This window comes from Calypte anna, chromosome 2, assembly GCF_003957555.1.
Source record: "Calypte anna isolate BGI_N300 chromosome 2, bCalAnn1_v1.p, whole genome shotgun sequence".
Classification (NCBI taxonomy): Eukaryota; Metazoa; Chordata; class Aves; order Apodiformes; family Trochilidae; genus Calypte; species Calypte anna.
Window position 1 is genome coordinate 74504462 of NC_044245.1, and position 288358 is coordinate 74792819.

The 288358-nt window shown below is 37.5% G+C and overlaps 1 protein-coding gene across 2 annotated transcripts; it reads left to right on the forward strand.

The window, feature by feature from the left end:
- The first annotated feature begins 9504 nt into the window (after window positions 1-9504).
- On the forward strand, window positions 9505-151847 carry CDH12 (cadherin 12). 2 transcript variants are annotated; one of them, XM_008490509.2, is made up of 11 exons: window positions 9505-9735; window positions 34341-34635; window positions 81000-81119; window positions 91006-91173; window positions 106364-106551; window positions 114387-114640; window positions 134208-134344; window positions 139579-139700; window positions 142145-142262; window positions 147320-147571; window positions 151348-151847. In XM_008490509.2, the coding sequence occupies exons 1-11, from the start codon at window positions 9505-9507 to the stop codon at window positions 151845-151847; spliced, it is 2385 nt and encodes a 794-aa protein (XP_008488731.1). The 2 variants fall into 2 exon arrangements, with proteins under 2 accessions (XP_008488731.1, XP_030300721.1); XM_030444861.1 differs by lacking the exon at window positions 81000-81119.
- The last annotated feature ends 136511 nt before the right edge of the window (window positions 151848-288358 follow it).

The window sequence follows — 288358 nt, forward strand, 5'->3', positions numbered from 1 at the left end:
TAATTATTTTAATATCTATTACAGAAAACCAGGAAACTGAGTAACTTTAAAAAGAATATTAGAGAGATAAATGAATCAATGATACATTTTATGAAACTCACTGTGCAAACTGAGCTTGCTTTACTTATGTGTGAAGATTATCTAGATAGAAATTTTCAACAGATACTTATGGTAAATGTAAAAACGATGGCCCAAAAACTTATAAATGTATATCTTCATATTAAATTCATTTTTCATATAATATTCTAAGTAGGTGAGCTGGTGAGATAATCTTGTTTACTAGATTAAAATGCTGTCTTCCAAGTATCATTTATTTGGTGCTTTCAATATCTATTAAATATCTAGAGGCTTATTGCTATTAATTGGTAAGTCTTTAGAGTACAGAGTATATCTTGTTCTTTGAAAGGTTTATAATGATTTCACCAGACACTTAAAGTCTCCATTGGCTCTGGAAATCGAACTACTTTTATTTAGAAGAGTAGAATGTACAGCTATATTTTGAGTTTTCACATTAACAAATATAATTACTAGTGATAATAGAGGTGAATACTATCTTTATAATTTCAAAGACTCTTTTCCTAAAGAGAAGAGAGATTTTGAGAAATGAGTTTATTTTGGCTCCCACAGACTTTGTCATAGTGCTTGTGGGTGAGGCTTTTAAACTTCAGCAAACCATGAAGTACCTGCTGCTAATGAATTAGAGCAAGGAAGCTTCACCTGCAGGAGAGGAGAACCAGGTCAGGAGCACTTTAGAAATCTGGATGCACACAAGCCCATGGGGCTAATGGATTGCATCTATGGATGCTGTGGGAGCTGCCTGATGTAAGCACAACCTCAAACATTCAGTTCCTGTGAACAGAACCTCGCAGTGGGTGACACTTCACCAGGTCAGAAGTTTCATGGGTGGAAATGTATGTTTGTTTCCACCAAAGCAATAGCTCCCTCTGTAGGTTTTCAGTCAGGAGCATTATCCCTCCTTCTCAATTAGTCTTTGGCTCAGTACTCCCTTTCTACCTGGGCAAAATGTGTGTATCTGCTTTTGGGTTGTGTCCTCTAGCAAGGTTAATTCCGTCATTTAAGGGAAGTATTTGATTTGGGTTACTCCAGACTAAATGTGTCACTCTTTCTACCTTGAGGCCTGAAGGTATTTTTAGTCCAATAAGACTGTGCTCTTAGTGATTACAATGTATCTGATTGATTGTCTGCAATCTATAATACTGCAGGTATGACATTATCCTCTATCTAAAATTTTCTTCTTTGTGACTCCAGCTGAGGCCCAATTTCATAAGAGACTATTTCAGCACTTTGTTTCAATGAGCTTAACCTTAAAAAGGCATTATTGATTTCCTATCCAAACCACAATTTTGCAAACTGCAATAACTAGGCAAATTTATACTTAGCATAAAACTGCTTGTTTGTGTCTTGAAATAAGCTATATAAATCATAAACCACATATCCACTCTACAATTGCATTTTTACTGTAACATAGGGAGGTAGCTCAGACAAAAGTAAAGGAGAACATTTTCTTAAATTGCAAACAGAGGAAAACCAAACCACTGCCTTTTCAGAAGGCCGAGGATATTGGGTGCAACAGTTTTTGAAAACATATGCTTTATTTTAAAGCGTTTTAAAATCTAAAGCAGGATGGTATGGAAAAAGCATAATAAGATTATATGGTTTCCATTCTAAGTTCAGTGAGTGACAAGTGAAAATGGCCTACGATTCTTTATGGACATTTGTTTCCAAAAAGAGGTGGTTTTTTTTTTCAAATTATAAATACTCTTTCGAAGATTGTAACTGGGAGTGGGGAATGTATGTATAACCAACAAAGAATACTTGCTTTTAATGAATATATTCTGAAATTATTAAAATATATTCACATCAGTTAACAGAGGCCCATTTATGTAGCATATGGGGAAAATGGGGCAGTGAGATGAAGCCTCTAATACATGATGGTGTCATCTGTACAACACTCAACAAGACCTGTCTCTCTTAATATATTATTTTCTTGTCCTTTTAATTTAAAATTTAGAAGGAAATATACTGAAAGGAAAATTATTTTCACAAATAAGGTTCACATTTTTCTGGACAAGGCAGATAAGGCTGCAGTAGTGTCACCAAAATAAGCCCTCTATTTCTTTCTGCACTGTAACATCTACTGTTTGTGTTGGGCCTTAGTTACTGAAATTCATAGCAGGCATCTGTTATAAAATTAGTCATTTCATTAGATTTGAATTCAGGGAATTCAGTTGCCTGTGAGAGACATGAGGATTATAAAGATGAAAGTCAGGCAAGAATATGCCTTATTGTAGTAAGCACCTCTGAGTTTAATTGCTGACTTAAGTTGAGAACACTTCCACACTGACTGGAGAGCAGAACGTTTTCTTGGGGAAGAGACTAGTTTTTCACAGATAACTCTCCTAGTTGGTGATTTTTCATGAAACACACTTTTTCTGAATGACAAAGGACAAATTAAGATCACTTTGGCTAAAGTTTTTTATAGATGGGTAAGCTGTCTAATTAGAATGGCTTTTGTCACTTACTTTGATGACCTTATATTCCCATGTTGTAACAGTGGGCAAAACAAAGAAAACTGTCTTATATAGAAATAGAAGCCCTCGAGTTACTATTTCTTATGTTTTAAACTCATGAAGGATTTTTTTAGTTCATCAGTGATCAGAAAAGGATCGTACTCATTACAATTGTCAGTCCTAACAGAACACAGGTATGTAGGGTGAGAACAAGTCAAAACGAATTGTGAAAATGGATAAATTACTAAGCATAAGAGTTATTTATTATTGAGCATAGGTTTGAGTCCAGTGTAAAATAGGTGATTCCAGAATATTGAGAGGCATGAACTGAACATTCTCGCAGTTAAGAAAATTGATGGGTTGTCTCTCAGTCCTGTTGTCTCTGGGACTACCTGTTAATATTTTCAAGATTAATGGCTTGAAACTTGTTGGGCAAAATTGCTGTCTTTCTTTTTTTTCCTCAGAAGGGTACTATACTCTGAGATTACATAATTCAATACTGTTAACACAAATATTTTCAGAAGACCAAAAATGGAGGAATTTGGCTGAAACTAAAAGTCAAGCTACAGATTTCCATAATCTACCATAGAAACGAATATTAAGGTTTAAATGCTTTTTAATACAAATCTATTTTATCCAAATCACAGTGACTGGCAAAAGAAGACCCATATTGTAAAACTATACAAATAGTTTGTATTAAGCAATAAGTATGTCATTGCATGCTCAACACACAAACAAATGCCTGCAAGGACTCATAGAGTCAGTTATGTAATTTAGTATGTTTATGCAGTCCTTTTAACATAAGAAACTATAACAGATTGTATCAAATTCATTATAACCAAAGTCTGACCTATAGCAGAAAATTGTTTTAATAGGGAACTTAAAATATGTTTGTAATTCAAAGTACATAATTCTTGACAGGTTGGAAAAAACAAATACCCTAAGGGGTAACAGAATGCTATGTTACACAGAGCACATTAAAATGTGATCCCATTCATTCAATATCCCATGCTACCCACAAATTAAAAAATATATTTTAAATAAAATAAACAATATATTTGACATACAGCCCAAGATTTGTAAGTTCTTCTCTTACATATATTGTTAATGTGTTGAAAGCTTTTGATTTGTTTGCCTCTCTTCTTTCATTTCATGTATACGCTCAAAAAAATAGAACAGTGGAATAAATGATGGTTTCTTGATTGCTCATGCTTTGAGACTGACAAATTAATACTATAAATTTTTTTTTCGGTGATTTATCCGAAATAAATATTCTAGATCATTGATAAAATGCCATTGTACTTTTCTGAGACAAGACCAACATAACCTACACTACCTACACCATGAGCAGAGCTGCCCGCTCCCCCAGATTCTGCTCATGGTGCTGAATAAGCACCATCTGCTGGGTGGTGTGCAGCTGTCCTGGTGGAGTGTTGGCAGTGTAAAAATGTCCAGCGGAAGCTGGCTGTGGTGGAGAGTTGATTCAGGACAGTTGTTCTAGAACTCAGTTATCAACTTTGCTGGATTGAAGGCGTGTGCTTCGTGGAACTTTAGTTTTCCTTGTGTGTGTGTGTGTGTGTGAAGTATCCGGTGTGTCCATGACCTGATCCAAGTAGATCCTCCATCAAGACCTGCACTGGATTTGACTGGGATAGAGTTCATTTTCTTCCTAGTAGCTTTTATGGTGATGTTTTTTGGATTTGTGCTGAAAGCAGCATTGATATCACAGGGATGCTTTCTTGCTTGCTGAGAAGTGCTAAGACAGTGTCAAGTACTTTTCTCCTTCCCTCCCCATCAGTGAGTAGGCTGGAGGTTCACAAGAAGTTGAGAGGGGACAGAGCTTGGGTAGATGACTGCAGCTGACCAAGGGGATGTTCCATACCATATGACATCATGTTCAGCAATAAACCTGAGGGGGGATTAAAAAAAAAAAAAAGCGGGGAGGGAGAGCAATGCCATCGTGTTTGTGTACCCAAGTAAACATTACTCATGATGAAAGCCTTGCTTTCCTGGAGATGGCTGTACACCTGACTGCTGATAAGTAGTGAATGACCTCCTTGGTTTTTTTACCTGGACATGTAGCTTTTGAATTCCCTACTAAACTGTCTTTATCTCAACCCATACATTTTCTCATTTTTAATTCTCCTGATAATCTTTCCCATCTCAGTGCAGAAAGAGTAAGCTTGCAGCTGGATAGGGTTGAGCTGCCTGATCAGATGAAGAAATTGCAATATCATTTAGTTTTCTTTCAAAGACTTCTCTAAATCAGGTCTTATGCCCATACTTGTCCCTACAGAGGATGTATGGCTGTCCCCTCAAGAAGGTATAACCTTAGCTTAGGTGATTTGTGTCTGCAATGTCATGGCATTCTTTGATTAAGGGTTGTTGAGGCAGTAAAGGCATGCATCAGTTTTGCTATTTGGAAAACCTTCATTTGCTCAGACTGTTTAGATTAATGGCATTATAATCCAGGTCGGTATCAATATTCTTGCAGGGGCACCATTAATACTGTATTTTGTTATTCTCAATAAATAATCCTAGTAGTGGTATTTAACTACTTTATCATTTGCATTTCATTAGTTTCTAAGCCTGCAGTTTTAGAGAGAGAGTAAATAGAATCAAGATTTCTTAATTATCATATTTTAACAGATTGTCCATGCTTGCTGCTGGCTCACTTCACTCTTTCAAAGAGGAAAAATGAATAAATGTAATCTCAGTCCATAAGAGTATTGTAGGGGTAAGTTCATACAGGTTCTCCCTCTGTAGATCTCTTTATAGGTTAATGAAGTAATGCATAATGATATTCAAATCCATATAAAATAGACCAAATAAATTGCTACCAACAGCTAATCTTGAAAAAAAGAAAAAAAGGAAGATTTAAGAAAAATCTGGCCTTCTTTACTTTGAAATTGGATAAGGAAAAGGTGCATTGAGTGTGCATGTCTGTGCTCAACTCTTACCAGATAAGCACATCTTTATGAGCAGAAGAAGAGATAATTGCTTGGGAAAAAAAAAAAAAAAAATCGGACATTCCTATGTCTAAAAGTTTGGTTGGATTTCTAGATCTCTAGCTCTTAACCCTCATTGCAGTTTTCTGGGCAGAGATGTACAGTGGTGCTAGATGTCTGATGAGCTTGTAAGAATATAAAAGCACAAAGACAAGTTTAGGTATCCTGGCTTGAAGTGTAACTCATAGCTTAAAAAGAAAATTAAAAACAATAAACACAGACTAAAAGAAATATCAGTCTTTAGCTTTAAAATGGTATACAAGTTCCAGCTCAGTTATTACATATATCCTGTCAAGCCACTTCCACCAAGCTTCCTCTAAAGCCAGCAATGCAGTGCTGTGGAAGAAGAGGTGACAGGGGGACAACCTCTGCCTCTGGTTGCTGCTGCTCAAGTGTTACACAGCAGCAAGCTGGAGTACTTCTCTTGAGTACCAAAGTACTGTAAAAAAAAAACAAAACAAAACAAAACAAAAAAACCCAAAAGAAAATTCCTCAGGGTGAACTCTTTTGTAGCTGGTGTGAGCATCTGTGCTGCAATCCTGTGCTGCAACATCTATTGAACACCCATTTTTTTTCTGGCCCTCCCATTCACCAACTTTTGAAACTGTAGGGAATGAGGCAGTTGCTGGCATTGATTTTTGTTGTTTCTGCAGTATGGGTTCTGGAAGTCAGTCCAGAGGACTTGCAGAGAAGGGGTTAAAGTGCTTGGTGTTTTGTGCTTGGCTACTAACCTTCCAGCCAAGGGGGAATTGTTCCCCTTTCATTGAAGTCCTTCAATCTCTTTGCATTACTTTTGGTGCTGTATAACATTTTAAAAGCTCCCTGACTGACAGACATGGCCAGAGGCAGAGTTCTGCTGGGAGAACTATAATGTACAAAGCCTCTTCAGCAAAGAGCAGTGGTATCGCAGTTAAATTGAATACAGCATGATTTGGGTGTTTGTGAAACTGTGCAGACTATTCCAGCACTATTTTCTCTTGTTTATTTCCAGTTCCCGTCTATGTCTGGGAAATTCCAAAGAATACTTTGAGTTCTTTGTTTGGTTTTGGTTTTCTGTTGTTTCATTGTTACCATGATTATGCCATAAAAAACAGGCATGCACCATGCAACTGTGGATCAAGAGAGGCACAGGAGTCTGGAAGCCTTGGAACTGAATTATGGATGAGCACAGGCTGAACTTGATGTTACATACAGTTCAGTTCACTGAAAAGAGAAAAAGTCATGTGAACTGCTAAATAAAAAATGCTGTTAATAGAAAAGCATACCAAATATGTTAGTATTGAATGCAGTTATCCCTTTGGTAGAGTCCTGTCTAAAATGTCTTTGCTTGGAACAAAGTCCATAGAATACAACTGATAACATAAGTGAGAAGAAACTTTTCCAATATTCATACAATACATACAATGTATATCTACAATAATGAGTAGATAGGAACTCTACCCTCATTTTTAATAATTTCTGAAGGCAGAATTAAAACACTCACTTGCACTAGATAACTTTTTACCTCTTATTTTATTTCATTTTTATTGAGGCCTAAAACATAGCCTTTCTAATGAGACCATAAAAATGCACCCTAAATTTAGAATAGGGTGCTTTTTTTCCTTTTTAAAACTTGCTATGTTTTCCAGGCTCCCAACTATAAATCTTTTCTATTTAGATACTTAAGCATATACCTCACAAATAAGAATTTATATGTTATTTATTGTTATGGATAGTAATATTATTATTCATAAGGAAAATATTACCTTTGTCAGTGTTTGAAAATGAAAAATATATATGATTAGGTACTTTAATGTTTCTTTTTTTCTAAGGTCCATATCATGTCATTGATTTTTAAGCAGAACTCTATTGATTTGGTAGAAACTTATGCTTAAAAATCAATGATACAATATGGCCCTAACAAAGTGGTGAATTCCACAGTGATATAAATTGTATTCTTGTTTTCAAAATGTAAAATGCATCCATCTTAACTTCTACAAGCAGTATTTGCCTGACAACTAGAAGACAGTAGAGTAGGCTGTCTCTTCATTCCTAGGATGTAGATCTTAATGAAACAAGATTATTAATTTGTTCTTAAATCCACACTGAGATTTTACATTTTCTAGCATAGAACTGTGTTTTATAGAAATGTTTGTTATCAGAAAACAACTTCAGTCTCCTTCTATTCAAATTAGTGCAACATGCAGCCTGCCAGTCATCCACCAGTAATGAGGAAGAGCTCTGGAAGGAGAATTATATTTGCTGAACTGATTTCCTGGGCCTTATGAAACAGGGAGGGTTCAGTTTTAAAATCTGCATCAGGCCCAGCATAGACAAAAATAACTTCAAGAAAGCCATTAAGTCATTCTCAAATGACTTAATATTTAAAGAAAAAAAGATCAATAGCTTGGAAGAGTGGTAAAAAATAAACACTTCTCTTCATGTTGCCTCAGTATTTACTGCTGCCCACCTGAAAATGAATGTAGATGTTATATTATTGTTTATTGCCTAAACCTTAGCTCTAGAATAGCTCCAATTTCTTTTGGCATGGATTGCATAGATTTAGCAGTTTTCACAGTGTCTTTGTTGAGAGCTGAGTCATACCATTTTTAGATGGTGTGAGTGCTCATTTTCACCAGTTTTCATTGCTGCTGAACTTGATGCAAAGTTGGAAATGAAAACCAGAACTACATTTTATTGAACTTGTTTCATATTCTATAACATTGAAATATTTACATCTTTTATTACTGTCATTTTATTAATTTCAGACAATGAATCAGAACATGATACAAATACAAAAAGAAAGCATGTCTTGCTAATTATACTGCGGTTAGAAAACACTGGATGTTTTCCTATCTTTCTGTCAAATTATTTGTGCTGATTTAAACAGAACAATGTGAGAGTATAACAATCTCTTTAGAGTTGTTTTTTTCTTCTTTGCTGATGGCATTTGGCTGTTACAAGGATCACCACAGTTTTAATTGTCACCTTGAAGTGATAGCTCTGTCTCAGCCCTGTAGTTGGTTAGCACTGATTTATTTTTAATCTGTGTACCTGGCATTTGTCAGTGTAAAGGAGCATCACTGTTGTATCTTACCAGATTCTGTGTGTTTCATTTTCTAGGCTGAGTGCAGTTCTATAATTGTCTCCATATATCAGGACTGCATTTTTAATGTACTTTACAGTAGTCCTGAAGAACAACACAGCTATCATTTTGATACAAGTCTAGTTGCAAGAGAATGCTAGTCATAGACTTCATATCGTGCATTGAAAGCTTTGTAGTATTTAGTTGTATGGACAGTATTTCCCATTTATTATTTCCTATGGATTTCATACAAATTTATCCTTCAGAGTCCAAGGTTCAGTATCAACTTTGTCCAAGTCCATTCACAGACAGAAAGGAATGTTTCCAAGATGCATCCTACTGCTTTGGACAGAATAAGGGAAGACTGGGTCCCCTCTTTCCCAATACTTTCTGTGTAAATCCAGAGTGAATACTTTTGACATCACTGATAGGTAATAGTTTTGTCTGATAACTGAGTCATACAGCAAAGGCAATGGGGTCTGTCCTTAGACTTACTCAAAGGTAGTGCTAAGCAGAGCAAGAATGACCTATTCCTGTAATAACCATACAATGTTCTAAAGTAGCTCTGTGCTACAATCAGAATAGCAATCTCTTTTAAAAGTGTGATTCCTAATCTTTTCCTCTGTCTCTAGAAACTAACTAGGTGTGAGAATTTTGATGAACGCTTCAATGTAATTTTATGTAATTTGATGTTGCCCTGTAAATCTCTTTTATAGGTCCCTTTAGATGGAATTTAATGCAGCAAAAGCCTTGTCATCAGAAGGATTAATGCCTGCATTAGCATTTCCGCAATAAAATCAGAAGCTAAGTGGTGGAGGCCGCAGACACCTCAAACCTGGATTCCTCTGCTCTGCATTAAGTGCTGGAGTTTTTATTACTTGCTGTAGGGAAGCCATTGCCAATGCTTACAAAGAACTGCTTATCCCTGCTTCTCTGGGTCCTGTTTGATGGAGGTCTCCTAACGCCACTGCATCCACAGCCACAACAGACTTTGGAAGGAGAGCCAAGACAAAATGTTGTACCAGTGCCAGGGAGGAGATCATCTGCCCAGCGAGTCAAACGAGGCTGGGTGTGGAATCAATTCTTTGTGCTGGAGGAATACATGGGCTCTGAACCTCAGTATGTGGGAAAGGTAACTTTTTAATCTTTCTTTAAAAGCTGAAATGGCACAGAGAAATAGTAAAATATGCTATAAACATATACCTGTTTCTGATGGGGCTAATCTTCAACTGGCAATAACTCCCTCTGATCATCAACTTCACCATTCATCCTTTCATATAGCTACTACAGCTGTGTTGTGTTTTTTTTTAGTGTACAAGTTTATAAGATTTGTTTTCTACCTTTGCATGTTTGTCTTGCTTCCTTATCCTTGATTTTGTATTTTTTTTTAAAAAGGGAGTCATGAGATGCACACCTAACTTAAATTGAATCTACTGTAATAGCTTACTTGATTTATAGCAACAAACATCAGACTGATGCCAGACATAAGATTTAAGCCAGACGTCTCTATCCCAGAATGGGCAGCCATTGCTAAGACTGCTAAGACTCCAACTCAGTTTTCACCTAATGAAGATACCTGCTTTTTGCTTTGTTATTATTTAATGCCTCAGTATCATTTACTTTTATTTCTAATTATTCAGATAATTTTCAAGTATTTCTTCATAAGTCAAACTCCTACATTATAGCTTTTATCCTCTGTGTGCAGAGATGTACACTCACATATGCAGACAGTTTATGCAATTCTCTTATATTATGATCACAGTTTCTGTAATAGAGCATAAGTAACTTGACATCCAAGTGTACGGTGTGAATTTGGATAATAGTTTTCAGAAAAGGAAGCTGAAAATGAGACCTGAAAACAAGTGCATATATAATTAAGGCTATGAACATTTTTCAGTTTGAGTGAGGGCTTTTACTCAATGAGAACAAGAAGTTAGGACTCCAATTCATGAGTCCCCTGATGCCACTTCCCTAGACAGTGAGTTTCTAATTCATCCACCATAATAAGGAGTCATCATGCTTCAGTTTCTGCTTTAATATAATTAGTTGTTTGTGAGTTTTTTGTTGTTCTTTTTAGGTTTTTTGTTTTTACTTTTTTTCTCTTTTTTCCTAAGTATAAATACAACTAACAGAAAAGTAATTATTCTTCCTACCCTTCCAGGAAACTATTCTGGGTAGAGGATATGTAAATAAAACAGCAAAAGACTGAATGTGGGTCATTAGGTGGATATTGGATATTACACATGTAGACACTTGTGTTAAGCATTAAAATTCATTAGTCAAAATGATTTACAAAAAAGTATGTTTATATCACAAATGTAATATGTTTTATAGTCTGAAGAAAGGAGGATCACATAATGAGAAATTCCATCATTGTGACTTTTGTTTCATAGAACTCACACTTTCGCTAGCACGTCTTTGTTCTTGCCACTTGCTAGAAATGCAAATGAGGAGACTGATAACATTCAGTTCTGTAGAACCTGTAACCTGATTGCTCTGATTTTTATCTCAGAAGACAGGGTTGTTATTGTTGCACCATTGTAATTCCTTAATCTTTATACCTTCATAAAAAATAATCTGGGTAGTCATTTCTTGTCAGTTCTAAGATGCCAAAATAATATTAATTTTGCACTAAATCTAAATTTACTACTATCAAGACATTTGAATTTCAGCTTATAAGCGACTTCAGAACTTACAGGACAAATTTGTTAAAAGTAACAGTAATCACATCACAGGCTTACTTGGGTTGCTTTTTTAACTCTTAAGACCCTTTTAAACTTTTCCAAGTTGTGGAAAATACACTTAACAAATATGAGGAAAGATCTAATTACAGTGTAGCACAAGCAATAGTGTTATTATTTGATGGAATATAATATACCAATGTTACTTAGAGAATAAAATATGGAATGATCTTGGTGAAACACAATTAATTAGGATATTTAAAGAGTACATCAGTAGCTTTAAGTAAAATACCTGCTTCCAGAACAAGTCATCAATTCAGTTCATTGTGGATGGTAATTTTTTCAACAATGTTTATTTCTTTTTCTTTTTTTTTTTTTTTTTTTTTTTATATTAACTACTTGCTTAAATACGCCTGAGAAAATGAACCTGCCAGGTTTTGCGTAGTTCTTTGCCTAATCTCTTTAAAATCAACAAACAAACAACAACAACTACAAAACCAAAACCAACCAACTAACCAAAACCCCCAAGCCCTAATCAAATCAAAAAATAAGCAAAACAAGCCAAAACTTCACAAAACTGTAAAGGTGGACATATTTCCCCCTTTTTTTCCATGAAGAAGATAGAGCACAAAAGGTGAGAAATTGTGTTTTTAAATCCAGATGATGACAGCCATGTTCAATATAAATTTAAACCACTGTCAGCATACTGAAATGCACTCAACAGAGACTAATCAATATCTTTAGACCTTATGTAATTTTTTAAAATCACATACATTTTTTAAAGTATGAAATGCAATTGAGTTATTCATTGATTGTAGAAGTATATTTGGGTTTTATTTACAATATTTTAGCTTTATTCCAAAATCACATTTTCAAGGTAGTTCTTTTCCAGTATTGCTGTGCTATATTTTAATTTGATATTAGATATATGATGAAGTGTAGGATATTTTATCTGACCTGTAATCACAGGTTCTTTTAACTGCCATCATAGCCAGACACAATTTAGTGTTATGTGCCTTGGCTTTTATATTACTTATTATACAAGTGTTGAATTAATAATGTCACAATAATTCATAAGTAATAGTTTAATGTGAAAATTAAATCAGCCTACAATTTCACTAAACCATTAGGGGTGACTAGTTAATTTTGAAAGCCACCTGTAAGAGAACACAGATTTATAGCAATAATGTCAGCCGATAAAAGCTGACATTACATACACTTAATTACTTTTATGTCTGTTTTTAGAAGACTATCTCAAGTGTCAGGTTGCAAATCAAAATAGATCTAGAAACTGATGGGGATTAGTCTAGTTCATGGTTAGAAATCTTGAAACAATGCTTCACATTGACACCTTTAGAGTAATTTAACCTGAATATTAAATAAAATTTTGGAAATTCTCTCCTTGCATAATATGGAAGAGCCATGTAAGTCTATCATAATAATAAACAAAAGATAGCTGCCTTTAGGAGAGATCTATATAAGCAGGCCCAGGCTAAAAAGCAAAATTAAAATACGATATTGCCATGTGACCCATGAAAATCGAAGGGATGCTGGAAGGCTTGCTGTAAAATAAGGCTTGCTCACGTACTTATTTAGCTGTGAGTTATACGCTTTCTTAGTACTGTGAAGCTCCAGAAAGCCAAGCAAAACAGCATGTGTGTAGATTAAAATAAAAAAGGTCATGACTTTTTTTGTGTGAAAGCTCAGTCCTCACTAAGGGGTGATAGAAATCATCAGGGTATCATATCCCTGTGGCAGAATAGGTTGCACATAACAATATGATATTTTTCATCTGAGTCCCAAGAAAGCCTCATCATCTTCAGAGGTTCCACCATACATCAAGGCACAAACAAGTGGAGATTTGGAGGAAACCGAGCTCTGTATCTGTGACTAGAACAGAGTGCTTTTCTGAAACCCAATAAACTATCCTATGCACCTGAAATGTGAGCACAGACCTTATGTATGCATTTTATAGTGGGCAGTTTTTAGCAGAATGAAATTCATGTTGACCACCTTCCTTCAAGTTGAAATCAGCACTTCTTTCTGAATGCACACTCCAATTTTACAGTTATTTTCCCTCTTGGGTAAATGTCTAGCAGCCTGTGAAGGAAATTTTGCACTGCTTGTGCAGAATCTGTTCTCAGCCAAATTTACAGTGCTGTGGCTATCGCTTTGGTGTTATTCACAAACACTAAGTTAGCTTGAAAGAAAAAATAAAATTAAAGGAAAAGAAACACATGCAGTGAATTTGAAAGCTATGCTCTTTGAAGAAAAAACCATCTCTGTAACATCTCTGAATCTCTGTAATGTACCTTGATTAATATGATTTTAAAATCATAATTCTACTAGATTTCTTCTAATAGGGTTACAATAATATTTCATTTATAGCTGTCATGAGGATTTTCCCTAGCTTACCAGTTTCTACACCCACAACTGAAGAAAAACACCAGTGAGATATTTGTATATCATTTCCATTACACATTTTCACACAGCCATCTTCAAAGAGATGAAAGTTGTTTTAGGGACCATTGATAGTAATGTGTCAATTGACTCCCATGATGCAGGACATCACGGTTACTAATTTATTTGGGATATTAATATGAAAGATCTTCAAAGAAGTATTTATAAAAATCGGCATGAATAATAAAAATGAATAAAAATCGACATCACAATGAAACTCTTGTTGGGCCTTAGTGGTCCGTAAATGATAATTTAAGGCATAATCATGTTAGCCTGACTTACTAAACTGACTGAGTTTATACCATGCACTTTTTCAAGTAAAATCATTGTCACAATTAATTACAGATATGACAATTGAGTAGAAATGAAACAGTAAAAAAAAAAAAAGCAGGAGAATCAATGGCAGGCAGAACTCTGCACTTCTCATCTTTTTGTGTTGAGCTCAGGTCCTTATCTTTCACATTTAGGTCTTATGACTTTAAAAACTTTGCATCCTGTATCTTGCATAAAGCATGTGAGACACAAAGCAATTTTGACATCTGCATGTGAAAGTGTGAGAAGGAAATGGAACCATGGAAACTCAAAACTTCCATGAGAAAGTTGGACTTGCATTAAATGTTTACTTTTGCAAGCTTATCTTTTTAAAACATGTGTAAAGACCTAGTTTTATTGTCACATGTGGTAGAGGTGAGCAACTTAGAGCATTTCTCACTGATCTAATGGTTTCACTTATTTATTGATAAGCTGATAGTGGGAAAATTAAAATAGTGACAGAAGCATCACCTTTTGCCTGTGGTCCTTGCAGTTATGAAACTTATGCACTTAAAATTCTTCCATATAAAAACCAGTTAACATAATTAGGACCTGAAGTCTTTTCAGGTGTTGCAGTTACATATAGCATAGTTTGTGGGTCAGGGCCTCTAATCTTTTCTCTCCTTGACATACACTCTTCTGCAGAAGCTACATCCAATGAAGAGAATCAGAATCTCATCGCTGTCTACAACTACCTGACAGGAGGTTGTAACCGGGTGGACGTTGGTCTCTTTTGCCAGACGACTTTCAACAAGACAAGAGGGCATGGTCTTAAGTTGTGCCAGGGGAAATTTAGGTTAGATATTAGAAAGAATTTCTTTACGGAGAGGGTGATCCGGCATTGGGATGGGCTGCCCAGGGAAGTAGTGGATTCTCCATCCCTGGAGATGTTTAAAAAGAGACTGGATGTGGCACTCAGTGCCACAGTCTAGCAACCGCAACAGTGGTAAAAGGGTTGGACTCGATGATCTCTGAGGTCCCTTCCAACCCAGCCAATTCTATGATTCTATGATTCTATGGTCTTTGGTGTGTCAAAATATAGATTTGGTTAGTTAACAAGAGTTAACAACTTTAACACAACAACAAGAGTTACTGTGTCAAAAAAACACCAGTGCATTATGGCTTATGTGGTTAAGGATGAAATTTAAAAAGCAGTGAAGAGAAATCTAATTGCTCTAACAAAATGTTTTTTTTATTTTGAGAAGTGAAGCATAAGCTGTCAAAGAGCAAGGCAAGAAAAAACTATCATTGAAGTTATTAATGCATTGTATTTCTTCTAGAATCTCAGAGCACTTTTTTCAGCACTATCCTATAAGCCAGTTAATAGCTCCTGTTTGTCAAATGCAGCTATATCAGCCCAGCAGTAGATAAATGGTTCTACTTTAGTCCTAATTGATGTCAGCAGTGGAGCCTGAGAAAAAAATCAATGGGTGTTTGTGGAATCAGGAGATTCCCATGTAAGCCTAATTCTGACAGACAGGGTTTGTGCAGTTTAAGAAGTATAGTAAAGATGCTCAGAACTTGAAACACTGCCCAGCTTTACTGAGCATTTCTTTTCATTAAAGGCATGTGTCACTGTGGCATTTTAAAAAAGTATTTACTTCTTTTGAGTAACTTCTGTGCTGATAGACCAATTTGGTATTATCAAAGTTGAAGGGCAATAACACACTTTTATCTGTTAGAAACAATAATTCTGGGTTTTTATGTAGCAAAATACAGAACTAAAAATGAGGTATTCATTCATGTGGGTTATAAACAAGATTGGTTTACTTTATTTATCATTTTGGCATGTTCATTGCAATAATAATTTTCCATCTCTGAAAGCTATTGTAAGGCCTGCTTCTGAATTGCATTTACTACATCATTCTTTCTTAGGCAAACTTGAGTGTACAATTCTGCCAGATGAACCTGGTATCAACTATAACATTTTTATTATCCAGGTTAGTAAAAATTAGATATTTTTTAATTTAAAAAATAAATTTATGTGTAAGGTATGCTTTTTTTCTTTTTTTAAGAAAATGTAATTGATCCTACTCAAAACGAGTTGTTCTTTCTTCTACACTTATTACCATCTATATCAAGTACTGTTATTCAGAGAGGTGATTTTATGGGTCTTATCACTAAGGCATCTGAACATGGCAATGATTATCCTTGCAGTGGTTCTGAGGCAAGAAAATATTAGTATTATTAAGCAGGGAGCTGAAGCACAGAAAAGACTGAACTACTTGTTAGACTAATTATCACAATTGTACTGAAATCCTAGAGCTAGAAAGTCCACTCTTCTGATTTTTAAATTGTTTTTATGTGTGCTTTATTTTTTTTTTTAATATTAAAAATAGGGTACAGTTTGATATAATCTGAATTGAGAAGTAGGAAGTTCTGCCTACACTGAACTCAGTAACTGAGAGAGCTGGGCAGATCTGCCTATTGTTAAATTTCCCCACATCCAGCCACTGCAGTGTTCTTTAGATTAAATAGTTAGATCCCAAATCCATTCCTAGTCTTGAGATTAATGATGTCAAATTTGTAAAAGCAAGGTGAAGTAAATTGAAGGGAAAGAGGGAAGGGGAAAAAAAGATGATGTTGTTAATTCTTTGATAACCTATTGTATTCAAAGATCATCAACCTGGATGAAAAATTATTAAAATAACAGAGAAAATAAGCAATTAAAACTACTGTGCTGTTAATCTCATAATCTGTCTGCACTTTATGCTTCTTAATTTTTTCTTTCTTGGAATAGATTGTTAACTTGTTACTTGGGGAGGCCAGCTCCAGAGACTGATTCTGAAGTAATAGCTTCCTTGGAGTATTAAATAATTCTGACAGGCTGCTCATTTTATGTAATTATCTTCAAGTATCAGTAGTTAAAAACTTGTAAAAAATAATGGTGTACTTAATTAGCCTATTGGCATTACTTTTCCTATAGGCTATAAAGCATAATAAGGAATGTATTAAATTTTATCACACTTTGTGCATTATATAGACAATTTTTCTTTATGGGGGAAAATATAAAATATTATGTGAGGGGGGAAAAAAAGCCTGCAATCCTTCTACTGAATAACCACAAGACAGGAACCAAAGATTTTTTGATTATGTGTTTTTCTGTGGGCTGTATTGCAATGTTTGTAAATGACAGACAGTTGGCAAGCTGTGAGTTGGATAAATGTGCAGAAGTTTATACCCAGTGTTACTTTCTAGAAATGGAGTTCAAACTGCAATTAAAAAGTTACAAAGTTACATAGGTAAAATTATGCAAGGACTTTGCAAAGGCATTGACATTGTATCATGATCATATATTTATATAGCTGGAAATAATTTATAGTCATATATTCAGGAATTTTAAAATAAATTTTAAGTTTTTCATGTTAAATTACAATTCAATACATATTATGTCACCACGAATTTTAAAATGAGCTGATGAGAGCTGTATAGCTCTGCCTGAAATCACATTTATTTACAATACAAGCATAAACTATAGCCCACTTCTGTTTTGAGCTGTCTCCAAAATAAATCAGATATTTCCTAAAAATATTTTTTGATTTTCTCAAAATAGAGATGTCGGTATTATCCTTCTTAAGTACTGAAGTACTGACTATGTTTCACAGTTGTGGAATTTCCGCATTAGACTTCTGATTACTGCTGAATCTCCATGAACATTTTCATTTCAGTCTTAAAGTGCACTTTTGAGGCAAATCTCTTGATTATTCAGACTTACTATACTTTTGTTCACATCAAGAAATGTACAAATTAGATTGCTTCTGTTAAAAAATAAGGCAAGAGTGTGCACTACATGAATTGGCACTTAGTCCTTCAAAAAGATGAGCTGGTTGTCTGCATTAAAAAAAAAAGCACTGAGGTGCATTTATTATGGGCATCATTCCTCAGCATCAGCTACCTCATTCTACAAAATGCACCCTTACTGGTTCATGTTACTTGCTAACATAGACACAGCTCATGTTTGATAAAAAATAGATATGGAGAAACTACCCAAGGCTTGGTGAGTGCTAACATCTTGAGTCAATCCTCTTTCCCTAAATTTTAGTTGCTTTTTCCAGTCCCTTTAAGAAGGGCTCTCAAGCAGAAGTGATTCATAAAGTCAAGTGCCTGAAGGTGGGGAAGAGATTATGCAAAATAGTATTAAGTAGGTGAGTGTGATCTCAGTTTTAGAGTAGTTCCTTATGAAATTTATATTAAGATTTATATTTATACAATTTATGAGAATAATTGTCATTTTCATGCTTGTAATGTATATCTCTCATAGTCTGCAGCCCTTGAAAATCTAGGTAGGAGAAAAAAAAATCTTTACATGTTTTGCACAAAATCAAAGCACTGTCAGGCTATTGAGTTAAGAGTCATAGAATCCTAGAATGCTTTGGATTGGAGGGGACCTTAAAGATCATCTAGTTCCAAACCCCCTGCCATAGGCAGGGACACCTCCCACTAGACCATGTTGCTCAAAGCCCTATCCAACCAGGCCTTGAACACTGCCAGGGAGGGATCATTCACAGTTTCCCTGGAAAATCTGTTCCACTGTCTAACCACCCTCAAAGAAAATATTTTTTTCCTAAGAGCTAATCTAAATCTACACTTTTCCTGCTTGAAACCATTCTTCCTCGTCCTATCATTATATGACCTCATCAAAGTCCCTCCCCAGATTTCCTTTAGGCCCCCTTTAGGTAACAGTTGGCAGCTATGGGATCTCCCCAGAGCCTTCTCTTCTTCAGGATGGAAAATCCCCAACTGTACCAGCTTGTCTCCATAGGACAGGTGCTCCAGCTCTTTGGTCATGTCCTTCCTCTGGACTCGCTCCAACACCTCCATGTCTTTCTTGCATTTGGGACCACAGAGCTGCATACTGTTCCTTGTGGAGTTCCTTGAGAGTGGAGCAGAGAGGAAGAAACACCTCCCTTGACCTGCTGGCCACAGGTCTTTTGATGAAGCCCTAGATACAGTTGGCTTCCTGAGCTTCAAGCACACATTGCTGGCTCATCAAACCAACACCCCTAAGTCCTTCTCATCAGGACTGCTCTCAATCACTTCTACACACAACCTGCATTTTGTGCTTGAGATTACTCTGACTCATGTGCAGGACCTTGCATTTGACCTTGTTAAACCTCATTCCCTCCTCTCAAGCTTTTCAAGGTCCCTCTGAATGGCCTCCCTTCCCTTCAGCTTGTCTATCACACCCCACAGCTTGGTGTCAGTAGCAAAATTGCTGAGGGTGCACTCAGTCACACTCTTCATGTCACTGACAAAGGTGTCAAACAATACAGGTGCCAGGCTCCCTGTACTTGCTTCCACCCTCTGTAGGCTTCCTTTTTTGTGTCATGAGTTTGTTCAGGGGCTCCTTGTTCATCCATGAAGGTCTGCTGGCATTTTCGTGTGACTTACTCGTTGCTGAGATGTATTGCTCCTGAGCTTGGAGGAGGTCATCCTTGAATACTAACCAGATTTATTGAGCTTCTCTTCCCTCCAGGTCTTTATCCCATGATACCCTACCAATCAGGCCCCTGAAGAGGCCAAATCATGGTCTCCTGAAGTATAGGACAGTGAGCTTGGCATGTGTGCCTCCCCACTGCCCTAAGGGTTTTAAACTCCACCATCTCATGGTCACTACAGTCAAGGCTGCTCTTGAGCTTCACGTTCCACATTAGCCCCTCCCTGTTGGTGAGAATAAGGTCCAGCACAGAACAGTCGATATCACCTGGACAAGGAAATGATCATCAACACATGCCAAGAACCTCCTGGATTGCTTATGCCTTGCTATGTTGAGCCTCCAACAGATATTGGAGTGATTGAAGTCCCACATGAGGACCAGGATTTGTAAACATAAGGCTACTCCAGACTGTCTTTAAAGGGGTTCATCCACTCATCTTCCTAGTCAGGTGGCCTATAGCAGACCCCCACTATAATTTCCTCTGTCCTGCCCTTCCTTTAATCCTGGACCATTAACTCTCCACCAGCTTCTAGGCAGAGCTCCATGCACTTCAGATGCTCGCTGATGTACACCACAACCCCTCTCCTCATCCGCCCTTCTTGTCCTTCCTTTCTAAAGAGATTGTAACCTACCATTCCAACACTCCAGTCATAGGAGCTATTTCACCATATCTCCATGATGCCAGTAAGATCACAGCCCTGCAGCCATGTCTGACTCCTCTTGTTTATTTCCCGTGATGTGTATGATGTCTACAGACTCTACTAATACAAAATAAAGATGCAGTAAAGGTTACATTTGCCCATACTCATCCTTTTTTTTTTTTTTTTTTAATTAATTTTCTGTCTTATTTGTGGTAGAACGTATTCAGCTATTATTTTTTGCAATATGAAAAAACCCACAAAGAACAAAAAAAAATTGAGACAGATCAAATATATGTTACAGTCATTGAGAGACTTCCATTTTATATAAATTTTGACTTAATGCTAATTAATTGGTAATACAAAGCATGAAACAGGCAATGGAAAGTTCTAAGAAACATGACAAATGAAAAATTATTTGGTGATGTATTTGTCCTAGGAAATATGGTCTATTTAAATGGATGTTTTCACTGCAATACTAAATGATTGCATGAAGTCTAATTTAAATTTTTTTAAAAGGAAGGAAAATTAGAATTGTCCAAAGCAAAAATTAATTTTTCAAGAGAAAAATTTTGGTGTGAAAAAAAGTGTGAAAGTAATATGAAAAACAGAATTTTCTAATCACTAGTTTATCCTGTTAACAGTATATTTATTCCTGTGAAAGCCAATGCTACCTCCTGAATATGTGCTCATGAAAATATTCACTCTAATTTTGTCTAAACTATGAAAATTAATATTTCAAAACTTTCTATGTATGAAAAAGATCAGAAAGGATGCATACATTATTTACGGCTTGTGATAGAGAAGTCTTGTATGTAGAATGCAGTTTAAAATGCCATCTTCTTTTTCCTTTAAAGTTCTCATAAAATACATATTTTTAAAATACTTGGCTATGTAAAATTCATTTGCCCTTTCCTTTGGAAACGTTTGCTAGCTGTTTTGTGACATCCATTAGTAATGCATATGATTTATACATGTTTGATCATTTTTTCCCTTCTTTCATCTTTTTTTCTTTTTCATGTGTCACCAGGAAAAGAACTACTCTAAAATGAGCATATGGAAAACATGTGGGTGTATGTGCTTCCCTGTGTAAAACAAGCAGCTGGCAAAACTTCATCTGATTATTTACTTTCGGGTTGATAAATGATCCATATTTTCCCCTCATAGGCCCTCTGGTTCCCACTGTCTTGACTTTTAGTTTTATCATTCTTGAGCCTTTTTTGAGCTGACTCAGCTTCATATGGAAGGAAGACATGTTTGCTTTGATGTTCTTGTCACGATCATCATCTCTGCTCTTCTTCAAAATCAGCTGTAGTTACTAGGATTGATCATGTCTTAGGTGTTCCCAGCTGCTATAAAAAGTTAGATTATTCTGCTCCACTTCTCTGATTTTTGTTTAGGATTCTGTGGCTTGAATTAAAAGCAAGCTTAATGAGTATCTACAGTTGCTGTTATACTGGAAGACAGCTAAAAGCTAGAGTACTGCCATTAATGTCCCTATATTTTCACTCAATTCTGTTTACAAATTGTACCACTGAAATGCTTTGTACACTATTTCTTTCTATGTTTCCCTTTCTCTAAGTAATCTTGATGATGCTCTCTGTAAACTCATGTACAGTTATCATCTGTAGCTCTTATATGAATGTAGGTTTGTAAAATATCATTAACTTGCTTGTGTCCAAGTTCATAAAAGCTCCAGGATTTGACAGTGTGTTGTTACTCAGATCCTACACACACCCTGCAGTGCTGATACATGTTTCTAATTTGCTGTTGTCATAACTAGTTTATTACTTGGCCACAGTGAAGAGTGCTTTTCTAATCTTTTCCCAGAAGGCAGTACTTCTCTCCATGGAAATGTTCTTGTGGACAAAATAATGAAAGAGCTGGAATCTGTTGACCTGGTACAGAAACGTCTTACGTGGAAGAGTTAGGTGTAACAGCAAGATTATCCCACAAGATGCAGTCAGTAATACTGGCAGATCAAAGGTTTATTTGTATCATAGAATCAGAGAAAGTTAGGGGTTGGAAAGGACCTTGAAAGATCATCAAGTCCAACCGCCCCCCTGCCAAATCAGGGCCACCTACAGCAGGTCACACAGGAACATGTCCAGGTGGGCTTTGAATGTCTCTAGAGAAGAAGACATTGTACTTTTGGGAGGTCATCTGGAAGTTCCTTACAATCTTTTCTGAGTGGTTCTGGTGCATCTGTATTGCTGTGCGAGGAGGGATGCATGTTAGAAAGCTGCATTGCAAGGAGAAATTACCTCCAGCTAATGCATAACCACTCCTTTGTAACCTTTCAGATGTACTTTCGACAAACCAGACACATTTGTCTGCTGATAAAAATCATGATATTCACAGATTCTGGGCAAGTTGGAGAAACACTGTATAATTTTTTCCTGTCTTCTGAAAATAGTTTCTGTTGCTCTTTCTTAAAAATGAAAAGAGTCCCTTTTGAGGGCTTTTTTCGGTAGAGAGGGCATCAGAATTTTTTTTGATGGGGAAGTCAATCAGCATTTCTGAGATTCTGTTGTGTATGAACAAAACAATTGTTTTTTTAATTTATGGAATGAGGAGAGGTCTTCAGATTCTCCCACTGTTTTAACTTCTAAAATATAGGTCCCATTTCACATTAATCTGACACTTATCAATGACTTTGTGTAGTTTTATTTTTACAAGAGTAAATATTAGAGTTTCCACCAGAAAAAAAAAGTCCCTGGAATCCCATATTCCACGGTCAGTTCCATGGTGTTGACAATAAAGAAGTCACCAAATTGCCACCACATATTCACAGTAGTAAAAAATGTATGCTTCAGGACGTCAGAAATGCTACACTGCTACTAGATGCAGCTGCTATCTCAAATTAGGAAGAAAGTAAATTACTGTTGCTTCAGGTAACAGCTGTTTCAGTAATGAAAACTCCATTACTTAGAAGTACTGCTTAAAACAAACTAATTTAAAGATTATTTTTATATTATGGGAGATTGGTGTCATAATGGTCTGTTAATCCTGCTGACTAAGACCAGTCTAACTAGGTCATTAAGCTAATGAACAAATTAGCAAAGAAATCCTAATGCACTGATGAATTTTAAAAATCTTTAGAAGATGTGTCTCACTCAATTTGTCATTTTAAAAGACTTTTTACAGAAAAATTAGTAATAATTTGAATTCTTACAGAAGAACATCATCTTGATAAGGCTGTAAGTGTAATGGGACATAGTTTATTCATCACTTTGTACCATGAAAGACAAGTGTTTGGCATCCCACAACAGCAATTCATACTTCTTGCAAATGTATCATTAAAATGAAAAATATGCACTTTTAAGGTATACATATAGAAAATCAAAACGTTCTTTTTATGCTTAAATATTTCGTTTTGCCTGTGCTAGGTAGTTTTTCAAAATTTTTTAGCACTCAAAACCAGGCCGGCTGGATGGCAGAGAGGGATTAATATATACTGAAAGCTTAAAAAGGCCTGCTGCAAGTAAAGGCTGTATTATCTTCATACCCCTAGCCAGCCTCTTGAAAGACTTAAAGGATGTAGCTCTCAACTCAATCTCATAGCAGCTCAGCAAGAATGACTATTTCCCTGTGCAGGTGTGGAAAGGAAAGCTCTGTGCATAAGGCCTTTTTCTTTATCTGTTCTTACTGTGTCAGCTTCCCATTTCTACTTAATAGAATGAGCATTATGGGGCATTTGTCTGGGACAAAGAGAGCTGTGCCCTTTTGTGGGTATGGGTTTGAGCAGTTATATTTTATCCCTAATATGTAAATAAAGTGCAGCCCTAGATTACAGCCTTGCCTGTCTTTCCACTCATGGTTTTCAAGCTGTGTTTTCCAAGGCTGTATCTGCTATGCACTGTGCTCATTGTCCAGGAAATAGATCTTGGGAAAATATAGCTTGGCTCAATGTTAACAAGCAATACTCTTCAATTGCTATAAGCAATACTTACAAGAGAATAGTCTTGTAAGGCAGTTTTCACTGCACTCAATCTGTACAATACGATTTTGCAGAATCCAAATCAGCATCAGATATTCTTGCAAGAAATTAGATTTTCTAACAAATAACTTTGCATTGAAAAAGTAATATATCAGTAATTAACTTGCTAGTAGAATTAGAAAAACTAGATTTGCACAGATTCCGTAATTTGTGTAGCTTGAGTGTTTTTACCTCAAAAATGGTGAGCAACAGAAATAATTATTGTTTTCTGGGTTACTAATTTTTGGCAAATTCATTAGAATACAAGTGTAATCACCTGCTCATTCTCTGATTTGGTTTAAGCAAAAGCACTCTGTTTATAGATCTTCCTGAATGAACGGGATTCTTGCAGTACTTGACTTACTATCCTATATAAATTAGACTACATTGTACTTCATTGTTAGATGCAGTTCAATTTATGGTGCAAATATTGCTTGAGTAAGAGTTTCATTAAAAAAACAGATGCTAATTTGTTTAGGACTGACTGATCTAATTTGAAAAAGGTACCAGTGTTCCATGATCTCATTTAGAAATACGTAGTTTCTGGACATATATCTTTCAGGTATAGTCAACATTTGTCTGACACTATTTAATATGTTTTCTTGAAGTGCCTTACTCACTGTAGAGTTTCTCTGTTGTTCAGTGAGTAAGAATATCTGTCAGAACAAAGTATAAATTTGCTCTTTACCACACACTGTGTTTACTTTGAAAGGATCAAACATGTTTCTCAGTTCTGGTTTCTTTATTTGGAGCAAGTGTCTTAAGATAATGAATGTGAGAACTGTGTTTGGAAAGCCATGAAAACTGAATGGCAGAAAGTAAAGGAGATAAATGTTTGATGCTTAGAACGTCTCTGGCCAATTAATTTCTTATTATTTAATATCTAAGTCTGTTCTTACATTCATAAAGGGCATGTGCAAGTGATCTATCTCAGCAAAGAAATAATTTTAGGAAAATTGCTGAAAAATGCTTCCCTTTGTTAATATGACTTTCTTGCTTGTAATTAACAATTGATACAAATCCAGGTGAATTTAGCTATTAATAGCTGTAATATTTTTCAATAAAAGAAGCCTTACTTCTGTGAAGAATAGAAGGGTAAAAGCCTTGTCACATAATAACAAGTAGCAACCTGCAGGAGTTGAAAGATTTCATAGCAATTTCAGTCTAAAGGAAGGCTAATTGTTAAAATTGCACAAAGCACTATTTTATCAAGAATATGCCATCTCTTGAACCAATCAAATACTATTATTTTAGGGTCTGGAAAAATTAGAAAGATAGAAAGAAATGGAAAATTATTGCCACACAAGAAAAGACTTTTTGTTTTGAGAACATCAGTTTGTTATAGCTTAAAACTGGAAAGAAAATTAACCTACATGTGTGAATTGAAACATTTACTCTCATTCTGCAGGACAGTACTCTGTTAGTGCTTTCAAGTCACTGATTATTATTGAGTAAAATTGAAGACAATGAAAGTTTTGCCATTGATTTTCTTGAGACCAGGTTTTAAGATTTGGGACAAAATTAGACATCTCTGGAGCCTTCAGGTGTTTTGTCCTTGTAAATTATTTTCCCCAGGAATTCTGGAAGGCTTGTGCAGAGGGATTAGGAGCCAAATAAAATCTCTGTTGTTTAATTGAGCAGCTCTATCAGGAAATGGATGGAATATAAACTCATGCAGACACAGCTCTTCTAGATTTTCTAGCTTTCTTCCTGCTTCTTCCCTCTTCCAAATTGTCTCTAGAAATAGCCTTGCTGCTGTCTCTGCTCTCTATGCTCTTCAGTTTCTTCTTCATCCCCAAAAGCAGCAGCAGAGGTGTTTGTTGTTTCATGTCATCAGTATAAAACATAAGTGTAACTACAGATAGAGAAAACAGATCTTACCACAGCTCAGATTTTTTCTGTTCCAAATCATGAAGCTCTTTAATTTCTTTACCTACTGTACTGTATTCTCTGCTGTTCCTTAAGAACATCTTTCTTTATCAATTAATGACATGAGAAATCTTGCAAGTAAATGCTGCAGCTGGCATATACCTTCGTGGAAACCCAATACATTTATTAAAAACTAGCACTGGAACAATCCAGTAGAGAAAAATCACTGTTCAGATTTACAATTAAGCTGCTCCATTTGAGCAGAAATTATTTCGGCTTGAAATGTAGAAGATATTTTTCTTTTGTTTATTAGTACATATTAGCAGTGTGATGTTTCTATTGAAAGCATACCAATATTCTTTCACAGTGCAAATTAATGGTATGTGAAATATGATTGTATCCATCACCTAAAATATAGAGAGGATTTATGTGATTCAATTCAATTCTACATAGTGCAATATAAATGCTGGTTGTTAAAAATAATCCAACTCTGAAGAAAAAAATTCCATCTGACACTTTACCTTTGTCTTAAAAACCTCCTTTTATCCTATTCAAAGGCTGATTAATTTAAAGACCTCACTAAAAGAGATTTATTTTTTATTTTTACAATACTGCAAAAATAATTTTCTGTAAGTCAAAGTAGAAGAAAATTCAAACTATTTAGTGTGTCACTCTTCTGCATTTTACCAATTTACTTGTTTTATTTATTGTATTCTCTAATTCATTAAGTTCTAATAGCATATATAGCACCCCATATGCATTCTTCTGGAATGACTGCTATTGTTCTTTAAGAGCCTAGTTTTATTTGCTTGAGTAAAAAATTTAAGGATGATTCCATCACTATTATTTCTAAAACTTTGAAAGAGAAAATCAAGTTCATATCACTGCCAGCTATGAAAATACTTTTTTTTCTGGTTTGAAGGAAGCTTAAAAGTAATACAGCCTTTTTCTCACTGGGGCTTTCACCCTCTGCTAGTATGCAGCTTCCTACTCTGATTCTAGTTGTCATTCCGAGTATGAAATGGTGTCATTGCAATATAGACATTATGATACAGGAGGGGATGAACATGCAGAACTGCAAGGCTTATGCTCCTTAAATACTTTCATTCCTCTTCCTTCAGAGTGACCACATTAATTCAGCCACCTCAAAAACATAATTCTGTTCCTCTTTCTGTAGTAGCTCTTCATAAATCCCATTTGCTTTAATATTTGTTCGATCTACTTACATTGAAGTTACAAGTTTTCATGTTTCCACTCTGCTGTTAAGAAATCACTGCTTCTATTTTACCAGTATTTCATTAGTCCTTGAAATAAAATAAAAGTTGATCAGATCAGCAGGTAGTTTTAAACAGTGGAGGGACTGCTGTTTATTGCATTATTGTTTGAGTTGTACCTGGACCTCAATCACTGTTGCAGGAAGTTTGTCTCAACACTGTAGTAAATGAACAGCAAGTTGAAGTTTCACATCCAAAGAATATTTAACCTGAAACCACTTTGGATGTTTCAACAGTGATCCTCCCACTCTATTGAGGTCTTGTGAGACCTCACCTGGAGTATTGTGTCCAGCTCTGGAGTACCCAACATAAGAAGGGCATAGAGCTCTTGGAGCGAGTCCAGAGGAGGGCCGTGAAGATCATCAGAGAGCTGGAGCTCTCTTCTATGAGGACAGGTTGAGAGAGAGTAGGGGTTGTTCAGCCTAGAGAAGATGAGGCTTCAGGGAGATCTTATGGTGTCCTTCCAGTACCTGAAGAGACCTACAGAAAGTTGGAGAGACACTTTTTACAAGGTCATTAGGACAAAGTGCAGTGTCTTAAAACAAAAAGAGGAGAGATTTATATAATAGGAGAAAATTCTAAAGAGCTTCCCAGAGAGGCTCTGAGGCCCCATCCCTGACAGTGCTCAAGGCCAGGTTGGATGGGGTTTTGAGTAATCTGATCTAGTGGGAGTTTTTCCTACCCATACAGGGGTTTGGAACTAGATGGTCCCTCCCAGCCCAAACCATTCTAGGTTTCTATGATTCTATGTTTGTGCTTTCTTGGAAATGAGACATCTGGGCACCGAAGTAGTATTTCAAGTTTTCTATTGTTCCTTCCATCCCTATAGCCTATAGACACTGAGCTTTATTGATTCATGACTGATTATTTTGCATTTTTTGTATTTTATTATGTTGTTTGCTTTGTTTTTTTCAGTCAATTTCAATTAAGGCAAGGAGATTAAAAATTCAGAAGACATTCAGGTTTGCTTCTAAAATTCTATGCCTATAAATACCATAAACTTGTCCTTGTAATATATGTGTTAAAATGAATGTCTTTCACCTCTGACACAAACTAAGACTCTTTTGTTCCTATTTAGAAAAAGAAGTGGTCAAATAGTTTATAATAGTATGCCTTGTCTCAGTGATAGACAAGTTGAGGCAGAATCTTTCTGCTCTGTCATTCCCTACCTGTTCTAGTGTGCCATTATCAAACAAAAGGAGACAATTTAACTGACAGTGCTTCACTGCAAGTGTGATTCACAGAACGAGTTTTTGTATTGAATTTAACATTAAATTTAAATACCTGAGGAAGCAAATTTTTATATTAATTTGCAATACCGTTAGTGAAGAAAAATATTTGAAAAACAGAACAAAGCAATGTATTAAGGGAAAGATCAAAAGAAGAAACTTCAATCAGTCCCAGCAGAATTTAGGCCTTTGCGCTAAAACGCCTTATGATCAGACTGGAAACAAAGACCATACTGATATAAATAAAAAGTGAAACAGCAGAAGATTTATTTGCTACTTAAGGTTCCAATCAATGTCAAATTCAGCTTAAGCTTTTATAATCAGTTTAATATCTTTGACCTCTCCAAATGCAATGGACTTAAACTGATACTCTTTCAACATGTCTTTACAGAAAAATAGAAGACTCTATAGGTATGGTCTTTCTATTTATGTTCCAACTGCAGGAAACTTGTTCTTTAAAAAAAAATGACAGACCTCCCATTTAAAGTACTTAGAAGTTGCATACTAGTAAGTAATTTCTAAAAAAAATTACTATCATAATCTTTGAGATACACAGAGAAGATTTCAGCATAGGTAGACCACCGGTTAATGCGAGAGGTGTCTCTATGGTGATATGTGTCCTCTCATGTCTGACATGAAACCTCCTAACCACACTTTTCTATAATAGGGGCTGCTTAAAAGTAAGAAATAACTGGCTTAATGATTACTATGCCTTTAGATGTTTGCGACTACATAGTTGGAGATATATGTCTTCTAGTTGTCGTTCTGTTGTGAAAATGTATGCTGTTCCACCACTACTGTCCCTCATAGAGTTTGCTGCCTCCTCAGAAGAGTAACTCCTGCAGGAAGTTTGAGTTTTCTGTAACTATTTGAAGAAGAGCCAGGCTTACAAAAGCAAACTGTTCAGCTGCTTTAACTAGATGAGACTGTACAATATTAAAAAGTTCAAGGGAATTCAGTTAGCTCCAGATATTTGGGGTGAGGAATTGAATGGCATCAAGGGAAGGAGGGGGAAGCTGCCCAGAGCCATGGTCTCTTCCAGCAGTGGATGTCACTCTGTAGCCCCAGTTTGCCATGGTGGATGTCAGAAGGCAGTTGTCTTTTTGTCTGTCACTTCAGAAGCAAAAAGGCACAAAGTATGCTGTCTTCCCTATGACATATTCAGAGCTAATCCTTCAGCCTACACAAAGGTATTCCCACTGGCAGCAGTAGAGCAGTTCCAGTGAGAGAAAAAAATGGTCATGCAACCATGCAGCTGTAGCTGCATCTTCCATGGGAAATTAAATCTCCAGAAAAATATGTCCATAAATGTTATGTCCCATTACTATATGAAATGAGGACTCTAATATATTGGTTATGCTGGGTTGAGTACATGAACTGTTCTCTGATGCTAATGGTATTTTCCATGTAAAGCCCAAGTAGATGACAAATAAGGAGTAAGGAAAATAAACCATGATTTTATGCTTTGTATCTTAATTTTTAAAAATTTTCCTCATCTTAGGACATTATTCCATGGTTGCAATCTTAAGTAATACTGGAGTTAACTGGCTATTTTGACATCCCAAGCAGTTTTCACTGTGCATTTACCCAACAAGGAGCAGGGGGAGGAGCTACAGGGGTGGTTACAGAGCAAACTGTGTTACTTGGAAGTAGATACAGGAAGAGGAAGTAATAGAACAAGGTCCTAAAATACATTGCATAATGAAAAATTATGTGAAGATAAACATATAGGACAAATAACTGGTACTGATGAGCATATAAGGAAGGATTAATGTAGTGGCATTCTTAACAGTGTTTTCAGTCCAGATCTGCACCTCTGTGTGGCATTTGAATGGATATACTAGCAATAAATAAACTTAACAGTGATTTTTTTATGCAGCCTGTGAAATTGGTGATGGAATAATACATATCTGAAAGTATATCACAGAATGAATATATCAGTTTAGGGATGTTAAATATTCCTTGACATTTACAACTTTTTTGCTTCCTTTTCTACCATTTTATTGTCTATGAATGGGGAATTAAGGAAGGAACCAGTAAATTAAATAAAACAACATTTTAATATATATATTGCTGTGAAATTAGGAACGTCAGTAATCCTAGTGGATGCCATAGCCCTAATTTTTGCATGTTCTGAGAGGGTACAGTGATTACTTCATTTTAAATCTAGACTATCTTGCAATTTGTTCAGCTTCTTTTGGTTCTGACTTGTTTGCCTGTGTCTGAGAATTTAAAAATTTGGCTTTTTAAATCATTGTAGATTCATTCTTGCAAGCCATTGAAGTGTTTAAGAAAAGAGAATATGTAGAGTTGAGAATCAAATGCACAGAATACTGCGGACCAAATCATCCCCAAGGAATAATTCCTTCTGATCCATACTACTAAGAAGCTGAAGTTAGCTAGGAGTATACAGCATTTCTAGAAGTAGATTAACTAGTGAGTTTCTTGATCTTTCCTGTGGTTTCATATCTATTATCAAATCATTTGTGCAGGTGTTTGAATTCTCAAAGTGACACAGGGTTAATAACACTGAGTTTTTGTAACCATAAGGTCTTAATTTATTTTTACGATATAATTAATCATACTGCTTGTTGCAAATTGGACACAACTGCCTGAAGAACTGAATAAATAATATTTCCTTTGTGTGCTTGTAGTGCTTTGTTACCAATTTTTTCATTCTCTGATGTGACCCTACTCTCAGCTAGTTACAGGATGAAGCAGACTGCTAGATCTGTAAACTGACTGAATCTGGCATATGTTATTGGATGTTATTCAAGAACACTGTCATTGCTTGTCCATAGACTTAAGCAATGCATTTCACAATAGTCTCTGTCTTGTTATTCATACTCGGTTTTTACCAGTGATTTCCTTTGCCATGTGTCTTATTGTTTGTACACATTAGCAAGAATTATGGGATAATGTATGTTTATCTACCATCACAAATAAATATTAATGATTTTCTGCATTAATGGAGTTTGCTACAAGAAATCGTTTTACACTTAGGAGGGCAGATTTCGCTCAAAAGATCTGACACTAAACTGTGTGTTACTTAAGTAGTGAAAATAGCAGTGCAGATTTGAGCAAATATAGAAATTAAACACTTGTATTTCCAAACCTTTGTGCCATTTTTAATAAGATTTACAGACAAACAGCAATAAGAAGAAAAACCTTGTGAAAACAATAATTTGTACTACCCTGTTGCAGTAAATTAAAGTAGTTCTGAAATGCAGACACATTTGAGGGGGGATAGGTACAAACAGAGTACTTGTTCTCTTGCATCGTTGTTTTGCTCAAATAGAGAAGCAAGACTTAGAAAATAAGTACAAGCAAGAAGAAGCAATGGCATACAAAAGCAAAACTGCTGTGGAACACTGTCAGAAAAGCTAGTCTCTCAAAAAGCTTCTATATGTTTTTCAACACCTAAAAACAGTCTTTTCTTCCAGTGCAATACAGCTTTTAACACCTAAGACATAGACACACTAGCAAGCACTTATTCTTTAACCTAAACTGCTTTCTGAAAATTTTCAGACATTGAAAGTCAGGATTATTTTCTAGCATTTTGCAAGTCCGTCTTATGCTAGTTCCTCCCTCTCTGTTCTTGCATCCAAATCTCACTTTTGTGTGCTTTTTATTATTGGAGAATTTAGTTAATTTTAAATTAAATCATTCAGCTCCTATCCTACAGTAATGAGACACTTCAGGATGCTGAATTGTCCTAGCAATTGCATAACTCAAGGTGGGTTACCAATAAGCATCCATTTGCCCATTGTTCAACAATGACATCTAAGAGGCCTATATTGAAATCAGATTAGCATGATTTGATGAACATATACAATGTGAGAGATCCCAGATAATGCAAAGCAATACAACTCTACTTAAATCAATTGAATGGTTCCTATGTTATAGTAGCTGAGTGATATTTGTGAAGAACAGTAAACACATCTATAACTGTAGAATTGCTAATGCTGCTGGTTATAAAGCTTTTTATGCTCCAATACTTTTGAAAACAGCTATGCATGTGCTTGTCTTTCTATTACACTCTTCCTCTCTCTTAGGATCCATTGGTTTGCTTTTTTATTGTTATATTTTTTTAACTTTTTCCCTAGCTGGGGAAGCAATTATAATTATTTCTCTCTGCTATAATCCTACCACTCAAATAATGCACTTGATGCAGCCTGATTTTCTACTATTTGAACATAAACCTTTCAGTTGTCAATCAGAAAGACACTCAACCATCTCATCTTTAGTGCCAAATCTGATGACAGGAGACAATATTCTTGGCATGCTTCCCTGTTTACACATCCCTGCTTTAAAACCACATTCTTTTGCTCTGTAATAGTCTTCCTTTCAGAAGTATGGAATAAGACAGTTTTTGCAATAAAGCCTAGGTATTTTATCTAATGCAGAGACATGAGTAAGAAAATGGTGTAGTTCCCTCTATAAAGTTCTTACATTTGTTCTTTGAGGTGTCTTACTGTAATTTTGATTATATATATTTTTTTCCACTCCATTTGTGCCTGTAAGCCTCTATATAATAATGGAAGGAAAATACTAAGTTTTAACTGAGCAAGGTATAATGGAACAGCAGGAAACTTGTAAGCCATGTAAATGAAGTCAATGAGGAAGAACTAGACATTCATTATCTCAGGCTGTATTGTCTTTCCATTTTGCAAGGTAAGAAATATTTAACACCCCAGGAGGAAGAAAATTAACTTCTTTTGAATCTTTCCACAATGAAACAGTGCTCAAGAAGCAAAATGTCTTGCTTTTGACTGGAAAGATAATTTTAAATCACATGCAGGGGGCAGCTAGATGAAAGATCAAAATCTAGTGTATTCACTGAGCAGGAATGATGAGATAAAAAGAAAGAAATTAAAAAAAACAAGATTATGTCCATATTCGCTTTGTCTCACAAACCATGACCTCTTCCTCAGTCACAAGGACCTATTTTCAATTTCAATGCAGTAGCTATAAATGTTAATAATTGCCTTTACTTCTTTCTCTGTGGCTTAGCTTCTTGCCCCATTACCAAAACCATTTAGTTTCTCAGTAATCCATTTTCTACATAATCTTCTTTCATGTCCCATGTTTTCTCTATTGTGTTTCACCTTGGGCAGTACATCATAAATAAAGCCTACATCCATAAATTGCTTTGCTATACTGCTTAAGGGAATTTACTCTTGAATACTCCATTCCAACCTGTGTCAATTATAGTGGATCTATTCAGTCCTCATTAGATAGGACAAGCGGGTAAATATTTTAAAAGCTATTACAGAATCAGTGATGTAACCTTGAGTATCGATTATAAACTTTTAGATGTATTTAATGGGTGTGTAAAACAGATGAAGGCATCTGAGAAAGAAGTTCATCATACTTTATTTTGATTTCAAAATGTCTTGTTTCTGAACTTGTGTTTATGGCCACATTGCAGTAATATAGACAACGATCAAATGGACAGAAACATCCAAGAGCTTGTATTCTCTCATGCCATGTCATGTTTGATGTGGTTATTGGTGTTTTTCAATTCTTGGTCTCAAATTTCAGTTTTTAACAAATCTGAACATCTGCTTCATTTCAATTTAGTAGTCAACAATATTAATGGGAGAAAGGAGGTAGAATTTTTGAATGTTTGCAATGCTGAGTAATGGACGGGGTAAAGAAATTAGGTAATATGCTACCTGCATTTTTTCCATGTACTTAGATGCAGTTAAGAACTCATAAGATTGGTTCTTCTATTATCTTTTGTTAAATAAGAAATTTATAACTACTTTACAGCCTAGAAGAAGCTGATAATACTACTTTCCTCTTTTCTTTTTTTTTTTTTTCAATTTTCTTTTTCCAATTTTTTTTTTTTCCAGCTCCATTCTGATTTGGACAAGGGAGTGGGAACTGTTAAATACACCCTTTCAGGAGATGGTGCTGGCACGGTTTTTACCATTGATGAGACCACTGGAGACATTCATGCCATAAGAAGCCTTGATCGAGAAGAAAAACCTTTCTACACACTCCGGGCTCAGGCTGTGGATGTTGATACCAAGAAACCACTAGAGCCTGAATCAGAGTTCATCATCAAAGTACAGGACATTAATGATAATGAGCCAAAGTTCCTGGATGGGCCTTATGTTGCCAGTGTCCCAGAAATGTCTCCAGTAGGTGAGTAAGAAGCTTCTAAAACTTGATAATTGCTAATTAATTGCTGATTAATTGCTAATTGAATATTATTTAATTGTCTCAATGTGTAGTTCCTGATGAGAAAGGAAGGAGAAATGAAATGAAATTGAATGAAAATATAACTTCTTAAACTTCTTATTAGATCTCTCTGTGTATGCTTAGAAATTTATACAGATTACTGTTTTGTTTTAGCTTTATTTGCTTATCTAGAAACTCGTTCTGCAAAATGACTGCTGCTCAGCCAAAGTCTCTGATGACAGGAACAGCAAAAACCAAAACACTCAAGGCAGGTCTGCTGAAGTCCAGTAGTTCTGTGTACCTCCAAACCTCTTATTTCACATAATTAAGTGTGTTCCCTTCTCTTCCTAGTTAAGGCTGTTTACTGTACAGAATTAGATGGTACAACAGCATCTTGATGTTGACTGTCCCTATCGTTGTGGTTGTTAAAACTCCTGCAGCACTTGCGTGATCCCCTAATTATGAATTGAGGACAATTCTTTATCCAAATCCTGCTACACTGAGTGTTGAAAGTAACAACTGCCCTCATGTGGCTCTCTCTACAATGCAGGAATAAGAATCAAAGATGATCAGCAAGACTGGTTTGTTTTTAATGGAAAACAAATGGAAAAGTTTTCTATGAGACTATGGAAAGTTTTCAAAAAAAGGGGGTATTGTAGTAAGGATACTGAAGCATTGGAAAAGGTTTTTGTTGGAAGAATTTGGAGCAGGAGAACAGACTAAATGGGCCCTCTGCCTGATGGCTGATTCTGCAGTGGTCTGGAGCAGTGTGTCTACAATACAAGTACACTGCTTGTGTCTTGCTGCCAGGTGGCACTTTTGGGCTTCCCTGTGGGCAGTAGAAATTAATTTATTCTGGGCTGGGAAGACTTTAGCTTCCCAGTGCTAGTTTCAGTTTATTGCCATTTTATTTCTTAAACTGCTTACTCCCAAGCTAGTACTAGTCATTTAATACTCCCTGTACTTGCTAACAGTTTTGGAAGTTTTCTGACTGAAATGTGAGAGATCCTGTTGCCCCTTCAGCTGTGCAGTTCAGAGGGTGATGTTTTGAAACACAATACAGGAGGCAACTAGCTATCTTTATTCTATATCTTAATCTTTATTCCATAAAGCATGCTTTATGGAATTAATGAGCTACTATTTGAAATTTTATCATAAACAATTGTAGAACAGGGAAAAAAATACTATACATAGATATGCATGTATAGGATCATATTGATCTTAAACACGCATAGAGATGAGTTTGCTATAGTCATTCATAGAGGTGCATCTATAGATTCCCTACATAGGTACACTGCAGTTGTTTTCCCTATAGAGATGCTTAGCAATACAGCTTACAGTTAGATTATTTAAAGATGTAAAACATTTGGTATAATCTCAAGTCTGGATTTGTGGCAAGTTCAGAATAAAATCTTCTCACAAGTAGATGAATGTTAGTTGCTAAATTGTTTTTAAGACTTGATCAGAAAGAAATGAGAAAAATAATGAATAATGGTATTTACCCAGTGGAATGCAGTGCAAGCATTCATTCTTTCACTTTCTTACTTTCCTTGTATCTCCCTTTTTTATTTTCATAAATATGTGTGTGGAGTAGTAGAGAAAATGCTAGCAGTGCTTTTATTTCATAGGAAACTCTCTTCAAAGTGTGCCGTGCATTGTGGCTTTTATATTGAACAGGAGTTGCATGACTAAATGAGATTCAGCTGGGTACACAGATTCATGCATACAGCATATACTGATTCACGTATCACTAAAAATATCCAAAAATGCCTTTTGTCCTCTTTGATGTACAACAAGGTTGTGCCTTCTCCAATGTCTCTCCATTCTCTTGCTGTCTCTTATCCATGGTTTTTCGAGGTAGACCTTTGCACATAGACTTCTCAGAGGATCTAAAACTACTGCTCCCTACCATCAGTGGCCTTTAGCTGCACCTATACAGATGTATAGACCTACCACTGCCTAAGGCTAAAGTTGAAAATCACTTTGATTTTACAGTTGGTGCAGCAGAAGGATGTCTTGGCTTAGGTAAAAACCCTGATAAGCTCTGCCTCTTATCTATTTTTTTTACACTTGAATTTTCTAGTTGATAATTTTCAATTCTCAGATGTCCTAAACTTCACCTACTGTATTTTTGCAACAGTATTTATTATGAACTGCACGCATTCTGTTTCCATTGTGGGAAATGGACTGCAGCATGACATTCCCCCCATTACTAGTTGTTCCTATGACCAGTGACTTTCTGTCTTTCACTACTGCATGACACTCCTATGGAAAGTTTTGCAAAATTTGGATGCCAGAGTTTATGTTGAAAGGGCAGTTGAGGGCTAGAGGGGTAGCTAATAAAATCACCAAGATCTAACACCCAATGTAAACACAGAGCATATATTTCATTTGGACAGTGAAATAAAGTGAATTGTATATAATGCTCCTGAGATAGTATGGTTTGCCGCTATAAGAGAGGATTGTCTGGGGCTGGGAAGTCTGTGGAAAAAGTTTCCTTTGGACCCCTCACACATGCTAAAAATTTTCACGGCTGTACTGTTCTCAGTTTTGCAACATTTTTGGCTGTTGTACTAATTGCTGTCACTGAAGATTTGGTGGCTAAAAAAAAAATCTCACCACAGCATTGGTCTCCCGATTCAGAGTTCCACACCCACAATTATAATAAAATTGTATGTCAATGAAAAAGTTGGACCTCAGGGATTTTTTTCATAGAAAAGGTACAAAAAAATGGGAATCTGTAGGATCCTCAACATCTGATTTCCTGGAGATAGATATCTTTATTTGAAAATGTTGTCTTAATTTCATGTGAGTTCCAAAATGTAGAACAAACCAGAAATGGAATTTTATGTATGAAGAATGAAAGGGGGGCTTTAATTTCCCCATATTTAAGATAGCATTGTTAAAAAAAAACTGTCCTTAAGTACAATTTAATCAACTGTGTTGTCATTTCTAGCAGCTGTGCTAGATTCTGTTGCAATATAGCTCATGAAAGCATGAAAATATATCATGAGCTAAAACCAAGGTTATCTCCTTACTAAAACTATCAGACCAGATGACTGAGAGTAGGGGCATACCAGTGTTAAACACACACTGAACAAAAGATCTTATTATACATGTTTCATGTTTATACATAAAAATGTACACAGGAATTCACTGGCATTTTTTAATGCATTTCTTTCATGCATGTATATCACATGTGACAATTTTCCATCTTCCACTGTCACAATCTACTGAGTGTTTTCTATGCTATTTCCATTATTCCTCTATGTATGTACATGGACCAGCTTTGGCTGCACTAGACCTACCAATTCCATAACATAGATTCCATATGTTTTTTTCCTGGGCAATTTCATTTCATCCCTTTCCACTAGAATAACTCTTTATTGCTTCAAGGGGCTCTACAAACTTCGTATCACTGTGGCAATTATACTGCCTTTTTGGTTATTAGTTAATAACTAATGGAGTATGTTCACGTTAAATAGCTGTATTACTGTTTAAGCTTAAATATTCTATTTGAAACTGCCCCGACTGCAACACTATGTTTTAACACTAAAATGGTAAAGGGTACTAGAGCCTATATCAGGCTATTTTTATTGTATATCCTCTGTGGTGCAAAGAAGCTACTTAAGAGTGTTGTTGTGTATTTGCTTCTCATGGTACAGACAGTCTACTGTCAGTTTTGTTTCTGAAGTGGCTACTTATTTGGATTATATTTAATCCCTGGTTTATACTTAAACATTGACAGAGGCTTTTATATATATACACACACACTCACAAATAGAGTATATATTTAATATATCCATCTCTGTAGTTTCATGTGAAGGTATTACAATGTAGAAATCTAGCCTGATGAACTTGTGAGTAGGAATTCTGGTTAGGGGTAGCTCACTATTGTGTGTCTGAGTTTAGTCTGGATCTTATAGCAAGCAGAGGTTAGGAAAGGAAGGACTAGAAAGGACTGGAGAGAACACTGAGTGATACTTCCCTTGATAGAGACTCCTAGCATTTGGTAATATATTTTTAAAGAATTCCAAAAGTGTAGCCAAAATTTTGCAGAACATATTACTTGGGGAATCTGTAAAAGCCGGTGTTATTTTTGAATGGTATTACACACACTTACAGAGAGTTAATTGGCAATATAATCTGTCAGCCCTCGGTTTCAGCCACTCTGTCTTTACCCTGGTTTCCATACTTTTTTCTGGTGTTATTGAGTTCTTGGATGCAATGAAGATAATTAGGTGTCATATTCAAGACACAAATATCTTGAATATTTTTGCTTATTCTTGTGTCTAATCTCCATTATCTAATAAATCAATAATTTCCCCCTTTTTGTCTGCTGTTTATCATTGAGATGAAAACTTTGGAGGATTTTCCACAGTGATATCAAGATTTAATAGGTCACCAAGCTACAAAACACCTCTGTGCAAGTACCTATAAGGTATTTTTCTCCCACGCCTCTGACTTTGTATTTCCCAGTGTGATATCCCCTATTCTCAGTTACATGTTATGTTAGGATTCCACTGGGGCACCTTGCAGTCAAGCTTTCATTTTGTAAAGCTGTCAGCTGTTTATTTATTCATTTTTACTGACAGTTCAGATCCAAGTGAAATGGCAATCCACCTGTCAGATAAAGACTTGCAATGTATTCCTACCATTTTATTTCTGGAGGTTTTTCCATCTATTTTTGGATGTTATCTTAGAAAGGGATATTCTCTCTTAAGCTGTTGGGGTTTTTAAATTATTATAATTTTTAAGCACCTTTGCTTAGAAACCTTGCTGGAAGCTTTTTAGAAATTTAGATACTGTTTATCTATGCATGTAATCTATAGTTATATACTTATTGATTCATCAAATAGTTTTACAGATTCTTTGAAAAGTGGCTTCCCTTCACAAAACTGTAATGAGTTCTCCCTCACAAGGCTCTATTCACATCTTCTGATTTGGTATTTTATTACAGAGTAGACAAACTCTTCCATCTTCTGGGTCAGACCTGGAGCCTGAGGTCATACAGACCACTTTTCAGAAAAATTAATGTCCCATCACTTCTTTTCCCTTCTCTGTTTAGGGGCTATGTCAGATGGCATTTTACCTATCACAGTTGATATTTCAGTGGATTCTCACTTACAACTGCTTTGTTAATTATAGATTTTGGCTTTTTCATTCTTTTTTTTTTTTTTTTTTTTTTTTTTTAAATTGCAAAAAGAAACAGATACTGAACTTATCAACTAAGTTTTATAACCATTGTAGAGAAAGGTGAGTTTTAGGAAAAGAAAAGGGAGGTTGTGGTTGCATAGCCTTTTTATTCCTATTCATAAGGAGCACTGCACAAAACCATGAAATAAAAAAATAGAAATAAGAAACAAAAAAAAATCAACACAAACAAAAAGCAAACAAACAAACAAACAAAAAAGAAAAGCAAAAAAACCCGAAGATTCAGATGTGGAGAGAAAATTACAAGTAGGCAGTAAATGCTTTTGGAACAAAAGTGTTTCCTGACGTCATGGTAGATCACTAGGCAACCTAGACAGCTTCAGCTGTGAAAAACCTTGGAGGCAAAACCCCTGTATATCAAATAGGAGGAAGAAAACAATGCAGAGAATCAAAGCTTGCTTGATTAAAGCATTGTGGCTGTTGTCATACTCACTATGGGTTTCATTTCACACACCTTGGCTTTTGGAAATTGTCAGCAAAACAAGGAGAGTGGGCAAACACAGTTAGCTGGGTGAATCTGTGTGAAATGAAAGCTGTGACAGACAGGACCCTACAAACATGCACAGAGGAAAAAATCTGAGAAGCTTTTGCTGAAAAACTGGTAACTGCACTGTGTAAGTGCTTTCTGCTATCTGGTTTCACAGTCTCAGAATGTCAGCATCAGTACTAAATTCATGCAAAGTGTTTGAGTCTGACTCCATGTATATCCAGGCCTATTATATTGCATCTAATTGAAAGCTGACTTAGATAAAAACTCATGTCATGGCAGATAAAGCCATTATTTTCCTACCCACATGCTGATTTTACTACAGCTCAATAAAAACAACATTTTATAGTTCATCGCATCCAAGTCTTTTGCTACAAACCCTTCTGTTAAGATATCTGGGTTTTGCTCTAAATGTTTATGCTGGTCATTTTAATGGTGCTGCTATTCATTCTTTTAGTAGATAAGGAGAAGCCTTATAATTATTACAACTGTCTTGTGGTTTTCATAATCATCTTCAGATGCAAGATTTATCTCATCGGAGCTGTTGGGATTATGTGTTACATTTTTGTTAATGATACTTTTGCTGAGGCAAATGTATTGACATGTTTTAGGGTATTATTGAGAGTGTAGGAATTGTTTCTATACAGGCACGTAGCATATCTAAACATCAAACATATTGTATTGACTGTTGCTTTAGTAGCCACTGATCAGCTGTAAATGTTAAAAATTAACAAGAAGTTGCTTTTTCTTACCACAAAATTAGCATTAAATATCTTTTCAGCAAGAGCTATTCTTTTGGCCACCAAGTGGTTTTAAACATTCAACATATTTTATATGTATTATTTTTCTCAGCCACTGAGTGACTGTAAACATTAAATATATTTTATTAAAGCTGCTTTTCAAGCTACTGCTTGCATGACTATGAACATCAATTTTCTTTAAAGTTGCTTTTGAGCCAGTGAGATACTTTTTGCTTATAAGACTCAGTTCTAATTATTATTTTTTCACAGAAGAAACAGAGGCAAAGTTTTATTGGCACAAGGCAGCTCTTCATGTATGACAAGTAACCATGTCTTAGCCATCTTCTCATAAAGTGCATTACTGCAGGTAATGAGAATAGGCCAAAATTAAAATGGATTCTTATGGATATTTTGTATGGACAGTGTGTGCATATCTAGTATTCTTCTCCCCTATTTTTGTGTATAACTGTGCAGTAAACAAAATAATAAAAGCAGACATGAGTGGTATTTTGTACTAAGATAGCTGGCCTAAGAAATCAGTCACTGGTGGATTTTGTGAATCAATCAAGTCATCATCAGCCCTAGAGGGGGGAAAAACAGAAGGGAAAATAGTCTCAAAATTGCTAAGCAAATGGGAGTCACTAAACCAAATATGATTAAGGACTTTAATTCTGTGTGCAGAAATAACTCCATGTGGCAAATTAGATGTAATCCTAGGAAGGCCTGGAGTGATAAGAAAAGTGATCATGAGAATCTGTATTAACAAGAACTGACATAAAAAAATCCCCACTATCCTTCTTGTGTTGGCCCCCCAAATATTCTGTAAAGGATATTCTGTAAAGGAGAAAGTTGTTCTTTGAGTTGAGAATCCCATAAGGCTTACAAACTACAGCAAAGACACTGAAGATAAAAATACTTTAGGAAACAAAATCTACATAAAAGAGAAATCTAAAAATATCTGCAGAATGAGGAAAAACACATAATAGAGTGTCTTTAAATGGCCTGTCATCTAATTAGTAAGTGTCTATCTGTTGACTTTGGATTTAATGACTCCTTGTGACTTAGCATTTCTCCTTATTTGTAGTGAGGAACAAAATAGATGGGCAATCTAGCTCAATGTCTGCCACATAGACAATATGTTTTTCCTGCCTATGGAACAACTAAAAATCTTGTGGGAACAGGAGCTTGACATCCCTCCAGCCTTTGTTAAACAGGGGTCCCAACAGAACTGAACCATTCCACAAGAGCCATTTTTGCTACGTTTGTGTAGAATTGAAAGATATAAACATATATATATTCTGTCAAAACTTTTTATAAAAAAGCAGATGGCTGCTTGGTGAGTCATCCCTCAGGCTAGCTGGTGACTGGCAAATTAGACAGGTGGTTCCCAAATTAGTAGAGAGCCATTCTTTATATCAACCTGACAAGCCACAGGCTCTTGCTGTCTGGGAACCTGTAGGCTAGAACAGTCCTCCAGAGCTGAAAACCTGGCAGACTTTTCTCTTTCCTGATTTGTCTACCTCACAGTTGATGACAAGACAGGTTGTCATGCTTCCCAGGTAAACTAGTCAGCCTGCAAGGTAAACAGGTCATAACTACATGGGAAGAAGACCAATGAAAATGAGTTGAACTGTCCTCTTTGCTAAAACCTCAGCAATGCCAATATTGTTTTCTGTAGTGCACAATTTTTATTTTTTTTTCCTGGAGTGAAACAGTATGAAGAGAAAAGCCAGAAGTATCTGAAATATTGTTACAAACCAGCATTCTACTGTCCAGGCATCCTTACTTGTCAGTAATGTCTAGGAACATTCTTCTTTGTTCAGAAGCCAGCAGCAAAACTGAGATTATTGAAGGTTAGAGAGGACAAGACAGGAAAAAAGAGACGGGTACTGATTTCAGGCAGGTCTGAAAGTAAAGAATGATAGCAGAGGAAGAGGAAAAGCTTTACTAATGGCACAGATTTCATTTCAAGAGCTACTGGAGACAATACTGGAGACAATAATACTGCTTTGGACTTGATTCAGACTAACACTCCTGCAGAAAATGTTGTAATTTCTGTTAATAGACATCAGAACCATCATTTATTTTCATAAGATGTTTAAAGGATGTTAATTCATAAATAAATGACACTCAAGGTGTGGGTGAGACTACGGACAAGTCTTGAGAGACCAGGGAAACAACATGAAGCAGGCAAGCATCCTCCAGCAAGGAAGGGATTGCCTGATGCACCAATCTTTACCAGTCATTGATGAATGTTGCAAATGTCCTCAAAGGTGTAATATCCACTAAACATTTGCATTTTGGTACACAGTTATGGGCAACTGCTGATTTTCAGTGGAAATAACTGTTTGACTGCTAGTCATTCCACTGAGTCTGGCATGATGTTTTAGGGATAGAGATTCTAACTGGTAAAGGATAATATAAATCCCAACCAGCCAATCCAGTAATAATTAAGTCAAATTATCTACAGCTGGAGAATATCTTGTGAGTCATATCCTTCATATTCCATCTGCATTTATTGCTGTTAGCACATCAAGAATCAACTTTACATTTTTTCTGATCTAAAGAAACATCCTATTTTTGAAAGATAAGATAATTACATAGGTAAGTATCTTATGTTGCAGGAACATCACCTTAGAATCCTATATGTCTTCATATCTCCATAATGTACAGAAGTAGAGGCCAGGAGAAAGTTATACATGCATTTAGATAGATTATCATGTTACAGTCTATTTGGGGACAACTTTTATCTAAGCATAACTTAATTTTTTCCCCAAACTGTTAAAAAGGGGTTGTTAAAGTTCCCAAACATGTCAACTACTCCTCTAATCCATATTTTGCTAGGTTTAATGACTGTACATTCTCTAAGTAGATCATGTCATTTTCCAAAGCACTTCCTTTGCCTATTTTTAAGATTTTTTGCTTTCAGTCTGGAAAAGATGAATGGGAACAGATAAATTAGCTTTGATGTAGTCCTAGCTACTGTATACATGTCTATCATCTCTGTCTGTTTTTCTCATTTCTAAGTAAAATAGATGAAATCTTTAAAGTTCTATGTCGAAAACTTTTCAATCACTTTCACTGCTTGCCTCTAAGCCCCCTTTATTTCTGCCATCCTTTTAGTGATAGGGTGACAGTAATCAATATTTTCAACACTCTTGAGAGAATTCCGATGAGAAAGATGCCTGAAGGGCAGGTTCAGGTGCTCAAACCTGCAATTTATGGTCTTGAAAAAGATAATACAGACACAGATGCTCAAATTATCATCCCCACTTGCTGCTTCCCTGGTTCAGTAACTCTAGATTCATCCACTTTTTCTAGTTGCTTTCACTCCATATATCCTCATGCCTGAACACAAACCAAAACCTATCAGACAGTATTCAGCAGATGTTTGATGGTCCTGGGATTCTTTCATGGTTCTTGCATGTGATTCTGAATGAACCCTCTGTTCACAGAATTTAACTCCTAGGCCAATATTAATCACCAAACCTAATCCTGTGAGGCATAGCACCTTGGTGTTTAAATAACAGATGATCCTGTGTGCCTTCAAAAGGTCATCCAGATGCTAATACAGAAGGAGAAAAAGAAGTCTTCCCCTGGTGCAGTATATTAAAGAACTGTGTTTTATACTTTTATTTGCAGTACTGGTGGGGGAATAAGCCGATGAACTGTTAACATTTGTGGAGGAGAGGCAGGCTGAACATATGTAAATTGCTACTTTTATTTTCCACAACTCAAATTCAGACACTGGTGTGTTCCGAGATAAGGGAGTTCCTACATGAGCTTTTCTTTGTAACATTAAAAAATAAAAAATAATCAAATTCTAGACTTTCCATCTGAAGAAAATTTTTCATAAATGATCCGAAAGGTGCCATGATGTCAGACTGACTGCCTGAATCAAAAGATGCCAGGGAGGCATCAGCTCCCTAAATCCCAAAACCCATGTGAAGCTGATAATTGAACTGGTAAGTAGTGAAGAAGGAATTTTGTCTTTGGGCCAATAAGCAGGAATAATAGAACTCTTAACCAATGATTTAGAGGAAAAACACAGGAAAAAACTGCACCAGCACATCCTACTGATCTGCTGTAGGGCTCTAGTTGTGGCAGTTTAGTAATATCTATGATGCAGTCTTAATGCTTTGTATTTTAACTACATCAATCATTTTTCTTTGGGCAGCAGAAGGGGACAGTAAGAGTGGTGACAGGGCAGGTTTTATGGCAGCGTAGTACAAGGGACTTTGGGATACTAACTCACCAGTTGCCTTCCACTGAAGTCTAAATGGTTGATGTCTAATGCTACTCTTACCAAGACTCCCTACATTAAAGTTTACATGGACCTCCCTGCCCAAATTGCAAATGTGTTTTACGTTTTGAGTGTTGACTTACTCAGGGACACAGCATGTGCCATGTCAGTTCTGCTCTCATCAACAGCAGATAGAAGTTTTAGACTTGTTAATAAGATCTTGCTACTGAATGTTTTTAATCAGCACATTCTTGGGACAGATTTGCAAACGTAACTTGGCACTGAGAGTTTTATAGGTATCTTGTGGTTTTGTTTATCAGGTTTTTTTCTTCGTATCACTAAGTGCAGGGCAAGTAAATGGTTTTGAAAACTCTAGTCAGTCTCTAACTCAAATAACTTTTAGTAGCTTGAGCTCTAAGACCAATTCCTCAAACAATGCTATGCAACACTAATGTAGAGGCACCTAAATTTTGCTAGGATACATTATAAAAATGAATCAAGATGTTCTGGAAATTTGGCCAAGTAGTCTAAGCAGTATCTCTGGAGCCTAAACAGATCAGAGACAGATCAAATTCAGCACCACTACAGTTGGTGACTTGGGTTACGCCATGCAAGGTTAAATGTCCACACAAATTTATATTTTTAATTCCACGTGAAGTGTCTTACTACCTGCCTGAGCATGGAAAAAATGTAAATTTTTATAAAGATATTTCATGAGTGCCTAAAATGTCACCTGAATCTTTCCCTGTTCTGCTTGCGTAGAACTATTTGAACTTTACACTGCTGAGAAGCTAGATGTCAATTAATGCCTAAGCACTGTCAGAAATCATAAAGTAGATATAGATATTTCTATTTCAGAAAACAGTCAGTGACATTTTCAGAGTTACATCCCATGCAAAAAGTGGCTGGAAAACATGTTACATGGTTTTGAGTTTGCAGCAAAGCAGGTATAAACCTCATACATAATGCTTCAGAGGCAGCTTGAATTCTTTGTTTTGTTTTGTTTTTTTAAAAAACTCCTCCATGTGTTTTAACCATCAAGCCAGAGAGCCTTTCTTATTCTTTCTCCTTTCTCCCTTTTTTTTGGCTGATGAATACTTAATGATCTTATATACAACAGATCAGCTTCCTCCTTCTTCAAGAGAGTGATGGTCTGAGCATTCACTTAAAAGGCATGAGATAAGCATTAAACCATTATATAAGACGAGTGACTTAATCTATATATCATGCATCCACTGGGGATTCAGGAGTGACCATCATCTGAATTTCAGAATAAGGTTTGTTTAAGCTGGTAACACAGAAAAGGGTTCAAAAAGGCCATATGTATGTTTTATAAGGTCCTTCTGTTTTATAAGTCTAGTCTAGAAGGTGATGAAAACTGAGAGCTCATTGCAGAGTTTGTTTCTTAATGCGTATATGTTACCAGAATGGAGAAACCACAAACAAGTGTATATGCACAAGGGAGCTGGGGGAAGTTCACCTGAGAAAGTAGTATGTCTTTTTAAAATATGTTTCTGAAGGAGTCAGGGGAAAATAAAAATAGAAAAAATGTGGAATAAAAAGCTAAGTAGCTTATAGGTGAATAAGAGGAGGTTAATGCTAATTAAAAAATCTGAGCATGATTTGTTACTCTAATCTAATCTGAGCATTAGAGTTAAGATGATAACCATGCTGTCTGTCTTTATGTATGTGGAAAGGCCTGTGTTTGTGCAGTATTAAAATCTACTTTATAGTTTTTAAAAACCTTCATAGCTGTGTGATTGTTCCCTGTATGACTCTCAGACCTAAGTACTGATGGCTGAAAAGTGTTTAACTGTCATGCTGTTAGTAGTGTTCTGCATCCAGCCTCCAACTCATCTACTCCTCAAAGACTGAAGGACTGTGATAGCTGCAAAATCTTCTCCTAATATTCAGTATACATGTGGGTGTCAAAAGAAATGCCACTTATGGTCTGGGGTATTATTATGATCATATTGTATCCAAGAAGACCAATGGCATCCTGGGGTGCATTAAGAAGAGTGTGGCCAGCAGGCTGAGGGAGGTTCTCCTCTGTAGTGAAATGAGGCAGCCAGGTACCACTAATTGCCAGGGACTGAGCATGAGCTTGTGTCAAGCCCACCTGTGCCTAATTAGGGTGGGCCCCCACTGCGCATGAGCAGGACCAGGGGGCCAATAAAATGTGAGTCCTGACGCACAGGCTCAGCTCAGTCCTGAGCACGTCTGCAGAGAGATCAGTTGCTCTTGGAGCACTGTATTACCTTCATTGCGCCACTAGCGCTCATTGCCATCAGGGTGAGGCTTGAGTGGCGCAGCCGGCTAAGACACAGTACCGCAATGCCAAGGCCCCAGGTTTGAGACTCCTCAGAGCCTCACCCTGAGGGTGATGAGCGCTAGTGGCGCAATGAAGGTAATACAGTGCTCCAAGAGCAACTGACCTCTCTGCAGATGTGCTCAGGACCGAGCTGAGCCTGTGCTTCAGGACTCACATTTTATTGGCCCCCTGGTCCTGCTCATGCGCAGTGGGGGCCCACCCTAATTAGGCACAGGTGGGCTTGACACAAGCTCATGCTCAGTCCCTGGCAATTAGTGGTACCTGGCTGCCTCATTTCACTACACTCCTCTGCCAGTACTCTGTCCTGATGAGACTGCACTTGGAGTGTTGCATCCAGTTCTAGGCTCCCCAGTTCAAGAAAGACAGGGAACTGCTGGAGAGGGTACATCCAAGGGCTGTGAAGATGGTTAGGGGGGTAGGACATCTCTCCTATGAGGAAAGGCTGGATGACTTGGGTCTCTTCAGAGGCAAAGGCTGAGCAGGGATCATATCAATGTTTATATAAATCGATGAAATATAAACACTTAAAGAAAGGGTGTAAGGAGTAAGGAGGATAGGGTCAGTTATTTTGTTTTTTGGTTTGGGTTTTTTTTTCGGTGGTGCTCAGTAACAGAACAAGAGATAACAGGCATAAACTTGAACACAGGAAGTCCATCTAAAAATGAGGAGGAACTTCTTTTAAGGGAGGCAGGGCACTGGAAAAGGCTGACCAGAGAGGTGGTGGATTTTCCATTTCTGGACACATTCAAAACCCACTTGGTCATCATCCTGTGCAACTTTTTGTAGGTGAACCTGCTCTGGCAGAGGGGTTGGACTACATGATCTCCAGAGCTCCCTTATAATATATATCATATATAAATGATTTCTGCTTTTACATATGAGAAAATGAGCAGGTAAGGAAAGCTATGTTATAGCTTAAATATTTCCTCAGAGCTTTCTGTCTACCAATTATGACCCAAAATTTATGGTTAAGGAACAGAAGAATATGACGAAGGAATAACCATGAATTAGGGGAATGAAACTACTTACTATATTACCATATATCTTTCAGTCAGTCCGATAATAAATCCCTGATACCTATTTTGTATATAATTATTTAGTCTTACTTGCTTCAGTACTTTTAAAAGTGTTCTTTAAATTATCTTTATGCTTAAATGATTTGATGAATAGTTATGTTCTTATAGGTTTTTCTTGAAGTTGGGCTTTCAATATATTTTATATCGCTCCAAGACAGTGCTTACCCAAAATATTTTGGCCATGGAGGGATCTAATACAATCCATGAGTGGAAGGGACGAGCTGGCCTGTTACTCATAATTTTACTCATGGATAACTCTCCATGTAGTGGGAATAACTTCTGCTGCCACTGTTTGATGTGTGTAAGCTTCTGACAGCACTCGAGTGGCAGGGAAAGGAGGAGGGAGAGACATCCTGGGTGACAAGATGAGGGAAATCAGGAGAGGTAGGAAGAATCTGAAAGTCCCAAAAACCACACCCTGAAGCACCCATGCAGATGAGACTCTGTGCAGAGCTCCTGAGGAAACTAGTCAGATGTACTCTGAAGAAATGTCTTGGGAAATTAGGTATTTTGGATGTATATCATTTCTGTACTGAAGTAGTTGGGGTACTGCACTCATGAGGATGTAAATGTACATCTAGATGTAAAGTGAGTATATCACTGTCACGGTTTAACACTGGCCCGGCAATTAAACCGAATAACAGACGCTCTCTATTAACAGGCTTCTGAGAGGTGTTTTCCAACATTAGCTTTTAAATACTCACAAAATAGGCAGTAGTTCCAAAATTTGTCTGTTCTCTTTGGCATAATCTAAAGCTTATGTGTCCCTGTGTTTCTGATACTGTGAACACATCTGTCCCAGCACATTGTCAGCTCTCTCAAGTGGCAGCTGGCAGATGTACCTACAGGAGTGGGGCTGCCCTCCTTGGTGACTGGCATGTTTCACATCACGTCACACTTGTTCTTTCCCAGCGCACATTGTACCTGCAAATACTTCATCCATGTCATAAAGTTTATTTGACAGAGAATAACATATAATGTTTTCGCTGTTAGGAATAGCTTCACATTCATCATCAGGAAGATAACCCACAAGCATGCCTTTAGAATCTGTTCTGTACTATATGATCTGTTATGCTGAATGTCTCATCTAAACTCAACAAATAAAATGCCATATTGAATTATTTCTCTTGGTACCAACGTTTCATCTTAACTGTTTGATACCTAGATATGTGTTTTCTTTCCAATATTTAGAGGAAAAAGTGGGGGTCCTGGTTGTTAATTTTTTTTTCATTGGTACCTGAAATACACTGTATTTTCACAGCTTAACAAATGAAGGGTATGACACTGTATTCCAGTTTGCAAAACATCACATATTATCTGCTACAAGTCTACACTGATGAACTCATATGTTCCATGGCAATTTTGAAATTTTTCATTCAAAACAATCTGTCAAGATTCCATTTTATAGTAATACAGAGTTACAGAACAGCAACTGTATTCCCACATGCAGAAATAGGTAAACTCAAGCTCCTGAATAAATTTATGAATTTTGCCAACTCAGAACCTCATTCTTCTTCTTGGCTACTTTTCTCCCTAATCCCCCACCCACATTTAGGGACTCCCTTCTGACAATGAAGTAGTAATGCAATATGAGAAATAGAGTCTAGCCAGAACTCCCAGGCCCGTGTAAATTTTGTTCACATATTATGTTTGCTGTTCCCTATTTTTTTTCTCAAATTACACATGAGAAATACAATTTTGTCTGTGGAAATATACTGTAGTTTACCTTTGGGAAACAAGGAAGTCACATTTTCTGAAAAAGCTCATCATATATATACAAAATCTTTGTCAGCAACATGGACAGTGGCATAGAATGTGCCCTCAGCAAGTCTGCTGACAACACCAAACTGTGTAGTGATGTCAATATGCTGAAGGGAAGGGATGCCATCCAGAGGGGCCTTGAAAGGCTTGGGAAGTGGACTTATGCAAACTGCATGAAGTTCAACAAGGCCAAGTGCAAGGCTCTGCACCTGGGTTGAGGCAATCCCATGAATGAATAAAGGTTGGGAGGAGAAAGGATTGAAGGCAGCCCTGAGAAGGACTTTGGGGGGTGGTGGACCGGAAGGTTAACAAGAACCATCAGTGTGTTCTTGCAGCTCAGAAAGCCAACTGGGTCCTGGGCTGCACTACAAGAAACACAGACAGACAGTTGAGAGAGCTGATTCTCCCCCTCAACTCTGCTTTTGTGGGACCTCACCTGGAGTACTGTGTCCAGTTCTGGAGTCTCCAACATAAGAAGGACATAGAGCTCCTGGAATGTGTCCAGAGGAGAGATGCAAAAATTATCAAAGGACTGGGGAAGACAGAGGCTAAAGTAGTTGGGGTTGTTCAGCCTGGAGAAAAGAATCTCAGAGCTGACCTTATAGCAACTTTCCAATATCTGAAGGGGGCCTGCAAGAAAGCTGGGGTAGGGCTTTTTACATGGATGTGTGGCAAGAGGACAAGGGGAAATGGTTTCAAACTTGAAGAGGGGAGATGTTGGTTAGACATTAGTAAGAAATTCTTTCCTGTGAGGGTGGTGAGACACTGGCACAGGTTCCCCAGTGACGTTGTGGCTGCCCCTCCCTGGAAGTGTTCAAGGCCAGGTTGGATGGGGCCTTGAGCAGCCTGGGCTAGTGGGAGGTGTCCCTGCCCATGTCAGAGGGGTAGGAATTAGATGATCTTTAAGGTCCCTTCCAACCCAAACCATTCTAGGATTCTACAATTCTACATTTTTAGAAGGAATATGGGATTCTTTTGATCCAGAGAATTTTGTGAGACTAACTTATAAAACCAAGAGGAGTCCTTCATGTAGCATTATATTCTGAAAGCAGAACTGGAAAGGACATCTTTCATTAGACTGATAATTCCCAGGAACTTTTATTGCTACAGAAGTTCACATCAGTTCTGAATATTTTTCTACTGTCTTTGAAAATTAGTTCTACATTTCAGCAAAAATTCCCAAGTATTTTTATAGGTCCTATGCCCCAATTCTGCAAAGTAATATATCATTTAATCTTAACTTTAATTTCAAGCATACTGAGACGATTCTTTGAAACAAATTTAGGAATGCAGCTATCAATTTTAAACTACTGCTTGTCTAAATATCCATATTATATGTACAATAGCAGGTTGATCTATACTGATGACATGCTTATTAAACTAACTGTAATGAGGAAAATCTGCTAGTATTTAATATAAGAGGGAAATAATATAAGCATATCAGATATTTGCTATCAGAATTTTGTCTTAAGGGAATTTCTCACCTGTGTTTTAGTACAATAGTAGAATGCAATTTAAAATTACACATTATGGTGGCATACAACACATAGTGCTGTTGTTTTTTGGGGGAGGCATAGGCCAAATAAAAGGCTAATGACTTTTATAGGTTTTTGTTTGGGTTTTTTTCATATACTTGGTATTTTTTAAGGAGATGCCCACTGAACCTTTCTTTTACATTTGTACAATAAGAAATGGAATGTCACGTCTTAGTAGTATGAAATATATTCATTTTTCCCACTGGTCCCTTTCCTAAAACAGATCTTCAACTCGTGAGCAGAGATTTTATTCACTTTTTTTGTCCTTTTGGGATTTGAGGACCACTTTCTGATATTGTATTTTCCTATTTTACAAATCTCAAGTTTAGTAAAATGTGTGCTGGTGGCCTGAAGAGTTATTGATGAATAGGAAAAGGATGTAAAAACTCTCTATTCCTCTTCTGTCAATTCTTTTTGTACCATGAAAGTAAAAAGGGTTATGACATACTAATATATCTGTACAAGCTACAGTTCTTTTCTTAATTCACAGACCTGGAAGATTAGGGTGACCTAAAAAAAATATTCATTTTGGAATCAAAGCATGAAAGTTTCAAATAAAAATGGTTTCATGTTTCTAAACATAATTTCTAAAATATTTGTGGTGAAAATGTTCAGGACAAATTTGATTCAGGACACTTTGATTAAACTGAGCCTAAGTTTTCAGTGATTGGTCTACCCTCCAAATTTCAAATAGAATTTATGACTGTGTTCCAAAGATCATTATAAAGCCTTTTAAAAACCTTTTAACACTGAAATGTTTATAATTACAGTCTTTGCTGGAGATTGATTTCTGACTATTGCAAACTTATGTTCAGATTCAGCTTTGTTCTATGAACTAGATCTGAGACCAGATTGGAGGCTGCATGGTGTGTGTTGTGTGAATCAAGATTTTTTTCCCAGTAGGGTTCCCAGCAGAAGTGTAAACAGTCTTTTATCTCACGTATCAGAGTGCAAGAGGTATGTAATTGATGATCAGTAAACATAGCTAAAATATTTATAAATATTAAGTATTTCTAGGGTCAGGGGTTTTTAATAGATATTTACCAGGATTATTAGACTCTCCCAGATGACTAATACTAGCAGACAAAACAGCTTCTTTCCTTTGAGAAGAGGCATAGAATTACACCCTTTTAATATTCCAAAAGTATAAGCATAACTAAAGTGGTTTTGCAGGCCACTTACTATTTCATCTCTGTGCCTCTGGTCCCAGCCAGCTTAATGAATTTCTGTGTTTGTCATTCGACTGCTGAGCTTTGATCACCCTCATGACATCAGGTGGATGCACTGTGTGGTCAAAGCTGAGCCTGCTGACCTCCAGCTGTCTTCAGATTTACTCACTACAGTGGCTTTCACTTATTCACAGTTTTATGAAGCTACCAGTAAGAACCTGACAAATCTCCTTTCTATTCCTGAAAACCCCACTGAGGCTGTAAAAGGCAGGTGAAAGTGCTGAGAAGCCACATTGGAGTCTAATTTAAATTAGCCTAACCTGACGAAGGAATGTATTTTGCTTCCTTAGAGTATATTTGATGTTGCCATTGCTGTAGGTAAAAATTTCATTAATACTTACAATTCCATAATGGATTACATTAGTTTGTATTCAGATCACCTCTTATGCAGGAAAATTTTAATGCTAAAGAATCAAGTAAAATGAAGTGAACAATTGCCTGGCTGAGTGGACTTCAACTGGCCACAGATCCTCCAGATGATTACAGATGAATCGTTCAGGTATCCACATCTGGTGTCAGCCCAAAAGGTGAGCATCTTGAAGTGTTTATTCATAGCCAGCTCCAGGCACTAGACAGTCTTGGAGGCCAAAGAGCGGAAGTGTTTGGGAGCAAGGCTGCCAAGCATCTTGCAGTCAGCTCCCTTTGGGCACTGTTCCCTCTGCTTTTGCAAAGGCAAACCAGAGAGGAGCCTTCAGTACACACCATAGCCTGAAAGACTCAGGCAATGGCAGGTGTTTTTAAAGCAAAACATAAAAAAAATAGCTCAGCAGGTATAAACTTTGTGACACTATGTTAGACTTGTGGTTGGTAGTGTGACTGTATTTTAACAAGTTGAAAGGGCTGATGGTGGCTCTTGAGAGGTCAGAAGTAAAGGTGCCAAGTAAAGGAGTTTTAGGATCCAGATAAGTAGGTAAAAAAGGATTCAAGATCTATGATGCACAGCAGTTTTGCATAATTTCATCTCCAGTGAAACTGAAGCTGTATCTGGTTTTCACTGGTATGAGTTATCCTAAGATGCTGAATGTTGTCTTTCAGTCTGTGGAAAGCACTAAATTCTATGCTAGGCAAGTATACTTTTGAAGAGGAAAAAAGAAAAAGAGAAATGTAACATTTTTTCTACTGATGTTGACAGTTTGTTTAACCTGTGAAAATTATCTTTAAGAGGAGTTTTTGACCAGAATGTGGGAAACTAAACGGATAAGTTCTGTGCTAAATTTCAGCAGAATATGATTTGAAATGGAGGTCGCGTTAAAACCTGAAAATAGTAGTTTAAAAATGCAGGGACAAAAAGCCTCCAGAAAAAGACAGGGAAAAAAAAAAAAAAAAAAAAGAAATTCATACTACATTGGTCTTAACTGTGATGCCTCAAGAAGTATCGGTATGGGACTGCATGTGTTTATTATGTCTCAGTGTGTTGTTTCACTGTCTTTGTGCGTGCTGCTCTGTGTAATCATTGCTCCCTGTTGGATTTCATGTAAATTCAAAGTGCAAGCAGCACTTTTCTCTTCTGGAAGCATTTTGCTGTATGGAACTACCACATGAGGCGATACAATATTCCCATTGCTCAGTGGTCCCCTTGTTCATGCAACCTTATCTTCAAGCCCTGAGGGACTGAAGCTGCATCTGCTGCAGCACTGTTTCTGTAATAGCTCTCTGAGAGCCTATTGCAGGTAGTCTCTAATTAGACACACCCAGATGGTGGGCACTGAGCAGATGTACTGCCAGCTTGGGGTGGATATGGAAGAAAGTTTTCTTTTGGCTCCCCGTAGTTTATCTTTCTAATGTTTCTTCTCGATTTTTCTTCACAGTGAGAATCTAAAACGTTTTTTTCACAGTTTCTAAAATATGAGGCAAACTCAAGCACCTCAATTTTTTCTGCAACTCTAATTTGAGGTAATATACATTCACAGTGCTTGGCGTAGTCTAAAGCCTTGACATTTTGAACTCAAGATATCTAAATGTTGTCATGAACAAAACTTCTCATTTGTGCTTTGATACAGAATCTTTATCGGCAATTAAGATTTTATTGTGGAAACTAATTAACAATTATGTTCATGCTGCCAGAGACATAAGTAAGTACACTCAATCATGTCTATATAGACAGTATTGCACATCAAATGAATGTAGAACAGTCTGATGTTTCCAGTCACATGAGTAAACAGAAGAAGCAGAGCTCCAGAGTGAGAAAATCTTTTTTTCTGACAAATTCTTTTCACAGTAGAACCATACTTGAAGTGTTTAGCTACATCTGACATGGAAAAGATTTAATGAAAGAATACTTGCTTACCCAGTAACTCAAGCATTGCATACACGGTGCTATATTCCACACTCCATTCTCCATAAATGTTGATGTATTTTTTCATAGAATTTGAGACAATGACAAATTTAATTCAAAGGTTCCTGTATTATTCCTCCACCTTTCTAAGTCTGATCTGACAAAGAAAAAACCAAAATGTATCACCACAACTCATGTGAATCCTGTTGGATTTTCAGTAGTGTCCTTTAATCACCTACATTTCAACAGTTTTAACAGTCCTCAGGTATTGTGTTTCTACAGTTATGTCATTTTTTAACTACAGTTATTCAATTTATTTGAAAGCAATCTTCACAAAATGGCTATGAGCCAACTTAAATATGTATGATGAAAGAATTGGCAAAGTGACATGCATATTGAAGATACGCAAAGTTGAAACCTTGGCAGCAGCCTCTGTGAATCAAAAGGGTTTTTTTTTTTTGAGAAGGTTTCGAATGTATCTTCACAACCAAATAGCGAGGAAAATTAACTAAAACATGATCAAGTCATTATTTGTGTGATGCTTGAATGGTAATAAATTTTCCTAGTACATGTGACTCTTAGTGTACTCCTTCTTGTACAATGCTCTGGTTTGGCATTCCTCAGAAGGAAGTCTTTCAGTTCGTGTGATCTTTGAATATCCCATATGACAGATTTACACTGATTATTATTTGGTGAATATGTAGATGTTCAGTAAATTGCTGCTTAGTAATGCTGTAGCCAGATGAAAAGTAAGGGAATATGGCAGGGGAGTGCTATTTATATCTCATGTTTTAAGGAAGAAAAGATTTTAAAAAACAACCAAAAATACCCAAGCAAAAACCCCACCAAAAAACCAAAGCACAACAAAAGCACAAAAAAAAAAAAAAAAAAACCAAAAATAAACCCCTCAAAAAATAAAAACAAAACAAAAGAAACCAGAGCAAACTGCCCCCCAAAAACAGAAGATAATTTTCAAGTATTAGATTTTAGAAGCTAAATGAGGACAATGTATGTTTTCCACTGTTTCATCATTTGACCATTAGGGAGCTGGTGAGACCATCTGACAAGACGCATGCAGCCGCTTTAAAATCAATTTTATCAGTAGCTATGCTATATTTAGATACACTTTAATATTAGGTAAAGACAGAGTTACTCAGTGAAGAATAAGTGTTCTAAAACATTTGTAGAATCAATCCAACTTTGAAAATTCAAAGACACTATGTAATTACTATTTCTTTGCCATTCTTTGATCATTCCCATACATGTATTCACCTCATTTTCTAATGAAGAGTTGGTGTCAAATATTCTGAGAAATCATATTTTGCAGTTTTTTTCTTGGCCAATTGCATGCAGAGAAACCTACTTGAAAGAGTCTTCTCTCATGGGTTTTCAAATTCGATTTTACAAACTCAACAGATCTAGAAAAAGTTCTGATTAGCTTTCAGACTCCCAAGTCTTTATCTGATTGAAGCCAGGCTTCATGATGCTAACCACTGAAAATACTGTTTAGTAAACTTTGTGTAAATTGTCAATGTTTTAATATATTCAAGTCAGCCTATGTAGTTGTGCTTCTCATAGCATTTTTTGAATGTTCATTTTCAGACCATAATCAGGCACTTGCTGCAAACATAAATGCGGTGATTTCAAGTGTTACTATGCCTCAGAAGTACCATCCCCATGTCTGAGCAAACAGAAAGAGTCATATTGATGCTCCTCATCTCTTTTAGGAGCAAATCACCTATCTTGGCTTGAGCTGCTGCGGCTGAAGTCTGTTCAAACTAAGCTGAAGAACATGGCACTGTCAGAGAGCTCCCAGACAATGTTCTGGCAACTCCACTGTGCAAGTTCTGACTCGGAGGCAGTGCTAAATGTATGGCCATACATTGGTGGGACCAGCTCAAGGTCCTATGTGTCCTGATGAAAAGGTGCAAGAGTGGCTGTGCAGCACATGCTGTTCCTGTTGTATTTGCTGCTAATCCTAAAGACAAAGTTTAGAAATTACTATGGATGTTACAAGAAGTTTAAACAAAGCCATATGCTCTCTGCCCAGGGAAGTTTATGTTGGTATTGTGGCTTTTCTGTTTTTACTGCCTAACTAAGTGCTTGTTCATCTGAGTGCAGTCAGACATTAAGCTGTAGAGACCTAACTCTGACATAGTTAGATAGAGGAGGCTGTGGTAGCCATGCATGTAATGTGTCTGTGTCACTGGTTCTCCTGTTACTTCTGTTGTTGGCAGGAATCATAATCCTAGGGTTTGGGGGTTTTGGCCTTTTCAGTCTTTTAACTGACCTTCCATTCCTCTGCTTTGAGAGAATTTAGTACTTTCCACAAATAGAAATAGTGAAAACTTTAAAACCAGCATGGTCTTTATAAATGTAATTATAACTAAACATGATTTTCCCTTTGTCTTTTAATTGAAGTGACACTGACCTTAAATGAATGTTAACTCACAAGATCAGAGTAAGGAGAAAAGAATATTCACATTCAGACTCAGTTATGTCTATATTATTAAATTATCTCTGCTAGTCTGCCCATTATTTTGTGCTCTGGATCCTTTCTTTTACTTTCCTTTCTCTCATTCTTATCTTCTTTCCCTAAGAATAAGTTATTTATCTGATTAAATGGTAATTAGTTACTTCAATGGGGCTGCATGTGTGTAACTGAGAACATAATTTTGCCTAAAGAAATTTAAAAATCAAATATGTAATAATGAAACTGAAGCGGTGTATGGTTTTTAATACAACAACCTAAAAATTCAAGGAATTGAAAGCTAACTTTCTAAAGAAAATTTTTTTCTCAGGTAAGCAGAGAAAATGGGCACAATTCCTGTCATTTTGGTAGATTCATATTTACTTTTACTTTAGTAAAATTCAGCTATACATAGATGAAAGAGAAAATAAAGTCAAGCGCAGGAAGTATCTTTAAATTTAGCATAAAATTAGACACAGACTTCTATAACTGCTTTGTTCTTTTTAATTGAAACCTTGAAACCTTAAAAAAATCATCATGCAACTATTTTAATGCAATGTTTAAGTTGTATAATACTTTCTTATTATTATTATTGGTTAATGACTGCAGAGGGCTAGGAAGAAAAGATTTGCCCATTTAATTCCTGGATAATGTCTGAGGTGGCTTTATTTGCTTGGGTATTTTGCAGATAGCAAGCTGTTCAAGATGACCTGAAAGTTGAATTTCTGAATTGCTGGGGAGGCCAGTGCCCTTTCCTGATAAAGCACACACAGAAACAGCAGCAGACACAAACTGGGACCAAATGGGCAGTGGGTGCAGCAGGCTGCAGGCTATGACTATTTGTCACTCCCTGTGCTCTTTTGTGCTGCATCTGCCTGTTTTTCTATACCCCAAATGGCTCTGTAATAAGGTGCTGATAGGTTCCTGTCAGCAGACTCCAGGCTTTATCTTTGGGAAGTGAATGGGAGTGACTGGGAATTAGATCTAGGTACCTACTGAGGTGAAAGGATAAAAAACTTCTCAGCCTTTCTGTGGTCCTGATATCTCTTGCAGGTTTCTTTCTAGAAGGAGTGTGTCTTTAAATATGCTTACATGAAGGGGATTTGGTAAGACTTTCTCAGATGCCATATGGTGGCATACATGTTGTAGTGAAATGAGGCAATCAGGTGTTGCTAATTACAAGGTGGGAGGCATGAGCTTGTGTTAAGCCCACCTGTGCCCAATTAGGGCTGACCCCAGCTGCGCATGAGCAGGATTGGGCGACCAATAAAAGGTGAGCTTCAGAGTGCATGTTCAGCTCGCTCTTGAGCAGCCAGAGGAGGAGGTTACTTAAGTCCAGAGCACAAGCAATGAATAAGGCTGGCCAAGTCTAAAGGCAGCAAGATGGGGGCATTGTTTGTGCACCTGGGCAATAACACCTGTTTGACTTCGAAGCACTGTGCCCCAAGAAAGGTTCGTCAGCTACACACGTAGCTTGCCAAAGGTAAATCCATAACTTTCTCTTCTGTGTGCCAAGCAAATGAAAAAAAAATGTGCCAACCCTAAAATGTGGAGATAGTTGCGAGAGCTTTGACTTTACCAAATCCTGATCCTAGAGAAACCACAATAATTACAACAGAACCTCAGGATTCACATTTAGTGAAGAAGAATTGGTTATGTAGAAAAAAACTTCATTGTATCTAAAGGAAAAATCTTTAATTTAGTTGTTTTACTAACATGTAAGCAAATTAGTTTTGTCCAAATATGGATGCAGTGTACTGCATTTACAAAGGTGAGAGGGTGCTTTACAGGGTTTAGAACTTTGCAAGAACTTACTGCTGTTGCCTCTCAGCAGTGCTATTTTTATCTTGCAAAAAACCTAATGGCAAACAGCCTTATGTCATTTAATAAACAGCAGTACTGTGTGTTCAAATCCTATGCTTCATATGTAAGGAACCAGAAATTTGGAAAGTTCTCTTTTTCATGCTTCTGATTTTAAATGAAAGCTCAGTTCTGATTAGCATTTTTCTAGCTAGTATATAACTTATATAATGAGAACACATCTGTAATTTTCAGTTCATTCCTTTCATGAGCATGCACATAAGGAAGTCTGTCCTACTGTGACATAGCTTTCTTGATTGCTGTCCCAAAAAAGGGATAATTTAATCTATTCCACAGCTTCTTATATATGAGACAGACTTATTATTACAAGGGGACAGAGACACAAAAAAGAAAATATTACTCCACACTTTTTTGTGTATTTCCTTGTGCTGGTGGGTATGCAAATGCTTTCTTTAATGCCTTTTAATCAAGAAGTGAAAGGGATGAAAAATGATAAATAGTTAGAATTATATCATTCTAATGTCCATACACATGCACTAAACATGAAGTGTACAGATGCTGGAAAAACAAAATTTAAATAACTATGTAATTTCAGATATGTTCTTGCAATGCTGTTGAAGAATATCCCTTTAAATGTGTCCTGTCCCAGTACATCAGTCTGTACAGAGTTCTTCGTTTGTGGATTGCTATCAGAGGAATTTCTTGGCTGTTCTTGCCACCATTCCTGTAGACATCACTCATTAATCATATCTAACAACAGCTACAAAGTTGAAAAAAGGTAAAAATAGGTATTTTTAATGGCTATATTTTGGTCCAAGCCTCAGATTTTTCTTGTGTTTGTTTAAGGAACTCTATTAAAAAGCTATTTTGAAACATGAGCATCAGTATACATAAAAGAAAGGATTTCCCAAAGTTACAGAGCCTGGTTCAGAATATCATAATGACCATTATGTTTTACATCATGCTATCTGACATCTTTCAGTCTTCCTGTGTTGATAAAGAACTTACTTTGAGAGTGATCCTGCTTAACCTTTCTTGCACATCCACTTTTCTTTAAATGCATTTGCTTAGAAAAAATGAACAATAATGAATACATAACTCAGCCTTGCATCGCAGATTAAGAACTGTTCCACTGAAGGCAACTTCTAAAAAATAATATATATATATACACACACACATATATATATATATATATTCTTCAAATCCATTCATAGTTCTCTCAATCTGAGACATGGAAAAGAACCACAGTCAATAAGAAGAAACATGTTGGAGGCAGGAGTCATATTCTTATCAAGTTTTGTATTAAGACCATAATACTTTATCAAATTTTCAACAGCATTGTGGATGTTGCAATTTTGGTTGATTTCAGAAGACGAGGATTGTTTTAGAAATATAATAATACAATCCATTGTAGAAATGAGCATCAGGCTGAAAAAAATTCAGTTTCAGCAGATTTGGCTTGATCCTCATATACCTAAGAACTATCACAACTTAACTTTCTTACTAGTTTTACTTTGCAAAATTCAAAATGTCAAGTTACTACAAATCTTTATTTTGTGACTAGGGCATCATTAGCCAAAAACATATGATAAACTGTTACAGAATGTTTCTCTAGCAATTGTGTAATTCACCATATAAAATCTTGACACTGTTTAGTTTGCATATGGAAGCCTGTTCTTACCGCTTTTTTTAAAAAAACAACCCTCCAAGCCCCTTGATAGGGTATAAAATCCTACAAATGATTAATTTAACCAGATTTAACTTTCTCAGGTCAGTAATAGAAGACAAACATATATATAGATACACATATTAGTACAACATACCACAAACCTGATTTGTAATGTAGAAATCTGGAAAAAAAGTTTCACTGCATTTGCGTGTAAAAATGTTATTTAGTTCAAGGAAAAATCTGCAGAAAAGTAAATAAACTGAGAACTAGTTGTGAGAAAGTGAAAGCTAAGGTGTTCTGACAATACATCAGGAAGAGGTCATGCTTATAAAATGAGAATACTGCCGAAATCCATTAGTGTTGGCCGGAGTAAAGTATGGGAGTCTTAGAGTTGAAATGGGAAAATCACTTGGAGAAAGGAGGCACTTCAGTTCCTTAGTGGACTCTGCTCTCCAGAGTTGTGAAGAAGTTGAAACCAGGCATTGGTTATTTTTTGTCTCAGTGTATCAATTCATTGCATTAAGAGGACAAATGCTTGCTTTGGATCCATGCAGAGTTTGTGTGTGTGTAGCAGCAGTGCAAAGCCATCATCACCCCTCCCTGCCCAGGCAATCTGAGAGGAGCTTTGCTCCAAAGGCTGCCTGTGCTCATCAGCAGAAATTTGTGCAGAGTCTAACATGTCCTGTACCTCAGGTGGGCAGATGAGCACTATTACACCTACAGGGCTTTCAGTCCTGTGGTGGCTCATAGCTGTAAGATACTGTCCAGAATTAGCACAAACCATTTAATCTGTGTTTTCTGTTTAATCTCTTTTGCCTGGGCTTTCTCAAAAAGCACAGCTTTAATGTGTAATATGTGCCTTGTTACTCAGGCACCTCCAACTTTCTTGCTTTCAGCCCAGGTACATTTTTTACTGACTCTCCTGGGCTGGGGCACTAAAGGCAGGCATCCTGTTGCACATCAATTGTGGGATTATTTCTGCAGAATGGAGGTGGACTACAATCCCCTCTCTGACAAATGCCACACTAAGGCTGAGGATAGAAATGTGCTTTCAGTAAGCCAAGGGTCTGTAAGGATGTAGGACTCTGTGCAATGGTTTTCTGGTGTATTCAAAAGAAGGATCATGCAAAACCATGGATACTTCTTGAAGTCACATGAGGTTGCATGAAAATAAAAAGGGTAAATTTCTTCCTAAAATGAGAATCTGAACTTCTAATCACTATTTCAGTCCTAAGAGACTGATAAGCTTAGGTCTTTAATTAAAACTTAGAATTGATAAATGCATAGGACATAGATAAAATGGTGAACAGCAGATATCGATTATGAATAAGAATTTGAGAGCTTTTGCAGACTAAATTCTCTCCTTCTAGGAGAATGGCACCATCTGGTGGATTGTCTTTTTGGATATTTTTCAATGGAAATTGCAGTTATAATTTAGAGGCTGTTCCTCTATCATAAAACTGAGTATTTTGTAAGAAGGCCTGAAAATTAAAGAGGAGAATAAAAGGTTATAGTGACTGACAATATAAATGACACATTTATTAATCATGGAATTTACTTCCTATGCAATAAAGATCATGTGAATATAAAAGAGAACCAAGAAACTGGTCCTATTCAGAAACAGCTTATAAAGTGTTTACTTAAACTATCTGTTCACAGCTATGAACAGCTAGTAAAGAAATTATTCTACAGTTCTATATTTTTTTCTGAACACATTAATGGAGTAAAAGAAATCAAAGTAATACATTAATTTTGGTTTGGGTTTTTTTGTGACACGAGTACTCTCATTTACTCTTTTACTACAGCACAACTGAGTTGATTTACTACTACTTCTGAAGTAGTAATTTTTTGTTTTCAGATATGATGCAGTCATTGCCAAATACATTCTGTGGGTTAACTATGGCCTGGAAGTCTCAAGTAATCAGTCAGTAGTTCCCCTGATAATGCAAGTGACAGGGGTTTCTGAAGTATTCTAGCACCTTCTGCCCATCATACTTGCCCTGCTACATTGCAGGAAACTGGATGAACTGCATATACTCCTAGAGTTCGTTTCTGCCTAAACATGCAATCCATATGATTCTTTGCTACTGCATAGTGGTCAATGAGATGAAATGTTTTAAATTTTATTTTATGAAAATTAATATCCATATCATTTGCACTATACTCTAGAGGAAAATATTACAGAAGAATTTTCTAAAAAATTGTGTTTATCCTAAATAAACAAATAGAATTCTAAGCAGTGTAAAAGAATAACCCAGGCAGGGTTTTAATTTTGTGTGACCACAGTCAGCAACTGATGTGTACTTAGGAGTTTTCAGTGAGAAAACAGTTAGAATCACTTAAAGGACAATAATCTGCAGCTGCAAAATCCAGTCACCGCTGGGAACCCCAATAGTCCCAAGCACGTAATAGAACCGTATTGAAAGTGACAAAGGAAAATTAATTAGACATTTTTACATAATGGTCAAAGAGTGCATTCCCTCATTCAATGCAGCCTTTGCACGCCTACTGAATTTTAAGAAAACCAGACTGTATTCTGCATGATATTTAGCTGCCATAACAGAGAAATTAATGAGCCTGTTTTCTCCCTTCTTCTGATAAATTTGTTCTCAACTGGTCTCCATTCACAGTAATTATCATCTGTTTTATTTTACTTTGGGTAATAAAAAAAGCACAAAGGCCCACAGTAGAAGTGAAATTAATAAATTTTAAAAAGCAGACAATTAGAAGTGGCCTGACAGTGCTTAAATATCTCATTAAAATTCCATATTGTTTAGCTAGCTGTGACATACACTCATTTATGCCAGCTTCTTGACATGAAGCCTGTTGTTGACATTAGATGCAATAGGGCCAGGAAAAAACTAGTTGCAGAACACTGACGATCACTTGATATGCCTTGCATTTTAAGAAAAGACAGTGTCACTTTCATTCATTCTGTAATTTATTAAAGCGATTGAAATATGTCAAAAATGGTTATTTCAAATAAAACTATAAAATAGAATCAAAGATCAAAAATAAAAATAATTGTACACTTGTTTTCATCTTATTTTTTTTTATATGATGAATAGAGTGGCATGATAAAAAACAGTTGAGCAGAATTTCTGCTGTATCCAGAAGCATTGTTTTCTAGAAAGGATACAGACTAAAAAGGACTTTTTTCTTTTTTTCCCCTCTACAGAGAAAAACCTAGAGAAAGCAGGAGCTGCTTCAGTCATGTTTTATCAAGCAGGACTTGGGAAAAATTTAAGAGTAGAATCCTAGGGTTTAAGGGCAGGTGGAAAACAGAAATGGTTGCAAAGGAACTGGGTTAGTAGGGGATGTGTCAGGAGAAATGAGGAGAATAAGCAAATAAACATGGGACAGTTCGGATTCAATTGGCTGCATTTGAAGCAAATGCCCACTTTACTCTGTGTGACACGACAGCTGGAGTCTATGGAAATGGGAATATGTCAGCTGATGATTATGGCCTCTGAAAATTGCAAAAGGTGTGAGTCTTTTCAGCAGCCAAGCAGAGGAACTACAGTCAGTCTAGGTAAGGAATCACTGCTCTCTACAGTGGAGAGAATGCTCATAGCAGCTGGATTGAATACTTGTTGTTTTTATTGGTTTGGGTTTGCTATTAGAGAGCAACTTGTCCTAAGATCTATGAAGAGAAGACTCAGTAAATTTGAGAGGCAATTTAAGAACTTAGTGCCTGCAGGTGGTGGAAGTGTCAACACCTCTTCCCACATCTGCAATGTGTACTTCCAAAGACATGTGAACCACTTCTTTTAAAGGGTTCCAGAGCTGCTGGGGAAAAGAAAAAGTTAAAAAAAAAAAATAAAAAAAAATGCTGCTGCTAAATGACTGTTAGCTGAACAATATGATCCTATGTAATATTAAGAATTATTCATTTGCCATAGGTCTATAGTAGTGGTTTTTTACATAAAACAAAAAAATGAATGATAAAAACAACAGCTGTCTTATGCCTAAGGCTTGTTACTAATTTAATCATACTGTTAAATAATTTGTATCTAATTTCAGGGATCAGTTAAGTTGACGAATATGAATGTGGCTCTTGAGGAAGAAAATGATGTTAAAAATGTTTAGATTTAGGACATAAATAATAATTTATTAAAGGTGTTATTCTTTTTTGTCTCCTCTAGTATCTGTGGTACTCTTATGGAGTACATTTATAAAAATCTTTAAAAGTGATCTAAGTCAGTTTCCACTGAATTTAGTAAAAGAACCCTGACTAGAGTGTTTTTATAAGTGCTAAAAACTACAAGCTGATCTCATAGTTAGAGAAGCAATCCTATAAAGTAAAAAGCTACGCAAAAATGTTATTGAATGCTTCAGAATCTAAACAGATTTTTTTTAAAAAAATATATATTTAAGGTTAAATGTTACTTCTCAAAAGCATACCACTTTGCAAAAAGGACTGAAATGTTTTGAAACCGCATTTCTTGTGTACGTTAATAATGAAATATATCTGTGACAGAATGTCTTATCCTTTAAGAGTTCCCAGAGAATTCAGTCATGTACTTTGGATACAGAATGCATTGTCTGCATAGTTAATGACTTGAGGAAAAGGTTGTTTGCAAAGTCATGCAAGCAGCGTTTTGAGTCAATATTGCCACAAGAGAGGCTTCCCAAAAAGAGTCAATAGCTCACAAAATAACCTTTGCAAATTTTATTTTTCATCCTTTTAATCTGGATGAGTATAAACATGACAGGAAACATCTGCTTTATAGAATTTCAAATTTTTAATAACAAAGATATCTAAATGTACTGTCCTTCACTATCCAAAGTAATGGGAGCTTTGCTGCTACTTTTAGGATGAACAGGATCTCATCCTTACCAAACAGGCCTTTACAATAGGAAGGCAGAATAACTTGAGCTGAAATATTCTTAACTGGGGAAAACTAAGAAGTGTAATTACATTTTGCCAAAAGATACACTCTGACTAGCTATGAAGACAGTTTATTTTCCAGTCGTGGGTAAGACAAGAAATTTTGAGAGTGGAAGTCTGGGCTTTTATTTACTTCTGACACACAGGGAGGAGTGGCACATGCAGTTTTTTAAATCACCTAAAATGACCCCAGGACTGCTGGACAACTCATCACCAGATCTGGTGTAATTCCATTTTGAAGTTTTGCAGCCACAACTCTCTCATTCAGTAATGTAGACTATCACATAAGGATTCAGGAACTTATTTTTAGATATAGCATGAATGAAGATTCAGTTGGTGAATGAACACTGTCTGAGTTTTGGAGCGGTCAGATACGTTAACTTTTAGAGTATCAGGATTGAAATCTTGAGTGCCTGAAATTAAATAGTAAAATTTCAGCACCCACAATTAGGACACACTGATGAAAACAGTACTAATTTTAAAACAGAGTAATCTTAGAGCAATAGTCTCCTCTAAGCAGAGGAGGAAGGGATTTTGTCTTACACTTCAAAACCCTCTCGCTCCATGTCTCCCAGTATGTTTCTTACTTGCCACAGTAGCAGTTTTTGCTGGAATTACAGCACTTCCTTGAATCTCTCTGAAGGGATTAAAACTGAATCACAAAGGACAGAGAGTTACTAAAGGCTTTTTTGTGCTAATGGAGAGAGAATTCACTTAAAAACTCAATTCCAGACATCTTGAGACTGTTTGCTAGTTAGCTGATTATATTCACAAAAGTGTTCTATGAAAGGTTTTAACTCGATAGCATAATTTCTGTAGAAGATCCAACTTCTTCCTTTTTCACTGCTAGTAGTGGTCCTATTCATTGCAGTTAAATGGCTGTCCTTCAGACTCAATAATATTCCATGTTGCTGAAAGCACTTAGATTTTCATTGATCAGGATTGCTTGTACAGAAGAAACAGAAGAAAATGAAAGCAAGTGTGATATTGCATGAGTCAGGAAGCTGTCTAAGAGCTTGTTGTCTTGTTTACATGTAGCCTTGTGAGTAATTATATGAATAAAATGTAAAACTTTATAAGTGGTCACACATAAATTTTTCCAGAAATCTGGGCACTACAAATTTGAACTTTTCCCAGGCCAAAGAAGGCAGCTGAATGGAGAACTCCCATAGCATATGTATCTTTTTCACTCTTCTTCATGCTGCTATGAAAACAAAAGCTCTCTTGCCCTTTCCTGTTCAATGTGCTCAAAATTGAATTACTTTGCATGCATTGTAATGCTTGAAAGTAGCTTCATTTTTCATTAGTTCATATGTTTTCGAACATTTTTCATTAGTTCCAAAAGCCACACTTTATCTTTCAGTTTTTAACAAGACCAGCAAATAAAAAGAAAACCAGATACTTGCATAGCTATAAGTTATCAGATGCCTTCTAAAATATCATAGTGTCCCATTTTGAAATGTTGTCAGCTCTTGAGATTGCCAGTTGACAGCTTCTTCACTGGAGTCCATAATTCTTACAAAGGTATAATTTTAGGGAATTTAAACAATGAAATACACTGCTTTATATGGAATATTTGGAATAGGCTGGTGCTCAGCCCACCATTACATTTCCAAATTGTAGATATTATTATACCATGACTGGTGATGTAACAGAAGACCTCTCTATTATCACCACACTACAGAGCACTAAAAATCAATCTGCATTCAACTGTCTTAGAAGAGCATCTACCACTGTACTGTGAAGGTTAATGTTTTCATTTTATCATGGGGAATCTAAAAAACAGTAGACTACTTTGTTGATGAACAACCAGGTATAGAAACAAGAGTATGACAAAATCTCCTCATTACAGTCTTTTGTTTCAGTCACTGTTTTTACGGATGCTGAGAAAAACTCTGCCTGCAGTACCTTGAAAGAGGCATGCTTAGTAAGGCAGAAAAGAGTGAAAACTGTTTCTATGACCTTTTGTCAAAGAATATCCTCATAGTTATGCCTAGGAAGTGCATTCCTCCAGTGACACACTAACGTTTTCTTTGGCTGACTCGTCTTTGTTGAAGAAATTGGTTTAATAGACTCATAGAATGGTTTGGGTCAGAAAGCACCTTAAAGTTCCATCTAGTTTCAACTCCTGTCACAGGCACAGATAACTTCCACTAGACAAGTTGTTCAAAGCCCCATCCAACTTGTCCTTGAAAAAGTAATCAGAGTTTTTCTGTGGTGAGTGGTGGTGAGACACCAGGGAAGGAGCATCCACAATTTCTGTGGGCATCCTGTTCCCATGTCTCACCACACTCATAGGAAAATAATTTCCTCCTAATATCTAATATAAATCTACCCTCTTTCAGTTTAAAGCCACTACCCCTTGTCCTGTGACTTCATGCCCTTGTAAAAAGTCCATCCCCAGATTTCTCATAGGTCCCCTTAATATACTGAAAGGCTGCTATAGGGTCTTCCCTGAGCCTCCTCAGGGCTGAACAAGCTGTACTCTCTCAGCCTGTCTTCACAGGAGAGGAGCTCCAGCTCTCTGATCATCTTTGTGACCCTCCTCTGGACTTGTTCCAATACCTCCATGTCCTTCTTGTGTTGGGGACTGCAGAACTGGACACAATATTCCAGGTGGGATCTCATGAGAGCAGTGTTCACCTGGGATAGAGTTTATTTTCTTTTTAGTAGCTAAAATAGTGTTATGTTTTGGATTTAGTATGGGATTTGGTGTGAGGGGAATTTTGATGATACACTGATGCTTTCAGTGTTGATAAATCAAAACTTCCCGTGTTTTGCTCAAGTGTAGGTGCACAATAAGCTGTGAGGGAGCACAGCCAGAGCAAGCATCCAAATTGGACAATGGCATATTCCGTATTATGCAATATTGTGCTTGTTGTATACAGCTGGAAAAAGAAGGAGGGGGTAAAATGTTTGGAGTTACCAGGTAACCATTAATGCATGATAGAGCTCTTCTATCCTAGAGATGACTGAACACCTACTTGCTGATAGGAAGCAGTGAATGAATTCCTTCTTTTGTTCTGCTGGTGCATGCAGCTTTTGCTTTACCTATTAAGCTGCCTGTATCTCAACACACAAGCTTTCTTACTTTTCCTCCTCTGACTCTCCTACCCATCACACTGTGAGGGGAGTAAGTAAATGGCTGCGTGGGGCTTAGATGCCAGCTGGGTTTAAACCAAGATTGACTGCAGTCTGGCAGCACACAGTCAAGAAATTTGCCTCATGTGAAGGACACTTGAGGTTTTCTCTAATAATACTGTATTGTCAAGGTATTATACTGATCTAAATTGTGAAGTAAATACAAAATTGGATTTACTGCTCAGATCAATAATAAATCAGACTGGTACACTAGAGAGCTGTAATATGATTTTAGAAAAAAACCAGAATGCAGACACATGAAAAGCAGGGAACTGTCACACTAATATGAGATTTGAAACAGGAGAGCTCCACTCACAGCTAGTTTTAAGTGGGTATATTTAAAATTTCCATGTGTTCAATATGACCTTGTAGTCTGACTCTCTTCTCTCTCCTAATCACTAAAATATTTTGTTTTCAGTGTATGAAATTGGCTAAATATGCATAGTAATAAATTTTCTGTCTTCAGCTAAAATCTTATAGGTTTTTGCTAATTAATTTGGAACTGTTCCTTATGTGAAATAATAATTATACCCATTATTATGTTAGTACCTAAAGGCTCTGAAAAGGATGAGAGAAGTATTACTCCTGAAGCTGTGCAAAGAGTGCTACCCACGTCATTCTGGACAGTAATGTGATGCAACAGAAACAGATTTGTGTAGTGGAACAGCGAGTGTTGAAAATTTGGCACCCAGGGAATATCTGCTCTCACAGTTTCAAATACACTCAACTGTCCTCTTGGACTGAATACCTACCTATTAACAGCTGTGTTACATCAAGTGCACATACAGCATACATTCCAGTTTAGCTTCAAATAATCCAGTTTCCACACTTGAAGAGTGCTTCTCATATTAAACCAAGGTAGCAAGTAGGAAAAATTGAAATATTTTCTCCAAAAGTGTAGTCTTAAATGAAATTAAAATGTTAACACAGAGGCACTTTTATTATAGCCACAAAGGCAAGGACATAGTAATACTCTGAGGTGAGGGAGGTCTTTTTATACAGTGCATGGCATTGCAGAGCTAGTGTTAGAAGTGATCTTAAATTCACATAATACAGTTCTATGAGGATCAGTCACACATTTGTAATTCCTAATGAATGTCTATTCTGTTCTCAAGAACTTCCAAAGACAATAACACAATAATCCCTCTAGTGGGAAATATATATATATATATATTAAAAAAATAAATATATATATATACACTACAAAAATATATATGCTTACTGATAGCATTAGGTCTCTGTTTGAAGACTGACCACACTTAACCTGCAGTGTCTGTACACTTGTCTGCAGTGTTTCCTGTTGCCAGATCTTTGTTCCCCCTTTCTCTCAGGAGTTTCTTCTGCAAGGATGATAAAGCTGCATGTGCAAATTCCATGAAAATGATGTGAATATCAAGGAAATCTGAAATTGACCTCAGTTTGTATCTTTTTAAGTGGCTGGGTCATTTCTACAACAGGGATGGAATAGAAAGCCCAACTGAGGAAAAGCATCTCAGAGCAAGTTGCCTCTGTTCATCCATCAAAAGTCTCTGTCTCTCAGGCTGTATGGTCAGTTCATTAGTTCTTACTCTGTTCCTGTAGAAAGGAAAATTTGTTCATTAGCTTTGTTTTAGGAAAGCCTGACTACTGTGGTAAAAAGAAAGAGATGGTTGGAAAAGATACAATGGTCTGTGTTTCAAGGTTTAAACCAACCACTACTAGGATTCAGGACTTACAAAGGGCTATGTTATCCTAAGTGTTTTCAAATTATGGATTTCACCCAGTTTTTTCTGAAATATCATTTGTGATGGAGGCTGAGCCTGATGTCACTTGGAGTAGTGCTGCCTCTTCCTACCATTTTTCTCGTTCTTGTAAATGACTTACCAAGAGTAAAACCTTTTGTTGTGACTGAGGACATTTATGGCATTCTAAGTTCCAAAGCTGTCCCTGTCATGATGTAGGAAGCTATGTAGAATCGTATAGAAATTATGAATTAAGTCACTGAATGGATCAGATGACATTTTAAATTTTAATGCAAGTATATAAAGTAAAATTTATGCATTCTACAGTGCTTTGATCTTGAAGTAACAGGACAGTCTTCAAAGCAATATTCTGATTAAATAATTAAGGAAAAATCTGCACCTTTCACAGAATATTATACTTCCCACTAGATTGTGTAGAAAGCACTGTTGTGTTCTGGGGTTATTTTTACATGTTATCATGTCTCTGCCTAATCCAAATTTGTCCTTATTCAATGCTAAAGGCCTGGGGAAGAATGGCTAGAAAGCTGGCAGGCAAAAAAAGGACCTGGGAGTACTAATTGACACCCAGATGAGCCAGCAGTGTGCTCAGGTGGCCAAGAAGGCCAACAGCATCCTGGTTTGTATCAGGAATAGCGTGGCCAGCAGGAAAAGGGAACTGATTGTGCTCCTGTATTCAGCACTGGTGAAGCCACACCTTGAGTACTGTGTTCAGTTTTGGGTCTCCTACCACAAGAAAGACTGAATTGCAGGAGTGAGTTCAGAGAAGGGCAAGCAAGCTGGTGAAAGGTTTGGAGAGCAACCCCTGTGGGGAAAGGCTGAGGAAATTGGTATTGTTTAGTTTGGAGAAGAGGATGCTGAGAGGAGACTTAATTTCTCTGCAACTACCTGAAAGGAGGTTGTAAGTAGGTGGTTGTTGGCCTCTTCTCTCAAGTGAATAATGACAGGACTGGAGGAAATGGCCTGAAGTTTCACCAGGGCAGGTTTAGACTAGATATGAGGAAGAATTTCTCTGCTGAAAGAGTTGTCAAGCACTGGAACAGGCTGCTCAGGGATGGTGGTAGAGAATACCACCATCCCTGGAGGTATTTAAAAACTGTAGATAAGGCCCTTCAGGACATGTTCTAGTAGTCATGGTGCATTAGCATTCAAAAGCTAGGAATCCAGTGTATCACTTTACTCACTCAAACTGAGCCTAATACTTAGTGTTTGAAGATTTTAATCTAATATTTTGATCACACTTTACAGATTAATAAAAGAATAACAGCTCTTTGTGCTATTATTCTGAGGTTAACTCTTTTTTTTCCCTCAAACCACTCAGATTTCAGTGCCTCAGGTGTGGTTAATGTCTAATATATCACAATTCCATTGAAGAAAATATTTACTTCCCAAGGCACATCTAATTTCATACAGTATTTATGGCAAAATCCTTGGGTTCAGACATAGTCTTTGAAATCAGGTTCTTTTTTCTAATACAGCTTACACTACCTCCCTGCAAAATATGAACTAAACCAACAAAACCAACATGTATTTGTCAGCACGCAGATATCTACAGTAGGATTTTTACCAACACAGATGTTGTGATTAGAGAATGTACTGTTTATTTTTATCTCCCACATCCAAGCTGTGTATACTGGCAAAGTTAAGTCCCAGTTGAGTCATGACCTGAAACCAAGTTGTCAAGATGATAAAAGCAAAAGTCAAAACCAGTTTTTTCTATTTACTTAATTTCATATATGCAAGAAGAGCTTCCATCATAGTGGTACAAGGAAGACAATCCACAGATTAGAAAACAGAAAGGAAGAATCGTTCTCAAGAGATTTATTTCTCAAAAGCTTAGATATTAAGCTTAGTATTTGCTAATTGGCTCTTCTGCTGCTCTCCTTGAGCATTTTTTCCAGCAGTTAGTTTACCAGGCTATTCCTTTATGTGCATATTTAGTATAGACTATTAGCTGCTATTTCAAGCTCCTTGTTTTCTTGAGAAGCGCAACCTCTGTAAACATTATCACTGTCTTGGGACTGTGAAAGCAGCTGGATGGTTTTATAAATAAATAGTCTAAATTAATAAATATAAATAAATTAATTAAATATTTAGTGCTAAGAGTCATTATTAGCTTAGCCAGATTATGTGCCTTTAGTGGCTTAACTCTGACCGACCACAACAGATGAGGGTAGGGGAAAAAAGGGAAAAGAAAGTAATTGCTTTGCTGATTTCTAAGCTAAATAATTACGTGCAGAAACCCCAACCAAACAAAATAAACCAACCAACACAACAACTCCACAGCAGTAGGCTTCTCCTGTTTATCCTCATCATCCATGAGGGAGACAGGGATGGCCAGGAGAAAGGGACCTGTTTATTAATTTGCAAGAAAGAATTTTAGAGACAAATCCACTGTGCACTAAAATTTGCTGATTCTAAAACCTTAGTTATACTTTATAAAGCATTTATGACATCAGAAAGAAGAAACAAACATTTTGTACTGCTTCACAATTCAATGTCTTCCAATTTGCCAGGCAGAAAACAACACATTTTTTTTTCCAGATTAAATCAGTGTGTGTGTGGTTCATCTTAAAAAAAAAAACAGATTTTATACTTCCTGGACTGTTACCACTGTAAATCAAAAGTTATTCAAGAGATACTAGAAACATATTTGATTATGCACTAAATGCTGAGACTTGCAATAGCTGCTTTTAGCTACCAGCACAGCAAAAGTATTAGCAACAAGCTGCCGTTCTTCATCAATTACAGCAGGGAATGGCAGTATTGCTTTTGTGGACATGGCTGCTCCTGACAGCAGAGAGAAAAATATATATGTGTTCAGTGTGATATCTGGAATGCAAAGCAGGGGAAAAGTATGCTTCCCTGATTGTGTCTAGTATTCAAGATATTGATGGAGACAGCAAGATTGTGTTATTATCTGGGCTGCACAGCCATGAATACATAAACTGGAAACTGGCTTTTCCAAGTTAAATATGCCTTCCTCACATTACTTTTGTGGGAGTCAGCTTCTGGAGTATATCTTCAAAACACATTATTGATAATTTCTTCTATAAAAGATAAGTCCCAAAAGGGCAATGTCAGCATCTCTCTTTACAGATGTACATGTTCTGCCAGCACTGGAGATTTGCTAAAATTGCTTGTGGCAGGTCAGGAGAATATTTATTGAGACAAGGGATCTCCTGATCTGAATTGCAATATAGTGCTGCAGTGAGTCATAAATTAAGTTGGTTTTTTTTTGTTTTGTTTTGTTTTGCCTATTTAAAAAAAAAAACCACAAACAAAACCCAAAAAAGATAGGTGTTGATATGTTGATAGACATTTGGGTTGCCAAGGTGCTATTCTTTGTATTGTTTAGAAATAATATTGTACAAAGTAGTGAGTTTCTGTGCTAGCAGTTATGCCTGTCCTGCCTCCTGCCATATAAAAAAAATGTTTGCACAGCTGTCTGATTTCTTTCAAAAGAGTTAGGCACCACCAACTCCTAGCAGAATGACGAAAAGACAAAATCATACATGTGGTAGTGGAGAAGCTGAACACCAAGATCATGACAGTACTTCTAATAACTACAAAACAATGTTGGTGAAAGAGAAAGCTTATAGAAGAAGACCTGATACTCTATTTTTACTCACTAGTAGATGCAAGTACCTTGATAGTACATTGCAAGTAATTAATTCTGTGAAAATTAACACAGTGTCTCTTACTCATTGTTTACTAAGAAAAGACAGGAAAAAAAGGTGAGCAAGACAAATGTCAAAATGACAGTTCCAGAGTTCAAAAGAGGAGATGATCTTGTTAAGGAATTAATTTGGCAGAATCCCACAGGAGCATATAAAGAGGTTGTGGATTCTCTGTCATTGCAGCTATTTCAAATTTGGCACAAAAAGAGCTTGAGTGACTTGCTCTGAATGAACCTGATCTAGGAGTGGAGAAAGGATGGAGCCAGGGCCTCTGGAACAATTAAAAGATGTAGAATTCCTTTAACTTGAAGTACCCCTTCCCTTCTTAATACTTTGAAACTTTGCCACTCCCATCCAGCATTTTCTTGCTCCTTCAAAGCCTCAAAGAAGGTCCCCCTCACTTTTTGTGTGAAAATAATGCACTACCACTACTAAACTAAGTTTTGGCATTTGTTACAAAACTTAATGTGATTTGAAGGCCTAGTGAAAGCTGACCTTAATGAGAAAACACTTGACATATCATCACCTATTTTCTTCATCTTTGAATATATATTATTCTTTCAGGAACTATGTCTAAAAAAGTCACTTGGTTTTTTTGCCTAGCCTTGAATCCTGTCATTTCTCCAACACTGAATAAACCCATTTGTCTAAACCCTAGGTGAATTTTGTGAATTCTTGGTCATATCCTTTAGTCCAACAAATCAAAAATAAGAAATTAGGATTTTGTTCTTGCTTTTTTTTGTTGTTTTTTTTTGAAGCCAACAATATATCCACAGACAGCAATGTACCCCGCCTATGCTTTGGTGATGGCAAAACTTATTTCCAGGCTGAAAAGAGCACAAAGATTTAATATTTCGTCTTTTATAAGGAAAACATGAAGGGGAGGAGTGGTGTGTGTGTGTGTGTGTAATCAATAAACTGAATATTTTGGTTTGAAATTGAGACTAATCTGAATTTTGGAGTAATTAAAAAGTTTGGTCATTCATAAGAAATTTGAAAATAACAAAATGGGTGTATTAGAAAATGATAAAAATTAATTCTAGTTTAATCAAAATTGATTTTCCATTCAGATTCTCCTTTGATTTTGGCAAAGCAGCATTTTGTTTTCACTCCCCAGTTATGGTAACAGGCAAATAACAGCCAAACTCAATTTGGGAAGAAAAAACCTAATTCTGTCCACCAGGAGAAAGAGAACACAACCAGCTCTCAACACCTTCCCCCCATACCTTAGTTCTTCCTGGGTACGAATCCCTTCCCTGCTGCCTCCCTCTCAGGACACAGGGGAGGGGCAGGGGGGCTTTAGGGTCAGTTCCCCACACGCCGCTCCTTCCTACTGAGGGGGAGGACTCCTCACGTTCTTCCCTGCTCCAACGCGGGGTCCCTCTCCCGGGAGAGTCCTTCAGGAACCCCTGGGACATGAGTCCCTCCCACAGGTGCAGTCCCTCAGGCACAGACTGCTCCCACCTGGGCTGCACACAGAGTCACGGCTGCTGCGGGAGCAGTCACCTCCTCTGACACGGGGTCCTACACGGCTGCAGATCCACATCTGACCCTCTCTGTGATCCTTCACAGGCTGCAGCTTCACATCTGCCCACCTGTGACACTTCAAGGGCTACAGATCCATATCTGCCCCACTATGGTCCTTCAGGAACTGCTCCACCATGTTTCTCCATGGGCTGCAGGGTCACAGCTGCCATCTCACCACGGGCTGCAGGGAAATCTCTGCTCAGGCATCTTCTCCCCCTCCTTCCTCACTGACCTTGGTGTCTTTGCTCTGGCATTGATCTCCTCTCCTCTCCAATTTATTTATTTTTAAAATTTATTTTTGCCGTTTCATTTTCCTTTTTTTTGAATATATTACTCTCAGAGTCTCATCCATCTTCCCGTATCTTCTTGGCAAGGACAGAACTGGAGCTGAGGATGCTTCCAGCAGCTTCTCACTGGAGCACCCCTGCTGCCCCCCCAGCTAACAAAACACCCCTGCACTAACTGAAGGCAGATTTTTACTAATGGAAGACTGCCAGAGAAAAAGCACAATATTCCTGAAGTAAAGTCTTTATTTCATAACCATTCTCATTATGGTATAAACTCAGGCTTCCTATCAATTCTCTCCATTTTAGTATAAACTTTGATGCGTTTTTAGTGGTACTTCAGTCAGTTTGGCCAATCAGTAAGAAATCTTTCCAATTCCAGGGCTTCATTCTAATTCTAAGGCTCGATTTTATTTGCAGCTATTGCTGGATTGCATTTGGGCTTCAGCCAGAGGAAAAATCAGGCCAGTATACTTTCTGTGATTAAATCAACTATTTACAATACGTTAGTCCTCAGTATTGTCTGTATTATTTTAAAGAAGATATAATCTTCATTAAGATTCCATACCATTTTCATGACCTATGTGAACTGTTTAGCATTTTTAAATTTTCTTTCTAAAACTTAAATAACTAGTTAGGCACATAATTCCATTCTTCTGCATTTTATAGTATTTTACATCAAGTTTTTTGATTGCACATTAAAAAAATGTCCTTTTAAATGCTCACTATCATATAAGATATTTCAAAACACAAAAAATATTGTCTTTTTTCATTTGATTATTCCATGTAGTAATATAAATATGTATTTTAATTAAAATGTCATGAGATCTTCCATCACTAACTTTTTTACATTAAAGTTTTACTGCTATAGTGCTGTGTTACCGCTTGCAAAAATAATTAGATATTAGAGTCTAGTTTTTAAAGTATATTGGGTTTATGTTTTGCATAAAATAGAAAGCTTGTTATATACAGTGGGCAATACTTGATAATTCTGGAAGGTTAAGAAACCAATTTCAGAAAACCTTTTTAAAACATTAGATATAAATTTAAATTATTAAATGGAAGTGCATTAAAAAAACATGCCTGACTTCCCATAAAAATATAAACTTTACATATTACCTGTTTGTTGTGAAGGATCCAACATATTAATATAGCTGAAACTTCTGTCACTGTGAAATAGATTATTTTTCATATTCAGTGCCTGCTATTTATCAGACTAAAATGTCTACCTTAATAAGAATTAATTCATAAATTTGTGGGAGGGTTTGTTTTGTTTTGGGGGTTTTTTTGTGCTATAAGGTTGAATTACCTGGAGCATGTACCTAAGAATACATAAACTAACATTTTTAGACAACTAAGAATTACTCTGTATAGGGATCATCAGGCACTTGGGTCAGCTGCAGAGTTTTCAAGCAGGCTGATGGTTACAGGCATCTTTCTTCACTTTGCAACATCACATTTCTTCATGACAACTTACACATTGATAGAGATTTGGCTGTGGTATTCCACATGCCTAACTCTACATCCCTGGCACAAGCAGACCAGCGTTGCCGTGCTCCCTCTGCCAAGCCCCTGCCTGCAACATTAGCTGCAAGTGCCTGACATGAGCGTAGATGCCTACACAATAAAGTGTAATAACAGGTGACATAAACTCTATTGTGAGGACTGCCATGAAAGCACTCACTCTGGCTCATCCTTATTCAACATCTCTTCTTGTAAATACTTTCTAGTTTGGAAGTAACAGAAACTGCTGGTGGAGGTTTATCAGGAGCTGCTTGCTGATCATAGTGGTTTTGGAAAGACAAGGATCTGGTCAGTACTCTGTTGATTTGTTTTAATCTGCTTTTGCTTTAGAAACAAATGATAGAGCAGGGGATGAGCTCTGAAATCCATTCTCAGCCACAGTGGGTTTGTTTTGGATAGGTAAAAACTTTATTTCAGTCTCCTTACACACTCTGGTATGAACAATTATGAACTTCACCTATTAAAAATCCTCCCCTAAACTGTTCAGTACTTCACATGCCAACATCTTAAATATATGTGAATACTTAAACAATAAGAAGAAAAATTAAGGTTGCTTGAGAATCTTAATTGAGCATTTCTTATCTAACTTTTTGGAATATAAGAGAAGTTGATGAGCTGGTCGTTCTTGATTTGTGTTGATTTTGAATACTTTATGAAGTTTATCTTATTCTAAAGTGCATGTAATCCATGCGTTCAGTCATAAATCACAGATTCATGGAATGGTTTGGGTTGGAGGGGACTTAGAGATAATCTAGCTAACTTACATGGGACACCTTCCATTAAACCAGTTTGCTCATAGCCCCACCCAACCTGCCCTTGTAGAACATTTCCAGGGAAGAGCCATCCACAGCTTCTCTGAGCAACCTCTTCCAATGTCTCACAGTGAATATTCACTCACAGTGAATAATTTCTTCCTAATATCTATTATAAATATACCCACTTTTGGTTTAAAATGATTTAAAAGCATCCTATCAGTAGGGTACAGCCCCTCCCCATCTTTCCTGTAGGCCCCTTTTAAGTGCTGGAAGACTGCTGCAAGGACTTTTGGTGCCTTCTCTTCTCTAGACTAAACAATTCCCACTCTCTCAGGCTGTCTTCATATGAGGGGGTGCTCGAGTGGCCTGATCATCTCTGTGGCCCTTCTCTGGACCTACTTGAGCAGGTTCATGTCTTTCTTATGTTGATGACCACGGAAATTATCTGAGTCTAGTAAATACAGATCATCTTTCCTTCTTGGTCTCTTTTATAAACAACAACAGCAGAATGTCATTTAACCATAATGAGTCAAAATCAGATTTTCAGATTTATACTAGGTATTTATTTATTAGGGTAAAATGCTAAATAAACTGCTGTTCTGTCTATAACTCTACAAATAAATTAATAATCACACTGTTCATTCCAAGGTAAAAAGTGAGAGGGGGGTTGCATGGATGGATCTTGAAAGTACTACAAACAGCTACATTTGCTATACATTACTTTCCTGTCTAGGTGGTAGGATCTTTCACACGCAGCATCTCTCAGGGAGACGTTTTCAGAAATGAACTTTGACAAGTCCATTAAGGTTAATTTTAGATTGTGAACATCCTTTGAAACTTGCCAGTTTTCATTACAGAAAAGTAGCAGTCTTGAAGCACTTGCAGTATTTCACAGATATTATTGAAAGAATGTCAAATGACCTCCAAATGTAGAACATTTCTTAAAAATGGTTCAGATAATCCTACTTCCTGTGCTGTTTCTCACATGGGTTGTCTTAACCCTTACTCACTCCAAATCAGCATTGCAAAGTCCTGCATTCATTTGCACAGAAGATAATAGGAAACTCTTAAGCCTCAAAACAGATGAGAAAGGCTAAATATATGGTCATTTGTTTTGCTGAAAACTATAGTTTGAACACTACTATCTTTATGGGAGAGTAGAGAAATACTTTGTAAATTGCTAAGTGACCTGCATGAGGGACAAAATGTTTTTGCAAGACTATTGCCATTTACAGAGTTTTCTGTCTCCATGTACATTTCATAGTATGATTCCTCTCTAAGTTGGAATATAAAGCAAATTGCAAAAGGACTGGTTTATAACCATGATTGAAAGCAGAGTATCAAGGGCAGGCTCTTCCTCCACAATAATTTTATTTTCTAGTGAGCTGTACTGAAAGGGAAAAAGACTCATGTCTCAACAGGCTGAACAAAACACCTAAATTCATTTTACTGTGGGAATGTGATTTCGTATTTAGAAGACTGCAGTATAGTCTCTTAAGGAACTTAGAGATTGGTGTACTGGTAGGTTAAGGAGCTGCTTGATCAAACACTTGTTTTAAAGGCAGCTCACATATTTTACTTCCACAGTTGCCAAGATTTTCACAAAACCGTTGGACATACTCCTTTTACAAATTCCCTCCCCAGGCCTCCATCCTATATATATCATGTAATATATTTTTGTAAATAATATGAGCATCATAGATTTTTTATAAGTATCTTCTGGTGGTCAACTGCTTCTCCTTTCCTTCTCGTTATGCCTCAGCTGTTACCTAGATGGTCCTACCATGGACCTGAAAAGTTGGCTGCTTTATTCTCACCTTCTTTCCAGTGGAACAAGAATCACAGCAGCATCTACTAGTAGCAGGACCAATATGTGTGGAATATCCCTGATCACTGCTCTATACTGAAAATATGATGACCTGTGTTTCTTTGCAGGTGCATATGTGCTTCAAGTAAAGGCCACAGATGCTGATGATCCCACTTATGGAAACAGTGCTAGAGTGGTTTACAGCATTCTTCAGGGGCAACCGTATTTCTCCATTGATCCAAAGACAGGTAAATAATTTATCATCAGCAGCAGAAGATTTAACTATGGATTTTGGTTCATACAGAGAGTATCTATCAATAAATATGGACTAGGCTGATATGGCCAAAAGCCAGAAGAGTAGCTATGAGCATTATTCACTGTTGAGTAGCTTTTGAATTGATTAAAGTTTGATATAGAAACAAAAGTAACATGGCCCTCCAGTCAGCCCTGGAATATCTAAAATATGTATACACTGAAAAAAAAAAGGTTTAATGCTTTACACCATTTCTCTATAATGAAAGTTTTATATAATACATGCATTCTAATTTTTTTTCCTGATTCAGTTTTTTATCTTAGGTCTCCATTCTTTTTTCTCATAATTTTTACTTGCTGAACTTAAAATCAGATTTTTTTTAGCAGTGATTGTTTTGCTTCATAGAGCTAATCTGAGACTCTGAAACAGATAATAATTTCCTTCTTACATCTTTTCCTGGGGCATAGTACATTTGTCTGAGGCTATTGGATGTGTGAGTAGAAAAGGATGATAGTCTTAAAGACACTAAAATATTTGGGAGGTTGGTAGACATGTTAATTAAGTATCTTATCCTATACTTCTAAGCGTCATTTCCATATTTAGTAATTCAGTTAAAGAGCCAATAAACTACATGGAGAATGCCATGCATTGTGTCATCCTGAATGTGTTAGAGGGATAGTTGTCCATATGCCTCTTTCAGCAAATAATTTCTCCCTCCAGTGATGCTCTACTTGAATGTCAGATTGCATATCAAGGACCATTTATTTATGATCAGTCAATAGTCTTTGGGTGAGAGCCTCATATGGTTGTTAGTGCACTATCTCCAATGGGCACAATGCTTTGTCACATCCTCCATTTATCAGGAGATCTTATTGCAGTTAGCAACTTTAAATGGAAGTGGGACTTCTAATGTCTGGGGAAAAAAAAAACATTTACCTTTATACTGGGTTTTTTTGGGGTTTTGTGGTTTGTTTTATTATTACTATTATTATTTCAGTCCTGGAAAGAATGAGGCAACCTTTACTGAAGCTGGAGTTGTAGCTCCAGTACATGTTTCCCAAGGGAAAAATTAAGTTACTAGTATTTCACAGAATCACAAAATGGTAGGGGTTGGAAGGGATCTTGAAAGATCAAGTCAAACCCCCCCGTCAGAGCAGAATCTCTCAATGTAGGTCACGCAGGAAATGTGTCCTGGCAGGTTTTGAATGTCTCCAGAGAAGGATATTCCACAGCCTCACTGTACAGCCTGTTCCAGTGTTTTGTCACCCTCACAGTGAAAATCTTTTCTTTACATTTACAAGGAACTTACTGTGCTCTAGCTTGTACCTGTTGCCCCTTGTCCTGTCACTGGAAATCACTCAGAAGAGCCTGGCTCCATCCTCCTGACACTCGACCTTTACATATTTATAAGCATTAATGGGGCCACCCTTCAGTCTTCTCCAAGCTAAAGGGAACCAGGTCCCTCAGCCTTTCTTCATAAGAGAGATGTTCCACTTCTTTAATCTTCTTTTTGGTTCTGTGATGGACTCTTTCAAGAAGTTCCCTGTCCTTCCTGAACTGAGCGGCCCAGAACCGCACACAATATTCCAGATATGGCCTCACCAGGGCAGAGTAGAGGGGGAGAAGAACCTCTCCTGACCTACTAGCCACACCCCTTCTAATACACCCTAGGATGCCATCTGCCTTCTTGGCCACAAGGGCACATTGTTGGCTCATGCTCATCTTTCCATCCACCAGGACTCCCAGGTCCCTTTACTCTGTGGCTGTCTCCAACAGCTCAGTTCCCAACCTGTACTGGTACATGGGGTTGTTCTTTCCCCAATGCAAGTCTCTAAACTTGCCCCTGTTGTATTTAATTAAATTTCTTACCTCTCAACCCCCCAGCCTGTGTGGGTTTTCACTGTATGGCAGCACAGCCTTCTGGGGTATCAGCCACTCCTCCCAGTTTTGTGTCATCTGCAAACTTGCTCGCATTGCACTCTGTTCCCCCATCCAGGTCACTGAAAAATATATTGAATAGTATTGGTCCCACTACTTAACCCTGAGGGACTCCTCTAGATATAGGCCTCCAACTGGACTCTGTCCCATTGATAACAACTCTTTGACTTCTTTCCTTTAGTCAGTTCATAATCCACCTCACTACCCAGTCATCCAGACCACATTTCCACAGTTTAGTGGTGAGGATGCTGTTGGAGACAGTGTCAAATGTTTTAATGAAATGTAGATAAATTGCATCCACTACATTACCATCATCTAACCATCTTTTTACATCCTCATAAAAGGTTATCAGCTTGGTTAAGCATGACTTCCCCTTGGTAAAAGCATATTGAGTGTTCCTAATGACCCTCTTGTCCTTCATATGCCTAGAGATAGCACTGAGGATAACTTGTTCCATAACCTTTCCAGGGATGGAGGTGAAGCTCTATAGTTGCAGTTGAAGGTCTATAGTTGCCAAGGTCCTCTTTCTTACCCTTTTTGAAGGCTTCAGTGACATTTGCTTTCCTACAGCCCTCAGACACCTCTCCAGTTCCCCACAACTTACCAAAGTTAGTGGAAATTAATCTCACAATGACTTCTTACAGCTCCCTCAGCACCTGCATGTGCATCCAATCAGGATCCAAAGGTTCATGGATGTCCAGATTGTTCAAATGATCCCTAGCTCAGTCCTCATCAACCAAGACAAACTGCTCCCTTTATCCTGACTTCTGCTGGGGCTCCAGGGGTCTGGGGCTCCTGAGGAAAGTTCTCCAGCAGTATAGACAGAGACAAAGAAGGCATTCAGTAACTCTGCCTTCTTCGTATTCTCTGTCACCAGGGCACCCACCTCATTCTTCTGTGGGCCTGTATTGCCTCTAATGTTAGTTTGAAGAAGCTCTTTCTGCTGTCCTTGCCTTCTCTTGCAAGGCTTATTTCCAAGGAGGCCTTAGCTTTCCTGGTTGTCTCCCTGCATCCACTGACAACAGTTTCATATTCCTCCCAAGTGGCCAGCACCTCCTTCCATGATCTGTAGACTTTCTTCTTCCACTTGAGTTTGCCCAGCAGTTCCCTCTTTAACCATGTAGGTCTCCAGGCTCCTTTTCTTGATTTCCTACCTGTAGGGATGCTCTGATCTTGTGATTGGATGGAATGGTCCCAACTGTCTTGGGCCGCTTTACCTTCTAGTATCCTGTCCCATGGGATTTCCTGTAGCAATTGCTTGAAAAGGCCAAAGTTGGTCCTTTTAAAGTCCAGGATCATGACCCTGCTTGGTATTCTGTCCTACTGCACAAGATTCTGAACTCTCTCATCATTTGGTCACTCCACTTGGTCACTGCAACCAAAGCCACCCTGAACCTACTGCAACCAAAGTTGCCCTCAACCTTCACTGCTTCAATCAGACCCTCCTTGTTGCCAAGTTTAATACCCAACCACACTCCTCTCCTACTTGGCTAATCCACTATTTACATAGAAAAGTTATCATCAATGCACTGGAGAAATCTCCTGAACTGTGAATGTCTGGCTGAGCAGACCTTCCAGCAAATATCTGGGTAGTTAAAATCCCCCATGAGAATCAGGGCCTGCAGTTGTGAGGCTGCCTTCAACGGCCTGTAGAAGGCCCCATCTACTGCCTTGCCCCAATCAGGTGGCCTGTAATAGACACTCGCAACAGTATCACCCATGCCAGCCTGACCCCAAATTCACATCCACAAACTCTCAACTCACTCTCATCTACACCTGGACAGAACTCAGTACATTTTAGTAGTAGTACATTTAGTAGTACATTTCCAACATAGGTTGGAAAATAAACTGCACAGCTTTAATGATACAGTAATGATAAAAAAGAAAGACCATTAAATATATTAAAATATACACAAAACCAAAACCATGTTCTTCTCCCCTTTCCCCCAGTAATACTCACATCACCATTAAGGCTGCAGTGCAGTCCTGGAAGAGTCCTAGGCTGGCTTCCTAGAGTCACCATCAGTTGGGAGCTGGAGGCAGGAACACACAAACTCAGGATGGCATGAATACAGGATTGTATTGTATGGTCTTATCTATTACTCAGCATGAAATATTAGTGAGTGCTGAGTGGACCATAGTTGTGGGCCTGCACCCTACTAGCCCAGGAACATCATACAAACCCAGTGTTTCCATATTTGTCTATTAGTATCTTCAGAAAGTTATTCCTATACCAGAAAAAAAGCATACAGTATCATGCTTCTGTGAGCTTGTCTTAGATTAGAAAGGTCAAAGTATGAGAGTTACCTGTGATTCTAGCAATGACTGTAGATAACCGTATGTAAATAATAATGCACAGGATGCTGCTAAGTGCTTTGATCTAAAATCTAGAAATCTTGGGTAGCACTATAGATCTTCTGGCATTTCCAATACCTTATTTTGTAACTGAGGAGGTGATACAGTAGCTTTTCACTGCACAGTTTTACCTCAAGACTTCTTTCATAGTGGTTTTGTCAGGAAAAAGGGGAAGAAATCCATTTCAGTACAGAATGACAGACAAACTCAGAATTGCTGTCAGATGGACAAGCATTTTCTGGGTTGCTGTTGGCTTTTTTTGCTATCTCTTGCATTCTAGTGACAATTTTGAAACATTCCTCTGTAGTTATTTAAAGAGCTTAAGAACATCCATGCCAAAGGTCCACGCTGCCCTGTATCATATTTCCAGAAGCAGTGACCTACTCAGCTCTGGTGAAGGACAGAAAAAGTGTTTAATGATGAACCCCTGAATGTTCTTTCCAGTCTTCAACAGCTTGTTCTTATGAAGCTTCTGGGTGATAATTAGTGTCCATGTAATTAAAATTCTGAAAGAATTTCTCCTCCATAATTTGTTCACTTCCCAAAAGAGTTGATTTGTCCAGGAGCACAGTATCTGCACATCCAGTGACTAGAAATTCCACAGCAAGCAGTTATTTCCTATTTATTAGTTCTCCATGGATTTATATTCCCCATATAGTCACACAGTTGTCTCTTTTCTAGATTGAAGTCTTCTTTAAACAGATGTCATTCCATAAGAGTGATCATCCTTCTCTTCCTTCTTGAGATAAGAAAGTGCACACAATATTCAAGAAGCTGTACATATACAGATGTATAAAATGGTTCAATTGTAATATTTTTTTTCACAGTTCTAAACATTCTGTTTACTTTTTTGTTTTTACCACACAAAAGATGATATACTTGTGGAAATTTCTATTACTACCCCCAGATCTCATCGTTAAGCAGTAACAATGAAACTGCTGACCATAACCTTATATATGAAATAAGGATTGTGTGTATCAGGAACATGACTTTGCACATAATTCTTTCTCAAACCATATTTATTCTGACATAAATTTACTACCGTTTAATATTTTTTAACCTTCATGGGTCTGAAGGTCACCACTGCCCCTTCACTCCTTTACTTACTGAAGTTTTTGCAGTGCTTTGCTTGAATTAAGTAAAATATTCCTGCTTTTGCAGGAAGGTAAAATGCATTACAGTCCCTGCCAGAAAGAAGCTGTTGGACTGGAATATTTTAAGGCCTCAAATCTTACACGTGGAGTTTGCTTTTTGCTGCTATGAAATTGCTCTTCTGATTTTAATGCGAGGGTTTTTTTAACACAGAAGACTTCTCTTAAGATGGATAGCCTCCCTTATCTTTTCTCTTCATGTTCTATTCTGTTACTAAAATGTCCTTTTGACAAACATATTTCCACACAATTTTCTGATGTGTTTATGAGGTCAGTTTTCCTATTTATGGTGAGATATCTCTAGTTTTTTATTTAAACTAAGTATTGTAGTTGGTATTCCAACCTCAGTTATATTCTTGACACCCAAATTGGTGTCAGCAGGAGTGTTGACATTGATGTTTATCCCGGAGATTTTTTTGCAGAACCTGGATTTTCTCTTCCACATAAGTGGATCATCTCCTGTTGAATTATGGCTCAATAATTTTTCAGAGTCTATCTTCTGGTGCAGGTCTCATATATACTATTTTCATTTTCAGCAGCCTTACTGAGACTACTTTTCTGCACATTTGAAATTGATGACATTTGCAAAGAAAAAAAGAAACTTAAAGTTACTCAGTTCTGGAACTGAATGATCTTTATTGTAAAATCTTAAGGTAGAAGGACTTAAAAACACTCAGAACACCATTTTGTGCATGTAATGTCTCTACATTATAATGAGCCTTTGATTTATAGTTTGAATATTCTATAAGAAGCTGAATCTGTAATAGCAAAATCTGTAGTCCTTTCCTGTGAATTTTTTAAACTCCTTTTTTTATTTTTCTGATTAAGCAACTTTAAATCACTTTTGTCCATACGAACTGGTATTTATTGGTAGATATAGCACTTTTTTGTCAGGTTTTTTTTTGTTGTTGTTTTTCCCCTACACTTTTGATATAGTGCAGGTAGAAGAGAAAAAATTAACTGTTAGACATGAAAATTATTCTCATTGATTTTTTTTTTTAAATATATAGAATGATTTTATAGTTCCAGACAGGAATAAACAAATGTTTGGGAAATCTACTAATGAATTTATGATAGCAAATTTTTCATTTTCTGAAGATTTTCTGGAGTATTTCTGACTGAGAAAGCCACTCAATTGTACAAATATAGTGGTCAGATGAACTGCATCTCCTATTCACAATGTACTATCTATATGTTTTCAGTTTTTTATACTTACTGCTATTTTGTTCAGCCATTATATCTAGGGGAGTTTGTAATTCCCATAGCTCTTTTCTTCTTAGAATTAGCATACATTGGAAGTCCAAGATGGGGAGCAGAATGAAGCCCCCTGTGAAGAAACGATCAGTGCCCTGTTGTGCCACATGGATGTGCACAAGCCTATGGGACAGGATGGGATCCACCTGAGGGTACTAAAGGAGGTGGTAGAAGTGCTCACCAAGCCACTCTCCATTATTTATCAACAGTCCTGGTGAACTGGGGAGGTCCCAGTAGGTTGGAAACTAGCAAATGTGATGCCTATCTACAAGAAGGGCTGAAAGGAAGATCCAGGGAGTGACAGACCTCTCATTTTGACCTCGGTGCCAGGGAAGGTTATGGAGCAGTCATCTTGAGTACCATCACAGGGTACATACAAGACAGCCAGGTGATCAGGCCCAGTCAGCACAGGTTTACGAAAGGTAGGTCCTGTCTGACTAACCTGATCTCCTTCTACAACAAGATGACTTATCTAGTGGATGAGGGAAGAACTGTGGACATTGTCTATCTGGACTTTAGTAAAGCTTTTGACACTGTCTCTCACAGAATTCTTCTTAAGAAACTTACGGCACTTAGCTTGGATAAATATACCCTGCTGGTATGCTAATATACCCTGCTGGTATAAATATACTGCTAGATGGTTGGGCTGAAAGAGTAGTTGTGAATAGAACCAAATCTGGCTGGTGACTGCTCATGGGTGGTGTACCCCAGGGTTCAGTGCTGGGGCCTCTTCTCTTCAGTATGTTCATTAATGATTTGGATGAGGGGATTGAATGCACACTTAGTAAATTTGCAGATGACACCAAACTAGGTGGGTGTGTAAGTCTGCTGCAGAGTAGGGATGCCTTACAGCAGGACCTGGACAGGTTAGGCCAAATGGGCCCAGGCTAATTGCATGAGGTTTAACAAGGCCAAATGCCAGGTCTTGCACTTGGGTCATAACAACCCAATGGAAAGCTACAGACCTGGGAAAGTGTGATTAGAGAGCTGTAAGTTGGAAACGGACCTGGGGGTGTTGGTTGACAGTCGAGATAATATGAGTCAGCAGTGTGTGCAGGTGGCCAAGAAGGCCAATGGCATCCTGGCTTGTATTAGGAACACTGTGGCCAGCAGAAATAGGAAGGTGATCATCCCTCTGTAATCAGCTCTGGTGAGGCTGCATCCTCAGTACTGTGTTCAGTTCTGGGCACCTCCCTATAGGAGGGACACAGAAGTGCTGGAGGGTGTCCAGAGAAGGGCAACAAAGCTCATGAAGGGCCTGGAGCACAAGTCCTGTGGGAATGGCTGAGGGAGCTGGGGGTGTTTAGACTGGAGAAGAGGAGGCTGAGAGGAGACCTTAGAGGTCTCTTCAACCACCTCAAGGGAGGTTGGAGCAAGGAAAGAAACAGCCTCTGCTCCTTAGTGAGCTGTGATAGGACCAGAGGAAATGGATGAAAGCTGTGCCAGGGGAGGTTTAGACTGGATGTTAGGAAACATTTTTTTACTGAGAGGGTTGTCAGGCATTGGAATGTCCTGCCATGGACAGTGGTGGAGTCACCATCTCTGGAGGTATTTAAAAGGCATTTGGACCTGGTCCTTAGGGACATGGTTTAGTAGTTAGATTATGGTGCTGGTCAAAGGTTGGATGGGATGATCTTGGAGGTCTCATCTAACCTAAAACATTCTGTGATTCTGTGATAACAAGGATGTTGTAAAAAACTGCAAAAAATACATAGCAACTATGCAAAAATGTGAATTAAGAGATTCAAGAGGAAGCCTAGTAATGTTCTTCCTATTTATGAAATAATGATTTTTTAATATCACATGAATATGAACAAGTTTTTAGTTTTACAATTCAAGATTTATGCCTTGAACAAACAAAACATTGAACAACACTAATTGTTTTCAAAAGCTCAGAAGTATATAAATATATTTTTAGCATTTGCTAGTCATATTCTAGATCTATGCAGTACCGTATATGCCATGCTGGAGGCACAAAGTAGTGTCTATTAGTAATGTTGTCACTGTTATCAGCAGTGTTACCAGAGAAGAGAAAGGAAATTGTTATACAATTCAGTTCAATAGTATTTTTAATAGGTTTCAGAAGAAAGAGATTTAGGTCAAAGTTATTTCTAGACTCTGAACAAGCACTGTAAGCTAACATTTTCTATTCTTACTTGTTAGCACAGCAGTAAGTTGCTCTGAAGGTAAGAATGACCCTTAAAGTTTGTTTCTTATCATTGTAGACCATTTATAACACCAGGGGGAAAAGACTGTAAACCTAAATGATACTAGAAAATAATATTACCTAAACCAGTAATAATTTACTGGAGGAAAAGCATGCTTCCAGTTGGTTTATTTTTTGATTGTTCATGTTACCTGTACTAATCTGCACTTGGACATTTTCTGAAAACTACTGCTTAATATATAGCATTTTGCAATGTAATGTGAACTTGTAAAATTTTGTCAAAGAAATCCATTTTCTCCTCTACATTTGGCTTCAAAAGAAAGGTTTAAGTGCTCAAATACTCATAGGTCTCTACCTCATCAGCTAATCCTATGATCATTAGTACCTTTCTATCTCTACAATTTTTCCTTTTACCATATTTATTCTTGACATGTCAGAAGGGAGATTATAGAATCTGTTTAGAAGTCATCTATACAAAATCATTGAAGATTAAGAGTAAATTTGGTAATATCTTAACATGATATTATAATTACATTTCTTCAAGAAAACTCCAAAAGTTTTCACTGTATCTCTGTGCTATATCAAGAAAAATTTATTAGTCAGAGGAGTCTTCTAACAAAGACCTCTTGTATAAAAGGAATGTTGTCTTGACTTTCAATAGCTTAAATGTAGTGGTAAGTGACTGGTTGGAAATAACTGAAGATACGGGGTCTGAAATACGTTTCCACCTCTTTCTACATCGCCCTAATCTGCAAAATTTATTGTTCTTCAGTCCTAATGTGGCAAATCTATGCTCACACCATTCACATCCTTAGTGAAAATCCACCATTCTCTTTCAGTAACTCATGAGCACACTTTTGAAAAGCCCAAGGGGTCTTCATGCTTCTCTGTGAACACCCTTCTTATCAACCCTTTAGAAAAAGGTCTGTTCTTTGCCCAAGAGATTCAGTATTAAAAGGTAATATTAGAGAATCACAGCCCTTTGTTTACTTTCTCTTTCCTGTTTCTCCTTGTAGGTGTAATAAGAACAGCTTTGCCAAACATGGACAGAGAAGTGAAAGAACAATATCAAGTTCTAATTCAAGCCAAGGACATGGGAGGACAACTGGGAGGACTTGCTGGTACTACTACTGTAAACATTACTCTCACGGATGTCAATGACAACCCACCCAGATTTCCTAAGAGTATGTTGTATTCCAAATGCACTAATTTTCAACTAAGCATGACTGAAAGTATTCATGGGAAAAATCCTTTAGATAAGGAATTGAGAAAGAACACTATATCATGGGGAAATCCAGAATATAAAGGTTTTTTTATATAATACAAAACTCAATTTGCAAGTATGAATTTTGAACGCTTAAGAGGAAATATATCATCATTCCACAACCTGAGAGTCATTTCATTTACATTTTAAAAATTTTACACCTTAAAAGTACTCCTTTTTCAAGGGAAACTGGGTTATCCTCTTCAAAGTGCAAAAGGCTATAATCTATGTATTTCAGGTACCAATGACAGAACGGGCTCACTCTGAAGCACTGTTAATCAGGAACAGACCTTTTTACATTTCTTGGCCCAGACTATATCTGCTCTTGAAAACACAGCTTCAAAACAGTGATAATCCATTGACAATTCCTAGCAATTTTTATCAATTATCATATATGAGGCATTTTGGAAGCATGGCAATTTGAAGAGGTTCATAGTTTGTTCATGATTAACTTGTCACTTACTGCTCTCTTGTAATTTACTGAAGTTCTGTTTATTTTATACCTTCAAAATTCACAGTTATCTGCTATAAGTTATTAGTAAGGCAAATTCATATTACAATATTTGTATGAATCTTCAGTAAGATCATGGCAGCTTTTTACTTTGTATCTTTTTATTGCTCATTAATTGTAATCCCATTTTATGTATTATAAATGCCCCTTAGGTACCAAACCACACCTGAAACTTCACAGTTTTCTCTCATATAAAAAAGTTTTCCTTTTCTTTTCCTCAGTATGAAAATGTATTGCATTTTTTGCAAGCATGTGAGAATAATCATTTTGAGAAAAAGATCCCACATAAAGAAAAAAAATGAAGATTTACATTTGCAATCATATTTTCTCTGAGCATTTCTTCTATACCTCTATTTTGGTTGGCTATACACAGTTTCTCTCAGACTTCTGCCTCCAGATGTCTTTAAAAGACAATTGTTATTAGCTTGTTTGACAGAGATTTATTAAAACTGAGGGGGGGGTGTTTGCTTCTTTATTGTGGTTGTATAGATTTTATGGTTGGTTTTGTTTGCCTCCCTGAGACACAACTTCATTTTTTTGTAAGTTGTTATTAGATATGTTGTTTACCATTACTGACAAGATTTTTAATGGGTGTTGTGCATTTGCTGTGGGTCTTAAAAATGGTGTCTCTAGGTAACATCCACACTACTCACAGTAATTTAACTGTCACCACTATCCCATTCAGATTTTTAAAGTAATGTCCCTCAGTTTTATTTATTTCCACTTTTTTTTTTTTTTTTAATTGATTATAGCCATCATGTAATTCTGGCTTTTGTTGCTCCTGCACAGATATTGTGTTTGAAATCTTTAAACTTGCTGTAAAATTTAGACCTAAAGAAGTTTTACTGACTAGATAGTGTTAATACTGTTCTCTTCTATGAGTCTTATTTGGCTTAGAATTGCCTTTAAGAACCATCACTGTTCCTCCACTGATGAGGTCTACTTTGCCTTTCTTGTGTATTTTGCTCCTTGGCACTACACTGCCTGACTGATTTTTTTCTTTCCCACAGATTCAAAATATGCCTATTATGTTGAGATTCTTGTTTGGTGTTAGGCATTAAACATAACTGTACTAGTTTCCATTTTATCCCTTGGCTTTATATTGTGGCTTTCTTTCTCCTTTTTACTGGACCCTAGTTTAATTTTGTGTTACTTACTATTTCTGCATTTCCTACTGTACTCCCATCATCTTTTGTAGCATTCTTCATTAAAGAATGCAGAATTCTGGTGACTGCGTGCTTCATCTGAACTTGTACATTTGCATTTTTGCAAATCTTGTGCTTTCTAACACTTGCAATTTTTCCTATATTCTTCAGCTGGAATCACAACGGTTATAGGAAATTTTTTAACCTTTCTGAAGCCAATTTTTTGTATGGCCAAAATGAATTCTGCATCTTCGCTATTGGCACCCATTTTTTAGCAAGTGCCCCTGCTTTGCAATAATGTAAATCCCTTCTCCTTACACTTTTTTTTTCCCCAGCCAGGTGTTTAAATTTCTACCTTTCCATCTTTCTTTCCCTGACTACAACTAGTGAGACAATTTTCAGACTGTGCTACTATGCATGTTCTTAACTCCAGCTTTCACTTTCCAACTTAAACTTCACCTCTATGACCTCTGTCCAGCTTTACCTTATTTTGTTAGAGCTCACATGGACTGCAGCCGTTGGAGCCTCCTTGTGTTTCCTGCAACCTATCAAAGCATTTGTGAGATGCTCCAAATCTGGTTAACAACTAAATCACCCAGAAAGTCTCTTTGAAACAACATTCCTACTGTCTTTGTTCTCAGGACTTGTTAAACCACACACCACTGCAGTCTGTCCTTTTCCACTGGAAGCACTGCTGCTGGAAGAGTAGCACAAATTCAAGAGGAAATAATGTAACTGATTGGAAACTGAAAAAAGCAGTGCATTGACAAGTTTGATGGTCCCAGTGCTCTTTTCTGTGTCTTACTTTCTGTTGTGTATTTTACTGTCTTTGGTGTTAGGAGCCTTAGTAATTTTCTGTTTTATTGCATGCCTTCATCTGCTATGGCATTGCAAAAAATACATGATTCTCCCATAATGTCAGTTAGTGTTCATGGCACAGAGAAATCATGGAATGTATCATTGTCTTTGAAGAAGATAGCCTTGAGGTCTCATTTAATGCATGCACTATAGTGATGACGTTTTTGCCCAATAGTTGCTATGCAGGAGCAAAAAAAAAGAATCACAAGAGACCAAGCTTGTCCTGTGCTTTGCATGCTAATAGAGTTGAGAACCTTTTCCTTCTATTATATCAAATGTCACAGAAGCTGAATTAGAGCAGTGACTTGCAACAAAACAAAAGAGAGTAATATTGGTGTTTGTGCTGATATTGAAAATTTCAGTTACCTGAAATATTCTTTTTCTTTTTTCTTTTTTCTTTTTTTTTTTTTTTTTTTAGTGTGATCCAGACAACATATTTATAGTCCCATAGATTAAAGACTTCTGCATAATCAAAACAGTAAAAGCAATAATCCTTGACCAATACTTATCAAGTCCAATTTGGTTAAACAATATGTGAGATGATGTATAGCATGCCTGAAATTCACAAAGACACTACTATAACAAATGTATTTTTCTGATTTTTGTTTGAAAATGTTGCAATTATTTAGAGTAAATCCCTGCCAGGAAGTGGATATTTGTGCAGAATTTTAGTTTATGTGTAAAATAAGCATTGAAAATCTTGTCTAAGTAGATATCAAGTTCAGGCCTGACAACACGTAAGGAGTCCTTACTGTTGCAGGCACCAGGATTACTCATTGTTGGTCAATCAAGCTAAGAAGTCCAAGCACGGACTGAAAAAAAAAGGGACTGAAAGTCCTTTGACATTAACTCCTGTAGGCTGTGTTTCTGCATTGCATATTCAGGACCAGTTTCCCAAAGGGCTTGTATCAAAGATGTCATGCTACAGCTTACCTTATCAAATAAGCAGCTATTAATTATCACAGAATAAAATTTAAATTTATTTTCTGAACTCAGTTAAGCTAAAAAGAAAATATTTCACAGCAGAAGTGGGAGAACATATATTATTAATACTTGGAAGAAGCTACATTGATAAATAATGCATTACAAGCTTGCCAAAAAAATGCATCACGGAGCACCTTCATCTCATCAAGGGTCCTTTAAGGAGACAGGCAGGTTTTGAAGGGATATCAGCATTCAGTGATGAAAACCCACTGACTGTCCTGCTGAACATGCAATTTTTTATTTAGAGCTTGTGCTTTTGAACATATTCAGTGGGGAACTCCCACCTTGCATGTCTCACAGTAATGAGGAGTCCAACAAAGGGAAAACCTCTAAACATTATATATTTCTGTCAGAGTTTTTTGACCTGCAGGTATTTATTGGCCCACATTTCAGGAAGCTGAGACACTTCTGAAAACTAGTATGTTCTTTATAGCTAGAAGGAAAAAATGAATCTTAATTATTTTATTAGTAGAAATTAATTTCTAAAAGTGGTTTATAAATCTCTTTCCTGACTCTTCCATAGTATACTTTCTGCATTACTGTGCATGTGTCATTGTTAAAGGCGGAACTTTTTCATAAGTATTAAGTAAATGCTTCATACCAAAGTTTGATTTTTGCCACAAGCAGAAAAAATAAGGCAAAGGCTGAAAGGGAAATTATTTTTCCAATCATAGCAACCATGTTCAAGCAATTAAATGAAAATTTGGTGTACTACAACATTGCTTTGAACAAAGAAGAGAGGATAAAAGCTGTTTATCTGTAGGTATGCATCCTGGTCCAGAAGGCAACTGATGGCTTTTTTCTCTCAGCTACTTATATACATGATAACTGCTTAATTAAAAAGACAGCTCAGTACATCCTTCCTAGAAGCTACTGGGCTAACCCTTAATATATCAAACATTAGACCACTGAGTTAGCTGTAAGGACAGCTGTGGATTGCTTCCAGCTCTTGAAATAAGCTTCAAGAAAGGATGAATAGGTTATATTTACTCCAACATTTAAATGACAAAACCTGTGTAATTAGTTGGCATAAATTCTATTTTATGGAATCAAACCTATTAAGTGAAATGGTTGATTCACATTTTGTAAGGTTATTGTGCTTCAGTTTTTCTGTCCCTTTCTTTTGTTCACTCGTTACAGAGTAACTGTGAAGGTAATTTAGAGAAATAAACCCTTCTATGCTGAGCAATAAAAGCACATATGAATGATTTTAGTCAGGCTATGTCTTTTTATTTTACTCTGACATAAATATACTTCTAGAAGATAAAGCCCTTATATAGAAAAGTTGTGATAATTTTTTTAAAAGTCTGCAGTTTTTATTCTGATATTAGCAAATGAGAGACTATCCTCAACCTAGTAATTTGGGCTTATTTTTAAGATGTGTATTTCTAAAATGACACTCCCTTAATTTACCTTTTTCTTATTCAAAAGAACTATTTAGCTAAAGTTATGTTTTATCATATAATTTCCATCTCACAGCATAAATCAACATTGTAGGGAAATAATTGAAAACTGGTTTTGACAGAAGAAGAATTAATGTTTGGACCCAATATTGACTTTTGTCTGCTTGTTCACATCTTGGCTTTAAAAAACAAGAGGCTCTATGTTGTTCAGAAACCATTATCTCAGGGCTGTTTGGCAAACACATTTAAAATGTTCAGATGGCTGTAGAGCAAACTCTAGACATCACAATGGCCAGGTTTTTGTTGTGACTGGTCATTCTAGAAGCATCCCAGTGAAATCCATCAAGTTAATTTGCATAAAAGAGCATGGCAAATTTCCAGAAATGCTATTGTGCTTGGAAAAAAGAAATGCAACTATTCGTCTTTATGGTAGTGACACCTCAAATCAGGCAAGGTTGAAGGATTATTCCTGGGACTTTGCACATCATCCATCTGTCCATACTGTAGAACTTTGTGGCTAATTGGATTTGGATTTCAAGAGCTCCAGTGCAACGCATTTCACAGAATGTATTAAATCCTCTTCTGGAGACAGCAGAAGGAACAACAGTCCTCAATAGAAAAGTCTACAAAATGGATAAATCAGAAACCAGAAAAAAACCCCAACGCATTTATTTGATGCAGTTTCAGGAATTACTTGAATGAACTATTATTTGGATGATATATTACATAGATCTATCATCTATGTTACAATTATGATATCAGGAATAGAGTTTGCATATTATTAGGCTTTATATAGCATCTATTTTCAGGGATTATTTATTAGTTCATAGCATATTTTAATAGGATTTCTTTCAAGTATTAAGATATATAAAAATCTTTTGAAAGAAAAGACAGTCAAGTGCTGAATGTGGAATAACCTGCCTATACATACTTATGCACACACACTGTGGATTGAAAACACTTTTCATAGTTATTTGTTTATTGATTCTGGGAACCTTTGTTCATTACAGAAAGTACACACACACTATTTAGTAGAGATTCTAGTATATAAAAGCCAGTCAATTTTGTTCACTCAGTACTGTAAATGTGGCTAATTCAATTCATGTGCCTTTGAATCAGTCCTGCCCAGATTTTATTACAAAATTGGGTTCAGATGCAGAATGCAAGTTAAAGGTCTTCTGATTCACATGATACAGAAAGAAAAATCTTTTAACCCCTTGCTTTAGATAAGGGGCTTATGAGAGAGAAGTTGCTCAGCTACTGGTATCTGTTTTTAAAGATTTCAGAAGTATACAGCACAGATTCTACCCAGTAGCACATAGACATTTATAGAACAGGACTGTGTGATTAAAACATTTTGTTCACTAACCTAAACAATTAAAATAATAAAAGCAGAGGCTTTGTTTAAAAAAAAAACAACACAAAAACAAAGCAAAACAAAGCAAAAAAAATAATAATCCCAAGATGAAAAAGCAAACTCCAAAGATTTATTTCTTCCTTGCATGGACAGTTGCCTAGAAAACCTATTTAGGATTAAGATTCAGAGCTCCGATGTACCTAATTAAGTATTTTAGCACGTCTGACCAACCTTCTTGGATGTTACTGAGATAGAGAAGTATTGCTTTCTTTTGTTACACGTTGAAAGTTGCACTTCATATGTAGCACTTGTGTCTTCATTGGCTCTTGGAATGAAACTGAGTCTATCTTTAATTGATTAAAGAATTTGCCTGGCAGGTAAGATGCCCTAATTCAGTTCAAGCAACTAATTACTTATTTTATACTGAATGAGAGATACTTACACAGGACAAATGGACAGATTCATTGCAGACTAGCCTGTAGGAAGTGATTAGGTGGCAGATGTCAGAGCTTGCTTTGATTCTGAAAGGGAGAGAAGGTTGAATCCTGGCCTACTCCACCTTTTTTAATTTTCTAACCACTATGCTATAAGACATAAAGGGGAAAAAGCTGCAGCTTTATTTTGTAAACTAAGCTTAAATCTTTTAATCTCAGAATTACCTTGGTTAGAAAAGACCTTCAAGATTATAGACTCCAACAAGACCTTAAGTTAGCCATATCCCTAAACACAATGTCTGTATGACTCTTAAATACCACCAGGGATGACCACTGCCCTGGGCAGCCTGTTGCATTGTCTGATACAGCTTTGTGAAGAACTGTGAAGTGAATCTGTGAAGTGAAGAATTCTTCCTAACATCTGCCATCACCTCTTACTCTACCACTTGTAACTTCACTGCACTGACTGATCCCAACCTCTTTACAACTTAGAGTTAGAGAGTGATAAGGTCTCCCCTCAGATTTTTCTTCTTTAGGCTAAACAAACCTAGCTCTCCCAACTGCTCCTCTTAAGACTTGTGCTCCAAATCCTTCTTCAGCTTTGGACACACACTCTGGTGTCTCAGTGTCCTTTCTGTAGTGAGGGGCCCAAAAGTGAATGCAGTACTTGAGGTGCAGCCTTACCTGTGCTGAGTACAGGGGTAAGATGATCTACCTGGTCCTGCTGACCACACTATTCCTTACTCAGGCCAGGATGCCATTGGCCCTCTTGGCTGCTTGGAAACACTGCTGGCTTGTGTTCAGCCAGCTGTTAATCAACACCCACCAGGTTCCTCTCTGCTAGGCATCTCTCCAGACACTCTGCCCTAAGCCTGTAGTGCTGCTGGTGACTGTTTTGGCCGAAGTGTTGTACCTGGTATCTGGCCTTGTTGAAACTCGTGCAATTGGTCTTGGCCCATCAATCAAGCCTGTCTAGATCCCTCTGTAGAACCTCCCTACCCTCAGGCAGATCAGCACTTCCACCCATAACACTATCCTCTGCAAATTTACTAAGGATTCTATCCCCTCATCCAGATCATTGATACAGATGTTTAACAGGAGTGGTCCAAGTACTGAGCCCTAAGAGACACTACTATGACTGCCACCAACTGGATTTAACTCCATTTACCACAACTCTCTGGGCCTGGCCATTCGATCAGTTTTTAACCCAGAAAAATGTATGCCTATCCAAGCCATGAGCAGTCAATTTCTCTGGGAGAATGCTTTGGGAAACTATGTCAAATACCATGTTAAAGTCAAGGTAAACAACATCGAAGCCTTAAGCAAAATAAAAAATCTTAAGCAAGTCTGACTTGCACTCACCTGTTAGTTTTAAACTAAATCTAAAGGAGTGATGAAAGACTCATGCAAAATGCAAAAACTCTAGAAACGAGAGCATGCATTGTATGCCAATCATGAAACCTATAGGAATGCAGAGGTCATTATATTTTGAATTTTAATCCTAGTGAGTCACTTAACTACACTTAACTACAGCTTTAACACCAGTTTAACAATAGTCAAATCAGTATCTGAATAAATACAAGTAGACCAGTTGTTGTACTGGTGCTCTAACTGGATTCAAAGGAGGACTTAGGGTAACCCATCTTTCATTCAGGTTTCTTCTCACACCTCTCTACTCTCCCTGTCACATATCTCTGTCTCCCTGTCCTATCTAGCCTTGTCTTTCCTCCTCAGCATCTATCCTTACAATCCATATACATATTTGTCTCCCTTTTCTTAGAAGAGACAAAAATTCATCCTCAATCTCATTTTCATCTTGTAACTACTGTGTGGCCATCTTCTAATTCTCCTCCCCAAGTGGTTTTTTTTTTCTCTCCCGTAAGAATATTGCTAAAATAATTGTTGGTTTGTTCACTTCTATTTCTGAGTCTCTCTACATTTTGAAATACTGAGATCATGAGTCTTCACTATCCAAGTGAAGTTTTTACATAAGCACTCACTACCTACGGATTTCATTGTAAAAGGAGCAGTGTTTATGTAGAGATTTCACTTTTAATCACTTTATTGGAAGACATAAACATCACTTTTGCTAAGGAGATCATAATAAAAATGTGAGGCCAAATAGCCTTCCTGTTGTGTAATAATTTTTTTATCTATAACATGTACTAAGTCACAAGTATTTTAAGGAAGCTACAGTAAACCAAAACTTAAAACAAAGAGCAGTAAAATACTATGAACTTGATTATATTACTTTTGATCTTTAAAAAATAATCTTTTGCTTCACACTGTGCAAATGTGAAGAAGAGTACTATTTATTTTAGGGATAACCATTTACATAAAAAGTCCCCATAAGCATGTGAAAATCAAAGCTTCACAGGGAGTCTTCTGAGTAGTACAGATCTTGAGCTTGTTTTGTTTGGGTGATTTCAGGCTTACAACTTAAGTGTCATTTGGAGGACTAAAGAAAGGGACCTAATTTCCTTAGTCAATGGAGAGAAAAATTATTCTTCCAATACCGATGATTTAGAGAACTTGGCTGAGATCCTAAAATAAATTATTTCACCGCATTCTTGAGAGTGAATGGATTGTAGTAAAAAAATTGTGTTATTATATTTTGCGGCAGAGTAATAAAGAAAATATGAAAAAGGTCCTGCAAGATATTTAAGAAGCAGAGATGTTAAGCAGAGCATTACAAACTCTGTGACCTATCCCCAGCAATATACTTTATATCATGTTAACATTTCACATATATCACGCAATTTAAATTTTATAGAGGGAATCAGTTCATTGATTTATTTCATGGTGATTATAGGATCAGCAAAATATTGCCCACAGACCTTCCTGATAAATGCCAGTTACCTGCTGCCTGAGATTCTGAAAAAAGAAAGATATTTTCTCCTGAAAAATGTTTTCTTTTATCTGTAAACACGCTACATCTTGACAATTCTTTACAAGAGCTATATAATTTGCATAAAAATATTTGATTCAAGCTTCCTTTTTTTTTTTTTTTTTTTTTTTCTCAGTGGCTTTTAGACCTTTTTTACAGGCAATTTTTAATTTTTTAAGTAATAATTTCATAAAGAGTTGACTGGATATTAGTGGAACAGTTCTTTATTGGTCGTGATATGTAACGCTACATATCACTACACGCTGTAACGCTACAGATCATCTACAACTGGTTCCACATAAACCCTCAGAGCTTAACATATGAATGCATTGTGCAAAGTCAGACTTTGCAGAGATGACTATTTAGCCACCACTTTTCTGTATAGAAAGACTCTAATAAGGAAGGAGAAGTGATAATAGTAGGATCTTTTCCATACAGTAATAACAGAATGTTTAAAGCAGTTACTCAGTAACTTGATTTAGTCTCCTCATCTTTGTCAGAGTTCAGTTTTAGAGACCAGTTATAAATGTGAGGAAGTTCTAGCAGTGAGGATTTTATTTCCCTCCTAGTAAAACTGTGCCAAAACACAAAAGACTTTTCCAAAGATTAAATATCTGAGCTGGAAGATAAGGACAAAGAGCATCACAACCCCGCATAATCCAGGAGGAAGCAGTTAATAACCTCCTACAGCACCTGGAAACTCACAAGTCTCTGGGGCCAGATGGGATCCACCCAGCTGAAGTTCCAGCAGTCCATGCCAGGTTATGTGTGACCTGCCTCAGGGCATGTGGTGACAGAGCTGGGCATTTCTCTTCCCCAGGCAAGGTCTGAGCCCCCTGCAGGGCACTGTGTTGCAGATGGGAGAGGCAGGAATGTCTCTCTCTGCTGTGCTAAATGTAGCTGAAGCAAAAGGTTTAGTATACTGAGTGTATGCTTGAATTTACAGTATCCTTTATTTTGCCTATTGCAGTATTGTTAAAACACCAGCAAGTAAAAATGTACTGTTATCTTTAGATTCTTCATAAACAGAAAAAAATATCTATGTCCTTATAACCTGGCCAGGATAAAAACTGAAATGCCTTGGTAATGTAAGTTACCAAGAATATTACAATATGCATAATCTCTTAGGTTGGTGGGTTTTTTTGTTTTGTTCTGTTTTGGTTTTTTTGTGTGTTTTTCTGTTTTTGCGTTTTGTATTATTTTGTTTGGGGTGGTGGGGTTTTTTGCTTGTTTGTTTGGGTTTTTTTCTGAGAAAAAGAATAAAGATTTAGATTAAAAGAAAGAAATTATTTTATTTCAATGTTGTTGCTTATAAGATTCCTATTATAGTTATTAACTGCAATGAAATACTTTGGCATCTATCAATGAGAAATGAAAAAATGTCAACAAAGAAGCCACAGGAGAAAATAATCTAGCATGCACACAGTACATGTATGGTAACAGATTCAGAAAAAAAAGCTCAAATAGCTTTTTGAAGGCCATTATCCATTAGCTTAAGTTAAGCTAAGATGCTAACCTGGGTTATTTCTTAATGGTTGTTTTGCTGATGAGTTATAATTATGGTTTTCATTTCTTCTTATCAGAACTGATTTACCATTTTTGGTAAATGATGGTGTACACATAAACTGCAGGTATGGAGAAACAAAACACAAAACCTCTTTGTAAGTAAAATCACCCCCCCAGAACAATTTTTGAGACTTAAAAACTAAAACTAATCTAATCATGCCAAGGAGCTGTAACTGTGTGCTGAGTTTCAGTCAATACAACTGATTACCTGTCACTAACTCAGTTCTGATTCCTTCCCACTCTGTGCTTTGGAACCATGTTTGTTTTAGAACCTTGGAGGCAGCATGCATTAGTTGTTACCTCACCTCCATCTCAGTTTTCTGAATGCTTTTGGGGCTGAGTAATAAGTCATAAATCATTTCAGCCAAAAAGCTTCAACATCATCATCATTCATTTATTTTTATCATTTCCACTGATGCCACTCAACCTGAAACTTTGAGGACGTTTCACACTTTGAGTCACATACAGGCTGCACATGTTTTATAAGGGAATACCTGAACATTTATGTAAGATACATAATCACTGAGCTTTCTTTAGTTTTGTATTCTGTGTTAAATTTTAAGTGTAATTTGAGTGTGAAATGCTGCATAATTAAGCATGTCAGCTGGCACATAACTTTGACCTTTAAAATATAATTGAAGTTTTTTCTTAAAATTCCATTTACAACAAAGTGAAAAATCTTGACCAGGTAATATGCATTGCTACTGATTTTCCTCTATGTGAAAATATTCTGACCTACTTGAAATACAAGATACTAAAATCAGCAAAAAGGTAAATAGTTACAGAGAACAGTTTTGTAGAGCAGTTTGAAGGAAGCAAGGGCTTGTTCCTTTGCTGCATCCTATATCACTCATCCTTCACAAAAGGCAGCAGCAACTTAGAAAACGCAGAAGAGATTTATTCAAGTAGAAGAAAAGATTTTTCTAAGCAGAGAAGTCATATGAGGTAATCTAAAAAATTTGATAGAACTGTTTGAGGAGTGTAACCAAGTACTACACAAGTTTTTCTAAGCTGCTTGTTCCATCATTTCTGGAAGATGCAGAAAACAAGGTTTTCAGGAACTTTGGGAGTAAAAGCCTGTTACTCACGCCTACTTCAAAATACCTCAGTAGAAAGTGGAGGTACAGGCAGGCAAAATGGACAATAAAAACTGAATAATGCTAAACTGACAGAAGTCCACAGCAAGAAATAAACTCTTCTAGAAACAGGAAAATAAAAATCAGTCTTTCTATTACATTTCATGTGCAGTGTTGATAATTTCAAATGTCCCTGATACAAAGTCTATTTTCTGAGGGAGATGGAGGGGGGGGGAGTGAGTGGGGAAAAAGAAAGTTCTCATGCTGTACTTTTTATTCTCTTGAAGGTTTCCCTGAGCTGGCAACAATATACATGATTTGTTTTCACTTACTTCATTCTGAAAGTATGTTGTCACATTAGCACCATTAACAGCTTCCATATGCTGTGAAGATACTATTACAGGAGGATGATGGCAGTGTAATTACATGCTACATCATCAGAGATCTGACTCTGGCAGAGCTGAAGATTACTTCAGAGTTTCAAATTAATCTGAATGACCCTATCTTTATCACTGTTGAATTTCTGGAAGTGATGAAATGCCAAGTAATAGAAAATAACTGATAAAAGCCTAAACAATCTGAAATGTGGTGTTTCTTTGACTTCATCTAAGTATCATACATTTTACAGTAAGGTACAATATTTTATGTAGAATTACTATTTTTTAAATGAATTTAGTGCTCTTCAGTTCTCTTAAGAACAGATCATCTGGGCAAAGAAGGAAAAATTGATTATAATTATATCTGGGCTAGAACTGTGTGTGGAAACATAATGTAAGTATCAAATGTAGGCAAAATAATTTTGGGTTTCTTTTTTCCCACCTATTCTGAACAACTTTAACAGCAGAGACACAGGAATATGTGTATTTGTAAGTGGCATTAGATAATAGGAGGATTTCTTTGATCTCCTCCATCATATTTAAGAATTTTGCTCTTTACTGAGAGTCACTGAAGCACAACTAAGAAATAGCTGAGGCCACTCTTGTCTTTATAATATTTAAAGTCATAGTGCTCCTTCACAACTGTTAAAACAAGAAGAAGAAGGAGAAAACTTAAAGTTTAGTTTTAGTGCATTAGTGCATTCCCAAAGAAAAAGAAGGAAAGATTCTTTAATGTTTCCTCCGAAAAAATAGTGAAATGATAATGGCACAACCTTTAGTAACTCAATCAATGAATATTACAAAGCTACACATAGCAATGTCCAAATGTCGATGTTGACACAAGCAGACTTTACTCACTGAGATTGTCTCGAAAGAATAAATCAAGTTTTGCCTTCAGACATACTTTGTGTACCGAGAGCCAAAGGGAGGAAGCAGACAAAACAGTTTTTCAGAAGTGATCAAAAAGACAATGATATAGGTACCATAGCCCCAACTACTTGCTCACAAAAGAGTAGGTTTGCTCCTAACACAGCAGTGCTAATGTCACTTTTTTCCTCACCTGCAAGTATTGTAAAGATGAAAAAGCTGACACAGCGTGCATTGTAAGGCAATAACAACAGGGAACTCTTTAATTCAGTGTCTGGATGCGAAAGTCATCTATCCTGCTGTTACACTATATACAACTTCTCAGAGTCTTATTTTGTGTGACTGAACCAATACCAGGCAGAAATCTCTGAGATATTTCCCTAATATACCTCCTACTAGTCAGAGATGCCTATCCTGCTATATGACTGAAAAAAAGAGGTGTAAATTTCCTCCTACATGTTCATATCTAGAGGAACAGGGAAACCATGGTAGATGTTTTACTGAACCAAAGAGGCTGCTCTGTGAGCAGCTATTGGAGAAGGACCCAGGAAAACAAAATTTTGGGACGTGCAAATGCTAGTTTTGTTGATAGCCAGGATGAAGCAAATCAAACGTCCTGGACCTGCTGAAATCATCTCCAAAAGCCACTAGCAGTTTTGGCAGCACTGCTAATGCTTCTGCATGGGGAAAGGCAAGAACTACTTCTGCCCACTGGAAATTCAGGTCATGGCAGATGGGAAAGGTGACAACCCCAGCCAGAGGCATAACCTGACAGGAGAGGCAGGCTCTTCAGCAGCAATGTGCTAAGCCAGGGCAGGATGTGATAAGCTGAGGCCTGCTTCTACTGGTGGTGGTAAAATCAAGGCTGACATACAATACATCGGATCTTTTCTTGTAGATATTTTAACAACTATATCTAGCATTTTTTTCAGCACAACTCTTTCCCTGAATGAAACCTTTCCATCCTTGCATATTGGTAGTAACGATTATTTTTGAAGTGTGTAATTTACATCATATTGTTTTCAACTTTTATTACCATTAATAGTTAATAAAATAGAAAATAGAAGTGTGCAGAGCTAAGTTTTGTTTATTGCTGAACTTTTGGTAAGAGTACCCTCTGGTGGTTAACGTGTAAAAAAATGCTTTTTGTATCTTCCCTTTCACAAGTTGTACATGTGATTATGACACTGAACACTAAACACAGAAATGAGTAGAAATTCTTTTTCCACTAAATTTTCCCTTTATAATACTGAAAATTCCATGGATATATTTTCGAAAGTGAAATAAAAACTCAAAGACTAAAAACTAAACGGAGGAAAATGTTAAAAAACATGCTGTGTAGAGCTTAACTCAAAAGAGTCAACGATATAGCTAAATTAAAGATAGAAATATAGACAGATAGCTCAAGAGATAGAGATGCTAAACTTCTTATAGTTATATTTGGACCAAATCTGGAAACTAAGGGAAATTAACTTGTTCAGTGGGCAAAATGTGCACATCTTTTTTTAAGTCTCTGGATTATTTATCTCATAATTTTACTTGGAGCATTTAAGTCTATTTATTTTGCAAAAGCTTAATTTTAATCAGACATATTATTTTAATAATCAAGAAATCCCAAGAATTACAGTTTACTACTTTGTCACAGGTATCTTCCATTTAAAAGTACCTGAAACATCTCACATTGGTTCTGCTATCGGAAGAATCAGAGCTGTGGACCCTGATTTTGGGAAAAATGCAGAAATTGAGTACAACATAGTTCCAGGAGATGGAGGAAACTTGTTTGACATCACAACAGATGAGAACACCCAGGAAGGAGTCATCAAACTGAAAAAGGTAGGTGATATGTGGGGTGTACATATCTACGACTCAAGTGAGAAACCTGGTAAAAGAATTAAACGTTATGCAATTATATTTGACAAGTAACACACAGTAGTTTGTACCTTTATTAGGTATGGCTTTTCACAAATAACGTACATTTTAGCAGCAGAAAAATAACTCTATGTTTGAAAAGTATAATTTCTCGTCTATGGAAAATTTTTCATGTAAGACCATATGAAAAATGCTACAGTTCACGGCATGGTATAAAAGAGCTATACTTTATGTTTGAGGAAATATACTTCACTTTCTCTTGTAAGCATTAGAGTTTGAAAATTTTCATTTTATGTTATTTTTATTATGACACTGTTGTGCAGTACTGTGAGTACTCCACTCAGGGTAGAGGATTCACAAATGCTTGCAAAATGACACATCCTATTTCCAGTGCCCTAATAATGTCCCAGATATCTGTCTATATGATGTTCATGTAAGGGAGCACACTGCATCTCAGCTGTTGGTATTTCTTTAGTGTTCTAGAATAATTTAAAGATCACTGAATCAATGGATTTTGAGAATGGAAAACACGAGCAGTATATGGGCTGTAGTGACTAAAGCACTCAGCAGGACAGATCCAAAACAGGGATAGTCACATTTTTACCAATGATGGTCTTTGGAGCCCAGGTGTGTACACATACACCAATGATCAACTTGTTTAGTAGTGACAGGCTGTGAAGGTCAAATAATGCCAGATTTGTTCTGTGTAGGAGTGTAGAAAGAAGGTAAAGCCAACACACAGGTCCTCCAGCAAATAAAACTTTTATACAGACCCTACACATTGCCCTTCACACAACTTTTCTTTGGGAAAAGGTCTCATTCACTAAGCTTTCAATGATCAAAATGTTTCAAGACATTTTGGAAACATCCAAAACCCATACACTGAAGTTCCCTGCTGGATCCCAGGTTTAACAAGAGCAATGTGTATTCTTGAATATACCATTTATTCAGTTGTCTTTTCATATCCTCTACACTTTTTATACTATATATGTGTTTTAGTGAGTTGTAGTTTCAGAAATTCTTGACATTCATAATTCTGTAGATGCTATTAAAATGCATGCTGTCCATTGTGTACAGGCCTGAAACAGTACTATTCATTTCCCTGCACAGGAGAAATTTCATACTTCATGGTGGTCAGAATAGTGATTTGACTTTGTGGAACTATGCAAATATTTAAGTTAGGTGTGCATTTAAGTCCTCCTTTAAATCAAAATTGGTTAATGAACAGGACCAACACTTTCAATTATGAATTTAAACAATCAAAGACATTAAAAAATGCCATGAGCTTTAAAAATAGTTTTAAACTTTTATTTTTCTGTATTATAACATATTCTGATGCTGTAAGTACTGCATCAATTCAGTTCTGAGACATTTCAAAACCATTTATAAAGTTCACTTTTATTTTTCCTGAAAAAATTCTTTCAGCCAAAAACTGACAGCCACTGCAGAGATGCTTTTTTGTTCTATTGTTATGCAAAAAAAAGCAAAACACCAAACCATGCAGACATTTCTATATCAAAACTGAGCAAAATGAAGCCTTCCTGGACTACACTTATTTTTTAGTGGGAAATTTATTTGATGATAAAAGACTTCACAAGACAATTTTTCCTTTTAGCATGCTGAGTTCCTTGTTGGAGGCAAAAGGCTATTCTCTGCTTTGTGGACAATAAACAGGCACAAATAGCTACAGCTGGGCAAGGTGCACATCTTGAATCATCTGTTTTAGGTGCTAATTTATTTTTATGCTATGATCCAATATAAGCTCGATTACTGCTGGTCTTGTGCTATTTACATATATTAAAAATGAAATAGATTTTCTTATGTTTTGCTTAAGTAATGATCTACGCATCAATTAGCACCACTCTGTGGATGGTATTGTAATAGCTTCCTCTCTCAAAAAAAAAAAAAAAAAAAGGGTGAGGAGGGTGAGGTGGGAACAGCAACAGTAAAAAGAGGGAGGATGTGCAGTTTTTATGAAAGTGTTGCATGCAGCTACATAAGTGGAAGAAATATTACTATATTAGGAATAGACCAATTTCTTCTCTTATCTGGTGCTATTTAATGCAGCGTTTATTGGGTCTTCCATTTATGCAGTATCTGTCATTTGGTTCAGCAAACTAAAGTAAGTGTAAGGTCCAAGCAGCACAGTGACAGAAAGGACCATTTTTGTACCAGAATGAAGCGACCTCAAGTGGGGTGCAGAACAGTGCTCCCAGTTATGGGGGCCAAATGCATCAGTCCCAGGAAAGATCCTAATCTTATTGAAACTGATAAGAAATCTTTAACAACCACACCCAACAGAAAACAAAAGAATCCAAGCTTTACTGAGCATTTGGCATTAAATTTATTAAACTAAGGATGAATTTATAGGATAAGCACATAGTGTGCAGAAGCCTCTAAATTGGTTCGGCATGAGTTAATCCAGAAAATGAGCAGGGTTCAAGCACTGAGGCTGGGTCAGACATTACTTTACTAACTTGACCAGAGTGTCATTGAAACCCTGGAAAAAGCTGTTTATAGGATTCTCCTGGTATGATCCTACGCTGCTGCACTGTCCTGGGTGAGATACTCTACATGGGTCACTTAGAAGCTCAGGGTACATTTGCATCTTATTTTTTGTAAACTGTGTACCACTGCTAAATGATGAGACAACAAATCTGTATTGATGAAATCACAGCATTCCAGAGAGCACACAGCAGTGCATGATGACAAATAGTAACTTCAATAATGACAAAAATAACAGAAACTGGGGGCATGATGAATAGACCAAGTAGCTGCAGGGAGGTATTTGGTGTTTATGCCTCCTTGTAATATCAGGGACAACCTTTAAGAATCTTGTTCACATGGCAGCCCATGTATGTAGTGCTGGGACGCTGGTTGGTGTAAAAGCAGCCTGACAGCATCTGCACATGCAAATAGTGAGCAAAAGGCAGACTGCTGACATCCCTCAACTAGGACTGTGTTGGTGTTGTCGCTACTACTTGCTTTACTAACAAATGTAGACTTGTAACCCATCCCACCCCTTCACTCTGCAGAGGCAGGGAATACCCTCTGCAGGCACCTCCATGGTCTGTGGTTGCCTGTAGTCATAACTCACCAGTTTGTGAGAGCAGGAATTGTGGTTTTACATTTTGCGGAGGAAGTGCAGGTGATATTAAGCAGTATAGACAGAAAGTAGTGTCTGAGGTGCAGATGCAATCATAAATACCATCACAGCCAAAGAGAAGACTGACAGGAAGAGTGAGATCTCTGAAGTGAGACAGGAAGGGGAGATCTTCATCCTCTCAAGTTTGCAGGTACAGCTGTTGGATTTCATTTTCTTGGAACAGTGAAATGTAGCTGCAGAAAAGAGTAAGATGCTTGAGAGCAGCAAACAGCTAAATCCCTGATACTAGTCAGCTTCTTTGTTTCTCCAGAGACAGAACATATATATATATATATATATATATACACATACACACACATATATATTTATATATTGCCCACTTTCCATCAAATCTTGAAACACTGACTTCTGATTTGGCCTACAGATCTCATTTTTTTACTGTGGATTCTCATCTCTGTAATTAACAAATGTTCTTGGTTCTCCTGGAGCCTGTTTTAATAGGTCAGCCTGCTCTGTAATACCAATAAATTCCTTATGCTGTTTAGTATCCAGTGTAGAAGTGTGGTTACTGAAACGTGTCTGTGCACAGCAAACAGTCTAACAGCAGTATTTCACACTACATAGGCACTCAAACTACCTTCAGGAGGAAATTATTGCCAGGTTTTTAGGAAAGCACACATAGCTCAGGGTTGTTCTACAATTGCACAATGCTAGTATGAAGTTTTAAGTTTCTTTGTGCTTCCTTTCAACCCAGTGTTAGTGTCTGTAACTATCCATATATCCTGGGTCTTACAGTCTCACCCCAAAATATGGCTTTTGCATAATTATTGGTGTGGATCATGAAAGCTTGTATCATAAAACAATACTGTTGTATCTATTACATGTGAATAAAACCCATAAATTTTTGTAGTTTCTGGCCCTGCTTCTTTGTGAAGCAGAGTAGACTGACAGGATATTTGTTTTCTCACCTTTGCCATGCCTCTTATCAGAATTCATTGTATTTTTAAATCCCTTTTTTTTTTTCAATTGTTTATTTCTCTCTCTCTTACCCCTATCTAAAATATATAAATATAAATGTAAACTACAAATATGAATACACTTACATCTATATATTAACATTTATTAACTTCTACCTTGAATATGGAAAACAGCAATATTTCAAATAATACCCATTTCTAACATGGAGCTGTTTATGTGCCTTCCTAGTCATACTAAATAAGCCTGTTCATGGGACTTCCAGAGTTGCAAGATAAAGTGATTTGTCAGTATGTTATTTGATTTTGGGATTTGTAGAATGCCTTTGCTGTATACAGCTGTGTGTATGCTGATAGTGCTTTGCTGTGCAACTATATAGAGCAGCTTGTAACTGCAACAGAGGAAAAGGCAGATAAGAACCAGCAGGGAAGCCAAATACATCTGTACTGTCACTGGTATGTAGAATACCAATTAGAAATACTCCTCTAATTGTTCAATAGTTTACAATCAATAAGACCTTGCCTTAATATTAGCATAGATGCTGTTTACTGTGGAAAAACTCATAATTTGTGAAAAATAAAAGCCTTATTCAGACTTATCTTTCTGAATATGATTATAAAAGGAATAAATATTTCCATTAGTTACTTAAAAAACCAACAACTTCATGAAGTCATTCCATTAAAATCTGGTTAATTGAAAGACCTTTCAATAATCTTATTTTCTTTCTTATTAAAACATTCTGCTATATTTGTACCCTTAGCAGCATTCCAAATTTTAAATGAAAAAAAGGACTGAGCACCATTACATATATTTTAAGTAGCAGCAAAATAAATTTTAAATAATAAAAAGTCAGCTAAAATATTGTGTGGACCACACACACACACACACACACAAAGAAATAAAAAGAAATGATATCTTAACATCTTTAAAACTTAAAATCAGTAAAATTTTGCCTGAGATCTAGGCAGTTATTCAGTTCTTTTGTTTTCAGGAAGTCTCAGGGCAGACAAATACCAAAATTTGAGACTGTCTATCTATAACTATCTGTACGGACAGTTGTTCAAAACTGGGAAGACCAGAGATTGTGGCATGGATTCCCCATAAACACAATACACAGAAATTATACACTTCTGCTGCACTGTACAAAATCTTTTGTGTTTTGAAATGAAACCTTAGGTTTGCCATTTGCAACATTTCCAGTCTTTCCACATAAATTCCAGCTGCAGTTTAGCCTTGTTTATATTAAAAAGATAAGTTCTGCTCTTTTGTTGGAAACTGTCACTGATTTCTCTCTCTGACGATGTCTCAGCACTTTCAGCCTGTCTTTTCTTATTTTCAGTACCATCTGTGCTTTGCACTGGACACGTATTGCTTAACCCGTTTCTATATTTATGAGTAGACCCATAGAAATGGCAAGAGGATGAGTTTCTCTGAGGTTATAGCGGGAAAAAAATTTCCTTTTTTTTTTGTATCAAACTATCTCTTCAAGAATGTAGTATTGTATTGTCCCATAATGCTGAGGGGAGGAGGAAGAAATGTGACTACTTTATCCTAGGTATCTGTGCACTAAAATGTGCCAGCCTAAGCACACCAATACACAGAATTCCTTGAAATCTCATTACTCCCCAGCCATTCCCAAACAAGGACTCTGATCCATTGGCAGCATGACATTTGTGATCAGGCACTGATCAAGGACCATGACTTGGTAGTGTTACCTTGAAATTAGCTCAGTGAAAGCCAGCCTTCAAAGACCACATGGGTTATGGCTTTCCCTTAGCACATCAATCTTCAAATATATTCATGCATCACAAAAGCCAGTCTAAACAGTTTTATTACAATTTGGGGGGTATGAAACCTGTATAAAAGGAGAGGTTAGATTTCTTGCTTTCTCTGTCTTGATGATTTACCTCTAGCTTAACCCCTCAGACCTTTTCCATTCCAGACTGTTTCTCTACAGTTCTGGTTTTCTCCCCTTAATGTATTTTTTTTTTTTTTTTTTTTTGAAAATGCATTAGCAATTTACATAGTCAGCTGAAGAAAAGTTTTTTGTTTGTTCAAGGGGGATTTTTTGGCATTGCATTATAGTGTACAGGAGTAGTACAGAAACTGAAATGACAATGTGACAGCGATGTGGATAATGAAGCAGCATGTGTTATTTGTAGTGAAAGCAACAGTTTAGGATTTCACCACTAGGGCACAAAATCTTCCACATTTAATCCTACCTGTTTCTTCTTAGCCTTAGTTTCTTTTTCTTTATGACTGCCCAGTTAAAGTGCAACTCACACTGGGGTTTACTGGGAATTTTGTCTGTAGGAAGATGGTTGCATGTAGTAGTGGGTTGATTAGTAGTACTTAGCTTTCCATGGCATATAGGCTACAATGGCTAATTTTAAATCCCTAGCACAAAAAAGACTGACCATTTAGTCTATTAAAATTGTAAAATCTTTCATAAGGATTTAAAATCATTATGCTAGCTGTTCACCTAATTTAAGCCAAGGTAACTCAATTGATTTTAATGAAGCTAGTTCAGTTCATACCAGCCAGTCATCTGACCAATTATGTCCTGATGTGAAAAAGACAGAAAATGGCAGAATTTAAATCTATCCTAGCTGTGACAAATTACTGGAAACCCTGCAGTAATGATGGCTGAGGAAAAAAAAAAAAAATCAGATATTGAAATATTATTGCTCATGCACTAGTAATCCCACTCTAATTTTCACATAGCATGTCCTTTCCTGTTAGAAAAATTTCTAACTTGACCATTATAGCAGAAACCACTAGGTGCCACTGTTACCCAGACATGAGAAAAAGACTGACATAACTTTAAAAACATGAGAGCAAAAGCAGCCAAAGCTTTTAACTGAAAATAAAGTTTGTGTCTTTTCAGCTAGATAAGACTGCATTAAGGTTTTTGAGATTATTACTTTTCTAAAATCAAAGGTGCTAAATTGATGTAAATTTACAGAAACTGACACTAAAACAATCTGATTGCAGGATGCATTTCCATAAAAAACCCAGATAGGTACGCAAAAGCTGCTGTGCTGCCTTTAAGACCTTATGATCATACAGCTAAGATCATAAGGCAGAACCAAAGTCTTTATTTTTCAACATACATGCAGGTTCAATATATAGTGTGAACAGCAGCTAACTGCAAAGATAGAAATTCTACAGGAAAAGCTTTGTTAGGATGACATTAAAATTCACATTCTGAGACACATCTAAAATTTGGCTTGATTCATTGGTATATATCACAGTTTTTGTTTGGGCTCATTTTCATCATTGTCATGGTCCTCTGAAAGCTTTCCCTGCTAAAATGCAGATGTTCTTTTTGAGGAAGTAGATCAGCTGGAGACAGCTGGCTGCCTGTGCATGAGAGTTGAGAATACAAATCTCTGGCTAACCTGCACAAAGCTCATTTGCAAGAGATGAATCTCACTCATTTAACTTCAGACATCTACAGTGTAACTTGTTTACATCCGTGCCAGTCATCCTGAATGTTTTGATGTGGAGAAACAGTCATTTGCCGGGTATGATTAACCTGGCTGCTTTCAGAAACCGCTTTGGCATGAGATGAACTGCAAAACAAACTTAGATGATTAGCTCAGGAGCTGAAGTTTACAATTAAGGAGTCCTCAGTTATGTCGCTAATCCTACCAAAATGATGTGCAGTATTTAATCTTCAGTCATATTTGACGTTTTGCTTTTGTTCTTTCTGCAGCCGTTAGACTTTGAAACAAAAAAGGCATATACCTTTAAAGTGGAGGCTTCCAATCTCCATCTCGACCATCGATTTCACTCAGTGGGTCCATTCAAAGATACTGCCACTGTGAAGATAAATGTATTGGACATGGATGAACCTCCAGTTTTCAGCAAGCCCATGTACACAATGGAGGTTTATGAGGATACACCTGTGGGGACCATTATAGGTGCAGTAACAGCACAAGACCTTGATGCCGGCAGCAGCTCGGTTAGGTAAGGAAGCTTTTCTTTCTTCAATAGCTCCCAGACAACCCAAAGAGCTGTTAACACTGTGACTCAGTGGCAAAGAGCTTAGAAATGAGATATAAAATGTTCCAAGGCTCTCATAACACATAAATGCTTCTCTGAAAACTATTGAAAAGAGATGTTAGTTTGTGTGGGGTATCTGGAAAAATGCACTAAGTGCTGACAGCTTCTTATCATACAGATCATATAAATTAACATTGACATGACTTGAAATGATGTGTTCAGAAAACGGAAGTAAAAATACTGTTTTGGCTGGCATCTGGGGCTTCTACAAAAGTGGCTCTGAAGTACAGGAGTGAAAAAGGAAGTTGTAAATGTTACATCTGTGTTACACCTCAATGAGTGGTTGAGGTGTCAATGAGGTCCTTTCCAAACTTGATGATTCTATGAGTGACAAGTGAGCACTGCCCCTTTCACAACCACTCACTCTCTATATCTGTCAAATAAGAAAGCTTTGATAAATAATTGCTACATCTGTCTTTGCTAAGGAAGAGGGGATATAAGTACTGGCCCACATGGTTGTGTTCAGCAGACTTCAGCACAAGTAAACCTCTGAAAAAACCCCCATCATTTACGTGTATAGCTTGTTTTCTTCATATAAAAGATAGGGTGCTGTTATACAAATGTAATATATTGCTTTTGCTGATGTATTTCTAGCCACATTAGAAACAACAAAGTGAACAAGAGTCATGTACCAGTAAGAAGATATGATCTAAGATATGATCTAAGATGTGGGCAGTCATTACACATGCTTCCAATACCAATTCATGCTGGATCTACCTAACTTCAGGAAATATTTTACTCCCAGACCTCAGTGAACAATATTGCAGATGTAATGAAAGTAAACAATATTTAATCATTAATGTTTATGAAACTGGACTATGAAGGAACAAGAAAATGCCACTTGTGCATGTACATTCATGCATATTTGACTACAAATTTAATTTTGGCTTTTTAATCCATGTTTATCAGCTATGTGTATTTGTACTCAGTACTTATGTTGTCAAACTGTACAACAGACATGCTAGATTATATGTTGCCATCATGTGCAAAAATTTAACCTGCAGTAGTAACAGTTTAGCTCCTGTTTCATCAGTTCACTATTCATTATTGCTTTAAATGATTTTTTCACTATTTTAAAAAAATACATTCTTCAATCTTTTCTAATACAGAAATGTTTTTGTGCATAAGCCTGTGACACATTCCTTCTCTGACAAAGGATAGCAAAGATTCATAACAAAGACTGAAGTGGAAACCTTTTTCCCTTGGGTTAGCCTATGAAAATAGCCCTGCTAAAGTCAATATTCTGTTGAAAACCATACTGTCTTGCAGCCACATAGCAAGCCATTAATGATACTGTTGAATATTTTTTCATATGACAGCAGAATCATCTGAATGCATAACAGCTCCTCAGTGAGAATTTTTTTATTTCACAAAGCCTCCTAGCAGACTCAAGTGCTTTAGTTGCTGATCCTACATTTGCAACTACACTGAAAAAATTATCATCTCACAATTATTTCTCCGTGAACTCAGCTCCCTGTAATAAAGATTCCTAAGGCAATTTATAGTGGCTATGTCTACTTATTTAGCCATCAAGCCATTACTTGGGTATCCAAGTGCCCATCGACAGTTAGAAGATCAGAAATATTATAAAATATCCTCACATTTTTGTCTCACTGCTCTACTTTCTGACCCCTTACACCAACAATCTACAGAAGTGCTCCCAGGGTCACTTTTTATAAGCTAATTCAGATAGTTCATGCCCAGGGAAGAATATGAACTAAAACCCAGTACTACAAATTTCTCTGAGGGACTTGTTCCTACTCTGAAGTAAGTTGCACATTTAATTTGGTGGATTTTGGAGGGAGATACTTTGCTTTGAGAAGAGGGATATGTTCCAGTAAGCCAGTTGGCATGCTGCAAAAATTAAGCTGGAAACCTCTCTTCTGGCTTTGTAAGATCACTTATTTCTATCAGTTTTTATGTTTCAGTCCTGAAATTTTTTCCTTGGATATCATTTATCTGAGTATATATTTGATTCTCTTTATTTATCTTGAACTCCAGCTCATCAAATGTAATGACAAGATTCTTACTATGCTTGTATGCTCTGGAAGAATCTACCTGTTTCCAAATGCTGACTAGTCCAAAAAAAAACAAAAACACAACTATATACTATTTTTAGTTTCTGATATATTAGTGCTAAATATTCCATATCCTCTGACTGAAAAACAAACAAAAACCCCCAAAACAACAGCAACAAAAAGTACATGACCAGAAGTTGGAAAAGCATAAATCAGTTTGAAGGGGTTACATGTGATTACAACTTCTTAATATGGCTTAATCAATTATGCTCTTTCAGCTGCTTAAAAATACAGATTGTCTCATAGGCTTAAAGTATGGCTACATCAATTTAATCATATTTTAGAGAAGGAACCCAAGTAACATCTGAGTAAATATTCCCTCTAAACAAACTAATGTTCTCTGAGGCAACAGCCCAAACAATTTGCTGGGTGGTTCAGTTTCTCTATGAATGAATTAATTTTATCTGAAATGTTTTCCTAGAGCTGTTTAGCCATTAAGATGCCCATTACAGAAAATACAAAACGAATGATCTGGCAAACAATAGAGACTGGGATATAAAAACAATCTGCACTGTATGCAACAGAAGGCAAAACTCTGGAGAACAAAGCAGGCTAGAACAGCTGACATGAAAGGAAGCTGCACTAGTCACAGCATCTAAATCCCTATTATCAGAGAAAAACTTTAGCTCTGTTATGCTGGACACATCAGTAAGGGGGAGATAACAGCTAAAAGTGAAGACAATTCAGCTGTTAGAAGAAGCAAAACATTTTGCTGGAAGCCATTATAAAAAATGAGGTTCATGTTATTTTTCTATTTTCTCTTGTTACTGGAATCAAGTTTTTGGACAAGTCAGGAATTTTAAAAGGTTTTCTGGGATAGTATTTGTTAGAGATGTTGAACTGAAAGGGTAAAGTGCACACATTCAATAAGAAACAGGAAATTAAGCATAAGGAGAAAAGGAATCAGAGGTATTCAACACACAAGAGTAACTGGCTTTGAAGCTGCTTTGGAACATTATTCCCATGAACCTGATTTTCAAATTGTGTTAAAGCTCAAGTCTGTGTGTTTCAGAAGAGCCATTTTATCTATTCCCATTTTATCCACAGTGCTGCAAGAAATGCTCAGCATAAATGTTAGAGTTGAAGTCCTATGCACTTTGTGATCATTAAAATTCCCAAAGAACTTCTGAAAAGAACAATGACCTTATGCTCTCAGAGTCCTCTACTTTACAATGGTTACAAGGTCTGTGAGGGGAAAAAAATAATCTAACAAACCACCTGTAGTATAAGGTATTACAATGTATGCAACTTGGAAATATGAAAATGTTTTTAGTTAAGATCCTTGTACTTGAAGTACAAATTTAGCACTTCCTTAAAGTCCCTTCTACATGTGCCCATACAGCATGAATGTTATAGACAGCTGCCTAAACAAGAAAGGGCAAATGGACTTGTCTGCAATACTTTCTCAAATAGTCATCTTTATCTAACAGAATGTGTAAAGCTCAATGACTTTCCACTGACACCTTTGAAGATTTCCTTAGAGATTATCTCCTGGGATAAACATGAAAGAATTTTTGCCCCTGATGTGAATGCCAGTTATGACTCCAAATACAGTGACTTTCATATTTTGTGCCACAACCCTGCCCTTCTGATCTTCTCTGCTTGACACAGGAGTTTTGACTTATGAATGGCAAGAACCACTCAAAGCAGAAAAGCTGTGGGGATTGCGCACATTCCTGTCCAAGTCCAGAGCCATGACACCCTGATATTAAAGAAAGGAAAAGTCATGTGTACTAGTTACAGGTCAATGCCGGCTTCAAAATCTTTGAGACAATAATGTATTGCCTGTATGTGCTTCTAAAGGAAAAAATTTATTTATTATTGGAACTAGTTCACAGTCATCCAGAAACTTTTATGCAAAGATTCTGTTTCCCCAGTGCAATATTTTTTCATGTAAAGATCAAGAAAATGCAAATAGTGGGTTACTTCCTGAATCCTTGGACACCTTCTCGTAACGTACAAGCAGAAGCAAGATGAATTAAAGTTGCTTATGTAACGGGGAAGTGCTTGACCTTCTGAAACCATAATTCTTATGACGTTTGCTTGTATGTACACTTTTAAAATTTTCATTATCTTTAAAAAAAGAAAAATTCCATCCTCTGACATCAAAATCAACCATATCATAAGTTACACGTGGAAGACTGGGTCATCTAGTTCCAGCATATCAAGCCTCTTTATTTACAGATTAAGTTATAGCTATTTTGCTGGAACGATTTGCATCAAGAAACACTATTTTCTAAGTCCAGCAAGCCAAAGCAACTGAGAACAAAATTTAAAAGTGAGAGAGTGTAGTTAATGATCAACTCATTGCAGCTTGTGAAAAACAGAACGTGATCTTCAGTTTGCATATACAATCCTATGAAGCTATAAAATTTCACTCAGGAGTTTAGGTCTAAAATCACATGTAAATCAAATAACATTATGGACTACTGCTTTCAGTGAATGATCTGCTTGTGAGAAAAGTGGATGCTGAAAATCAAGAAGTGTGTGTTCAACTAAAAGGCAGAAAAGAACAACTTAACAGGGAAAGCTTTTAAATTAATTGAGAATAACTAAGAAACCAAGGTGAAGGGAAGGAAAAACATGACTATAATAGTTCTGGTTTATTTCACAGCAATTTTTCCACCTGGTGATGTGGTTTTTCAAAGCCAGTTCACATCTCAGAAGCACACACTGTAATTTTACCCTAGCTCAAATAATAGTATTCCTGATTTTTGATCAAGGGCTCGTATTCCAAATTTCTCCAACAACTGATTTCTCAAGTGCTCTAGAAAGCAACTGTGAGATTAAAACAGAGTTTTAATGGCTGCAGTCATGTCACCTCAAGCTGTGAAGCTCTCAGGGCTTGACTTGAGAGAATTACAAAGTATCATGACTTAAACCAAGAACTGCAAAGGATCCTGACTCAAACTAATGTCTAACAAAAACTTAGGTGCAACAGGGAAACATGCTAGTTGGTCATTCTGCACAGTGGTTCACCATCTGTACCAGATGAAATGATCTTCTGGTACAAAATCAATCTCCTCAGTATTTTAAGTTAAAGATCTTAGTTCCTTTCCAGAAGAATAACTACTGTAACTGTCAAAATCTGGTCAGATTCCAGGTCCTTTCCATCTGAATTTCTCCTATAGATTTGCTTGTAAGCATTGGCTCAAGTTTATCAGCATGTTTAAATGGTTATTGCATATAAAGTTTCTTACACATATGGTAGGTCTTTGCTGATTTTTCTTTTGGTTTCGTTTGCCTTGCAGGGTTATTTATTAAGTTTAAACAACAGAGGTTTTGAGAGTTATATACTTTTTAAGATGGATCTATGAAACCTTCAGTCACATCCTGTCTGTGTAGATGTAGAGACATCTCAGATCAGATATTTCTACTTTGACTGTGTCCAGTTCTGGTCTCCTCAGTACCTGAAAGACTTGGATATACTGGAGAGAGTCCAAAGAGTCATCAAGATTATGAAGGGACTGAAGTGCCTCTACTTAAGGGAAAGGCTGAGAAAGCAGAGAATGCTCATCCTGGAGAAGAGAAGATTCAAGGAGGTCTTATCAATAAATACATAAAGGTAGAGAGCAAAGAGGGCAGACATAGACACAGAATCTTTTCTGAGGTGCCCAGTGTCAAGACCAGGGCCCATGGGCATAAACTGAAACACCAGATCTTCCCTCAGAACGTCAAGAAGCACTTCTTCACTGTGAAGGTGTCACAGGCTACCCAGGGAGGTGGTGGAATCTCTGTTTGTTGAGATATTAAAAAAATATCTAGACATGGTCCTGGAGAATTTCATCTAGGTGGCCCTTCTTGAGCAGGGTGTTTGGATAAGATGACTTCAAGAGTTTCCTTCCAACCTTAACCCTTCTGTGATTCTGTAGCTTCCACCTTTTCTAATCTGGAACTTAGAGTGTGGCAAATATTGACACTGGATCATCTAAGATGGCTGAATGTGAAAAACAAGTAAAGAAAATCTAAATACAATCCTGAGGAATGTATGTGGAAACACAGGAGAAAATAATTAAAAAGACTGCTGTCAAAATTTATGTAAATAATAAGTCTACAAATTTGTAATAGCAATAATTTAAACAGCAAATATGAAAACTGTGTAGAGAAAGCATGAAACAGAAATTTGAGGGCAGGTAGGGAGACAAAAGAAATTTTTAGAGGCAAGTTATCACACCCAACTTGGTTCAGGTCAGACCATCAGTGTGCAAGGATGATTAAGGAGGTGCTTATCCAGCAACTTTTTCCTGTGGCCCTCATGAAATTTGTAAAAACTTTGAAAAAGTTCCTCAACACTTAACCTGTACTCTGCAAATTCTGAGTTTCTTTATACGTGCAGAGGATTGGAAAAGACAAATGAAAAAGGAAAATGCAGCAGCTCCTGAAATGTCAGAGATATCCTGAATAATCTCTTAGTTTAAGAGTGCTTCACCAAACCAGCTTCAAAGCAACAAAGCAGCCTCTGATTCTTGAATTCACTGGGTGATTCCTCTTGCAGATCCAGCTGACAATCAAAGTCAGGCCCAACAGAGAATCCAAGCAAGTGATAAATTCTCATAATACTATGAACTACATTTTTCCCTAGAGCCAGCATGATTACTGTTATTTGCTTTTTATTTCATTGTCTCAGCATCAGCATTGTACTTCAGCCTTTTTCTGGGGAAAAATGTGAGAGATTATTCATATTTTAGTAGACCAAAGAAATAGAACAGAACTAATATTTACATGATGCAAAGGCAAATATATCAAATATTATTCCTGTTGAATTTATGCCACTAAGTCACTAATGCTACTTATTGCCTTAACTCTTTATCAGAGGACAAAAGGTTACTGGCCAGGCATGGGAGCGGAATCCCAGGAAATATATCTGACTTACCCAGCGGTGTTTAGGTCACATGTAACTAAGTACAAAATAAAGTTTCAGTTTCAGTTGATGCTGTTTATCTGACAGTCATCACATCTGTTTTCTTTCACTGATGTTACTTTAGGATTGGATAGGTTCACTCAGATGCATTTGCTCCCTGTTTTTCTGTACTCACTGTCCACTGACAGAAATACTGATATGCATCCAGTTGCCCACCCCAGCATGCCCTTTTCCCTCCCAAAACCAGCAAAGCAGAAGCCCTGCCCTCTTCATGAAATGAGATGCACTCTGTAGTGCCTGGGTGAATTCAGGCAGCAGGTACTCCATATTATATGCAGGATAAAGGCAGAATTCTAGAATAGACCACAGGCAGCAGTGCAGAGGGAATATTTACACCTTTCAAAATCAGGGTAAAATGTTGTTCAAGACCTATAATTATTGGTGTTCTACAGCTTTCCCACTACAGCAATATCAGCTGCTAAGCCTGGGGTGGAAGGTTTTAAGTCCAACATGCCTTCTACATTAAACTGAGGTTTAATTCAACTACAGGAGAATGCTTTCCCTCTGCCTGGATGTCTTGAAGTTCAGCTTGTTCAGTGAGGCAGGAAAAATGATGTTTAATTAAATAAAAACAATGCATTTTCCAAACGACAGTGGCTTTTTATAGGATACTCAGCTGGCAATGAGAAATGCAGAGCTGACAATGGAGCTGACTGAACAGCTTGATAAGCAAATGAACAAAACCTTTAAAGGGGAGGAGGGAGGAAGCACAGGAATTTTTGGACAGGCAGAACTGGCAGTTTGAAAGGGATGATAACTGAACTGTAGCACATTTTATTTCCTGTATTGCATTGTGTGTTTTAATAAAATTCTTATTTGAGATTTATAAGGCTTATCAAAAGTTTAACAGCTTTGCTTGCTTGACTCTGACCCATCATTAGTCTGGCTGTTGACAGCCACTGCTTCCCTGTCAATTAATTCTGCATTATGGTCAATTTTCTCTAAGGAAACAAAGTATAACTTGTTTGCACTGATATTACTCATTGAAAAATAGGTAAGACAATGACTGCTAAAATCATTAATCCTTCACTGTCCTGATTAAAAATGCAGAAGTATTCAGTCATGTATGAAGGACTCTGAACCCAGTCATGCTGTATGCCGAAGACTGAAACTGTGGTATATTTTCATGTCTCCTTGAGACACTCATTTCAAAGCATTGCCCATGAGAGCTACCAGCACCAGTTCTGCAAGTGCAACTGTCCATTAAACCAGTTTGTGGAACAGGTTAAGTTAGAAAACAGCTAAAACCAAAATTCTTGTTTACAAACTGGTCCGTTTAATTTTAAGAGAAAATTGTGTTTGGAAGAACTGTGGGACTAATATTGACTTGAAGCAAGGAGGGGGATCAGGATAGGAGATAACCTCTTGAAGTACAACAGCAAGAGATGCCCTTCTCTGACTGTGACTGGGCACTTCTGAGAGATGATGTTAAGTTTTAATGGGAATAGAAAGTCCTCAATGGTGTTGCTGTTTTCTTTTCACATTGCAGCTAGGGTTTGCTTTTTGTTTGGCTGTTTTTTTTCCTGCAAGCATTGTATCTCCCTTTGCAAAAAAACCCAAAACAGACAAAACCCAAACAAAACTACAAGAAGGACATTGAGGTGCTGGAACATGTCCAGAGGAGAGCTACTAAGCTGGTGAGGAGCCTATAGGACAAGTCATACAAGGAGTGGCTGAAGGATCTGGGCATGTTTAATTTGGAGAAGAGGCTGAGTGGAGACTTCATTGCCCTCTACAACTTCTGAAAGGAGGTTGTAGGGAGGGGTGTGTTGGCCTCTTCTCCCAAGTGAATAAGGACAGGACCAAGGGAAATGGTCTGAAGATGCAGCAGGGGAGGTTTAGATTATATACTAGGAAGAATTTCTTTACTGGTCAGGCACTGGAACAGCCTACACAGGCAGGTGGTGGAGTCACCATCTCTGGAGGTATTTAAGAAATGTGTAGATGTGGAATTTCAAGGCATGCTTTAATGTCAGAGATTGTAGGGTTTGGGGTTTTTTTGTTTGCTTGTTTGCTTTTGTTTTGGGTTTGGTTTGTTTTTTGTGGGTGATATTTGGTGGAGGGTGTGTGGTCTTTGTGTCTGGTCAGGGTTTTGGTGGGTTTTTTGTGTGTATGGCTGGGCTTGGTGATCTCAGAGGCCCTTTCCAACCATTCCTATTCTGTGATTACATATCTGCATGGGTACAGCTCTTGAAGAAGCCATCTGGTATCCGCATGATAACCAAAGGATAAGTTCTGATGGCAAACCAGTCAAGGTTTCCTTTGGTTTGACCACTGGTGCACTAGTATCTCAGCAGTGTTCTGAAGATATTCAGCAAAGGTACAGGAAGCTTCTGCTCCCATTAAGGGAGGGCTTAGTAAATTTTTTTAACATATAAACAAAAGAAAATGTGACCTGGCAGAACAACATCTGCCACTTTGTAGTAGTACTCTGTCATCTACAGTTCTTTGTTAATTACAGAAAAACTTTGCAACAAAACTGCAAATATTATTTTGCTGTTATTAGCATAATATTTTTCTAATAATTTTTTCTATGGATATATCAGATTATGATTTTATGTGACAGTAGGTGAGTCTGACTGGATTTATTTCCTCTAAGCAGAAAATTACATATTAAAATAGGGTTTTACAACTTAGAGTTCTGCAGAAGAGAAGTCCTATTTTTTTTCATAATATTAAGATTTTTTTTTTATATATATTAACAGAATTTTATTCAGAAAAAGTATTTTTATTTCTCAGGTTTTGCCAGTAACCAGGTGACAGATGCTCTTTGTTAACACCCAGTACCCTTCCAGGGGAAGAAAAAAAGGGGAATAAGTGAGAAAATGTTGGGGAAAAAAAAAATAGAATAAGTTCCATGAAATAATAAATAGTAATAATAATAGTGAATGACCAATATATACAGATATGTAAATAAGGAACCCACATTCATAAGTTAGTAATTATTTCCTGGCCAGAAAAGTCCTAAACTGGATTTAGCAGCAGATCAGGGTACTTGAGTCCAGGGTCCCAGTGACAGTTCAAAAAAGCCTTGGAGAGGCCTTCCCAGTCCTTCCCAGAGACAGGGGAAGGTGACCTGTATCAATAAGCAACATTTTCTCTGCTGAGAAAACAGGATGCAGGTATAACAGCCAAGCAGGGAGATACAAGAAACAGAAAAAAAAAATCTAATCCAGCCAGCATAGCAGTCAGAGAGGCCAGGAAAAGGGTTTTGGAAGAGCTATTTTATACTAAGCACCGTGGGCAGGAACACTTTGTTCTATTCGGCTCACTTGACCCACAGTTGCTCTATAGGCACAGCTGCTCCCTCTGTTGCAATGGCCCTGGTGGGGCCCGAGAAGGTGTCAGGACAGTATGACCATAAGCAATTTTTATCCTGGTCCTCTTGAACCAGAAGATTATTTTGTTATGTATTTCTAATCTTTTATATATATACTATTTTGTATGCATACAGTGAAACCGTTGTACAGTGTGAGGGGCTCTTTAAAATATATAAGAGGAAACCTTGTGGTTGTATTACCACAGGACCACAAGAATGATGTTCAAAGACTACTGTCTGTTACTGTTTTGCAAGTAATGAATTACACCTTATTTTGTACTATCATGCTGTACAGAGGAGAAAAAAGGATGTTGACCACTGCTGTGCTTGTAAAACCTCATGACTCAAAGTCAAGGGTAACCTTTAAATCAAATGAAACTCTTAAAAAGATACTAAAGTAACTTAATACTGATCCAAATGATGCAGCCTCAAGGAAGACTGGAGATTTAACTATCCTATTTAGCCCTTAAAGCAGATAACTCAGATAACTATCATCTAGCACAGGAAAATAAAATGTTATATTATCTCTAATTATACTTGTTTGAACTTCATGACTTCTCTAAGCAGACATAGTCTACAGAGGACTTGCTTTAAAAATTCTTGATTGCATCTTTACCAAAATTGTACCAATCACTCCTCGATCTTAAATGGATCAGAAGATACTCCTAGCTGTCAAAAGAAGGGTTCAGCACTTGCACCCGAGAAGAGAAATAGACCTGACTAAGTGTTTATAATATGTATATATGTACATATGGTGAAACATTTTTTGAGTCTTTTATGATGATAACTCAGTGAACAGGTCATCTTAGGAAATGCAGGAAGAAAATTTCAGTGAAAGGACAACACAAAGTGGTTTGCTTGCTTCTACACATTATGCTCTCTACTATTTTAATCTCAGGCTTGAAATCTGAATTTCTTGTCTGTCATTGTAGTAATGATTTTTCTGTTTCTCTACTTTTTAAATAATAGCAATTTAAAAAAAAAAAGAAGTATTTTATTGTTATATTTTTTAATATTTGGAACAGCATCTTAGAGCACGTTTGTAACTGAAACTTTTAGCAAAAGGATATTGTTCCCTGATGAGTATTAGAACTGAGCATTACAGACTAATAGAATTATCCTGTCCATCTTTCTAGAAATTTATCTTTGTACACAGTCACCATTACTTTACCTAGATTAGCTTTGTGATACTCATGGACAGAACTCATATCATTCCTCTTGTGTACATCAATGCCATATGGATTTTGCTGCATAGCATAAATTTTCCCTTTCTTAATTTAGCCACTCTGCTTCTTCGTGCTGTACAAAATAATACCTTTCCTTTCTTAGTGTTTAAATCCTCCAGCTATCTGAAGACCATTATCATGTCGAGTCTTCAAAGGAAGAAAGGTAATCTAGGTCATCTTTTCTTCTTTTGAAGATCAGCATTAACTTTGATTGTTGTTCCCATTTCTTCCCATGATCTTCTCACCTCAAAGCAGAAAAAGCCAGTGTTTCTGTAAATTCTTTCATTCCCTTACTGATTTAAGATTCATAGTCCAGTTGTAATTTGCATATTAATTAACATTTCATGCATATTGCTTGTTTGCTTTTTATCAACAGAACTACTTTTAGTAACAGTTCTGCCAAATCAGTCAATCTGAAACCTCTCAAGTAGGTAACACCAAACAAACCAGTTTCAGAAGGCACCAGAGGGCACCAGTGATTCAACCTGAACTGAGAACGCTGCCTTTATCTCAGTTGACAGAGTTACCTCAACTGAGAGCTGTATCCCAACCAGCTCCTCAGGGTGACGCAGACCCACAGGTCTCATTGCCTATATAAGAGCTGCAGGCACCTCCTTATCCCAACACTGAGCCACCATAGGGGCTTTCCAGAGTGTCTGGGAAAGGATGCAGTGCTTGAGGAAGATCAGAACAGACTGGTGGTCCAACAGGAGAGCAACTTCAGTGACTGAAGCTCTCGACACAGGAAAGAGGTGGAGCTGTTGAGTGACTCCAAAGGAGGGCCAGAAGCATGATCAGAGGGATGGAACGTGTCTCCTGTGAAGACAGGCTGCAAGAGTTGAGGTTGTTCATCCAGGAGAAGAGAAGGCTCTGGGGAGAGTTTATAGATGCCTCACAGTACCTGAAAGGGGCTATGGAAAAGCTGGAAGGGGACTTTTAACAAAAACATATAGCAATAGGACAAGTGGTAGTGGCTTTAAACTGGAAGACAGTAGACTTAGGTTAGATATTAGGAAGAAATTTTTTATTGTCAGGGAGGTAAGAGACCAGAACAATTTGCCAAAAGGAGTTGTATATTCCCTGTCTCTGGCAGTGTTCAAAGGCATGTTGGTGGGGCTTGAGAAACCTGGTCTTGTGGGATATATCCCTGCCCATGGCAGTGGGGTTGGAATGGGATAATATTTAAGGTTCCTTCCAGCCCAAGTTTCTCTTAGAAATGATACTTCTTTTTATCCCATAGCGTCAGGAATTTTCTCACGTCTAAAATGTTTCATTTCAGTGTTTGTGTTTGACAAGCTGTAACTGGAGTAATAAGATGCTTTCTAAACTGGGGTTGTCAGCCAAATTATTCAGAATGTACATCGAAAATGTCTGGTTTGGGTTTTCTAAGATTCACGATCTGTTTCTGCTTAAGATAAAATTTCACAATAGAAATTGAAATACAAACAAGAATATTTATGCTGATGAGTGACTCAGATGACAGACAACTCTACCAAATAAATAAAAAAAAAATAAAGGAATATTCCCCCTTATCTTTTTTTCATATTTTTTTTTCTTTTCTTCTTTTAGAAGGCTGGTTGCCATTACTGTAGTACTAAAATGTTAAATGTGTTACTGCTCACTGAATTGGATGATTACTTTCCATCTTCATGCCAATTCCAATTGAATAATGTGCTTTACTCCTTCATATTATTTTCTGTATGCCTGTTGTTGCATTAGGAGCAGGTTTGATCCGACTAACTTCTCTTAATAGCATCTTAGGGGCATGACCCTTGCTTTTCTTCCCTTCTTTCTAGATAAGCAGTGACAAAGGGCATAGAAAGTATCTTTTCTATTCTTTTCAGCAGCATGGGCATGTCAGAGTTCTTCTCATGTTCACCATCACTCCACCAAACCTATCATCTGTGTTTTAGTACCCTTTATCTAAAACTCCTTTAGAGTTTTACATCTGTGTATTTGGCCTTAATTCTCCTAGTCTAGCTTTAAAACAATCTTTTCTTTCTCTAAATTAAACATATTCATATAGACACATGTAATATTTTTCCAATTTGAATTGCATGGGTGTAATATCCTGAGCAAGTTCTAAGAACTACACATTCCATTTCAGATGGTCAGAGTGCAGTCATGTTGACAAGTACTCCAGCTATTCATCTTTCAGGTCCAGTATCAGAAAGAAAACTTTCTGGAAAAAAAATGTTTTTCTCCAGATTCATAAGTCCCCTCAGACATCTCATAGGCAGTGTACAAAAGACTGTTCCTACTTGTGCTCTAACTTTTTAAGAGATATGGGTGCATACGGGCAAGATATTGGTTGTTTACTTAGAATCTGAGACCTTCTAGTCTAAAATTATGTCAAAGAAGCTTATCTCAGACTTGGATGCTACTTTTCATCATGGTGCCTCTGGGCTAGGAATGCATGAGAGAGCACTTTCACCTTGACATGACCCAGTTTTCACTGTGCCAACCTTGTGCACCTGTTAAATTTTTCTGGTACCTCTTGGTTCTCTGATATTTTACCTTCTGTACATTTATGACACCCGCTTCAGAGACTTATGAGTGCTTCTGTCACTAGAGAAATCACAGCAAGCACAACCACCTCGTAAGAAGGTGTCCCTTATGTCCTTGAAAAGCGCTGAAGAATATTCTTAGGCCAGTACTTTGCAACTGTCCTTTGGAGGCAATAAAGGCCTGCCAAAAACAATCTGAGAAGAGAAACTTATACTGAGCACACATGGTGGCTGTAACAAATATTAGCTGGTGGAAATACCAAGAGAAATTTTATGTGTATGTGTGTGTATATGGACTGCAAGAGAGATTTGAATATGAAACAGTAACAGTATAGGTTATTCATTGTAAAATAATATTAGCAAGACTAGAATACTCAGCTGAATTTTAAAAAACTGAGAAGAAGAAAAAAAAAGGCTATCACCTTGTAAAGGACTTTGTAATTGTCTCCTCATCTTCACTTTTTTGAACTTAGCTCAATCCAGAATTGCATATTCTGTATTGAGTTTAAGCATGAACTCAGAACAAAAATAAAAAATAAAAATAATAGTATTCTGTAAGTTGTTGCATGCTGTAACTTGTTATGTGATTTCTCAGTTGCATTGTAACACCCGTGCTGTCACTATCAAGACAGAACAACAAAGAAACACTTTGGCAAGTTTTACAGACTTCTAGTGAGAATGGATCCCACTTATCCCAAGGCCATGCCTTCTAGGCAGGAGAAGTTTCTTCTCCGCATTTTTAAGGTCAAAAAACCCCAACCCAAGTCCTGAGCTTCACAGCCTCCTTAGCCTCCTGCCATCTCCCATCCCTCCTGAGCATGTTGCCATGCATGTTTCTATAGAAGCAGTGGGACAGCTGTCCAGTTCTTTTATTCATGGTATAACAGTCTGAGGCAATTACAGTTGTCTGCTTGACTGCTCAGAGTTGCTGCTATCCTCACAAGGGTGATTTGCTGTCACTCTTCTATTCAAAAGCACTTCATCAAACACTCTGCCATCCTCTGTGCTGCAGCTAGAGTTAGCACAGTCTCCCTCATTGGTCTCTCTGAATGGGGGTCCTTCAGACTTGTCTCTTACTATTTTATAAACCAGATATTTCCATTCTGACTCCTCTATGTTACTTAAGGTACAAATGTAACTATTCTTCAGAAGCCCCAAACAATGTTAGCAAAGGTATATCCCTCCCCATTTAGCATCCCCAGGCTTCAGTAATACAATCTGGAATACAATCTGGGAAGCGTATTTAGGGAGACAAATAGTTCAGTTTTTTCCCTGTCACAGAATATGAAAAATATATCAATTTCCTGGCACTCAGCTGCCAGACAGGCCGCTTCGGGTGCTTCTGAAAAATAATACTGCTGGGCCCTACATCAACAAGTAAAGTTGTGCCATTTCTCTATAACTTTAAGGAGAGAGCGGCCTCTGGGGATTAGTGCAGTTTATCTGTGTTGCAGGGACTCAGCAGTCAGACAAACCAACAAAAGAAACAAAAAAACAAACAAGCAAAAAAACCCCCAACCAACTAAACAAACAAAAAAAGAACCAAAGTCAAAACCAAATCAAACCAAACCCCCCCAAAAACACAAACCAAAACAGAGCAAACCAACCAACCAACAAACAAACAAAACCACAAAAAACCCCACACCACCCCCAACAAAACTCAGAAAGCCAACCTAGCCATTCTAACAATGCTGGCATAAAAGTTTCCACTTCCACTGAAGCCAACAGGAATTCTACCATTAGTTTCATCAGAAGTAGTTCTAGGCCTGCCATGCTTATTGTGGACCTTGAACCTGCAGATGCTTATGTTTAGGAGGCATAATGGCCTTTAAGTTAATCACCTGTATGGATAATTGCAGGTAAACCATCAGATTCTGATTCTACAAATATTCATGCTTGAATTTAACTTAAAGCACAACAGTGTTAAAACTGAGTATGTTTCCTGTAGTTTTGAAGCCTCCTTGTGAAGGATGCTCTCAACTACACTGAGATCTGAACTAAGTCCTGTACTTTCTTCATTGGCTCACACTCTGGTGTGTAGGGTAGTTAGACAAAATTCACCTTCCTAAGAGGAAAGATAAGGTAAATTACTTTCTCATGCTTGAATCCCATTTATTTGTGTGTGGCTGCATATCTAATTTTTTTAAAAAAATATTAACTATTAAACATACAAAGCTTTAAAGATTAATGTTACTATTCCTGAAAGAGTATTTCGGTGTAAGATCTTTCTTTTATATTTTTCATAATTTTTATGTCGAGCAAATTCTGAACAATGAAGATGAAATTACAAATGTGGGTAGACAATATTATTCTAGTCAAGAAAATGTGCCTGCTCAGCTATGTAAAAAGATATATGCTGCCTGTAACAATTTCTGAGGCTTTTCAACTACAGCAGTGGGTTGGTAATGATATCTTTCAATTGATGAAATAACCTATTTCATTTCCAGATAGGATTTTCTTGTGATTTTGATTAAACAAAATGTCTCCAAAGGAGCATGGTTCCTGATATGTGATTTTTGATTTTTTTTTTATTTTTTTTTTACTATTCAAGTCTTGAGCTATTTGCATTCTTGAATCCCAGTCTGGGACATTTTCCTTGGTAGTATGCTCTAGTCTACTGATACAAATGGTTAAAACTTGTTAACATGGGAACAATGAATGGCCAGGCAGGATGTGTCCAGGCAGAATGCGGCCAGGCAAGGCATCCTTAGCCAGGATACCTCTGATTTATTACAAGAGCAAATGGAAGATGCTGCTGATAAGCTTAGAGAAAAGCCAGAGAAGCAACTCTGGTCCACTGCATCAGCATTTCTCCCCTCAGTGCAAACATTCAAGGCCTGGGGTTAAAAGTACAGTGAAGACTTAGCATTCCTCCTAACAACCCTCGCCCATGAGCACCGGGAGACAGTGGACATGTGGAGATGGGGGGAATCTTATGTTAATAACTTCTGAGAGATTATTTGAATAACCCTGCTTCTTGTATGGAAAGGTAATGCATATGTAGGATTTGTAAGGATAAAAGTGTTACTGAATAACCAAGTGGTGTTGGGTGGAGCTATACCCCCCACACCCAGCCCCATAACAAAGAATACCTGGCTTAATAGTCTCAGTCTCTGTGGCCATTGAATTATACTGACTTTCTCAGCTTCACTACTATTGCTTCCTTCTGCAGCAAGAACCACAGTGTTAATCATTACATTCCCTATATATTTTTTCCATAAATCAAATGGACAAGAGAAGGAAATACTAGCTTTTATTCTTATTCTTAATGGTTTGCATGCAATGAGGTGTCTATCACATGCACAGTCCTCTGGCCTTTGCGATCTTCTAAATGTACTTGTTGAGTGCCATTTTGTTCTTATTGCAGACTGATCACAAATGGCTTTCTCAATTTCATTCTGCCTAGTTTTTGAGAAAAATCATCCAGGTATGAAGAGGCCAACAATGAAAAGAAAATTAGTAGCTGGCAGCACACTGCATCAGAAAGATTATTTTTCTGTCATGAATAGAGAAAGTAGCATCAAATGTGAAAACATACTTTAAAAATAATGATCATTTAAGATAAAGGGGTTTGGAATAATTATCAGTTTGCTTTTAAGTTGCTTTTAAGTTATGTTTACAAGCCCATCTCTATTTTCTATTCAGACCTTGCTAGGGAAAAATAAGTAATAAGAACTGTTCTGGGTTGATGCAGTGCTGTTTTGATAGCAGGAGAGAGATCCCCTCCCCCAAGGATGGCTCATATTAGTATCTTGAATACCTTTTTCTGCTCCAAAACACCTGCCCTGCCTTAGGCCATCAGTAAAAAAAAACCGTACACCTCTGTGATTAACATATTCAAGATGAAGAAACACAGGGTAGTTAACAGCAGGACAGAGGAGAAGGGGAAGGTGAGGTAAATCAACATGTGGAGAGAACAGCACCAGAGGAGAGCAATGCTGGAGCAGAGGGACCAAGGCCGGTGAGGAAGGAGAGGGAGAAGGTACCTTAAGAGCTTTTTCTCTACATCCCGTGGTCTGACAGCAGCCTGTCCCTTGTACCCACGGAGAATGAGGATGGAGCAGACCCTGAAGAACCACAGCTGAGCAGATGCTGTGGAGCTGCAGCCATGGAAGGGACTTCCAAGCAGTTCCCCAAGCAGTCCCTGGCTCTGTGGGCCGCCTGCGCTGGAGCAGTTTGCTCCTGAGGGGCTGTGCCTTGCAGGATGGGGACTCATGGTGGAGGGGTTCATGAAAGACTTCCTCCCTTGGGAAGGACCCCACAGTGGAGTAGGGAAAGACCGTGAGGATTCCTTCTCCCTGAAGAAGAAGGAGAGCAGAAAACAACCTGTGATGTCTGGACTGTAACCCCACTTTCTGTTCCCCTGTGCTGCTGGGGGTAGGAGGTAGTGATATCAAGGACAAAATAATTTGAGCCCAGGAGGAAGGGAGGGGTGGGGAAAAGTATTTAAGCTCTGGTTTGTGTTCTCTCTTTGCCCTGTTTTGGTATGATTATGAATTAAATTGATTTTTTCTCAAGTTCAATCTGTTTTGCCCATGACCATACTTTGTGAGAGGAAACCTCACAGCCATTGTCTTGACCATAAAGTTCTAGGTGGATTTCCTCCCATAATGGGGGAGGTGGAGTGAGTGGCGAAGTGTTCCCTTGTTATTGGCCAGGCTCAAGCTACGACAAGTACACATTTTGATTTTTGGACCAGTTTTATGTTCGTAATTTACAAATGCTCAGGAATTTAAAAAAAAAAAAAATAAAATAAAATAAAATCACGTTGACCTGTTTCTCACAGCTCCTGTGTAACTGAAAGTTGCCCATTCTTCCCAAAGGAAAAATGGCTTTTTTCACTCCTATAGATGTAAGGGAATAAGTATGCTCTTCTCCATCTTCCATATTCTCCCAACATCCTTTGGATGAGGGGTGTTTATGTAGTTGTGCTAACAACCTGTATATGTCCACTAGGACACCTCTTTGCAAGCCCCATGGAGCTATTTCCAGCCTATTGCAGCTACAAATGGAAGTAGATAGACCATATCTGAGCCACTCTTCATAATGATTCAACTTCAAGCACTATTTCATATAATTTTTCTGGTTTTACCTCTAAACCTATTTAGTGCTTTCCAAAATGACTGATATAAATTATCATGGTCACAGAAGCTATGCATCAGCTTCTCAGGAGCTCAAATATTTGAAGTAATCCAAACAACAGAAATGCTAAATCTTTTATTATTTTCCTTTGAGCATCCCGGTTCTGCAAACAAACAAACAAAAGCCACCAAATCATTCTTTAATGTCTTCTTCCTGCAAGGATGGTATTAACTTGAAAGAGAAAAATAACAAAACTTGAGCTAACTACATTGCTGTTACATAAAATGAGTACTCTTTGTGCATTTGCATCTATTTTGTTTAATATTTTTCACGTGCAGATACTTCATTGATTGGAAGAATGATGTGGGCAGCTACTTTACAATAGATGCTACTGAAGGAACCATTGCTACTAATGAATTACTGGACAGAGAAAGCACGGCACAGTACAATTTCTCTATACTTGCAAGTAAAATTAGTAAGTATGACACAAATTGAATTAATATGCTAAGGTGATATTTTTTCAGAATGTAGTGCTCAAGCACAAATATGCTGTGATGAGTGCCTGTATTGCAAAAAGATTCTTTAAGAAGGCCCAATAGCTATCATTTTGCCAGTCCCGATATGAAATTGAATGTGATGTTCAAACATCTCTGCATAGTAAGGTTTTTCTAGTACTCCTCATGTACTCACAGTTCCCTCAGAAGCCAAAAAAACATTTTGTCAGCACAAAGAGAATGAGGAAATGTAATGAGATTTTGTCTTTCTTATCTCTGATTTTGTAATTCACTCAATATGAAATTGGGTTAGTCAAAAAACAGGTCTGTCAATCTGATTATTGAATGTAGAAAAATTTAAAGGCTCATTCAATTCTCAGACAAAATTACACTAAAACTGTGTCAAGACTTAAGGCCATAACTGACTCCACCTGTGTGCTGCATCTCTTCTTTTGTGTTTTATCTTCACCCAAGACTTTATGTCTTACCACGTTTTTTTTTTTTTCCTAAAGAATTTGTGGTGAGTTTATTGTTTTTAGTTTGTTTCTTTTCTGTTCTTTTCTTTCTGTCATACAAAAAAACACTCTTGTTTTTTTTAATAAGAGCGCACTTCTTCCACTGTATTTTGTAGCTGCAGCATTCTTATTGCAATCCTTCTGTGTTGCATTCCTCTTTCATGATCCTGTCAAACTGAAACTCCCATAGGCGTATACCACCCTTTTAAAACAAGTCTTTTGGTTGCTTAGCAGTGTCACAGAACTATTTGTGTTGGCACCAACAGGCTGTAGAAGAGGATCCCTGCTGCATTTCCTATTAGTTCTCTATTGTTTGTGTATACAGAATTGCAAATTTCTAAAGCAAAAAACATGTTTTCCTCAATATATTGCTTGAAAACAAGTCTTCAAAAATCATATGTGCTACTCACAGGAACAGGGAGATTTTGGAAGCAGAGGAGGTATACATCAGTTAAAATAAAAAAATATATTCACAGTTGTAGTTGTCTCAAAAAGAACCATAAGCTCACTCCCTGGAGCCTGAAATATAACAGGAACACCAGACAAATGAAAACTTGAATTTCATCTGTAGCTTAGAAAAGGAATACAGTAACATAGGAATCTAATCTATGACAAGTGATTTGGTATACGGAGACACATGTGAATGTGTATAATGACAGAAATGCCAACAGAACTGTAACTTTTTTCCAGAGAAACTGAAAGGCAGGCAGGTGCAGAGCGGATGGCATGTAATGGTCTATGGTTCAGCACATCTTAACTATTTAGATTTATTTGTGGATGAAAACCATCTGAGATTTGTAAGTTTTTTCTGCAGTAAGGCAGCAGTTTTAGTAAACTGGGTGTGGATCTGTTTATTATTCCCAAGAGTAAAGCTAGATAAAATCTCCAAGTTTACTTCTCTGTGCACCTTCCCAGCACATGTATAGTAATAACACATTTATGTAAAGTTATGGCAGGTAGTTTATGTTACAAATCTCCAATTTAAACAGTTGGTCAGTTAAGAATATACACATAAGACATATCTGTGATTCAACTAGAACTGCTCATTATCCATAGCATTAAAAGTAATTGCCATACTGGTACAACAAAATGTTTAACAATATTTTGAAGGATTTGTGGTATTCTAAATGTCAAAACTTCATATTCAGTTGTCTGTCCAAGATTTAGCACCGAAATAAAGGCTGGCATTTCAGGGATGCCACACTGCACGCAACCAAAAAATTATTAGAGAGAAGAAAACATCTGAAGAAAGAGGGAGTAGGGGGGAAAATACTATATTTGAAGAATTTTCATTGTAAAAAATTGTCAATTATTTTCAGTATTGATATAGAAACACTCAAACTGCTATTACTTACTAGAGAAAAAGTGCACTAAGCTGCTTTGGCATATATGTAATAACATAAGGGAAGTGACTCCTGTATTGGAATCAGTTGCACAAACTTCCCTCAGGAATGGACAGTACTTCTACCCAAGTATTTTTAGTTCTTCATGACTTTATCTCCTTAAAATTAAGTCTATAGACTACTAATAAGCACATTAAGTTCTGTTAGTTAAAACTTTGTTGGTAAAACATTTTTTTATCTTCTCTCTATTAGAGAAAAACAACAAAGGAAAAAAACCTCACCTTGTAGCCACATTCTCCAAATAACTTTTCTTGAAAAATCCGGTTATGAAAAAAGATGACCAATATTATCTCCATTAACTCAGAGAGAAAAATCAAGTAAACCTGCTTTGCTATCATTCTCCTGTATACGGAAAATTATGCCCAAGTCAGGAGCAGGCTTATATAGACTCCCTGACTGTACCTGAGTCCTAGGATCTTCTAAGAGACTGTTCCCATTTCATCTTCCTTAGCTTCAAAATGAAACCCTATGTGAATCAGAGATGATGCCTGTGCTGTGTTTTTTCTCATAGCCAGTAAAGTGTTGAAGTAATATGACTGGAGCAATCAAGCTACCTTTCAAACAATGGCACAAATGGCACACAGTTCAGGTTGCTAAACATAGCAGCAGACAGTTGACAAACTTAACTATAGATATGGATGTACTATTTGGAATCTTTTTACAACCTGATAAATCTGACTGTTACTGGCACTAAAGCAATGGAAGTTCAAATTTTTAGAGGAATACATTTCAAAAACGGAAGAGAATTACCTTGTGTTAATTAAAGTAACCTTTCATCTGTTGCAGAGAAAAAAAAAAAAAAAAGCCCTGCTCAAAAGGCCAGTTTGGAAATTTGCAAAGGATTTTGTGTCCAGTGGTCTCATTCTACATTTCATTTACCTCCCTCCTTCCTTTTACTTCCCAATTTCTCCATACATCTTTTTGTTCCCTGACTATAATACAATGGAGATTAGTTGTTTTGTTTTGTTTTGTTTTGTTCTTCCTAGAAACCCTAGTAGCTTTCATGGTTGCTGCTTCTCAACATTTTTGATCCCACAGACTCTGTCCAACTAATAAATTAAACATGGTTTGCTTTTTCAGGAACAAAGGCCAACTGGCACTGAGTACCCTATTTATATTCTAAAGAGGAAGCCCACATGTAAATCAATTCGTTCTGAGTGGTCCCTTGCCCATGCTAACTCCCAGCACATAGCTTGCAAGACCACTGGTTACCCCAGGCAAAAACTGTGTGAAGAGCTGCTTAACAGTGTGAAAAATCACAGTCTGGTGGTCAAAAATTTCCCTGGTATGCTTTTTAGTATGGAGATGTTTCTTTGTATTTCTCAGATGAGGAAATAGATGAGATACATACAATCTTATTTCTGGTTTCCTGTCCTCAAGACACTGGTTTAGGTTGAAAATACAAATAAAGTAAACATAATAATTCCCATACAAACCATCTTCCCCAGTCTTTTAACTCTAGGATCAAATTTTGTGAATATTAAAGAAACCTCATCTTAAAGATGTGGTTCATCTTCTCCTGCATACCATAATCAGGAGTAGAAATCACCAGTTTTCCTCAGTGGTCAGTATTTGAAATCAGTTCCTTCATTCCTAGGTTAGTGATTTAACCATCTTACCTTATCATCTGTCTAATGTGGGTTTAAAAGGCATGAACAGATATTTCCAGTGCCAACATGCACACCTCTACTGCACTCATAGGGTTCAAAAAGACTTGATTTTTAGACAAAAAGCAAACAAAACAAAAACAAAAAAAATGAGGGTCAAGTCTTAAAAGTGCTATTTGAAATGCAAGTCTTCATCCTCCTTCACATCAGTTATTAACAGGTCTTTGTAGTTATATTAAAATTCAAGAAAATTCAAAGCTCTACACAATCTTCATGCAGTCTTCTTTATATACCTAAATAATTAAATTGATATCGGTGCAAACCAGAAAGAAAATCAGTCACAGAAATAAAGTAAAGCCCAAAAGTAAAGTACACCTTATACCGTAGTAATTTTGTTTAATTTAATGTTTGATTTTTGCAGAATGTTTATGCAAGGTAAACATACCTTGCTAAAATATTTAGCAAGAAAAGATTTTAGGTCTCTCATACATCTTTCACAGAACTATATAAAATAAATTCCAGATTATTAGTGTGAAATGCACATTAAAAACATATACATATTTGTGTATATTTCCAAAGCATACTACCTTAAAATTAATTTGAGGGAAGGTAAAATCTCAAATTTCTTTATTTTAAAAAATACACTTCTATAATATGCATACTGTTCCAAAAAGATGGAAAAAAAATTATGTAAGATACTTCAGAAAAATGCAACCTAAAATAACTCCTCTCCAAAAAACCAATATGGCTAAAAGAAATTCTCAAAATTGGCTAACATCTCCCATCTACGTGATGCATAAATTTTGAATACACTAATTCTTTTACTGAAAAAAATGAAGTATTTAGGTTTTTGACTCATTACCTAAGCTGGTTTTTTATGTATCTGCTGTCTTGCAAGGGGTCTCAGCATAAAGTAAAAGAGTATTGTCTGCTTTGCATTGAATTTGTGTCTTCTTTCTGTCCTACATGGCATTTGCAGGTAAACTTGTTTATAAAATGCATCAAGTGATTAATGATTATCTGCGTTGGTAGGACAATGGACACATAACATATACTATTTTGTAGCATTTCTTTTGCACAAAAGTATTTGCTCCTTCAAATACTTACACAGTTAAAGACACAACTATTACAACACAGCCTGGTGGTTTAAGAACTTGAATGCTAGCTCTACATGATTCACTGTTTCATTTGCCACTGTTTCTGAGGCTTTCAGCAAGACTTTTCCCTATATCTTTCTCTCTTACTTTTCTCCATCTTCTATATGTTTATGCTCCACTTATCTCCTTAATATCTTGAATATGTAAACAACATTTAAGTTATAAATATTGAATTTCTACATTGTGGACAATAGAATACAATTTTAATCATTGGCAGTGTTTGCCACAGACTCCGTAAAAAGTGATCTGGGAAAGGTTTGCATTTTTAATTACTGGTACAGCTTCAAATTAGGCTTTGGTCAACATATTAATGTTGATTGGTTCCTTATTCTGTAAGTAGTAAAGGATCAAAGTCTGATACAAAATGATAAGAAGTTGTACTCCTTAGTAAAAACCAGAAATAAATGGAAGTGAATGAGTTTTAGAAATCTCAGTACTGGGATCAAAAAAGCTTATGATAATTCATGTGTACTTGTGATGCCAACAAAAATAAATAGTATTCTCTTATCTTTTCTCCTAAAAATCATTTATAGGTAACCCACTATTAACCAGCAAAGTCAACGTTATAATAAATGTCCTGGATGTCAACGAATTTCCTCCTGAAATTTCGGTCCCATATGAAACTTCTGTATGTGAAAATGCCAAACCAGGACAGGTATTTCAAATTTTTAATGTTTGCTATTATCCTTTTTCTTTCTTTATCATTTATAGCAATTAAAATTTCTGGGTTTGAAAATGGGACATCATGGCTAAAATTCTTTTATAAATAACATATCTGTGTTGGAAATACCTTTTTGAATGCTGTTTGTTGACCTTTATGGTCTATTTATGTTCTATTCTTGTTCTATTTATTTTTATTATCCCTGAGTATATGGTCCTCAGCCCATACTTTACTGTGCATTTAATAGCTATGACAGGAGAAATTATCCCTTCCTTAAAGACATTTAAATATAAAGAAAAAACCACAGTGAATAAATGGATTACACACACACATCTATGTCCTATTCTGAGAAAAGAATTCACAAGCCCAAGGATAATCCTCTGGAAAACTTCCCTTTATAATCAGTTTTAAATATATACATAGCATGCAAAATCTATTTCAGATTCAGAATTTCACCTTATACTATGAGTGATCCACTTTTAATAGAGTTGGCCCCAGAAGCTGTTGGCATGTGCTCCTCTGCACAAAATTTGTGCAACTAAACACAGTGCTGCAAAGAACCAAGGATATCGTGCACATTAACATCTAACGCTTTCAAAGGCAAAACTTGTATCTGCATCTGTTCAGCTGTTACTGCCAGCCATGGAAGGGACATATTAAACCTGCTGTGTAATCAGCAATTTCTCTTTGTATGTGTGTAGTATGTAAACAGACCAGTATGTAGTATGTAAACAGATTTTTATTGCCTTTATTACAGATTTGTCCATGACTTCATATAATATTCCTATCTAATTTATATATGTATGTTTCATCAGAATACCACGCAACCTAGTTTAACTTTTGGTGTATTGATACCTTTAGTTAGTACCTTATCCAGGCACTAACAACAGGAAGGGGAACCTTTTACAGGGAAGACTGAAATAAGCAGTAAGCTATCAAAAGTTAAAAATATTTAAATTTTTTTTTTATAAAAAAGTACGCTTTCCTTTAACAAAGATCAATGGCAATCCTAATATGAAGGATTTTAACTGCTCCATTGTCAAGACCACATAGGGAACCAAAGGAGATTAATGTTGGACTCCCTTGCTTCCTAAACTCCTAATCAAAAAGGAGCCTTGGTGCCACTGGATCCAACCTTAGTCTCAGACTTTGCCCTTTAGTGGAGAGTGACTAAAATGTTACAGTCTCAGGAAATGGTTGCCTATCATATACCCCCTGACTGGATTAAGGCAAAATGACACTCAAGGTCTATATCTGAACATTATTTTTAATTACAACTACAGCAGGAATAACTTATTAAAAAAAGAATTCTAAGGATGTGCAATCATAAATGCTGATACTTCAGCTACAAAAGTCACAATACATTGTTCATGTTCAAGATGCATGACCTGGAAAAAAATTGTTGTAGGCCTTACGTTACATAACGATTTCAGGAAGGAAAAGTGAGTGAGAGAGAGCGAATGAGAGAGAGAGAGAATAGGAGAAGAAAAGTAGAAAAGTTAGAGTGATAGATAACATAAAGTCACCAGTCCTGGATCCAGCATGTGGCCAAGGCAAAGGGGGAGGGCTGGTGTCAGTGAAGCTCACACAGCCCTCCATCACATATCACTCCTCCTTTTACAGGCCTGTTTCACTTAAATAATTATTTCAACAGGATGAGTAAATGTGGTTTCGACATAACATACTGAACAACTGAAGTGTACCTTCACTCCCTCCACTCCTTATCTCTATCAGTGTCTCCACATGCAGGTTCTAGGCTATATGCAGACCATTATTTCCATAGGTGCCAGGCAGTCCTTTGTCAGGCAGTCCTTTAGTTTTGGAAGGCTTATGGTGGTGTGTCTGTCAACACTACTTCCCAGAATAAGTTTCGATGGTTGGTCCCCTGTGCTTACCTGAAATCTAGTAGATGGGATTTTGGAACCCAAGAGCTCCTTCATACCCAGATGGTGCAGACTTTTGAAGTCGCCCTGCTTCATTTCAAACTGTAAAATTAGGGTGCAGCTTTATTTAGTGCTACATGTATTGGCCATAACAGTGACGGTAGTAGTAGCAGATAAAGTAAACTGTCTTTAAGTAATAATTCACAAGACAACAATCACTACTATTTTGATATGAAATACAAATGTTAAGTACTACTTCTATGAATATAGGGCGAATCTTTTTGATCTTCAGATATGTCAAAGTAAGACCTTCTGAGACACCAGGACTCATCTGGAGGCAAGAGTATTCAGACTTCTTGCCTGAATACTTTTGCCTCCAGAGGACTCATAACGTCTCAGTACTCTTGCCTCCACTGTCCAGCATAAAAAGGTAATGAGATTAATCCAGCAGGATTTCAGTTTCACTGTTTAATTTGCTGTTCACTTTGCACTTCCACCAAAATGCTTCTTTTAGAAAAGTGAATTAACTTCAGAATTAATCTTTATCTGGTCCAGGTGATACAGACTGTCACAGCAGCAGACAAAGATCTGTCACCAGCTGGGCAAAGGTTTTCATTCCGACTGTCAGCTGAGGCTTCCAACAAACCAAATTTCACAGTCCATGACTACAGAAGTAAGTTGCTTACCCATCTCGCTCTTTCAGAGCAGCAAGCTGCGTTTAAAATGACAATTATGATTACTTTGTATTACAGTCATGTCTACAGTCTAACATTTTATTTGACATTCCTAACGGTTAAGCTACCTAGGACATATACTGAAATTAATTCAGATCTAACATTTTTTCATTTTAGGACAGGAACTGTCAGAACATCAAAGGCTGAGATTTACCTACAGGCCTGCAAAACCACTGCTACCTGTTATATTTTCTTCCTTTTATCATTTGGGAAAACTCCAAAAAAACTCATATGACACAGAAAGTTGTCACAGTTTAACAGTGGGACAGAAATTAGAATCATAGAATGGTTTAGGTTGGAAAGGACCTTAAAGATCATCTAGTTTCAACCCTTCTGCCATAGTCAGGGACACTTTCCACTAGATCAGGTTGCTCAAGGCTCCACCCAACCTGGCCTTGAACACTTCCAGGGAGGGGGCAGCCAAAACTTCCTAGGGCAACCTCTTCCAGCATCTCACCACCCTCACAGGAAAGAAGTTTCTTCTAATATCTAATCTAAATCTCCCCTCTTCACATTTTAAAGCATTGCCCCTTGTCCTCTTACTACACAGCCATACAAAAAGTCCTGCCACAGCTTTCTTGTAAGTCCCCTTCAGATATTTGAAAGCTGCTATAAGGTCACCTCAGAGCGTCCTCTTCTCTAGGCTGAAAAGGCCCAACTTCTTCAGCCTGTCTTCATAGGGGAGGTACTCCAACACTCTGATCATTTTTATGGCTCTCCTCTGGACATGTTCAAGGACCTCTGTGTCCTTCTTATGATGGGGACTCAGGTGGGGTCTCACGAGAGAAGAGTAGAGGGGGAGAACCACTTCTCTTGAGCAGCTGTCTATGCTTCACTTGATATAGCTCAGCATATGGTTGGCTTTCTGGGCTGCAAGCACATACTGATGGCTCATGTTAAGCTTCTGGTACCACCACTATCACCCAGCCCTTCTCCTCAGGGCTGCCCTCAGTCCTTTCTCCTCCCAACCTGTATTCATGCATGATACTGACCCACATGCAGAACCTTAGCCTTGTTGAACATAGTGCAGTTTGCATGAGGCCACTTCTCAAGCCTTTCAAGGTCCCTCTAGGTGGCATCCCTTTCCACCAGCATGTTGACATCACCACATAGTTTGGCATCATCAGCAAACTTGCTGAGCACGCACTCAATTTCACTGTCCATGTCACCAACAAAGATGTTAAACAGCACTGGTCTGAGTACCAGTCCTCGAGGAATACCACTCATCACCCATATCCGTTTGGACAGTGATCCACTGATCACAACTCTTCGGGTGTGACCATCCAGCCAGTTCCTTATCCAATGAGTGGTCCATCCCTTTGTTATCTTCTTGCCTTTACAGAGCCTTCAGGAGGATCTGCTCCATGATCTTGCCAGGTTTACAGATGAGACTGACTAACCTGTAGTTTCCTGGGTCTCCTTTTTTTTCCATTTTTGAAAATGGGGGTAATGTTTCTGCTTTTCCAGTCAGGAGTTACTTCACCAGACTGCCATGACTTTTCAAATGTGATGGACAGTGGCTTTGAATCTCCACCTTTGAACCTTTCAGGAGCCGTGCGTGAATCCCACTAGGTGCCAGGGACTTGTTCACCTTCCGGTTCTTTAGATGGTGTTGAACCTGTTCTTCATCACAGTATGGGGACCTTCCTTTTCCCAGTTTCTGCCTCAGCCTTCTGTAACATGGATGGTGCAAACAAAGTCCTTGCTGGTGAAGTCTGAGGCAAAGTAGTCACTAAATACTTCAGCTTTGTCTACATCTTGGGTGACCAGCTCTCCTGTTTCCTTCTGGAGTAGGCCCACATTTTCCCTAGTCTTCCTCTTATTGTTGACATACCTGTAGAATCTTTTCTTGTTGCCCTTAACCTCCTTTGCCAGGTCCAATTCTCCGTGAGCTTTTGCTTTCCTAACCTGATCTCTTGCTTCTTTGCCTACTTCTCTGGACTTCTCCCAGGGTATCTGTCCTTGCGTCCATCCTCTGTAAACTTTGTTTTCACACCATGTCCAGAAGTTCTTGCTCATCCATGCAGGCTTAGTGGCATTCCTGCCTGCCTTCCTCTGGGAAGGTCCTGGGCATGCAGGAGGTGATTCCTGAACATGGATCAGCTTTCCTGGGCTCCCTTCCCATCCAGGGCTTTGTCCGATTCTACCATCCAGGGCTTTGTCCCATTTTGCCCTACCAAGCAAATCCTTGAAGAGACCAAAGTCTGCCCTTTTAAAATTAAACAAATGACACCGTATAAACCCCTCTCCCTTCCCTTTTTGGGAAGGGAAAGAGAACAAAAAGAGAGAGACTTGCGGGCTAGAAACCAATCTACACAATTTAATGAAACAGTAAAGATGGAAAAAGAAAATTATGAAATATATACAAATGTATGCAGAGCCACTATTGTGTTTAGTTTACTCTGGAAAGAAAGAAGTAACAGCATCCAGTATTACCTTTAAGAAAAATAAATAAGAATAGTTCAAATATTATTAGATAATTAAATTTCCACTTTTAAACTAGTAATGTTGACACCAAGATGACTTTGGACCTTAGTAGTCTGCTATCAAACTTTCTGTACTGCATGAAAACACAGACAATATTACCATAAGAAATGAAATTAAGAACAACCAAGACACACATAACATTCATGCATAGATTTTTTTGTGTGTGTGTACTTACCTATACAAATACTCATAGAAGCATTTCTTAACAGTTACTAAAAAAGAAAAAAGTAATGTATTTATTGAAACATAAGGAATACAGAAAAAAGAAAATAAAAGCTTTTATGGAATATTTTTCAGTTATACAAGGCTTTTTAGGTTTTTTTATGATTTTGCAGAGCTTTTGGAAAAATCTGTCCAAAGAGAAACTCTTTACAATGTTTGCATTATCTTCTGCTTTTTGCTTGCCAAAAAGGTTGAATGTCTGCTCTCTGCACAATTTAGAAGTATAATAAAACAACCTTATTGTCACTACAGACGCCTTCACATGAATGCCTATAACAAAAATACCATTATATTTTGAGTTAGCAATTATGTTAGTACTAAGCATTTTGATTAAAGGAATTTTGATTCTTTCTGACTTGTGTTCACTGTATAACAATTAATATTTTTATAAGTAAAGCCGTTCTTTAACATTTTTAAATAACCCCTATTATTCTATACAACTAAAAATTGTCAGTGGTGTGATATTACAGCAGCTGTAGTATGGCTGTAGTGCATTATTTGAGGTTCCATACCTCATCAGATTATAACAGAAACAAGACAGAAGCTCAAGGTTGCCATACAGAGTCTCTATGAGTATAAACACAGGGAAATGTTGTATTCAGACTACACTTTCAGCAGTGCTGAGCCAAATCCATTAGCTATGAGTAGCAGTGAGGGGCCCTGGTAGAGCTGGAGGGCTTCCAGCTGAAGTGCTGACCTTCCTCTTTCCACTTTGCTGGACTCGATCTGCTCCCTAGAGGGCTGCTTCCCGGCTGAGCACACTCAGTTGCTCATCCAAGAGAGCAAATTTTTCTTCTCTCCAGACTGTCACACACATCCTGAAACTGAATTGGGAGCCAACGTAATGAAGAACCAGAAGCTGTATGAGCTTCAGATCATATCCAGGCTACTCGGAGATTCTGAACACATGCCTGTGTCCGTATTTTCAGAGGAAGCTTGAACAATTGAAAGGGGTCATAGAAGAGCAACAAAATTGTTCAAAGAGATAAAAGCTGTTTGATTCCTCTCAACAGGGAATGGAAAGTCATTTGGTTGCATTGCAACATGTATTAAAATGATCTTCAACACTGCAATCAAAACGAGAAGAAAAGAGTAGAAATAATTCTATTAATAGAAATAAGTAAAATTAAATTAAGCTGAGTGACGTAAAATTCTATCTAATCTTTCTACAGTGCAGACAGTTAATCACAAAAAGAAATCTAGTAGGGAAGTTAGTTTCATTCAAACCATTTTGACTTATTTTTCTTTTCCAAAACTAAATATCACCAAAATGTATGCATCCATGTGATTATGACAAAAAGGGAAATTTATGAAATAAACACCTTTTCAGTCAGGTGCTTTATAAATGGTGTTTGATAATGTGTGTGTTTTTGGATATTTAGGGTTCCTTCTTGTTGTCTTTAACTGGAATTTCACTCAAGTATTTGAGTGTTGAAATCAGAGCCTTTAATCCTTCCACCTAATGACAAAATTCCAAGAAGGGATGAAAGTTGTAACATGGATAGTGACCTCTTTAAAGATACAGTAAAGCACATTGGTGAAATGTCAAAAGTGTGATTGCTGCAGGCTACCTTCATTCAGAACTGTCAGCTAATTAATTCCCTGCTAATTTCATTTTGGTTTTGCTTTCAATGTAATCCTTTCAATCTGCACATCATTCCCTTGTTACTCTCTTTTGATTTAAGAAAAGCAGTGATAACTCTCTCTAATGGGAAGAAATGACAAAACATAATTTCTAGGAGTTCTGAACACATTCATGACTAACTGATGCAGAATGTAATGATTAGAAAGCACTATGGTCATTTATGTATCTAGTTTTATTAGGGCAGGAAATTTGAAGGTGTTTTGAATTTCTTTTCAGGTATATTATTTCTAGTGGTAAAGAGAAATTAATTAATAGAAACGTGATTCTAAATCGATGTGCAATCAAAGCTTTTTGGACCACTGGCTTGGAATATAAGGACATAAGAAAAAAATAAAAATGGAAAAGCCTTCCTAATACCTGTAATGCTTTTTTGAATTATTATTTACGTCTTACATGAAATTTGGGCTGTCAAGCTAACAACTTCACAACAAATTGGACGTTATATAATGATGTCCAAAAAATAGCTGTACCAGTTAGAACATTATACCTTCTATATTGATCAAACAAGGCAATTACATAAAGCACGTTACTCATTGAGTTTCAAAATCACAACAGCTGCCTATTACTAAAGGTGATACAAGGTAGAATCATGAATTAAAGTATACAGTGAAAATGCTATAATGACTGTGTCGTGTTTTACAGACAACACAGCTGGGATTGAAACCAGGAGAAATGGTTACAGCAGAAGGCAGCAAGAACTGTACTTTCTTCCAGTAGTAATAGAAGATAGCAGTTATCCCGTCCAGAGCAGCACAAACACAATGACTATCCGTGTTTGCAGATGTGATTCTGATGGCACCATCCTTTCCTGCAATGTGGAAGCAATCTTCTTACCAGTAGGCCTCAGTACAGGAGCGCTGATTGCAATTTTGTTGTGTATTGTTATACTTCTAGGTTAGTTCTCATTAAACCATTTGAAGTGCATTTCTCTGGTTATTCACCTGTGAATTAATTCATGTTGTTGTTAGCTTGGCTCAATGTTTGACAAAAGCCACTGATAAAATGAGGTAGTTTATGAGAACTTCTAGAAATGCATTTGTATTTCTAGAAGAGCATCCCAAAGTACTGACCACAACCATGAATTTGCCACCACCTACATATTTCTTATTTCATCAGGAGAATCAAGTTTCACTGGAATCTAAACCATAATTTTCCTTGGAAACAGTTTTGTTTGGATTGTTTTTCATGAAGAATTAATGTTTTAAAATTATTTAGGCCAAGTTCTTCTGTCACTAATAGCAGTAAGGACTTTGTAAGGGCCTTTATTTTATTCACCATGCCAGCTTGAGCAAAAGGAGAACAAAGATATGAGAGAGGAGCAAATAATTGTAGACTGTGACTGGCAAGATCCATGTAAATTTTACAGGATGATTTTATTTTCAGGTAGGTGTGGATTCCATAAGGTGGATTTGTCATTTGATCCATAGTGTATTTAAATATTGCCTTATTTCCAGGGTGCCCAAAGCAGTCAATACTCATGTGCATACTACTTACTATATAGCCTTAATGAACTGGTAACAAAATAAATCTAACTTTGTAGCTTACACAGGCACATTGTGGCTGCAGAAACAGACTGATTCTTACAGACACTAGTATAAGCTTTGTCTTTACACTAGTGGGATTCCAGATCTTGCTCTACTCCTTATGTAGGTCTAATGCATAGGCAAAAATAGTTCTAGACACAGAATAGTAGAGATAAATGCTTCTCTGCATTTGGATGATATAGTATTTATCACTTAAGAAAATTAGCACAGCCTCAGAGTTACATGAATAGATTCTGAATAGCAGTGGGTAGAAGTCATAATTTCTGTTCTGTGTAAAAAATTCATGTGAGAAAAATGTTATTTCAAATCAGAGTAAGAATAGCAAAAAATCAAACTTCCCATGGAATAAAAATTAATAACAAATATACCCATTCTGAGAAATTCAAAAGAAGCTAAAGTAAAACAATCGTAGGTCAGTTTTTTGGAGACAAGAATAATTCTGTCTTTTTTACCACAATTATTTGGTGCTAGATTTTTACTTCTAGAGTTTTCCTGGATAAAAGCAGACAGGGGTGAGCCACACCATCAAATACATTCTATTATGAGAAAAGTTTTAACTTATTTTTACATGAAAAGATAAGTCAATTGGAGTTCTGCCCTAGGGCAGGAATCCTAGGACACCTTACCTATTACCTTTGTGTTGCAGTTCAGTTAGACTCCTTTTTTGGTGTCTAGAAGCCCTAAACACATAGCTGTAGCAGAGCCTTTCAAGTTGCCACCTTTGTGTCCAGTAGACTGAACAGTGTGGAATATGAATCAGAGAGTCTGGTCCTCCTGGTACAAAGATTATTTACAATGATAGAGTACCACCACAACTTCTCTGGGCAAAATGTTCCAATGCTTGATGATTCTGACAGTAAAGAAGATTTTTTTCTTACTTTTTAATGGAATTTCCTGCATGCCAGTTTGTGCTCATTGCCTTTTTTTCTACCACTGGGTACCAACAAGAAAAATTTTGCTTCACCTTCTTTACTTCCATCCATCAGCTATTTATATATATTGATAAGATTCCCCTAAGATTTATCTTCCCTCTGGGCTGAAGAGTCCCATCTCTACCAGCCTCACCTCATGTGGCAGAAGTTCAAAGCCCTTAATTAGCTTTTTAAATCTGCACTGGACTCACTTCAGGAAGTCCATGTCTTAGACTGAGAAGCCCAGAACTGGAGCCAGGACTCCATGTGTGTCTGACTGAGGGCAACAATCACCTCCTTACACATGCTGACAATGCTCTTCCTAATTCAGCCCCAAATGATGTTTACCAACGATGTGCAACCAGGGCACTTTCTTGGCTCATGGTGAACTTGTCCACTACAAACCTAGGTCCTTCTCTATCAAAGCTGCTTTCTGGCCATTCACACAAGAGCACCTACAGGATGTGGTTATTTATCTACATGTTAAAAACTTGGTTTTTCTTCTGTTGAACTTCATGGGGTTTTTGTTGGGCTATTCCTCCAGCCTGTTGAGGTCCTTTTGAATGGTGGTACAACTCCTGTTATGTATCATGTGCAAACTTGCTGAAGGTGCACTCAGTCCCATGATCCTGGTCATTTCTGAAGGGGTCATTATTGACCCCTGAGGTACACTATTAGTGACTGGCCTCTATTTGGTCTTTGGGCTGTTGATCATAACCCTTACAGCCTGGAAGTTCTGACAGCTTTACAGTCCACCTCGCCGTCTACTTGTTCAGTCCATATTTTCTTACTTTTTCTCAGAATGTTATGGAAGAGCATCAAAAGCTTTGCTAAAGATAGGATAAAAATAATTAACATTTCTCCTTTCATTTGCCAGTCACCTCATTGTAGAAAGCTGTCAAGTGTGTTAAGCACAATATGACCTTTGTAAATCCATACTGACTCCTCCTGATCCCCTTCCTGTTCTGATAGGCTTCAATATGGTTTCCAGAATTATTTTCTCTGTTATGTTACCCAGGATCAAGGTGAGGCTGGACTTCGCTACCTTATTCTTCTTGACTTTCTTGAAGGTGAGAAGAAGTGAGACTTTCTCCAGTCCTTAGAAACTTCCAGTCTCAATGACCTTTCAAAAATTATCAGTGTCCTCAGAATGACATCAGTCATCTCTTTCAACACATGTCCATTCCATCAGTTCCTATGTCCTTGTGTGTGTTCTGTTTTTTGAAGTGTTCCCTAACCTGACCCTCTTCCACTAAGGATAAGTCTTTCTTAAGATTATCCCTCATGTGTCAGGGACTTGGAGTTTCTAAAGAACAATCTTACCAATAAAGAAAGAGGCAAAGAAAACATTAAGTTAGTTTTTTGTAGGTCCTTTGCCCCATTCAGCAGTGGGCCCACATTTTCCCTACTTTTCCTTCTGTTGCTGTTATATTTGTACAAGCCCTTCTTGTTGCTATTTGTGTCCCTCATGAAATTCAATGCTAGATGGGCTTTAACTTTTCCAGCTGCATCCCTGAATGTTCAGACACTCACTGTATATTCCTCCTGGCTTACATGTCTTTGTTTTCACCTCTTATATAAATCTTTTTTTATTTCTGAGTTTATTCAGGAGCTCCTTTTTCATCCATGCAGCCCCCCTGCTGCCTTTGCTTATTTCCTGCTCATCAGGATAGGACCTCTGTTGAACTTGGAGGAAGTGTTACTTGAAAATCAAATAGCTGTTCTGACCTTTTTTCTCTCTAGAACCACATCACATGTGATTTTTTTCTCTATTTCAAAGATTCCAAGTCTTGATTTTTTTCCTTTAATACTGTTTTTTCCCCTCTGTAATGTGGAAATTTGGGTGTTTTTCTTTTTTTTTTTTTTTCTGGAAGACATTAAAAAAAAACCTAAAATCTCTCTCTGTGTCTCTGAACTGAAAAGAGGAATTTATTTCCAATTCTATCTGTTCACAAAGCAGGCCAGTAGGAAAAATCGTACATTACTTCCTTCAGCAGCACAGAAAACACTAAGGAGTTAGACTCATGTATCGAACTGTAAATGACTTTTCATTGGCTACAGTACTGCTATTTTTTAAAGATTAGGAAGAGCATATCTGCTAAGGAACAAGCCCCTTTGATTATATGAAACTTTCAAAGGGAGATAGAATGATATATAATTAAGAGGACCAAATTATTTCTGTGCATGTCTTAACTTCAGTTTTATCTTTTTACAGTCATTGTAGTACTGTATGTAGCATTACGGAGGCAGAAGAAAAAGGACACACTCATGACCTCTAAAGAAGACATCCGAGATAATGTCATCCATTATGATGATGAAGGAGGTGGAGAAGAGGACACCCAGGCTTTTGACATAGGTGCCCTGAGGAATCCCAAAGTGATTGAAGATAACAAAATGCGCAGGGACATAAAACCAGACACCTTGCGTTTTCCTCGTCAGAGACCCGCAGCTGAAGACAACACAGACATAAGAGATTTCATCAACCAAAGGCTGCAGGAAAATGACGTAGATCCAACTGCACCCCCTTATGACTCCTTGGCAACCTATGCTTATGAGGGAAATGGATCTGTTGCAGAGTCTCTCAGCTCTATAGACTCCCTCACTACTGAAGCAGACCAGGATTACGACTACCTGAGTGACTGGGGACCTCGCTTTAAGATATTGGCAGACATGTTTGGAGAAGAAGAAAGTTATAACCCTGACAAAGTCACTTAAGTACAACTACAACAGAGTAATGAAAGAAAAAGTAATCAAACAACAAATTTAAAAGAAAAACCTAAGCTTTATAATAGGACAGGTTTCCTTTGATTAGAAAAGACAGCGGCTGTTTCCAGCAAGTTACCACATCTATCATTCTATCAGTTTTGTTTTGACCTGTGAAGGAAAGATAAATACTGTACTATACACAATTTTTTGTTGTTGTTATTTTGTTACTCTGGAATTACATTGAGACAAGCTCAGGCCTACAAGGTAAAGTTTACTGACCTGATTTAGAAGATAGTTTTCTGGCATCACGGTGGAAGAGTGGTAGCTTTTTCGTAATTCCACTAAAGTGCCTATTGAAACTTTTATCATTTAAGTGGTAAAGAGTCTGCTGTGGTGGTGTTACAAAGCTGAATGGTAAATTGGACAAGAACTTCAAGACAAGAAGCAATAGCAACATGCTGACTTCTTTTAGAACAAGAATGGAGATCACTTCCTGGAGTATATCTAATGACTAAAATTAAGGGAGGGTGTACATTGTGTTTGGAGATGATGTTTGTTTTTTTAAAAGAAGAAAACAGTATGTCAAGACACCATATTTCTTCTTCCAAAATGTCACTGGATATTTAAATTCAAAATGCTACTTACCCTGAAGATGTAAAGCCCCAACTAAAAAGGAAAAAAAATCTTAGCATACATCAGTGATTTAAAATGTTCATGCAAATGTTGCATTTTCCCAAAGTAATAAAAAGATGAAAGCCACTATTCCTTTAGGTGAAGGAAATTTCTCTTGGCTTCCCCTCTCCTTTTAAAATAAGACTATTCTTACAACATAACATGGAGAGGGTTTTTTAAGAGTATAATGAAATTTTTAGTACCAAGACATTTATTTCCCTTGTAAATATCACTAAAAAACTTTATGTAAAGAAATCCATATCACTTTTCTTTGCAATTAGATTGCTACTCTTTAGGTACTACAGCCCCACATATTCTAGAGTAGTTATTTTTTATCTGCTACAGTTCAGTATATCACTGTATTTCACTGTCAAACCCACATCAAGCATTTTAGAAAGTTCTGAGGATGGAAACCTTATTAATTTTTCTGTTGCCAACATATTAACAGGGGCAGAATAAAAGTATAAAACAGTATGTTTGTCCACACTTTATGTCCACACTTTATGCACACGCTCATGCATAAATCTAGCTGTGCAGGTAACACAAATACAGATATGGAACATCTCTCATAAAACTATTTAATCTGATTTTTTTCTGATGGTCTAAGGCATTTTGTAAGACAATGGATTATGGCCCCTGAAGTGCATATATCTTTATATTCCCTTCTAAAATCTGTGTATTTCTATAGAATCTGCTTGAGCTCTACTCATAATTAATGGCACTGTCAAGGCCAACCAGTATCTTTCGTGAATCAGAAGTCTTTTGTTCACCGCAGATCTACAGCTTAGTTTTTGAACCACTGAAGAATTAATAACTATCTGATATAGTTAGCTCATAAGTCTGATATCAACATGTACAAAGTTCCCTTTGCTCTGTGTAAATTATTCTCCTAATGAGACTTTAAAAGGTGTATGGCTTAAATAGGTTTCAGATTGTTTGGTACAATTGTACAGAGCTACTTTGGCATAGCTTCTGCCAGCAGAGTGCTGGGAAAGAGACAGAGCATATGGTAACAAGAAAAGTTCTTGTTGTTTTCACTGTCATCAAAAGTATCCTATGTTCCCTAAGAGATAAACTAAGCCAACAAAAGATCTCTTCTCACAGAACAAGGAAGCAGTTTGAGTGGCGAGGCCCATTTGACAGTATAGTAGTTTTTGTGTGGACAGTGATTTTTTAATTTTCACTCATCCTGACAGCATAACAAAGACAACTGGATACTGCAGTGTGGGCCTAAAATAGAGCTCTTAAAATTATTTTTAAAAAGTATTTTGCTACCAGTTACAGCACAAACTTGACACACACAATATTCACACTTGTGGAACGACTTAGCAATTCTTCCTCATGCAGCCTGTGTGTAGCAATGCTTCCTACCCTTCTTCCACAGTTCAAACAAGCATCTCATCCAGCTCATTTGCAGATCTGCAATCAATCCTGTGCCAAAATCTGCTCTTGGTTACAGTACTAGACCTCTACATGTATTTCACTAGAAAAGTCAATGTAAGTGAAGTAAAAGCACTGTTTGACTTTTAAAAATAATGTGTAATGCATGTTTCTGGGAAAGCTTCATTTGTATCAGATGATGGGTGAATGTTAGGTATCTCACATAGGTTGGTATTTGCTCTAAGTAGGACAGTCTGTATGGGAGCCTGACTTCCGAAACGGAAAGACACAAAATGTGGTCTTAAACATGCTGCTCCACACAATCCATATCTGACAGTGAGTTGTTGTATGTTAAATTAATACCAAACTGAATATCAAATGCATATTTTTGACATTTAAAAGGTTTGTAATGGAAATGTTTCTATCACATAATCAATAAACATCCAGGAAGATTTAAGCAAGAAATTGATATGTAATTACTAATGAAATTGCTTTATAAAATTATGGTTAAATATTTTAAGACCTTTTTAAAAAAGTGATCAAACAATTAACAGGCATATTTTTGTAAACAGCTTCATAAAAATAAGGAAAAGTATTGCGTTTCATTTATGCATAGCCTGGTTTCCAGGAAATTTCTGTTTAGCTCCATGTTCTCCTCCCACTCTCTGTCTGAAAGATTTGTTAGAACTCCTTTTATTTATTTATTTATTTTTAATAAGTCGGACAAATATGAGATGTACAAGATTTAAAATCTGTCAAAACATCCCAGATGACATGAAGTCAATAGAATTAGGGAACCTCTGCACTTGTAAATTGTGTCATATAACTACATCAGTTTTTAAGTTCTATATTTTCAGAAAATCTCTACAACCATACTCACAATCAAGATGTTAAGGTGAATGTCTTTTTCCCTCAACTGTGGAAAGAGCTATAAACCTCAAATTGTGTGAGAGTGACTGGAGGCTAAGTTAATGCTTCAAAGATACAGAAGAGATAGATCTGAGAGAAATACTGTTGTTTAAATTCAAATAAATGCATAAACATCTAGCATCATCTTAAATGTCTCAACAGTGCCCTCCTTGAAAATCACAAAGCATTCTGTAAAATGCCTTCTGCACATGAAGGCATCAAGACAATTCACTGATATAAGCAAATGCACATTTTATATTAAACAATTATGACGTACTAGAGGTGCTGAAAGAAAAATAAATATAAAGCATTCAGCTAAAAAAAGTATCTAAGGCAGCTTAGCTGATCAGCTCACATGCAAAGAACCAAAGATACATTTATAACAGAATATTTGAAAGGAATTTCAGGGAAGAAGGAAAGTGTTCTCTGCCCTTCCAAGAAAGAAGAAAATGTTACCACTTAGGAAAGGTCAGGAAGTTTCTCTGTGGGATCAAAACATAAAAGATTGCTAATATTCTGATAATGCTGTTTTTATTGAAATGCAGATTTACAATATTGTCAGTGAGTCAAATAGCAAGAATCTGGATAGCAAACACCGTAGAACTCTCTTGCTCAAAGAGAGTTTTGAATATTTTATATTTTTATGATTTTTATATTTTAAAAAATTCTCTAAATTTCTTCTAAATAAAGTCACAGTTACTGAAGATTTACTGTAGGTTTTGGAAGCAGAGGTATTATGGAGCAATAAATGACTCAGAAGATTACTGACCATATTATTCTACAGACTACCTTGGAAATATTATCAAGAATAAGGTGTTCACATGCATATAAATACAGCTGTTCTTTTACCCCAGTAAAATCTGTAGCTCTGTAGATGTTATAGTCATTTTAGGTCTACCTTCATTGCTATTAAAGGGTTCTTACAGCTGTGTTGCCATAAAAAAATCTTTATTAAAAGAATATAGAAAGAAAATCCACTGGATTACAGGCATTCTGTATGATACTAGTGACTCAGTTTTACTTGCTGGGATTTGGATTCATAAATTCTTTTCAGATATTTTATTAGTGTTACTGCTATCATTAACATAAACATTCCAGTCCTCTGTGTGTAGAAATACTTGTGAGCTTTACAAACCTTCATGAAAACAAATAATGAAATGATCCCTAGTAATAACCCCACTGAGATGACATTTATGTGCTTGTATTATACCCTTCTTAATCTTCTCTTAATTGTAAATCAATTATTGATAACTGATTGAAGAAGCAAGTCCTGAATGCTCAGGAGCAGACTGTCCCTGTGTGCCGAAAGGCAAAGCAGCGGGGAAGATGAGTGGTCTGCCTGAAGAGGGAGATTTTGAAGGAAATTAGGTTAAAAAAGAGAGCTTACGAACTATGGAAAAAGTGGATGGCTACTCAGAAAGAGTTTAGGAATACAATTAGGTCATGTAGAAATAAAGAAAATTAGAGATACAAAGGTATAATTGGAACTTAATCTTGCCACTTCTGTTAAGGATAACAAGTCTTTCTTCAGATAGATCAATAGCAAAAGGAGGGGCAAGGAAACCTCCATTCTTTGTTAGACAGGGAGGGAAACGTAATTACCAAAGATGAGGTAAATGCTGAGGTATTTAACACCTTCTTTACGTCTGTTTTCGAAAGTAAGAGAAGTTGTCTTGAGGACAGCTGGCTTCTGGTGCTTGTAGACAGAAATAAGAAGCTGAGTACCCGCCCTGTAATCCTGGAGGGAACAGGTAGAGACCTGCCATCACTTGGATCCTCTCAAGTCTATGGGACCAGATGGGATCCACCCCAGGGTGATGAGGGAGCTGGCAGAAGATCTCACCAAGCCACTCTCCATCACTTACCAACAGTCATGGCTCACTGGGGAGGTCCCAGGTAACTGGATGTAGGCGAATATCACACAAACACACATAAAGGGCCGGAAGGAGGACCCAGGAAACTCCAGGCCTGTCAGCCTGACCTCAGTGCTTGGCAGGGTTATGGAGCAGATCATCCTGGAAACAATCACACAGCACCGGCAGGATGGACAGGGGATTAGACCCAGCCAGCACGAGTTTAGGAAGGGCAAGTCCTGTCTGACCAACCTGATCTCCTTTTGTGATCAGGTGCCCCGCCTGGTGGATGAGGGGAAGGCTATGGATGGAGTCTCCCTGGACTTCAACAAAGCCTTTGACACCGTCTCCCATAGGATTCTCCTGGGAAAGCTGTCAGCCCATGGCTCAGAGGAGCACTCTGTGCTGTGTTAGGAACTGCTGGAGGCCCCCAGAGAGTGGTGCTGAATGGTGCTGATGCAATTGGCAGCCGCTCACCTGTGGTGTCCCTCAGGGATCAGTGCTGGGCCCAGTTCTGTTCAATATCTTCATTGATGATTTAGATGAGGGGATTGTCCACCATTAGCAAATTGGCAGACGACACCAAATTGGGGGAGAGTGTGGATCAGCTGGAAGGCAGGAGGGCTCTGCAGAGGGACCTGGACAGACTGGAGAGCTGGGCTGATTCCAACGGGATGAGGTTCAACACGGCCAAGTGCCAGGTCCTGCACTTTGGCCACAACAACCCCATGGGGAGCTACAGGCTGGGGACAGAGTGGCTGGAGAGCAGCCAGACAGAGAGGGACCTGGGAGTCTGGATTGACAGGAAGCTGAACATGAGCCAGCAGTGTGCTCAGGTAGCCAAGAAGGCCAATGGCATCCTGGCCTGTATCCGGAACAGCGTGGCCAGCAGGTCCAGGGAAGGGATTCTGCCCCTGTACTCAGCGCTGGTGAGGCCACACCTTGAGTACTGTGTCCAGTTCTGGGCCCCTCTGTTCAGGAAGGAGATTGAGGTGCAGGTCCAGAGAAGAGCAAGGAGGCTGTGAAGGGATCCAGCACAAGTCCTGTGAGGAGAGGCTGAGGGAGCTGGGGGTGTTGAGGCTGGAGAAGAGGAGGCTCAGGGGAGACCTCATCACTCTCTACAACTACCTGAAGGGAGGGTGTAGCCAGGGGGGATTGGTCTCTTCTCCCAGGCAGCCATCAGTAAGACAAGAGGGCATGGACTCAAGCTCTGCCAGGGGAGGTTTAGGTTGGATATTAGGAAGAAATTCTTTACAGAGAGGGTGATCAGGCACTGGAAAGGGCTGCCCAGGGAGGTGATGGATTCTCCATCCCTGAATGCCCAGAGACAGGGCCAGAGGCAATGGTCACAATCTGTCACATAGGAAATTCAATTAAAAACAAGAGAAAAACTTCTTTAACATCAGAATGGTCAAGCACTGGGACAGATTGCCTAGAGAAATTGTGGTGTATCCATACTTGGAAATACTCAAAACCCAACTGTATTCGTCCCTGAGCAAGGTATTCTAATTGATGCTGCTTTAAGCAGGGGAAGTTGGACTAGATGATCTCCAGAGGTGTCTTCTAACTGCAGATATTATGTGACTGCTGGCAAAAACTTTGTGTGTACTTAGGCCCCTAACCTCTAGTAAGCTCAAGACTTTAGAAACATAACTATACATGCATAATAACTATAACTTGATTTAAAGAGATACATCAGATAGAAGTGGAGGAGTAGGATAGCAGTCTATCAAGTTACTAGCGTTGTGTACAGACTGGAGATGAATAAATTGTTTCCTGTCAGTTCTAGTAGAAGAAATAAGGGGCATCACATGAAAGGAGCAGGAGCTGAAATGAAAATTAAAAAAAATTATGGTGGATCTTCCCATGATGAATAGCTCAGAGAGTTATGGAGGATCAGAGTTTATGTAGGATGAAAAGAAGGCTTGAAAAATTAATGAAAACCTAATAATTTGTAGGTTAGATAATACAGAGGAGTCACATCTAGCTCAGTAAGTCTCTGAATAGTACTTGATTAACATCAGGGGGGGAGTCACACAACCAGGTCTGTTCCTAAATGTTTTGCTGGGTTATCATGTTATGCCAGTGTCAGAAAAGGTTACTACCCCAGTTTGACCAATTTAATTTTCTTATTATAATTGTATTGTCAATTTAATCGATCTTCAAATCACCATTCCCTCAGTTCTATTTTTTCAAATTGCATAGATGAAGCTAGTTCTTTTTTGACATACCATATGCATAAATCCATTCATATTTTATGACTTCTTCAGATTTTAGCTATTTTAATTTTTATGTTTACTTCAGTTCTGCACACCTTTATACAGTACTTAGTCACTTTTATCTTTAACAGGGACACTAACACCCATGTCAGTGATGATGACACCGTTTAGCTTAGTGTATATTTAAAAAAAAACATGCCTGCAGTAGATAGTTACATTTTAATTTTTGTCCTTGAAATTCATTTTCTCTCTGTAGTCAGTGAAGTCAGGACAATATACTTAATAGTATTCAGGATGCTCATGTTATTTTCAACCCTTGCTGCTTTAACCTCTTTGAGCTACTTCGAAGTTTGGTCTTTATCACCCTTTCTGTTCATTACTCTTCCAGTTATGGTTTGTACTGGGTATCTGATTACAGCTGAACTTTCATTGCAGAAACCTCTGACCAAAAATGCATGACACAGCAGTACAAGTTAAGAATTGTAGCTTGAGTTTATTTAAGATGTTTCAGAATGACTAAATAGAAACTTAATATTCTGCAAGCTGACATCAGCAGAAATAAGACTACGAACATAATAAGGAAAAAAAACAATCAATACCAAAACTTTTAGTATAGTTTCTTCCATTCTTCTGCAGTATGTAACTCACTCGCTTACTGTGAAGAAAAAGAGATACAAAGAGGAGGCAAAGACTGGAGTTTTTATGTCCTCTTTTTCTGCTATTTGTATTGAATATTTCTTTATATATATAAATATCAATCTAACATTTCTTAGCTTAATTTAATTTCTCAGTCTTAAAATACAAAAAATAAATTACATTGAATCAAGGGAGATTTGTAAATAACTAATGAAATCTATTCAAATATTTCAAATGCAGTCCAACAAGATACTACATTTTAGACCTTAAGAGGAGAAATATGAAGAAAGACATTCTGTTTATCTTTTTTTGGGGTTTGCTGGATTTACCTCACCAATGAATGATGATTGTTCTTAGCAATGCTGCTCCACAACTGGCAAGTGATTTATTTTACTTTCCAAGACTGATTTCTACAATTGTAATTGTAGTGACTTGACCTCAGTTATTTCAGATCACATAGTAGATTTAAAGATCTCGGTCTAGATAATGTGACTGAAATTGCCCAATTTCATACATAATCAAGGGAGCATGATAAGCGAACTCAAAAACTGATTTAACTGCTGACCAGAGATATTCAATGACAGATGCTGTGCACAGGAATTTGTCTGAGTTGTTGCTTATCTGGAAGTGAGAGCTCTGCAGCCCAAGCTGACAGAGATGCCTGAGTTCTCTCTTGATGGTTATGGAGAGGACAAAGTCCTGACAGGGCTCAGATCTTATGAAACAGCATATTGATATGACAACTCAGCAATATATCTCTATAAAACTGTTGTCATGAGCAGAGTGAAACTCCTGTTTAAAAAACTGAAAAACAGAAATAAATGAGAAGTACATGGAAGAAGGTAATGAAACCATTTTTCTGACTAAAGTGGTCTGTACAGGGTTGTAGTCCAGAATGGTCTCCTTACACATAGTACACCGGCTGGGCTAGACTACGCTAGGCTAGGCAAGGCTAGGCTTTCTCAGGCAAGGCATAAAAAGCAAAAAATGAAACAGAACAGCACCAAAAAACCCTACAAACCCACAAAATACAATACACAAAGGACCAAAAGCACACCAAAAACCAATTAAAAAAAACAAAAATCAAAAACCAAAAATCCCCTAGAAACAAAACAAAAAAATAGAAGGAAAAACCCAGAAAACCCAAACTAAGTAAAAGAAAAAAACAAAAAAAAACCAACCAAAAAGGAAGACAGAGGAATTGTAATTTTTGTTTTATTTGTGTACACTAGAACATACAACAACTGTCATTGTAATAAAGAGGAGTTCTTCACAAAGAAAAAAAAAAGAGAGAGGGCTATGTAGTGAAATGAGGCAACCCGGTGCCAGGGAGTGGACACGAGGCTCTGTTAAGGGCACCTGTGTGTGATGAGGGTGGGGACCTCACTGCGCATGAGCAGGACCAGGGGGCCAATGAGAGATGAGGCTGAAAGTCAGAGGCTCAGCTGAGTCCTGAGAAAGCAGGAGAGAGCTTGGCTGCTGCTCTGGGAGCAATAGCACCAAGATGAGGCTGCACCAGAGGCTGAGCTGAGTCCTGAGGAAGCCAGCAGAGAGCTTGGCTGCTGCTCTGGGAGCAATAGCACCAAGATGAAACTGCAACAGAGGCTGAGCTGAGTCCTGAGGAAGCGGGAGAGAGCTTGGCTGCTGCTCTGGGAGCAATGGCACCGATCCTGGCTAGGCCAGGCGAGGCAAGGCATCTCTTGAATTCATAATGACTGTCTCTGAAGAAACAAGAATATTGTATTTGCTGAGCCACTGTAGATACTTAACATTTATACAGAACTCTTGTGTATATAAAACTATATTCATGTAAGTATTTCTATGTTTTTTCTTCTTTACAAGAACAGTTTCATTTTCCAACTTTGGAAATTAATGAATCCCTGAGAAAGCTGTTTCTCTGTGGAAAACATGCTAATCAATAAGCCAGAAGAAGCATCTGAAATATTACATGAGAAATTGTTAAAAAACAAATAAATTAGACTGTGTTTAATTACATGTACTCCTTTTTTCTTTGTGGTTTCTCAGGAAACCCATGCTTCATTTGCATTTTTATAATTTATTTTGAGATTCAGGCTACCAAAACATTTAGTACATTTTAATGAACTGGTTTATGTCCAATACTGGCAGAAATTTTCCAAAAAATTACCATATACTTTAAAAGAAGCATTCTTTCTCAATTGTCATTATTTATATTTGTACTTGAAAACTTACACAAATGAAAATTTTATTTATGGGTGCAATTGGAGTAATCAAATCCCATGGTGTAGCACAACTTTAGATGTATCTGACCACCATTATGAATATTAAAATGAAATTTTAAAGAGTGTTTACAATATGTCTAGGACTTTTTAGTTTCTCATACTGTACTGACAGTGAGTAGGTTGGGTGTTACCCTCAAGGAGGGTACACAGCCAGAAAATCTGGCCCCAACTTAAAAAAAAGGGATATTCCATAATATATGACAACATGCTCAGTAAATAAAGTTGGGGTGGAACAAGAAGGGATGGGGGTGACATTCAGAGTGATGGTGTTTGTCTTCCTAAGTAACCATTATGCATGATGGAGCCCTGCTTTCTTGGAGATGGCTGAGCACCCGCAGGCTTATGGAAAATAATGAATGAATTCCTTGTTTTGCTTTGCTTGCATGGGGGGCTTTTGCTTTACTGGACATTCTATCTGAACCCATGGGTTTTCTCTTTTAACCTTCAGGTTATCTTCCCTATTCCACCAGGGGGCATTGAGTGAGCTGCTGTGTGGGACTTGTTGCTGACAAGGGTTAAACCATGCAGTGTAAAACCTCTGTGTACCCACGGTATAATTAGATTTCACTGTCTGCTTTTTCAGGGGGAAGAGAGGTGGGGAGGTGTTTGTTTTGACATTGTATGGTGTTTTCCTGAGCAGAAAACTGAAGAAGTTGGCTAGACAATATGCCCAGAATAAGATTTTTGCATACATCCCTCTTTTAAAACCTTTGTCAGTATTAGATCTTCATGAGGATTCTGACATTGCTTATGAACTCAACAAAAATAATTGTACATATGTAGATGCATGCATGAAATAATATTCTGGATGCATTTATTTTGTTCTAAGTACCTCCTCTTCTTCACGGCATGCTAAGGTCTCAAAGCAGCAGGGATAAATATGTTCATTTACTTGCATCCTCTAATTACTATGAAATATTTATTTGGAAATCATAATACTTAACACTTGTTCTGAGAATTAGCTTAATTTCTTCCTAGCAAATAGCAGGCTGATAGTTATGGTTCAGCAAAATGCAAGGTGAAAACATGATTGCAGCCTCAGCCAATGCACAGCTATGAAATGTCAGGAGGGTTCAAATTAATTTGTCTACATCTATATCATGTAGATAGAACTTGCAATATTAACCATTTGTTAATATCTTAAAATAACCATCATAATCAAAATAATAGCAAAAATCAGCAAGCCTGGAATCCTTGAGTTTAGAAGAGCCATCTAGTGGTTTTCTTACTCTGTCCTTCAGCAGCCTGGAAAAATCTTTTCAAGATCTTTAAGTGGTTCTTAAAATGTTGCTTTTGTGTGTGTGTGTTGGTAACATGGATTCAGTGTTTCTGCCATGTATAACACATACTTTATAATTTTCCTTTGAACAGGCTGACAGCCTAGAGAGACCTTTTGAAAATCTCCTGTTCTTAATGACATTCTTTGTGAATTTTACAAAGCAATGCCAAACATTTCTCTGGTGTAGTAGTCTGGGGACTATAAATAAAGTAAAGAATATGTAGGTAGGTCTCTCCTGCATTTCTCCAAACTGTTTGAAGAGCCTGTAGAAGTACCTGGCAGTTGAGAAATTTGCCTTTGGGATGTTCTAACTTAAAATGAAGACTGTGCCACAGGAAGGTAAACCTGAAGAATTACCTGCCTTTTTTCATCCCTTGTCCCAGATTCCTAGTAGTATTTTTCAAACATATGATTGCAGGCAGCGTGATATCATAGAAGGGCGTAAGACCCAAGCGAATAATGCATACTGGTTTTAATAAAACCTTACAAGAGGTGATGATTCCATGTAAACTATTCCACAATTTCAAAGAATTGAACTTTAAGCAAGAACTGTAGTCATTTGACAAAATAGAAGATAAACCCCCTGGTATTTGTCTTGTGTAGATGCAAGATTGTATCCACAAAGAAAGTTTTCTTTCAGTTCTAATTGACATTTAAACCAATCATTATTAGCTTTTCTATTAACAGTTGAGATAAACATAATTGAATGTTTGCTTAATTAATGTTTCAGGACCAGGTACTTAAGCTGAACAATGCAACACTAAATTATTCTTGATAAAATAAGGATCCATTCACCTCTGCTAGAGTGAATACATTTATTAAAGGAAAGATGCTGAGAAAACTAACATCTTATATGTGTGTAGATTTACATCCCCATAACAGAATACCTAATCCCATTTACCAGCTAACCTTTGTTCCACAGTTATTGATTTGAGTGCTGGGATGCACTGTAGTGTTGCTTCAGGGATTTATCAGCCTTGTCCCAGCAATAACCTAGTCAACTCCACTTGAAAAGGTGCTGAATAGTGGAGAAGATCACAGCAAGATAACCAGCAAACCTGGAGAGAGAAAAAAGTAAACTCAATATGACCCTCACAGATTTATGGAAAGTTAATCTAAATTATTATTTTGAAAAAGAAATAATTTTGTTACAAGGTAGTTATCTTAGCACTTACTGTTTGGTTTAGTTTTTCTCATTTCACATGATTCATTCCAAGAATAGACTTTGGCACTGTTTTTTTATGGAGTGCAAAAAAAAAAAAAAAAAAAAAAAAAATGGAAAGGAATTTTTTCCATTGTGCAACAATTCTGAAAACTATTCTCTTTTATTTTGTGGGAAAAGCGAAAAAATTATCCAAGTGTTCCTTGACATCAACATTAATTTAATCAGGAAAGAAAGCTGAAATGCTTTGTTTATATTACTGAAATAAATTTCAACAAGATAAAACAGATAAACTGCCTTTTATAAACAAGAATTTATTTTTAACAAAAGGTTTGGGTTTTTTGTTTTTTTTCCCTACATCAAAAGGTAACTTTCACAACCATATTAAAACACTGGTTTCCAATAAAAAAACTGGTGTGGCAGTTTTGCTCAACAATTAGTTTTCAGTGAATATATTTTTCAGGACAGCAAAGCCAAATACCAGAAAGTTGGAGGTGGAGGGTAGAGGGACTCTCTCCCACAGTATCTTAAATAGATCCACTGAGAGTTAGTAAACAGATAAATCTGCCAAACTTATCTAAAGCATTGTGGAATAGGAACTTAGCTGCATAGCAAATTGCTTCTTCAAGACAGTGTGGGAACTGTAGAGAAGAAGCATCCCAACAGGAGCAGTGTGACTTGCACCAGCTACTGTGGGAAATGATGCTGTGCATACATTTCCTTTTCTAAACAAGGGAAATGGAAATGACTATAGGATCACTGAGCAGAGTAGAGCATTCTGTTTTCTACTCTCCTTCACAGGAGTTCTTCTCCCTAAGTGCAATATTCATGAGGTGCTTTCTGCTAACTAGTCACAGTACCTATTTTAATGCCATTAAAACCACCAAACAAAACCTCAGTTTTGACAATACTTCAGTACAGGATATGTTACCTTAGGGTAACCATAATTTTGTTGTGAAAAAAGACTGTATCAGGACAAGAGTATTTAGAATTAGAAAAGTGCATTCTTCCCTATTCCCTCAGGACACCACAGCAAATACAGGAGAAAGGGAACAGTTGGGTCACTGCCTCATTTCATTTGGGGCATTATTCTAATTGCTTGAAAGATCATGTATGGGGAGACAGCTCCCATTAAGGCTCTGATTTAAAGCCAAATATTCAATTATACAAATACTCATTTCTGTTTACCTTGGTTTCTTGGGGGTACAAAAAGCTTCCTTTTGGATTCAGCAAAGTTCAGAAACTATTTTAAACCAAGATGAAAACAACTGGAGTCTTGCAATTTGTAGTCTGGATTTTAAAATAATTCAGTTGTTCCAAATTTATATCAAGGTCTATTGTAGATATTTGTTTCCATCATCTTGCTAGTGCAGTTGTAGTTAATAAAAAGGGGGATTTTGTTGTTTGGGTATTTTGTTCTTTTTTTTTTTTTTTTTTTTTTCTTCTGAAAGACCTGATTATATAGATGTCTTGGGTTAGTGCAGGGGGGTGTTTTGGAAGCAGGGGGGCCACAGGAGTGGCACCTGTGAGAAGCTGCGGGAAGCCACTCTGGTTTCAATCCTGGTCCTGCCTCTAACCACAGCTTGGCAGATGTGGGAAGCTGGATACACCTCTGCAAGTAACATATTCAAGAAAGAGAAAAAAAAGCTGCAAATATATATATATATAAAAGACCTTCAGAACAGAGTAGAGGAGGAAGTGAGAGAGCAATCCAAGAGCAAAGACACCAAGGACAGTGAAGGAAGAGGGGGTGAAGTTGCCCAAACAGAGATTTCCCTGCAACCCGTGGTGAGATGGCAGCTGTCCCCCTGCAGCCTATGGAGAAGCATAGTGGAGCAGTCCCCAGAGGATCACAGTGGGGTAAATGTGGATTTGTAATCCCTGAAGTGACACAGGTAGGCAGACATGAAGCATCAGCCTGTGCAAAACCATGGAGAGCAGCAGACATGGATCTGTAGCTGTGAAGGACTCCGTGCCAGAGGAGGTGACTGTGCCTGAAGCAGGACACGGGTCTGTGGGCTGCCCACACTGCAGCAGTCTGTGCCTGAGGGACTGCACCTGTGGGAGCGACTCATGTTCCAGGGGTTCATAAAGACATTCTGTCATGAGAGTGACCCCGTGTTAGAGTGGGGGAAGACTGAGGAGCCCTCTCCATGAGGAGGAAGGATTGAGAGAAACACCATGTGGTGAACCGATCCTAGACTGATCCCCTGTGCCACTGAGAGGGAGGCAGCAATAAAGAAATTTGGGCTGAGGAATAAGGGAGGGATTGGGGGAAGGTATTAAGATCTGGTCATGTTTTCTCTTTCTCCTGGTAGATGAAATTAGCCTTTTTTCTTCCCAAGTTTGTTTTTTCTTTTCTCTCCATTACTGTAACTGAAGAATGAAAACCTCCCTATCCCTGTCTCCATTAACAAGCCTTTGGGTGGATTTTCTCGCCTCTGTCCCACAGTAGGGGTAGAGAGTGATGGAGCAGAGACCTGGTTGGTACCAGATGGGCCTAAACAGTTACTACAGAAATCTAAATTAAACACAGATTCTACATTAAATTAGTTGGTCCATTTTGCTCATCCACATTTAAACCAAAATATTATTTTAAGATTAACTTTTCTAGAAATTTTAATCCATGTTCAAAACAGTTTTCCTCCTTATTTCTATTTTTATTTTTCTGTAATTCAGCAATTTTTTTTTCAATGCAAAATTCTGGCAGTGATAAAATTGCTGTTTGCACAGTCAATATTTGGGAAACTTTCTCTTAAAACCAAGGCGTTCTCCACTGAGATTCTCATCTGTTAAAATTCTACGGAATAAAGCAAAACTGGGCATCTCTGGAATTTTATTTGCACGCTGTAGAACTCAATCTTTTCCAATAAAAGTTTGAGTCTTTTCCATATATTAGGAGAGGGAACAGATTGCAACAGCTATTTAGCTTATTGTTTTGAGTAGATCTGATAGATTCTTCAGATATAAAATGTGTTTAGTTACCTGTATGTTCTGATGTGTATGAGTGAGACTGGAGTCTGAATAGATCTGATAGATTTTCATAGTTGTGTTTTAGGCAGAGGTAGTGCATAACAGTCTTTTCACATGTAAGATCGGTTAGTAATAATTGCTTTTGAATGTAAAATCACTTGGAGAGCTGCAAGTGAGAGTCATAAGATGAGAGTACCCAAAACTAGTTCATGTAAAGCTTACCTATGTCTTGCTATTGTCTAGCTGATTTTTCAAAAAGGCAGTGTAGTAGTGAACATTCAAAAATTCAGAAGTTGAAGGCACTTGTGTGAAGGTGGAAAACAATGGGAAGCATATGTGCATGCACTGGAGAACTCACAGTTTTTTAGGTGGATTCAATAAAGTGCAAGGGTTTGGTGGACTGTGAGCAGGAAATAAAAGAGCATCATTCAGGCCCTAAAATTAGATACAGAAAGTTGTGTTTTAGCAGTGGTCAAGGGAATGTATATTAATCACTAAAACTTTAATATGTGAAATCTTTTAATGCATCTTTTTTCACTACCCTAGTAAGTAACTTTGCTCTTGAACTTTAGGTTGTCCAAAAAGTTATATATTTTCTATTGTAGCCACATTGCAAAAGTTTTCTTAGCTCTTAGAAAGCACTCATGAGAAGTTAGATTATTCAATAAAATACTGGAGGTAGCTCAGAAAAACCTTCACTCCAAGTGCAGAGCTGATATTTCTTCATAATACAGTGCTTAACCTACTTTATACACAGAGTGTTGAGGATAACATTTGAGTCCTTGTATTAGTCACCTGCAATGCCATCAGTTTTTATGTTATAAAGACAAATACTATGCTGGAGTTTGTTTTCTAAATACTCCATCCTTGCATGACTCACCTGAGTTGCAAAGCTGGGATATTTAGCTTCTTTTACATTTATTGAACATGCTGCTGATTTCTTGTTCTTGCCTTCCTTCTGGCTTCATAATACATGATTTTTTTCTTTCCATGATCACATAACTTACTCCTCCAGTGCAGCACTTAAGTTATGTTGAATTGCTCTCTCTAAAAATGTGTTCTTGTGTGCTAGTGAGGATGTTATACTATGTAGTGCAATAACAACACTTCTCTTACAAAATTTTACCATTAAGGCTTTTAGTTTTATGATTCTCTTAGCAAAGTGATTATGAGGCTAAACTATGAATTTGTGTATTTATTCTGGGAATAATTTAATATTGCCTAGTGTAGTCAAATCATATCACTGTTGTTTGCATGATCTGAATTCGATTCTGCATAACATAAATGAGCTCATTTCTGCAATGGAGTCTGTTTGATGGAAATGTGTAGTTAGAAATTCTGTAAGCTAGTGCACTGTAATGAAAAGTTTTACCAGTTCCAAAATACTGGATTTTTAAATTTTTTTGTTCAGCAGCTCTGAATAAGCACACCCAAAATTAAATTATACAGAGCTCAGCTCATTTTTGTTTTTAAAAAATCTAGTAGCTTGTTTGCTTACATCTGATGTAATTTCTATGTACCGAGGTTTTTTTTCAAATTCCACATCACATTACATAGTGTTGCAATGCTAACTTGAAGATTCAATGAGGAAATAAAAGAATTTGGTGGTAATGGCATTGGCATAATTTAGGAATTATTCAACAAGAAGAGATTAATGCTCAGTAACATACAGGGGAACAAATGAACTTGGTTTTGTTTGGTAGACTGAATATCATATGTACAATGCCAATGAAACTGTTGCCTCTCAATAGCTGTTGCATCATTGTGATTCAGCTATATAGCCACTGGTATTAAAAAAACTAATAACAACAAACAAAACAAAACCAAACTGAAAACCCCACAAACAAACAAAAAATCCAAACCCAAACAACAAAACGGCTAAGAGTTTTCCTATACACATAAATACATATATTTACCATCAATTTGCAATTTCCTGGGGTACATTTTATTTAAATGTATTTTCTACCTTTGTGGTTTGTTTTGCATACCTAAGGTTATTGTTCATGTCCCTTGTTAGAAGAAAATGGTCACTTCATAATCTCTTGTTTGTTGGCTGCTTTGAAGAAGGGGAAAAGGAACCTGCTAGGAGATCTGCAAGGGAGAGAAAAGGGGCAAGTGAAGCAAATCCTGAGCAGAGATACCAATGTCACTGAGGAAGGTTGTGGGGCAGATGCCTGAGCATAGGTTCCCCTGCAGCCCGTGGATGACCCCTGTGGAGCAGACGTGGGCCTGCAGCCTTGGGGGATCAGATGACAGAGGAGGCAGCTGTGCCCGAAGTGAGCCATGACGCTGTGGGGAGCCCTTGCTGGAGCACTCTCTTCCTGAAGGACTGCACCTCGTGGTAAGGATTTATGTTGGAGGGATTTATGTGGGACTGCATCCTAAGGGAGAGACCCCATGGTGGAGCAAAAAGTGTGAGGAGTTTTCCCCCTGAGGAGGGAGGAGAGGCAGAGAAAACTTGTGATGAACTGACTGCAGCTCCCATTCCCCATACCCCTGTACCACTGAGGGGAGGAGGTAGAGAAAATGGGACCAAGGTAATTTGGATTTGTGAAGAATGGAGTGGCAGGGAAGGTCTTTTGAAAATCTCTTTTTTTATTGTGCTGCTCTGATTTGATTGGTGAAAAATAAGAACTATTTCCCCCACCTCCCCGAGTCTGTTTAGCCTGTGACCATAACTGAGTGAACCCACACTGTCTTCAGCTAGGAACTTTTGGTTCTATTTCCTCCTCCCCGTCCCATCAAAAGGGGAGGAGCACCAGTGGCATGGTGCTTAGTTCCTGGCTGGGCCTAAACTATGACATCTGTTTACCTCAGTCATTCTACTTAGTAGTTTGGCTGCTCACCAAGAACTTGCCTTCTTTGCCTTAGAGAAGTTGAATATGATTCTACAGCTGGAATGGTTGCCTCAGAATACAGCTCATCACACCCATGAAGTTTTATAGCAGGCGAGTTAAACACAAAAGTCAGACTGAATGTGATTTCAGTATATAGGAAACTTAAGAATATAGAAATGTTGCATTGTACTGCAACTGGACTGTATTCATTGACTCAGCTGTGCTTGTCTGAACTAATCATGCTGAAAGGAAACATCTGGGAGCACAACTCAAAATAAGCAAAATGAAAAAAAGCTACTCCAAGATTCATGAGAAGAATGGGACTGGAAGAACGGGAAGATGTTCTTAAAAATGCATGGATTTGAAAAGTGCTTACAAATAGACTAGTATTTATAGGAAAACTCACTTTGAAAGAGAATTCTAACTGACTTCAGGAGCCCAGACTGCAACTTTTCCAGGGTCTACCCTGGAATATCAGCGGTAACAGGAGTGTTACTGGGGTTAAGGGAGATGGAACATGATATCACTTTTTATGTTTGTATATATTTAATATTTTTTTGTTTTCATCATCACTCTTTCATTAAAGCTGTGTAGTTTAGTTTCCAACCCATAAGTCTCTCTCCCTTATTCTCTTTCCTTTCTCTATCGAGGAGGGGTATTAATAGAGAGCATCTTCCAATCATTTAACTACCATCCCAGAATTAAGCTCTGACACCAGAGAAGCTGTGGAGGGTTCTTCCCTGGAAATGCTCAGGACCAGGTTGGATGGGACACTGAGCAACCTGGTCTAGTGAGAGGTGTCCCTGTCCATGGCAGGGGCGTAGATGATTTTTAAGTTCTCTTCCAACCTAGAACATTGATTTTATGATTGTATGGTTCTGTTACTTTGGTCCAGCTGTCTAGGCCGTATCCCCTCCCAGTCTTCTTCCCACTGCCAGTATACTCACTCAGAGGTAAGAGCTGGAAAAAAAGAAATCTTTGACTTTGTACAGGCACTCAGAAATAGCCAGAAATGAGCACCATTTTAGTCACAAATGCAAGTGAAATACTGGCTGGTATGAAGAACAATAACTCCATCCCAACCAGGCCCAGTACAGAGATATAATGGACATAATAGCTGGGTAGTGGTCTTGAGCCCTTTCATATCTCTTTTCATCTCCATAGCAAAATCTATATCTCAGATGGACTTTCATTTTGGTCTGTGCTCTTGTCTCCTTAAAGGCTTTGCACTAATGTTACCTAAATGACTCTCCACTGCTTTAGTTGGGATTCTTTTATTCTGATCATGAGTGTCTGAGCAATTTTAGATGAGGTGTCACTAGTGTCTTCTTAAAATAGTTCTATCACCCACCTTTCTGTATTGTAAAAGTATTGATTCATACATCTTAGAAATCAAGTTACCTTTTTTCACAGGTCCATTTCAGTGGCAATTTTCAGTCTTTCCCTAAGTATTTCTTACTTTTCCCTAAGTATTTCTTACTATTCAAGTTCCCAATGAAGGGTTAGTTTTCACATTAATCCTCAATCTATTTCTTCTGTTAAGCATCTTATTTCTGAGACATACCAGTATTTTTTAGTGATCCAGTTCTTTTCTGCGTTACTGATGCTTCACAACTTTATGGAGTCCTAATCAGGTATCAGGATGTTTGGCCTGTTGTTAGTAAGACAATTTTTCATGTAAACCCAGCTTGCCAAAAGGTCACACAGGTGCTGTTATATAAGCAATTGGTTCTCTTTGATCTTTCTGGTATCACAGCTACTTATTCTGTGATGAAAAGAGAAAATACAACATTTGCAAAGCATTACAAAGATTCTGTGTCTGCATGGTGCTGAGCCTGAACTAATTACTCCTGAGACTTAGTAGCCCAGGCTGTGCCAGACTAATGTGTATGTTCTGCATTCTGCGCTTAAAGCAGTTCATTGGTGCTATGTGACTGTACTAGACCTCTGAGATATATTTTCAGGCTTATTGTGGTCTACTTTGGTGTCCATATAGAGAGGGCCCATAGTCAATCTTGAGGAGACATGATTTGGAAATAGGTATGGAAATTACTTATTTGTTATTATAAATATGTATTATATCATGAGTATAGTAAGATAAATGAAACCACTTCCTGACACCAGCATTCTTTGCTTTTTTAGGTGTAGATCCTAACAGTCTGAGATTAAAGTCAATATGGGAAAAGGCAGCAGACTGGTAAAGCCAATATTTTTTGGAGATTGACAGTTTTTTTCCCCTCTAGGGGCATGAAATCTATCAGTTTATGCTCAAGCCTGCTGCTTTTTGTCATTGTTTTGCATTAGACATTTCATTTCATTGATACCAGGTTGTCCATGTGATACATGTGATACCAACCCACACAAGGTGTGGGGTTTTCTGCCTTTTTTTTTTTTTTTTAAAGTTGTAACATAAACAGTACAGTTTACCAACCTAAAGTAGCACATTTCTAATAATACTTATCTAGTCATCAACTGGATTTAAATGTTGACTACAACTCTCTGGCCCCTGCCATGTAGACAATTTTTAACCCAACAAAGAGTATACATGTCTATGCCACCATCTGACAGCTTCTCTAGGAGAATGATGTGGGAGACAAATGTCAAAGCCTTCACTAAAGCCTAGGGAGACAATGTTAACAGCCTTCCTCTCATCCACTAGGTGGGTTACCTGGTCATAAGCTGAGACCAGGTTTGTCAAAAGGACCTGTTTTTCTTGAACCCATACCACTTGAACCTGATCTGCTGGCTGTCCTGCACTTTCCATGTGAGTGTACTCAAGATAAAATGCTCCATAATTTTTCTGGGCACCAAGGCTAGGCTGAAAGGCTTCCGAGATCCTCCTTCTGGCCCTCCTTGTAGATGGATGTCACTGGCAAGTCTCCAGTTACCTGGGACTTCCCCTGTTAACCAAGACTGTTGGTAAATGATGGATAGAGCCTTGGTGAGCTCCTCTGCCAGCTCCCTCAGTGTTCTCAGTTGTGTCCCATCCATCCCTATAGACTTGTGGGGGTGTCCAGGTGCCATAGCAGGTTGTTACCTGCTTCCTGATGGATTATGGGGACATTGGGCTGCTCAGGGGGCTGAATATCCTGATGTGAATATCCAGATTCTGCTGTGAAATAGAAAGTTTTAAAGGCAGAGCAACTCCAGCTATTTAAACACATAAGTTTCAGCTATACTTTTTCAGTACTGTCAGCTAGGTCTGACTCTGAGTTCGTTCACTATTATGTGCCCTTGGTGCTGAGTTTTTCTACAGCACTGTGATAAGAGCCTTTGGCTCAGCATGTACTGTGCTTGTTTAAGGAACCTATAATTACATTTCTAAAAATGGAGTCTTTGCAATTTGGTACTATGGTGTTTGTTTCTGCTCTGAATTTCATCTGGCAGCTTTCTGGCAAAATGAAAAATCATGTATCACGGTTGAGATATAAGTGAATAGAACTGGATTCTGTAGTGGGTTAAAATTTATAGTATATATAAATATAAATTTATTTTAAAACTCAACATTTTCACAATCTTTGTGCTTAAATGGCATATGAGCATTAACTAGTTCAAATCCTTTTCCTTCATGGTTTGTGAACATTTACAAGTAGGTTTCAGCAGAAATGTCTCCTGACGCATCCTACAATCCCCTTACAGAGTCACATCTCTTGATTATGATCCAACACACATCCATCATAACCTCAATAATTTGTTGATTTGTTGGATTTATTTATTGTATTATTATTATTATATTAACAATATTAGCAACCTAAGTAACACCTCTGAACACTAAGTAAAATCTATAAAAGCTGTCTTCTTTTCATGCTTTAGCCCACAGAACAGATACCGCAGAAACAAATAACCAGAATAATATATAATTATATAAATTATATAAATAAATTAACCACAAAATAATTAATATTTTTTATTATAAAATAATCAATATAATTTAATGAGATAATTAATTATAAAATTATATAAAATAAACAGAGACACAGCATGTTTTTTAACCGTCATCTTTGTAGACCAAAGGAGGGAGGAGAAAAATAATAAACCCAGGAACAAATGAAGTCATATGGATGAGAGAATAAATGTTACCTTAGTGCTGAATTGAGGGCATTCAGGGATTCTTGTTGTATTAGCTATGATAAAACAGTGGGAAAAAATGGCTGGATGGAACATCTGGAGAGCTCAAATTGTTAATGTAAAGCTCAGCACTTTCTTTCAAAGAAGCTCATCAAAGGTTATAACTATTACACCAGTTTAAACCTTTATGTGCTATCCCTACACTGCACAAGATTTAGCACATTCTTTTGCCTTGAAAAAGACTACCTAATTAAAGTGAATGTCACTAGCTAAAATTGCATGCAAAGCCATCCCCTTAATACTAAATTACTGAAAAATTTACTGGCACAATTTCCTCTTTCTGTTCCTTACAAAGAGTGGGAAAGTTTTTAACAGCTTTTTGACACTGGAAGCATTGCCTCTTGATTCTGCTTTTGTGTTCTTCACGGGCAGAAGAGAACCATGAGATTTCAGTTACATGTGAGCATATTATTTTCTTCCTGCCTCTTTTCTTTTTTTCTTTCCTAGGAAGGTTGGAAAAACTGTGCCAACCTAGTTCCAGTTTGCTCTTGTGTTTTCAGTAGGCTGGAATTCAAATTTAAACAAAAGGAAACACAGAGTGAGTGGAAAATATAATACTTTGATGAGAAATCCCTGAGTGCCTTTATACTATGCAATAACAATTACCTGACAGAACAGCATCTGTACCATTCAGAAATGCTACCTTATATATTTGAAATTCTTATTCTTGTTTAAAGGTAATAATTATACACCTGTCTGCACTATGAAATACAATTTGGGCATCAGCCTCTTTTGATTTCATTGCTTTATTCTTCCACAGAATCTCTAACATTATAAAAATGAGCAATAATAAATCTTAAAAAAAAAAAAGAAAAAAAAAAAGAAAAAAAAAAAGAGTTCTGTGTCATGGAAAAAACAAAAGGTTGGAAGACAAAAAATACATTTTTTTCAGAGAATAAGGTAAAGAGGGAATTTACTACCCGAGGGTAGCTTTCACAAGTTATGTGCCCTCAGGAGCAACCTGTGTCAGGAAGTTTGTATACAGAGATTTTCAGTGATGGATACATAGAGTTTGTCCTGACCTGCAAGAAAAATATAAATTTGGCATGAGTGCAATTGCACCTGAAATGGTATCCCACATTTCATCCCTCTCTCCCATTTTCTGTGCATTTTTAGAAATCAGTCAGTAATACTGTAAAAATACGTATTTATACAGTTATTCGTAATTTGCTCATGGTGTGGCCAGATTATTTCAAGATGTGTGAGCATTTTATACAGCATATGGAAAACAATGCATTCTACAACCTTGTTAGTGTTACTCATTGATAGTACATGCATTATGTTTTTGCAGATATTGATAGTAGAACAAAGATAAAGATGGCTAAGTATGTTGACTCTGGAAAGACAGCAAGAAAAAAAACTATACATATCTGGCTCAAAGTGGCAGATATCACTGAATCATGTTGCCTAAAGTGGTTGTGGAATCTCCATCTGTGAAGATACTCAAAACCTCGATGGACATAGACCTGGATGTCCTGCTGCAATTGACCCTGCTGGAGTAGCAAGGTATGACCAGATTACCTCAAGAAGTCCCTTTCAACCAAAACTGTTCTCTGATTTTGTGTAAATAAATTGCAGAGTAAAAAACATAACTTAATATTATAAATTTCTTATATAAAGTAAAGCATTGATTTGCACTTTAAGAACTGTAAGCACTCCTTAAAAAAAACCAACCAACCAATCAACAAAAAAAAAAATACCTGCCAGGAATAATAAAGATATTAAAACATTTGATACTACTTGCAACAAAAGAATTCCAAAAAAGATGTTTTCACCATCTCTGTCTAACAATGTGATTTTTGTTTTCAGAAATTTGTACCTACATAATGTTTCAGTATCATTTGCACAGTTTACGTAAGTCAACTTTGTGGAGCAAGACCTATCTATTCTGTTACCAAATAATCTTTGGCCACAGACACATATGATCTGTCATGCTGTGATGTTTCCCATCATCAGTTCTGCCTTTTTTTTTTTTTTTTTTTTTTTTTTCAGTCTTGTATGCTAGTGTTATTCAGCTTTGGTAACACTGTCCTTTTATTCTCCTGACAGTTACATACTTGAATACTAATTATATAGTTTGGCATTTGCTACCATCACGGAAAATGTTTTCCTTCAGAAGCCTTGCGTTCTGTGGTATTCTTAAAGACCCTACCCATATTATTTAATTAGGTATTATGTGGACAACTTAGAGTGGCACATATTTTTACTTTTACAATACTGTTTTCCTGATAGGACAACTAAAGGTAAATGGATATTGAGAAAGATTAAGCTATAGATATTGCTTACTGCCTTCTGGCTTCATTACCACAGCAATTTAGCTGAATCACAAGTACAGTGTACAATGCAGAACAATAATATACTTTTTTTTGTATATATACTTCAGTATTATTGTTATACTTTGGAAACGGTAAGGGTTTTTTTGTGTTATAAATATATTTTTATTAACAGCAGTCTTACAAAGATTTTAGTTGCATGAGCATAACAAGCTAAGATAAACTTCCTTTATGCAGTTTGTAGTACTTCAGAGCAAATAGAGACAATACATTCCTGGCAACAAGTAAATTCCAGGTGCAGTTCTATAAAGTCAATTTAAGTAAAATCAACTCTGAAACAACAAATTTTGGATGCCTGGTTGCTAGCAGAATTGTGTTTATGTGATGAATGACAAGAAAAAGATGGGAATTGAATTGTTGATCAGAAGCAAATGCAGGTTGCAAATATTTAGTAGGGCACTTCTCATAATCAGAGCAAGGAGGATGTGTAGAAGTGAATTCCTGGTTACATAAATCCTGTATATTGCCAGGCAAAACAGTTGTCCTTTTGGCAAGACTAAACTAGAGTATTTCTTATGCAAAATAGAATAATCAAAAATTACACTTCATATGAGAAAGCTAAGGTAGAGATTGATAAATGTAATTTATAAATACAGGAGGGCTGATTTTTTTTTGTTTGTTTGTTTACTGTAAGCTAACATTGCATGAAAAAAATAACAGACAAGTGTAGTGTTTATTACATTATTCTAGTCTATGGCTATAATGTAATTTAAATGTTGAATGCTTATTGTAAATAGCAACATAGTTCTCTTATGATAGAATCATTTGGCTTTACATAGCTAAAAGGAAAAGAAAGGAGTGTTTTTCACCTTATTAGCAGTACACACTCCTTTTTTTTTATTTCTTTCTGTTTTTGAGAGCTGCTGTTTCACTCATGTGGAGTGAAACTACCGCTGTCAGAAAACAACCTTGTACTTTTACTAACAGTGATTTACACAGATTCATACTTCTTGCTGTGCACAAATAGCTCAGCATTGTCACTTCAGGACAGTGCATACCAAAGGCTGTGCAGCATCACATCATCCCTAATGAAGCAGAAAAGATTTTATAGCTTCAAGCATCTACTGCACTGTAGGAATTGGTTTACTATCTTACCAGTGTCATTAGTCAATTCACAGAGAGGTGTTAGAGCCTGGGCCCAGTATTCTGCTGGTATGTAAATTTGGAATTACTGGGCAACCTGAGAATGAAAATAAGGATGGTAGACATCCTTTTCGGGCCAGTTTTGGGAATAAGCATAATTTAGTCTAAAGAAGGGTTTCTTGATGATCTGAAGAAAGAAGCAATGATGCTGAGCAGATGATTTGGCCAGGTGAAAAGGTTCATCTTAAAGTGTGCTCTAAAATCCTAACCAGCCATGTGTTTCATCAACATATTAGGAATAGCTGCACTGAAGATGATACCTATTGGTTTAGATCAGAGTGGGAGAGGCTGAAACTGGATTTTTCAAATCAATACAGAAGTGAAAGCTAAAGAGAAAAATTCAAATGCCTTTAAAACATTTGAATATGGAATGAGTATATCCTTAGGTTAAAGAGGGACCTGTGCTTTTTTGGGCTTTGGGGTTTTTTTATGTCCCTCTGTGGTGTGATCTTTGTTTTTTTTTTTCCAAAGAGGCATTGGTTAATAACAAAAACAGTCATCTAGGATTCCTTATGAAATTCTTTAGAGCCATTCTCAAGATCAGAGTGCATCACTGTTTTTCAAAACTGTGTATAGAAATGCATGGAAGTTATTAGTATTTTGGATTTGGTAGCCTTTTTGGTCTGCTTTCATACTGTGATATGAAGAAAAATGTAAATGTGCAAATCCTCTATTTCTTCTTTAAAAAATATTGCTAGCAGTTTTTACCAGATGTATCAAGCCAAGCACTCTGTTAAAATGAAAAAAACACCTTTACTCAGAGATTCAGAATGGCAGACATAAATAACATTGGATGATAGTGTGAAGTACTGAATATCTCACTAAAAAATTTAACCTGAGGAAAACTTAAAATATGTTAGATTATTTCACCCAGAAGGAATTTCCATCTTTGCCACTCACAGTATTCCTTCAGTTGTCCCTGGATGAGTTTCTAATGGCTGAATAAGTAGATCTATTTTAGTGTTTATCCTCCTGAAGTACTTTGCTCCTTATCAGGTGCACTCTGTGAAAAACCGAATAGGAAAAATTCATGGGAAAGTGAAACATGTTCATATAGAATCATAGAACCATACAGTGGTTAGGGTTAGAAGGGACCTTAAAGATCATCAAACTCCACACCCCCTACATGGGAAGAGACACATCCCAGGCTGCACAAGGCTTCATCCAACCTGGTCTTGAACACCTCCAGGGAAGGGCCATCAACAGCCTCCCTAGACGACCTATTCCAGTATCTTACTAACCTCATAGTGAATATTTATTTCCTATTATCTAACCTAAATCTACCCTCTTTTGACTTAAAACCCTTCCCCCTTGTCTTATCACTACCCTCTGGCAAAAAGCCCCACCCTAGCTTTCCTGTAGGGCCCTATATGCTATAAGGTCTCCTCAGAGCCTTCTCTTCTCCAGGCTGAGTAGCCCCAACTCTCTCAGCCTCTCTTTGTAGCAGATGTGCTCCAGACCTGATCACCTTTTGGCCCTTCTCTGGACCCTCTCTAACACATCTGTATCTTTCCTGTGCTAGGGGCTCCAAAGTTATTCTGCTTCTGCTCAAAATTTAGAAATGAAATGTGCAAGGGACTTGTAAGTGTCTTGTTGGGAAAGTCTCTTGTCAGTGATTTATGGAAAAGATTACCAAGACAATAAGCTCTCACTACAATGTGCAGTAGCAAGGATGAGGGGTGATGACTGAATACATATCTAGTTAACCTAAATAGAGAAAAAAATTCTGTGCCTAGAAGGCTTGAGGCAGACACCACTTATAGAAAAAAAAATAACCACATAACATTTAATTATTCAAAGCAGCAGTGGCTTTAATGTCACACGGGTAAAACAATAAGGTAAAAATAAATGGGCATGTTGGGAAAAAAAAAAAGCCTCTTTTACTTTGCCTGTTTTGATTAATCTGACTTAAAGCTGTGGGTTAATGTGTGCCTTGCTTCTTGTGCAGACAGAGGTACACAACTCCTCCCCCAAACACACTTGTCTGCTATCATTTGAAAGGTGCACTAGACTAACCAGGAACCACAGGAGATGCTTTTTGTTGTTTCCTGGAAGGGCAAAGTTCATAGGAAGGCAAAATACAAGAAAAGCCTTAGCTTTCTAAATTTGGAGGATAGCAGTTACAATGAAGTTACAATTAGATTAAGTTAAATTTAGAAGTCAGCACTGCGAATGAAACCCCAGAAATATTAGTGTATGTTTTACAAGACAAAGTGCTAAGACCTTCAAAATGTTTCTTGCTGGGATCTAATTTCTACACTGCCCTTTATCGTATGCTTTAAACATACGCAAATTAAGATGAGTGTTTCATTGCAGAAAAGGCAAAAGTAGCCTTGTACATCTGACCTTGATATCTTAGCCAATTGTGTGAGCATGATTCAGCACAGGCCAGTAGCTCAAATACAAAGACATTAGGGACTTTCTAAATTAAAATTTTTGATAACTTAATAGGAAAGATCTTGGAGAATGCTTATCACCCCTTAAGTTTTCAGTACTCAGTTTAGTCACACAATAAGAACACCTTTAAGTTCCAATCCATGTTTTCTTTTTGCTTTATATAATTTACAAAAAAAAAAAAAATGACATAGCAGTCATTAATGTTGCATGCCTAGTATGAAACAAACATTAATAGCTATATTAAACTCTTGCACTCAGAGCCCTTAAATTGTTACACCATCAAATACGGCTTGAAGAAAGAGAAGAGAGACTGAGAGCTCATGGAAGAGAACAAGTGAAGCCACAAACTGAATTTGAGAGAGAATACATAAAATATAGTTTCACAGAGTAATATTTATCTAGACTTTTGCTTCTCTACATTTATTTTTTTGAGCAAATTATCCTTATATTTACTTTTTTGTTTGTTTGTTTTGTTTCAGAATCCTTTGTTTTAGACTTTGCTTTGTCATATACAACCTGTATACAGATCTTCATTTGATCGTTCCCTTCCTGGCTGAAGATTTGTGAATGAATACAAAAGTTGTTTAGCAAGCTGAGGAGACCAATTCCAGTGTAGATAAGTCCTCACTGAGGAAGCGAATTGTAGTGAAATGAGGCAACCAGGTGCCACTAATCACCAGGTAGTGGGGATGAGCTTGTGTTAAACCCACCTGTACCTTTTATTGGCCCCCTAATCCTGCTCATGCACAGTTGGGCCCCCCCAATCAGGCACAGGTGAGCTTGACACAAGCTCATGCCCACTACCTGGTAATTAGTGGCACCTGGTTGCCTCATTTCACTACAGGGAATTGGTTTTTTTAACTTTTGAAGCCTGTGCTGGGGAATGGCAAATTTTGGGTGGGCTGCTGTGTTGGTGTTTAATATCTTCATCAACAATCTCCACAAGGGCATCATGTCCACCCTCAGTTAGTTTGCAGATTATATCAAGTTCTGTGGGATTGTTGATCTGTTCAAGGGCAGAAAGATTCTACAGAGGAACCCGGACAGATTGGATCAATGGCCCAAGCCAGTTGCATGAGTTTCAACATGAGCAAGTGTCAGGTCCTGCAGCTGGGCCACAATAATCCCACTCAATGCTACAGGCTTAGGGAAAAGGGGCTGGAAGTCTGCAAGGCAGAAAGGGGCCAGGTACCCCTGGCCAATACCCTTAGGTATTAATTGACACCCGCATGAACATAAGACATCCTGGAAAACATCAGAAACAGTGTAGCCAACAAGACTAGGACTAGGGAAGTGATCATACCTTTGTACTCAGCACTGGTGAAGAGTCACCTCAAGAACTGTGTTCAGTTTTGGCCCCCTCACTACAAGAAGGACACTGAGTTGCTGCAGTGAGTCCAGAAAAGAGCAATGAATCTGGTGAAGGGTCTGGAGAACATGTCTTTTGATGAGTGGCTGGGGGTACTGGGATTGTTTAGTCCGAAGAAGAGGAGATTGAGGGGAGACCTTACTGCTCTCTCCAACTACCTGAAAGGAGGTTGTAGTGAGGGTGTTGGTCTTTTCTCCCAAGGAACAAGCACTAGGACAAGAGGAAACAGTCTCAAGTCATGCTGTGGAGATTTAGGTTGGATATTAGGAACAATTTCTAAATGGAAAGAGTTGTCAGGCCCTGGCACAGGCTACCCAGGAAGGGGATGGAGTCACCATCCCTGAAGGGATTTCAAAGCTTTGTAGATGTGGTGCTGAGGAACATGGTTTAGGGGTAGCCTTGGCCATGCTGGGTTAATGGTTGGACAAGGTTTTAAACCTCTTTTCCAACCAAAATTATTCCATAGTTCCATGAATGGAAGTTTTTGCGAGGCAAGGGCTGGGTGGAAGGGGAATATGGCCTCTTCTCAGTAGTAAATAGTGACAGGACAAGGGGAAATTACTTCAATTTGTGCCATGGGAGGTTTAGGTTAGGTATTATGAAAAACTTCTTTACAGAAAAGGTTATTAAGTACTGGAATGGGCTGCCCAGGAGAGTGATTGAATGACTACATATGAATGTGATTAAAAATTGTATAATATGATACTTAGGGACATGATTTAGCAGTGGGCTGCTAGAGCTAGGTTAGGGTTCCTGAGTTTGATTAAAAATTGGAATGAATATTTTTGTAGGTCTTTCCCAATCTGAAAAGTTCTATGATTCTATAATTCTATTTAGATGCTTTCCTTTAATTTCCATTAACTTAATTTCTCTGTTTCATGTCCTATTGCAACAATGTAACTTGCAATCTGATCTGAGCACAGCATACTCTTTGCATAATGTATTTGCTGGTATTCTCCTTAAAACAGTTCCCCAAAGTATGTCATTTAGCTTCATGAATCCTCCAATCAACTGATTTTTGCTTTTCAAGGATAACAGGAGCACATTATTCATATGCAGAATGATACAAAGGTATCTGCATATATTTTTCTCCAATACAATAGTGAACACAAGAAGACAGTTACCTAAGCTTTGGCTGTGTCCAAGCACCATTTTGATTGAAACAATTTCACTGACCCTTTCTTATAAAATACAGCATTCCTACAATAAACTACCTGAATTTCTCAAAAGTGTAGTCTTCAGAGGCTGCTAATTGAACTTAACCAGAATAAATTTCTAAAATTAACCATATATAAATCAAAAATACCTCTAATATTCCTCCCTATGTAAAACAGTTGTGCAGTTAAAAAAAGGATTTTGTGGTTGTTTTTCTCATTTGGTTTAACTGAAATAACTTTTTTCTTACCATGGATTTTCTTTTCTTTCATAATTCCTACAGTAATTTGACTCTAATGCAGACATATTAATCTTTCTTCCATCAGATGAATATTTCAATACTGAAAGGAACCTTATTTGAGCATTAGCTCATTTATTGTATTTGATCTTGGCTTTTCTTTAAACACAAAATCTAAAGGGAGTCATCTCTTAACAGCTCTTCAGCAGCAGGGGGAGCTTTTAGCATGGTTAAAACTCCACTGTGTTTTTAATTTATCATCGAGGTAAATGTAACTGAGCTGTATTACATTACTGAGTAGATTTTAGGAAGATTTAAACGATTTTTGATTGCATTACCAGGGCCAGCAATATCCCTAAATTATAACTAAACAAGAACCCCCAGCACAATACACCCCGAAACCCCAGCCCTGCTTACTAGCATTTTGCCTCAATGGCAGTCTGGTCATCTTGAAAGGAGGCGAGGATTTATGTCCCCTGACTGTCACTTTCCTGTGGCACTACATGAAGTCCAGCCCTGGTGCTGTGTAGGTCATACCATTCTCAAAGAACCCAGATTTGTGGTGGTGACACCAGACAGGGAGCCATGTATTAATGGTCTGGATATGGTTGTTCATTTCGATGTCACTGCCTCCAACTCAAAGAAGAAAAGATGACCCGTGTGCCAGAATCTCTCACTATTTGTCCCAAGGCCCTAAAGTCTTTTAATTGCTCTGGGACTACCACTCATTACTTTCTCTCCCCTTACATGAAAGATCAGTAAGAGATAATAGTTTGAATACCACACCAGGCTGGGAAATTTCCTAGTGGCATCCCTAACCCAGGCTCCGGGTTGACAGCATAACTCCTATGAGAAGGGTCTGCCTGACATATTGGCCCTTCCGTCTGACAGGTGCAGGATGCAGGGCCCCTCAGACCCTGAGTACTCTCAGGTGGGTGCCCGCATTTCTGATTCAATGAGGACAGGGCCTGGCTCCACCAGTCCCGCTCAGCCTCCCTGATACTCCTCAACCTTTCCACTACCTCCTACAGTTCTGCAACCTGGCAGAGGAGATCACCCTCCTGCTGACCACGCACGCGGCCATTGCCCTCACTGCCTCTCCCTGCCAGGGAAAGGCCCTCACGTTCCCTGCAGCCGTGGCATGGATGGCTGCACCCTTCTGTGGCACCTCTCTCTGGCAACTGCTGAACGCACGATCTCATGTTGGGTGCAGACCAGAGCGGATTTTTCCCAGAAGGTGACAGCAACAGTGGGATTCACCTGGAGATCTGGCAGAGCTGCCTTTCCCCTCAGGCCCTGCTGGCACTGTTCCAAACCCAGCAGCAGCTGCTGCCTCAACAGTCCTGGTCTGAGTGATGCTTCTGGTTTTGCCACATTTAAATCTCCCTCAGTTTCCCTGGCATGTCCCCAGCCATGTCATCCCCTCGTACTCACATGTAAGAGTGGCCAGCTCCTGTCTGGTGTCTCCTTTCTCCCTCAGTTTTTCCCAGGCTCTGGGAACCCCCTGTTCGCTTCAAAACCAAATGCTCGGGCACAGAGCTCAGCGGGGTCACTGCTGCTGCCTCACCATTCCTGGTCTAAGAAATGATTCAAGAAAGGCCAGGTGACATTTCCAATTAAAGTTATCTGCAATGCAGAAGGACAATTGATAATTAATAGAAATCAGCAAGGGATATCTTTAGTTCACAAAAGAGAAGGGACTAAGAAGAAAAAGAAAGACCATGCAGGAAATCTTTGTGGTGAACTCACCCTAGGCAACAAAATGAACTGTAAGAAATCTCTCAGTATTTCTATCATTTGGCAAAAAAACCTCTGCATTGAAGCCTTGCATTCACAGAGCTAGTGTTTCTATAGAGTGAATTATAGTAACAGCACACATAATGAACTGCTGACATTTTCTTCGGTACACGATATTCATCTATCTGGTCCAGAAAAAAAGAAAAATGAGCACGAAAAAATGAGCATGAGCAGGACTGGGGGGCCAATAAAAGGTGAGGCTTGAAGCACAGGCTCAGCTCATTCCTGAGCAAGCCAGCAGAGAGGTTAGTTGGATACGGAGCAGTAGCACCGAGCCAGGCTAACCAGTCCTGAGGGCAACAGACTCAGAGTACTATTTGTGCACTTCTGCTGGGACACCTGTTGGACCTCAGAGTGCCGTGCCCTAAGAGAGGTTCGCCTTGCAACATGACAGTGTGAGTTTGAACCGTGCTACCTATTACAGCTTACGTAAAGGCCAGATTTTCAATAAAAAGCTTGACACTTTACAAGGTGTCCTTGTTTCTGAGACACTCATGCAATTGGGCTATTGTCTTTGAGAAATATCTGAGGATGAGCGTTTTGCTGAGTGACTGTAGCATGACAACTCCTGACACAAAGTGAAAAAGCTGTTCTCTTAAAAAACTATTTTTTGTGGATCTTTAAATCCATCCAGAATACATTTGATATGGCACTGGATCTTGCAGCTGCAAGCTGTCTTGCATCTGATCAGACTAGAAGAGGGGTAAAGAAAGTGTGTGTTTCTTCTAGATAAGACACAGTCCCAATATGAGAGACAGAGAATAAGTAATGGCATTCAGGTTTGCCTGTTAGGGTACGTCCTCAGGTCAAGGGAAGATGAAAAGGGACAACTGTTTAAATCCTGGTTCAGAGTACAACCCCTCTGTAGCTTGCAGGTACTTTACTCTTTGAATGAAATCCTCCAGGGATCTAAATTAGCAAATACAGTGTGGTTGTAGTGTATCTATGCTCATTGATTTTGTCTGAAAAACTGATATGAGACTTTCTTAAGGAAATGTGATTTGCAGTTTTTCAGCAGCTTTAATTGGATCAAAAATTAAATTTGCTCATACAATCTGTACCCTTTAAACAATCAATGAGTATACAGTTTCAGTAATTGCTCCTTTAAATTAGAATTATTGAAAAGGCATACAAGTAGTGATAAACAGAGTAAGGTGGTATTGATTGGCCAGTGGAAGACATTGATTTGGACTGTAAACAGGTATTATGCTAGAAGAATTGTATAACTGTGCATCTTTTTGCCACTCTTACTTTAAGCTGCCTGAAAGCAGATTCATGGTATTTATTTGATTATGGTTTTATTGGCTTTTAATGGCTTGAACAGATTTATGGCTGAGAAAATATGAAAGTCTGAAAAACACCATGTAAAATGGATGAAGGCAGAAATTTCCTCAGGCTTTTTGCATTTCAATATTGTGAATGCTTATGAGTTACCAAATAAATACTTTTACCATATAAATGCAAGCCTTTATACTGTTCCTGCAAATAAACTTTCTCAGAATAAATCAGAAGTTGTAAACATCCTTTATTTCATCTAGAAAATATGCCTTATCCTGGTTTTAGCCAAACATGAAATTTTGTACTGATAATTGTGAAGCAAGTAGGGTAGGCATGCCTATGCATTTGCCTGCAAATTACTAGAAAATCTTCCAGTATCAGTCAGGAAAATAAAATATTTTATCTAATCTACAATTAAATGTATTGTTATTATATCAAATGGCACATCAAAATAAAACAAAGCACTACTGAATCAGGATTACAATAATAATGGACATTGTTTAAACGAAGAAGATGGGGCTCTGCATAAACAGACTTCTAATCCAAAAGTGAAAGGTGAAGACAGAGTGACTAATGTTGCAGCATAAAATGGATTGATATATTCTTCGTCTAACTTTAACTGATAAGAAAAAAAAGTGAAAAAAAAAAGTTACATCTAGATTACACATATAAAGTAAAGCTATGTATAAAATAAAAAGATTGCAACAAAGAACATCAAAAGAAAGAAAAGGTAAACAAAGAGCAAGTCTGCACAGGTTAGAGAAAAATCCTGCAAACAAAAGATCAGAAGTTCCTGGCAGACTTCTAATTTTACCCTTCATGTCTGCTACAGAAGTTTTTGTTTTGGCTCTTGGTTTTCATCCCTCAGCATCTCATCAGCATGGATGTGTGTTGCCAGCTCTGCGCCTGTACTGTGTGCAAGCCTCTTACTTATGACAGTGGAAATGTCAAGTGTGGAATGTGTTTAGTACATACAAAAGATTTGTACCAAGAGAAAAATTTTGCCCTGATTTTGAGCTCAGGCTTAATGCAGATCTGACCTGAGAAAAACGTGTGCAAGGCTGGATGCTTGTAACAAAATTCACTTCATGTCTTTTGAGGAGCTGATTGTCTTCTCAAACTGACCATATACCATATCAGTTTTGGTGAATGCAGTGTAATGACACCCAATGGACACATTTGTGAGACGAATTTTGAGACCTCATGCTCTGATATTTGGCAGATATAGGTTCTAAAACATTTAAGACAGTTCTATTTTTCACTGGTCTCAGTAGTAGCTGAATATTTCACAAAATCCAGATATTAGTTGTAAATTCCTAAATAACAGCTAATCTTTTTGGAAAATTAGGTTACTGTTTAAACTTACATAAACTCAGAGTTTAGGAAAACTGTATTATTAATAACTGGCAGTTCTATATTTTTCTTTCAGTACACATTCATTTTTAAAAGATCAGTTTCATTCAGGAAAAAGAGAAAAATGTTCTATCTAATCTACAATTAAATATATTTTTATTATATCAAGTGACACAGCAACATAAAAAACTAATGAATCAGAACTACAATAATAATAGGCACTGTTTACACACAGAAGAGGGTCCTATAGGATTTTTAAATTTTTTTCCAAGTTTTCTATATGCTGTATACTACCAGTGTAGTGCAGCAGAATTTCATATTTTCATTATTTCATATTTTCATATTATGAAAAAATAGTTCTCCCTCAGCTGGCTTTCTGGATAATATAGTGAAGAATTTTTCTTTTGAGGAAGTGATTGAGGAATGTAACTGATGGAAATTTTTAAAATTTTTAATTGTTCCAAGATGCTATGGGAGGGGTTGAAGTGTCAAAAAATAAGCTATACTACAAAGAAGGTGAGGACATTAATATAGTATGCAAATGTGATTTTTCTCATAAGCCTTCCAGTCTCATACAAAACCATTTCCAGTAAGAGCTACAAACACACCGATGTAAGTTTTATTGTTTATTCTCATCTATCATCCATGTATAGGATGAAGATACAAGGAAATCTGGAGATCCTGATTATTATTTTTTGCAGGTATATTTTGGTATTTCTCATTTGTCAGCATCCTTATATAAGGCAGGAAGGTTCTCTTAAAAATAATCCCAGATGTGAGAGAAATGCATTCTGAACAATAAGACTTTTTATGCTCTAATGAATATTGACAATTGTTGACATGCTGGTAAGACATAAGATTTCTCTCATGAATAGAAGAACACGTTCTCAGACGAAGCTCCCAAGCAGGCATGCAGCAGTGCAAGTCTCTAGCTGCAGTGAATGCCTGTGCCTGGCACTGGTATCAAATGGAACCGGTGACACCGAATGTGTGCGTTGTGAGCAAGTAAATGATCTCCTCAGGCAGGTGGTTAAACTGACAGAAGAGGTTGAGAGACTGAGAACCATTAGAGAATGTGAGAGGGAAATAGACTGGTGGAATCACACCCTGAAGCAGGGGCAGATGGGAGAGGTTGAGGAGATGATGGATCCCCACCCCTCCTGCCACCAGACAGAAGGAGAGGCCTTAAGAGACATGAATGAATGGAAGGAGGTCTGGCCTCGGAAGGGCAAGAAAAAATCCTCCCGACCCCCTCCTCCCTCCCAATTGCCCTTGAAGAATAGGTATGAGGCCTTGGAAATTCAGGGACATGAAAATGTAGTTACAGAGGTAGACTCACCTAGTGAACCACCTAGGACTCGTCAGTCACCCCGTGTCCTTAGGACTTCTTCAATCAAGAAGGAAAGGAGAGTAGTTGTGGTGGGTGACTCCCTTCTGAGGGGGACAGAAGGGCCCATCTGTCGACCGGACCCATCCCACAGGGAGGTCTGCTGCCTCCCTGGGGCTCGGATTAGAGATGTTAAAAGGAAACTCCCTAATCTTGTGGGTCCCTCTGATTACTATCCACTGCTGATTTTTCAGATTGGCAGTGATGAAATTATCACAAGAAATGTAAGGGCAATGAAGAGTGACTTCAGGGCCCTGGGACGGCTAGTTAGGGGGTCTGGAGCACAAGTAGTGTTTGCCTCCATCCCTCCTGTAAGAATGGGTGGGGAGGTATATAGGAAGAGTCTACAGGTCAATGAGTGGCTAAGAGACTGGTGCCAAAGACAGGGTTTTGGTTTTTTTGATCATGGGAAGCTATATGAGACACCTGGCCTGGTGGTGACAGGTGGGATGCACCTGTCCCAGAGGGGGAAGAGGCTTTTGGGGCAGGACTTAGCAGGGCTCATTGAGAGAGCTTTAAACTAGATGTGAAGGGGGAAGGGGAGAAAACTGGGTCTGTTAGGGACAAACACAAGAAGAACAAACCAGGGCCCAAAGGCAGTTGGTCTAGGAAGGATTTAGTCCCACCAGTGTGCTCTGTTTGTTTCCTGAAATGTCTGTATGCTAATGCACGCAGCATGGGGAATAATCAAGAAGAGTTAGAGGTCAGTGTACGGGCTAAGGGTTATGATCTGGTAGCGATAACAGAGACATGGTGGGATAGGTCACATGACTGGAATGTGGCCATGGATGGCTATGTGCTTTTTCGGAAAGATAGGGCGGGGAAGCGAGGTGGTGGAGTTGCTCTTTATGTGAGAGAGCAACTAGAATGTGTTGAGTTTTGTGCAGGGGCTGATGAGGGGCAAGTTGAAAGTCTGTCGGTAAGAATTAAGGGGCAGGCTGGTGTGGGTGACACAGTTGTGGGGGTCTACTACAGACCTCCTGATCAAGGCGAAGAGGTTGATGAGGCCTTCTACAGGCAGCTGAAAGCAGCCTCACAACTTCAGTCCCTAGTCCTCATGGGGGATTTTAACTACCCTGATATCTGCTGGTTGACTCACACAGCCAGCCTTTCACAGTCTAGGAGGTTCCTCCAGTGCATTGATGATAACTTCTTAATGCAGATGGTGGACAAGCCGACTAGAAGAGGAGCGCTGCTGGATCTTATACTAACCAACAAGGAGGGCCTTGTCGAAGAAGTGGTGGTCAATGGCAGCCTTGGCTGCAGTGATCATGAGATGGTAGAGTTCAGGATCCTGTGTGGAAGGAACAGAATACCCAGTAGGACCAAAACCCTGGACTTCCACAGGGCAAACTTTGGCCTCCTCAATCAACTGTTAAGAGAAATCCCATGGGACAGGGTGTTAGAAGATAAAGGGGCTCAAGATAGCTGGTCAATATTCAAGGACCACTATTTGCAAGCACAGGATCAGAGCATCCCTATGGTTAGGAAATCTAGTAAGGGAGCTAGGAGACCAGCATGGTTAAATAAGGAACTGCTGGGAAAACTTAAGTGGAAAAGGAAAATCTACAGATCATGGAAGGGGGGGCTGGTCACTTGGGAGGAATACAGGACTGTCGTCAGAGGATGTAGGGAGGCAATTAGGAAAGCTAAGGCCTCCTTGGAACTTAACCTTGCAAGTCAGGTTAAGGATAATAGAAAGGGCTTTTTCAAATACATAGCTAGTAAAACTAACACTAGAGGCAATATTGGCCCACTAAGGGATGAGATGGGAGCCCTGGTGACAGAGGATATAAAGAAGGCAGAGGTGCTGAACGCCTTCTTTGCCTCTGTCTTTACTCCTGCAGGGTTTCCACATGAGCCCCAGATTCATTTAGCCCCAGAAGTAGTCAAGATAGATAAGGAATTTGACGTAGTAGATGAGGATTGGGTTAGGGATCAGCTGAGTAATCTGGACATCCATAAGTCGATGGGTCCAGATGGAATGCATCCAAGGGTGCTGAGGGAGCTGGCGGAGGTCATTGCTAGGCCACTCTCCATCATCTTCGGTAAGTCATGGGTAACAGGAGAGGTGCCTGAGGACTGGAGGATAGCAAATGTCACTCCAGTCTACAAGAAGGGCAAGAAGGAAGACCCGGGTAACTATAGACCGGTCAGCCTCACCTCCATCCCTGGAAAGGTGATGGAACAACTTGTTCTTGTCACTATCTCCAGGCATATCAAGGACATGGGGGTCATCAAGAGCAGTCAGCATGGTTTTATCAAGGGTAAATCATGTTTGACTAACCTCATAGCCTTCTATGAGGAAATTACTAGGTGGATAGATGATGGAAGAGCGGTAGATGTGGTTTATCTTGATTTCAGTAAAGCATTTGACACCGTCTCTCACAGCATCCTTGTAGATAAGTTGACCAAGTATGAGTTTGGTGATCAGGTAGTGAGGTGGATCAGGAACTGGTTGAAAGGAAGGAGTCAGAGAGTTGTAGTCAATGGGGCAGAATCTGGGTGGAGGTGTGTGACCAGTGGAGTCCCTCAGGGGTCGGTACTGGGACCGGTGTTGTTCAATATCTTCATCAACGACTTGGATGAGGGTATAGAGTGTACCCTCAGCAAGTTTGCTGATGACACTAAGCTGGGAGGAGTGGCTGACACACCGGAAGGCCGTGCTGCCATTCAGAGAGACTTAGACAGGCTGGAGAGTTGGGCAGAGAGAAACATGATGAAGTTCAACAAGGGGAAGTGTAGAGTTTTGCATTTGGGGAAGAACAACCCGATGTCCCAGTATAGGTTGGGGGCTGACCTGCTGGAGAGCAGTGTAGGTGAAAGAGACCTGGGGGTCCTGGTAGACAAGAGGATGACCATGAGCCAGCAATGTGCCCTTGTGGCCAAGAAGGCCAATGGCATCCTGGGGTGCATTAGAAAGGGTGTGGTTAGTAGGTCAAGAGAGGTTCTCCTCCCCCTCTATTCTGCATTGGTGAGGCCGCACCTGGAGTATTGTGTCCAGTTCTGGGCCCCTCAGTTCAAGAAGGACAGGGAAGTGCTTGAAAGAGTCCAGCGCAGAGCTACTAAGATGATTAAGGGAGTGGAACATCTCCCTTATGAGGAAAGGCTGAGGGAGCTGGGTCTCTTTAGCTTGGAGAAAAGGAGACTGAGGGGTGACCTCATCAATGTTTTCAAATATGTAAGGAGTGAGTGTCAGGGAGATGGAGTTAGGCTCTTCTCAGTAGTGACCAGTGATAGGACAAGGGGTAATGGATGTAAATTGGAGCATAGGAGGTTCAAGTTGAATATTCGAAAAAATTTTTTTACTGTAAGGGTGACAGAGCCCTGGAACAGGCTGCCCAGGGGGGTCGTGGAGTCTCCTTCACTGGAGACATTCAAAACCCGCTTGGACACGTTCCTGCACGATGTACTCTAGGTGGCCCTGCTCTGGCAGGGGGGGTTGGACTAGATGATCTTTCGAGGTCCCTTCTAACCCCTAGGATTCTATGATTCTATGATTCTATGGTTCTAAGAACACCAGGGACTATAAAAACTAAAAAGGACCAGATACCTCATAAAAGAACAGAGATGGATCTTGGCTGAATGACAGTGGTTTCGAGGATGTAAAAAAACCTCCCTAATGCTCCTTCTCTGAGGGCAGCTGGACCAGGAAAGAAACAAGGCAGACAAGATAATAGGGCCCAGAAACATCCCCACCCAGGGACTGGGAAGGCACTGGGTGAGAAAGAGTCAGGAAAGGCCATGACAAGGGACTTCCCTATGCTCAAGAGCACCTCAGAGCCCCATTCCTGTCCCAGCTGTGAGCTGACCTGACCTCTTCCACTCTCCTGGCACCAGCTTCACCTGGACATCACCTGACATGATCTGCCCAGATCTTGGATCTGCTCAGCTCTCTGTGGCATGGTGGGGCTGTGCCCAACAGAGCAAAGATTGGAGGGCATGGACCTTCTGACCAGCAGGCACTCACTTGCCCAAACTCTGTGGCCCATCCTGTCCCTTAGCTGACCTATGTATCTATCTATCATGACGTATCTATGGTTCTGCTCTTTTAAACCACATTGTTTTCATAGCTTATGAGCTTTCAAGAAACATATTTACTGTCAAAATGGCTCTGAATTACCATATTTACCTGAATGGTGTCAAAACCAGTTATTCATCTACTATAATTCTGTAGTCGTATCTTATTTCTCTCCAGCTTCAAAAGCTTGAGTGGGCCAGTCAAGGTTAGAAGCTATTCTTGATGGTCTGGGTGATCAGTCACGCAGAACTTCAGTGTGCCAAGGCAGACTAACATCTGAAATCAAAACAAACTGATAATCCTGCTCATGTAGTGCACAGACACAGAAGTTTGAATTTCAGACATAAAATCTTATATTGGTTTTTTTGTTTGTTTGTTTTTGTTGTTGTTGGTTTTTTCCTCATTTAAACATTCTGTTTCCATGGAAATGTTTTCCAGACTATATAATATTTCATTTAAACAAAAAATCTTGGTTTTTATTACATTTGGATACCTAGCTACCTAGAGACGCCATATATATTACTCGGTTTTTTTTCTCTTAGGCAGTACAGCTGCAGACAGCAAGAGATATACTTTTCTATGGCCAAAACTTCCAGATGCTAGCAGCATATAAACAGATGCAGTGCCCTATTCTGCAAATGCCCTGAAACAACAGCTCTGGAAAGTGCAATGTGTCCTCTTTATAGCAATGGTATATTAAGTGTGAAATGGAAAGATGTAATCAAGAAAACTATAAACATTTCACTACTGTTTATGCAGTTTGGATCATAAAGTCAAGGTACTAACCGAGACCCTAGCTACTCAAATGTGTAGAAAAATTTTCCATAGACTGATGTCCAAATGCAAAAATCTTCATCTTAAAAGCAGTCAGTAAGAAGATTATGTTTCTACATTATTTTTAGCACATTAAAATCACATAAATTTTTGGAGTTTTGCTAAATCTATAATAGAATTTTATATTTTATGAAATTTCCCTCAATAAGGTTTATTTTATTTTGAAAAAAAATACTTAATATTCACAGTGAAGTAAACTACAGCATGGTTATATTTTATCAAACCACTAAAACACATTATCTATTAGTAGAACATTTCCTTTACAAATACAAAACAAAGCAAAACAATGTGTCTTACTCAAAACTGCAGCATCTTATGATAAAATGTCTGCTCCGTCTATCAGTTTCTTGCCTATTTTATTCTGACAATCCCGGAGACAAAGCACTTCTTTCAGAATGCCCAATTAAGTGCCATGTCCACTGTGCCCGTGTCCTCTAGCTGCAAACTTTCTGAGTCACTGTCTTGCTTTTGTCATTGAGTACTGAGGTTTTACCTGTTCTGGGATGTGGGAACCCATGCCTCCTGCTGAGAAGAGAGGCTTCCCTCTCTTGTATCAGTTCCTGGCCTTGGTGATCCAGCACCTGCAAGGTGATCATTGCACAGCCCCATAGAGTAGTTTCTGTCTTTTTCTGAAATATTGATTATACTCTCTAGCCACAGAATCATTTCGGAAAGCAAATATAGATGTATACTGAATTTTAAATTTGCTTGCTTGTACTTGCTTAATTTCCACGGTTGGATGTTTACCAATATGCATTTTGAGATGTAAATATGAAAGGCAAAAAATCTAATATGTCCTGTACAAAGGACTGACATTTAATGGAATGGATATTGAATCTAAGCATGTCTTTCATAAGTACAGGGTCCTGAAGCACACAAACAAGGACAGATGAACCTGGATATCAAGCAAACTGAAGTCTGAATGTTGGATTATTAATGTGAAACATACTGAATTAGTGATTATATTTATTGGTAGTTATTATTGTTCATTTTATTGTCTGGTAATGATTAGGTAACTATTTCAGGGTCAATGAATTCACATTAATCAAATACTGAATGTGGAAATGAACATGGGAGATTAGTGAAGATGAGCTGCCTGACTTTTATAGGTAATTGTTAATTATTAATGTTTCTGGTTATTAGTATTTCTCAAAGGCAAACTAGGTAATTTATTCTAGTCTACTTATTTATCTACTCAGAACATTTAGCATTGTCCTTGGGAAGACAGATACTATGTTCTTAATACAAATACTATTGAAATTATTTCAGTTATATCAATTTTTACAGATATGTTTTTATCATTTGAGTGGAAAAAGTGGAAAAAGAAAGAAAGAAAAGAAAAAATAGTGGAAAAAGAATGTAAGAATACAAGGAAATAAGACAAATCTAGGTGAAGCAGCACCACATTATAAAAAAAAAAAAAAAAAAAAAAAAAAAGCCTGAATCATAGTCTCTTAGGAACAAATTTTAGGGCTTCTGGAAATTTCTGATGTGTCATTTCAACTATCCATAATCACTAGGGTTGGAAGGGACCTCTGGAAGTCATCTAGTCCAATGACCCTTCTCAAGCAGGGTCAGCTAGAACGAGTAACCCCAGACCATGTCTAGTCAAATGCTGAGCATCTGCAGGGATGGACACTCTACAGACTGGACAACTAATTTTAGTATGTGATCAGTCTCACAGTTAAAAAAACTTGTAATTTTTTTTCAGTGTAATTTCCTATATTTCTATTTGTGCCCATTGTCTTGTAATTAAACTAATAGTGAAACTGATGCTCATTAGGAAAGCTATTTTAACAATGTCACTGCCTAATATGAATTTTTTTATTTGATAGCTGGTTTTGCCATGGAAATTGTATTCAAACTTCTTAAGAATGATCCTAGCATGGAACACTGATCTCCCAGGACAGTAAAATATTCTTCACTTGCAGAAACACTACTGTATCATTTCTCAGAATCCCACAGTCACTGCAGTAAAATGAATATGTCACTTCTAGATAATTATTTTACAGTCCACTTTCGACAGGTTTTAAATAAATTTGCCTGAAAAACCTTTGTTTCTCAGAAAATACTTTTCACATCCAGCAAATTTATCAGCTCTCAAGTGTTATGTGAATTATTATTTTATTTTAGACATGCCAGAACATGACAAGACCTAGGGTAACTACACAAGCTCTGAAAGCCTGAGAACATAAAAATTTACTATATCACATTCATAAAAGAAATATTGTGTTTATTCTGAATTTGTAAGTTAATTAACTAAATAAAACATGTACTTTAAAAACAAAGTTCCACTGCAAAGTAATTCTCTTTAAATTGATCCCTTACTGGGAAAACTAGTAGTGTTTCTTCAGTTTCTCTGTTCTGTCACCTGTTGTGTGACCAATCTACTGTAGCCATATCTCCTGGCTCAGAAGCACTTTTGCTTGCTTCTAACATCTCTGTATTCCACTCAGATTAAACTGGTAGTGTAATGAGCCATGTGGATCACGTAACTTGTAGATACTTATAGCTCAACCTCCCTTGTTCTGCTGACATTTATATGGAAGCAACAGAAGTCCTGGCAGAATTTTTCTTCAATCAAGTGAAATTCCCCCTGCTTGGTCAGTGTTAACAGAAGCAGATTTTCCTGTGTTTAAGTACCTACTTATGTGCCAGAGAGTGCTCAAATATATTTAAGAACAATAATGAACTTTTTCTTCAAATTAAGGTTGAGGTAATTGCTGTCTCTAAATGTTTACTTCCAAGTTCATCAGTAAGTACTGTACAGAGGATTTTTCAAAGAAGAGATGTATGCACTTGTAAAGTGGCATAGAATACTATCATGCAATATTTATAATATGTGCAGAAGCTAGTATGGTATGGTAAGACTGATGCTTTTATGGACACATAAGTTCTTTTGGAGAAGGGAATTCTCCCTACCTTTATTTTATATTACAACTACTTTTTGAAATAAAAGGTGCCCATTCTAAATATCTTGTTTGACTGGTGTCTGCACAGACCAGCTTCATTGCTTGTCTTTAATATATTTAGTATGAGAAGTCACACTATCTGTATTTTATATGACCATATGCACCGATGCTTTTTAGTTATTGTTTACCAGTTACTCTGATTTTATAACCATATAGCTATTTAGTGGGATTTGTGCTAACAGTTTCATGTTCCAATGCTCACACTTGTGAAAGACCTCTTTTTTAAATGCAGGGGTTTTAAGTTGAAAAATTTTTTTTTTTTTCAAAGGCAGAGTGAGGACTTTTATATATAGGTACTTTGCAAAGACAATCGTTTCTGTAATCATACAGAATTTACTGTGGGCATCATTGTTACTCTCACTTCACTAGACCACTCCATAGCTGATCTGCAACTTGATGTATTGAGATCTAGCTCAAGTTCCACAAAACTGGCAGGTCCAGATGTAAGGCTGTTCACATGCATGGCAGCTCCATGTCACATTCCAAGACAGGCCAGGCTGTGCGTCTCATAGGGTAAGGCATTAATGAGGAGACTCCATGCAGTGACAATGGAAGAGCTCTCCAAGGTGCAACAGGCAAAAAAAAAATCCAACTGCAAGAGGATAGTTTGAGTATTTCTGTGACTTGAATTTTTTTGTTGAAGAAAGCCCAGGCACAACAATGTTTAAGATTTTACTAATTCAGTTTTCCTAATGAGATACAGCAGAGGTGACAGCATCCCGAGTGCAGAGACTCTGTTTCGACGAGTTACGCATGGTCGGAAACAACAGTCATTTCCTTTTTAACAAGCATTGCTACTCATAAACCACACTAGTGACAGAAGAGCATTAATGCAAAAGAATGAGCAGATGGAGCAGAAACTACTTAATTAGCCTCCCATCTCACTGCACTGGTGCTCACACAGCCAACTACAGACAGCCCTTTACCTGTGGCAGGTGACACCTGTTTTATTGCTTCATGTGGGGATTGGTGAAGATGTTATGAGTGTGGTGACTCTGCAAAGACCTTGGAGCAAAACCAATGATCCTCTGATTTCTAACAACCCGTGGGAGGGGAGCTGAGCTATGCCTGATAAAGAGAGCAGATGACTTTGCACTGATAAGAACAATAATTTTGTCTCCAGAGAAGAAGTTGAAAAATTCCAAGCTCTGGAAAAGTACAAGAGAACATTCGGCAGGGGAGCTTGGGGGGCTTGAGGGGAATTTAATAAATGTAGTTTCAGATGGTGTCTGTGAATCTTTGTCCCTGCCTTAATACACCACAGCTTTGTTGTCCACTTCAGGCATTCTGTAGCCTTTCTTTCACCACTGTAACAGGGCATGGCTAGGCAGGCACATGGCACCAAGCCATGGGGGGCCTTGGCAAGGAGACCCTAACAAAGGGGCCTTTGTGGAAGAGCCGAAGGACTTGGAAGAAGCAGGGTGGTGAGAGGGACCAAGGGGTAGCTCCCAGACAGCATCAGTAACATCTGAGCATCAGAGAGACTGTAAAGGCACAGGGTATAACCATGACCTTAGTGATGGAACGTGTCTGTTTTGGTTCGTAAACACACTTTTAAGGAATGGCAAAAAGTGGCATATACTTGGGAAACATGCCCATCAAGAACTTTGAAAAGGTACCTTATACTTACACCTACTCTTCCTTAAAGTGTATAACTCAAGTAAATGTCAAGAACTAAAGCATTCAACAGCTTGAAATACCCGTTTTCAAAAAAAGCCAATTGTGTGTAAAACAAGCACTGAGTAGTTTCAGCTGCCTTGGATGCTGTGCCATGGATGCCTCTCAGAAGTTGTACAAGTTTGAATTTCACATGACATGATTCTTTGAAAGTAAAATTTTGTTTCTCAAATGTTCAAAATTAAAACAACCAAAGGGACGTGTTCTGTCTGGTGAAAGGCTGTGAAACCACGATGGTAGTGGATCAAGGGCTGGACTCAATGATATCAGAGGTCCTTTCCAGCCCAGCTGATTCTGTGATTCTGTGAAATATTGTCACAATATTCCCCTGACATCACTTCAGTGTAAAGTAGTAGCTAACTGTGGTGCTGTTTATTTTGAGTGGAGTAATGAAATTCTAAAATAGTATAACTTCAGAGTGGCAACAACTGCTTATATTTTTTGCTGAGAAACAGGGAAGATACTTTGTTTCTCATGTTTTGTTTTCTCATGTTCTTACATGATTTAGCAAGGATGGAGTTCAACATAGTTGTTAAACCAGTATGTGAATTTTTTGCAGATACCTGTTTAAATACAATAGTCTAAGCCCCCCGTGAATGCACAATATCTCTTCTTGGTTGGACAAAGCAGCAGTGAAGTATGTACTAGTGTACTCCCCACAAAACTAAGGGGGATGATAAGCACTGAAGGGATTGCACAGAATTGATATTTGTTATAATGAAACAGCATTCTTAAGTTGCTGCTCTAAGAATTTAGTGCTCTTGATCCCTAAACAGAGTGATCATCTAATGATGAACTTCTTTTTTGGGGATGGATTATAAAATTACTGTGAATGGGTGAAGATGTTCAAGGATGGTTCTCATCCTTAAGAAGTTGCAATTCTAATCACCTGACTAATATGGCTCTTCTTTTTTTACTTATATCTATATATGTAAAGGAAGATATACACATATACTACAATATATCTGTATTTATATATGTGGCCATATTACTTTATATTGTTACTCTATATATTATATTACTCCTATATATATTCCTATAGAGAGAGTAACCCTCCAAATTTTTTTACAGTCATAACAATATTAAACTAGAAATGTTGAATGACATAATTTAAATCTCAAATCTTGCAAAGTTTTGATACAATGCACCATATATAATTCAAACTGTAAGATACAAATTCTAGCTTGGAAAACTATGAAGGTTATGAACATAGGAAAAAGGTGTGTAACATAGAAAAACCATGACAAACCTGCTGAATTTCTGAAGGAAAAATCAGGCATACAAGTTCATCAATAATGACTGTTGCAGAAGAAGTGCATAATTTAAGCATCTTAACCAATATAAAAAATATCAATAAAAACGGTTCATTTATAGAATTGAAGTCATACAAACACCTGTGCTCATAAATACAGTACAGAGATGCATGAACGGCTGATAAAATTAACATGTTAAATGATCTAGCCTTGTGGAGAAAACAGCTAATTGAAACTTTCACTCTGGCCTTGGTAAGTTTTTTTATTCTCACTGTTAGCTAAAAGAAAATTCATTGAAACAAATTTGTATCAAGTTTGCTGGCTGTTTTCCATAGTTTCACCAGGATCCTTTGCTTTAAAATTCAAAGTATTACAATTTAAATTCAGTTTTGTGATGTGTAACAAGTCTAAACTAAAAGAAATCGTAGGTCAGAGGAAAAGGAGTATGAGGAACTTTGTTTTCATGGAATTGACAAAAATTAAAAAGTCACACCATAGTTCTAACAAAGTAATTAACATGCATGTCAGGCACTGAGAATATTATTTGCAGAATAGAAAAGCAGAAAATAGAAATTAATTCCACACATTTCTGTCTTTGAGTCTTCAATTATTCATTTACTCTTTTAGATATCAATTTCAATGAAAACTATTTGTGCATTCAGAGCTTATATAGCTCCTTCAAGTTTATGCAAATTAATATATGATAAGATTTCTCATATTATGTATACCAAAGATATTATTTTCAATATCTAAAGAAGTCATTAATTTCGTATGCACTTAAACTACCTTTAAAAAAAATACAGAAATTATGTATAGATGGACCACATACTACTACTGTTGATTTAGGTTACCAGGCTTATTGAAGATATCACTTCAAGATGTTCCTGATGCTGTAGCTTTGTTTCTCCAGAAAAAGTATTCTAATATGGTCTCTAAGCCTAGGCTCATAGCACTGACAAAACATACTTTCTAGTTGCCTCACTTAAGCAAGTCTTATAAAATCCTGAAAAGGCTTATCAACATATTTTTTTCTCCTAAATCCATTTAGTTTGTTACACTTCATAGCAACCTACTACTTTTCTGTTGCTGCATATATTTAGATCAATAGTGGTCTTTTCATGACTGCAAAATTATTTAACTTTCAGAAATACAGATCTGAAATAAAGACATTTAAGATCATGTAGCCTCAAATATCAATTCAACTTCATGACAGATTGAATTATTTTGTCGAAAGTAGATTTTAGAGGCTCTCTTTTGAGATGACTGTACTGGCAAATGAGTATATTGCAAATTCAGATACCACATCAGGAGTAGTGACATATAAGAGCAGATAATTTCAGAAAAATATAGCTTTGCATCTCACCGTCCATTTTCTTGTACCGCTGCCTTTTCTTCCTTTTCAGTCTAGTGCTCTAGAGCATGAGCTGTTTGATGCAGAATATTTTATGCACATTTTTTGCATTGTTTAATAGTATTCACTAATAGTAAGTAATGTTGTTTGGAGTCTGTGAGTAAATACAATAAAATACCAAACATATTCAGAGTGGTAACTTTCTATAGAAGTTCACCAGGTACTAAGTTCTTGCAAGCTTTATTTCCACTAGAGAATAAATCAGTTGTTATACAATACCGTGACTGTTGCACAGAAGGGATTGCAAGGAGTATGCAGACAATGTCTTCCATCTCTCAGGAATCTCAGACTAAATAAATTATTCAGATGATCAAAATCAACTTTTGCGACAAAGACTCTCTCTATCAACCGAAATGAGAAAATCCCTATGTGTAATAAAGGCAAACACCAGACATGTACCCCGTCTTGGAAATCTCCAGTATTGCAGTATTTCTTTCCAACATTTGAAGTTGTTCAGCTTAGTATCACTTTCTGCAAGAAGCATTTGATAACCAGAGCAACTTGTCATAATATGATTTTTTTGTTGAAAAATGGTTTACTCTAAATTCAAGTAACTGTTTATAATGAAAATTCTAATGCCTGAAATGTCATAAATAAGGAATTTTCTTCCTTTTACCTTGCCTTTATTATATATTGAGCAGTAGTATGATAATAACAACAATTCTTTTTATTCTAAATAAAGCTGACTGAAATGAAGAAGTGTTTTTTTGACTAAGCAACAAATTTGCCAGGAAGCATAGGTTCTTTGTTGTCATGTTGTGTCAGCTTCTAATGTAGTTCTGTGTCGTACAGGATTTCCAGATGTCTGGCTCTTGGAACAGTGATTTACAGCTTTCTTCATGTAAGTGCAATCTGCGAATTGAATTTTGGGGCAATCAGTTGGCTATACTAGTTGCACTGCTACATGTGCTCCTGACTCTTCTGTGTGTGTGTAAACACATGCATGTATAAATGCATCTTTTGTCTTCTCACAAACACTGTAATTCTGTTGAACCACAGTTATTCAGATTATAGTACTGTATTCATGTGTTGATTCTGTCAATGTAACTTTTTAAGTTTTTACATGTTTCTTAGGGCAGAGTTTTAGTAAATTATCTCTTTAAATGTAAGATGAGAATACTGACATAGCGGTCTCATTCCAATTAGTCCTTTAATTGCTTACAACTAAGGTCAGCATAGGTCAGCAATAAAATAGTCCTGTCAGGTTAACAGCCAGAGGAAATCTTTGAAAAGTAAATCAGTTTAACAAAAGAAGTTATATAGTGGGTCTGGCTATATTTATATCAGAATTATAAGGTGGATTTTTGTTGATTTAATAAGTTATTTTGCCCAAATTTTCCTTTTTTGGACAGCCATTTACTTGAAAAATGTATTTTGAAGTACACTAAGGGGCACATATATTGCTTTACATGTCAGAAAATTGCAGAGGATGTATACCCTGAGATCTCAGTGCACTGGTGCTTACTCTTAGAGATCTCAGAAGACTGCAGTGAGCTACCATCTCCTGATGGCCATGTAAAACTTCCAAGGGTTCCTGGTGTCAGGGGTGAATTTACACACTACAGGGCCTTAATTACAAGAAATTATCCTGGAATCCCACTTTGAACTAACAGTCTTCGTCTGCTCCAATCCTTTGAGTTTGCTGTACCTGTAAGTAGACACATGGATCAACTATAATTGTTGGCTTATGTGGAAAGTGGCTAAAGTTAGCAGTCAGGAGTGTCTGCTTTTCATTGCACTTTTCTATGGGCTTCTGTGTGAATGAAGAAATTACCTGACCACTTACAAACAATTGTTTGCTTTATGGACTTAAATTTTTAAGATCAGATCAAGCACAGCTTTAACAGACAAACACAAAATAATTCTATAACCTGTTTTCAGGTAAAAAGCTAAAATAAATACAATTAAGCACAGTTAAAATAAACATTTGTAGTAAAACAACACAACATCAGGTACAGATGAAATATAATTTTCATGACTCCAGTGTTGAGTGAAGAGTAACAAAATAAAAGGTCACAATAAACAAACTGGTGCAGTGTGAAGCAAAGTAATAAGTCTGAGCTTTAGTGGATGAGATGTACCAGAGGGTATTTTGTAAGGTTTTGAAAGGTTCTAATACATTTTCTGGGATTACCTTTGTCAAACCACTTAGTTTTGGGTATAGACTGTCTGTGAAAGAAGCCAAAATAATGTATAATTCATCCTGCAGAAAATTACCTAGGAAAAATTTGACCATAATTTTGAAGGTCTTGCTGAAATAGGTCAAGCTGAAATAGAATGCTTGGAAAAATGTTTTAAATGGTAACAATTGATAAATAGAATATTTTAAGATATATTTAAAGATGATATCTTTTGCAAAAATGTAAAATACACTAGAAAACCCCAAAAACAAAAACCCGCCTCAACTTTGTAAATTTAGGATCAGTTAAAGCTAATAAATTGTGTAGGAGCATAAAATACTAAAGTCAGCAAGTTTCATGGCTAACTACACCATACACAAACGTACACTGTTGGTAATGGAAAAAATAGCATTTGTCTACAGAGAAAAGAGAGTATATTATTAGAAACTCATACAGATTATCAGTTGTGAGTAGCTAAAGCTATATTAGACCTAAATTGAAATAAAAAAATGCAAAGTTTACAGAGGGTCTATAAACCTAAATTATACTGATCTAATTTTAACTCTAAACTTAATATGGAAGACTGGGAATATTCTGAAGTCTTCTTTTTAAATAAAGCAAATCTAGGCTGCAGTTTGGTGAGACATTCAAGATAATTATGTATAATACCATTTTCCATTGTTACATTTTATTTAATGGATCTTTATGAAGCTATAAAATAAAATAATGGGGTTACATTTGATGTGATTTCCAGCTAAATGTAAAAGGCTAGTGGGTCAGAACTAGTTGGTTTAGCTGCTGTCTTTGGAGGTGATCTAACTCACTTGCCATACCTACCTGGCTTCCTTATCCTGTTTGTCTCTTCAGATTTCTAGAAAGAGTTTAGCTGCACTGCCATGCAGTGAGATTTCCTAACACCTGATCAGGTAACTACTCTGCTTCATAAGACCATAGCGGACTTCCTTACCGACATATTCTCTTTACTGTGCTCCTTTGATAACTTTCTTGTCTGTGAACAGAATAAAAGGTTCAAGCAGGTTTAATCAGGTCTAGAAATGTCCTGCCTGCTCTCCTTTGCCTCACCATGCACCTAGCCACAGATCTTGAGAAGGGAGCATGGAGTCATGACATACCTGAGTAGTGACCCCTTGTATCCACTCTGTGTCTAGTTTATTATTCTCCTCAAAACCACTTGCAGTCATTTCTCCATGCTGGAGCAGACTGACAAAAAGCACAGTGAAAAGCCTCACATCTTTTGTGGACTGTCACACTTTATTAGAAAATACAACCTGATAAAGTTTCAGAGGCAGGTTTCTTCTTTATTTGATACTTTATCAATTCAGCAAGCGTAGAACATAGTTTGACAGTTCTATAGCTTGCTGTTTCTCTTGTCAAAACGGATTAAATGATCAGTATATTGTATAAGAACTGCTAAGCATAATAATCTCATTAATAATAATTCCCTTCACATCTTAGGTGCAAAGAAATTGCTATACACCGAGTAAAAAATATGTGGGGTTAGAACAGTTTGCAGCACAGTCTTGATGGCCTAAAGAAAGATGAGTTGTGCATTCCAGATATCCTGAGGTATGCTCTCACTTCTGTTTTGACATAAAAAATGTCCCATAGTCTTCCTTGGTGTCATGGTTTAACAGCCCAAACCAGGACACTTGATATTCCTAGATGCCTCTCTGACAATGTCAACCCAGAAATCATCCACATCATTAATTTTAGTTAGCCACATGAGCAGTGATTAAATTACCCGGTCCTTTTTGGAAGCTCAGTTAAATATTGAACCTGGTGAAATTCTTGTAAGGAATTAACTCTGTGTGTGTCTGTGAAACTGATTTCTGTGACAAAAGAAGGGGATAGAAGAACAGCTCTGATTAAGTCCATAGAACTGAAAGGGACTTTTATGTCAGTGAGGTCACTTCCTCTTGTTATTAGCTTTATGTAATATATTACCTCTATGTAATATATTACCTTAATGTAATGTATGGGGAACTGACCCTAAACTCCCATTTCTTGTCCCCCAATGCCACCAAGGGGCTGGCAGGAATGAAGCAAATGAGATGCAGGAAGAAAGGAGGGGTCTGTGAGGGGAAGGTACTGAGATCTAGTCATGTTTTTTCTTTCTCCTTGTAGATTGTTAGTTTGTTTGATTTTTTTTTTTCTTTCCAAGTTGAGTCTGTTATTTGCTCATTACCATAACCAGGGAATGAAAACCTCCCTATCCTTGTCTCAATTAATGAGCCTTTATGTGGATTTTCTCCTCCCTGTCCCACAGTGGGAGCGAGAGGTGAGAAGTGGAGGACTGGTTGATACGAGCTGGGCTTTAACATTGACAAATTGAGACAGAGGATGACTTTCATTATAATCCCATGAGTTTACTTCCTAAACCGAGATATATTTTGAAATAAAATTGCCTAATTATATTTTTATATCCTATTGATACTTGAAGAATTTAGATGCTGCAGAATTAAGATTTAGATGCTTAGAATTAAGAAGTTTACAGTTAATTTGATTAAAGCTAGATTAAAAAAATAAAGTTCTGTTTTCTTTTTAGCTTGTCCATCAGTTGTGTGCTCTTTATGCATTAAACACATTTGGTTTTATGTAGTTATATTAAAAATATTTCTCACTTTCATTAAAAAAACATACACCTTTACCTTCATTTTTTTTGTGCATTTGAATTTGTAGTAAAAAGAAAACAACTTAAAACAGCTTATTTGAAATATATGAGAATGTTGTCAGATGCCTGTCTATAATACTGGAACTGGCATAAAGTCCTCTTTAGCTCTGCTCATTATCATAGTAAAAGAAATAGCATTGCTAATGGCAGTGTAAGGAAGATCGTCAGTCAGTTTTGCTAGGAAACTGCACAGACTCAAAACAAAATATTTCTTTTTTTTTCTTTTTGTCTTTTTCCGTTGAAATATAGGTGCTGTTGGAACACTGAAGACAGGAAATTAGCAAGCAGTTACTGCTTCTTAAATACATTTTTCTGGTTTGTAGGAATCTTTGGTGTACAATTATCTTCATGCAATGTTTAATTTTTAAAACTATGTTGCTCTTGAAGAAGAGAAGCTTTGTATAACTGTTTTAAGGCTAGGTCCTAATTATCTGCCAGAAATCCAATATGGTGTAACCCCAGTGCTCCTTTTTGTGCATGAGGAATGATTTTTGTCCTTTTATTATTTTTTGAAATAGAAAGGGTACTTTCAATTTTTTTTCCCCCCATCATATACTAATCTGGAATTTTTAATCTTCTTACTTAAAAAAAAAAATATTGCCTTAACAACAGAAACAATTTTCAGGAATCTTTTGTTCATTTCTTACTGACCCACAATAACATGGAGTAGTTTCTGTTGCCCCTGTGGAGAGCAGTGAGTTGCTTTTACAAAATATTTCCCCTGTAGAAGTTTGTTGAACATCAATAGTACACCAAGAATAGAATTTTTGGTTGGATTATAGACTTTTATAAGGTTAGAAAAGCCTTCTCTTTTTGTAATAATACCTGGATATCGCTAAGAGAGGTTTATTTTCCTATGTCTGTCAACATGGAAGGTCAATATTTATAATTCACTTGTTTTCTGTGCCAGGAAGTGTCAGCTTAAACAGCTCTGATAGCCACGTCTGCTTACTGAAGATCGACAATTTCATCATCGATCTAAGCAGTTTACCTGACTTTTCTATAGACTAGTTTGACTTCCCTCATCTCCCTTTTCCCACCTGTCCTGTTAAAGTGCAGAAAAAGCCCTATTATTTTAGTTTGAGAACATCCTGTTCTTACTCTGAATATCTGCAATTATTCTTCCCTTAAGCTTTGATTATATTGCTTCACAGAAAGTCAGTGGGTGGCTGATGATTTTTATAGGATCTATATGCTATGTACACATTATTTCACATGTGTAAACATGCAAGGGTTTTTATGTGATAAATTACAATATTGAAAGTTGACAGGTAAGTGTAATAATAGTATTTTCTGGTGATTGATTTGTTTAGTGATTCACCTCTGGAGAAAGTATAACAGGAGATACAATCAGCATTCATCTCCAGTGCACCCTTCTTAGGGAAGCACACAATTCCTTTCGGTCCCTACTTTGCAGTATTTATTGAGGGAAAGATGATTTGATCTACAGCAACACTGACAATACTGATGATTTTTATTGACTTAGTAGTCAATATGCTATTTTAATGTATTTTTCTGCTGACTGGAAGAGATGAAAATCAAACTAAAAGCTACTGGGCTGATAAGACAATACAGATAAAACAATAGTGATACTTTGTGTAACATAAGGTAGAAAAGCTCTACAGAGGGATCTGGGCAGGTTGGATAAGTGAGCTGAGGCCAGTCATACAAAGTTCAGCAAGGCCAAGTGGCAGGTCCTTCCCTTGGATCACAACAATCCCATGAAGCACTAAAAGCTTGGAGAAAAATGGCTAGAAAAAGACCTTGGGAGGTGGTAAATAACTGTCTGAATATAAGCTAGCAGTGCACCCAGGTAGTCAAGAAAGCCAACAGCATCCTGTCCAATACCAGAAGTAGCATGGCTACAGCACTAGGGAACTGATTGTCCTCCTGTAGTTGGCACTGATGAGACTGCACCATGAATACTTTGCTCACCTCTGGGTGTCTCACTACAAGAAGGACATGTCCTAGGTGTTGTAGAACACATAGAATCTTTGTTTTGTATGGCTTCTTTATTTCCAGCCAAACTTAACCTACTTCCAGCCTATGTTTAAGAGAAAAAATTCAAGCCTTATATGGTCCAAATTTGTGCTAAAAAACCAACCAAACAAAAAAAAAATCTCAAAGGGACGTGGAAGATCACTTCCTTGTTTCAAGAAATTAGTGAAAGATGCATGAGACTCTAAACCACTAAGTCCTCTTCTTCATTTTCACAGCTTAGTTTAGTAAACACACTACTTCCCTTCCAAGATTTTGCAGTGTGATTAAACCAATATTTTTTCATCTATTGGACAGAAATTATTATATTGGTTGGTATTGTTTCCTGCAGCAAAGTAATTTTCTGCATGACCAGCAGTAATGTAATATGGGAGATTTTAATAAGGAACAGTTATTTTAAAAATTAGACTTTAAACAGAGTGCAGATTGTAATAATATGGCAGAGAAGTGTACAAGATTATAGAGCTCCTTTAAAACTATTAACATTGCAATGCACTCTTCTATGATTCAGAGTAGAACAGGGCTGACAGAACAACAAAGATTTTCCTACTTTTCTTTCCTACTTATTCCACTCTTCATCCAAACCTTCCTGAAACTTGGATACAGAAGGAGCAAATTCCCACACTGATGAGAGAAAAATCTTATTGCTGTTGGAAGTTTTGTGAAACAAAAAAGAAAAAGAGTTAGCATACCATTTAGGACTCCGAGGAATGCAAGGGACAAAATGGAGAGGTATTGGTATTCCCTCCCATTTTCTTCCATACCTCCTAATTTCCAGGAGAGAGCTAAGGTCCACTCCTTCTTCCTTCTTGGCTTCCTTCACTTATCTAGTGAATGTCTAAGACAGAGACTCATGCTCATGATTCAGCTCCATAGGATGCTAGAAAGAGCCCTGCCCCCTTTTCCCGAACCTGACTTTTTATCAGCTCAAGGTGAACTTTTATAAGGCTGAACAGCTATCAAAAGAATGGATCAGTTACTGGTGCAAAAGTCTCCCTGAGTTAGCCAGAGCAATATGGATGGGACTAAACACGTGGGTATTCTTAACACTGAATATAAAAACTAGTGTAAAAGAAAAGAACAGCTGGTTTGGGTTGCATTCAAACTATTTCTTCTTTCCCAGCACCTGGGGACACTACAGCATTTTGACTGAGCATGTTATGGACACCACTAATAGGAATCACGTTGGGACTGAAAGATGTATTGCAATTGCTGTTTTGCCAGGTCTTTGCATTGTGTTTTCAATATATATATATATTATACCACTCTGTTAAATCAGAAACACCATATAAGATCATCCATCTCCAAATAAGTAAATCTGATATTAAATACATGTAATATATAGGAAATGTAAAAGTTGCTGGTCAGAGAGTACTCTGGGCTTTGATGATTGCCCAGAGAGGTTCTAATATCTCCACCTAAGAGACTTTCAAAGCTTGACTTACTTTGGCTCTGAGTAATATTAGTTAAACTTTTATACTTTCAAAAAGACTGGGAATGAAAAAAGCTAGAGACCAGTTTGTCAGGAAGGGATTGACATGAAATTCCAAGGTGGGAGTTTAGATTTGCTAAGATTAGAGTCTGATGTTATTCAAAGAGTGTAGACAGAAATCATCATCATCATAATAACAATAACTGTTGTACTATGGGGGTGTATATCAGGTAAGAAATCGAGCTTAGTGTATTGGAAGAAATTAAAGAGATGGAAATTTAGAATAACTATGATCTTGAGAGAAATGGTGGTTTATTTATATGATGGAGATATTTCTAGGAAAAAAAATCAAGCATGTGCTTCAAGGGAACTTTAAACTACAGTAAGTCAGATACAAATAGCTGTTTTGCAAGAAAGCATAGTATGGCACATTCTCTTAAGTCTTTTCCCTATTTAGTGATTCTTATACATGGGAATGATCGAATATTTTACATAGCTGAGTAAAGGCACTGATATTTAAAGCATTATATCTGTATTCCATTACTACATTACAACAAATTTGTAGCTATATTTGTCAACAGAAATTCATTGTAAACCTGTCACTTAATTAGAAATAGTTTAATACAAGTATTCATCAAAATTGTCTTAATGTCCAGATGTACTTCCTGAAGTTTTCTCTTTACCCCAGTAGGACCTGACTGTGCTTCTTAATCTTTCCTGCCAGTAGTTATTTGGACCTCACTAATCACCCTTGTAAACTACCAACCAGTGACCATCTAAACAGAAAGGTTCAGATACTGGTAATAGTTGAAAGTTATTTCCTTTACACTGTCCTTCAGGTCCAACCAAACACTTGGTTGCAACTTCACTTTATATCTCTCCTCTGCCTTCAGAATAGTTGCATCATTTGGAGATAATGAAGAAGAGAGTGGATCAGGCCAAACTGTTTATGTGAATTACTTAATGAAAATTAAGACTTGTAATATATGCTAATGAATTTGTGTTCATAACTACTAATAATTCAGGGAAAGAAGCTAACAAAGCAGCCAAGACATTTCACTTTCCCATACTAAGCAGCTGAGACATTTCACTTTCCCATACACAGCAGCTGAGACATGTCATTTTTCTACTAGAACAATGTAACCAATACAAGGTCCTAGCGGGATTAATTTCTAGCTAGCAAATAATTAAAGTGTAAGTCTTTTCTTCTGTAACTCTTTTCTTAAAACAAGTCTTGTTCTAAAAGCAAGGTACTGCCAAGGCCAGCTGGACACTAAAGGATGTGAACATCCGCACAAGAAGACTATAAAGATATCATCACCAACGGATAAGAAGAAATTATGGCTGGGGTCTTGTAACAGTATTGCTTTGTAACAACCTAATGAAGTCAGCAAGAACTAAGAATGTAGTATTGTTATACCCTCCCCCTTTTACTGTATAAATACCCCAACCCCTTTTCCCTTAACCCTTCGGAACTCTTTGTCCGGCGCAAGCTGGGGGTTCCCCGGATCCGAAAATAAATACCTTTACTGTTTAAAGACTCAAACTCTGTCTCTAAACAGTTTTGTTTGGCCTTTTTCGGCTTCATTTTTGGCGACCGCGGCAGGACTGGACTCCGTCGTGCCGTGATCCAGGGGGGCCCGGGGATGCTTCTGGGGCCCCCCGACGAATTCTGTCGGATAAGCCTCCCCTACTCCCTTGGCTCCTACGCGCCGATGGACACCAGACCTTCCTCATACTGAAAAGGTATTTATATATATTTGTTTGGGTTTCGAGGCCTCTAGGAAAGAGGGGGTTAGAGTCCCCCAGGGGGTTAGAGTCCCCCAGGAGGTTTGAGCTCTTAGGATTCACAGGGACGCGGGGGACGCCCCCAGGCTGACGGATTGGAGTCCTGTCTAGCGCTGAGTTCGTCCCTCTCCGGGGTGCAATTCCCCAGGAGAATTGAAGTTCATTCACAAAGGGTTTCTGGTAATGCTGTCGGTCATATGATTATATGGTGATTGATGATCATGTTGTATTACTTGCAAGTAATATAGGTGTTTTGAGTGTTTGGTGTTAATTCTCTCTTTAAGAGAATTAAGTGTGTTGGGTAATTACGCGTCCCCATCAAAGAGAAGTTTTATAGCTTTATCTTTGGGGGGGGGTCGCGGGGGCAGCCGCAACACCAGCAGGTATTCGAGGTTTATAGCGGCATTTTGTGACCGTAGGTGGTAAAGCAATGTGTAAGGTTTTGGTGTAAAAGTTTACCCGTGCAGAGTTCCGACTGAAAGCGATTGGTGTGAATCTGGATGTGTGAAAGTGAGTGACTGAGACGCAATTTAATTGCGAAGCGAGTGCGGAGTCCCGATTTGCGTTTCCGTGTCACCCGCGAGGGGACCGGCCAGAGACGGACGAAGCGATTGGTGTGAATCTCGATGTGTGAAAGTGAGTGACTGAGACGCAATTTAATTGCGAAGCGAGTGCGGAGTCCCGATTTGCGGTTCCGTGTCACCCGCGAGGGGGCCGGCCAGAGACGGACGAAGCGACTGGTGTGAATTTGGATGTGCATGACTACTAGAATAAGTTGAATAAGGTGTTGACATTGTAAATTGCTGAAATCTGAATAGAATTTGGTAATCCAGAAAGGGTCCCGGTCCCACAGTTGTAACCTCTCCAGTAGGCATAATGGGGACTGAACAGAGTAAGGAAATTGCTGCTAAAACCCCCTTGAGATGCATTTTAAAACATTGGAAAGAACTTGGTGAAATCCCGGGGGAAATATAAGGAAAGAGACACTTGTGAAATACTGTCGAGATTGGTGGCCGCTGTATAAACTAAATGATGGGGTAAAGTGGCCACCAGAGGGAAGTTTAAATTATAATACCATCCAACAACTTATGTTGTTTCTCAATAAAAGAGGAAAGTGAAATGTCTTGGCTGCTTTGTTAGCTTCTTTCCCTGAATTATTAGTAGTTATGAACACAAATTCATTAGCATATATTACAAGTCTTAATTTTCATTAAGTAATTCACATAAACAGTTTGGCCTGATCCACTCTCTTCTTCATTCCCCCCTTTCCTTAGAACTTACGAAATCATTCGTCAAGTTCCAAGGGAAGGTTCTCATGCCTTTGAATCATTGTCCACAGTACTCGGATCTTTTTGACTATATCATTCAATTTGTAGTATAGCCACACATTGAAGAATGATGGTGAGCACGTAGGCCTCGATCTGCTCACCTTGTGAGTAAGTAAAATTTACAAGTTGCCACCAAGCCTGATGATTGTTCTCGAATGGGGTCGTAGAGCTATCTCTCGCTATCATTTCTTTTATCTCTTGGGGTAGTATTCCGGATGTTCCTTCCCTCAGAATTCCTGCAGCTACTGTTTGTACCCACTGCTGTGTTTGAGTGCACTGAATAGCGAGAGCTATCTCTCTGTTTGCATTACCAGTGTACTCTGCAAGCTTTAAGAGGTCTTCAGTGGTGTGATTAGCCACTAGGGTTAGTAATTTAGTTGCTAGTGACTGTGTTTCTGCTAGATTAGTATTACCTTTATTTCACACTGAGCTTCATATCTTTCCTTATCTTTGTCCCCTTCCCAGGTGCAAGAGGCTGGTGCCTTCCTTCTGACCCATATCCCGGGTCCCAGATTATGTGTTAGTGACACAGGTCTCAAAGGTTTCACGGTTAGTTTGATTAGTTCACCTTCCTGTCTTTTCACGTTATTACTCTTGCACAGTATCTGGATTTCATCCCCTTCTTCCCCTGTTAAGGAATCTAATTGGCCTTTGCTTTGACTCCAGTCTTTTTGCTCATACAGCTGGTTGTTACGTAGCACATGAATGTTCAGGCCAGACTCGGGGTGTAATGCCACGCGTGGTGTACCAACCCATGGTATTGCCTTAACTATTCGTGCCCGAGCAATGTTTTGTGATAAGGTCATACTTATCCAGAGTCCAAGCATCAACACTAAAGGTTGCCAGTCCATAGTGTCGAGCTTCTTCAGGAATCTTCAGGAGTCTTCTTGGCAATGTTCAGGGGCCCTCTTGACCCGGGAGTAGTGGATCCAGGTGGGTCGCTCCTTAATTCGGACTGCAGTGAAGGTGGTGAGCAACACTTGAAAGGGTCCAAGCAAAGCTTGTTACTTCTTAAGTGAAGATTCATTTCATTCTTGAACACAGTCTATAGAAGGTATAGTTTCCATTGTGCCACTTGTTTATGATCTATTTATGTCACCTATAGAAGTGCAATGGTGTTTGTGTTTAAAGGATACCAATTTCTGTGAATTTTTTTAAAAAATATCAGGACTGTAGAAGTTTATATTAGACTAATATTTGTGGATGTAAATGAACATTGAAGGTTCAGCATCATGTTAGGCATCAGTGACATGTCACCTAATCATGTGAGTGCTTGTTACCACTCTTTTTTATATCTAATATGTTTCTACAATTTTTTTCATTTAGTACTATAGTGTCTAATTCCCTCTGGTTCCCTGGACGTGACATCAAATAAAGTTAAAATTGTAAGACATCTGCTCCCATAGCAGCAAAGAGTATCAGTGGCCACGTATATTCTGCTGCAATGCTCACTTGATCAAGGAAGCATATCATATCCAGAAGACTAAAGAAAAAGTAGACTGAAATGAGCACTGAACACTTCAAAACAGATAAGTGTGGGATAATAGCTTGCCAGCCACATGACCTGATGTTTTAAGATTTGTTGCTTGGAGATGAAATTATAAAAAATGTTGCACAATCCCTACAAAATTTTCTAGTAGTTTTGTAACCAAGTTGTCTTATAATTCTGATATTATAAGTCTGCATAACTACATATTATTTTAGTCTTTGCTGCACTCTCATGATCATGGTGTTACGGTGCAATACAAGCATGCTGGAGACATTCCTTTTACCAGAATTCAAAATACCAGGACAAATCAAGAGACAACACTGTGATTGAACCAGTCTGAACAAAGTAATAGATTATTTGTTCCATTCCCACAAGTTCTATGAAGAGAGAAAGCCCAATTGAAAGTTTTACGGCAGTGTTAATAGCTAAGTGATAACTTGCAGCAGGAATACATAGAAGAAAAATGTAGAAATCATTTAGTAGTGTCAAAACTATAATTTCCTCTCCTGATACACTGCACATAGTTTATCTACTTCACTGCTCTTATGCTGTATAAAGAACAAAAGTTCAGGGCATAACAGATTAATGAGACATTTGTAGCAATATAAATGAGATGGCTAGGAGATTTACATTACTGTAAGCTACAAGATGGATTAATGTAATTTCTGTTTGCATCCTCAGATTTAGTTCATCAGTGTTTCCGAGAGAAAATGTGCTATTGGGAACATGCTTCATGAGAATTTTGGAGTGTGAAGTAATGTCAGTTCTGTGTCGAGGTCTTGGAATATGTGTAACAAAAAAAGAATGAAACTACAGGTGGTAAAAAATGCAGAGCTCTAAAACTACATTTTATTTCCTTCACCATACTTACGTGAATACTTTGATTCCTTTTTTAAAACCTTTAATTAAATCTTTTCTGTTCTAACCTTCTCAAATTATTGAATTAAAGTAAATTAAAATGAAAATATAAGCGTTTATTATTTTTTATGAGTTACAATAGCTATCAGATAAACTTCTGTCTCTGAGACTGGTGTTACTGGCAGAACTTCTGTTTCTTTGATCATGGGTTGATTTACAGGGCATCAGGACTGCTGGCAGCAGAGGGCAAAAGCCTAACACAAAGGGGAGAAAGGATCTTGGGGCAAGAGTTAGCAGGGCTCATGTAAAGAACTTTAAACAAGATTTGAAAGGAGGTGGGGAAGAAACAAGGCTTACTAGAGAGAAGCCTGGGAGCACTGTACCAGTGCTGGGTAAAAATGTTAGCAAGGTCTGCTGTCTCAGTGAAGATGGGGTTGATCATCCATGTGGCAGCAAAGAAGGTCATAAGCATATGGTAACTGTCACAGAATCTCAGAATTACTGAGGTTGGAAAAGACCTCTGAGAACCTCAAATCCAGCATATAACCTAACATCAGCACATCAGCTAGACCATGACACTAAGTGCCACATCCAATCTTTCCTAGTGAAAGTTTTTCCTGATGTTCGGGAGAAGTCCACTACTGTGTTGCAGTTTATTCTCAATGTCTCTAGTCTTGTCACTGTGCACTGAAAAAAAGCCTAGCTCCATCTTCTTTACTTCCTATCAGATGTTTATAGACATTCATAAGATTCAGCTCCAGCATGCCATTCTGTAATCTAAACAGTTCAAGTGTTTAAACTTTTAGATACTACAGAACAGCACCCAGTCCTCTAGGTGTGGTCTCACTTGCGCTGAGCAGAGAGGAAGGATCACCTCCTTTGAAGTTGTGGCAATGCTCTTCCTAACGCAGTAACTGCTGTTCTTTTTTTGCTGTGAGGTTGAACTGCTGGTTCATATTCAACTTGGTGTTTGCCAGGACCACTGAGTCTTTTTCTGTGCATCTGCTTGCCAGCCAGCCAACATATAGCCTAAACTGGCATATGGAGTTTATTCTCTCTCAGATGCAGGACTCAGCTTTTCTCCATGCTGAACTTCAGGAGGTTCCTCTCAGCCCATTTCTCCAGATTCAAGATCACCCTGGATGACAGCACCACCCTCTGGTTTTTCAGTCATTTTTCCCAGTGTTGTGGCTCTGCAAAATTGCAGAGTATACACTCCGCTCCATCATTTAGATGATAAATGAAGGTTCTGAACAGAACTGGACCTAGTACTGAAAACTGAGGGGCACCTCTGGTTTCTGGTAATTTACAAATGTCTGGCTCTTGCTGTCTGCTGTGTGATTGCAATGCTATTCCAGATTTTTGTAGCCAGTTTGTGTGTGGTAAGTAGAATGAACTGTTGGGTACATCCATGTTCAAGTGGCCAAATTTCACCTAGATCCCCTGTGACAAGATTGCTTGTTCCAAGATGTCTCAGGGTCTCTACTGACACCTTCACAGTAACAGGAGCTGTCTGAATTATGCAATACTACCCCTGGACTAACCCTTGTTTTTTAATCAGGAGGTGCCCTTTACCATGAGTGTCTTTCACGTAGATTATAACATATTAAAATGCTGTTCCAAAACACAGACTTCATGCATCACAAAAATATTTCACTAAATGTATGTCTCGTGAAGGTTACATAACATATCAAAAATACAGAAAATAGATTCTGTTATTTATTTATACATTTTTTTAAATGACATCTCTTTTAACTTTAAGTCATGAGTCTAATGCATTAAAGAGTTTTATCAATTTACTATGGTAGATTGACTTACTGCTTGTAGGAGTAAATCATTTAGTATGAATCAGGTCTTTTGTCTAGTGTCTGAAAACTTTTGAACATTAAAAAACATTCTAGCTTTTAACTATGATTTTGATAGCAGTTAGGCATAACTTCTAAGTGCCCATTATTCTCGTAATTCAGTTGATTTTTTTGGCAGCCCTTGCAGAGAAATTCTCAGAGAAGACAGTTGCCTGCACTTAGTATACTCCATCTGAACTCCAGTTCTTTAATATTCAAGCTTGGTGTTAAGATGTCTATTTTTGTGAAGGGATAAATGTGATAAAATGTGCACACATGTAGCTAGACTATATATATAGTTTGTGCATAACTAGAGAAAAATAAAAATCATTTAGCAGTCTTTCTTTGATATATGTTGCCATTTAACTCTAGATGTTACAGATTTTAGGAAAACTGTGCTGTCATAATGAAATCCAGACAAAGTCTTGTTGCTACTAAAGTGAGAATAATAACACTTAAAAATTAAGAATTAATTTATCATGATTTTCTAAAAACTGATATACTTTATTTTTAAATTATATATTATAATATGGTAGAACCTGTAAAAATTCTTAAGCTGTTAGACTTTGTTCTCATCTACCTCTAGTGAAAAAGGGGGTTTTATACTATTGGAAGTCTGTGCATGCAAACATTATCTTGTCATTAGGTTTATTGCCTTAGGGAAATAGCTTGAATATTTTTTTTTTTAATTTTTAATGTGTGTGATAATGTTTCTTAGTGTATGGACCTAGAGATAATCATAGAATGGCTAGGATATGGAAGATACATTAAAGATCATCTCGTTCCAACCTCCCTCCACGAGCAGGGACACCTCCCATTAGATCAGGTTGATCAAGGCCTCATCCAGCCTGGCCTTGAACAGCCCCAGGCAGGGGGCATCCACAACTTCCCTGCACAACCGGTGCCAGTGTCTCACCACACTCACAGAAAAGAATTTTTTCCTGATGTCTAACCTAAATCGACCCTCTTCAACTTTGAAACCATTTCCCCTTGCCCTTTCACTACATGCCCCTGCAAAAAGCCCTGCCCCAGGTTTTTGTAGGCTCTCTTCAGATATCAGTAAGTCACTCTAAGGTCACCTGGGAACCTCCTGTTCTCTAGGCTGGTTTTGTGCATTTCCTTCTTTTTAATGCCAACTCCCTTAAAATCTGCTAAAAAGTGCTGCCACAGAAATTTTAAGTGACAAAAAATAATGATGTTTCCAAAAACTAGTGGTAGATTTATCAATTTGCAGATTACTATTTGTCCAAGTGAAAAGGTACTAAATGATCAGCTAAGAAAATACCCCTTTCTCCAGAGCTTTTTAATAAAGAAAAAACTATACCTCCCTACTTCTCTTTCCTAAATCAGTCTGCAACCAGTACCTGTTAAAATTTTTCTGCTTAGTCTTAACCTCTGAGTAGAATAAACAATGTCAGTCTTAATAAGGAAGTGTCTTATGTTGTGAAGTAAGATTTTGTCAATATATATATATGCCCTTGAGTAAAATCCTGGCACTCACTCCAGGAAAGATAAGCTCTGGTTTTTCTCAATCATGTGTCAGACTGGAGCATAACCTTCCCTGGGGCTATGGAATTCATTCACTAAACTGCATTTTACACTGAGAGGAACCAGAGGAATCAAATGGATTTTTTTTTTTTTTTAATATTTTTTTTTATACTCCAGATTAGTGCTAAATCAGACTGCTTCAAAAGTATGGAATACTTCCAAATGGAGGGTATTTGGAAATCCACTAGAAACTTGGAGAAGTGCCTGCTGCTATTGGTCTGGTTGATTGGGCTGGCTGAATTTTTATTAATGTCTTGGGCTGCTGGAAGCATACAAGCTATGTAAGACTTCAGTAGAAAATAAAAAAAATAAATTAAAATAGCCCGTTTTCCTTATATTACTTCTGGATTAGCTGCTTTTGTATTGTGATTTCTTTTGTAATTCTAAGTGATAATCATTCATTTTGACTGCTAGAAGGCAATTCATATCCTTAACCATTGAAGTTCTGATCAAAAAAAGACAAAGATAATGTGGTCCTCACTACAGCAGAGTCTCCAGAGCATTTACAAATAGAGAATAAAATCTGGTGATAATTTTTTTATCCTATGGGAAGAAAAGAGGAACTTAGCTTACACGCCTGTGTTTTCAGTGCTACAAGGAAAGGTGGACCAAAGTGCGGAGGGCATTGAACTTGGTTTAATACACTAGGTTTAACACATGTCTGTGCTCTTGGTATCCCAAAATGTCAGAAGTCAAGCAGACAAGCCGAAGACCTATGCCAGCTTGGCTGACCAGGGATCTGCTCCTAAAAATCAGGCAAAAAAGGAAGGTGTATGCCCAGTGGAAGCTAGGTCAGATGACAAGAATACAGAGATGCTTCTAAATATTGTAGGAAGAAAATTTGAGCAGACAAAGCTCAGCTGGAGGTGAAACTGGCCTGAACTGTGGGGACAATAAAAAGAGTTTTTTTCAAATACATTAACTGCAAAAGGCAGCGTAGAAACAACATTGATCCTTTACAGCACAAGGACAGTCACCTCACCAACAGGAGCATAAAAGTTGTATAAAGGCACCTCATTAAAAGCAGAGGTATTTAATACATTCTTTGCGTCTGTCTTCAACACTGATGATGGATCAAAGGAGCCTCAGTACCCAGACCTGGAACACTATGGCTGCAATGAAGATCAACCCTTAGCTGACCCTGAACTTGTATAGGATCTGATGCTACAGCTAGATCCCTACAAGTCCATGGGGTCTGATGGGATTTATCCAAGAGTCCTCAAAGAGCTAGCTGATTTCATCACTAGGCCTCTCTCCATTATTTTTGGGAGGTTCTGGCAATCTGGAGAGATCCCATTTGACTTGAAACTCGCTAATATTTTTCCAATATTCAAGAAGGGCAAGAAGGAGGACCCTGGAAACTACTGCCCGGTCAGTCTAACTTTAGTGCTGGGTAAAATTATGGAAAAGATCATTCTGACAGGTATTGAAAAACACCTGAAGGAAAATGAAGTCATGATGGGAAAGTCTCCCTTGTTAAACCTTATTTCCTCTTATGACAAGGTAACCCACCCAGCTGATCAAGGGAAGCAATGGATGTAACATTTCTGGATTTAAGGGAGGCTTTTGATCCAGAATCCTCCTGAATAGTTCTACTGGACAACCATGCTATACGAAGTGTGAGCACACTCCTTATTGGCACACTCTTCTTGCAAAACACAATATTTTAATGTTAAGTAAAACCTCATTTCAGTATGTAAACCTGCCATGAAAGAAAGATATGCTAAGTTCATTCAACTCCACCTATTAGACATTATTTACAAGTAACATTATCTGGTCCACACTATTTTCATACAACTGAGTTGCTGCATACATGGCTTAGAACCTTATACTGTTTACAATTTAAATTACTTGGTTTATACACAACAGCTAAAGACCAATGAGTACAACATAAGGTTATAAAACTCTGCTGTCAAATTCCACACATTCATGCAAGGCTGATATCCTGGTGGGAGTCTGTTACAGACCACCCAATCAGGAGAATGAGGGTGATGAATTATTCTACAAGCAGTTGGCGAATGTTTCAAAATCGTCGTTCCTTGTTCTTGTGGGTGTCTTAAACCTGCCAGACATCTGCTGGGAACTCCACATAGCAGAGAGGAGGCAGTCTAGGAGATTCCTAGAGTGTATAGAAGATAATTTCCTGCTCCAGCTGGCAAATGAGCCCACCAGGGATGGAGCCCTGCTTGACCTTCTTTTCACAGAGAGGGGCTGGTGAGAGATGTAGTGGTTGGTGGACGTCTGGGACTCAGCGATCATGAAATAATAGAGTTTTCAATACTCAGGGATACAAGGAGGGTTGTCAATAAAATGTCTACATTGGACTTCCAGAGGGCAGATTTTGGCCTATTCAGAAGACTAGTTCAGAGTACACCCTGGGAAACAGCCCTTGAAAACCAAGGGGTCCAGGAGGGATGGTCATACTTCAAGGAGCAAGTTTTGAAAGCACAGGAGCAGCTGTCCCAGTGTGCCGAAAGGCAAGCCGGCAGGGAAGACGACTGGTCTGGCTGAACAGGAAGACTCTGAAAGAAATTAGGGTTAAGAAGAGGGCCTACCAATTATGTAAAAAAGGGCTAACTAATCAAGAGTAATTTAGGAATATAGTTAGGTCATGTAGAAAGAAAATTAGAGAGACAAAGGCACAACTTGAACTGAATTTCGCTACCTCTGTGAAGGATGACAAAAAGTCCTTCTACAGATACATCAGCAGCAAAAGAAGGGGCAAGGAAAACATCCATTCCTTACTGGACACAAGTGGGAATATAGTTGTCAAAGATGAAGAAAAGGCTGAGGTATTTAACACCTTCTTTACCTCAGTTTTCAACAGTAAGACAGATTATCCTGAGGACAGCTGCCTTCTGGAGCTTGTAGAAGGTGACAAGAATCTAAACAGCACCCCTGTAATCCTGAAGGACACAGTCAGTGACCTACTGAGATGCTTGGATCCCCACAAGTCTATGGGACCAGATGGGATCCACCCAAGGGCGATGAGGGAGCTGGCAGAAGATCTCACCAAGCCTCTCTCTATCATCTACCAACAGTTCTGGATCACTGAGGACATCCCAGATGGTTGGAAGTTGGCGAATGTCACGCCAATCCTCAAAAAGGGCCGAAAGGAAAACCCAGAAAACTACAGGCCCGTCAGCTTGATCTCAGTGCCTGGCAGGGTTATGGAACAGATCATCCTCAGTGCAATCACAGAGGACCTGCAGGATGGGCGAGGGATTAGACCCAGCCAGCATGGGTTTAGGAAGGGCAGGTCCTGTCTGACCAACCTGATCTCCTTTTATGATCAGGTGACCCGACTGGTGGATGAGGGGAGGGCTGTGGATGTGGTCTACAAGGCCTTTGACACCGTCTCCCACAGCATCCTCCTGAAAAAGCTGTCAGCCCAGAGCTTGGACAGGAGCACCCTGTGCTGGGTTAGGAACTGGCTGGAGGGCTGGGCCCAGAGAGTGGTGCTAAATGGTGCTGCATCCAGTTGGCGGCCGGTCACTAGTGGTGTCCCCAGGGATCAGTGTTGGGCCCAGTTCTATTTGACGCTAAGCTGGGGGGAAGTGTCGATCAGCTGGAAGGTAGGAGGGCTCTGCTCTCTGGACAGACTGGAGAGCTGGGATGATTCCAATGGGATGAGGCTCAACAAGGCCAAGTGCCGGGTCCTGCACTTTGGCCACAACAACCCCATGGGGAGCTCCAGGCTGGGGACAGAGTGGCTGGAGAGCAGCCAGGCAGAAAGGGACCTTGGAGTTTGGAGTGACAGGAAGCTTAACATGAGCCAACAGTGTGCCCAGGTAGCCAAGAAGGCCAATGGCATCCTGGCCTGGATCAGGAACGACGTGGCCAGCAGGTCCAAGGAAGTGATTCTGCCCCTGTACTCAGCCCTGGTGAGGCCACACCTCGAATACTGTGTCCAGTTCTGGGCCCCTCAGTTCAGGAAGGATATTGAGGTGCTGGAGCGCGTCCAGAGAAGAGCAAGGAGGCTGTGAAGGAATCCAGCACAAGTCCTGTGAGGAAGGGCTGAGGGAGCTGGGGGTGTTCAGTCTGGAGAAGAGGAGGTCTCAGGGGAGACCTCATCACTCTACAACTACCTGAAAGGAGGGTGTAGCCAGGGGGGGGGATTGGTCTCTTTTCCCAGGCAACTCTCAGCAAGACAAGAGGGCACAGTCTCAAGTTGCGCCAGGGGAGGTTTAGGTTGGATATTAGAAAGAATTTCTTTACCGAGTGATCAGGCATTGGAATGGGCTGCCCCGGGAAGTATCCCTGGAGATATTTAAAAAGAGACTGGATGTGGCACTCAGTGCCGTGGTCTAGTAACTGCAGTGGTAGTGGATCAAGGGTTGGACTTGATGATCTCTGAGGTCCCTTCCAACCCAGCCAGTGCTATGATTCTATTATTGCAAATTTAGATGCCATCCCCAGAGAGAAATGTTTATGCAAATATTAATTTTACCAAGTAAAATTTCTCATATTGAATTTGAAGACAGGGAGACATTTACTCTCTTCTCTTTTGTGTGGGTAGTGAAGAAAATGGAATGGAAGGAAATGGAATGATTTAGAAAGCATTGCTTTTCACCAGGGACTAAAATCTTCCATTAACTGCAAGCAATGCACATAGTGAAAGCACATGGATAATATTTAAAGAATCAGCACAATTAAGATTTTTCTTCTCGCTTTTAAAAAACAAACAAACAAATAAACAAACCCCAAAACCTTTCATTTAATCAGTGGCCAGGGGGAAGGGAAAAGCATTTGGGTCACAACCAAGGAGTAATAAGACCACAGGCATGGGGAGTTGGCATTTATTACTAATTTTTTCCAAAAGAAGCTATTCAATTCCAAAGTATGCAAGTAAATATTTAATTATAGGCATCTAAAGTAATTGAATGAATTTTTAATAAAATAATTTCCCAGGGCAACAATTTACACAAGATTCTTAGGTTTTATGGAGTAGAATACTTTTTGAAGAAATAGTTGCCTGACGTTACTGCCAGTGACCACCAGGAGACAATGTTGTTCCATAGAGATAAGCATGAGGTCATGGCAACAAATTACCGGAGGTAATACATGCAAGTCACTGTTATCTTCCTGGTCATTCTCCAGTGTTGCTAAAATTTGTATTGGCCCAGATTAAGTTTGGACTTTTTTTTTTCTGCGTTTGCAGCAAGTGCATGACCTAACACTTCATTGTCAGAAATAAAAAAAAAAAAATTAAAAAGTAAAAGTGTGAGGGGGACAAGGAAATTGGAATCTGTATGTTTGGTGAAAGAGTGAAGAGGAAATGTACTTGGTTTGTACTACCTAAGGAAATAAAAGAATTTTAGAACAAAACCACTGCTCCCTGGACAGCCCCTTCCAATGCCTGATCTCTGTAAAGAATTTCTTCCTAATATCTAACCTTAACGTCCCATGGCAGAGCTTAAGTCCATGCCCTTTTGTCTTACTGGAAGAAGAGACTGACCCCCTCCTGGCTACACCCTCCTTTCAGGGAGTTGTAGAGTGATGAGGTCTCCCCTGAGACCTCCTTTTCTCCAGATTGAACACCCCCAGCTCCCTCAGCCCTTCCTCACAGGACTTGTGCTGGATCCCTTCACAGCCTCCTTGCTCTTCTCTGGACACGCTCCAGCACCTCAATATCCTTCCTGAACTGAGGGGCCCAGAACTGGACACAGGACTCGAGGTGTAGCCTCACCAGCACAATTTCTCTGTACTTGAATATGCAGGAGGACCTTTTTGATTCTTCTCCATTTGTAGAAGTTTGCATTCAGAAGATCCAAACTTATGAATGGATGTCCCTATATTTTTTCACATTTGACCCTGCTGAGAGCATATACCTGCATGACTGCCCTACAAGACACGAAGACAAAAACTTCCCTGGCATCTCTATAAATCCGCATGTTTTGAAATACTTGTATGTGAACACACAGAAGAAAACCTGTGGAAAGCAAAAATGCTTCATGATACCATGTGCTGGCTTTCTTAGCAGTAGAGTGAATTTTATAATCTATAGTCAGGTACAATTTTTTATTACAATCAAACTTGCCTACCATCACTAGTAGGTTTTAGTAAGCTATAATGTTGTCCAAAATTGTTCATCCTTCCTCGAAAAAAACAGTATTCCCACTGCAAATACAGGGGATTTCCCACAGCTTTGTTTTTCTTACCTCCTCCTTCCTGACTTGTCTTCAGGACAATATGACTTGCACACAAAAAAGCACTCCTTAAAAATTCTCCAGTGATCTAACTAATCCCATATCTGTTTGCTTGTCTGCCACACTTTTCCCATAAGGACATCTTTTCAATATTTGCTGGGTAATTTTTATTGCTAAACAGCTGATAACAACAGCAGAAGATTGTGTTATTCAGAACATAGCACACCAACATGATTCTGTGTATTAATTCCCTCTTTGCCTTTGTCTAATTTTCCCAAAACCATTGGAGGCTATTGTGATGGCTCTATGGAAAAGCTATATACTTTTCCCTCCTTCCCTAATATCTACAGCAAAGCCACATCAAAATGTTTTGTTAAATTTGCTATTTGTAATTTTCAAACCTCAGATATATATGTGAGCCAGCCACCTGTAATTCATAATAATTGTTTAATACGTCATAATTTTCAGCATTCAAGTGTTCTTTTTAATCAGAAATGAAGAAGGGAAGATTCATAATCGCACTGAGATTTCCTGCTAAATTTCCCATCTGGTGAACCTGTCTCACTGGCACTAGAAATTTTTTTTTTCTATCTACTTGCAGCTATGGCTTTTGCCCCTGTGAGATCAGGGTTGCACCTGGCTAAGCAGCATTAGAAAATGCTACGAACAGTGCAATATGTAATTTAAGTGGTGATGACTTCTTTTGGACTCGGAGGTATCATCAGGCAGCCAGTAACGTGGTGGCACACATTACACAAGGCACTTCCCAAACCGGAGTATTTCTGTCCTAACCAAGTAGTTTTATTGATGTGCTAAAGGCCAAAGGAAAGATCCATTTTAAGGAGGAGGAAGCATATTTAATGTATCCACAGTCCAATAATGCAACTTTAAGCAGCTGTTCTTAAGACGCATTAAAGCCAGAACAAGCCCTGATAATTATGCAGCTCCTTGTCTGCCTAATGCCTGTGCCATGCAGATAGGCTCTGCAGGAATGAAAAGAATTGCTGCTCTTCATGCTCAGTGTTTTAAGGAATGATTGTGAATCAATGGTTCAACAATTGCTGGAAGCATTTGAATACATCTTGCTTATTGGTTTACAACAAATGCATTTTCCTAGCCCTGCTTTTTGTGGCTGTTACTTACAAAAAGCAGCCATGGAGGCTACAGGACAAAACATCAGGCACAGCCTGAGGAGATCACGTTCCTATTTCTTGTCCTGCCAGCATCTTACTGGGAAACCCTGGAGAAGTCAATCCCTTCCCCCTTTTCTAAAGCCTGATCCTTCTAAGAATACACATAGAAAGCAAAACAAATCCCACCTAGTTAAAACGTGGTTTAGGGCCCATGGATACGAGCTGTGTGCATTTCCTGTGTCTGCTGGATGGGTCTGTGCAGCCTCCCCGAGTGCTCTGCAGCAGTAACGCCACTTACCCTTGTCTCTGGCCAGTCACAAAAACATGCATGATGTTTTGTGTCCCTGAAGTAGCAAAGAAGGCAAGAAATTTGGCAAATCTGCATCTCACTGTAATGAATTTGAGTTTGCATAAGAAAAATATTTACTGAAGTTATCTGAGGCAAAGGAAAACAAATATCCTACTTTGAGGTGGAAACCACTGTGCAAAACAAAAGCTGCTCAGAAAATTAGCATTCTGTCACATACTGATATTTTTTACATAAAATAACTTGGGAAGAAGAAAAGGTGTTACAAGACAAACCTCTCTTAGGGCACGGCACTCTGAGGTCCAACAGGTGTTCCAGCAGAAATCAAAAAATAGTGCTCTGAGTCTGTTGCCCTCAGGACTGGTTAGCCTGGCTCAGTGCTACTGCTCCAGATTCCACTGACCTCTCTGCTGGCTTGCTCAGGAATGAGCTGAGCCTGTGCTTCAAGCCTCACCTTTTATTGCCCCCCTAATCCTGCTCATGTGCAGTTGGGGACCACCCTAATCAGGCACAGGTGGGCTTAACACAAGCTCATGCCCACTGCCTGGTAATTAGTGGCACCTGGTTGCCTTATTTCACTACAAAAAGGAACTACAATAAACTGTTTTAAGGTTGGCTCAGAATTAATCAGTTACAGAGTATGTGTTAGACTCCAATAACAACTGCAGCTCAAACTTTTGACTTGCTTATACACCACACATAAAATCTTTATTTCTATTTTGGATGCTTTCATATTTATATAGTACCAGATTCGCATTCCCAAGGTTCAAAGATGAAGATATGTGATAAAGATTTAGATACTCTAAAACTAGGTGTATTGAGTTAATCTGAGCCACCCTAGAGCTATTTGAAATTGCAGAGGGGCAGAGATCAGTGTTTTTTAAAACCAGGTTCCACCATTGCATCTGAGGGCATAATTGGTCTTGACTTATGAAAATGCTGTTTAATGAGATTCATTTGTGTGGTTCTAAACTACAAACACAGTAGGCATGATGTCTGCTTTTCCTTTTTTTGCTTTTTGTTAGGAAGTTTGTATATATCCACTGATGTTGGAAATTTATACTCTAGACTGACCCTTTGGCAGAACAGGTAGAATTGGTTGTGTTTTATACAAGTTGTAACACACATCAAAGCTTTTACTAGAGTATTTAATGTAGACCTTGAAACAGTTTCTCTTAGAATGGTTGGCTCACTGCCAAAAACATTTGAACAGCTGAAAAGAAAAAGAATGTATGTGAAATAGGCAAAGGGTACATATTTTTTTCTATCAGTTTATACTCTGGATAGAACTGAAAATTTCATATCAAGTATGAAGGTTTTGAACAGATTTTGAACAAACTGCTAGTAGAATGAGTGACCCAAAGACTTTGTTCATAAAAAAAACAACCACAACACCTTTTTTTTTTTAAATAATATTCCCCTCCTAGCGAAGAAAAAGAAAACTGCTTTGCAATCAGACTGCTTGGAAAGACTGCAAGAAACTTGTTAATAGATATTGGGATTTGTGTACCTGAGCTCTGAATGGAGGGAAAAATCAATTAGCAAGAGAATGTGTATATTTTTTGTCACTTCCAGTTAAAAATGTTTAAAGAGATCATAAACTCTGACACTGAAGTATACTATGAAGGCAGAAATTGTAGATTCTGTGAGATATGGCTGTAAAGACAGAATACTGAGTGATTTACAGGTTGTCTGCCATACTCTGAATAGCTGCCTGTCAATGTCACATGTGGCATCTTTCTGATAGAATACTCCTTCAAACATGTCCTTAAAGGTGGCAGATATCAAGAGAGAGTGTAAAAGAGCTTCTGTGTTAATGCTTCAGAGAATTTAAATTAACAGATAAAAAAGAGAATACTCTTAGGCATTACTTCTGTAGGTAGCAACATAAAGCAGTTATATTCACCCATTTTCCTGTAAATAGCTGTGACTTGTCTTTTGAATACAAAAGATCCATGTATTTATGTCCCATGTACTTATGTTTGAAAGAATTTTCATTTCCTGCCATGCAAGTTAAATTCTGGAGTTGCAAGAGTCCTATTCCTATTAAAGGTTTCTAATTCTCTATTTCTATTTGTAGTCATGGTTATTTTTTCAATCCTTTCCATTCTAGACCTACAAGCTATAAAATTAATTTATCTTCTTGTAAGGAAGGGGAGCAGCAAATGTCTCAAAATAATTAGACACTATCTGAGACATAATATGACTACAGTTCCTCTATCCATCTTATTCCCTCCTCAAGTATCATCAACATTGCTCTATTGCTAGGTAGTAACTTATAACAAAAATAGTCAACCTAAAAGACTGACAAGAATTGAATTCTTCTCTTTATAAGCTAAATGTCTTTTTATTTAACCTTTTTACAATGAGATGTAGCAATAGGACAAGGCTTAATGTTTTTAAACTGGAAGAGGGCAGATTTAAGCTAGATATTAGGTAGAAAGTATTCTACCTAAAAGCTGGATGTGTTTCTGCAAGTGACATATTCAAGAAAGGTGAAACAAAACCAAAACAAACATAAAACCCCCAAACAAACAAAAAACCCAAACCAGACCAAACACACTAAACAAACAAAAAAACAAACAAAAAAAGCAAAGTTCTGCAGAGATAGGAGGAGGTGAGAGCAAAATTCTAGAGCAGAGACACCAAGGTGCATGAGAAAGTAGGGGGAGGAGGTGCCCAAATGGAGATTTCCCCCAGCCCATGGTGAGACGGCAGCTGTCCCCTTGCAGCCCATGGAAGAGCACAGTGGAGCAGTCCTTGAAGGAGCATGCTGGAGTAGACATGGAGTCACAGCCTCTGCAGAATCACAGAGAGGGTCAGATGTGTCTCTGCAGCCATGTAGGACCCCGTGTCAGAGGAGGTGACTGCTCCCACAGCAGCCGTGACTCTGTGTGCAGCCCAGGCAGGAGCAGTCTGTGCCTGAGGGACTGCACCTGTGGGAGGGACTCATGTCCCAGGGGTTCCTGAAGGACTCTCCCGGGAGAGAGACCCTGTGTTGGAGCAGGGGAAGAATGTGAGGAGTCCTCCCCCTGAGGAGGAAGGAGTGGCAGAAACACCATGTGTGGATCTTTACCCTTGGTTCCCCATCCCCTGTGCCACTGAGAGGGAGGTAGCAGTGAAGCAATTTGGGCCTGGGAAGAAGCGAGGGGTGAGAGGAAGTATTAAGATCTGGTTGTATTTTTTCTTTCTCCTAATGGCTTATTTTTATTTTTTTTTCTCTTCCCAAGTTGCACCTGTCTGGTTTTGCCTGTTATTGTAATTGGGGAGTGAAAATCTCCCTGTCCTTGTCTCAATTAACAAGACTTTAGGTGGTTTTTCTCCTCCTATTCCACATTATTGGTGGGGGATGAGTGAGTGGAGGCCTGGTTGATACTGGCTGGCCTAAACAATGATCTATAATATTCTAACAATGTCACCTAAGAAATCATCACTAGCTCTCTTGGTAAAACTCAAAAATTATTATTGCAATACATTATTTTGATCTTGCTGCTTGTAGTAGTATCAAAACCACTACCAAAGGGATCCAATTAACTGCTACTTTGCACCATATGGAGCAAAGACTGACTTTTTTTTATTCCTTTCCCCTAGATAAACACAGGAGGGAGGGGGAAGAAAATAATGAATATAAACTCTGAAGTTGTCTTCAATTTAATGAAAGTGTTCTTTGAAGATTAAATATTTTTGCCTATTTAAAAACTCCCAGTTATAGCAAGATGGGAAAAGAAAGTTCATCCTCCCCAACTGGTGAAATTGCTGGCATAAGATACACCACAGAACTAGAACTAGGAAGATGGAATCTCAGTTGCTGCAGTCATTCTTGATACTTCTTCTCCAGCATCATGGAAATGAGAATGGTTCATAGTGACTCAGTCTACATTATTTTCTCTGCAGATTTATCATATGACAGAGGAATGCAACATGACCCCTCAAATCCTACCCATTTCCATGTGGTCTTACTGTGTGTCTCCAAAAACTTTTTAGTAAGACAATGAATGGATGAGAAGAAAATTCCTTGATTCCATGGTGGGAAAGGAGGATTAATTTCCAAAGGAACAACTTACAGAAAATCAATTTTCTATCTGATGTCCCTGTCTTTGAAAACATGAATATAGATTTAATCATCCTGCCCTCCTCACATGAGGTTCCACTGTTCGATGCTTGCTGAGCAAAGCACTTGGACTTACTCCATCAACAGTGTGTGAGTGTCAATACTGGCATTTGAGCTATGTCATTGTCTTGAGATCCTTCAGCTCTTACATAAGTTCTAAATTTCCATCCGTTTCAATTTAAGTGCAGACATCAGTGCTTTGAGGAATCAGAGCTCTTTTTCTCCTTAGTATGTTTTTTTTAAATGAATAACTTTATAAAATCATAATTCTGGAGGTGTGCAATATCAGGGATTTTTTAAAAGTCTTCTAAAAATATTCCAAAATACCATTTATAACTGGAACTCAAAGTAATAAGAAATGAATGTAGGTGCTTTGAACTGTGTAATGTGCTTTATATAGAAGTTTTAGTTCAACTCCTGCATTAAATTTTGCTTTTTGATCTCCACAACATCATTGTTATGTTTCAAATATTACAGTGATCATAAGGGTTACAGCTGTCTGAAATATTAAGTTTCTTATTTCTGAATGCTAGAAGAGCAACATAATACTTCTGTAGCATTTCAAGGCATTTTTTGGCTTTACCACAGTGAGTAAAACAAATCACAAATGGCCACATACTGAAGCAGTGAATCAGGACTGGAAGTGACCATCAAGTAAACTGCCAGCTGTATCAGAGGCTGTGCAGCTGTAAATAACCCTAATGGTGCAGGAGTGTAACACAATTAGTAATAATTGCACCCTTAGAGGTGCAAACACATTTGATAGGCCCTTGATGCCATCTTTTCTGAAGGTCTTTGAGCACCTCAGGAGTCAACTTGATAAGAGTCTGCTAAGGGGTGGAGGTCAGTGTATTTGGTTTTGCAACTGCAATTTAAAAATCCTAAAATAATGTAAGAATAGATTTATTGAAGTTAGAAAGACAGTATTGGAATGAGGCTCTTGTGTTTTTTTAAACTGAGTCACAATTTATTCAAAATAAAATTCAATGATCATGTCTGCTCTGGAAAAGCCATGTGGTGCTGGCTATGCAGAGTAGGTTGTAACTACACAAGTTTGTTTTACTGATGAAAAAATCAGACTTGTGGAACCATGCTCTAAAAAATGCTATAGGCAGCTGAGCTCTCCATTTACATATTCCCTAGCATGTGAAACCGGAGCACAGTTCATTATCTACCTCATAGCTATTCATTGCTTTGAAATATGCAGCAGAAAATATTATTGCTAATTCTGTTTTCTACTGAGGCAATAAAAGGCAAATATTTTGCTTTCAAACTGCTTCTAAAGGGGACAATATGTAAATATTTTAGCTCAGTGTCTGATAAATGTTTCTTCAGCAATATGATGCACATTATGATGTGCATTCTTTATCATAAATATGCAAAGCAGCATAAATAGATTTTTCCCATACTATGGGAATGTGAACTATTCAAAAACTTATATTCAGAAACATTCTTATTCCATTTGGTAGGAAGAAGTTATACCTTGAAAGTTTCAGTCAACTTAAAACTCTCCTATTTTAATTCCCCTGGCAAAACACATAACATCGAAAACTAACAAGTTTATTTAAATAGAAGGAGGACACAATTTTGTAATATTATCTGGAGAAAAGTGTTGTTTTTTTCCTTGTGTTACAAGAAATACTAAAGCTGGAGATTTCCAGGAGAGTTTTCCATGCCAACAGGAATCAACAGGAAAAAACCAAACCAAATCAAACATAAAAATCCCACACCAACAAAACAAAGCAAAACAAAAGAAATCCAGATACTTTCACCTAAAGTAAATTCAGAATAATTATTTCATCAAGAGAAATCAATTATTGATTGTATGGTCTTCCAAGCAAGCATTTTAGTGGAAAAGAGACTCTACTTTCTGCTCATATGAGCAACTCCAGGTAAGCTCCAATTCTGAGTGCATCTTTTTTGGCATTGAAAAGTTACACAGAAGCAAAAAATGTGTGTGCCCTTGTATACAGTAGACTTGTGGTTCCTAATCGCTATTTTTCACCTTGATACAACATCACATGTCTCTTTGCATTGAAGAAACAGGTTAAGGTTACAATTTAACACACTTTTAATGTCAAGAAATATGGTATTGGCAAAAAAAAAAAAAAAAGTAATACAGTCTTCTTTCTCCCTTCATACAATCTCATCCATTTTTCTTGTCTTTAACCATAGTTCTGAAGTCAAACAGTGAATTTATGTTGATCTAGACAAATGTAGAAATATATACATATATAAATATAATGACTCTGTGTGTGTGTGTGTGTGTACATTTATGAGAGTACATATATTTAAAAGGCCATTTAAATCCAAATCATCCCAAAGCTTTGTTTACTTCATGGACAGCACAATATCTTCTATAGGATAGAAGTGAAAAGAAACAGCAAGAACCTCAGATGACTGCAGTGAAAGTCTTGGCTTCAGTCATTACAGTTTGTAGATGGGACCCTAGGAAATGATTGAAAAAGATGGTAAAAATAGAAATTATCAGGCAGCAACTTTATCTCTACTCTGATTGATAGTTTAAAGGGTCACTGATGATAATAACAGATGCAAAAGATGAAAAGACTTGAAATGTCCACAGTAAATAGTAAACTGATATTTATCAGAAATATTTTTAAACTATTTTAAACAGATATTAAGCAAAGTACTCTGGTGAGTTGGTTAAATTGATTTTTCCTAGTACCTATAAGGGTTTCAGACTGGTGCATTTTTGCCTCATTTCTACATAGAGATGGAAAATAATAATAATATAAAAGGATTTCCTACTTCTTTTCAATGGTGAATGAGGTAGCAATCTATTTTAATTAACTGAATAAATTTAAATCAGAATATTCCCTTCAAATATGGAGCAGAGACAAATTTCTAAAAACTACTTTAGCTCTATAGCTAATGTTTTTAAGTAGTGACCCTCACTGAAGGACTGGTTTGGCTTATTAAAGTTTCAGAAGTATATATTGAAAAATAAATATTTATTTTGATTGAATTTGGTCAAAACTATAGCTGATTAATTACTTCTTTCTAGCCTCTTATAATTTATCCCAGAATTGAAAGCAAAAAGAGGTTTCTTTCTGTGGTATGGTTATCTTTAATCCAAAAAATGTATTTGTTTTGCATAACTTCTGAGTAGTGAAAATTACTCTGGTTTTTATTTTAGGCATTTTTAGATTCCACACGTCATTTTAGTGCCACTTAAGTCATCCATTAATTTATTCTTGAGAAATTAGAATTGCATTTGCTTTCATCAGTTTTAGGTTCAGCCCAATGTCTCCAGACTGTCTTGGTTTCAGAATACCATTTAGACATGAACTTAAGTCTTAGTAAGAGTTAGACAAACCTAATTTTTTTATTATTATGGTTATTTTTTAATGTAATGATGCATTGAAATGCTCTTAAAAATGAGATTAAAGAAATAAAAACACCTGAAGAGTCATCATTTTCATTTGTTTGGTATCTGACATCCTGCAGACTTCGGGAACTCATCAGGTTTAGGAACATGGTTAAGAACAGGGACCTTTCTGTGTTATGGTGTTCTGGTGCCCTGGTTCGTAACATTCCGGTACTGAATAAAAAAAAAGGGGAGGAGGCATTTTGGGAGAGACAACTAATATGTCATTTAGTTTTCTTTTGTTTGGCATTCTGCTTACTTATTTGATAATTTTGTTTGTCCTTGATAGTGAAAAACAATGACAGTGTCAGCTTTTCCCTGTGCTGCCACTGTTAATGAATATTTCCACAAGAAGAAACTCCAGGGACTTGACAGCTTTGGCTGATGTCTTTCCCTGCAAGTCCACAGAGAGAGTTGGCTTTGGAAACTGTCTCAGAGAATATTAAAAGCCATTTTGACTCTCTTCAGGAAGTAAATGAGAAAAGCTGGTGACTCCTAGGAAGAAAGCATGAAGTATTAATTGGAAGGTACCAGGAAGAAAGGTCACTCCTGAAGGAAGAATATGCTCATTATCAGACATTTTCAGAGAACTAAAAAAGAAAGAAAGAAAAAAAAGTGGATGAATGAGCACCTGGATTTCAGTTATCTCCCCAGTCAGCTTCAAGGATGGAGACTCACATGATATTCCAGTGAAACAATTGTGAAAAGCAGTGGGCGTATGAAACTAACAGTGGGCACCAAACAGCAAGACACTTTACTGTGGAGAATTTTGTGGAACCATGTGAGCACACAGGTGCCATTCATCGAACCACAGAATCACAGAACTGTCCTGGTTGGAAAAGACCTCTAAGATCACCAAGTCCAACCATCAAACCAGAAAAAAAAACCCCATGCCCACTAAAGCATGTCCTTAAGTGCCAAATAGTGTGAGAATAGTCACAAACATAGTGCTACTTCAACAAGGTTTCAGGCATGAATGTAAAACCTGTCCTTTTGGCACACATAAATCTGTCAGAATCATTACAAAATAAGGCCAATATATCTCAATCACAGTAAATGGCAACTGAGCGGAAGGTTGTTCCAGATGCTACATCAGTTACTGACACATTGCAACAGGGCAAAAGATTTCAACCTCTTTCACTCCATCTTCTGCTTCCTGAGTTTACCTAATAAATGGAGATTTGCCTACCCAGAGGGAGAACTTTGCCAGTACTGGAACCAGAGGCCAAACTGAATAACTCATCTTGTGCCTTTGTATTTGGTTTACCTGGCAAGATGCCACCAATATTTTTGGGTGGGGGGGGCTGAAGAGGTGTCCAGGGCCATCCTGCACCAGACACAGGCACAATGAAGGCTCAGGGACTATTCACACTGAATAAGTAAAATGAATTTTAAGGAATAATACCACTTTGTGACTAATATTTCTGACTAATATTTTAGCCTGTTTCTTGGTTGTTCCTTACACTGGAAGAAAAGAACATACTTTAACAGCAGAATATGAACAGAACTACGTGACTGTGGAAGGTGATATTCATACTGGGGAGGTTGAAATTTACACACCCAGGTGCTTCTCTACCTGTGAGCAGCCAGTGCTGAGGGTTGAGAAGATACTTGACTGTGGAACTACTGACTCAGGCAATATAAATTAAAGAAGTAAAAGCAAATTTTCATATCATTTATATATTGTAGAGGTGTTAAAAAGAAAAAAAAAAAGAAAAAAAAGAGGAAAAGTATGATTTTACAGATTGTGATTGTTTAATTTTTCAAAAATTTTGCGCAGAATATTCACATTTGTATTGTGAATGATTATGAAAACCAAAATATTCTACAGCACCTGTTTTCTCCTCTGGCAATTACATGTGCTAGTACAGAAAACCCTGACTGAAAATAATATTTAAAATTAGAATGTAATTTCTGACATTAAAAAGAAATTCTTATTAGTATGAAAGCAGAATATGAAAGGAAAACACTGCAGACAAGCAATCGCCTGTCTTCTAAAAAGTAAAAGAAATGCAAAAATCAAAACCAGCTTTGTCTTCATTAAAAAGCACAGCAAGATAAATTCTGAAAGAAGATAGAAACTGGAGTTCAGCTACAACAAAACCAGTTCCTGTCTGAAATAGTTATTAAAGGCAAATTAATATTTTTGAACATTAATCTGTCTTTATAAAGCATAGATTAGAGCCTGTTGGCACTTATTGACAGAAATACTCCTTTAAAAGGAGGATTCCATTGGAAGGAAATCTTAAATAAAAATTTTGACTAAGCTTATTTACCATTGCTCAGTCTTCGTAATATAGTTCCGCTGATTTGTACATTATAATAATATTCCATTTCTAGTCATCACAAAAATAAAGCCATTACAGTCTGGCACTATGTCAACAAGCACCAACTTCACCATTCATGGCTTGATGGCACATGACACCTGCTATAATGTGATCCAGAAGCCAGCTTCCCCATGGAATGGCTGTTATACCTGTGTGTACATGTGTGTATTGATATTTTTTCCCTTCTTTAGTACTGTCAGATACTTACCTTAGGCCTGACCCTGAAAATATGTAATGTAGCTTTTTCAAGACTTCAGGCTTTTTATTCTCATTACACCCTGCGACCCCATTTCTTTCTAATATGTATTTTGATAGTTTCTATGTTTCTTATTCTCCATAAAGCTTTACTTTTTAGACTCCAGATATTTTAAAATGTAGGGTTAGGGTTTCTAATTTCCTCTTTCCTATTTTATTTCCTTGAAATATTTTTAATGAACTTGGATCGCTGCAATTTAAGGATCTCTTAAAAGCCAGTTCCTGGTACTACATTCTTCTGTGCTGGAGGAGGCACAGGGATGGCAGGCCAAGCAAGCACACATGGATCTCAAGCTTCCCATATATTCATTGCCTCTTGCCTCTTCTCATGAGTGAGAAGCTTTCTCAAAGTAATTCTGAAAATACTATTTTTAAGTTTGTCCTAATCACTTATTTTCACAAAGATATATTAAAACCATTAATTGGATCTCTTTCTCCTGTGCAAAGCTGTATTAATTTTACAAGTACTACAGGCACTTGTGGGACAAATCTATAATTTTTCATCTTTAATATTTATTATGTCTTCCCATAATCTAAATTATAACCACTTTTGGGCACAAACTATGTTTAACTGTCTGTTTAAGACTTATCCTGCCATATACTTTATTTTTGCTTGCTATCAGGAATACTGAGTACAAGTTAGAACACAATGGTAAAAATTTTTTTGCTTGGCTAGGTTAATATCCATTATCAGTGACTGAGAACAAATAATTTAATTAGAATATGCGTTGCCTTAGCATTGAAATGGAATAACTGAGAAGCAGCACAGTGGATAGACTGTACAAGCATACATTTTTCTTTTCAGACAATTGCTTTTTATCTCCATTCCTTAGAAGGCCAGGAAGATGTATCTCTTTAGCTAAGACCAGAAAGCAGGCTAAACAAAACTGATTGAAACTAGGAGGGGTAAAATGTAACTCACATTTCAGATCTCTTAAAATGTCTAATAAAAAGCTGCTCTTACAGATAACACTTATTTTAGAACTTTCCTTTACCAGTATTCACATCAAAACTAGGGCACAACACTGTGTGAACTGTAAATAATGGGTAAGCTTCAGAACTGAGCACCTTTTGCTCAGAGAAGTGGTTGACTGATCATTCCCAGAGGTATTTAAAAACCAGGTAGATGTGTAATTAGGAACTAGTTTACTGGTAGACATGACAGAGCTAGGTTAACAGTTGGACTTGATCTTAAAAGTCATTTCCAACCAAAATGATTCTACGGTTCTATATTTTTATTCTGTTATTAATTAATTTAGGTATCTGACCTCCACACAAAGGATGGAAACAATGTATAGTGACTCAACCAGTGGCCACCACAAGCAATACTATTTGGTAATATGTGTCAGACTTACATTTTTCTTAAGTAAAAGGTTAAGAAATCCCTTGTTGCAAAGACAGTGCGACTGTTGGTTTGAAGGCTTGCAATATATGTTACTGTTGTTCTGCTAAGGCAACATGAATGTCATGGCTGGAAAAGAATAATGTGTAAACAACTGGGAAAAAATAATGCATCACTTCACCCACAATTTACCTAATCATATGCAAAAAAGAATAAGGTATACTTTAATTACATGTATGAGTGAAAAAGCTGCTTCAACTCCATCCTTTACCAGAAACAGCGTTACATGAGAAGTCTGGGATTTCATAGAAAGAGGAAACACAAAACAAAACAAAATAAAATTTTCTAAAATGAATGAGTGATGAAGCAGAAAGGAAAAGTGCAAAGTATAAAGTCCTATCTATATAATTTTCCCGAGTCTTCAGAAAACCTGATATCATAGGTGTATTTCACTTTACTGAAAAGTTAGTCATCTAAAGAGCAATTGTTCATTATGAAATATAAATGATTTTTTAAAAATTCCATCAGTCTTGCTACTGAACTGTTCATTTGTTGTAATGAAATGATGCAGAATCCAAAAGCCATTCCCTGAAAATCTCAAACTTTAACTTTAGAATGATTTAGCAGGATGTAACTATTATGCCGTAGGTGTTAATATGAAAGACTACCTAAAAGACAGTTTAGTGTACAGTATCTCCAGTAAAGCTAAGTCTTTGATAGTTCCAATTTACTTAGATTTAACCCTGCACATCAAGATGGAAAAAGCTTTTTGGATTGTTTTGTGCTAGTTTGTTTCCAGTTTTGCCATTTTGCTTGGATTACTAGTCTTAAATTTTATGCTCTGTATTTTTCTGTTTCAGTTCCTAACTCAGATGACTGCCATGAGACCATAAAACGTATTAACTTCCCATGAAACAGAAGATTGTTGCTGGCCATAGAGCATTTTGCCATAATTTCTAGTTAGCAGTTTTATTGTTTTCAGCCTCATTGAGTGTCTGCCCTTCGCACATTAAGGAGTAGGATGACCATTTGGCACAATTCTGTAGGAATACAATCTCCTGTTTCAAGATACAGGTCCTCACTTTGTATATATTGGTAAGCAGATATATATAGATGTTTTGACAATTTAAAGAAAAAAAATTGAGGGGGAGTTTATAATATATTCTTTATTAGAGAATATGGGTACTGCATCAAATAGAAGAATTATAAACCATTTTCCCCTAAATGCATATGCACTTTATTAAAAATAAAATTAAAATAATATATATATTCTTATCCTAAAAGAATATGTGGCTTGAAGATGGGCGTATGGGGGTTTTTAATTATTTCTTTTGTATAAGCCTGGTGATCCTCTGAGATGTAACTTGTGGACTGAAGTACATCCATTTTTTATCATACACATAAAGATTAAATGAATGTGAAGGAGCAAAGGCCACAAAGTGATGTAGCATAGCAGTTAGGGCCGTGAGGTTACTAGCAGGGGGCTTTTGAAGCTATCACCATTACCTGCTAAGATACTTCAAAGGACATTGGTCCTTTTCCCTGACTTATATTCACAAGTATGGAAGAAAGAACCAACAGCCTTGTACTGAACTTCAAATTCATCATGTCAATCTGTCAAGTAGTTCATAGCTCCTAAAATTGCAACCTGACATAGAAAATCCAAACACATGAGGAAAACCAAGGAAAAAAATTCCTCAGTCCTAAAACTGTTGGGGATGGGATGAGTAGTCAGTTAGTATTTTCCTTTTTAAAGAAAAAAATAAAATCCACTTAGTATTTCATAAGGAATATATACATGTAAGATATATACATTCTTACTTCATAATACATATTGTTACTGTCATAGAGTATATTGTTTCTTATTTTTTACTGTTATTTCATAAGATATATTGTAACTGTTGTCTGCACTGAAGGTATGGTATTTAATAGCTTTTCAAAATTTTTGACTTTTAAAAATATACATTATAAATAAAGATTTTTTGGTACTGTTATTCTAAACACACAGCAAGTGCAGAGTTCTTGTATACTCCCAATTGCCACATGTAGTTGTGCTGTCAGCATGCATAGATGCTTCAATTTTTTTTCTGGACCAGCCTGTGAGACCTTACATAGAAAGTCACACAAGGATAGGACCACTGATCATATGTCAGAGACAATGCTGTGGCTCATCCCTGCTGCAGAAAAATGTAACTTTTTATTAGATGCAAGAAACAGGACACAGATCTCTGATCCCAAAGAGACAAACATATCAGTTCAGTACTTCTGCAGGACAGGTTATGAAACTGCCTTTGGTATAGGCAATCATAGTTACTATTGTGTATAATCATTCTTCTTCTGAGGCATTGTGGCTAAGGAGCATCCCAAGCACAAACATGGAAGAGTGACCCAGTCAGAGTCCTCTGGGCCCTGCTGATTTTGTGCATCTAGCTAAGTAATGTGGAGAGCTCACTTCTGTCTGCACCTCTGGATTTGTAAAATGAGAATGATAGAAGGTTTCTCTGCACTCTGCCTTGAAATGTGAAGAAAAGTTCAAAGCATCACTATTGGTTTACGAATTTTGAATCACATGAGTACACATTTCCAGGAAACTGGCCCGGTAATTAAACCGAGTGACAGATGCCCTCTATTAATCCCCCTCTCCTCTATTAATCCCCCCTTCTCCTGATAAAGAAAGGAGAGAAGAAGGGAGAGAGACTTATGGGTTGGAAACTAAACTACACAGCTTTAATGAAACAGTAATGATAAAAAGGAAAACAATTACTAAATATATACAAATATACAGGAAAATTGATACCACGTTTCCTCTCCCCCCCAGAACTCTCACGTCACCACTGAGGCTGCAGGACCCTTGAGATCCTTCAAATTTATACTGAGTATGATGTGTATGGGATGGAATACTCTGTTTGGTCAATTTTGGCCAACTATCTTGTCCTTTCTTTCCCAAAGGAGGCCTTCAGGTGTGACCTCTTTACTCCTTCTATCCTTCCAGAGGGCAAAATGTTCTTCAGAACCAAGCAGTGTCCTCGGCTCTGCATACCAGTCTCTTGCAGTAACTATAAACATCAAGTGTTGTCAGTCCTAGAAGCACACACCTGAGAAACTTGCTATTGCTTTCAGCAAGTGCAGCTACATACAAGAGACTTAGATGAAAGCTAAAGTTCAAGACAGAATATTACCTTTATCCTGGCCCAAACAAGGACACTACTTTAGGATGACATCCCACACCAATCTGAGACAGTCAGGACACTGCCAGACTACAGTTAATCCAGTTTACTTGCCTGTTTTTAAGAAGATCTTTTCTTGGTAGGTGCGGTTCCAGGAAGTGAGACTCAAATCAGCTCACACTACAAAAAAGTGACCACAGGTCTAGGTGGTGGCTGGGAAATGTGGCATTCAAAATTCACCATCCTCCCTCAATTCCATCAATAAAATAATGACTGCAAAGTCCATGGTATAGACCCAAGTTCTTCACACTTAATTTAAAGGACTTCAGATATTTCATCTGCTGCCTTTAAGTTAAAAAAAGAAAGGAAACAAATTCCAAAGATTTATTTCAGTTCACTGAAGGTATATATCAAGAGGTTTATCCTGCTCTTCTTTGTAGGATGAACTCAGGTATGAAGCCTGGGCATATTCTGCATTCTTCTTATGGATATGTAAGGCATAAAACCTTATATTTGTCTCTAGAGGCAGGAATTGTATTAGATTGCTAAAGGAAGCATATTCTAATATACTAGTAAAAATATTCTGAACTGCTTTAGCACTATAATATTTTCATATATGCAAGAAACCTTATTTTCTAAAATGTGAGTGTAAATCATACAGGAAGGTATGCAAAACAGAATAGATTATGCAAATATAATTCTTTGAAATTTTGAATTAAGTGATATGCTCTGGAGTACACAGCGTGCACACTGAATGCTTGAGGACAGGACGAGACTTTATATTTAGATCGTATTCCAATGACAACCATTTGTGTTGCTCTTTTCTGACCATCAGAAAATGACTTGCTGAATTTCAGTACCCTATTACCTCTGTTCTGGTTTGAAAATCCAGTCACACAGGAAAACTAGAAAATCTCATAATTAGGACTTGACAGTAATTTGACAGCTGGAGCATGCAGTGTGAGCACAGCGTAGTTGCTCTGACATTCTGGAATATGAAAATGCAAAGCCACCTGAGAGGCCACAGGAAAAAACTCCATATCCTAAACTGTGCATATTATAAAACTTTGAAGCTCTCAACACAAGTTAATTTGAAATCTCTCCTTGTCTGTGATGAACAAGCAGTACTGCCAGGCTTTTTGGTAGAAAGGTGAAAATTTCAAGTAAGGTCCCCGTATTATTCCATGATGACTTCTCTCAGTAGCAGATCACTTAAACTGAGGTCACATTTAATATGGACAGTCTCCCATCATAAGAAAGGAGAAGGGAAAGTAATATTTGCTCTGCTTACTATATTAAATTAGTATTTTCTTATTACTTGCATATGCAAAATAGAGCAGCTTAATTAATTCTTTGGGGCCACAAATAACTGAACACATGTTCTTAAAAATCAAATCAGAGTTTTTACTCATTAGGTTGATTTTACTATATTATGAATTTCTTGATAAGAGGAATGAGAATTTCACCTTTGTATGAAACAAAATTTTTTTTATTGCATTAAGTAGAGAAGCAACAATAATTGGCATAGGATTAGTGCTGAAAAAGGAGGAAGCTCACAGGCACAGATAGGGTGAGGATTGAACCATGGTGTCATAAGCATGGGTTTTGAAGACCTGTTACTACGTAAAAGAAACACAGGAAAATTAATTTTTTTCGGAATTGCTGGGTTATTCCTTTGATAACAAATTAGCTCATTTCATGAGTCTGATCAGCCTGTCCATGCCATCTTTAAAAACCTTTCCTATTCTTTCAGGTGTCAGAAAAAAATACTTCATGTTCTGTCTGGAAGGAATATTTTTAAAAGTCACCCCTAGAGCTATATATCTTGTGAGTAGTCAGAGTCTATGTTAAGTTATGGGATTTTAATTTCCTCAGGTATTTAAGAGAGTTCCTATCAGTGAAAATGTATAATACTCAACAGGCAGATGGAAAGTATCTTCCACAGAATCAGATGCTAAATGCTCCTTTTAATACAGACAACTGTCCCCTTTTACTGAGAAAAAGATACTGAGGATTTTTCAGTGACATAAAGAAGTGACCTGGCTGCTAAAAGAAGGATCTCACTGCAGAGAAAATGAAAGATAGTGGAAAAAATACCAAAAAAACATGATTCTTTTCTTCATCTTGGCCCCAAACATCCTATCCTCCCCTCCTGTGTCATGTCCTTCTCCTCAGCTCTCCATGATGTTCTTGTTGAAGCAACTGATAATCATACTTTCATTCTACATATACTTATTAAAATGAAGTAAATATATTAAAGAGTATTGCTTAAATACTACCAGTCCACCTCAAGCACATAATTTCCCCAGCTTGACTACTTTCTTTGTTTTGGTCTCAATCAAAAAATCAGTAATAAAATGTACCTATGATACAATATGCTTTTTCATAAAGAATGGCTGTCAAATTATACCCTATTATATACAACATATCAATTCATGGAGTGTTTTTTCTCCAATATAAGCAAAGCATTTTCCAGTGGAAAGAGAAGTGGAGAGAAAGGGAAAGGATTTGGATACTGAAAAACTATTTTTCCTTCCTTTCCAATCATTGCCTCAGTGTTACGAGGATTACAGAATATAATGTAAAATAAGACCCTCTTCAAATCGAGACACTTTTGTAAAAAAATTAATTAAATACTGGGTGCAGAAATTCCAGTCTATTGTTAGGAAGACTGTGAAGCACTCATTAATTTTCCAGCCAACTCCTATATGCCAAAATAAACTTTCAGAGGTAACTGAAACACTGATAAATACAATTATTTTCTTTTGAATTTTTATTTGTGTCATTAGTAACTTGATGTAGAGGTTTCTATCTCTGCAAAACAATGATAGGTATTTTACTTATAGCTACTTGTTATATAGTTACCTGTAATCATTGCAGTGAGAAGTAGAAAGTAGAAACTCTTAAAAATGAATTCTAAGATGATCTAGAAGTGTCTAGTTTCCCACTGCATCACTCCAGTATGAAGAAGAGTCATCTGGTGAGCACTGACAGCCAGGAAAGCTCTCCACATAAAGCAAAGGAACACAAAACAGCAAGGAACATACTTAAATACTAGTGCTGTACCAGAAAGCTCAAAAGGGTCTGACTATGACCTGTTCACAACTGCAACATTATGTTATTGTTAGGTTGCTTTCTAGGACAGTTATAGCTCATGCCTTTTATCTCTCTCAGAATTGCCTGGGCTCTTTTAATAATTTTCATTATAGACAAATGCTAGGCTCCCTGAATCACTCTGTGACAAACGAATAGTTTTGTTGGTTTATGAAACATAAAGCCAGCATTCATAATGATCTTGTATTTTCATTTCTGTTCATGATTTGGGTGGTAAGAATTCACTGCATATGAAAAGCAGAGAAATGTTAGTTATGAGTTCCACACAGTGAGAACTACTACAGGGTGGATGAACCACATGCCCTGCAGCCCTAAAAAGAGGATTTGTGGAAATCAGGTAGGGTATAAACCCAGAAAATTACATGAGAGAATGGTTGCTAGGCAAAAGGGTCAACTGAAATGACACTGGGTAAGAGAAAGGTGCTACAGATTTTATCATCCTGTCTTCGGTGTATGATTGCTGTCTTTTTACTCCAAAGCATCTTGCTCTCATTAGTTGGGCTCCCCATACCTAACTTTTCCTGATCTCTGCCTATCATATCTATTTATCCCATCAATCTGGTTTTGTTTTTACAGGCACAAAACATTCTCTTCCTTACTACATTGAGAAATGGCAGATTTGATAGAAATAACAAGTAACAGCTTTCTTAGTAGAGGCCACAATTACCCAGCATGTCACATTGTACCTGACAAAAACTCATGACCTTCCACTTTTTGAGAGTCCAAAAAGATGCTTCACATTGAGGTAGGTCAGAAGAAATGAAATATTTGTGGGTGGTATGTGTGATAGATGATGCTGAGCAGGTGTCCATGTGCCTGTAAGTGGGCATCATACATCATAGAAACATAGAATCATAGAATCATATAATGTGCTGAGCTGGAAGGGATCATCAAGTCCAGCTCCTGTCTCTGTGTAGGGCACACCAAGAATCACACCATGTGCCTGAGGGGGGTCATCCAAATGCTTTTTGAACTCAAGCAAGCTTAGTGTCATAGCTACTTTTCTGAGGAGCCTGTTCCACTGCTCAACCACCCTCTGGATGAAAGATGTTTTCCTTATATGTAACCGAAACTTCCACCAGCACATCTTCCTACCATTCCCTTGGGTCCTGTCATTGGTCACCAGAGAGAAGAGGTCAGCACCTGCTCCTCCTCCTTCCCTAGGGAGGAAGCAGGAAGGTCTCCCTTCAGTCTCCTCTTCTCCAGGCTGAACAGACCAAGTACCTTTAGCCACTCCTCATATGGCTTTCCCTTTAAACCCTTCACCAACCTCACAGCCCTCCTCTGGACACTCTCTAGTAGCTCTATGTCCTTTCTGTACTGTGGTGTCCAAAACTGCACACAGTACTGGAGATGGGGCTGCACCAGTGCGGAGTGAAGTGGGACAGTCACCTCCCTCAGTTGGCTGCCAATGCTGGGCTTGATGCACCCCAAGATTCTGTTGTCCCTCCTGGCTGCCAGGGAACACTGCTGGCTCATCTTCAACTTGCCATCAAGCAGAACCCCCAGATCCCTTTCTGCAGGGCTGCTCTCCAGCCTCTCACTCCCCAGGGTGTATGAATATCCAGGGTTACCGTGTCCCAGGTGTAAGATCCAGAACTTCTCCTTGTTAAACTTAGCAGATAGCAACATTCAACATCTTCCACTTGCCACATCATTAAAACAGACATATGACAAACACACTGTATTCAGTGTGCTTGGTACCATTTTGAGAAACCCATCCTTCTAAAAAAAAATACCAAAACCTGAACCCCACCCACTCTCCTGCCATAATCAAACACACCTCCTACAGATATTATTTCTTGCTATGTGCAATTGATCCCCCAGAGAAGAGGTTTAACAATGCAGGCTATATGGTAATCTACTCTGTAGTAACTGATATTTTCTCTGTTTTGTATTCTACTGCTGGTTTTGTTTCTATTTGCATCATGTTTCCAGAACCAGACTGTGTAATAGTGCAACTTTAAATCTGAAAACTTAAAGAAATCACAAGACTTAAAGAAGCTTTTTACTGTGCATCAGCAGAAACTTTCACACATGATTTAAGATAGAATTGCAACAGCACAAAATGCCAACAAGATTAGATGAAGAGCCGAGCTACTTAAGGACAGGCAGAATGTTTTCTTTATCTGATACTAGCAAAATCAGCTTAATCTACGTCATTCTACTTATTTTCCATTTTGTAAATTTGTGCATAGAATTCATAATAGAATTGAAATATTTCCTCTAGTATGTGGCTTTGTGACCAATTACTAGAAAGACTAACAGGAATCTCTATTAAAATGTTGATAATTACTTTTTGTAATAGCATAGACTTGTCTCCAAAGCTTGCTCCAAAGATTTCATCTACATAGGAAAAGAACATACTAAAATCAGATAAAGTTTAGATCAGTAATATTTTGGAGAATTTGATCTCTAAAACTATAACTTACTCTGAAAGCTTTTGTAAAACCTAGCAGTAAATGGGATTCTTTCTACTACTGTCTTCTCAAGTACAACCACAAAGATAAATGAGTTTACATATTGATGATATGTTTACAAAACATTGTTCTCTTGAAGAAGAAAATGTGACAGTACCAGAAGAGGCTATGAACTTATCTTGATAGCTGTTAGGAAATAGCACTTTTGATCTTCTGCTATGAATGCATTGTATGCTTTGAGAGGCAGAACTTGACCCCCAAAGTAAAGCAAGGAGAATGCATAGGAATCACTTTAATAAAGGCCACTGAGTGGATAAGTCTGCACAAGATATTTAGAAAGTTTATACATTGGTAAATCAAACCTCTTTTCTACCGCAATAAAGCTGTCACCATAATCGAACACGTATCTGAAAGAGTTACCTGTAATTACTTAAATATTGTCTCATCCCAGAATAAGGGTGGGCAGTTTTTTACATAGTCTGAGGGGACATTGCTTTTTTGATAATACATAAATATGAAATGGCTAAGGCAACAATAACTAATGTTTTCAAGAATGACTGAATTCCCTTTTTTTTTCATCATGTTTTAAGTGTCCAGATATAAATTTAGAGTTTTGCACTTTTTTAGTCCATCTCTGGCATATAACAAAAAAACATGCAAAAATCTCTTTTTTTCCTGAATATCACCTATGTAATTTACCTCACTGCCTCCAGTGGGATTTTTGCTGTTCACTTATGGGTTCAGGAATAAGAGAAGTGTTTATGTTCATGAGATAAACTGAATAATTGGGAATAGGCTTTAAATGACAAGCATGCTAATATCTTAGTGAAGACAGACAAGACCATCATGGGGTCTAATGAATAAAATTTAAGAAGATGGAAAGCAAGAAACAAGGGAAATTTATTAGATTTTTTTCAAAAAAGGAGCAGCCTATGAAAGAAAAATAGATCAGCCATGTAGGAAAATCACCAAAACTTTTTTGCCAGAGAGAGATGGCAATTATTTTCTGGCTGTGTTGGTTTCATGAGCCAATTATCTGTCTGTACAAGCAAAGTAACAATGGGATTGATATTAGCAGGGTAATGTAGGTGTTGTTTACTTCTATCCAGAAAAAAAACCTGATTGTTTTCACTCTCCATCTACCATGCAAGTATTATTTGAAGGAACAACACAGAATAGGCAGCAGAGTGCATCAGTATTAAAAACCACTTAAAAAGAACATAATCTTAATTAAAATAAGAATAGAAACTTCGGAAAAAAAATCTAGGCATAGAGAAATATTTAACTGTGAAGAAAGGAGTGAGCTTATCAGAATTCAGAGGCTGGTCCATGGGGCACAGTTTTCAGTACTGCATTGCTTTATACATTAGAAAGTGCAAAGCCTTTTGGTCCTGATCCAAAAAAGGTTATAAACATATGTCCACAATTTTAAGTACATGAATAATAAAATGGGATTACTTAGCTGCCTACTTCACATAGTAGGTCTATTTTCCTTGACTGGAGGAATCAGTAAGTAAGCAGGTAACAAGTATTATAAGTAGTACCGTGTAGATGCTAATTATCCCAAAATTAGGACTTCACAACTCAAAGTGCAACTTAAGTGACTGGGCTTTGTTTTCAGATATGCCAAGCATACGTAATCTGGCTAAAGATAATGGAATTCATAACCACTTAGGCTCTTCTGAAGATTTGTCTCCTTTTAGCCTCAAAGTCTTCCAAATTTTCTTTCTGTTCTGTGCAAGTCATTATCAACTTCATTTATAATAAGGTTTCTAACTTACAAATGAAATACAAAAACCTGTCAAGGTAATCACATAGCAGTTATTTTTTAATTTTTTTTTTTATTATTATTATTTTTTTTTTAGGATCTGCTCTTTAGACAGGTACTAATTTGTGTGGGCCATAGGATTTTTATGAAATATATTCATGCTTAATGGACGGAGAGCATATTAATTTGTCAGGTCAGTATTGTTTTTCCTCTTTAAGATCTTAGACATATTAATTTAGCAAGTTTCTGTCTTAATTATTTATTATGTATGCTAGAGATTATTCTTAGCCACTTAGTGCACAGAACGACAATATTTTTAAATGGTCAGTTCCTATAAATGTGAAGAGGCTACAAGCTAGCAAACTACATTACAAATAATACTTGAATTACAGTACTCCCAGAGAGTTTCTCTTGGGCTTCTCTGCACAGACACTGGCACTTCACTGCAGAGACAGAAGTAAACTAAATTACACAACTTCAGAATACATGGAGCTCTTGACAGCCTAAAGACCCATGGACAGCAAGAATGCACTGGTTATCTCTAAGCACCACCTGCTGGTTTTTACCTGATCTTTCTGCAGAGTAGCTGAGAAACAGCATGTACAGGTCACGGTCACTTTGCCCATTACACCAAAGCTTGACAAATCACAGCCAAGCTGCAGCAAGGTAGTAACTTGATATGCATTATCACAGTGAGGAATGTGCACCTCTCATTAGGTCCTGATGCATTACAGCCATCAGAAATCCTCTAACGAAATGTTTGTCACATTGTTAGCAAGAACACAAACAACAGACACACACAACAGACACTTAGAATTTACCTGCTTATTCAATTAATAAATGTAGTAGAGTTTTAAGAAAACCAGAACTGCCACTTCTTCACGATAAATTTTTATTACTGAAGATGTAGTGCAAACTGAGGAATCAGCACATTTTCTGATATATACAAAACCCATACTTTAATACATATGAATTAGAATGAATTAAATATTTCAGAGTTGAAAGCATAACTTCATTCAAGTTTCATGGCTGAACTAGATATTCACTTCCGTAATGAGTACACATTTCTCATAGTGGATATCCTAATCAGTTACACAGTGAGAAGGAAAGCTTACACGACATAACATATATTAAAACACTGGGGGGTTTTGAAGCTTATTTTGTTTGCCTCCAACATTTTTTTTACATGTTAACACTTTTTTTCTGCTTCACCTCATTTTGTGTCTGACAGACCCTTCAATTTACTACTTCTATGCCTTAAAAAAACTCTAAATTATCAAAGCAACTCAATACCACCAATTTCTTATTGACAGAGTTGATCAAGGACAAGTTACTTATGTCGAACAGAGAGAAGATAACATAAGCCACTGTAAGTGGTCTAGTTGCAGTCCAGATGTTGTGGGTTGCTCAACTGGTTCTGAATTTCCAAAGCCAAATAAACTAATAGTTTAATCTAATTAACTAACAGCCTAAAAAACTTTTTTTATCTAAGGAATGAAAAAGGAACTCATAGGATAACTGCAAGCTGTTAGGGTGGCCATGAATATTACCAAATTCTTTTATTTACTTGGATCTTTATGACCATTGAGGTGTACAGAATTTGTTTACTGAAAAAAAAAAAAAAAAAAAAGGCTAGTGTCAGTGAAGTAGCCTGATAGAAAAGAAATTACAATTATTCTTCTGAGAGGAGGACCTGGAGGACCTGAATAGAGTAAGGGTCAAATAATAATAATTCAGATCCCTTATTTCTGCTCTCATTCATGACTGTCTAGCATGCAGGTAAAGGACAGACATATTTTGAATTAATTGTAGATGTTCCAAAAATCACTGTTCTCTTTTGTGAACTGGACCATGCAATTTCCCATGGCTGACATTTACATTGCCTTTGATTCATGCTTCACCCACTTTACCTAATGATATTCAGAGCAAATGGGAACACACCGGTTGAAAGGAACAGAAAATAGCTGGCAGGAAACTTGACCTCCTGTCACCAAAGGAAACTGCTGAGAGCAGAAAGACCTTAGTTAGAACAGAATATATTATCTTTTCTAAAAAAAACAACACTATTATTAAAGATGAAAAATTAAACTAATTTTTGGTTTGATAATGAATTTTGAAAAACAGGGCTGAAGTATCAAATCAATCTTTGCCAAGGGGCACCTACATGCCCCTTATGAATGAATCACATTTATGCCCATATAAACTAACAAGGCCTCCCATAATGCAGATATGCACCGAGTCATCCACTTTGATTTTAAGTCAGCAATATCCTTCACCTCGTTTTCCTCCAGCAGACTGCATACTCATAGCATACTGAGTATTCTGTGACTACGGGTGTCTGATGCAGATGACAAAAGGTAGACAAAAAATACCTTTTTTTAGATTTGGGTGATTTTGAATGCTTTAATTTAAAACAAATTATTAGGTAACACATGGCCACACTGTGTGACCATTGATGGCCTATGGAAGTTAACAGACACTACCACAGTTTACCTGGTTGAAACAGTTCTAGAACTGTTCCCACTGCTACAAAAACTAATAATTGCTATTCATGGTGAAAGCATTCCTTGAAATCTACTGTTTACAACAAGCATTTGTACTGTATTCAAAATAAGGGTTTCAAACTGATGCAACCTGTAATAACTTTCCAAGATTAAATGTATAATACATTTAAAATAAGGGGTTTTTTTGTATCTGAATTTCTTATTAAAAATATGCAATTTTCCTCATCTCTAAACTTCAGTAACTAAAATAGGTGTATCCCATAGTACAATATGAACTTGGATTTTTTTGCATTATTATATTAAGCCAGAATATAGTGGCACGATGTAAAGAGAGTTGTAAGGTAAATGTCAGGAACACTTTCATGACAAGAACACCAGAGATCTTTGGAATATTCTGTGCTTGGAAGTGACAGAAAACCATAAAAAATTGATATCGAACAAACTGATAGAAAGCACTTTGGTGTTAAAGCAAACAACCATGAACTGACAAAGGAAAAAGCAGAATGAGGCTTAGCTAGTCTTCCTATCTCCAGATATATGTAATTCAGTACAAGACATCTTTATGAAGCTGAACACTTATCATTTTTCTTAATTTCCCTGTCTGCTCAGTAAACAAACCTTTTTTGTTTAGTGTGTAGCCTACGCAGTTAAAGACTCAGAAACTTGTAGAGAGACATTGTCAACCAGGTGCCTTGAGTTGCCAAAGAGTGGGTGTGAGTCCACTTGTGCCTGATTAGGACAGGCCCCTATTGGGCATGAGCAAGACCAGGGGGCCAATAAAGGTGGAACACACACCCACAGAAGGCACCTCAGCTCACTCTGGTGCGAGGCATGGAGAGGCCAGCAGCTCGTTGAGCCTCTGGAGCAAGAAAGGCTCTTCCCGCTACACTTCTACCCTGGAAGCGCTGTGTGGTGGCTGGAGTCCTGGAAGAGACCAGCAGCTCGTCGAGCTTCAGGAGCAAGAATGGCTCCTCCCGCTACAGAAACTTAACACAATTTTCAGATTTCTGTTGTTCTCTCTACTGCCTCATGCCTCTTTTGATATCAATATAACTATCAATTTTGAGAAACTTGATGTATGCTACTTAACAGAAAACATAGAATTTGCCATCCTCAAAAAACTGCTGACCCATCAAGTTCAGTATAATCAGTACATGATAACTTGATGCTTCACAACATGGGGTGGGGAGAGAGAGGAGAAGCAAATTTTTCTCTAGGAGGAAAGGGTCCAGTTTGACAGATGGGATGCCCAGCTTAAATTTTCAGCTATGAAGTTTTTTTACCCCTTGCTTACATGCACAAAATTCAGTGTTACTACAGATAAATGTATACATATAAGTTCGCAGTCTTCTCTGATACCACTTTTTTTTTTTCTCTAGAGTTCCATAATTCTTGTTTGTACTTATAAAAATACCTTTGTAGTGTTTTAGAAAAATTACAATTTAAGGATATACTAAAAATGAGCTACATGTGGAGATGCTTTCTCTAAAAAAATCCTTAACGTCACCGACTTTAGTGCTACTATTGTTCATTTTCGAGTACTTTCAATACTTATAACCATATCTGTTCCTCTTTCCTTTAGATAGGAAAAATCAAAAAGGTGACAAAATTCCAAATCAAGATTTACAAATAAAAATCAGTTATTGGCAAGGTAAAGTGATTTTCTAGAAGTCTGACCTAGCCCTTATACTTCAGAAAAAAAGCCTCACAAAACATACCAAAAAAACCCCAACAACAAAAAAAGGAATATAGGAATATTTATGTATTATTATCCAGGAAATTAATGAGAGTTTATCTATTTGTGTATGTGTGTGTGTGTGTTCATAGCAGTAAACTGCACTCAGAGGAAAACAAAAAAAATATTACAGTTACAGATCCAACACATAGCCCAAGTCACGTAACTTATCTCATTAATTATTACTGCTCTTAGATCTTTTATGTTTAAAACTTGCATAGAAGTTTAGGTTCTTTAATTTCTCTATGTTTTCTGATGTTGAATTTCTTGCATATCACATTCTTTTGACATATTTCTAATTTTAAACTAACCTTCCTTCAGGTTTTGCTTGTTTCTTTGTTTATGTTTTGTTTTGTTTTAAGCCAGCTATACTTTATGCCAATGAAAAAGATGTCTTATTTATCAGAAATCTCCAGACATTTTTTTTATAGATGGTTATTCACCACTTTCTCACCTGGGAAAAGGTGTAGTGATCACTAGTCCGCAGGACACTGTTCACTGTTTTTGCACTGATTTAACATTTCATTCATACCTTCATTAAGGTTTTCTGAAATGTCGTTTATCGATGTCCAAATGAGAGACTTCCATTCATTATCAAGACTGCTGCTGTCAGATCCAGTACATACCCATCATACTTCATCCCACAAAGAGATATTCTGAATGCTTACACAGGTGAGTTGCTTATTCTGGAACATAAGTCTTCTCTGTAAATTGTTAAGCCATTTCACTAGTCTCCCTCTATATGGAAATGACTGCTATTGTTAAAACGACAAAGTTAGATGACCAATGAAGAGGCTTGGGTAAGATTAGATTTTAAATATGAGGAATTGCTCCCCTAGAAGAAAAGTGGAAATTTCTCTGATTTAGACTACAATAAAACATTTCATGACATATTTCAAAATAAAACTCACTACTCAGAGGAACTGCATATAGCACTTGGAAAAAAAAATATAATGCTATAGAATGCAAAAAACTAGAAAATGAAAGCAAATTATGCTTAGCTTGGAGCAAGGGAGGCAAATACTCTGAAAAATATAACGAAAACCGACACCTGTGGGAATAGTACTTTTTTTTTGAGAACGGGGTTTAGTGAAGGATACACGAAGGTAAGCAGTTTACCTAGTTTTAATTTGACAGTATAGACTGTATCTACTTATCCCTGCCTAAAACACCATTCATGTTAATCCACTTTATATTACAGAAAATAAAAGGTAGATGGATGAAGAGTTGGTAATGAATATTAAATTATACATTTATTTTAATATGACTTGCCAGTAAGAGTAATCCAATACAAGTGTGAATACACAGAGACAATATATCACTAAGCTTAGAGATATTGTTCCTATATGGCTCTTCTTACTGCAATGGAAATATTTTACTGTACTATAAGCATCAGACTGTCATAAGGATATAGACATTTTTTCAAGTTCAAAAGAAAACAATAAATTTCAGGGAGCTCAAAGTACTAAATTATACAGAAAGAATGAAAGCTTTAAACAACAATCCTAATCTGAAATGCATGCAACACCAGTACAGTGCCAGCGAAGCTTCTGTGAAGCCCTGCCACATTTGCAGTTGCCCTGCCAACTATGTTTCTTACCTAAAAGGAGGCTGAAGGATCAGACAAAAACTGTTAAAAACAGTGGGATGGCAGTCAGAAGGTTTTTGTTTAGCTTTTGACAACATTCAAGGTTTCTGATACTTGTTCCAGTTTGCTGTGGCCAAGTGTTTCACTAAAAATGTGTTGTTTGAGGCCTCCCAAAATTAGATAGGTCCATAACATATCTTTCCCTGTTTAATGACTGTTTACAATCTGCATGACTGGAAGACAACAAATGCAGTAACCTAGGACACAGTGACAAATTAGCTAGAACCCCACAAATGTAAAAGGCTGAATGAAAGAGGGAATTATAGTTTCCTTCATGCTGAAGTACTAAGACAAATTTACTGAGGTTTGACTTATGAAGCTTCCATGAATACCAGGAGACCTGGAAATCTTTTTAGTCTTTGGTCTGTATACCTCAATGTCAGAAATACTAAAAAGTAATTCAAAGCATCTGGAGAGAATAATGAAATCTGCTTAAGAAAACATAATTAGAAGTTTATAAAAACAACTTAACATAATAAAACAAGAAGGACTTTGCAGAAAAGTGCTAAGGGGTCTCCAACTCCAAAATGAAATTCACAAATACTATACAGCAACCCATGGCAACAGAAGATCACGATGTTACAAATTTCTAAGTTTATACAAACTAAAAAGAAATTGAAAAAACATTGAAACAGAATTGGAATCTGAGTGGAATTTGCTTGTAGTGATGCACAACATGGATCTCAAATATTTGCTCTACAGAGTTTAAGAGGAAGCTCAACATAGATTCAAAAACTATGAAGTGGTGATAATCTTTTACCCCATTTTATATCTACTGGTTGTAATTAAACAAATTATATCCTTTTTCATGTGGTATAGAACAAAGGAAACCAGAACAGAAAGAAAATTAAATTATAATCATCTATTAAATGTTTTATCCATTAGTAATAAATTTTGTTTTGCTAACCAGTTTTCATAAAAATTGAGTCTAGTGGGGACATATAGCTGTGCTGCACCATTTATACAAAAGGGAAAAGATTTGTTTACCTGTTGCCAAGGTCTATTTGCTTTTGAAGGAATTTCTTCACTTGAGCAAGAAGAAAAGGTTTGGAATCTATTTATTGTGCATATGCAGTCATCAAGATGAAATTTTTTTTGGCTGCATGTTTTTCCAAAGCCACTTGAGAGATTTGGATGCCCAATTCCCATTAAAATTAAATCTACCAGGCAGCTTTGGAAGTAACAGTTTCATAATAAAAACAAAGAGCTGTTGATGTACAATGGCACTTGCAAGTATGAGCCATATGTTGTCTCTGTAGGACATCCTAAAATTCATCAGGCATCTTGGTTTCTACTGTATTATATTACAGAAAAAAAAGTTTGGACTTTGTGTTGTGTTCTTATAGATGAGGCTTCATTGAATTCAGATGGTCCCTATCCAGAGACCATTACAACCACTGGAGCTGTTCAAGGTGAAATAGCTTTTATAGAGTAGCTTCTTTCACTCCAGATCTCCTTCTCTCTAACACATCAAGTGCAGAATACTAAAAAGCAATGTATTTAAACACAACTTTGCAAAATGCTAATGAAGAGCAAAGCACACATATACATATATTTTGTTAAGTGATATACTTTTTCTTTTGATCTAATATTTTTTGAATATTTATTTGATATGAATAGAGTCAGGGAAAATTATTTTTTCCAAAATTCAAGCTCAAAATTGGTCTGGAGTGTTCATTTTCATAAAAGTAAAGTGTACATGCAATTGTAAACATTAGGTTCTCTTATGTGATCCCACTGTCCTCATGTGGGCAGGAAAAAGTCTTCCCCTGCTATCTAGCAAAGTTCTGTCTCTCAAGATCAGAATGTCCTAAAACCAAAGATAACAAAATCAGGCTATAGAATAGAATATTGTGATTATAGGAACCATTTCTAAGATGCAGGAAGGTATTGGGAAGGTAAGATTAGCTATATGTATTTTCTTTACCATTATTAGTATGAAAACTGTAATAAAATGCAACTATGATTTATGTTAAATACTCCGATTTTACTGAACCCTTATTGATATAAAAACAGTCCTGCTTGGCCAGCTATCCCTCTAAGCTTCTCTACAGTTTAAGTTTCCCAATTAATGATGAACACACAGAGGAAGGCTGATGACTGCAAACCAAAGTAACTTTGGCAGAATCAAATCAACTTATATATGATTGCCTAAGCTTTCTAAAAGAATATTTTGTATTTGTGTATGACATGAAAGTTGGTTGTGGTGTCTTTCCATCATTTATCACATTTTAAAATATTTTTGTTGGATATCAGTACAGACATAGTACAGTTAAAAGAAAAAATATCTAAGAAAATACACCACTTATGGACAATTTTAAGAGGACTGTCACATCTTGTCCAAATTAAGAATGTTGATTTTAATTACATAATTATGTTCATTTTCATAAAGGAATCCAACACAACATTTAGACTTCCTTAAGTCCAGCTGTAATGAGATTGTAACAAGTATCCAAGTCATAAACCACTTTATAAATTACTTTAAGAGTACAATTTTAATAGGTACTTCATCAACACATTAGTAAGGCTGCGGTCATACTTAAATTAAATTTATTATTAATAGTGGAAGTACTGCTTAACTTCTGAAATCCTTGAGCTTTTTTTCACTACCTTTGGTTTCTGTTTTAGTTAACTACCAGGAAGTGCAGCAGACACACTGTCTTCTCAGGCATCCTTTTTTTTCCTGGGGGCTTGATTTCAAGTGTTGAATTTTACATTTTTACATTGGTATGTTTCTGCCTTTATAGAAGGTTTACTGTGGAGACAAAAGAAGCAGCATAGGTGTTGTACATATTGGATTCTTTTGTCTCATTACCTAGAACAAAATGTTTCATTCTTTTGACATTAGAGCTCAACTGTATTTTCATTATTTTCAAGGAAATTGTTTCTGCAGAGGTGAAAGCGGTTCTTATCTGGGAAAAAAACCAGGAGATAAATTAAAAAGGCTAAATGCTAGTCTGGAGCTGGTTTTGGTTTGTGCATGTTGTTTTATTATGTTTGAGTGAGAGAGAATTCACTTACAAATAGAAAAAAATCTCTACATTTGTAATAGTGTACAGAAGTGCAGGCCTACGGCTTCTGAATATGCCTAGATACTGGCATAGAGAAAAAAAGACTGGCAAGATGCTGAAATTAAAGCAATGTTTTCAGCTCTGGAGTGATGGAGTTTAATTTAGACTGGAGTAAAACAAAGAAGCACCAACAAAAGGTGCCAAATAAATCAAATAAAGGCAGAACAAGGGGAGGTGCTGAAGAAACACCTGTGCTTTAAAAGTTAGTGGTTTGTTATCAGTGCCACATGAAGCTTTCCAACAGCTGTAAAACAAAAAAATACTACAGCAAATCTGTCGGAGATAGCAGCAATGAGTGTTGAAGTGCAGATAGTGAAGCAATTCAAGTCTAGTGGAAACAGCTAGTGTAGGAAAAGCTGTAAAAGGTACTTTGAGGAATGGTGGATGAGAGGGAAAGGCTGCCCTAAGTTCAGCAGGGGAGGGAGGCTGGTAGGTGAGAGGAGTGTAGGAGAGCAAGAAGCAACCAACAGAACATCAGCCTGAGTGTAGCTGAAGCCAGATCTCACTATTTACAGTATTAAATTCATTAATTAAATTTACTGCAGGAGTGCAGGAAAAATAAAGCTACCCAGCATAGAGGATGTCTCAGCAAATAAAAGGCTTGGAAAAAAATACAGCTACATTTCCACAATTAGATACTTCGTTTCTTTGTCTTGCATTTTTTCTTGTTAAAGTTTTTGAATGGGGAACAATCAGTTTACAAAGCCACAGAAAGCTTGGGTTACTTTTCCAAGCCTATCAGATATTCAGAGCTGGTGACTTAATAGCAACCTGCTCAAATTTAAATTCAGCTCTTACTGCCCATCCAGACTTTGTAGAAGATTAGTTGGATGGCTGGGTTGTTGATAGCCAATAAATAGTAAAAGTAGCCCCCACAAAACCAAAAGCAAACAAACAAACCCCCCTCCCTCCACAAAAACAAGAAAAGCTATGGCTATTGTAATTAAAAAAAAAAAAAAAAAAAAAAAAAAAAGAAGTGTTCCTGTTGAAATTCTGCATTGTATAACAGACTGGAAGTTCCCTTTTGTCCTTTCATCAGCACCATTTGCAAACCCAGGAGTTCTGTTTTATTGTGTTATTTTTATTGCAAGATACCCCAAGATAACTTAACTGAGACCAACTTGTTCTGGTGTCCAAAGTTCTTTTAGGCTAGAACTGGGTGGCACTGACAAATGACACTAATAGGCTATGATGCAGTATCCCATTGAGGCAACTACTCATTTCCCCAGATATCATTCAATACTGCTTGAACAGTTCCAAGAAAGTGCTTCTGGTTTTCTGTGCTAGCTTGGATAATTTTAACATTGGACTGTAAGGTAATATTTTCTTGCATTTAAGTAATTGTATCTTATGCTGACACGAGAAAGTAGCTCGTAACAGCAACAGCAGAGCTGCAAAGCCAGTCCGATGGTGCTGAGGCCATGATATTTGCACCATTTGTACTGCAGACAGTTTTGCTCTGCAGACCCAGTTAGATCCTGTGGTCCCAGTGCTAGTTATCAGTTGGGTGCATGATATGTGCTTCTTGAGTACATCTGCTTCAGCTTTGCTTGAAAGGAGTTCAGTTCAGCTGCTTCAGAGTTACTTCATGAAGAGCCAAAGCATGATTAGGGACAATCAAGAGATCTGCTTCCAAATCAGCTTATACTAAGATTTAAAATACTAATGTAGGTGCATCTTTACAAACTAGAGCTCTGATGTGTTACTCTCTCAAGTTAAGCTTGTGTTTGCAAATATCTTACTAGTAATATGAGCAATACTGTTTAGCAAATAAAATAAGTTAGTTCATGTTGTTGAAAAGGCTTGTCTGATAAAAAAGACACCTAAGAACCAAAACCTCTTCACAGTTATAACTCCATAAACTGTGGTAACAATCAGTACTACTAATAAGTACTGGTTCATTAAAAGAGCAATTAGATTTCTGTGGTAAGAGATGTTAAAATTGCTTTAATAATATCACTGTAATGCCCCTGACCTTGGCTTCAGTTTGAAAGGCAGTAAAACAAGGCTCATTGAGCTTAGAATATTTCATACCATATACAGTTAAGTGAATGAGACCCTGAGAACCCTAACAAAACCAAATCGCTTACCAATATATATTTTTTAGTTGCTTCATTTTTGGGGGGTTTTTTTACACTTCTATTGAAAAAGCTCTTGCATGCATGATATTCTTTTTCATTTTCATTCCCAGTGCCCTCTGAATCTCTGAACCCTAGCTGTTGCTTTGAACTGTTCTTGTGATATAGGCTTGGTTTCAGATCTTCATTTGTGGCTGGGAAGACAAAAATTTGGGTGGAGCAACATTGTCCATGCAGTATTCATCCTATTTTCAGCCCCAGCGTCCCTTGAGCTTTAGGCTTTGTGGTCGTCTGAACCCTAACTCTAATTCTAATTGTGGCATGGGTAAGTTGCAGTACATCTGCCTGCTGATAGGAAGCCATGAATTAATTTCTTATTTTATTTTGCTTTGCTTGTTTATTCAGCTTTTCTTCACCTTTTAAACACTCTTTCTCCTGACTCATGGCATTCGGCTTTTGTTCTGATTCTCTCCCCTTGTCTGCTGTAGGGGGACTGAGCAGGCAACTATGTGGGCACTTAGGTGCTCAGATCAGCCCACCACAAGGGGAGAAAATTTATTGTGATGAAAAGCTTAGGATTCCAAACTCTCTCTCGGTAAAATCAATTCTTGTAAAAAATCCTTACACTGCTTAATACTACAGAGAAACAGATGCATGGTATGCAAGAAGCCTATGGCCTCATGCTAGAATCTGGCCTGAGGGAAAATTATACATACAGTCACAGTAATAGAGTGCCAGGAAGTAAAAGGAGCTTTAAATAAAACATCAGAGGCAACAGAAGAGAAGGTGCCATACTATGAGAGCTGTTTACTTAAATAAGTTAATTTAAACAGAAAGAAAATACAATACATAAAAGAGGCACTCCTCTCAAAGAACTCTATCATCCAGTATATTAAAGAGTCCTCTGGGAGCAATCACACCCGCATGCATAAGCACTGAGAACTCCAGAAGAAGGCTTCAAGGAAAGGATCAACACTAGCTTTAGCTAAACATAATAACATAAACATAATAACAGACAAAATACACTGAAGGGTTCTCCTGCTTTGAATTCAAATACCAAGTTATCACTACATAGAAAGTACAGCTATGCATACAGAATATAAGGAAAAGCATTAGTTCTTGAGAATTTGGCTTACTGAGAAAGAAAAAAAAAACCAAAAACAAACCCAAAACTGAACAGGCAAGATTGAAAGCCCACTACAAAATGCATTAAACTGCTACTTTTAAAATACTGTGAAATTGACTCAAATAAAATATTTTTAAAATATGGTTTGACTACATTGTTCCTCAGTGTATTCATTTGGGTATATTTAGACTCATCTCATTGCTATAGATAGAAATTGATTTCTCCCCTCACCCTCCTTGTAGTCTTAGCCACAGAATCACTTGAGAATGAAAATCTGTAACATATTGGTGAGTTTAGAAGCTTCACAGAATGATGCTTACATAATTTGTTTCATATATGGGGCAATTCACATAATTACAAGAACCCCTTGATACATTAGTTTAAAAAACATTTGAGAAAGTAGACTGTTTCTTCTACTTCTCCCTGTCTAGAAAAGAATTCTCGTCTCCACACCCAAAAGCTCACATCTTAGGTATGTAACTAGCTGTGTACAATGTAAATTAAGCTCTCAGAAGATGGTTGACCCCTCCAACCTGCAACAAATCAGTATGGCAAATCTCTTTAGCCCCTATATTTAACCAATCAATGAAGACAGTTCAGTATGAGCTATCTATCTAAATCCAGTTGCTGGACTGGGACCACTCTATGTTAAACAGAACTCCCCCTTTTTGGGTATTGGTTTGGATAAGGTCTAGCTCCATAGATATGAAGACCACGACACATGCATATTTTTGAGCAGCTTGATTCATGCCCCTATGCATACCACCTAGTTTCTAATCCTTTTTCTTTTGAACTTCAGTGAAATAATTACACTTAATTACACTGAAATCAAATTAATCCAGATTGACCCAAGGTTATTATTAACAGTATTTGTTTTCTGAGCTGTGCCTAGAAAGTCAGCATTCACGTATAATTTTCAGAAATATTTATATTTCTAACAAGATTTAAGATAGGTTTATCCCATAGTAGCCAGAGTAAAAGTTGCAAAATCTATTTTACTAATAAGTTCTCATGTACAGATATTTATGACTGTGAGCCAAATCATGCTATAACTGACATCCTTGATGCGAAGCACAACTCAAGCTCGACATTTATACACTTCTTCACATTCTTCTTATGGAAAGACCCCCCTTCCCAAGTGTATTTTATTATTACAGTCAGTGCCGAAAAAAAGACTAAAGCAACTGATCTGTAAATGCACAGTTAGTAGCAGTCATCCTCTTTCTAGAATGAATTTTGAAGGATGAATTAATATTTTTTAAAAAGGAAAACATTTTGTGTATCCTCACGCCTTTTATTTCTGACAGTATTGTGCGGTAGGCAGCTTAATGCCAAAATCACAAATGTCCTGATATAAACTGGAATTCAAAAAAAGAAGAAAAAATTCATAAAATGAATTTATACCAATTTAGGATCATGTTTGACTCAAACAATTCACATTTAATATATTAGAATAGTAAAGACAAATGCTGTTGTAGCAAGGTTTGTTCCCTCCTTAAAGTGATAAAATGGAGACAAAAAGAAAAAAACACACATTTGATTATGCCCTAAATTGTTCAGTTTCAGCTTCTTGTGATTGGAAAGGAATAAATATTTCCCTGTGGAAATGAAAATCTTGCAAGGCTCTTCTAGAAATCAAGAGCCTTGTTTACTTTCACGAAAAAACCAAACCCAAAACAACAAACCTCCACATAACTCCCTCGGTTGAATGATTTTTGCATATTGGAAAATTTGGTCCCAGTTTCTAAATACTTATCAGTGGCAAGTTCCTTGGACAAAAATATTTTCACAGTGATCATCTGCAATCATCTGTCAATACCTGCATAACTCTTAAGTGCGCGTCATGGTTTAGGACCTGCTGGTATCAGCCAGGCCCCTGCTTGCTCACCCCTCACCACGGGACAAGGCAGAGAAAATTCAACTTCAGTTTCATTAATCAAGACAAAGACAGGGAGGTTTGCATTCCCTAATTATGGTAACACAAAAACCAGACATGTTCAGCTTGGGAAGGAAAAGATCTAATTTAACCTATGAGGAGAAAGGGAAAACATGGCCAGATCCTAATACCTTCTTCTCTCACCCCTTCTTTCTTCCCAGGCCCACTCCTGTTCCAGGCCCACTCTTCACTCCTGCCTCCACCTTGGCAGCACAGGGGGTGAGGAGTTGGGGTTTAGGGTAAGTTCACCCAACAAATGTTGTTTCTAATGCCTTTCCCTCAGGGGGAGGACTCCTCACAGCCTTCCCACTCCAACGCGGGGTCCCTCTCCCGGGAGAGTCCTTCAGGAACCCCTGGGACATGAGTCCCTCCCACAGGTGCAGTCCCTCAGGCACAGACTGCTCCCGCCTGGGCTGCACACAGAGTCACGGCTGCTGCGGGAGCAGTCACCTCCTCTGACACGGGGCCCTACATGTCTGCAGAGCCACATCTGACCCTCTCTGTGATCCTGCACAGGCTTCAGCTTCACATCTGCCCCACCTGTGACACTTCAGGGGCTACAAATACACATTTACCCCACCATGGTCTTTCAGGGACTGCTTCACTGTGTGTCTCCATAGGTTGCAGAGGGACAGCTGCTGTCTCACCACAGGCTGCAGGGAAATCTCTGCTCTAATATCTTTCCCCTGATTTCTTCACTGATGTTGGTGTCTTTTTTCTTGGATTTCTCTCGCACTTCATACTCTGCTCTATACGTCTTTTCTTATATTTTTGCAATTTCTTTTTCCCATTCTTGGATGTATTACTTGCAGAGTTGCATGCAGCTTCCCGCATGTACTCAGTCTTGGTAAGAAGCAGGGCAGGGATTGGAACCAGGCAAGCTTCCAGCAGCTTCTCTCAGGAGCCACCTCTATGGATCTCCCTGCTTCCAAAGAACTGCTCAACTGCACTAACCCAAGACAGTGAGTCCTAAAGAAGCAGTTTCTATGTGAACAGGATAACGATCTCTGCTTATGGTCTATGAAATCCAGTTCCATTTCTACGGTTTTTAATGGGTTAATAGATTATTAGCAACCTGCAATATCTTCTTAAGTAGTAACAGATGTTGCAATCAAATAATTTTCATGTCTAGAAAACATAATTACTATTCCTTTATGAATATTATAACGATAATCATGCTACAAAGAGTGGAGATTGCATTGTTTCTGAAGAACAACATATGTACATTTTAAGTAATGAGGATGTAATACATGCGGTGCAATAGAGGGAAGAATATCTATCCTCTGTAGAACACTTTTGGCTGGTACTGTGGAAAATTTGTCAGGGTTCACAAGGAACGGGCACAAGACCAGCAGCACAAATGTCCTCTAAATAGCTAGAAGGATCTGACCCTTCTCATACCATCTATAGGTCAGGTATTTTTTCTCCAGGAAAGGAATAAATTTTTCTGCTGAGTTTACAAGGCAGATCTTGATACTGAGTGTACAGATTTAGAGGACACAGCTGATGCATGCTAAAGTCAGTAAAAATCTATGCAGGGAGAGCAATATACCAAGGTGTCTTGGGTTAGTGCAGTGGTGCTTTGGAAGCAGGGGCAGCCACAGGGTTGGCTCCTGTGAGAAGCTGCTGGAAGCTCCCCTGATTCCAATCCCTGCCCTGTCTCTGCCCAAGGCTGACTAGACATGGGAAGCTGATGCATGTCTGTGAGCAATATATTCAGAAAGGGAAAATAAAACTGAAGGAATACAAGAAAAGGACCCGCAGAGCAGAGCAGATGATGAATTGAGAGAGAAACACCAGAGAAAAAACACCAAGGTCTGATGGAGGACATGAAAGCACAGACCCCAGTTGCTGCACAATCAGAATCAGTTTACTGTGTGGTTTGCTACACTTATATAGTATCCCGATATCTATTGATCTACAATTTGCATGGCAAAGTGCTCTTTCTATTAACAAAAAACCTTATCTAACCAATTCCCACCGGAGGCACCTGGTAACAAGATATAACACCATCGAGATGACAAATTCCTTAGGTTATTTACAGCTCTTTGTTTTCTCTCAGGGTCACGCAGTATCAAGCAGTTCACCAGACTCCTTTGTCCCCCTGCAGTGTCAGCTCTTCTGGTGTTCTCCTACAAAGATCAGTGAAGAAGGAGGGGTAAAGGTGTTGAGCAGAAATTTCCCCACAGCCTGTGGTGAGACAGCAGCTGTCCCTCTGCAGCCTATGGAGATGCACAGTGGAGCAGTCCTTAAAAAGAAGCATGATAAAGCAGTACCTGAAGGACCATGGTGGGGTAAATGTCAATTTGTAGCCCCTGAAGTGTCCCAGGAGGGCCAGTGTGAAGAAGCAGCCTGTGGAGGATTGCAGAGAGGATTGCAGATGTGGGTCTGCAGCTGTGGAGGACCCCATGCCAGAGAAGGTGAATGTTTTCCCAAAGCAGAGCAGGACTCTCTGTGCAGCCCAGGTGGGAGCAGTCTGTGCCTGAGGGACTGCACCTGGTGGGACTCATGTTGGAGGCATTCATGAAGGACTCTTCCGTGAGAGGGATCCTGCAATGGATCAGGGAAAGAATGTGAGGAGTCCTCCCCATGAGGAGGAAAAGCATTAGAAACAACATGTGTTGGGTGAACTGATCCTAAACCCCCACTCCTCATCTTCCTGTGCTGCTGAGGTGGAGCCAGGGGTGAAGTAATCTGGGCCTGGGAAGAAAGGAGGAGTGAGAGAAGAAGGTATTAAGATCTGAGCATGTTTTCTCTTTCTCCTTTTAAATTAGGATGTTTTTTCCTTCCAAAGTTGAGTTTTTCTGGTTTTTGTATGTTACCATAATTAGAGAATGCAAACCTCCCTATCTTTGTCTTGATTAATAAAACTGAAGTTGGATTTTCTCTGCCTTGTCCCATGGTGGGGGGTGAGCAAGCAGAGGCCTGGTTGGTACCAGCAGGTCCTAAACCGTGACACAAAGTCAGTTAAATAGTGCTGTGCTAGACAGTAAGAACAAAATCTGCTCTCTAAGCAAAGTACTCACGTAAAACTGTATTTTTCAGCACTATGCACGATTAAGATCCGTATGGCTTCCTACTTTCTAGTAGAGACATCTGTATTTTTACACAAATATGTCTCTGCAGAGTGTGCTTAGTCATCCAGTTTTCCTAATAGCCTCATTCTGAAAAATAAACAAATCTATTTATTTATGAAAGGTAATGTATGTTACTCAAAATAATTCTTACTGACTTCACGATAACATGAAAATTATTAGTGAGACTAGCTCTGTAACAACTAGCTATAAAAATTACAAATTTTATAAAATTTATCAAATGCAATTTATATAAATTTATCAAAAGCAAGCAAAAGTTAATAATATTGAAGTCTGATCTTTGGCTAAAAACAGATCACAAATCAACAACAGTAACACAGCTTGATTCTTAGCAATATCCCACCCTTTCAAGTGGTGTCCACTGGCAACAATTTTGCTAGTCCTGGGTATTACTGTGGTTCAGCTCACACTATAGTTCCATTTGTTTGTGACCTGTGAAGTTGTGTTTCATGTGGGTTCCACAGATGCATCCACCAGCCATGTTCAGAATATTAAAAAGGATTATTGGGCTATGGGAGCAGTACTCTCTAAGATAGTCTTCATAGGAGAGATGCTCAACCACTTTCTTCTGGAGGTGCTGACAAATCTTTACCAACACAGGACATTCACTGATCAACTTGCTTTAATCAACCACAAGGAGCAGAAAACAGAACTGTTTATTCATTGACTGAAAAACAGAAAGTCAGAAATGAACTCAAAATATAGGATATAAAAACACTGATTTAATGTGGTGACCAGTGATAGGACATGGGGTAATGGGTGTAAATTGGAGCATAGGAGGTTCAAGTTGAATATTCGAAAAAATTTTTTTACTGTAAGGGTGACAGAGCCCTGGAACAGGCTGCCCAGGGGGGTCGTGGAGTCTCCTTCACTGGAGACATTCAAAATCTGCCTGGACATGTTCCTATGCGAAGTGCTCTAGGTGGCCCTGCTCTGGCAGATGGGGTTGGACTAGATGATCTTTCGAGGTCCCTTCCAACCCCAAGGATTCTATGATTCTATGATAATGTGAACCTGAACTTACTGCCTTGTAAAACACTAACAACATTTCCAGATGGCTGCTGCAGACTAAAGTCTTCTTTCCAGCAAACTTACGGTATAGAGAATATCAGATCATTATTTACAACCCTGATTCAGACTGTGATTTTTAAACTGATGTTTCAGACTTCATTGCTTTTTATTTTTTAATGTTCTCACAAGAAATGTGAACTGGAAGGAAGCCACAACAAGTTGTACTTAGGAGCCAATATATTGAGAGAGAAGAACAAACTATATTTATAGGTTCTCACTGGGCTATGAATAAAATGGCTCATCACCTACACATATTCTACTTAAATATCTAAAGTACATCAGCCTCAAAGGGCATACAGATATTGACAGTTATTAAATCCCATGGGAATAAATGCAGATTATGGTCTGGATATATGAGGGGTCAAGGACCATCAGAAACAGCATTTGATCATCGTGGCAGTTACAGTACCTTGACTCAATATAGCATATGGCATAATTAGTCAGGCATGTGTATTACTATTTAGGAAAACAACAAACTAGAAAGGAAGGATACTAGACAGTAGCAGTAGCTCTGGAGATAGCAGACCATTACATTTCCAAATATCTGAAAACTAGAAAGGGCTTTTTTTTCTTTTAGTGGGTTATTACGTGTACAGAAATAATTGCAGTTAGTTCCCAGTATTCTTAAACACACACCAAAAATACATAGTCTAGATAAAAGTTAATCTCTAATACTAATATAGGACACATAACCTAAATTACAGAAATGTTAATCAAAACTCATAAGCAATGTAAAACAGCTTGTGAATATGATTATATAAGAACTTTACCCACTCTGGGGAAAACAAACAAAGAAACCAAACGAAGAAACCCAAACCAACCAACCAGCCAAGGACAAGAACCAAACCAACAGCAAACAGCCCTTTATAAACCTGTCCATCATGGAAATATTGTCCTTTAGAGTGTGCCTTGCATGAGTGCAGACGTGGCAAGCTTATAGCAATGATTTGTTATTAAATACTCTGAGCAAGACTGCAACCTTTTCAGAACAGGAATAAACTGCATATATAAAGTTCTCATCCACAGTTAATTTAGTAAAGTTAGTAGCATTGTACCACTGAATTTTCTTCATCATCCAACATTTGCTTCCTCCACTCTTAACATCCAGCATTTCCGTAAGCGGATACTGAAGTTTTTCAACTCAACTACACTAGACTGCCATAACAAAACCCCTCAAAATCATCTGTCAGTAAAAAAGCATCAGTCAGTAAAAAAAGCTTTTTGACCATGTTCTATATCCTAATATGCCTTGCTTGAATATTTGCATCATAGATTAATCTCCATCTAAGAGGCAGCTTCTCGTACTTAATCTTACATTTCTCTTATGTTTTGTTTTTTATGCAGTCATTTAGTTATACTAATGTCTGGAAGTATACTGTGACATTTTTGTCAGTGTTAAGTGGTTTGCCTTATCTATGGGGAGCACAATGAGGCTTGTTGAAGAGGTTTTTACAGTTAAGGCAAGTTTTGTCCTTGACAGCACTTGTAGGATTCTCAACTAAAAGCACCAGTGGATTCTTTAGCTGTACGAGGCAAAGCAATGATTGAAAGGCCATATAATTTTCAAGAAATGTATGTCATCCTTTTGTCATAGATGTCGTTCTTTCCTTATACATATTTTCACCTTACATGGTTGCGTGGCACCAGGCCTGCTGTCAAGTGGTGGAGTTCAGCTGTCTTGAAGGGGGAAACAGATTCTAACTCACGAGTTAACCAGGCTTGTTGAGAGGTTTTTAAACTAGGTGTGAAGAGGAAAGGGGATAAAAGCAGGCCGACTAGAGAGTAGTTTAGGGGTGGCATGTCATCTACACAGATGCTTGCAGCACTGGCAATAAACAGGACAAGCTGGAAACCACTGTGTGCCAAGATAGCCATGGGACATAGTGGGACAAGTGTCATGATTGTAGTTCTGCAATGGATGCCTACAACATCTTCAGAAGGCATAGGAAAGGAAGGAAAGGCAGTGGGGTGGCTCTGTGTGTTAGGGAATATTTTAATTGTGTAGAGTTCAATTACTGTGTTGATTAGGTGTAGATTTTATAGTGAGGTTGAGAGGGAAGGTCAACAAGGCAGGTACTCTGTTGGGACTCAGCTACAGACCACCCAACCAGAATGAAGAGACTGAAGTATTCTACATGCAGCTGGCAGAAGATTCACAATTGCTAGACATTGTTCTCATGAGAGATTTCAATTTAATAGATGTCTGCTAGAAATAACACATCAGAGAGGGAGCAGTCTAGAAGGTTCTTGGAGTGTGTGGAAGATAATTTCCTGACACAGCCGATAAGTGAGCCTACCAGGGAAGCTGCCTTGCAAAGCCTGCTGTTTACAAACAGAGAAGGACTGGTGGAAGATGTGGTGGTTGGAAGCCATCTTGGGCTTAGTGACTATGAAATGATGGCAAAGTAAGGAGGGAAGCCAACAAAACCACTACCATGGACTTCAAGAAGGCAGGCTTTGGCCTGTTCAGGACACTGGTTGAGAGAGTCCTTTGCGAGACAGTCCTGAAGGGCAAAGGAGTTCAGGAAGACAGGACTTTTTTCAGGAGGTCTGGAGATTATTCAGGAAAAGTCTTAAAGGTGTAGGAGCAGGCTGTCCCCATGTGCCATAAGACAAAGTCATGGGGTACACAAGAGGCCTGGATAAACAGGAAAAAAAAAAAAAAGAAGAATCTGCATGAGAATCTGCATCTCTGTCATCTTGGGAAGAAGAGGCAGAAATTTCAGGATTAGTATAGGGATACAGTCAGGTCATTCGTAGAAAAAATTAGAAAGGCAAAAGTCTTTCTAATACATTAACAGCAAAAAGAGAGCCAAGGAAAATCTCCCATCTCTTACTGGAAGCAGGAGAAAACATTGTGACCAAGAATGACCAAAAGACTGACGTGCTTGATGCCTTCTTTGCCTCAGTCTTTAACAACCGGACCAGTTATCCTCAAGGTATTCAGTTTCCTGAGCTGGAAGACAGGGATGGAGAGCAGAATAACTCCCCCATAATCCAGCAGGAAACCATTAATGACTGTTATGCCACCTGGACACACACAAGTCTATAGGACTGGATGGGATCAACTCAAGAGTACTGAAGGAGCTGGCAGAGGAGCTTGCCAAGATACTCTTCATCATTTATTAATAGTCCTGGTTAACAGAGACATCTCAGACAACTGGAGATTGGCAAATGTGACACCCATCTACAACAAGGGCTGGAAGGAGGATCCAGGGAACTACAGGCCTGTCAGCCTAATCTCAGTACCAGGAAAAATTATGGAGAGGTTCATCTTGAGTGAGTTCACCTGGCAGGTGCAGGACAAACAGGGGATCAGGCCAAGCAAGCATGGGTTTAGGAAAGGCAGATCCTGTTTAACCAAGCTTAACAAAGTCTTTCTATGACCAGGTGACCCACCTAATGGATGAAAGAAAGGCTGTCAAGGTTGTGTTCCTGGACTTCAGTAAAGCCTTCGACAGTTTCCCACAGTGTTCTCCTAGAGAAGCTGGCAGCTCATGGCTTAGATAGATGTACTGGGTTAAAAAATGGGTGGATGGCTGAGCCCAGAGTTTTGGTGAATATACTCAAATTCAGTTGGCTGCTCGTCACAAGTGGTGTTCTCCAGGGCTCAGTTTTTAAACCAGTCTTGTTTAGTATTTTATCAATGATCTGGATGAAAAGATAAAAAAGATAAGAGTGCATTCTCAGTAAGTTTGTGGACAATACTAAGTTGGGCACAAGCGTGATCTGCCTGAGGGGAGGAAGGCTCTACAGCAGGACCTGGACTCACTGGATCAATGGGCCAAGGTCAACAGTATGAGGTTCAACCAGGCCAACTGCTGGGTTCTGCATTTCAGTCACAAGCTCATGCAATGCTACAGTCTTGGGAAAGGTTGGCTGGAAAGCTGCCTGGCAGAGAAAGACCTGAAAAAGGTGGTTTGTCAGCCAGCTGAACATGAGGCAGCAGTGTGCCCAGGTCGTGAAGAAGCTCAACAGTATCTGGATTTCACAAATGATAAACAATTTACAAAAAGTCATTTTATTGAGGTGGTGTATAAATTTACACAATTGTGACAAGTTACGTGAGAAAAAAGCTTCCTGTCATCAAGTTTAATACAAAAAAAATATGTAAAGAATTCAGTATTTTGAACAGACCTGTAGATGGCATAAATACACTGAGAAGATACTGTTCTGAAAGCTTAGATGACTTTATTTACATATGGTGCTTGTAGATATAAGTGAAGCTAAGAATTTGGTCAGGCACCTTCTCCCTCTCCATCCTCTCAGGTATTGCTCTCCTTTGGTGGTGGTCTCTCTTCTGTTGTTCTCTCTCTCCACGTGTTGCTTTCTCTCTCCTCCCCCTTTTTCTCTGCCCTACTCTTAACTACCATGTGTTTCCCCTTCTTGAATATGTTAATCACAGAGGAGAATATCTTTTATTCACTGATGACCTGAGGTGGGGCCAGGCATTTTGGAGTGGGTAGAGCTATTCAGAAGCTCCTTAAGTGAGCAGCCCTCTGAAGGACCCCTTCCCTGCTGCTAAAAACTGCACCACATTAACTCAGAACCAAGTACTTCTGCCACGACCTGAAAATTATGGCACAGCTACAGAGCAGAGAGGTAGTTCTGTGAATATGGCAGTGAATCAGCTTGCTGACCATGCAACCTGAATTCCTTACTCTCTGATTGTCTTCTGGTGCGACCTTAATGAGGTGTCTTACGTATTAATAGCCCTTTGAGGGTCTTACAGCTGTAATTCGTGCATGATATGGTGGGGAAATTTCTTTAGACATTAGTCCATGGTAAAGCAGATACATAAGTATGGAACTTGGGAAGGAAAGGACTCTCAAAGGGGAAGTTCAAGAGGCAAGAAAACCTGTGAAAAGTTCTGTGCACATTAAAATGAACATAAACACTATGTGCAAAAAAATATGGTTTTCTTCCCTGCTTTGGTAATAATTTCAATGTGAAGCTTAAGAACAGAATCAGAGCTCCTTTTCTATGTGCTACATTGAAGATCAAGCCCCAGACGTTGCATCATTTGCTATCTATCTAGTCCTGTCTGTTCTGAGAGTCACTATGCATTTGCATTTCTCACACTACAGCTGTAATGCACTTTGAAGTTTATTCAAGCATCTTCTTTATTCTGAAATTGACTGCTGAGTCTGCTAAAAGTCAGAAAGCACTGAGTTCTATGTCATTCACATGTCAGGCTTTCTTGCAGTAGAGCTGCTAAGCCTAAAGTACTGCTAGCTTTATATGAAGGGAATATTAACTACTAGATTAGTCAACATACAATATAAGAAAATTAGAGTTTCTGATCTAACTTAAAGTGTGCAAGTAGGCAGAGCACTGTCATGTAGGCTAAAAGCTACCTAGTTCTGTGAAAAGTTTCAGTCTTGTCCAGGAAAAACTTTTTGCTGAAATATTGCCTTACTACAAATTTGCCAAACAAGCCTATCTTCTAACCCCCTCAACTATTTTATGTATCAGTGGTTAAATTGATTTAAACATGATAGTGAATACAATACATTAATACATCAGATTCTTCCTCTGTTAAAACACAGTACCCAGTTTTATGCAATCCTTTTGTTTTTCTTTCTTCTCACCTTTGGCAGCAGCAGGAAAGTGAAAGGAAGCTGAGTAAGACTGGCAATGCTAGATAATATGTTTCAGGTTTTTTGAAGCTGCACAGGTGGTGATCAAGAATCTATATAAACCAGATTGAGCATCTCAGTTCATTGACAGTAACTCTACCATCACAAATGTATCTTTAGATGTCTTTTAGGAGAGTGTGATTCATAGGGTAAGATTAACACAGGCTGTAAATCTTTATCAGTGACTATTCTATGTGCTTTCTTTTAGATTTGTGGATCACAAAAGCCTAGAAGATTTGAGATGAAAGAAGTCAGCTCAACAAGTCAGTATATTTCTTATGCAAGAAATATATTTCTTATGCTCTTGATGCAAGATTGACTGTGTCTCAGAAGTACTTGTGAGATATTTGTCTAATATCTCTATAACTATGCCTAAAAGATATTCCTAGTCTCTTGCCATTAAAAAGCTATTATTGTCAGGTCTGAATATCTTTTGCTCCAGTTTAAGAGCATCACAACTCTTCACAGAGGATATAAAGAACAGTTAATTAATTTCCTTTTTCAGAAGCTTTTGGCTGTTGAAAGCTCTTACTTAGTCAAGCCCTTTATCTTATTTCCTGTAGCCCAAGCATACAGCCATTATAAATTTCTGTAATATTGTGTGCTATACAGCTATCAATATTGTGCACATTTTAAAGAGGCAGAATCTTCTCAATTACTAGTTTTTAAGACAGCAGTAATCTAAGTTGGTCATAACAGGTTTTAATAGTAAACTTAATTGCTAAAACCACTAATTACTTGAGAATGCTAGCCTACAATACTACAGCTATGAAATTATATAAAAGAATTAATCTTTCAGGCCATGTCGAGGCAGACAGCTGCAAACATCTGTGCATCTGCTCTGTTTATGCTCAGAGGTACCTGAAATCTGTCCAGCCTTACTGCTGTGACTTGTGACCTGGGGCTCTGGCTCAGCACACACACAGAGCAGGAACAAAAGAACTGCATGACTGTCTGCACTTGTGCTTAAAAATATATAAAGATGTTTTGGGACAGTGCCTGTATCTTTAGAAGTTGAAGTCAATAGAATGAACCTTACGTTTCCTAAGGCCACAGAATGCTGTCTTAACACAAATAGCTGAACATCCAGAAGGTATTAAAGCCATACACACGCTCCTTGTTAGCCTGTGCACCAGTGCATACATCTAGATTCTGCTTACACCTTGTGTATGGTACAGCTGTACATTCATTAATGTACCCATAATGAATCTGAGGTGGGAGGGAGAGAGGTGAGTCATTACAGAGTCAGACACAGCAGTATTTTACCTTTAAAGTATGCATTTTCAGGTAGTGTCACGGGGATGATTCACTAATGTAAATTACTAGGTAACTATGACTTCAGTATGATGAAAGAAAAAGCCACCTTAAAACTAATTTTGAAATCCTTGTGCTTTATATTTCTGTACTAGTCAGCATCACAGCAAAAGAAAAAAATACAAAACTTTTTGCTTTCAAAAAAAGCTTTTGCAATGTCAAATATATATTTTTATTGCATAATTTCTCATAACTTAGGGTTAATAACCTCTGATATTCTGGTAACTGTTGGGGTACATAATATGAAGGTAGAAACTCTTCTAATTTCTGAGTTACTAAGTATCCTGAAATCCACAAATTTTGGAATAACAGTACAGTGCATAGAATTATGATGTAGAAAAAATCATGTACAAATTTGGAAATAGTAATGTATTCAATCAACTCTTATACAGTTGGAAAGGTTTACCCTATCTGTAAATGTGTTGCTGTTTCACGTGGCAAAGCAATTCCAGAAAAAGGCTTTAATTTTCCTGTTTCTCAGTTTTTGACACCAGATGGCAGTATGATATATAACCTTTGTATTTACCTCAATTATTTCCGATTTAAGTGGAAGAAAATTTTCGTTATTCAGTTTGGTTACTAAAGCTATGTGATTAAAAAACTTCCTAACCCTCTTGCTCACTTTTAGTTTTCTAAACAAGCAGCTGTAATAATACCAGAGACTGCCTCAGTCTTTTTGTTGTCAGTATTCAAAGCACAGTTCAGCATTAGCATCAGTTTTGTTCACCCCTTTCAGTTTCACTAGGCTTTATCTAAAAACCTTGCTCATTGATCAAGAAGGGGAGAGCTGGCCTATTTTGGAACTGTGAATCTAGTTTTCTTGAAGTGGAACGAAAATCCACAGCCATAAATGAGCAAGTGCCTTGAAGTTATTGATCATTCTCACTTATTGCCCTCAGTTTATATGCTATTCTGTTCATAGTTTTAGAGCACTGTACAAGAGTCCGAGCTGATCATCATCAAGTGGAGGCAACACAGGCATTTAGCTATGAATAAAGGTAATACTAATTTTTGTTTGTTGCTCTCTTGGGTTTCACACCCCTGGTAGCTGCTCAAACTGAAGGAGCCTTCTTCAGCCTTTCATGTAGATTCTTCTCTGTCCTCTTTCCCCTTATAGTTCATTAAAAAGTAACCAAGTATCATGTAAAAGCAGTTTTTGTTTGTCATCAAAGATCTGTCCAGCAAGAACTGAAAAGATGGTAAATTTTGTGTTACATATGCTGCAATTTTCTAAGTTATGATGGTGCTCTGAGGAGGATTTATGGGCTTCTACAACCTAAACAGAGCTTTGCAAAGATCAAATATATAGTTTACCTTCTTTTTTTATGGCCAAGCTTTGAATGTCATCCTAAGAACAAGTTAATTTAGGTAAAAAAACATAATTATGGAGGAACTATTAGAAAAGCTATCCATTTCTGAGCTGTAGACCATTTATAAACCATTTAAATTTAAGAATTCTGGCATAATTAATCTCTTAATAATTGCAGACAATGGTAGAAGATGAATACAAATTTCCTCTGAGAAACAGGTGCCCAAATATGAGAACACCTATGACCCAGTCCTCTGCAAATACTGAAGTGCCAACCACTATCATTTATGTGTGTTTTGTTTTGTTTTCATTCTTACAGCTACCTCTAGAGCAATGTCATCAGTAGTAAAGGAAGGTGACAACAAAGAGAAATAGGAGTATGTGCTACTAGGCATTGGGTGTGTACCACTAAGTCCAAATAGTTTAGCATTTCTGCAGTTCCAAAAGAGACCCACTACTTAAGGAGTCGTGTGCCTTGTCAATAAACCCACACTGTTTTAGCAGCTGGATGCAGATACTCCAAAACCAGTTATCTTTCATTTGTCCTTTTCTAGCTGAAGCTGATATAGGGTTGTGTTGCTAAGTGATTGCTAAGGAGATTGTCTTCAGAAGGAATACATTTACTGGTGATTCTATGAAGTTTTAATACAAAGGGAGGCTGCCACAGACTCAGGAGAATGGTTTCCCAGAATAAGAAATGGGTACAATGTTGTCTCTTACTTCAAGTATTACAGGGGGAGTCAAATTTTTTTGAAGTAATCTTCAATATAGGAGTCATAGAGAACACATTGAAAAATGGTCTGGGCCTTCCTCTCTAGGCTTTCTAACACTTTAAGCCTTTGTTTAGAGGAGTACTGGATTCTGACTGTCACATAGATTCCACTGAAATGTATTTGTATCAACCCACTTGGAAGAAAAAATATAGTCTTTAGAATTCCTGTTTTGGTTGATTTTGAAGCTGGTTTTGTACTGTTTTGCTGGAGGGTTTTTTGAGTTTGTTTTTGGTTTTGTTTTTGTTTTGTGGTTTTTTTAACTCTGCTCCAATAGAGCTTATAGATTTCCACCAAAAGAAGGTTCTCAGGTACCAGATATTTGTATATCTAAAGCAGGTGTGTATACATTCTAACATGATTTCTGCCTCTGTAACATAAGGGGGCAGCATAGGGGAAAGGAAGATGCAATATTAAAAAATTCTCTTCTTCCACTGCTCTGACATAGAAACACAAGTCATGCTTTTTTTTTTGGTCTTTCTAGTTTTACAAAAAGATTTTAAATAATTCATTTCTCTAATACATGTAAAAAATGTTACTGTGCTTTCCCTGACTTTTTGCATTCATTTCTTATTCTGAATATATCCTTCCTGTGAACAATTTACTGTTTTACATCAACTCCTAACTCTGTGTTCATAGATGGTAGAAAAACAAAATGTACATTCATATTTGCTCAGGAGAGGTCCTATCTGGAATCCAGCCTTTTATAAAACATCTGCATTAAGAGCAATAAAATACTTCAAATAAAATTTAACCTGGCTTTAACACTTCAGATGACAAAAACAGAGAAGCAATATTTGAATGACAGAGAAACTGGGGCTTTAATAGTGAATTCAAAGTATTTCTTTAAGACCTAAGACCTTTTATTTTAGTAAATTGATATTGTACAGTTTAACAGAAGGTCCTAAGACCATAGTATTACCAGCATTTTTCTAGATGAGTTAATTTGATTTAAAAAACAATAAAATAAACAAAAAACCTACCATAAATGAACAGAAAAACCCCACCACACAAGCAAACAAAAGCCCAGAAAAATAATTCTGAAATATTTAAAGCTCATTTAACAATATATTCTGTTCATTTCTATATTAGACATACAAGAAATCCTTTAGTATTTTTTAGTGTAGTTAGCATTATAATTAGTAATTCTTTCAAATACCTTCCATTTTGGGCATATTTACTCACTGTAGTCCTATGTATCCATTAGGCCATATTTTTAACAGTGGAAGAATATCTGTGTCTGCTGTCTCCAAGTCAGCCACAACACCCGAAAGTGCATTTTCATTGTTGGGCCTTTTTCCACATAAGTATACAACATGCAAGGTATTCAGAGTGAGTATTTGTGATGTGGGATTGTAGAGAAGGGTTGTTTAGGCGCAAATAGAGTTTTGGGGCTTTTGTCCCACACTTTCTTACTCTCTTGATTGAGCTGCATCTTTAGGACTTATATCCTATTGTACTAATAGGATCCATCTGCTCATATTTGTTATACAGAGGAAATGGAGAAGTAAAAAAAAAAAAATATATATATATATATACTTAAAATTAGGATCCAAAAAAGCAGGAAAAATAAAAGAGACAAGACAAAAACTTGCAGACTACATAGCAAAAGAAGTAGCAAAAAAGTGAACACATGTCAAGATTTTGTAAGAGCACAATGGAAGAAGATCATAAAGTTGCAGTCAGCCACCAGTATTTGATAAGAGACAAGAAAAAAGAAAAAAAGGAGAGGTCAAGAAATGACTGCTGGTGAGGCATCATCTCTTCAGTCAACCTGAGTCTGATAATGGTGTCCTGCCGTGCTGTTTCAATGGCTGACAACAACTGCAGTGCCTGCCAATCTGATCCTTGGCTCAGAGTTTTGAGTCCCTTTTCTTTTGTCAAAATGTAGAGATGGAGAGCCACAGAAGAGACATATATAAAATGAGCAGCCTAGGGACAAAGTGATAAAAAGATAGATTTGTTGGAAAGAAAGCAATGGTATAAATCTACTGTAGCATTAAGAACAAATTGTAAAAAAAGGAAACATGAACTGAAAAATAATGAAGATGAACACTCCTCTCAGTTCATGCAAATATCTAACCTCTGGGGTTAACAACAGACCTAAAGATTTCCAGTCATCATTTAAAAGACACCAGGGAACAAATATATAGAGTTACATAAAATTGCCTTGCAGTACTCCAGTTCTAGGCTCTTAAAGTACAAAGGCACCTCCCAGTGACTGTCAACTCATAGAACCAGATGTAGAGTTGATGCTCTTCTTGAGATGACTTCTTTCTTCTATTCACCCCTCGTATCAACCAAAAGGATGTGATGTGCTAGATATGTGTTAGATATATATGTAACTGTATTGTAGAACAATCTTGGCAATAATGAATTATCATTTCAGGAAAATGAGTGAATTTTGACAAGAATATGGTATTCTAATGAAATGGGAATGTGAATCTGTTCCCATGTTAGCCAGAAGGTATTGACATTACGGCTCAAAACTGATGTATTCTGTCTCAGAATATGGTTCATTAGGTGCTATGAAAGAAGGGAAAACTATTCAAATCTTTGGCATGATGACTTTCCAAAAAGACTTAAAAGAGAGTACTCATAATGTATGAGAAAAGGAAAGCAGATAAAACTGTTTAAAAAAGAAATCTAAATGAGTAACATCTAAATGATATACCCTACTTCTTGTTCTGGATTTAAATAAGGATGTAATCTTAATAACTAAATCCTCCACTGTAGAACAGAAATTTTAATCATGATCACTTGCTTTTAGATCTTAATAGCTTACATCCTCTTACTTTCTACCCATAATACTGCTTTATAAAATCGTTCTGCTGTACACTTACTTGAGATGAACAATTTCTCTTTGTGTTTATAGTGTCCTGCCTTAATAGCAAAGTTCATTCAAACATAAAACTCAAATAGTTCTAGTATGTGAAAATATTAACATTGTACTGAGGAAAAAAATCCAGTAAATATAACCAATTAACAAGGTGATTTATTTTAAAACTTTTTGTTATATTTTAGAATAACATATATGAATAGAAACACATCATCTTTAAAAACAGGAGCTTAAGAGTTTGTAGTTTTATTAGCAAGTATTGTTTAGTAAAAAGCTCTTTTGCTCTTTAGTAAACAGGAGTGTCAAACAGTAAAAGTTAAAGCTTCAATGGCTTTGTATGATATCAAAATGCTTGTTCTTGTAGTATTGCTCTGTATAATACCTTAGTCAGAACTTGGTTTAAGTCAAGAAGCTAGAGATTTTCTTTGAAACTGCATCCAAGAAAAAAAGGAAATATTAAGACCAAACACTAATAACTATGATCAGTTATCCCTTTATTGTCACTTTTCATCCTAGTTGTCATTTTATTTTATCACTTTGTCTTTTCCAGAGTAAGACTTTGATTTCTTTTACATTTGGTCCACCTAATTGCACAGCAAGCTCAGTATCCTGGACTCCAGGACAGCAGACTTTGACCTCTTCAGGGATCTGCTTTATAGAATACCATGAAATAAAGCTCTGGAGGGAAGAGAAGGCAGGAGAGCTTATTAATATTCAAGAATTGTCTCCTCCAAGCTCATAACCAATGCATCTCAACTAAGAGTACATCAGGCAAAAAAAAAAAAAACAAAACAGGAGGCTTGCATGGATGAACAAACTCTTGGACAAACTCACACACAAAAATGAAGCCTATGGAGGGTGGAATCAAGGACACAAAGACTGGGAGGAATTAAGAGAAATTATCTGAGCAGCAAGGGACCAAGTTATGAAAGCTAAATCCCTTATAATTAAGTATAAGCATCAAGGGCAGCAAGAAGAGCTTCTATAGGTACATTGGTGATAAAAAGCAGACTAGGGAAAATGTGGATCTGCTCTGGAAGGAAATGGAAGACTTTGTTGCCTGGGATCTGGAAAAAGCTGAGGTATCCAACAACTTTTTTTCCTTACTCTTCACTGGCAAGTGCTCCAGCCACACAGCCCAAGTCACAGAAGATCATAGAATAGAATTAGCCGGGTTGGAAGGGACCTCAGAGATCATCTAGTCCAAAATGAAAATTAGATAAATGAAGACAGATGATGGGAGAATGAAGAATCACCCACAGCAGGAGTAGATCAGCTTCAAGACCATGTAAGGAACCTGAAGGTTCTTTAGAGAAACATGGAAAGTGATGAGATACATCCACTGGTCCTGAGGGAACTGGCAGATGAAACTGCTAAACTACTGTCCTTCATATTTAAGAAATTGTGGCGGTCCAGACCCACTGACTGGAAAAGGTGAAACATAATCCCCCATTTTTAAAAAATGAAAAAAGAATACCTAGGGAAGTACAGGCCAGTCAGTCTCACATCTGTGCCTGGCATGATCATGGAACAGATCCTCCTGAAGGCTCAGTAAAGGAACATGGAAAAGAAGGAGGTGGTTCCTAATAGTCATCATGGCTTCCCTAAGGGCAAATCATGCCTCACAAATTTGGTGGACTTCTAGGACATGGCTACAGAGCTGAATAAAGAAAAACAAATTGATGTCACCTACCTGGACTATTGCAAAACATTTAGCACTGTCCTTCACCACATCCTTGTCTTTAAATTGGAGACACAAGGACTTGATGGATGGACCACTCTCTGGATAAGGAATTACCTCAGTAGTTGAGTTCAAAGAGTTGTTGCCAATAGCTTGATGTCCAAATTGAGACCAATTACTAGTGGAGTTCCTCAGAGGTTGGCATTATGACCAAAGTTTTTTAACATGTTTGTGACAGTGAGATTGTGTGCACCCTCAGCAAGTTTGCTGATGACACCAAGATGTGTGGTGTGGTTGACACGCTGGCGGAAACAAAAGCCAGAGGGACCTTGACAGACTGGAGAGGTGGGCCTGTGCCAACCCAATGAAGTTCAAAAAGGCCAACTGCAAGGTTCTGCACCTAGGTCAGGGCAATCTCAATCACAAGCAGGCTGTGAAGAGAATGGATTGAAAAGAGCCTTGAGGGAAAAGACTCAAAGGCTTCACATGAGCCAGCAATGTGTGCCTGCAAGCAAGAAAGCCAGCCTTACTCTGTGTTGCATCAGAAGGATTGCTATCAGCAGGTCATGGGAGGTGGTCCTTCCCCACTATTCAGTTGTCATGAAATGTGACCTGGAGTACTGAGTCCAGTTCTAAGGCCTCCAGCACAAGAAGGACATAGAGCCATTGGAGCGAGGAGGGCCACAAGGTTGATTAGAGGCTGGAGAATATCTCCTATGAAGTCAGGTGCTAAGAGATGTGGTTGTTCAGCCTGGAGAAGATGAGGGTCTGAGGACACCTTAGAATAGCCTTCCAGCCAAGCTGAAGAGGGCCTAAAAATAAGCTGAAGAGAGACTTTTTACAAGGCCACATAGTGATAGAAAAAAGGTTAACATTTTCAAGCTGATTTAAGTTAGATATTAGGAAAAAAATCTTTACTATGATGGTGGCAAGACACCAGAACAGGCTGCCCAGGGAAGTTGCAGATGCCTCCTTCCTGGAAGTTTTCAAGGTCAGGTTGGACGGGGCTTTGAGCAACCTCAAATAACTCCAAATCTGGGTAACCTAATTGTCTCAGTTTCCTGACTTTTGTTTATGTTTTTGGGTTTTTTTTATTCTGTGTGGGGTTTTGTTGTTTGGTTGGGTTTTGTTTGTTGTTAGTTTGTTCATTTGTTTGGTTTTTTGAATACATCATAAACTGATTTGCTGTCATCACCAAGGCCAGGTTCAACAAATGTTGTTTGAACCCTATAAAATAAACAACATTTTAAAGTAGGCAACATTTCTGTAAGTGGTTAATGGAGAAAAAGACCCTCCAGGTAGCCAAAGTATATTTAAATTCATAGAGCACACCTTTGTTAATTTCTTAATAGCAGTTGGCTCTCTGCACACTGCAGGTGCCATATCAGCCCAGAGGTGGATCTCACATACTGTCAGGAACATGCTCATGAGCCAAAGTTAGTTGCCAACTTGGCACCCAGAAGAGAAGTGTGACTGTTCTCTGTGTTTCTCATAGTGACAGATGCACACCACTGCACTTACAGGGGTCTGGCACAAGAGGAAATGAACTTTTTGGGCTGCTAGAGGCCAAAACACTGCACACACTAACACTGGCACCAGTTGTCAAAAGAAAAGAGCTTTCTCTCAGTCCAGATAGCAGTTAACCATATTTACAGATTCTTTTTTAATCTGTTTATCTTGTCCTAATCCATGCCCTTTTACAATAAAAGTACTGTAATTTTCTTTCTGGATTATGCCAGCCATTCCTTCAATTAGTGTTAAGAGCTGATATAAAATTGTAATAATAATAATTAAAAAAGTAATATTAGACACTTCTAGCTGTCATTTCAATAAGCTTGTAAAGACTCCTGTGTGGAACATCAGTCATGAGGAAATGCTGAGCACCTGCACAGATGAGCTATGTCTTGCATATACACAATACAACACTATTTTGTCTGCAGGGATGTACTTTCTTTGTGTATATATACTATGTCACTCAGATGAGTTTTGTTATTGTTTCAACAGGATTAAAATGGGATCCAAGTCTACCACTTGCTGATGTTAGCAGCAGGTTTTACACATTGTCAGGGTAGAAAAATGGTTTGGAGTTTGTCTTTTTTTTTTTTCTGTTTTGAGGACCTAGGAATGAGACCATTAAAAAAATCATCAGAGTTGAAGTCTCTTTACTGTAATAAAGGTAAGGTAGTAAAGTAAAGGTACCTCAGGAACATACATTTTTATATTTACAACTACAACTCCACTTGCCCCTGAAAAACCTAATCCAGGAGTATGGTATAGGCTCAGACATACGTACGGACATATGGATTTCTAATAAATAGCTCTGCAGAAAGGGATCTGAGGTCCTGGACAACAAGCTTAATGTGAGTGAGCAGTGTGATATTGCCACAAAAGAAGCCAACAGGATGCTAGAGAGCATCAACATGAGCATCACCAGCAGACACAGAGAAGTTATCATTCCACTCTATTCAGTCTCTCCTAGAATACAATCCCTAGCAGTGCTACAGGCTTATGCAGGAGTGGTTGGAGCTTGCCAGCAGAAATGGATCTGAAGATGTGGATTTACAGCCAGATGAACATAAGGTAGCAGTTTGCCCAGGTGGCCAAGAGGGCCTGTATAAGAAATAGTGTGGCCAGAAGGACCAGGGAGACGATCTTACCCCTTTACTTGGCACTGGTAAGGCCGCAACTCAAGTAATGTGTTTAGTTCTGTGCTCCTCGCTATAAGAAAGGACATTGAGCTACTAGAGTTTGTCCAAAGATGGGCAATGAAGCTGGTGAAGGGTCTGGAGCACGTCTTATGAGGAGTGATTGAAGGAGCTGGGGTTGTTTAGCCTGGAGAAAAAGAGGTTGTGGGGAGACCTTATGACTGTCTGCAATTGTCTTGAAGGAGGTTGTAAAGAAGTGAGAGTTAGTCTGTTCAATGATGTTACAAATGATAGGACAAGAGGTAATAGGCTCAAGTTGCACCACAGGAGGTTTAGTTTGGATGTTAGGAAGAATTTCTTCACTGAAAGGCTTATCAGACATTGGAACTGGCTGCCCAGGGCAGTGGCAGTCACTATCCCTGAAGATATTTGAGAGTTTTCTTACACAGACATAGCACTTTAGGATGTAGTTTAGTTAAGGTCTTGTCAGTATTAGGTTCAAGGTTGGACTCAATGATCCTACTTTGATGCAAAATATTACACACGGAATGCAATAACGCACTTTTAACTATCGTAAAAGTAATCGACAACTTAGAAGCTACTGAAGAAGTTTGTGATGCTCAAGTTCTTGTGTGAATTTATCCCTATATAGTTGGTATCATGAGACAACAAAGCAGGAGTCAAGAGCTGTTCCTGAGATTTTTGAAATGTAGCCTCGAGGAACACTTTCCTCTATGTTAAGAAAAAAAATGCAAATAGTAAAGAAGCTCAGCTCATTATTATTTCATCTTTCAATGCCATCAAAATTTTATTTTCATGCCAAAGAAAACCTCAACCCACTCAAAAGTAACTACACAGGACAGAGATCTGTCATATCCAATTATCATAATTTTTCATGCATTCAAGTCTCCAGCTTTGCAATGATTTGAACAGAATGGTCAGTAATTCTGCCATAATCCATTCATCCACATTCTATTCAGTGATCTGAATCAGTGATTCTCCACCCTGCTGAGGCTGAGCTAGCAAGTTCTAATGAGTAAATTGTCAAAATCTGGGGCTGATCTCACTCATGGTACTTCTCTTTCTTTTCATGTGCACTACTGAGATGTTTAAGTTGAAAGTTATTTTTCATAAAATGTTGGTATGCCTAAGTTACTGAATTGTACTGTAAAATTTCAAATGTAGTTGCATTATTGCAATTTGCTATAACATAAGCAGGATAAAGGGGTTGCTGATCACTAACATATTCAAGTTTTTGTGAGTTCATTGCCTCCCACAGGCAATGGTCTGTATCAACAAAGCACTGAAGCTTCTTTAGAGATTTAATCTTTTTCCAGTGATCAGGAAAAAGTTATTTTTATTTCATAGCTGAAATTGGTAAGATTTCATCTGTATTCTTCATGCCTTTACATTTATGATCTGATCTGGAACTGCAAGACAGAATTTTTGTTACTTGTATAGCTGATAAGCTTAAAAGTTTCACTGAGTGACTACAAAACTCATCATGAGGTCACTAGGATTAGCTGTACTCCCTTTTCCTTGCAGTGTGTGAAAAGATAGCAAGTATTTCAAATCTGTTTTATTAGGACACTGAAGTCATGTATATTGAAGCTTTCCAAAGGAAAGATATCACTGCTGAGTGAGCAAAATAGAAAAAAATACTTGAAAACAAGTTCTGTTGCGTTCTGTGTGCTTTATGCTTGTCCTTCATTACAAGCTCTGTATTTCCCATCCTTCCACAGTGCCTCTTGGAAGGCAGGGGAAGCTGCCTTTTTTCTAGCATCTTATGCTTAGCTTGGCATCAGCACTGCTCAGCAAGGCAGCAACACAAGAAAGCAAAATATGTGCAAAGATTCATGTGATTCCCAGTTCTGAGGTCTTAAATGAAAAATAAAACTAACATTTTGTAGAAAATTCTTCCCCTTTACCCGTGGCTTTTGCTCTTTTTGCTTTAGCATTTATTGACAATTTCAAAACTGTTAGTAGCAAAGTGCTTTCATCAAAAGCTTTGGGGATCTTTACTAGGGACTTCTATAGACTGGTTAGTGTATCTCAGGACAAGAAGTACAGCAAAGCAATAAAAGGTAAATTCTTAATGCTATTGCATTTTAGCTTTCAGTTATTTCACAAATATCTTCTGTGCATTTACCCTGATTTATGAAAGAAAAAGTCAGAATTTACTGTTCTAGGGATCTTGACCTAATCTCCAACGAGAGATGCTGAACTTGGATTTTTTTATTCCTGAATTTAAGTTTTGTATTTAAAAAGAAAGAAATTACATTTTGTGACTATTTTTTATTTTTTAATTGAAAGGAAATTCCATATGTAAAGACTATTCACCTGTTGCAGACGGACCAATTTAAATATAAGCCCTTACTATAAGCACTGCTAATTTTCCTCAAGAATGTGAAACTGTAACTTTACCAAAACACAAAATTTGGTCTTAATACTGATCTTAAATAAAAAACTTTTATTGAGCAAATTAAATGGCTTAATCAGACTTGACTATAATCAAAGAAAATCTAGAGAAGCAAGAGCTAACAGGTGTCACTGGATTTTATGACTGTGGATTTAAAATATTTAGAAAGAACATCAGAGTAAGAAAACTTTAGCATTTTAGCTTTCTTTTTGATTAGCAGGTTTTAAGTAGCTTATGTTATTATCCAGGAATTTCACTGGTTTGGAGTAAAATTCATTACTATTGATGAGCTTACAAATGTCAAAATTATCTATCTAGCAAAATCCAGCAAATTTTTTTTCAAAATTGTACCCAGAAAAAGGAAAAATATTGAAAGTCCTTTATGTTTTATCTGAACATCGCTTTTAATCATAGAAGTAGTTAAAGACTGACATTCTATAAGAACGAAAAAGAATTTAACAAGAGGTAGGGTTGTTCAAATCCTCTGAGAGAATTTCCTCCTGTTTCCAGACTTCTGATTTGGTCAAATTCCCTCTCTCCCAAAATGTCAAGTGGCCACACTGCTTTAATACTAAGATGTAGAACATCTGTAGCTGTTGTTCTCTTGATCTACAATAACCTGTCCACAAAGTAATCTGGACCATTTGAGCTTATATATACCTACAAACTGATCATTTCATGTTCATTTTTCATCCTCTACACAGTTATTGTGCCTGTAATTCTACTGATTGTAGAATTATATCTGAATGGGTAGGTTTTCGCATATTAAGTGCATGCAGTACTCATTACTGGGACTGTATTGTAGGAGAAGTGATACTGTTTTGTTTTCTGGCTCAGTTGATTTAAAAGTTATTTAGAAGAATAGTCAACAATAAGTAATTAATAATTTTTTGTATCCATAGTTGTATATACATTCTTAAAAAGTTTAGCTGTTCTTACAAGTACTTATGAACACCAGATGCAAAGGCTGAGTAAAGAAAAATACATTTGGGAAAAACAAAACAAAACAAAACACAAACCCCACAGCAACAAAATCATCTGTCTGAAATTTGAGCAAACAATAAAGATTTTTTACATCAGCTAGCTACCTTCAGCATCTTTAAGAAATGAGATTTACCCTTATACTTTTGTGTTCTAATTTGAATAACACCAGAAGACAAAGAAAATCTAGCATCATTGTATTCAAGGACACTATCTTTTAACAGTTCACCATCAAACAATCTCTGTCTAGATGTACTCTTCTAAACACAATTTAATTACAATTCTGCTTCACTCTCACAGTCCATAAGAGGGAACGGAAAAGAAAGGAGGAGAAAATCATTAGGAACATGAATTGATAAAAGGAATTGCTGAGCAAAACCCTACTCTCTCACAGATATATACCTAAACACAGAAAAGCAGTGCATTTGGTGATGCTGGAAATACAGTGATGATGACATGGCCTGCAGCTTTTTGTTATTGAGATCATCTATCGATATTTGTCATTCATGATGTGTGTTATTGATAAAAATATTTAAATAGCACATAAGAGCATAGTAAGTAATAGCTGCATAGCATCTGCTGCTCCCCTGTAACAAACTGTGATGGTATCAAAAGCAGAAAAACCTTCAGCCTGACAGCAGAATGTCTTTTCAAGCCCATTATTATTATTATTGACTATTATTAATTTTATCATCATCAACAGCAGCAGCTGAAATAACTATATTTTAAAGTCCACTGAATTTTGAGTAAAGAACTACCATATTATTTGACAGCTGTCCCTGTTGCCACCTAGATAATTGCTGCAGATCTCCAAAGAACAAAAGAAATACTCCACCTATATAACAGTGTTCCAAGATGCCGCCTTTTGGAGGTCCATTTACTCATAATGTACTGCAGAAAAAGGGGAAAGGATTTTATTTTAAATATTTCGATCATGGACTTCTGTGGCACATTACCATTTTAGGACAACCACTCGGGTCAGTGCACGGATTTTTGGAACTATATTTTTCAAAGATTACCAAGTAATTAATTGATGATTTGCAAATACAAGAGTTTTAAAACTATCTAACCAGTATTTACTCTCTTTCTAATATATAAACATGGTGAACACCTGCACACATTTATTGTTGGAAGCTTGTTGCTGCACTGACTTTATACTCACTGCATAAGCCTGCCACCAGTAGTGTTAATTTCCTGGACATGAGATCCCCCTTTTCTGCCAGCATTGGCAGAGTTGGAAAAAATATACTGAAGTTAAATGACTTTATGAAGCCCTGGCATTCTAGTTTTTCATCTGGAAGCAGCAAAGGTAGCAAACAACTCTGAAAGTGATGATCAGTGTAGAGTGGACTGTAGAAGCAGAAAAAAGCTGGGTCCATGTGATAGATAATAAGCTCAGCAACACATAAAAGTTCTGCCAGGCAACCTTCAAGAATGAAGAAGGGGAAAACAATCTCCGGTAGTACATAAGGGAAAACTAAATCCTCACATTGAAGTTGAAGGTTTCCATGTTTAACCCTACAGAAAAAAATAAAGCTTGAAAGAAATTTATGTTTAAAATCTTTAAAGTGAAGGACACCAGTTGACCTCTACTTCGATATCTATTCTTTCTTCCTGGTGATGTCTTCAAACTTAAATTCACCTTTTTAGAAAGCCAGCCACTCCATTAGGCCCCAAAATTCAGGCCACTTTGCAAACATTAAAAAATTCTAATGAAAGCAATGCAAAGTTGGAATTTTCCTCCTGGCCTTTTAACTAGATTTGTAGAGTAATTAAGATAAAATGTAAATAATTTCATAGTTTGCTCAGAATGCATTTTGTGCTCTTTAAAGGCTTCTTCCCACAAGATGCATAAATTAATTAATGATAGACTAGAAAAACTAACAAAGAAAAAACAGCAAACCAAAACAAAAAAACCCCACAAAAAATAACAACTTTCCAGTGGCAGCAAATGGAACAGTATAAAAAAGAAAAGTAAAGCATACAACGGATTCTCATTTTCCATTTTGCTATTTAGTAATAATCAAGATTTGTTTGCTTTAAGATTTTTTTTTTGAGAATGTTTCTTGAGAAATAGAACTTCCATAATCTTCACAGCTCTTCATCTAACCCTGTATGATTTTCGCATGTTTAAAACTTAAAACTGTTACATATGAAACCAGCAGCACAAACTACACTAAGTACTTTACAAAGGAAAGATGTGTTCATGTTTTACCCAGGACTTTTAAGATCAATTCTCTCCACAATCCAGCTGTACATAAAAAGGAAGAAGGGGAGAGGACAAGCAATTAACTCAGTTCCCTTTTATCCCAAAGGATAACATTTCATATGTCAACCTCCAACCTAACCACCTTTTATCTATTTTCTTCCAAAAATACCACAGACTGAAGCTTAGAAAAATCCTACTGAAAACTCGTTTCTGAATTTAGCATTTACTTAGCTCTGCAAGCCTGAGGATTTTTAAACTCATATACAACTATGCTGTTCACCGAATGTTCTTCATCTCCTGATTTTCAAAAAAATATTTCATTCCACAAACCTATTTATTTTGAAACTTTTACCTTCACTGAAAGCTGAATGTTGTTTCTCTTCTTGCTGTAGTGAAATGAGGCAATCAGGTGCCACGAATTTCCAGGTAGTGGACAGGAGCTTGTGTTAAGCCCACTTGTGCCTGATTAGGGCGGGCCCCAACTGTGCATGCCTTTTATTGGCCCCCTAATCCTGCTCATGCGCAGTTGGGGCCCGCCCTAATCAGACACAGGTGGGCTTAACACAAACTCATGCCCACTACCTGGTAATTAGTGGCACCTGATTGCCTCATTGCCTCATTTCACTGCATCTTGCCTTCCCACTCATGGTTGTGACACAAACTTTTTTTCCTTACATTGTTCCAACAAAACTTCTGGTTTTGCCCCACATTTCCTTCTAAACTATTCTTACTCCTGTTCATCAGCTTGAAATGCAGGATGGAAGTATTATGACCACTGTGCAACCATCTCTGGGTGTCTAGGAATGGGAAATATTTCCTGTGGTATTAGCAACTAAAACTGCAGACTGAGACAAACAATTTTATCATAGATTTTGAAGCTTGGGACCTTATCCAGCATGAATGCTTTCTAAGCAAATCATCATCACATTGGTTCTTTTACACAGC

What these genes read in the sequence shown, in the direction of transcription:
- CDH12 (XM_008490509.2), top strand. Translation starts at nt 9,505, where the DNA reads ATGCTTACAAAGAACTGCTTATCCCTGCTTCTCTGGGTCCTGTTTGAT. An exon ending in AAAATGCCAAACCAGGACAG is followed by an intron (nt 139,701 to 142,144) that starts GTATTTCAAATT and finishes TATCTGGTCCAG; the next exon opens with GTGATACAGACTGTCACAGC. An exon ending in CACAGTCCATGACTACAGAA is followed by an intron (nt 142,263 to 147,319) that starts GTAAGTTGCTTA and finishes CGTGTTTTACAG; the next exon opens with ACAACACAGCTGGGATTGAA.